Source organism: Pezoporus flaviventris, unplaced genomic scaffold (genome assembly GCF_033815535.1).
Source record: "Pezoporus flaviventris isolate CSIRO_AGI_PZ_B2104156 unplaced genomic scaffold, CSIRO_AGI_Pfla_v1 ptg000011l, whole genome shotgun sequence".
Classification (NCBI taxonomy): Eukaryota; Metazoa; Chordata; class Aves; order Psittaciformes; family Psittacidae; genus Pezoporus; species Pezoporus flaviventris.
The window spans coordinates 342,049-630,406 of record NW_026892559.1 but is presented as its reverse complement, the minus strand read 5'-3'; the positions used below and the strand labels follow the sequence as shown (position 1 = coordinate 630,406).

The following is a 288,358-nucleotide window of genomic DNA, read 5'->3' as shown; positions in this document are numbered from 1 at the left end:
ATTATGGAGATGCATAACAGTTTGCTAATGTAAACTCATCATCGGACATCTACAGAGGAGTTCTTGATTCACTGACCTCCTCCAACCAGTTTTTCAGGGGTGCTCAGAGCTGGATGTGGCCATCATGTAAATGAATTAGGTGTCTATGCAGCAGCTCTGATTACCCCCTCTCAGGTAACTAAGAGAGACCACCAGGCTATACCAACTGCAAGTCGAACAGTTAATGAGGATACTACTCATCCCCTAAGACTCTTCAGTAACTCTATCCTTTTATCCATACCCACAACACAGAAAACATTAATGGGAGTTCTAAAGCATGGGACCTCTGGAGAAAAAACACAACCCTTTACCTTTAAATTTTTTTTTTTTTGCAAGTCTCCATTATTCATTAGTCAAGATTTTGTACTACAGCAGACACTTGCTAGTGCATCATAACTGGAGATCCAGAATAGTTCTAAGTATATCAACTTTTAAAATAGGAGACTCTTTGAAGTATTTGTCTGTTTAAGCTTTTCACATTAAGCCTTGAAATTTTTTCATGTTTAATCTCAACTGGAAAGTATTTTGAAATGCCCTACACAAAATTAATTCATCTGGGTTATTTTTTATTTTTTATTTTTTTGTTCTGTTTGACTTACCAGGAGGGGAGAAGAAAACATTTTATTCTCTAAATATATTATTTGCAAAGGTTCTCATTGCTGTGGTCAAGAACCTGAAATGGAGAGCATTCTCTTTTACTCTCAAAGATTTGGAAAATTTTAGAGCAACAATATACTTGCCCTGAAGCCAGACTACTTTTGGTCTCCTTTATCCCAAAGGACTCCCTTTTTTAGTGAGAGGTAATTAGAATTCCTTAAAGCAACTGAATAAGTGAAAAAGTTTCTACCCTAGGTATTAAAGAAAGCAAAATTAGATTAGAAGAACTACTTGTAAAGTTTTAACACAGGTTTTTATCTGTAATTGCAACAGAAAATAAAGAAAATAGAGTAACACAGATAAGGAATTACTCATCCTAGAAATATATCCTGTTGTCTGTATTTTAGTAATTTCCTAAATGCTACAGTGACAAAGAATATGGTTTATTTTGTATGCAAAACACAAAATGAAGACAACTTGTTGAATTCTGGAGAAGATGAAGGAAGCAGAGAAAATGTCAAACAAGTGGTGATCAGCCAAGACCAATACGTCCCCAAAGAAAGGGAAATAACATGCTGTTCAGATGTCATAAAGAAAAGAACCATCAAAGAACCCACATTTCTTTGTGTTACTAGTAAGTTAAAATCTAACCAAACACTAATAGCATGAATCAGGCTTGTTTACAATTAAAACCAACAAAAACTGTTAGGCAAGGCCCAATTTAATAATAAATCTAGATACTTCTTGGTGGTGTAAACTGTTAAAAACCATGAGCAATATTCAGAAATTACAGAGGTAGCATGTTTTCATCCTCTACGATGACTGCCATGCCCTTGTGAGTGGATTTCCCTGCTGCTTGCTTATATCTGAGGACTGGGGAGATTCAGAAGTCATGAGTTTTATTCTAGACCTGAAAAAGAAGTAACTCCTCTGCCTGTTTCCCTTGAAACTGACCCCTTCTGCTTCAAGAACCACAAGACTCTGCTTCCTCCTCAATTTTCTACCCTATTTTCTTGACCAGCCAGTCTACTGTACTTCCATATTAAATCACAGTCTCTGGTTCTGTTTTCTCTGTTTCCTTCTGCTGTCCCAGTTGTATCTCTGGGATACTCAATGCCCCAAGTGACTATCTACCTCCCATATCTAGTTCCTGGTCTTTTTCCATTTAAATTAGATCCCCTCTTTATGGTGTTTGGGCATCGATGGAGTAGAGTAACCGAGACAGGCATTTTGGTTTTACTCCTGTTATTTGGCTATAGTCCAGCCCACAGACAAGTCAGAGCTCAACCGAAGACTATGCGCATGCTTAAAACTCAGCCAGATCTAGAGCACAGCAAAGTATCTCTGTAACTCTGCACACGCATGGTGTATATAGAGTAGGCAAGAGGAACCTTGGGCTGACAAAACCTAATTACACAAATTGGAGTTTGGTCAAGCCATTAGGTTCAAACACCCATTCCAGTGACAAGAAAAAAGATGCTCCAAGATCTTCTGGAAGAATACTTTGTTAGTCTTCCAGTTTTATATTTCATGAAAAACATCAGGCAAATTGAAGACTAAACCAATTAATTCCATGTATAGTGTTCAAGTATATTGAGCAACTCTACAGTATGCTTGCATAGGTAGTATTTAAGCTAAAAAGACTGTATTTCTCTTTATCTGTCAGGACCTATATACAAAGTTTATTGTTGCCTAGGAAACAGCAGATAAAAGCCATGAAAGCGAAATATTTCACTTCACATTCTATATGGCTTTAGATATTCATAATATTACCAATTGTTCCTACAGACAGGGAATTCTCAATTCTAGTCTTTGCAAATAGGTGAAAGATGAGCAGCAATTCGATTTTATTTAAGACTGTAAATGCCGTAATTTGAGTAGTCTAGTGGTCAGCTGTCAGATGATCCATTTCTTGTGCACAACTCCACTCAAATTGCAGTGACCCCCAGCAACTCCCTTAACCTCATTCTCATGTTTGTGTGAGCAAACTTTTTTCATGCCTTTCCTATGAAAGGATCTATGACGTAGGCGATATGATGTTGTTGCCTGAAAATGCAAGAATGTAAACTTGCTGTGCAGTGTGTTAACCACAACATCTGAAATACACATATGACTAAAATAGTCTGCTTAATGTTTGACTCAGTTGTAGTATCTCACACGCACTCTTATGGTTATGCCAGAACACTGTAACAAATAAACATACTGGTGGAGATATTTGGGATAAAAAGAGGAAATAAAAGCACTGTTTTGTAATTTAGAAACAACTTTTTTTTTTTTTCTCATAAAAATGCAAACACTCAAAGTGTGACAAAATTGACACAGCAACTTCGAAGCAACACATATTCACCAGTATTTAAGAAATAGATGAGGGAAACCTCTTGCTCATTGAGTCACACTTCTCAAGTAAGCAAGCTAAAAAATCTGGCTGTGACAAGAGTTTACAGTTCTTGCATCGGTGTCACAGATAATTGGGTCTGACTTTCTCAGGGGCAGAAATACTTTGAAACACAATATCCATGGAACTGAAGAAACAGAAATGTTGGAGTTTGTCTTCCCCCCCCCCCCCCCCCCCCCCCGGATGGAACACAGATACACTTTTTATTACTATAAGGCAAAAATACAAAAATAGAAGAGCTATTACTGGGAAAATAAAACTGTCCCATGCATTTCAATGCAGTTTTAATTCCACAGTACAGGATGGGACCCATATATTCTTTGACAATACAGAGTATCATAATAGGGCAGCACAACTGGCTTACCCAAAGCACCACAGCTGACAGCACTGTGGTGATCAATATAAAGAGTAAGTAGCTCTCTTGCTTCATTGACTTCTGTGTCAAGGAGAAAGAGTACCTGCTGCTAGCTGTATTCGCTTGCATATCTTCTTGGAAGGAAATCAGGATGTGAGCAACTGACACTTCTCTTTTAGCCTGGGTACTAAGGATATTAAGCTGAAACATGAACACCTCTGGTCAAGCAATTTTATCCGTATTTAGTACTTAGAAAAGTACAATTCCTCCATACTACCTCCTGACTCCTTTGGGCTTTTGAAGGACAAAATACAGCTCATATCTCTTCCTACACCTTTAGGTTCTGAGTTAGATTATCTCTGTGACTTCTTTGGAGTTATGAGAATAGCTCTGCTTCTGATAAGAGAATACTGCTGTAGGCAAAATCTGTGTGGGCACAGTGGTTTTTATCAGTAGCATCTCTAAATGTCTCTGAATGGATCTACATAGACTCTCAATAGGTTATCTAAATGGGTTAGATAACTAGGCAAGGGAGTACCTCACCTGCACCTCCACTCCCACCTCTTCCAAAGCTGTGCCAATGGGGAAAAAGTGACAAAAAAAAAAATAAGAAAACAACTAAGCAAAAAAAAAAAAAATACAAAAGAAAAAAACACCAAAAAAAAATCAAAAAGAAGTAAACCCACTGCTGCTGATGGACAGGTGGGCAGGGATCATCTCCATTTATCAGGGTTCTCTGGAGAACAATGTAACTCAGTAAGAAGGGCAGAGATGAAAGACTGAAACTAGAAGCAGATTAAAGACACATGGAAAGGCCCAATCTAATATAAAGAGAAGGGACAAGGCTTGTAGTTTTGCTGTTCAGTATGACAGTGAAATGATTGAGTTAGCCTTTAGGCTGAAACACCACGGGCCAGTTGAAGCGTGTTACCAGCCCAGTGTGACCAGCCCAGAAAGACCAAAAGAAGACCACTTGTTACATCTGTTGCAGTTGCAGATCTTCTCTCAAGTAACGAGTACAAGTGAAAAGTACACCATTTGTTAACTTACTATGCTGTGTGGCCGTTAAGAAATGATGTGGAAAATGCAATGCAATGGAACGGTAACTTAGGCTGAGGAAGGATAAGTAAGAGCCTTGTACTAGGTGAGGTATTAAAGTGAAACCATTCCCAAAGCAAGCCAGGAGGCTGTGGCTCTGTGCTCCAGTGATGGACATTTTAATAATGTGATTGTATCAGTCACAAGAGGAAATAACAGCGAACGACTTCCAGGGGAGACTGTCACCTCCCTCAACAGAAGTGCTCAACTGCCTTTTTGTATTTTGAATGCTACCCCACCAGATCAAACGCAGTACTTACATGTTTGCAAATACAGTGCAAAAGGAATAGAGAAATCAGGTGTGGTCTGACAGGCATTTCAAAGGAGATTCTAGGCAAGTCTGATAAACCTGTGCTTAAGGTTACCAGAACAAACTATGCTCCTTTCGCCACGCATGACCAGTAAGCCACGGGCTTCCCACCCCACGCTACCTCAGAGGCAGCGCCCACACCCGAGTCCCCCAACAGCTCACTGAAAACACCCCGGGGCGGGGCAACCGGCGCTGCCCCTACGTGGCAGATTTGCTGCCGGGCAAGAGCAGGCAATGGGAGCCCACGCCGCGGGCTCGAAACGGCACCGCCGCGGACGGCTCGGCCTTACGAGAGACAATGACTTCTGTGGGGCCCGAGGCAGCGCCGCCCAGCGGCGCCCGTGGGGGGCGGAGAGGGCTGGTCCCGAAGCCTGGCCGGGCCCCGAGGCGCCCCCTCCCCCAGCGGCCGCAAAACCGGCTCCTCCGGCTGAAACCCGACACCTGTCCGGCGGCCCCTGCCCCTACGGCAGTGTGGGGCCGCCCGGGGCGAGGCGGAAAGACAGGAGTGGAGTCCCGCCTGAAGGCGGCTGCTGCTCCGGGTGCGGCGTGGCCGTCCTGCGCCTGCTGGCGGCTGCCGAGGGGGGCGACATTGCGCAGGAGCCCGCTCCGGCGGCAGTGAGCGATCCAGTCCGGGGAGTACCGCCCGCCCGGATGCAGGGGGCAGCCTCAGCAGCTGCTGTCTCCTTCCAGCGCCCCAACCGGCTCAAACCGGCGCGAGCTGGGTCAGACCGGTTCTGCTGGCAGCGGAGCAGCCCTTCCTCCTCCTCCTCCCTCGTTTTCCTCTCCCCCTCCCTTGAGTCACAGGTTTCCTCCCTAGCCGGCGCTTTCCTCCTCCGGTTTTACTTCGCTGGGCAGGGGCTGTACCGAGCCCTCCACACCGCCCCACGCCTCCGAACATAGACGCTGCCCTTAGGGATAATGGGCATGTTTCCTCTCTGCCCTGGAGTCCTACCCACATTTCTCTCTCCTCCACAGTCAGCGAAATAATGCGTGTTTCGCAGTTTTTTTTCCTTCCGCTTAGGGAAGAAGTGGGCACAACGCGAACTTTTGCCCTGTTGGGTAACCGGGCATGGCCTAGCCCCGCGCCGATGTGTGCAGCGCGGAGGAATTGCACTCCTTCCCTGCTGTCATACGTTTGGACACGGTTTCTTGCTCCTCAGCACGCGTACGCATGAACACATGGGACCTCAGCGGCTCTGTCCCTTCTCATCACAGCCTCTGCTCCCTGCCACCGTGTTGGCAGAGAAAGCCCTCCCCCAGCACCCGCTCATCTTCACCAGTCACGGTTACGGCTGTCCGACCGTGTCAGCACAGGGAAAACGGGCTCCCTCTCCCTTCTGTCCCACACAGTCACCAGGGAGATAAGCACACCCTGGTTTTGTCACACGGTGACCACAGAACACTGCATTTTTGTAACCCATCCCCCCATTCTTACATATGAAAGGAAACTCGCCTGAGCCCATGTTTAAGAGGATGTCGCTCAGAGGTTTGACTTCCCCTTGGAGCAATTCCCTCTCACAGCATGTCCCGTGAGTGCTCTGGGGGGCCTGTCTGCTGTTTGAAGCCAGTGGCTGGCGCGACTTCTCTGTGGCTGAGTGGTTTTGTCAGGCATGGTTTTGTGACACAGAGGAGCTGTACGTGCGCCTGAGCCTTAGCCAGCTCTGCTGCACTTCTGGTAGTTTCGGTGAAAACTGCTTTTAGATATGCATGCTTCTGAAGGTATTGAAGTAGTGACTGTGCACACCTCAGGAACGCATTTCTCACGACCTCAAGAGAGAGGAATAGGTATATGACAGAAGAGTGTCAGTGTATCCTAATGACTCACAGAGATGAGAAGGTGGAGAGGCCAATTAGTGAGAGCTCCTAAAACCTACCAAAAAACCTCCACCAGCTATACCCAAAACCAAAAAGACACATCTACAAGAACATCTTGACACAAAGCTATGAACCCAGAAAAGCTGAGAAGCACTTGGTAGCTGGCATCACTTGTCTTTAGCGCAATTGCAGAGAAGCCTGACAAGACCACTGGGACCAAGCGAAACTAAATTAAACCAGTTTTTCTCTAAAATGAAGTCACTTTCTTCTCTTATAGGTGTTCCATTGTTGCTACAATATTGCAACATTTCCTGTGCTTTTTATTCTTTCTTCTGAATTACCTGATTCAGGCCCAAAGCCCATCTCGGTGGCCCACTGAGTTTCCTCTAGCTTGCAAATACCTTTCTAGTAGTGGGAAGCCCAGCACACACGATGTGGAGTGGTGCAATTTCTCATGTGCTGAATAGAGAGAAATAACAATTCCTTTGAATTTGCTGACTGTGCTTCTGGTTAATGCAGCTCAGTAGTTGGCCTTGATTTCTGCAGAAGTGCACGGCTGACGATGTTTAACTTCTTGCCTATCTGGAATCTTGGGTCCTTTTTTGGAAAGCTGTTTTCTAGTTGATTTCCTTAGCTGTACAGATTTGTGGGTTTGTTCTATTCCAGGTACAGGACTTTGCATTTGTTCTTGTTGAACTTTATGGGGCTTCTGTTGTCGTATTTTTCCAGTTTGTTGAGACTGATGCTGAGCGGCAGCCCAGCAATCAAGCATGTTGACCTCTCCCAGTTTTCACTCCCTTCACCAGCTGCAGAGTGTTTTATAGAGGCTGTTCACACGTTATTGTCACTGTCTGCTGAGGGAAACACATCCAATCACAGGGAAGACCTTTGGGGAAATTTATGTATGTGTGCAAATACACTCACACAGACACACACACATTGCCAGTGAAAGTCCGGACAAAGTGGATTTACTGGAATTCATTAAACTGTGGCGGTTTGCAGTTATGCTGCATTTTAGGTGTCTATTTTAAGGCTTCTCTGCTCCAGGAGTAGAAGAATGGATCTTTTCAAAACAGGTAGTACCTGCCTAGCCTTAAAACAGAGAAGATTTGAGACTATAGGGAAAAAAATGTCTCGCTCATTACACAGGAGGCTGTCTGCAAACAGCTCTTTCGGCTAAGAGGGGCTAGCCCCACTGGATAAAGCACTGCTTCTCCTTCCCCCACCCCATTCTTTGCCTCCAGCCCTCATGCCAACAGAAAATACTTGCATTCTCACATCTTTTCATAGAGTTAAAAGTATCCCCTTATCTTCACACTCTATTTACGACTTTCAAATGCTGGCAGACCTAGCTCTGGGAGGCCACTCGGATGAAGGGAAAGTCTCTGCCCTACCTGCCTGTCTTGTTCCCTTTCACTCTCTCCCTGATTTCCTTAGAGAAGTTAAGTCACATTGTCTCTGAAATACTGTAGGGAAAGGGTTTGGATTTTTATCTGTAACTCCAGGGAACAAAGGAGAAAAAGAAAAAGAAACCTTCAGGTTTTTTTTTTAATCAGAAAACCATTTTACACTGCAACTGAATATGGATGCTTTCGTAACAGGCGTGTCCCACCCTCCCTCTTTGAAACAGCACTTGATAAAGTTCCTAGCTTCGGTTAGGATGAGCACCAACAGTGCCGATTTTGACTGTTCTCATTTGTCTCCCTCTCCTGGTCAATGGCAGATTTTTTTTTGATTTTTTCCAGATTTTGTGAGGATTTGGGTAGTGAAGTCTTTGGCTTTTGTCCATACACAGAGAACTCAAAGAGAATGTGTGGCTGTGCAAAATGGATTTCATGTGTACGTGCTTGTTCCAGTGTATTGAAGGGTTAAATAAATATTTATTTATTTTAAAATTCACCTCTGCAGTCTTGAAGTGAAAACATAAATCTTGCCATATGTCTGAAAATGAGCCAGGGGAAATCTGCTGAAGGGAGTGCTCACTTTCAGTTGAGCTTGGCACATTGGAGTGATGCCAGGAATGCTGGAGCTGAGAGGTGGCTGTATTTCTGAAGAGGTGGTGACAGGGAGAAGAGCTGGAGTCATTGAGTTTGAGAGAATTTGACAGTTGTTTTGGTATAGCAAATTGAATTCTTCTGGCTTTTAAAGGCTTAGTATTGACATAATGCACTGCAGGCTGCCAATTTTTACCTTTTGCTTTATAAGTCATATAAATAAAATGTATGTTGAAAACCCCTCATTTATTGTTGTGTACAATGAAAAGCCTGTGAATAGATTGAGGGGTATTCAGATAATATATAATCTTCCTGCTCTAGTTCTGACAGTACCTGTTACTCCTTCAATGCAGTCTTTACTCAATAATCCCTGTTTTTGTAACTTGCCTCAGTTGTGTTTCTGACCTGCTGCACAATGCCAAGCCTTTTTTCTGCTTTCTTAGACCTTCCATTCAGAAATTTTAGACTTTTTTTTTTTTTTCTCATTCCTACTGCTTTCTGCCTTCAAAATCCATCTAAGCCACTACCGATGGAAACTGCCATTTAAGTCCAGACTTCCACAGATCTCTCTCTGGATCCTGGAGGCATCATCCTCAGCACACTGATTATCTAGTCAGGGATTTTCTATAGACAGGACAGCCAATTGTGTTTAGTTATATAATTTTGGTAGATAAAATATGTTATTTACACTAAGACAAACAGACCTTTCAATTTCCTTTCATTTATATGCTGTAGAAGAATGTGAGTATCCTGTAGTACAAAAGGTTTCAAGTAGTTACATTTCCCAATGCATCACTAAGCTGCATTCATTTGTGCAGTGGCTATATTGTCTTCCTGTCACCACTGTACCACCTCCTTTTTCTGATTTTTAAAAAATGGAAACGAAATACAGGCTTGTTTCAGAATAATTTTCTAGTCTTAAGCAGAAATCTGTCCTTCAATTGCAAATCTACTCTGTTAGGGGTTGGTTGGTTTTATTTTAGCAATTAATGCGTTCAGGGAAGAAAAGGGCAAAACTGTAGAGAGGAGAAAGGAATGCTGGAGTCTGAGTTCTAAGAAAGTAGCTGTCTGGGTTATTTTATTATTTAGAAGGTAAAAGAAAACCAGAACCGACATAAATCTTTGAAAAGTTATTTCGCAGAATATAGACATAGAAGAAATGTAATAAAAATTCAAACAATTCTGTTCCAATGTTTCAGTTTAAAAAGAAAAACAAACATTCAGCAACAGTGCTTTTTATGAAGAGCACACCAGTGTTTACTCTGAGTGCAGAATATATATTCTCAGAAAATTCAATTTTATTGGTGAATTAGTCAGAAAAGTTGGGAAAGTTGTTGGTCAAATAATTTATTTATCGTGCTGGATTGTCTTGTGATAACTCTTCAAACTTTCTTGGCTCATTAAACTCTCTCAGATCTCCTACTCTAGCATAAACTGGGGGACTTTTTAGCATGTGTTGTTTTTTTCTGTAATTTGTCATAACTGAATGCTTTCCCTTTAGCAAAGAAATGTCCTACTATGGAAATTTTAAAGAAAAAAAGGTCCCGGAAAGCAGCCTCCCTCCTTTGTTCAAAGTGGTTCAGACTGTCATGAGACTGCTATTTTAATCTGGCAGAAATACAAGCTGCTGTTGAAAGGAGCAGGCTGGCTTTCCTTCTCCCGCTGTCTCCTGCCACTTCTTCCCACCACTTCCCATGTGCCACTCATATGCTTGTGGCTGTGTGATGACTTGCTTCAGGGAACCACTCCAGTTGAAAGCGAATTTTTCTTTAGCTAGCCTAATTTTCCTCGCTGTGAGGAGTACAAACAGTAATGGCAGCCCAAGGGCAGCAGCAGGAGAAAGTGTCTGGAGCCTGGCAGGGAGGTGAATAGGATTATTCTTTGATATTCATTTAATAGTTAAACAGGAATTACAGAAGTCATTATGTGATAATGTTGATGGTACTGATACTGATTTTACAAAGTATTGATAACTTGATGGAAAACTGATTTTCAACAGAATTAATTAGTATGTTTTTTGCACCCACATGCCTTTTGTTTGTTAGCAAAAGACCAGTTGCCTTAGAACCACACTCTTTCAGTTTGGATAAATGGTTTAATTGTTACGGTTTCTGGGTACGTGATTCTTGGCAAATCTCTAAGGAGATACAAATAGACTGTGCCTGAAGGATTCAAAAGTGTCTTGATCTATTAAACATATGTAAGACCTAACTCTTTGACAGCTGATAGATTTGACCACAGGTATAGGTCAAAGTTGTTTCAGCAGAATCTACAGGAGATTCATGCTGCCACTTTGGTTCCTTGTATTTGCCAAAGATCTAATTAGTATGTGTAAAACAAATGTATAATTATGTCTATAGGAAACTATGAAATGTATTAGTACATTAAAAAAGAACAGATTTTACATCAATATTGAAGTAGGAAAGGCTCCTGGTTCAGAATTCACATGTGTGGATTTATGTCAAATTTTATTTTCATACAGATAAGTGAATTTGTTATTTATCCCTATGATTTATTTCACCTAGGTTTGACAGTTCACTGGCATCTGCCATAATTGCAGGATTTATCACAGGATTTGAAGTAGAACAAGTGTTTGAATCCGTGCAAGAAAGACTGATACCAATCCTAAAAATCTAGGTGTAGAGGATAGACAGTTGGCATGGGATCTTTCTTTAGATTCCTAAAAGCAATATTGTTATCTTCAAATGTCTTGAAATACTTTCAAATCCTCAAGGTATTTAATGTAATATTAACTGTAAAATACAGAAGCAGATACAGCGTTGCAAAAAATGGTTTTGTGTTATATATTTTAATATATATTTCAAGTGAAAGAAACAAATTTTTTCAGAAATCTAATTTTGTCACAAAGAAGTGGATTATTAATGTAGGAGTCAGTATTGAAAAAAAAATCAGAAGGTTTCTTCTGATAAGTGTTCTCAAGGAAGTGTTCGTTACGTTCAGGAGGCTTGAGGACAGAGAGGTGTGGGTGACCTGGAAGCCGAATAGATCAATTAGGTGGTGCAAAATAAGCTGCAAGGGAGCTAGGAGTTGAGAGGGGATGAGCAGTTGACTTGAGATGCAAGGGTGATGAGAAGAATGAGAATGAGCAGGAGGTAAGGAACTGGAAAAATCAAGTTTGAAATTTTCTTTCAGCAAGTGATGAAGCCTGTAAGTCCTGACAATGCTTGCTGAGAGCTGAATACACTTGCTAGTTGCTGGCAGTACAAAAAAGGTTCCAAGCTGTATGGCATGCTCGCATACGGCTGCTTACATAGGAGGAGTAGGAGTGTTGGTCCTGTACTTTTTCTATGGTATAGCTTGACTTTGCTTTCAGAAAAAAAAGCATAACAATTTCTTAATCTGGGGAGAACGGAAATTTTCTATTAAAACCAAAATAAGATCTTGGAAATTCATTCTGCTTTCCTGTCCTAAAATTGAAATATTGTGTATCACTCCCTTTTCTTGAGTTTGATGAAAATGTAACCTTTTTGCTTGAATGTTGTTTTACATTCATAGTCAAGCTTCTGTGAAACCAGAGTTTACGTTTCACTTATTTTTCAGGGATTTAAATTAGGTGCTTTGCAGAAAAATACATGTTATGTGTTGACTCTTAGTGCTCTGTGACATTTCTTTCACAGTAATTTCAGACATGGTGATACAAATAAGATTGATTGTGTTATGCAGTGACAGCTAGACAGACTTCCGTATCCGAAGTCTAATACTAGGTTAATCAAGACAGAATCATTACAGATGCAGTTGTAATGTAGCCAGTGCAGCCTGTAGTTGGCATCTGCAATAGCTGGCTTAAATAACCCAGAACTAGATTAGCGAAATAAACCAGAAAGAATAGCTGCTGTTGTGTGATTTTAAAGCTTATAAGCAGGATGGAAGGAGCTGAGGAAAATGTTTTTGTAAAGATTTAGGAAAGAGACAGGAAAAACAAGTGCTGAAGTAGGGGAAGGCATTAGAAGACTCAAAAGAACTGGGAAAAAAGTAAGAAATGACAAGAAGGAAGGACTCACGAGCACTAAATATAAAGGAGCTGCATTTGCATGGATCTCTGCAGTGTACCATTTCTAGGTCCTCAAGGCTCCTGGGACCTTTGATAGCTAGGATTAGTAAGGTCTTGTTAACAGAACTGTGTGTCATTGCTTAGTTTTGTATAGTTGTATCCTCTGTATCCAGTAAGGCTTGTCTGTTAGATGATGGAGTGTCTTTGTCTCAATTCCTGTCTGCTTTACTGACCCTTGCCTTGATTTACTGCTTTGGTAACCACAAAAGCACAGGCTGCACTTTTCTGTGTCTTTCCAAGTATCATGGTGAGCAGGGGGAGGTGGGAAGACATAACAGAATCTGCACCCAGGCACGCAAGGTCATCTGGCATCGTCAGTCTGAGAGCCAAGGGAGCATCTTAGGGCACTTTATTGATGTTCTTATGTTCAAGGCTGTGAATAATTTGCTCACCAGATTGATATATGTTGCTGAATGTGTGAGCCACTTGTCTTCTGCTTTATAATTTGAGTGTTTATCTTGTGTGTGTTGGACATTGACTACTGAAATAGGAAACGTTGATACTGCTCGCACTGGAAGGGAGCTGGTAGGAGTAGGATGGATTGAGGTTCCCCTCCTCAGGCAATGTTAGTTTAAAAACCTCTGCCCCAGGTTGGCAAACTTATGATCAAAGATCATCTAAGTCCTCAGATGTTAATCAAAGGTGGTATTTCATATGATAGTTGAAGCTGATCTAATAGCTTGCAGCTGTCAAGAGACACAGTCCTGCTTGCCCTTCCCCTGCTTCTGTGTGTGGGTCTGTCCTCTTGTGTTTTGGGTGACTTTTAGTTAGCTGTTCACTTTCTGAAATAGTAGAAAACCACTGTTGTTTACTGTTTGGTTGTGTTACACAGTGACATATGTTTGGTTTGCTTTCTACTCCTGAGCAAGATGCACTGGTTGACCAAAGGGCCAGATAGGTGCTATAGGGGATGGAGGGTATAAGTAGGTGTGTGGGGTGGGTGGGAAGGAGTGGAGCTCTCCTTCGGAGTCAGTAAGCTCTTAGACTGGCTGAGGCGCCTCATGAAGTGTCAACCTGAAAGGTACAGAGGAAGAGCTACTCTTTCTGCCCTGCAGCCTAAGCTCCTGCTCCCCTGATCTCTCCTTACAGCTCCATGTGAGTGCATGCCTGGGCTTTCCCTGCAGTGTTACCACTGGTTCCCCTTCTCAGTGCCTGCCCATGGATGATGGGCACAAACAGCATGTCCCAAGGGACTTCACAACCTCTCTGACTGGGTGCCTGTGTTACACTTAAGTGATGGGGTTAAAGAAAATGCACCTAACTTGTGTGGCCACAGCATTAGCTGGATGACTGTAAATCCCTTGAAGATACTTGTTTAACTAGATTTCTAACGCTGGGCATCAATGCATTGTGTACCACAAAATGGTCTTTACAATAATGTTTGACAGTGGATCTCATAGTAACTTCAGAAACACGCATTTGTTTATGTAGTGGGGTGGAATTTGTGAAAATGTGCTTCATTTTCTTCTAGTCTAGCTTTAATGTATTTAAGTTCTTGACTATGATAGTTTGTTTTTCAGATTGGGCATAGCCCAACTGAATGTTTCCATTTAAATGTAGTTGCACTGTGCAACTGCTTTCCTGCGTCTGACTCAAGATGACTGGATTTTAAAAATGCTGGACACATTGAAGAGAGAACTAGAGATATATTTTTATAAAATATGATTATTATTATTACTTTTTTCACTTTATATCTTCACATTGCCACAATTCATATACATGAGGGTGGACTATCATATGTAGAATGACTTTTCTGTGTTATCTTTGCACTCCTTCTGCTCTCATTTTCAGTGATTCAGTAGGTTTTCATTCTATGTGTTCTCATTTACATTGTAAATTTCTTTTGCAGGGACTGCCTTTTAATATATACTTTTGCAGCAACACTACAATTAGCTATAGTTCTGACTGGAACATCGAGGGCCTACTGTAAGGCAAACAATTCCTAATCTTAATTATACATGTAGCAGTAATGTGCCTGGCAGTCTTTGAGAGTTGGCCTGTGTTCTAGTAAGAAGAGTAGTTACTCCCTCTTTTCTAATACTTCTTTTTTGCCAGTCCACATTTGTACCACATAAACAAGATCTCCAAACCGAATGCTTTATTAGAACATTTTTTTTGGGTAGGGCTTTTAGGACAAGGTGTTGAAGAAGCCTGGTCCAGTGCAGAAAAAAAAAGAGCTTTGAGATGCTTTACCAATGCTGCCATCTCTTGGTTTTGTTTGGTATTGCCACCCTTCATAATTCAGGGGCGATATGGTCGGATTCTTAAAAGCAAAACCAAGACTCCTCCAAACCCCCGAGTTAACAAACAACATTCCCCCCCCCCCCCCCAAAGCATCTCAGCTTTTATGTAATTAAGGTCCTTATACACGAAGCTGCATTTACCTCAAGCAGGGCTACGTTCAGCCTTTTCTGTCTTTAATACCTTCTTTGACCAGTCAAAGAAACTGTGGCTGTTCTGAATTGTGGTCACTCATTAAAAATTAACATTGAGAAACAGATCAAAGGAATGAAAACAACAGTAGTACTATATGCTTCGTGAAATCCTGAAGGGTCTCTTTTACAACTGGAACCCATAAGAGAATTAGAGACTACAAAATCTTTCTGAGTTCATGGAAGTTGCAAATCTGCTTTCTCTTACTAAGCAATAGTTGTTTTGGAGTTTCTATAAAACAGGGTCTTATCTTTTTTTCCAGTGAGCAATTCAATGTGTTGATTCCAAATGATAATTTTGTGTGCATATTTTAGTGTTTTGTTGGGTTTTTTCCCCTTTGTCCAGAAAGTTTGTCACTAGAAGATACTAGTTTCTCATAGCTGAAAGAATGAATGTAAAAGGGTGGATTCCAAGAGGCTTATATTTTTATTGAGGGTTATCAGTTTGTTTTTTTTTTTTCCCCACTCCAATTTATCAGTGTTTTTAAATGTGGAAGTTCAGGATTTTGGGTTAATATTGTTTTTAAGCCACTGTGCATGAAAAAACACTGAAACCTGAAGGTATCATTTTGAAGTGATTAAGATACAATATTTCTGTAGAAGCCTACTGAAATATGTTCTGAATTAAAAAAAAACACCTTAGTTTTAGTTATGTTTTGAAAATTAATATGATTAGATATTAATTTGAATGGAAAATAATGTTTGTTAACAGATATAATCTCTGCAGCCAGATGAAAATGAACTTTGTCCTTGTTTCTAAATATATTCCCTCTTGAACAGATTGAAACAAGCTGGTGTGATTATAGTGCCTGTCTTGGCAACTGCATTTGATACGTAAAGACAATTATGCCAGTATAGGTGTTCCCACAAATGTTTTTTGAAATCCTTTAAAAAAGATCACATTTAATGATAAGAAAATGTAAGTTTTCATTTGGACTTTTGATAGTTTTGCTCTCATCCTTACAATGTGAGGTGGTGCATTTCCAGTGAGGATGCTGTTTTCGTGAGAACTGCTCTGAGATTTCCAGTACTGCTCAGAAGTTACATATTATAGAATACTGATCTTAACTGGAACACAACTGGTGACTCAGAAATATTTGGGTCTGTAACACAATTTTATGTCTGTCCTCTTTGAAAACCCCACTGTAATGTCATTCTATAGACTTTGCTACTCTGGCATTTTAGTGGCGGGGGAAGACAACTGTTTTTGTTTACATGTATGGTGGTTTTTATTACTATTTTTCTTTGACTCTTTCTGCTCGTGGTGCTCTTGGCTAAGTAATTTATGGCCTAATATCAGAGCCTTAGACAACTGTGTTGGTTGCCAGAGGCCTGGCAATCAAATCTGAGAAGTGTTTTAAAGACATGCTTTATTTGAAATTGCTTTTCTGTTCTTCCCTAAATGAAATCTTGCTGCTGCACACATTTATTTTGGAGTGGAAGAAGCATCAGTGGAGGACAGATAGTATGTGTTTATGGACACCTGAAAAAAAATTGAAAAGCTTGCTAAGGAAATTAGAAGTGGGCCACTCTCATTTGGAGAAGAGATGGAATTTTCAAAGACTGGGATAGGCAGTAGGGTAATACTTCTGAGGCCATGTCTAACATTTGTGTTTGTACAGGCTAAAGTAGTGGTCAAGAAATGTCTCCCAACCTGATTCTCTGAATGCACGTGTGGTAGCCCTGGGTGTTCTGTTGCACATTCTGAGATGTGCTGCAGAGTAGCATCCTATGTCTTTCTGTGATCCTGCACTGATACCTTGTGGTATGCTGCTGCCCCTGTGTACGTTAGCAGTTCTTAAGCAGGTCTCAGTGGCCTTGTAGCTTCCACAACACCATGCTTTTGGAACAGGGTTAATAGTGATATTGATTAAGGTCTGTTTAGAAATGAAACACTTTTTCTTTGGCTGGTTTGTTTGCAGAAGAGCAAGGACAGGAAAAAGAGGGTGGGTGTGGGTGTGTGTGTGTGCATGAAACAGCAAGAAGAGCCAAGGCTGTGTTGGTTTCATGAGATCTAGTGATTTAGTAAAATGCGTGAGCTTTCTATGGAGCTCTAGAGAGAATCTTAGTAGCTTTTTATTCCTTTTCTGCTTGCTGCTGCTTTCAACCAGCACTCCCAGGTGCTCTCCTGTATTTCCTTTTGGTTTAGGATGGCTCTTCACTGAAGCTCCCATCCAGCTCCTCAGCTGATCTTTGTAGGTATCTCTGCAGAATTTACCAACCAAACTTGTTTTTCTTTCTCACCTGATTGCATGATCGACTTTCAGTCTCTCTGCTGCTTTTATACTGAGGAAGAGCATGCAGTATTCGCAACAAAGCAGTGTGAACTGATCGTGACCTCTCCCACAGCAGTGTTTTATCTGTCTCCTCTTACCCATTAGCTGCTCTCTTTGTAAAAAGGAACTGTGTTTCGGCTCTGTAATTGTAATTGTTTTCCATTTTCTGGAAATACCAGTTCACCCTCTCTGCCAACCACCAAACTCTCCCCCTCCCTCTGCAGGAGTGATTCAACCAGCCTTCTAGTCCTGGTGCTTCCTTTCCCTCCACAGAAATTCTGTCCCCTTTGCACTGAGATTTTTAGCAACCATATGTAACACATAAATCCCATGTTTACTTTTTAAACGTCTGGTTTTCCTGCTGTTCTTTTTTTCTGGGTGCCTTATCCTCTCCTTTCTTTGGAAAATACCTGGTCTTACCTTAAGAACAGTGTGATTTTGTCCTTCAGCATTCAGAACATGCCTTTTGGTGACTTTTGATGTGAGGCCCCACCTCACACATGATAAGAAATTCTTCCATTACTTTTTGGAGCCCTCCAGAAGCTGAGTTTGAGATTCCCATAAAGGAGGAGTTTCTCTCTGGTTTTGGGGTTATGGTTGGGGTAATATTTCTTCACTTTTTAAACCACAATATCTGCACAGTCTTCATTTATGTATCTTCTTTGTTTTTCTCTTTTTCTGTCTGGAGTAAATCTGGGTCTTCTTCATGAGGTTTTTATTTCAGTTGTATTTCTTGGTTTTAATGGAAATTTTGCTGATGACTATGCCACTTACTAGTACCCCTTTTTGCATTCCCACTTATCAGTGCAGGGAGTGTTCACTGCTTGTACTTAAGATGCCAAGTATGACCCCAGCCATAATGAGCTCCAAAATAGGTAGGACCTTGTTTAGGGAACTAGAAAGTTAAGCAGAATATGAGCAGCATCATGGCTGTGACAAGCTAAACATAACTGCACTGAGAGTTAAGAAAAGAGGTAGATTCTTCATTCTTACTAACCTATTGACAATGGAAAGATCTACTGGAAAAACAAAGCTTAATTTTTGTTTTAAAACTTCATTGACCCAGCTTCCTACAACCTGAAATCATCTGAGGCAGGAAAGGGGATGACCGTAGTAGCAAACGGCTCGTGGACAGAGTGACCTTAATACCAAGCATGTTCAGAGCAAACTGCAGACAAGTCAGTTGTCAAACTGTACTGAGAGTTGTGGTAGTCTCTGTGGGAGCAAGCAAAGAGAGTGAAGCAAAGACATCTTTTTTGAGGAAATCACAGTGCATGTCTGCATGATGTATTACGGGCCAACATGAGCTTGTGGCTACCAAAAATATGTTGCACAAACATACTCTTAACAAGCCAGTCCCTGAACATGTACCTGTTTAGTGTGGCAGAAATGTTTGCTTATTGGAAACAATTCTGCTAACCCAAACATACAGAAATCATGTGCCAAACCTCCCCTCCAAAATAAGTCTGCCTTTAAGATTACAAGATTAAACCACTATCAGCAGCAATCTAAAGCAATTTATTCTGGATTCTTTTTATTTGCCATCTGGTGTTGGAACATTCACTGTCTGCTTGCAAATTTGCCACACTGTCATGAAAACCAGAAATGTACTTAAAAAAAACCCACCAGATCTCAGACTCTGGGGTAGTTACCTGATTACAGCCTCTGCAACGCTCACAACGCCATCAGGTGTCACAAGAGTTGTGCTGGGTATGACTGCTCAGTGAGGAATTGTGTGGATCTAAATGCCAGGGTGAGACATATACATGTTCACAGATAGAATCATAGAATCACAGAATAGTTAGGGTTGGAAAGGACCTTAAGATCGTCTAGTTCCAAACACCCTGCCATGGGCAGGGACACCTCCCACTAAACCATGGCACCCAAGGCTCTGTCCATCTTGGCCTTGAACACTGCCAGGGATGGAGCATTCACAACCTCCCTGGGCAACCCATTCCAGTGCCTCACCACCCTAACAGGAAAGAACTTCTTCCTTATATCCAATCTAAATTTCCCCTGTTTAAGTTTTAACCTGTTAACCCCTTGTCCTAACACTACAGTCCCTAATGAATAGTCCATCCCCATGCTGAGTGAGAGATAAATCTTGAGTGAGTTTAGAGGACGTGCAAGATCTTTAAGGATGTGGAGAAACTTTCCTTTCTTTTCTGAGTTTAGATAAGGTAGTTAAGATGTTCATAAACCCCAACTGTTCAGCTTCCCTCAGAACTGGAGACTTCTGCCTCCCCAGCTGAGCTGGTGCGAGGGGAAGGGTGCTACAGTGCAATGTCAGATCACCTTCCCCAGCAGTGCTCAGATAATGGGCATTGAAAAACAGTGGATGAGGACTGCTTGCAGCTTCAGTCCTCTTGGCAGTGGGAGTGAGGATTCTACTGATAGGAGTGAGGAGATTGGGGGTGACATGCATCTGAGTAATAGTAATGTTTGAAATCACTTCCAGTTCTCTGTAGAATAAATACGTGTCTAACCAAAGGCAAGGCTGGAAAAGTGCTGATAACGTGGCTTGATATTACAGACACTGAAATGTACTGCCTCTAAGGGGCTTTCTGCTTTCTCAAGAGAGATTGCAATAACCTGCTGTGCAGGAAGGAGCGTGCTTGAGAAGTAGAGGATCACATGTCACCTCACTGAAATATGTTTGCCCTTCAGACTGAGCTTGAGCCTCTGAAAGTGTTTTGGGTTTTATCTCAGCACTGAGAGGGAGGCTGATTTCCAACCGGATAGTGATGTGTCATCTTCTGCTCCATCACTGCTCTGTGTCTGTCCATGATTAGATACAGATTGAGGTCTGGTACAGGGTTCCCTGGCCAGATGCTGCTGCTGTTTTCATTTTGATGCCCTGTGTTTGGAACCAGAACCTAATGAATATCAAAAAGCTAACAAACCCCAAGAACTGGAGTGCAGTTGATGTGTTAAGATAGGCTGTCTGGGTGTTTGCGCCATTTCTGGCATTCGTGCAAGGCTCTCTCTTGTCCTGCCCAACAGAAGTGTGCATTTTGGTGTTTGATCATTCATTTTATATTCATTATAATTTTAAACAATGTTTGCCTGACCTAATGTGCCTGGGAATGATCACAGCTGCGTGTGTGCATGTGTGGGGTTATCCACTCCTCCATTCTGCCTGTCCTGCTCCTTCCCTTCTGTCTCTAAGCCAGCAAAAGCTGTGTCGTGCTGGTCTCTGCCATTCCCAGCTAGTTTTTCCAGCTAGGTCCCTGGCTGAGATGGGAAGAAGGAAAAAGTGCTCCTGTATGGTCAACCTCAGGGCACTACAATAGAGATACTGAGAAGTAAAGTCTAAAAGCTGTTGAAAACAGCTGAGTAGAAAACAAATCACTCGGGCAGAGAAAGCATCAGTTTCAACATGATTTAAGTTTCATAAACTGAGATACTATGCCTGCATTCATTACCATGTGACAAGAAAGGGCATAGTGCATGAGGTGCACACAAGATGGTCATGTGAGATGAAGCTTGCTCAAATCTTTTATCCTTTCAAGGAGACAGGAAAAGTGTTCCCAGGGCATGTGTTTCTGCCAATCTCACTCAACTTTTCCTTGTTTGGGAAGGTGTGTCCTGAAAAATGTAATAGCCTGAAATGAACATTTTTCCCTTTGACTTGTTATTTGAAGTCAGATAAAGATTTTATTTCTAAATAACGTTACTGTTCAGCACTCAGGCATGTCCTGAGGAGGAATTGGTAATATTTTTTGGTGCCTCAGATGTGACTGTGAGTGTTCCCTAATCTGCAGCAGTGCAAAATTGCCTGTATGTGGTGGGAAGGAGGGCTCATTTTTCAGGCTGGTGGATGAGGAGTGCTCTTCTGTTCCATCCCACCGGCACCGCTCTGATGAGCCCATCAGAGCACTGAAGATGTGTACAATGAATGCTAAGCACATCGTGCAAATAAGCACAATAATAATAATGTTGAAGATGGGAAATGAATAATTTCTCTAAATGAAGCTTGGGCAGGAATTCAGATAGAAAGTATGTAATTAAACCAAGCTGGAACTCGATCAAAATACTGAAATGGTACTAGGAAAAAAGAGACAAGTTATTTAATGACTATTAGCAGGAAGAACCTTGGCTTTTTATTCTATCCAGAAAGAAGACAACTGCCAGCACCAGGAAAAGTCAGATTCCCAAGAGAATGTACCTGTTTCTCCCACATGATTTTCCCATGGAGAATTGCTATCTTGGGCTGCCAGGATAATGCCCATCAGTTCTGGAAGTGGGGTAGAGATTTGTGTGGGGCAGAGGCTTCTGATTTGAGCCTGATAAGACAGTGGAAGGACTGGAGATAGATTTTAACACCTGGTCCTACTGAAGTGGACAAAATGAGTAAATGACTGCTTACACAGTCCTCTCCCATCTGAACTCTGACCAGACTGTACCTCTGCTTGACTTGGACTCTCCAGTACAAACATTACTTACAATCCTATGACAATCTGAGGAAGAAAGATGAGCAGCAAGGATCTTCACCCCATCAGTAACTGCAAAGGCACATTTACTACTATGTGACAAAGAGTTGAAACTGCTGCTGGCTTTACTGGCTAGTGGTTGCCCCCTTTTCTACTCCCATGCCTAGAGGACAGAATAAATTATCCAGAGAGGATCTCTCTTAGCTGAAAAAAGGCTGAACTTTGGTTGTGTATTTGTGGAGCTCAGTGCACAATTAACCTGGCACAAGTCGCTGTGGCATAGTTCACTGTAAATCCTTACACAATAAATGGATTGTAATCACTACATTTCAGTGACTACTGAAAGGCAATTTGAAGACTAAATAAAGCAGGATGTTGAGGTTTCAGATTAGAGGTCTTTTGAAAAGGTTTGAGGCAAAAGGAAAATACCTGCAGTGCTCTGCAATGCTTTGATGTGGCTTTGTTTGCTGACAGGGGATGATCATGCAGTACATGGCTACATGGGCTCATAGAGAGAAGGAAAGATCAAGCTTTTACTTCTGCACTGGAGGCAAAGGAGGTGGGAATGTGTTGCCAATCACATCATGGACCTATGCTCAGTAATGGGGAGTAACAACCCCAAACCATTTCTTCCCTTCATTCCCCCGATCCCCATATGAAGGGATAAGTGCTTAAAGCATGGTTTTATTCCACAGCATGAGTGCCGTCTTGCTACTCATTTGACTCTCCTAAAAACAGTGTGACTTAACTGTGCTCATGGCCACAGGCATGTTGATATCTATGTAAGACTCAAGCAGGCAAGGAAGAGTTTGTAGAGGAAAGCATCACTGAATGCCACAAAGCCAAGTCCTCAGTGGTGGTAAGGTCAGTACAGGAGCTTCTAGCAGCTGGCACTCTGCCCCTGGCTCCCAGGTGGTGTTATGGTGTGGTCCAAGGCTGTGTGACTGCCTGTGCCTGCTGCTGTGCTAAGCCTGAGAAAAATAAAACCACTAGGAGCAGAGCTGCTCAGCCTGGGACGACCCAACTGAGGAAATGGCAGCTCAGTACATGCCAATTACCTGTGGATCCCAGAGGGGGCTGTGGTGGCTATCATGAACTGATGTATAATTTAGGCTCAGTGAATGTGGGAGCATTGGGCTGTAACCTTCCCCCGAGTGAGTGAGATGAAGTCTATAATCCGAGCCACAGTCCTCTTCCCACTGTGCCTGTGTGATATGGGCTGCACTGGGGACTCTCCGTGCTTAAGGTGCTATGAATCAGATCCAAACATGATTTAAGGTAATTTTCTTCTAATTCACAGTCAGGCAATGGAATGAATCTGTCTTCTGAGAATACAAAATATTAATAACTCCTTGAGACACAGTTTGGAAGCAAATGAATACCTCCATTTTTTGGTAAATTTTGAGAGTGTTTTTTTACTGCATGGAGATGAAATCCATTAGCAGAACACATGAATTAAAATAAAAGCAGCTTATTTGCATTGTGATTAACCATTCCTGAGATGAGAAGGCTCATCTAGTTGTGAATATATGGCAACAAACCTTATAAATGGTACAATGTGGCTTAATCTTTGGGTTTTATGTTTCCACAAAATGGCTTTCATACAGAAATGTTTTCTTCTTACCTACAGCTGAAATTTGTCACCATGGTAACCTTCCAGATTTGGAGGGGCGGGGTGCTCTAGGCAAATATGTGGCCACAACCTCAGAAATGGTTATCCAAATTTGGATTAATTTCTCCCCTTTTTCTTTAACATATATGAGGTTCTTACACACTGGACAGCTGCTCACGTAATCAGATTAGAGGGAGGCCATACAGATTTAAACTCTTGTTTTCTTTCTTCAAAGGAGCAGTGTCTGGGGCAATTTCCTCCCTTATTCAACTAGCTCCATCCTTCCCCAGCTGCAGCTCCAAGTCAGCGTGGCTCTCCTGGAGCTGCTGGCCCGTGCTCTGCTCTTCTCTGCTCCAGTGTCTGCAGTGTCACCCATTGTTGCTGAGGAAATGCAGGAATCCTGAAGTGGGATCCTGGCAGCTCAGCAGTGGAGAATATGCTGTTCATTTACTGGCTTCAATAAGCACATAGTTCTATAGTTCTATTTTGTTTTATTGTACATGTCTGGGAGTGACTTGGGGCCTTAAACAGGTTAGTTTTTAAATTGTGGATTTTTTCTTTTGCATTTTTTAAGGGAAAAAAAAATGGTAGAAATGTGCGTTAACACTTCCAAAAATAAGATTACTAAAGCCTTAGAGAACCCTCCCCACAATACTGTATCGATGCAATATTATTTGAAGGACATGTCAACCTCTTGATCCACATCTGATTTTCATTTCCCATGTTATGAGTCAAACTGCTTCCTACTGCTTGCCCATGTTCTGTTTCTGGCTTTTAGGTTTATGATTAAAGCTCTGGACAAAGGCTGTGTAGGGTGAAGTTGCTATTAGTGAACTACTGGCTCTGCCACTAACTCCTGAGATAGATAACCACTGTTGAGTCATTACATGTCTTTCTGCCTGAGGTCCTAGCCTGTAGGCAACACATAGTCTTTCTTCTTGTCCTTTTGCTTTTTGTGTGGGCATAATGTGTGACAAGCGCTAGTGGCAGGAGTGCCTTGATTTCATCTGAAGCTTCTGAGTGTAGCTAATAAATAAATAGTAAGTAGAAACTATTTGAGGGAGTGCAATAATTAGCAAAGTGGTGACCCTATCTATTTGTTTGCTTTTGAGAAGTTCCTGGCATGCCACAGGAGCTATCAGTAAACAAACCCCTGTTATATGAGTACACCCACTTCTTTTTTTTTCGCTGTGACTGACATTTACGTCTTCTTTTATTTTCCCTGTATGGTGGGGGAGCAATGATTCTGAAAGTTATCTGAAGTTTTTTTCAGGTCACTTAAGCTGTTTGCAGGCTCAGACTGGCATGTGCATCTTGTGTGCAGCCAAATCATGTGTGTTTGCAGGAGACAGTATGCTTGTGTTTCTCCCACGACCCTGCTGGCTCATTAGTGTTATTTCTGGAGGTCTTGTTTCCACAGTAACAGGCAATTACCATTGTTCCTTGGACTGCCAAAGTTACCACCAGCAACGCAGAGGAAGATGCGTTATTCTCTATATTGGGATAAAATGCTTTCATATGTCTTGCTATTCACTGAATGCCAATCCTGACGCAGGTCCTGTGCAAATAGCACACTCCACCCCCTTCCAGTGCTGCTTTTGCTGGTATTAAGACATGCCAAATTCTGAAACGATCCAAAATGAACTTCTCTGGTCTGTGGCTACACTGGCAACGACAGGGTCAGGATTTCAGCGGCAGGATGACTGTACCAATGGTAGCTCTGGTAGGAATATAAATAGAATAGCTCGGAGGCAGTTCTTTTTGCATTTGTGCTTAGCCCTGTTCTAAGTAATGCTGGCTAGTGACGTCAGTAAAATATACTGTCTTCACCCTATAGCTTCTACCAGTATAGTGGTGGAGCTCACAGGGAGGAGACTGGAGGTCTTATGCTGGCAGGATGCCGAAGTGTCTGTCTGCACGATGCCTTTATCACCCCCAAGGGGCAACGTGTGGCTTCTCCTTTCCCTTTTATCTTTACATTGCAAAAAGACTGCTTCAGAATGGGTTTTAAACTCCAGAAAACATATCCTGAATTTTATGTACGTATCAAAAGATTAGGCATCTGGGAAGCTGAAGGACAATGAGCTTTTGTGGGCAAAAGAAGTGGGGTAGTGAGATGCTGGTGCACCTGGCTTAGTTTTCATAACTTGGAGAGTTTTCATGGCTTTCAGTGACTCCAGTTTCCAAGTGTACTCCATATTCTAAAAAGCTCTGAGGCCATGTTGTAAGGTCTGAGCTCATCTTAACAGTTTTCTTGTGAATGGGTACATGTGTGGATCTGCATATAGTCATCCACTTGCCCAAATGACTAATAACAGGTCTTGAAAGAAGAGCATAGACTCTAGCCTCCATAAACCAAAGCACGGGACTGCAGGCAAGGAGTCTTGCTCCAAGGTAGCTGAAGAAAAGAGATCAAGAGAGGCATTATAAAACTGGGAAGGAACAGCTGTTCATCATGGAAACACTTGCACTAGAGATTTTTAAAATCTGGACTTACCAGAGAAAGTAGAGGACAGTTTCCTATCAGGTCAGTATATGAGGATGCCAGTGAGCCTGCTGCTTTGACAACTTATCAACATGCTTTAGCTGCCCTTGAGGAAATAATAATCCAAAGCAAAGTGCCTGTATCTCTTCTGGAAGCCAGCCTAATTTTTAAGTGTCTCTCAATTAGTAGGGATTGAAGTGTAGAGAGTCCATCAGTTTTCTTGGGGACTGACCATGGAGCAAAGGCAGTACTGCAGAGAAAGGTTAGGAAGACATCCTTGGGCGTGGGAGAGCAGTCCTACGTAATCCAACGAGCTTCTCTTCTCCTCTTTTGTATTGCACCCTCCTAACATTTTAGCACGGTCTGTATAACAGAAAGAAATAAAAAGGAAGATAATCTTATTTTCCACACATAAATCAGAATCTAGTGTTTTAAGTTCTAGGTGGCAGCATACGAGGCTTGGGTGGTTCGTAATTAGCCGAGACTTGGTTTTGTATTATAAGAAAATATTCCCATCTCGAAAACAAACCAAGCCTTTGCTCCTTATCTGTAAGCTTTAGGGCACCTACTGGCATCCCACATTTTTAGCCGGGGTGGTGTGCCGAGCTTGCCAGCAGACACTAGGTGGGAGCCTTGGGCTGCGGTTTTACCGCAGCTGCTGAAGTCAGAAAAAGCAGACTTGTGCTTTCAGAAGCGTGATCGTTTTCTTTTCTTTCTGCTCTCATGCTGGAAAGGAAAGTCTAAGCTTTGCAGGTGCAGAATGAGATGAGCGGAGGAATGGAGGAGAAGTATCTGTTCCACCCCAGGTTCTACCTGCAACAGGATTTTGTGAGCAGGGCTGCGGTGGGAATAGTGAAGCCTTCCTAGTTCGTGGGAGTGGTTGGGTTGCAAGATTGATTTAATTTTATCCTCATTTATATATCCTGATGGCGATAATTTTGAGATCCCCATGAATGCATATAAAAAAATTGAGATGAAAGTGAGTACTGATGAGCTGATTTATCTAGCAACAAATGCTGGTAGAACCAGCTAAGATGAAGTGCATGCTCTATTTGTGACGATTGATTTCAATAAGGCCTCCAATCTTAAAGATGTTCCAAATAGGGAGATTTAAAGTTCGTACAAAGAATGAATCACAGGTTAAGTGAGAGCCAGATGAAACTTGAAATGTTCATTTTGAGAGAAGTCTCAAAGTTTACGATTTCAAAGCTTCTTGTTGCTCATAAAAATACTGTTTTCAGTGTCTTCCTAAGAACTGAAAATTAAGAACCTTTCAATTAGGTACTTCTAGAAAAATAGCTGATGTTTTCTTTTGAAAATTAGTTAAATTTTGTTACTGTTTCACATGTCAGTTGTAATGCAGAATTAGCTTATGCCAAATCAAGTCTCATATGAGGGCATGTTATGCAATCCTACCAGTAACACAGCATACCGTGAATATCAGAATTAAATACTCTGTTATATAATTTAGTACAGGTGTTTTGTTTTTTTTTTCAATTTATTTTCAAAACAAGTGACTTTTTTAGGAAGTAACAAGTTTTCTGTCAAAACTGGTACCAGCTTTAGTATTATGTGCTGACTGAAACCATTGAAATTTTTATACTCTGAAGAAATGTGCTCGGTACTAGTTAGGGACAAATTGTTTTTATTACCCTAGAAACCCGATTCCAAACTAATGGCAGGATATTGAACACATCAGTGTCTCTTGTTTTTAACTGGATAATGTAAAAAAACCCCAAGAATAGAAAATGATATAAAAATATAAGCTTGTTTTCAAAGTTAGTGTTTTAATTTGAACAAAATCTGCCTTTTTTTTTTTTATGGCAAACTTTTCAATACTGAAAATTTTGTTTGAGCCATCTTTTCCATAGGGATTTTTCATTTGTACTTACAATTTTGTGAAAAATGTTGATTTTATCAAAATAGTATTTTCTGGTTGAAGACTGTTTCAATTAAAGTTTTCTCACTAGTGTGAGCTGTTATAACACTCTCCTCCTCCACCCTCTGAGCTGTGGTAAAAGGGTGAGTGAAGTTATTGATTTATCTTTCCTTATATTTTATTTTAGTGCAATGACTTCAAGAGCTTCATAGCTGTTCTGCAGACAGATGCACAATTGTGAAGCATCAATATGGACTGCAAATCTCTACTGTCAGTCAGTTCTTCTTCCTCTCTGCATAACGTAATCCCTATCTTCACAATGCCTGCACAGATACACATTTGCAAAGATGTTTTTTCTGAAGATTTTACTTGTTCTCATCTCTAGCAACATTATATGGAGTTTCAGTTCACAGTTCACTGTGTTCCCCTCCTACCACTGAAATGCAGCCAACTCTGTGCTGCGGCTATTAAACATCACACAATCAACACCACAAAACAGATTGTGGAAAGCAAAGGAATTCAGAGAAAAGCAATAAATTGAGTGAGGACTGCAAGGGTTGTCTGGGAAGTGATAACAAAGGGTAATAGGGAATGAGTAGTGGTTAATAGTGATGCAGAATAGAAATCACCTTGATATTGAGTTGGTAAGAAGATACCAGCATGCAAGGGGGAGATTTTGAGGGTGGCACAAAGAGATGTCACTAGGAGTAGTCAGATTTCAGCCAGGGAGACAAGCAGCTCAGCTTCCCTAACCACTTGAGTTTTGTCAGTGTCAAGAGTCCCAAGGAAAGGGCTGCTGGCATCATCGCTGGAGGATTTTAAAACCAATCACAGTTTCAAGACAGGACAAGGCAGTGTTAGGACAGGTGAACAAACCAATATAGAGTAAATAGCCATATCTATCCCCACTTTCTATGACTCTGAGAAAAGTCAGGAGAAAGGGACAGTAGAAAGTTAGGAAAGAGCATGAACTAGCATGACAAGAGGTGTCACATGTCAAGGAAGATTTCAAAGACAGTGCTCACCTTTGACAACACGATGACCTTAGGGTAAGAAAGGAAGAAAATGGGGAAGTTGTGCAATGAATCAGAGGAAAGGAGAAATGTGTGTGAATGTACATAGCTGTTTGTGTGTGTGTGTCACAATAGGAATCTCATAGAAATTGGAAAAAATATTATAGATGTCTGCATCTCAGTTTGCCCAGGCTGCTGGAAGAGGACACCTTGGCACAAAACCTGCACATGAATTCTTGCTTCTTTAGGTAAAGCGATGAAGGGGGAAGGTTGCCAGACACTGTCACTGATTATTCAGTGGACAAATAAGAAGCAATTGCAAAAGTCTGTTCGCAACTCGAGTTGCATAGCAACGCTAAATTGTCAGATTGCTGTAATGGTAGTCCCTTATCCCCCTTATTAGAGCTCTTTTTAGGAATCATGCAGTATGATGTTACTAGCCCACTCCCAAGCTGGTTGTCTGATCTTTATCTCTTGCTGAATGATGCCATGTAATTTGCTGCAAAGGTATCTTGAAGTAGTACACCAGAGAGAAAGGTCCTTGAGGTTCCATCAACATAGGCCTTCAGAAGCAAAAGATACGCCTATGCAGGATGGGGCAGGAGAAACAATATCCTCAAAGAAGTCTAGTGTCTGACAAACTCAGCAGGGTGTATGTTACCCTGTCTTTTCTCTGAACTGAGTCTTCCTTTATCCAACTGGAAGGTGATTTTGAGGGGTGAGCCAGAGTTGCTTATGTGTTTCAAACACTTCTGGTGCACACTTCTGTTTGGTGGTTAGATCAGTCCTATGGACTATTGCTGCTGTGAAATCCTAACTTCCAGACAGCTGTTTCCTGCTTTTCAATGTAAACACCTTGTGAACTGTCTCCTGGTGGGGAAGCTGAAGTACAAAAGCAGTCACAGCATCATCATCCTGTGATATTTTAAACACTATCAGTATCTGAAAGAATACCTAGAAATCTGCTTGTCTTGCAGAATGTTGCTAATATCCTGCACAATTTCTTTCCTGGATGTCTTGTATAGCACAACGTTCTCCTCCTTGTTTCATTCTAATGCTGTTTCTTTTGCTGGCACAAGACCCTGAAATGCCCCTGCCATCTCCTTGCAGCCAAGGCAACCAGGGTTAATGGATACCAAGGTGTAGCTAGAATTTTAAGGATGCAAATAACCTGAATGAACTCCTTTACTGCAAACACGAGACCGACATGGACTGAGGACACAAGGTAGAGTGGAAATTAGCTTACAGGCCTTTTGCATGCGATGATGGGGAGAGTGGTCTGCGTAAGCAAGTAATTCTCACTCCTTTCTGAGGAGTTCCTGGTTGTAAACTATACCAGCTGGTTGTAAACTGTACCAGCTTTTTCAAGATCATCACTGCAAATTATGAACAATAAAACAGACCTCAAAGGGACAGGATAGAAAGCCTGTCCCCTCTGTATAGAGTAATGGAATTATTCTGCTTCATTAAAACAACTGATGAGGAAACAAAGAGCCTCAAGATTCAGTTCCTCTATTTTTTCTGTGACCAGAACCCAGAGCACAGCCAGACTGGATGCTACACTTGCTTGCTTGATACTAAGGGGATCAAGCTTAGACAAGGTCTAACACAGTAGGTGATAAGTACCCATGCATGATATTTCTAAGAGAGATTCGATGACTGTGGATTTACCCTTGACAAGGAACATCTCTATAATGCAAAGTAGCTTAGCAGTCCTTACAAAGAAAGAACAAAAGGTGTTCATCTGACTTTCTCCTTTCTTCCTTTCAGTATCTCTGTGAACAAGAACTGCTGGATGGGACTCTCCAAAGAACTTAGTTGTCTCTCCAGGAGAGAGTCTCCTCTCTGACTGTGTATTAGATTTATCTTACTTCCCCCTGAGGCTAAAGGATTTGAGATCATTAGAGAGATAGCAGGTATTGGAGTGGTCACCCACCAGTATTGTAGCTCAGTCATCCTGAGGACCGCTATCAAGAATGATTTATCCAAGAGGTCTGCAGAACAAATAGACTTTGATGCCTTGCAGCTGCTCTACATGTGTTTGTTGACAGCTCTGGCACTTCAGTGAGTAAGTCAGTCCTGAGTTTTAGGCTGTGTCACCCAGACTGAAGAGTTTTGTATCTCCTTGCTGACATGGACTGTGTGGAGGTACAGGTACAAGAACCTGTTCTGTGAGGCTGGTTTACATTTGATAATTATTATGACTTTCTCTTTTTAACTTGGTCTTCTAGTTTATGGTGGAGATAGAGCTGAGGGTCCTCACCGATGAGTGGAGGATTGTCTTACCACACCTCAGACTATGGTCAGACCTCTTTAAAATTTCTCTCTATGTATGTCTATCAGTCTCATTCTGTGTGAGTTACTAAGTACCATCTTTGCAGTACCTCAGCTTTATTTGACGATCCAAGTTTCCTGTGACCTTTTGAGGATAATGTTTGCAGGTTAAATGTGCTGAATAAGGACAAATGAGAAATGCAGAAGAAGTGAAAATGGGTTTTAAAGAAGATCATCTTCTGTCAGCATTGTTTGCATGTGTGCTCATTTCTCATAAACATTCAAAGGCTCAAGTTTCTTATACATGGAAAACAAATGTCAAGGCTGCACGTGACTACTTGTCATAAATTAATATTAAATGGCATCACACTTCATCTGGAAGTGCTTGTACACTCCTTTTGTCAGAAAGCAGAATAAATAATGATCAGAATCACCACCTAGAGCTGGTGATCTGCATATGCAGATATGAAAATGCTCTACAAGGAAGGTCAAGCCTCCAATTTTGCAAATGGGACACATTTCTTCAGTAAAGTCACTTGTCTGGTAGTCACAGAGCTTCCACTCCTCTACCTAACCCACTGAGGCAAGTGAGGATGCACATTTGATTATTTTCTCTTCCACCCTTGACTGCCCCTTTTAAAAGGAGTCACTCTCCCTTTCATTTACTGCTCATGGCATGAGGTTATCCGTCACTACCCAGCACAGGATTCCTTCCATCCTGGCTGTGCATGTGTGCTTAGTGGAATGTATTTTTTCTCTTCTTCCTTGCCTTGGGGTCATGCCTTGATGCTTTCCTTCAGGTGACCTCTGCTTCTGCCTTCAATGCCCCTCGCTGCAAAGGATTTCTTCTCCCCTACATCTCTTCTGGGCTGGCCAGAGACAAGTTTCCTTGCAGAGCAAGCCTGACTGTGTGCTTGGGTATTCTGTACTTGTCTACCATCCTTGTCCTTTTCTGAGGGGTCTCTTGTCTTCCAGGGCTTTCAGAGGAAGATTTGTGTTTCTGAGTCCTCTTTCTGCTTTCTTGTGTGGGAAAGTCCCCCAGACTGTGGAGAGATGCAGGATGCAGGAGGGTTATAAGGTGAATGTGTTTTTTCCTGTGAGGGCAGATTTTGACAATGGGTTTTACAAGGTTGCCTGTGAGTATGGGCTTGGTAGTGGTTTCAAAAAGTGAAATTTAGTCAGAAGGGACTTGTTCAAAGTGTCTAAAGTAACATGTATCAGAAGAGGTCTGTCAGGAATACCTTTTCTTTGTGTCTCTCCAGAAACTAACAAAGGGACATTCAGAGAAAAATCGGCAATTTTCAATTACTTCACACAGTGGTAATTAAATCACCAGACATGTTAACACTGCATGATCCAGAGGCCACAAATTGAGGTGGAAAATCTAAGTGGCTCTTCAGAGTGAGCCAGTTTCCAAATTCCTAGGAATTAATTCTTTTCTTGAGCCTCCTTCTACGACTTCTTTTCAGGGCTCCAAGGACACTACCAGCCCTGACTGTCCCTGCCCAGCATCTCCTGGGTCTCCTTCCACCCTGCCCAGGTCCCAGGACCCCAATTCAGCCTCCAAGTGCAGTTAGTCCTTCAGTGACACTGAAGCAGGTACTCTTCAGTTCCCCACAGCCCTGGCCTGACCAGCCATGGGTCCTGCTGCACCATGGAGGTCCCACTGCACGATAGAGGTCCCACTGCCCTCCTGACTGCCCTGCTCCCTGAATGGGATGGTGGGATTTTGCTGGGGAGCTCCCAGCCCTCCCAGTGCCCTGACACTCTTTAAGCTGTTTGGTGTGGACACTGCTAGACTCTGTTGGCTCTGTCCTGTTCCATTTGTATGATTCCTCTTAAGCGCTGTACAGTCTATGCCATCATATGCCGTAACCAGTAACATTTTTAAAATGGATAATTCTCATCCAATACACTGTGTTTATCTACAGCAAGAGTGTCAATGCCTGCCAGGATATAGAACTGATTGCAGAGGCTGCAAATGTGATACTTGGACTAGTAAGTCATTTTACCAATGCATTTCCTCTTAAAAGTGATGATTGTTAGAAATCATTGATCTTTTTCTTGTCCTCTTAGTCCGACAATATCACAGCTCCAAGATGGGAAGCCTTGCTGTGTGAGTACAGATATACAGATCAATATCTGTTCTCATGGCAGCAAATGAAAATGAGTGGTACAAAGGTAGACTTGCACAACCCTGTTAGCAGTAACAGTTTGGAGGCAAGCATCAAATGTCATCGCAGTTGGAATGAAGAAAGTGAATAGATGCTTATGGCATCAATCTGCCTTGGTTTGGAGTTTAAAGTTTATTATTTTGGTGATAATTGCAACATTTCATTGCAAAATTTCTAGAATTTCTAGGGTGAAGGAGGGGAATGATGCTAGAAATACCTGTTGAAATAGCTGTTTCTCAGTGTTTGGGTATATCCATTTCAGAAAAGCAGGTAGTCATTCAGAAGAGACTAAGGGATCCATGCTTCTGTGAGCACATACTTCTGTGCATACTAAAACTGCAGGCTATAATATCTTTGCTCTAGATTTACCAGCAGATAACATTGCAGCTCAACAGTCAGAGTCTCCAGTACCAAAATCCATTAACTGACCTACAGCCTTGATACACTCCAGGTAAATTTTGTTCTGGGTCTTCTGTTGATGAGATATTTAAGCAAAACGTGTTGTATTCATTGTGAGGACTTTTTTTTTCCTTTCTTTTTGTACCACACAGTTCAGAGAGATCATAGAAGACACAACTTTATTTAAAAAAAAAAAAAAAAAATAGGAAATAACCTTTCAGACCAAAGAGTTTAAAAGGTGTTGGTGTTCTGACATACATCACTTCATTATGTTGGGTTGTGGGAGGGGAGAGGGTTTCTTCCCTAAGTATGGAAAAGACTTCTTGCTCTTTCCAATTTCAACGCCAAGGTCAAATTGACAGCTCAGCTGATTCGCATGCTCACAGGGGGATGGCTTGGTTGCCTTGCTTGCACATTGCTTCATGGTCTTGGCAAATATGGGTCCTGACTGTGAACAAGTCTGAGGAATCCTGTAAGAAGTGTCCACAGCAAGGATTTAACTTGTGGTTAAAGGCCAGACATGACTGCACCCCTATTAACCTCCTCTCTGTAAACCCCAAGAAGGTCTCCCAACTCTCTCCTCCCCAAACCTCCATCACTTTTCCTCTTTCTTTGATTTTTCAGCTAAAAATAGGGTGACAGAGGGACTGTGGGGTAAGCAGCTGGAGTAGAGCAGAGCCAGTTGCCATAGAAACCAATGAGCCACTTAGGAGCAGCACTTGCCTTCTTTGCCTGCGGAATTCTTTTTCCCTCTTGTTCGTGGAGGCTGGTGTGGGGGGAGTCGGAGGAGCCCCACGTGTAGCCAGGAGCCAGCGCCCTTCCCCACAGGCGCCTAAAATGCTAGTGCTCCCGCAGGGTCTGCCTCCCAAGAGAGGAAAGGAAGAGGGAGGATGGACATCAGATGGAAGACAGGTTTGGGTGCCACTGCTTGGACATACGCTGGGAGTCTCCCCCTCACCCTGGTGTCTCATTTTCCTCTCATCCTATATGGCGCTTGGATAGCGCCCCAAATATTCAAAGAAGGCTCTCCAGTCCACTGATGCCCTGCCCTGTCTTTAAAGATGGCAAATAACAATGAAAGCAGGGTTTTACACATTTGACCGTGTGCTGTATTACACGCTAGGCTTGAGAAGCCAAGACAGTAGTTTGGAGGTGAACACAAGGGTTAGAAGAAGAGAATGTTCCTTTCCTCTCAGGTCTTCCTTCCATCATGAAAAATTAACATTTGAGTGATTATTTAAAATAGATATCCAACCTACTTTTGGTTCACATGGGGCTAAAGTAGCTTTAATTTCACTGCATATACATTTCTCAGTGGGGAAAACCTATTTCCTTGGAAGATCTAAAGCTCTAAATGGGATACCTGAAACATATTAAGCTATAATTTGGTTATACCTGATACTGGTTTGCAGTGCTTGATATTCAGTCCATTTTTTCTTCTTCTTGTTTTTTTTTTTTCCCTGAAACTGAAGAGACATACATTGTTAGGTAGAGCATACTTCACTAAGTTTATTTTTAAACTTAGAAAATATTATCACTAGCAAAAAAGTACTAGATTGGCAGCTCTTGGAGAACGAAGTCTTTCCTTCAGCCCTGAAGTGACAGGGGCAGTTTTGGTAAGACCTTCCCACACTGCTCCTCATCTATGTGCTCCAAGTGTGGCTTCCTCCTAACCTGACTCATGTTAGAAAGCCCCAGCTACTCACACCTGGGTGCAAACCCCAGGTGTGTGTTTGCAGGAGCTATTTTCTTTCTCATGCTGTGCTATGTGGAAATAGCAGTTGCAAAGATAGATACGCATTAATGGGTGCTGCAAGCACAGTAAAGCTCTAACAATTTGCCAGCAGAACCATACTTGGTAAAGCTTGCTGATGTGCTTCTCCTTCACATTGTAGGTTACTAGCATTTCTGAAACATGGGAGAGAAAGTCTATTGTCTAGAAATCATGATAGATAAAACTGAAAACAGTTGCTGGAAATTTGGGCTGGATAGTTTTCTTTCTGGTGGTCTGAAAGTGGGGTTTTGTGTTTGATTTCTCCTCTTGACATGAATGGAAGACTGAAAGATAGTAAATGGCCTCACACAGCATTATGCGTAGAGAAGTGTAAATGTTAAATAATGAATCCTTATAACATACCTGCGAAGTCAAATATATCATTTGACTTCTACTCATCAGAGAAGGTCAGGCAAGACATGTGTTAGGACAAGATCAAAGGTGTACCCGAGCTGATGGGAAGACCTTCTTCTCTGAGAAATGGTCTTGCTATCTGAAGGGTGACATTTTGCAGCTGCTTAGAAGAGGTCAATGGGAAGCCCAGCGTTGACTCTTGGTGCTGACTCTTAATATTACTCATCTGTATGACATCACTGAAGACAGCAAGACATGCCTTTGCTCTAAGAGCTGTGTGAGCACTTGTGCAGCTGAGTGGCTCCACTTCAGAGTTGTACAGACCCAATATAGAGAGCATGGCAGAAACACAGACATGTATTTCTGAGACAGGGTCATACTGTGTCCTGGTGTTGTCCTTGTTGGCACAGTAGTTTTGCAGCCCTTCCCATCAAAATTATTCAAAACTACATTGGGTTTTCTTAATGTGTCACATCAGGGCCACTGGTTTAGTCACCCATGCTTTCGTCTCCTAATTTCTAAACAGAATCTTGTGTAGTCGTTTCACATGCAGTTAACTTCTTTCCAGCATTTAACTGAGGCTGTAATGCAAAATTTGGATCTGAATTAAAGTACATTCCCAGATTTAGGCAGCTTGATCCAGGTTTGGTGGTGGCCCATTTCTTGGTGAAAAGTGTAACAGCAGCCAAGTGTCTTCTCTTGTATTTTATTATGTTCCTTAATTTCATGGTGTATTTTCTTTGTTTGTTGCAGTAGCCTGAAGTCATGCATCAAAACTCTTATTGTATTCGTGAAAACATACCAAAAGCGAGCTTCACTGGCTAATTAAGTCTTTGTTGCAACTGGCATGACAAATAAAGATTTAAAACAAACAATTTGCTGTTATAGAGCTGCTCCTCTTCTGTTCACCTGATGTTATCCGAAGGGTCTGGCCCAGGAGGCAGGATGTGCTGAATGCAGTGCAGGAGGTTGAAGGAGCAAAAATCTGGGGCAGGTGGGTACAAAAATAAAGGGGTCTTTGTACACAGAGGAATTCCTTTATGATTGCAGAAAAAAGATAAAGGTTACAAAGCAAATACTTCCATCAGAAAGATCAGAAGCTGCATGTCTTCTGTTCTCTTTAGGAGTCATTCAGAGCTGCAGCTTTTGACTGCAGAAAGCAAATGAGAGTTGGGATGAGAAGAACTGAACCCTGCAGCAACAGCTTGTGGTGGAGGGGAGCAGAGAACTGTCGAGCACACTGAACATCAACAACAGATGGGATTTTTTGCAAAACATGGTACCACAGTAAGACTGGGAAGGAAAAATGATGGCTTTCCATCTCAGCCTCAGAACATTGAGGAGGAATAGATATGTTCCTGATAGATTGAACTGAAAGGTAGGGATTGGTTCATATTTCCTTCCTCTTCTCCCTCCTTCCTAAAGAAATCTTACTGTTTTTTCTCTACTTCCTCCAGGACCTTCATCTGTGCAGAAAATCCTATTTCCAGCCTCCAGGTGACTGAGAGTTTTGCAGCCTCCAGCCCCTAACCCTACTCACTAGTGTCAGTTTAGCTGATCTGATTTTAATACCCTTTACTTCAAGTCTACCAGCTGATGTCCACAAACTCCTGTCCAGAAGCATTGATGAAGAATATATGCTGGTAGATGGGGTATTCTAGGTTATCAGAAGAGAATTGACTGGGGAAAAATTGGCCAGGTTGCATTCTTTGCAGAAATCAGGGCTGAGATGGCTTTGCCACCCAGCTGCTTGAAACAAAACTCGTGTTTTTCCATTGACTGAGCCTTAATGCTGCTGGAAAAAAAACTAAAAAAAAAGAATATATTTGCATATAAAAGGGTACTGTTCTTGTTAATATTATCCTTTTCACCAATAATATTGAGCTTACATTGAATTTGTTTTCATGGTATCTCTGTTTTTAACATAGAATTAGTTTTTGCACTGGTTACGGTTCACTGCTGAAACAGGTAATGGGGAAGGCAATGAGAGAAGTGATGGTAACTTGAGGTTTGGTAAATCAGCCACTGTCCGTACTGGGGCTAAGGAACCTCAGATTCATTTAGCTGTTTTCTCCATTAAGATGAACCTAATAAAGCTAATAATTTTGTTTTAATTAGGATTAGATGCCAGTAAGGAAAAGGGAAGCTTTTATGCCTTTCTCGTAAGTGCTGAAGAGCCACAGAACTGGCTTGGGCATAAAACCTCTCTGGAAAAGAATGGATAAGGATGTTTCCGTGCTAGCCATGTATTCAGGAGGACAGTGTGGCATCATATTACATCTGTTTCGTGTTCTAAGATTTCTTTACAACCTTAGAATAGAATGTTATTCCCTGACGAATGCAGTCCTACTGTTTAAGAAATGCTTTGGTATAAAAAGTATTCCGTAGGAAATTCCGTTGCTGTGGAAAATGTGAGGCCTTGCCAGAAACCCTCCTATAAGGGCAGAAACCTATTCCCAGACAAATGGATGGACTCCATGGTATTAGATGCTTGGGGAATGGGTTCAACTCTGTTGCCCTTTTTGGTGAGATTGCAGCTGACAGTTCAGGCAGGAGGATATGTGCAGTGAGTAACGTGAAGTGGGATAATGCATGCAGAACACTGTGTGCTGAAAGACTTACATACGGCTCTTGCTCAAAATAGTGTCTTCAGACATAGACTGTGGAGTATGTGCATAATGGCTTTTTGCTGAAGTTTCTGTAATGTATAATCTTTGATGGGAAGTAGAGGCTTTGCTTCTGCACAAAACTGCATTTGCCACTGCAGGCTGCTGGGCATGTTCTGTGATAGTGTTGGTGTTACTGCATATGTAATTAGACATACTCCTGGAATGATGAAGATTTTTCCTTTATTATGATCTGGTGTAACGACAGCAAATACACTTTCGTCCTCTCTCCCGCTCTTGTTCTCAGATAATTCAGGCATAACGTCTTCACAATTTTTTTTCCTGAGACTTGCTGGAATACTTTATCACTAGGACGAGGCACAGGTATCTGCAGTTGTGCTTCAGAACCAAAGGAACTGTTTGAGACTTTGTTCACTTTGCTAACAAAACAAAGCCTGGCTGCTTTCTGTTGTTCTCTTTTCTACGCTTTTAACTCTGGGTATTGTTCACTATCAATGCTAACAGAAAATAAATTTAAAATATGGCTCCTTTGAGCAACTGATCAGAGAAGTTTAGAATGAGAACCCTTTCACAAATTTACTTACTGCAAACCATTCTGAGCTTGCTAGACCACACTCTGTTCTTTACGGTACTTTGGATCATGACAGAAAGACACTGTAAACCTAAAATACTATTCTTAGCTCCGTCCTGTGTTCAAGCTGGTTGATAACAGCAACTGTCCTCTCCTTTCATTGATGTACTTGTGAGATCCATCAATCAGGGCTGTGTCAGCTGCACAAGAGGGGGAGGGTGCAAGTGTGTTTATTTTTACTGTCAATTGTGTTTGCTAATGAGAGAGGAGTCCATTACTAGAGAGGGAGCCCATGTGAGTTAGTGACTGAGTCAATTAGTCAGCAAGCACTGGCTATAGTGCCAAGTATTGCTTGGGAGAACTTAAAATCCTAATTCCTCCACCCCCAGTTCCCCTCTGTGTAGCCTTTCACATTCACTCCTGATATTAACGGGAGATCACAGCTGCTGGGAAACTGGAAGATGCGATTTTACAAATGGATGTTGTCTGATGTCAATGTTTCCTCCTTCCCTCCCCAGGCATCTGACATTTCTCAACCAAACAGATGACAGAGAAAAACCGGGATTATTTCTTTATGTTCATAATAATAATGACTTATTTTCAAAGTGCTTCTGCTCAGTAAGGAGGGGTGATAGAACAGTGTTTATCCAACTTGCATTTCCCATCTTATCTGCCAGTTCCACCCCACAGCATCCTCCCTTTTCCACTTGATTTCCTCCTCTTTCTTCTTCCTTTTTACCACTTCTGATCCCCTGAACATGATGTTGCTTTGGTGATGGACCCCTCACCTGAGATCAGACATGGTCCTAGTCTGCTTTGGTTTTACAAACCACCCCTTCCTGCTTTCTAGTCTCTTTTCCTGAACTGCATGTTTTCCTTACCCAGCCTGTTCTCCACAGGGCAAATTTCTTACTACCTGGCAATACATGCTTCATCCCCACTAGAAACAAGTGTGTGGTAGCTGCCTTTGGTGTGAGCAGTGTACTGGTACCTGCAAATGATGGAGAGAAAGAGTCACCCATGCCGAGAGCTCTCCAAGCTTTCTGCCTCACTGCTCCTTAAAGCAGATGAAACCTTATTTTGCATGAGGCAGGACATCATAGCCCTAAAAAAGGAGGAAATCACGACAAACTCCAAAGCTCTGGGAAGAATTTGGGGCCATCTGGCAGACAGCATCTTCAGCTACAGTCTTTCAGGGAGGTGCTCATTCAGAACTATCTCTGGTGGTAGAGCGCTGTCTGCAGAGCCACCAACACAGCTCCTGCTTTGTCTCCTTGTGCTGCTCATCCCACTGCTGGCCAAGTCTAGGCTGGGCTGTTTCTGTAGGGATGAATCCTGAGGTGGTGTCATTACATGTAGGTAATGTGTGGGACCTGCATATACCTATTGTCTCAATTCTACCTCTAGAAAAGCCCTTATTTTTATTTCAGATCCTCTTTGTCTGTTGCTACACGTTTCTTTACATTTGCTCTCCCCTTCTTTCCAACGGGGCAATTTCCAAGTGATTCAAGAGCTGATTTTTGCATTGTTTCCCTATTTCACACCCTTTCCTGGCCTTGCCTAACCTGCCCACATGGATGGTCTGTTTGGAAAAGGTCCCCTCATCACCTTGTGCTATATTTCTGTTGTCTGAGCCTGTGCTGCCTTACATCTCTGGACAGGTCATGTCTCTCAGCCATGACCCCTGTTCCACTTAACAGCTGGCTACTGTTTTTTTGTAATTCTGAAACAGACCGGAAAAGGCTTTTTTAACCTTGGAGAAAGGACAGTGAACCTCATGTCAGTGGACAGTGGACAGTGGAGGGAGGAGATGTTTTGTGCAGTGGTCCTCCCTTGTCACCTTTGGGGAAAATGGGTTGACTTTGTTTTGCCCACTCACTTTTAGCATTGTAGTACCAGGCTTGGAAAGGGGAAAAAGTGAGATTGCAAACTCTTTTTTTCCCGGGGCAAGAAAGAAGCAGGAAAATTTGAATGCAGCTGTGGTTGTGTTGATTTACCCCATCCTATTCCACCTTGTTCCACCGCAACCCATGCAGCAGGTTTTGGTAGGGGGTAGGAAAGCAAAGAAGAATCTTGGCAGGGGTGTGACGAGGACTAAGGGGGAGAAGTGGGAAGTAACTCCTATGAGCCGGGATAATGGCAGGAAAGTTGGAGCTGAGAAGTGAATAATTCACTGTTGGTCTTGCAGATGAGGAAGTCTGTGGGGTGTGGGGAATCACCAGTGCTTGTGGGGAGGAGCTGGATTTTCTCCATCACTGAATGGCCAGAGTCATGGCAGACATCATCCAAAATCATCATCTGATTTTGGGAACGCTGGTGACTTTGTGAATGTTACATGCTGGGAAGCGGGGAATAGGGTGCTCCAAAGGCAGTTCAAACGCAGTGGCATTTCCAGGGAAAAAAAAAAACATGGAAACCTCGCAATGACTTTCTGGAGTCCAGGTCCTGGTTTGTTTTTTTTCACTCGAGGCTGGCTGTACTGGACTTACATTCTTAAACCTCTTTGCACTGTTAATCCTCACAATAGCCCATTTGTAAGTTCCACTTCCCACTACAAATGGAAAAACTGTTCAACACAGGGGATCAAGGAACTTGCCTCTAGACCCAGGGTGAGGCAACTTTCTGATTCAGGTTCCTTTCTCTTATCTATTGTATCTCCTAGACCATAACCCACTTCCCACACCTTCCTGTGTTTCATCCTGGTTTCTTCAACTTACCTACCACAGTTACTGTGAAACCCTCCTCTAGTGTTGATGTAGCCATGTAGGAACAGTTTTCCTGCTTTTCTGCCTCAACTAATCGCTTTTTAAAACATTCAGCTGAAAGTGCATCTTCATAGCCTACGCTCTTGAATTTTTCTCTTCCTCTGCAATTATTTACCCCTCAAAAGTGGTTTTATTTAGCTACAGTATGTATATTAAATATGAAAATGTGGTTGACTTTTTTTGGAATAGTTATTATTGGGTGATTTCAGATTGCATGATGAACATGAAGTAAGTAAGTCTTGCTAAGTAGGTAGGCAATGGAAGAGTCAAAGGTCACTTCAATGTCTCTAACAAGCTTTTGGCTCTAGGTGCCACAACCTTTGAGGGTATAGGCTGCAGAATAAATTTGAGTTATAATTTGCTGGTGGACATTTTCAGGTCTTTGTCTGTCTTTTGTAGTTTTTTTAGTTCCTGTATGTCATACACTTTGCTCCCAGCGTAATTTATGGCACAGCACACAAGGTGGGTTGAGGCAGTAAGAAGACTTGTGTTCTGCAGAGGGGATTAAAAAGCATTAATTTGTACCTATCTGTGTGCATGAGTACAGAAACAAACCAAACTCCAGACTTGGAGCATATGCCTCCTAAATTCAAGATAGTTTAAAAACCTGCTCAGTTAAGCTTGATCTGAAATTTGCCAGAGCTGTAATTTAGTTCAGATTTCAGGCAGTCAGCGCTGCTTTTGCTACATGGGTTTCAGCCTTACTTGGAACAGGCTTTGCAATGGGCTTGATAGAAATATACAACAGACATCTGATCTCTGCAGCAACACAGCTGATTCTGGGACCAGTTTAGCTGAGCTGAAACTAGTTTGAATTATGAACAAATGTTTGCTTTTACTGCTCTGATATAACAACATCCTTCAATAGTGGGGCTGGCATGGTTTGTCTTAAGCATACTGTTCTCTGCAAAGCTGGTTGGTTGTTGTCCTGTCCAGTCTTCATCAAGAGCTGATAATGGATTGCACATGCTATTCTCATTAATATGTTTGTATAATGTATATCTACTTCATACTACATCTACATAGTTTTCTACATTTCTGTGCACTTTTCAAATCTTCAGTTGGCTTGAATCATAAGGCTTGAATCTTGCTAGATTCAAACACTCCCTTTTATTTAGTAGGGTGTTAGGACTTCTCGGCTTGGCCAAGAGGTGTCTGAGTAGGACATGACAGAAGTCTAGGAGGATCACAGAGATGGGTAGGATATGACTGTTTTCTTTTAGTATCAAAGGTAGGAACTCCCAGTAAATCTATCAGTCAAAAGCAAAAAAAGGCACTTTTTCTCATCTGGTGCATTCTTAAACTGTGGAGTTCACTAGATGGTGTGTAGGGCAAAATTATAAATAGTTCTAAAAGCATCTTCACACATTTATGGTGGGAAAAAAAAAAAGAGCCATTAAGATCTACCAAACAGATTGATGCAGATGTGGTCTCTGGCTCAGGAAACTCTCAGCTGCAGATATCTGGCTGCTGGGAGAATACAGCAGGAGAAGGATCACTGTGTATTTGCACTGTCTTTGCCTAAGTCTTTGCTGTTTCCTGTTGCAGTCAGAATGCTGCGCTGGGTGGTCCTTTGGGTCCAGTACCAGGCATATGCTCTGAGAGTCTTAGCAGTAGTTCTTTAAGAGCATGCAAACAGCTTGTTTGGAATCAAGTTAAACACTGGTGTTTAACTTCACCAGCAGAGGATGAACTCTTGTCAGGAATTGTTCCTAGATATCAACGGACAGAAGCAGCAGCACTGTTGGATATCAATAATCATTTGGAAGAAATGTTAACAAACCTTAATAAAATATAAATGTTATGAGTCATAGGGAGTTCTTGGAAGTTGGGGAGAATGGGAAGGAGGCTTAACTATTGGTGGAACCCTGTGAGGGAACTATGTGTTTAACATACCCAGTATGTGTCTGAGTAATACCCAGGACAAGGGTCGTAGCTGAAATTTGGATCCCTGATACAAGGACTGTGTTCTAACATCTTTTTAGCTGGACGAAGCAGAGAGTGAACTTCTGGCAACTTAACTATAGCAAAAGTCTGGGTTTTTTTTTAATTGATGTATGCCTGTCTCTAAGCTTAGCAATTCTATTTTTAATATAGGAATTGTAGCAAATACCCTGTATCTTAAGTTTTATCTTAACCTCCTTGTTTGCTATTAGAATTGCCTTAGGGAAGATTGAACTCCAGAAGCTCTGTTCCCAGGGGAATGTTGAACCATAAACCACTCTCATAGTGTCTTGGGACAAATTCAAGCTCCCTCATTAATTTTTCTGGGCTCGTGTGAGACCTGGCAACACAAGATGTCAACCTGGGAAGCTGTTTTCCATCAACAAAATTTACCCAGTCTACCTTTAACGTGGAGTGAAATGGTGAGATGAGTTCCTGAACCTTAAGGCTTCTCCATGAGTTTATAAAATCAGGCCAAGAAAATTTTGAAATGGTTGGGAGCTGCAGTGGAGGCAAGTGTTGGTGCAGTAGGAATGGCATAATGTGCTATTTTGTTGCTTTTGATTACTGGAGTGTTTTTTGCTTTGACCAGCAAAACCTCCTTCCTCACAGTTAGCAAAGGCATTTGTTTTGAAGCAGGGGCGCCAGTATTGGCGTGTATGGGGACCAGGAGGGTAGAGGTCCAATATAAAAGGAGGCAGATTTTGAAACTGCTTATGATATTCCTAATGTCTGTTTAACTTGAGAGCTGGAGTATGTCACAAAAGTGATGAACACTTCATGACTTTTAACGACCTGAGCTTTGATTCATGCTCATGGAGGTGCTGTGGAAATACCAAGACCTACACATACCACACACCACAGCTCATTGCCTTCCTATCTGAATTCCTTTCAGCTTTGATCTCTTTTGCAGTTCTTCATGTTTCCCACTGAAAGGGCTAATCTACCCGACAAGTGGCTGTGTCTGACATGCTACCCAGCTGCCCTCTCCCTTCCCTTCCTCATGCAATATATACTAAACAGATTCTCATTATTGTTCTCTGGTAACTAGGCAACCACAAAATGTCAGCTTGGCCTAAATAAATAAAAAAGGCATACATATCTTCACGATATATTTATATCTACATATGTGTAGTTATCGATATATGTGATCATCTGAGCATATCTATATGTGTGTGAATTCCAACTAAATGTGATAATACTTTGTGCTTCCGTCTGTGATCTTGAAGCTTTTTGTTTAAGTATACCCATGCTCTCCTAATGGAAATATTATCACTGCCTCCAAGTGACAGGTAAGTAAGCTATGGTATAAAGAAAAAAAGTGACATATCAAGGTTGCAGAAATACCCAGCCGAAAATGCAGGAACAGCTTCTTGAAAACTAAACTGTGTGCACTAATATTCTGTACCAGATCCAAATTATTCACTCCATCACTATTTCCAGTATTGCAAATAGCAAACTGGCATCTCCCTGTCTTTTCTCCACTCATCTGCTCCTCTTTTTCCTCTCTCATTTTGCTCACTCAATGCGTGTCTGCAGTTGTTCCCCAGTTTTTTCCTATTTTTCCCCTGTGACTGTTCCCCTTCATCAGATGTCCTTTTACTTCATATAAAGACACTTTCCTTAGACTCTCTCTCGCTTACTCTCCCTTCACTGCCACATCTCCTTTCTTCTCTCCAATTCTACTTCAGTCCACTCTTTTCTTCACCCTTCACCCACATATACAGAACTTGGCAAGATGCAAAACATGGCCATTCTAAGAGAAACTAGTGAGATACCCTTGGAGCTGGGAGTGGCTATAGACTACACAGAAAAGCACTTCCCACTTTGGAGGTGCAGAATTCCTTTTGATAAGAGGCACAAGGATTACCTGGTGAGGAGGGAAGAATAACCACCAAATTTTGTTGCTGTCTGTAGCTCCTCTCCTTTCCAGATAGATAAGGAGGATTTCAGGAAGTTTCTCTCATATGAAATGCATCTATGCAAATACTTGCTATGAGCCAGACACGAATCTTTGCTCTGGCAATGCAGGACTAGTACTTTGGAAATTCAGTCCCCACTCAGGAATTTCATGGTGTAAAAAATAATCCTTTGGAGAGCTGTGGGCTGTTCTCGGCACCCTGCTTACTTGATGAGTCCAAATCATCTTTGTGTATTGACAGTCCCTTATCACCAACCAGGACATTTCCCAATATCAGGTCCAAAATAAAGCTTGCCTCCCCTGTGAGTGCTTGGGAATTCCCCAGGATCCGTCTGTGTCCTTCTAGTGTGTGTTTCTTAGAGGCTTAACCAAAATATTATTTGGATGCTGTTTAAGACCTGGGGCAAAAACTGAGTCAGGCAAACATCAGGTCTCAGTGGATGTCTTGAGTTCTTCCTTGGTTGCCTAGAGAAGAATTCAGGTTTCTCAGGCGAAGGATCACTGCACTGAGTTGTTCAGCACTGAAAGAAGCCAGATCCCTGGTCAAAACTAGGGATCAGGGGCTGGGGTGTTCAGGTTTATTTTTTTTTTTTGTCAATGTAATGTGTACCTGACAAAAATAGCAAGGTTCTGTACAGAAAACTGTATGCTCAGGGTCCATTTTAGTTAGAGATGTGTTTATACAGTCAAGAGGTTTGCTCTAACATAAGCACGACAGCTTATCCTGTGTAAGTTGAGTGGGCTTAAAAGAGGAGTGGGAGGAAAAGAACTGCAGCAGAGCTGGAAGCAAAAAGGGCAGGAGCAGCTACCTTAAAGCATGACTATTTCAAATTTCCCGACCCATGTGAGCACCATTCCCTTCCCTTAGCTGAAAACACACATTCAAGGCTGTGCAACTGAACAGATCTTCCATCACCCACATTCAGCCATGACAATCTTTGCAAGTCCATTGTAAGCCAGGACAGAAACCAGGGCAGATTTTCAGCTGGCTGCAGAAACCAAAGCTGCCACCATCCTTTCAGGGATGCAGTCAGAGCCCATTGCTGATGACATGCCAGCAGCAGGCTGACAGGACTTGGTGGGTGAACCTATAAGAGATGCAGTCTTTCCAGTGAGGCAGAATGTCACTGCCTTCAACTCCCTGCTTCCCTCATGGTGTTGTGGTTTCTTATTCATCCACAGTGGGTGCTGAGAGAGCAGCCTGCCCTCCCCCCTCCCCTGGAGTAGGGGAACAATAGCAATTGCTGATCATGAGAGTCTCTGTGAGTAGACTGGGCAGGGCCAGGGCACTCTCTGTGCTGTAATCATCATGAACATCATGCGGTAGAGCAACTCCCAGCACAGGTTTAGCCTGTGCCAACTCACAGACAAAGCCTGGCTCCAGCTCAGGGATGGCTCTGTCCAGGGACTGATCCCAGGGTTGCGAAGGGGCAAAAGAGGAAGGTAGCTACAGGAACCTGAGCCCCACTGTGCCACTTGCCTTGCAAGTGAGCCCTGGACCATTTTAGCTCCTAGGATTCACTAAGCCAGCTGACTGCTAGTGGCAGAGGGCCAGGATAGGTGTAGAAATATTTTCTTTCTAGATTGCAAGGGGGGGGGCAGATGAGCCTCATCCCTGACTTGGCCAGACAGGCTAGGTTGCCCAATGATGCTAAATTGCTTAAAAAAGAGAATTAATGGCTTTTAAGTGATGTTTCCTACAGTAATTCCTCTTTTGCCTTCTACAGGGAAAGATTAGGGGCAGCTGGTGGTGTAGCTCCATCTACCAGGAAGCAACAAGTCAGGCTCCACTGTCAGTCACAGATGGTGTAATTAATTCTTCTAGGTAGTGTAATTAGTCCATCCTATCAGCTACATATTTTCTCAGTCAAAATTATGCTAAAGCTAATAATACATAAAACACAGAAAACAAAAAAGAAACCCAAAAAAGGGGAAGAAATAATGGGAGGAGAAGGGATTAGAACAAAATTTACCAGTGTATAATTTTTTCTTGTTGTACATTTCCTCTTCCCTTCAGCTTCAAACACAATTCAGAACAACTGGTGAATGTAGCAAGCAGAATGAATACAAATTGGCTTACTTTAAATAGCAGCATGTAGGACTTAGCCAAAGTCTGCTTTCAGATGCTGAGGCAAGATAAGGCATGGATCCTGCAACGAACTCTGTGCAGGCATTGTGTCAGGGCTGATGCTTCTGCGCTGTGCCCAGAAGTGTGGGATGCAGGAATGTAGTGCGTCCACTGCTGATGTGTGCTTTTCTTTGACTGGAGCCCCAGCAGGGCAGAGCTGCTGGCAGGACTGCATGGAAATCTACATATAAGTCTCCTGCAACACATTGTGGGGTGTGTTGGATGTCTCTGCCTCCAAGCGAAGAAGAGGTACCCAGGGGCCGTCATCACAGATTTGGGAATTGGTTCCCAAAGCAGGGAAGGGCTGGGTTACCTGGAATGGCACCCATAAAAGAGGTCTCATAGCCATCCATAGATGGGGGACTATAGCCCAGAAGACCCTTGAGGGCTTTTTCCTTTACCAACTCAGGTGCTAATGCAGAGCAGCTCTTTCAAATGGAGTTTGGCTCTGGGAATAAAGAACCACCCCAATATGTAGCTGCTGTGGGAATTTCCTTGGGGCTCAGGTTTGAGGGTGGAACCTCAATATAGGAAATCCAGAAACTGCTCGGTGAAACCTTCCTCCACCATGACATGTATTGCTTCCCCAGAGGTCAGGCAGGTGGGGAGGGAAGGTGGTAACTGGTCTGAGCAAGCTGGAAAAGGGGCCTGTGGGGCTCTGGAATGAGTTCAGCCTGTTGTCATGTCACCTCCTCTCTCCGTGAGCTGTTTTGGCCCCCGGCTTACCCAAAGCATCCCATGGACTTGCAGTGCTCAGCCTGAGGGAGGATGGAGGGGGGTTTTGTGGGAGGACAGGGATGCTGCAGCGCAGCTTGGGGGGACTTCTGTGAGCAGGACATGACTGGCTCTCTGTGGTGGGAGGGAGGGCAGTGAGTGATTTTGCAGAGAAAACTGGTGCTGAGAACATGAAGCTATTTTCAGCATAAAAGAAGAAGATTCAAAGCAGACTGCACGAGTCAGTCTCAGTAATGAGATACTTCTGAGCACAGTCGATCTCCGTAATCACTCCTCTATGAGCTCTCCAGTGCTGGGCAGGCTCACAAAGGTCCTGTGGTGGCCATGGCTCCACCATGGAGACCAGCACATGTTGCCTCAGAGTGCTCATGGCCTGGGGTGGCCCCACGAGCCAGATGCCCCATGGCACCTGTGTGTCTCAGCCTCACTGCTGAGTGACCCTATGGCAAAAGGAGGGGGAGAGATGGCTGAGTCCCTGTGAGCATAGAGAGCCTGTTTCCCTGGAGATAGAGTTATCTCTTTCTAAGAGTGGATTTAGCCCAGATGGGAAAAAAAGAAAAAAATAAAAAATGCTGAACAGGAACAAGTCCTTTTTTTAGAGCTCTGAGGAGGCACAGCCTTCCTTAGTGCTGACCCCCGAGTCTCTAAGAGCATCCTCTCCTCTGGGAAGAGGTGGTGGGGCAGCCTGGCCATTCCCACTGATACTAATACTGATTTCCTGCTGATACTAGCAATAGCTGCAGTGTGGTATGTACTGGGAGAAGGCACAGGGCTCTCACCGCTGGTGGGGGTTATTCCCTGTGCAGCATTTGATGTCACTGGTCCTCCCCATGGCTTCAGGTTCAGGAAGACCAGCTATGGCGGTGCTCACTTGCTGCACTTCAGTGGGCATGGCAAGGGCTGCCTCATGACTGCCTTTTGACAGGGTACTTTTTGCCACCTGGTGAGATGCAGGTTCAAGGTAAGTCAATGCACTGCAAATGGTGAAGACTTTTGCTTACAACCGAGCTGATTACAGAGCTTCTGATACGCAGGTCAAAGCACAGGAGCCCACTGACCTGCAGCATGGCTCAAGAGAGAGCTGGATGTGTCCTTCACCCCGATGACAGGTGGTCATTGTTTCTCAGGAAAGCCAGAGTGCAGAAGGGACTCTGCTACCCTCAAACTTTGTCATATAGAAACTCAAGCTTCAGGCACCGCACCCACCCCTTAGTCTCCCTGGCAATTTAGTTTCTGTCTTTCTCATCTCGTTTTGCTTCAGCATCTCTCCTAACACCCCCCCATCCATCCGTCTGTCTTGTTGCTAGGTGAAAAAATCAGAGCAGCAGCCATTGAAGCTGACTCACGGCCCGTATGTGGGAAACAGAGACACCAAGTATTGCCTAATGCCCAGAGTGCACAGCTGTCAAGACCCGACTGCCCTGATGGGCTGTAATTGCCCTGAGCAGCCTCATCTGGGACCCTCACCCGCACATACTCTGCTCCTTAGCCTGGGAGTGCTGTATAGCCTCAGCCTTGGTCTGTGCCTAAGCCATGTAGTGAGCACGTTTGCTCTTATCTTTCATGAATTTGGTTGGGCTTCCTCGACTGATCGTGGACTTCATTTGTGGTTGTTGGATGACTGCTGTACTGGCCCTGCTCATGTGCTGTGGGGCTGGGCCTATGTAAGTGACAATATGGTCCTGGAGTCCTTATCTTCTCTTGCCTTTTCCATGCAGAGCAGCCTACCCCTTCTGCTCCCTGAGAACCTGGCAGCAAACAGAGATCCTGGGAGGTGCTTGGGTCTTGTCTTGTCTCAGAAGCCTTCCAAAATGCTGCACTTTGTTTTTCTTCATCACAGGTACTTCTCAAGGCATTATTGAAACTAGTGTTGGTACTTCTTTGGCTTTCATTAATCCAGTGCAAAAATGTTCATGTAACAAAATGTGGCTATAAGGAAATGGCTGTTTAGCTACTTCCTGGAGCAAAAACCTCATTATAGCTATAAGACTCCTGCTGGGAATCTTGTTGTTTTTGTTAATTTTGGATTGCTGTCCTTTATGCTAGTGACCTGAAAACTTTCTGTAGCAACATGATTGATACACTCCCTTGAACCGTGTTTCTCCCACAGCAGGGTGGTGTGAGGTGTCTCACTCACCCTGTGACAGTGAGTACCAGGCAGTATGAGGAGATGAGACTTGGGATGCTGTGATACTAAATATTTCTGGAAGAAATATGTAAGGCAGAGTGTGGGGAACTTAGCCAGATTTTTTTTCAGATTTTTATTGATTTACTTTAGAATTGAAAGTATGCAGTGACTTGTAGTATCCATGGTGATCTTCATTCACATTGTTAAGTAAGACCTGATCATCAGTTAGGCTAGCATGGCAATTTTTCTCTTGGTACATAATGGTAGGCATTTAGGATGCTGGATCTGTCCAGGTTTTACATATCTCTAGAAGGCTGATGTAACAACTTACCACCAGCTCAGAAACTATCAGCCTGGCTTAGAGAGGTTATTGTAGAGGATGCAGGAGTGTATAGCTCTCCATTATACCTTTCCACTCCTGCTTTTGATCTCATCCAAGTACTAAGGGTACTTTAAATTCATACTCTTAAATCTTCCTAGAGTGCAGAACCAAAGGCTTGATTTGGAGGCAGGTTAATCTGGCAGAATAATTGCTCTTCTCAGGATCATGAGAGGAGAAACCAATTTATATATGTAATTTTGGGGCTTTGTCATGACTACTCACTGCACAGGACAGGAGCTCATTACATGCAGTTGAAGCAGCCTGGGTAGAACTTGGATTTGAACCAGGATCAAATAATAGACTGCTTTAGGGTCTTGTCCCACTCTGGGAAGAGCATTGCTAAAGTGGCTAGGGTATATTGGCTCATATTGCATAGTGGCTGGGATGGAGTGCTGGGAGATAAAAAGCAGATTAATTGAAGGAATGAAAGACAGTTCACTATCAGCATAGCATAGAGATCTTTGCTTAGGTGTATTGTACTGTATGCGTTCTTCTTTACAATGTGTACTTCCCCTATTTGGGTCCATGGGGGAGTCCCATACGTTGGTCCATTTTAGAAACCGTATTCAGACCTTGAGTGTTGGGCAGCTGTGTAGGTGAAGACAGGCTCTGTTCCTTGCAATGAAAAGGGACTTTAATTTGGCTCTTTCATGAGGTCCAGTATTTGTGATGCATTCACATTTTGCATCAATAAAATGAAGTCTTAGTTCCTTCTTTTACTTATGTGTAGCGTGCTGTTAGAAATAGTACATATTTTTAATGTTTTGATAGCATTTTATTAAAATAAAATGGAAATGGAAACCACATTCCTTAAATGAATTTTATCTCTATGGCAGTTCCAGCAATTCAGATCTGTGTCAGTGCCAGTTTATTGCAGTCTATTTTCTCCTCAGTGAGCATCTGTTTAACAGTTCAGTGCAGATACAGACAGATAGGAACATTCTAGCATGCACCTAACTCCACCCTGGGGCATGTCAGAAGTTACTTAGGATACTAATTCACCTCTCTTAAAGCAAACAGATTTTGGTCAAACAAGATGTTTTGTCCACTGAACAGATTAAAATGATCTTGGAATAACAAAAATGAAGATTATACTCTCCCTCTCCCTGTTATTTCCCTTAACGTGTTTTTTCCTAGCAGCAGTATGTTAAACAATTGTTGCATAAATTGCATATTAATCTTTACATGCTTTACCCTGGTCTACTATCTTAGGTCTTGTGTTGTAATGTAACATAATGGCTATGACCTATTAACAAGTTACAGAGCAATAGGCCATGAAGCTCCACAAACTCATGCTTTTTCCCTTCCTCTTTCTGCCCATTGACTATGGGATTAATTTATTGTTTGAGGCTTATTCACTCTCAAATCAAGAAACGGATCTTAGTATCATGTGGAAAATAAGTACAAGATTGAAATCCAAGTGCTCTTGTCTATGTTTATGGAATTGTTTAAGAAATACTACTTTGGTTAAGCTGAGCATGGAAACAGATATAATTATCCAACTAATGGAAAGAATACTGTGAAGAAGGAGGAGGATGACTTCCTGCTCCAGTAAAGGTAGGGCGCTTTCCTGCAGTGGAACTGCTGTCCTTGCCACTGATCAGTGTCCAGTCAGCCATAGATTTGCAGTGCAAAATGAGGCCAAGGTTCTTTAAAGAACGAAGAACTATCTACTATTTTGACCAAAATAAGACTCCTGTGTTCGTACCTTTATGCTCCTTAAAGAAGCTGCTTTTTGAAATGTTCCTCTGTCAAGAAGCTTTGTCTGAGCAGTGCTCCTGGAAGGAAAGGATCTGGTTGTAAGGGTCTTGCTGCAGGCTTGGGACACCGCTGAAGAGACCTCTTAGGTCAGTGAGCTTAGTCCCCCACTCTGACAAGCCCTACCTTAGACAAGCACACAGGTAGGTACTTGCTGATGGCCATGCTGTCTCTGGCATGCATATGCGTAACTATACTTCCTTATAGGGTTGCTTGCAGAGCTGGAGCTTGCATACTTGGTGGGGAAACAGGCATATGTCCAGAGCAAATGGACCCATTTGCTGTCAAACAGACAAGAATTGTTTTGGCAAATAAGGTGCTCAGACTTTCAACTGGGAAAACGTGATGAGTTATACTCTGTCTACCTCCAACATGCACTTCATATAGAAGATTTCAAAGTGATTTTCAGGATTCCTACTGCTGTGTCACGATCTCAGCAAAATGGAGGGAGCTGGCTGCTCTCTCCCATAAGAGACCATTGCAGGGATGCAGCATTGTACTTCCCAGAAGAAGGTCTGGCAAGTGTGATGAGGCAAGGAAATATCACCCAGGTGACTTTTGGTCTATTCTTAGTAAAACTAAGGGCAGACAGGCCAAGGTTTTCTGCTGTACCTTGTTTTCTGTTCCCCCCTTGCCCCAGACATTATCTTACTTTCACAGTTTCTGCTCCTGATCCTTGTTACAGCAGTGGGAAGCAGAAAGGAATTCATTCAATTTTCAGAGCTCCCCATCCTTTCCCTTTAGCTGTGTCTCTTCCTGTCAGACATGTGAGCTACTTGTGCCAACACCCTGGTGCTGGTGCATTCCCAACCTTGGGGGGGGTCCTTTGAGGTCACCCTCCTCTGGCTTGTGATGGAGCATTGCCTTAGCATTGCCCACACTGCTGGCTGCTGCTTTAGGCACACAAGAGTCTTGGAAAGGCTGCCACCCACTTCTTTGCCAAAGGTGTGGTAAAACTGTCTGCAAGAGTGATGAGTCTAGAAATGCCCCTGGAAGGGGGAAGCGGTGATGGTGAGAATGGAGTAGGGTCCCCACAGCAGAGAAGTCCTCCAAGCATGCGTTTTGAGTACAGGGATCCCTTTGGCAGGAAGTGGCTGGTTCTCATGAGTTTGCTACATGAAGCTTTGAGAAGAGAAAATAATTTCACCTGCAAAGCCATTAGATAGCACTTGCCCCATGCTGACTTGTAGTGGCAGACTGGTATAGGGAGAAGAACCTACAGGAAGTGCATGGAAACCCAGCCTCTGGTCATTTCTGGCTGAGATTCCTACTCCTTTAGAGCAAGAAAAGTCTTTTAGCTCCTCATGTACCTGTGACCTTGGTTTGGCACAAAGTGAATACAAAGCAAGGAGCAGTTTAGTGCTCAGAATTGTAGCTAGCTAACTAGAGCCTTCTTGGATTGCCCTTCTGTAAGATCTACAGATTGAGAGGCAGGAATGGGGGTGGGGGGAGAGGATTTAGTCAGCTGATGAGCCTGACTTCTCTGTCTCTTTCAAGAAAGCGGATTTATTGGTATTAAACATGTCTCTCTTAATTTGGATGATTTAAAATGGAAACTGACTTTGAAAGGGGATTTCCTGTTAACTAGCTGGGAAAGAAAAATAGGATAATACCATCATCCCTATACAGCGCCTATAGATGAGATGCTGGAACAGAATGATCTGGTTAACTGCTGCTGCTTCAGAAATTATAGCTTCTCTGTAAGAGTAAGCCTTGCTCAGCTTCCTCTGTGAGGAATGGTTGTATGGATGCTTCCATAAGGTTATTCTTATGGAAAAAAAGAGCATTCTTACTGGGTCCTTTGGGGTTCAAGTAAGAACCTACTAAGTATGAATTCTGAGGGCAGGATCAGGAATGTGCCCAGCTCTTCCATGCGTTATGTTTTAGGCCAAATGGAGACACAGACATTAGAAGGCTGGACTGAAGATTCACATTTGTTACCATGCAATTAATGCCAATCAAAACTTGGATTAGTTAATGATTTTAATAAGAAAAATAAAGCCTTGTCTATACCCAAATTTGCACTAGTTTAATCCAGGTTGGCCCAGTTATCAATTTAATTAAGTCTGTGCAGCCCCTTTATGTGGAAGAATTGATTTATTTAATCTGAACCCTTTTAGTCTGCTTCAGTTAAAACGAATCTGTACAAAGGGATGTCTATACAGCTAATGGAGGTAGATGTATGTAAGTTATGTATGGATAAACCAAATCCAGAGTTCATATCAACAGGCTACTGCACCTGGGCTGATTAATGGCAGGGGAATGCCACATTAACATCATTATATGTCACAATTAGGATTTTTTACTGTCAATGTACTGTATCATGGAGCATTGTAGATGTGCCCTGTCGAGCCTCGCACTCAGTCTGGAGACCAAGGCCTTTTCCCAGGTCTGTCAGTCGGGACACAAGGCAACATGTACTGGAAAGAAACAACCCCTTGATTAGGTTGAAACACCTTTGCTTTCATTGCTTGTGTCTGGGTAAGGAATGTGTCCTTTTTCAACATAATTTCCTCATTGCACACTCTCCAGTTGTGCAGATGCTGCTCAATGCTTGTGATAGGGAGATCTTTTTTCTCCTAATGGGGCCTGGGACTTGGGCTATGGGTGATGTGATGCAAAGTAAAACACAGATAACTCCAAGAGATGATAGTTCTGCCATGCCCCTCCTGAAAAGCTCCTTGTAAAACTATGCCTGGTGCTCAGAGTTTGGCCTTGAACAAGACAGAGTCTTCTCTTCCTCTTAAGCCTTCTGTCCTTAGACAACTTGGAGCACATCACGAGAGTGATCCCAGACCCTAATGGTGATGAGTAAAACCGGTGTGTTTCAAGAGTCCTTCAGTTATCTGGACTGCCCTTGTATGGGCATATATGCCATGTATGCCACCCATACCAGATAGATGGTGCCAGCATGCAAGCCTCTGAGCTCAGTCGTCTTCTAGGGTGGTTTCTGAAGTTGCCCAAGGCAGCCTAGGGAATCTCTTCTTCAGGCTGTCGTGGTTTAAGCCTGAGTACAGACAGCAGCTGACTCACCCCAAAATCTCCACCTCCTCTGAACTCAGCTGGTTGCAGGCAGCGGGACCAAACCTTCAATTTCCTGAGTGTCATGAATGCCTTACAAGAGTTTGCTGCCTCCTACTTGCTCATGGTATTTGCTTAAAAACTCCAGGAGAGTGAAGCGCAGATAGGACCTTCTGTATCCATCTCTCTAGTACAAGGAAGCTAAGTGATGGTGTGACAAGGGATTTGGTGTTTTGGAGTCACTAGTACTGGTCCCAGGACGTGCTGACTACCTTAATAAAAGCAGAAAAAACAGATAAAAGAAAGAGCAGGGAAGGGCTGCAGCAAGCAGTCACTTGTGGATCTTTCTGCTGTTTGTTTACCTCCTGCCACGGTGGTTTACATTCCCTGGGGAGCTTGTTCCAAAAGTGCCCAAGAGAAATTGGGGTCTGCCTACCCTGTGGCTGTGGTGTCTGGTGGAACCACTGTGCTCTACAGGATGGGCATGCCATTGTATCTGCTGAGGGTCTGCAAAGACCAGGTGTGTTTCCAGAGGCACATAAAAGCATTTTGCTTCTTTCTGACAGATTTGGGTGAAGCTGCAAGAAACGGTCAGTGTATTGCAACAGCCCTGTTGAGCCAAAGGAAAATGTGAGGCAGGTGATGGGTGCTTGGATCATTTGTCTTGGTCTGATGTTTGGGAGCTGACACTTGGTATTCTTGAAGTTTTGAGACAAACACAAAAAGGATCTCCTAACCAGCTCAAAAGATAAAAGGAACTGACAGCTTGTAATCGCTTGGGCAAACTGCATGGAGGCAGAGCAGGAATCGTGCTGCAGGAAGGTAGGGGATGCTTTCCTGTGTTGTCTGCCCTGAGGCCGTGAAGATCAACTGCCCCGGCAACAAACTGCCAGGGGAGAGCGGCACAGGCTGCGGCGCCCTTCGGGGCACAACGTGAACTGGGGTTGGGGCTCACCAGGTCCCCTGCAGTGAGCCTCCACCTGTGGGAAGGGTCCAAGAGAACCTGACACTAAAAAGGCAGCCTTCCTCCAGCTGTGTGGTGCATTCCTCCACCCTGGATTCCAGCAGGATTGCTGATCACAAGGACTTCAAGGACTGTAACTGAAAGGACTACAACTGAAAGAATTTCCATTCACTGACCAAGAAGGCATTGCTGGATCCATGGGGTGGTGATCTTATTTTCTGTTTTCTTTTCATCTTCCTTTTCTTTCTCCTTTTCTTCTTCTAGTGTTTTTCATGAGAATATGACTTTTGTGCCTCCTGACACAGTTTAGAGAAGTTTGCAATAAAATTGTTGTTTCAGTTTTTAATCTCTGGAAAGCCTGTGGTTTGTCTTGTGTAGTGTGCAGGGTATTGTAAAAGACCACCTTCCCCCATGCACGCCGAGCAGTATGGGGGCACAGTATGTAGGATGATTATGGGAAGAGCAGAGAGATGGGGATAGGCTTTAAAGCAGTGCTAAGCCTTCTCCTCGGGTCTCAGCTCTGTCTTTGGAGACACAGGAGGACAGCCTGTTGCAGCTGTCAGGATGTAGAGGGGCCAGGGAGTGAATGGGAGACAGGTTGGAGGTGTGGAGGGGTATAGAAATGTAAGGCCTATGTTGAAGATATGACTGCTGTCCCAAGTTGCCCTCATTGGTATTCTGCTCAGCATGCCACCTGGAGATGGTACAGTTCTGTAGATGTTGTGGAGCAGTGTCCTGACCACCTTCAGTGTGTGACCACCAAGGTTAGGGGGAAGAGACAAGGAATAAGACAGAAGACTGGTGATCCATGGAAGACATGGAAGTGTTTGGTGCCTGTATGAGGGCCATTCTGGTTGGACTTCCTTGGCCTCTGTGCTTGTGTGTGTTACATGTATTGATTAACTGTGGGTGTATTGGCTGCTTGGCAATGGCATGAGAGTCTTGGCTAGTGCTCTTGAGTGATAAGGGAAGAGAAGAGGATGAGTAGGTGTAGATCCTAGCTATGGCTGGGTGGAAGAGCTGCTGAAACACAAAATGGTGGCAGGCCCGCTGTCTTTTGAATTGATTTGCGATGGGTTGCTGTGATCTGCCGTGGTTGGTTGCTTGGAGGATTCGTGTTGCTTGGCAACCCTGTTGTCAGGTTCATCTGGCACTACTGGAGGAGGGGGGCACTTTGGAGGACACTGCTACTGGGAGGGGAAGGGGGAGCTAGGGGAGGAGGGTAAGTGTGATAACTACAGTGGTACACGCTGGTTGTGCTTTGCTCAGGGCTGTATGGTGGAGCAAGAGCTGGGTCTGGTTATGCCTGTGTGTGTCCCTCATGGGTTTGGTGGGGATAGGGAACTGGTGAGTATCTTGATGCTGCAAAGGGGTGTGGTCAGGGTAGTTGACAAGGGGGCTGGGCACCCTATATTGATACCTGTATTCAAACCTGGGGTTTTGAAGAGGCGTATGGGGTGTGAGGGTGTGGGGACCCTGCAGTATGCCTCCCCATAACCTTGTGAAGGCAGGCTGGTAAACATGGAGGCTGTAGTCTGCCCATCCAACATGGTCTTTCTCAGAAATTTGGGCTCACAGATCCTGCAGAGTCTACTTCTGTACTTTTGCAGAAATTGTCTGAGGACAGGAAAGCCATGGGACAGGTTGCCCAGAGAAGCTGTGCAGTCCCCGTCCTTGGGTATGTTCAAGACCCAACTGGTTAAAGCCCTGAGAAGCCTGATCTGATCTCACACCTGATCCTGTTTTGAGCAGGATGTTGGACTAAAGCCCCTTGAGGTCCCTCCCAGACTGAATTATCCTATGATCCCATGACTCCCTGATGGTGAGCAGTGGCTGCTGTTCCTTTGTCAACTGTTCTGTAAGAATCAAGCACTTCGGGTCAGTACAGCACCTCTGTAGTTTTCAACCCTTGCAGTCACCAAGAGAAGTTTGAAAACAAAAATATCACAAATGCAACGACAGCCAGATACGCAGTTGATAGTGAAGTCAGTTGTTCCTATTCACCACCTTCAGGAGATGGCAATCCTTTCATTGCAACACACTGAGACATCAAGCAGTTCTGACCTCTGCCAGACTCCAAAAGAAACAACAGATTTTAAAGGAGCCAGTCCTTTCTGATGAAAACTCTGAAACTGGTCTTGAGCTGTAACTCCAGGGGATCATTTATCATCTGTACATATGCTAGATGCTTGCAGTCATAGGGCTTGAGGTCTTCCATTATTACCCGAGATTGTGTGATCAGTTATTTCCATTATATTCAGCTGAGCTATAGCTGCTGTTAGTTTCACTGAAGAGTAACTGGTGACAGTGTATGGGGGATAGGATTGTCATTAGCCTCGTATTGCTGGTCTGTGGCCCTGGAAGTTAGCCAGTATCAGTGGCCTCTCCATGCTGTTTCCATGAAGCGAAGGAACTATATACAACTCAGTGTATCTTTTGTGTGAGCCTATTTAGTTACAGCTGGTATACCTAAGGACTTGTTTTCTGGACTACCGTAGAAGCAGATGATAATAGCCAGTTTCCTTGCTCACAATTTCTACGGCTGCTTTACCAGTCAGCCCTCAAGCCCGGAGATAATCTAACACTGCTCCATGTTCATGATCTGTTCAAGTGCATCAGTGCCTCTCAGAAAAGCTGTCCTTTCAGAACACTGGGTTGCAAAGTGGTGCTAGCATGTGCAGCAGAGACGTATTCAACACCAGCTTTTAGTGACCAGAATTGTCCACTTGCAAAGTTTCGTAGCACACTACCATAAATCTATATTCCAAATCATGCAGCTTATCTTGCTTCTTACATGTCTTTCCAAAAGTGTGTGGCCATTACAGGCATTGCACTAGGTCTGCGGCTCCTGCTAAATTGTCATAATATGCATGGTCAGTCATTTACCTGTAACAGCATCTTAAGGTTTGGTAACATTTCTGTAGCCTGTTCTGGGTAACACAAGACAGCAACGTCAACAAGGAGCCATCCCATTAACACTGGATTTTCTGGAGTCAAATCTGCTGTGGCTTAGCCCAACAGATCCATCAGCATTGGGTTGACTCCTGGTAGGTAAAGGCCCGTCTTGGTGATATATATGTGTATGGGAGAATGGAATGTAATAACATGATTCAGAGTTAGAATTGCCATTTAATGGGTTTGTCAAATGCTGTACCCTCCCAACATTCTCATTATTCTCTTCCAGCATCTCTCTCCTCCTTATGCATCTGCTGAGATGCCACTAAGAACAATATAACAGAGACCCAGACCTCCTCTGATGGTTCTGAAGTAAAAAATATGCGGGAAAAGTGGCATTAGTGATACTTATTTTTCTTGCATTAGGTAATGGACTGTCCCTTGTGCCGTGTGTGCCACTGAGACAGTGTCCTCTGTGGAGGCTGTTCTACAGCAGCAAAGCTCTTGGCTGGCAAAGGCAAGAATATGGGGGTCTATGGAAGTTGTGATGTGAGAGACACAGATCAATTACTGAAAAAAAAGAAGCACAATTCCTTCAGGTAGCATGAGAACACATAGCCATCCTTGACCTGGAATAAGGACATGACCAGCAAGGACACAGCAGCCTGTGGGCTTGCTCTTTGTCAGCATGAGAAAGCCTAGTAGCACGGCAAGCTCGGCAACCAACTTCTGAATGACATAGGGGCTGGAGCAGAGATGCACAGCTGTTCTTTTGCCAGGAGAACAAACTACAGCTCCCCAGGAGCATTATGTACTTGCATCTAAAGGGCATAACAAAGGACAAATGGCCTTATAAAACCGGACAGAGCATAAATACAGGGGATTGCCATGAAAAGAGCACAGAATGTCGTCACAGATTTTCCCCTTCTCAGATAAACCTATTTATGAGGGCAAGAGGAAGCCAAAGCTTTCACTGTGAGATGCTTTGAGCTGTCCTTCCAGATAAACGTTGCCTTGCTCTAATGCCCAGCCTATGTCCTTGGCCTGGGAAAGTTGCCAGAGTGTGGCCAAAGCCCTAGGTGGGCATTTTCTAAAGATGATGATGGGAGAGGGACAGAACAGTGTGTGCTTTCTGACCTCAGTGATTGGTAAGGGGTGATGAAAAGGCAAGAGTTCTTTCCCATGCCTGGGAAAGGTTCTTACATTCCATTTTCCCATTGCCAGGCCAGCCATAGAAACACAGTCACCACTCGGGTCCTTGTAGTAACATGTTGGGGAGAGGGCAAACTTACAGTCTTACTGGAGGAGCTCAGCTGAAGCTAGACCTCACTCTGTTGAGTTCATAATCACTGTGGAGGTGAAAGAGAGCTCATGTTTGAGTAAGGCCTGGCCTTGGGATCAGGTTTACAGCTGATGTGTTAAAAAAAAAAGTGTAGTCAGAGCATGAGACAGTCTGTAGGCTACGCATACAATCAAGATGCTGAGGCTTGAGTCTGGGTTAGGCCAAAAATGAAAGGGAAAATACGCTGCTGAGCTTCAGTTGAGGTAAATGTCCTCCATTTCAATTTAATGGTAGATTAAAAGAGGCGGCTGAGGTGTACCAGGGGTATTTTGCTTATTGCCACTTCCTAGATGTCTAAGTAAGGGGATGTCTAAGTAAAGGAGAGAAGAAGGTGGCAGTTTTCTTTAGAATACAGAGCAATCTGACAGAAATCTTAATGCTTCTTCTAGCTAGAGGGCTGAACTATTGAGTCAGCTGGATCACCTGGAAACAGCTCAGGCAAAGGAAATCTATCTCCATCTGCATAAAGTAGGTAGGTATCCTTTTTTTTCAGGAAGGTGTGGTGGTAATGGGGCAGCGTGATAACAGCAGTTGTTGGGGGTAGATACTCTCTTCTGACTCAGATTTAGCAAACACTTTTTCACCTTTTAATTTAATGAGACTACTAAATAAACAGGCACAGGAGCAGGTGACCCTGATCCTGCTGGCTTTCAACTGACCATGGACACAGTGGTTTTCAGAGCTACTTTTAAGTTCATTAACATCTCTCTTCTGTTTGCCCCTGGGCAAGGGGTTATCTCAGGGACCACAGCTGCACGTTAACTGAGGTAATTTTTCACTTTTAAATGACCCTGCAGAAAACATTTGTCTTAAATTAGGTGGCCAATGCAAATGTGCAATAAATACTGCTGTGAGCACCTAAATCAAACCCTGTGGGAACATTACCAGCTCGCAGGCTCTTGGTTTACTGATGAAATTGTTGTTACTTCTGTTTTGAAGAATGTTTTCAGACCCACATCTCTGTGTTAGGGAAGTGATCTGGTTTCCCAATGCCGTGCAGCTCCTTGTTCAGAATCCTTGTCAGTACAAATAATATTTTCCTTCGCTATCATTTTTCCCTCCACTGGTTCACCTGAAGGAGGAATGAGAGGAACAGAGAGAGCTTCAGTGCTGTTATTCACCCCAGACTTCTCTGGAAAAACCTGGGTCTCTTAGGAGGCCCTGAGAGACGGGGATTTTCAGAACAGTTGTACTGGCAGGAAGCTCAGCTGGTGACACTAACGAGTGCCTTTGCTTTGCCACATTGCTATTAAAGTGAATCCACTCACTGGATATGCCCCATTCAATATGTATGTGTGTATTAAATGGTATCAAAAGTTCTGACAGAGCTTGCCAGTGAAGGAGGGTATGAGAGGTGGGTAGGATTTAATCTTTGCTTTGTGCACATCCTTTCCCTGTGTTAAGGACTGAAAGGAATCCATGGAAAAAAGATAGGAACCTTGTGTTTGGGAAGAAAAAGTAGTGATGCTTTGGTGACAGTATTTTTAGGTCATAAGGTGTTTATAAAAAAAATACATTCTTTAGGAGGAAACCAAATATTTGTGTATACTGCTGATGCCAGCTTTTGCCTCAATGATGACATGTATATTTTTAAGAGGGATTTATTTTTTACCTGCAGTAACTTTATGTTCTGAGTGAGTTTATAATAGCATTAGTTAGCTGGTAGCATTTAATTTAAGTGAAATACCAGCCCTGATGTCTGTATTCCACTTTTATCAGTCTCAGAGCTATTTAACTTTACTTATTCCTTTCATAGGAGGTGGTTCATGTTGTAGCAATGTCCCATTGAACAATCATTAAAGATTTGAGGCTCTGTAAGTGAAAGTGAAGTATTCTGTGGAGAATTCTGCCTGAAGAAATCAGTGGATTCAGATCAGCTGGATTTCACCCAGCAAGTGAAAAGCTGGGTATGTCCCACTACTGTGCCTAGACACCATTTGAATGGAGTAGGACTTCTGTGTAAGAAAAAAAAAAAAGTGCTTATTTATGGTAGCACTGATACTGTTGCGCTTTGACCCAACGATAACATACACAGCAAAGAAATGGCATGTTATTGACTATGCTATTATCTACAATAAAGAAAAATAAAAAGTGAAAAGTAGGGAGTTTAAGTGACCGAATCTTACTGCCCTGTGTTTATGTAGTGGACGGTTTCCCTGGTGATACTGCGAGCTGGGAAGCTAAATTTCTTGGAATGCGGCTAGCTGAGTTTTCGCCTTTATGTGGATATTGCGTTAAAGACAAGACTGGCTAGGTAGAGCCATGGTATCCGATCCCTGAGGGCGTGTGCAGCAGCTCTCAGTAGCATGAGCAGTAAACGAGATAATTGGTGTGTTGGTTCTCATCCAATAATAATTTATTTCCTGGGAGCAACTTCAAAGCTTAATCCTAGAATTAAATCCCCTATTCCTCCTTGGGATTTTAATTTAGTTTTGAATGCTCTGATGGATCCTATGCTAGAACATTGAAGACAGCTTTCAGATATAAGGGCGATTTTCCTGGCTGCTGTATGTCCTGTATGGCAAATAGGTGAATGCAGGCACTTTCTTGAAAACAGTCTTTTTTAGCTTTTCATCACAATAAGCTGGCAAAAGCTCCATCTTATCTCTTACTGAAAGCGGTTTTGCAGTTTCTTTAAACTATGAAGGCAATCTGCCTAATCCATTTTGCAGCTCCTCCAGTAAGGAGAAGAGTGTCATTACTTGAATCTGGAGAGAACCAATAAAGTTTTCATCAAGCAGAAAGTTGATTTTAGAAGAAAACCCAGATAATCTGTTTGTCTCGTTAGGGTTGGAACAGGATGGAGATGACTCCTGGAGGGCTGTGGTTTCCCATTCATTCAAGTGTGTCAGGAAATCATGCCTTGTTAAGATGAGCAAGGTGGGACAAAATCTCCAGCTAGTGGAATTATCTTTGCACCCCAGAGGTGGAGGAGAAAGGCTTCTTTCTCAGTGTGGAGTGGTGTAAGGCAGTGCTTCAGCCTTTTCTTCTTGTTTCTGAGTGCCACGTGAAAAGGGATGGCATGTATGGCTAATGTTTGTTCCATGCTTTGATGACATACGATACAGCATCTGATTATAATTACTATTTATTATTAGATCTGGTGGCTTTCGATGGATAGGTTCTTCAGTCTGAGTGAGCTGTAAATAGAGGAGCTATGTATCATCTTAAAAAAGTGACAGTATTAGTTTGAAATCTAGTCTGTGCTTTTGCACTTTAAAAATAACACATTTCCATTTGAAAGGAAGAACTCTACAGTTTCTTAGTTGAATGTGTATGTATTTCATATATAAATGACCATCCAGGAAAACCAATTTCAGTGAGCCTGACGTTCCATACTCAAAATAATAAACCAAGTCTATAAAGACATAGAGAAAGCTATTTCTCCTTTAATCTACTTCACACTTCTTTTGATTCTGCATGGCAAAAAAGCAGTCTGCTAGTTGTTTAGGATTTCTGGGGACAGACTGACCATGGCAGAGACAGTAGCAGATGCTGCAATTATTGTGATGCAAAATGATGAGAGCTCAGTTAAGTGCGCTGGTATGACAGCTGAGAGAACATACATCGTTTCAAAGCAAATGCAACAGTGCTTACAATTCTCTTCTGCAGGGCTGCTGGCAGGATGAGTGTCCTCTGAGACAGCAAACAAAGCAAGCGTTCTCTTTCTGCCCAGGTGTCTTTACAAAAAGCTGACCAGAAGCATCCCCACCCCTCAGAATGGCTTCTGGCTCATTCCTGCACTAGCATCTCTTGGTCCTGAGCCATGTGCAAAAGAAAGGATAAAAGGTTTCATGCCAAAATTCAGCCAAGTCCTTCAGCCGGGTTGTGACACTGTCAGGCTTGTGTGCTTGTTTCTCTGTTTGCTTTCCTTTTAATTATCTGATAAAATTCCTTTCTGCTGCTCTTTATGCAGCATAACATGGCATCCTTGCTTATGGATCTGTGGTCAGCGTTATGGTGGTGTTCTAGAAACGTCGTAGGCTTAGTACCTCACCACCAGAACTTCCCACAGTATTTCAGACAGTGGGAAGATCTGGAATGTGAGTGTAGAGTTTTTTGTCCACTTTACAGTCAGATTGGCAGAGTGTACTGGGGTACAGAGCACTGTATAAAACAGCTGGAGACTTGGTTACCATGCTCTGCAGCCCATTGCAAACACCCAAAGGAATTATGAAAAACCTTCTTAAGGTGTGAATTATCCAGAGCAATTGATTAATTTCATTAATGTCCTGGGTTCAGCAGTAGCAGTCATTTTTCCCCTTCTTGGTAGCTGGTGCAGTGCTGTGTTTTGACTTTCGGCCTGGGAACAGAACTGATAGCGATGTTTTGGTTTGGCCAAGGACTTTGTGAGCCTCATGTTCTGCCAGGGAGGAGAGGAAGCCAGGAGGAAGCAGAGACAGGACACCTGACCTAAACTGACCAAAGAGGTATTCCATACCACAGCACGTCATGCCCAGGAGGTAACTGGGAGTTAGCCGGAAGGGCTGGGAGACTGCAGGGTTGGAGGAGGTATCGGTGGGTGCTTGGTCGGGCTGAGTGGGGGGCAAGTTATCGGTCGGCTGGTGCTGAGGTGTTGTATTCTCTTCCCTTGTTATTTCCTTTATCATTATTATCATTGGTGGTAGCAGTAGTGATTTGTGTTATACCTTAGTTACTAAACTGTTCTTATCTCAACCCGTGGGAGTTGCATTCTTTCCGATTCTCCTCTCTGTCCCTCCGGGAGTAAGGGGGAGGGAAAGAAGGGGGGGAGTGAATGAGTTACCTGACTGGGTTTAAACCACGACAATTAATTATAAGAAATAGCTCCTCATAGACATGGCTTTTCTTACACTTGATGCACCTGCATCTGTGTTTGTGCAGATGACCTATGAATTGCCAGTCTTTTCCCTTAGCTGCAGACTCCATTTATCTAGGGACATAATGTACTGGAAGTGGGCTCTGATTTTATGAAGTTAGTGGGGCATTTACTGAGAGTTAAAGATAGTGTAGGGCATTTGGTGTCTGTCAGTGCTGACAGATGCTGTTCTGTGGTGGCAGAATAGCTTTGCTGCTCAGCATCCTCCCCAACACTGTGTCTGCCATATCCAGCCCTGGTTGCTTTTAATATAAGAACTTTCATCCACATTCTTTCATGTTAGGCAGGACAAGAATAATATGGCCCTAAATTTATAGTAAGCATAGACCCATTTAAAATAAATCCCTCAATTTGTCTTACAAATAACATTTAAGCGTTTTTGAATTGAAGATATGTTTGAAAAACCATTTCCCGTCAGAGATGCTATTTGTTTCATTTTATGCAGTTCATTCATCTTAGTCGATTAGAAAAAAACTAAAGCCAACCCCAGCTAGTGAGAGTAAACCTTGTCATAATACTATGCTGCTGGACATTTTGTAACAATTTTTATTTAGAGCCTAATTCCACAACCATTATTTACAATAAAGATTACATCTTAATCTAAAAGTAATTTGGGGGTTGGATGCTGTACAGAATCTCAAGAAGATAATTCTGAAGCAACCAGCATTTTTGCGTGCTCAATTTCAAACTTGTAGTTGAGCCCAATTTCTTTGGTCAGGGGGAATGGACCACCTTTCTCTGAAAAAGGTATCATATCAGACACTTGGGCCCCTAATCACTGTGGGGAACTTGCCCCTTGTGATTTGAGAGAGTGATAAATATACATAGATATAACATTTATATAAGATGTACATATACATCTATTAAGTAGAAGGGCAACTAGCCTTATCCTTAAAATGGAGCAATAACACAGGCTGCCACATACCGTGTAACTGTGGACTTTTGTAGTTTTAGATGGAAAACTTGTAGTGCATTAATTCCTTCTAAGGTCACAGAGAATGATAATCTTAAATATTGCTGACTTGCTTAAAATAATTGCAGCTGTTCTCTTCTGATTGATAGGCCCCTTTTCAGAATGGTTCCTAAGATACTTCTTAACCCTCCATTTTGTGTTTCTAAGTAATATGCTGGATGACAACCGTTCCATCTCTTTCTTGTGAAGCTCCTTCTCTACTTGTTTCATCTGTAAAAATGCAGGAAGACCTGCACAGTCCTAGTTTATCCCTTCTTGCCATACAGAAAGGAAAAAATATCCCTTGGCCAAATCCTATCTGCTATTCTTGTATCACTATCATCAGTGAAAGGAATGAGAAAGTCAAATGACTAATCTCTTCAGCTATTAGCAACTTCTGTATGTAACTATCACTCTACATTCCTTTCCTCCAACTGTTCTCAGATAATTTCAGATTACTTCAGGCTTTGGCTAATATGTCTTCCATTTTTACTGAAATTAGAATAAAAAAGATCAGAGTCACTTTTTTTAAGCATGCCTAAAAATGTTAGGAAAATCTTTCCAACAGAACAGACCTTACCAGCACCCTCAAGAAGATCCTGGCTGTCAAAATTAAAATTTTGTGTCTGCTTTTGGCAAGGAGCTCAAGCACAGATTGATATTGCTTGTGGTCACTGCAGCTATGAAAAATACCATTGCACACTCACTGTACGTGGACACAGAAATCCATTCAAGCTCCAGGTGGCATGTTGATACATACACAGAATGCTACGGCCACATTGCCATCCATAGCCTTCCTGTCAGACCAGAAAACCCTGCTTGAACCATGTGGATGAATTCTGAGGCACCAGCTGTCATTAGCTGAGGGTTGAGAGACAGTCCGGAGCTTCTGTGGTGTTCTTAGGAGGTTTCCTCCCACAGGAACCTCGGCCAAATCCATGGCCCTGCAGGTACATACCTGCAGCAAAAGGCCAGCACTGAGTTCTTGGCTGCTCACTGGAACACAGCTCTTCAGAATGTGGGATCCAGCCCTCCTTGCCCGTCTTTTAAGGGGTACATTCTTCACCACTCCTGGAAACAGAGCATGCCTAGGTAGGTACAGGCTACTGCGTTATTCTTGGAGGATGCTTTTAGTGAGAGGGATGCAAAGGCTAGACAGTGCAGCCCCCATCGGAACCAAAGCAGAGATGTGGTGTAGAGCGTGGGGTCTGATTTCCTGCAGGATAAGTGCAACTAGCAGGGCATCAGGGAGAGGGCTTTTCTCATCCCTCTTGTCTCCAGGGTGTCCCTGAAGGCCTGGCTGAGCCCTTCCAAAGTTCCTATGAAGACCCAGCCAGTGGCAGGGTGGGAATTTGTGACTGTAGTGTGACTACTTATCCTGAAGGATGCATTCGGCATGCCACTTGGAGGGGCTCTTGTTATCCTCTCCATCTTGCCCTTTTTTGGGGTAGACTTTGTAGTGCTGCGAAGGGCAGATGGGCATGCTCTGCTCAGGCCACCCAGAGCTAAACCCAGGCATGGGAGGGAGAGGACTGGATCCCTGACTACAGAGGGAATCGCACCACAGGGGTGAGGCTGAGAGCATCCTGGGTAGCAAGGGCACAGACACCCGTGAGCAGGGCAGCTCAGAGTGTGCAAATGCATATTGCTTTCTGTTCAGGATGATTTTGTGCTGCTTAGCTTCCAGGGGGCTCCGAGAATAGCAATTAAAGTGCCGGGTTTAATTGTGGAGTATCCAATTTGGATATTAGCGTTATCTCCACTCTCATTCTTTCATTTTGGTTCCAATTCTGCTGGCTGAGGGCCTGTTCCTTTCTTCTTATTACTACCATTTTATGGTTATTGTTAATATGTATATATATATTTAATCATTCCTGATCTCAGTGGCTTCATTCCACGTGGGTCACAGTCCCAGGGGGCCGCACCCACGGCTCGGTCTGGGTCTCAGCCCGGCTGAAGGCACCAGTGCCGCTGGGGGCCCTGTCCCGGGCTGCCCCTTCCCCCCCCCTACCGGGCACTGGGGGCTGGACCTTCCCCCTCCGGCAGCGGGTTAGGGGTGGATCTCCTGTTCCCTGCACGGTCTCTCCTCCTCCTCTCCCCCCGTTCTAACCACGGCTCACTCGCACAGGCTCCCGCCCTCCCCCCCTTCCCTGAGCCTCGATTTTTTTCCCCCTCCCCACCATTTTCCGCGTGTATATTTTCTTATTACTAATCATTAAGCTGCTTTATTAACTCCCCTTCCTGTGCTTTCTCCAGCTCCGGGAAGAATTCTTGGAGCTTTTCTATTGCAGAGGATTTTTTTTTTTTTTTGCTTAAATATATTTTTAGGGTGATGCTCTGAACACTTCCCCCTCCCCGCCCCATATCTCCTACCCGGGCAGTGTCATAGAAGCGACTGAAGTTGAGCATGTCTGAGGCAGATCAGCCTTTCAGGGAGAGAGGGGGGCAGTAGCTGCTCAGAGCAGCCCTGAGTGCTTGGAGCAGGATTTGCTGGTATGTATGTGGGTCTGTGTTTTATGACAGCTCTAAGTGTGAATTGTTTTCCGTGAGAGATGGGAGGGGAGAGGGAAATAAATGAAATAATACCTGCGACTTCATTAAATAAATGTCTGCAGAGCTATAATCCCTGTCCGCGTGGGCTGGCGGAGCTGGGTGGGGGGGATAGAGGGACGACCCCCAGCCATCAACCCACCCCTAGGAAAAAGCATCCAAGAGGTCAACCCAAGCCCCAGAGAGCCAAGGGCGGTTTTCCGGGGGGGGGGGGGGGGGGAAGCGTAGTGCAAAGCGACCACACCGCAGCTGACCCCCCCCGGACCCCACCCGTGGCAGTGCGTGTGTGTGTGTGCTCCCCGCGCAGCCCATTGAGCAGAGCGGAGCGGCGCGGGCAGCACTGCAGAGGGTGGGCACGGCCCTCGCCAGCCCGCCGGGGGCTGGGCCCGGGTGGGCGCGATGCTGTGCGTGCGTGGGGAGGGGGGGGCCTCGCTTTCTCGCCGCGATTCACATCGCGCCCGCTTCTTCCCTATCTTGTATGCATGCCTATCCCGGGAATGGTGTAGTCAGCCCGTATCTGAATTATTTATACACCCGTGCCGGCTGTTATTTTGTTGTTGTTGTTTTTTTTAATATATTTTTTGTAATTCCGCTTGTGTGCACTGTTGGGAAATGCGTTTTGCCTCCCTTTCTTCTCAATATATTAATGTCTTTGTTGGGGAGCGGTTTTTATCCCCTTCAGACCCCTCTAAACCGAAATTGATGCTTATTTTTCCCTTCAGGAAGGGGACGCTTTGAGGATAATCATGCTGCACAGAAGAACGGCACCGACCTCCAGTTTCTTTAAACACAACCTCCTCCACTAGGGCTCAAGGAAAAAAAAAAAAACAAAACCAACAAAACCAGAAAAATAGTAAGAATAATCATAAAAAAGGCTAAAGGTATGCTTACTCTGGAACCTGCATTTGACGATCCTCACCACTTGTGCTGAATATCCACTGAAGTGATTCTCTCCAGCTTTTGAATTTGCACCGCTTCAAGACGCAAGATTACCACAAAGAATCCTCTATTTTTTTTTACAGCCAAATAGGATTTTCTTTTTAACTCATTCCCTAACGTTTGCTCCCCCTGACCCTTATTCTTCTTATGTGGATATGCAAGCAAGAAGAGACTGGACATTCCCAACATGCTCTCTCCCTTGATCTGTCCGTCTAGAGGTTCTGCTTCTACAAACCAAGGTAGGGAAATTCCTCTTTCTCTGTTTTACTGGCAGCTCATTCTGGTACATGCGTTTGCCCAGGGAAGACCACTCACGGTAGAACAAAGGGTTTACTGATGCTGCTCTTAGAAGCAGATACAGGGAAATAAAAAATGGGATAAATATTCACCAGACGTGTTGATTCCCTCTTGGCTCATCAAATACGACATGAAGGGAAGGCAAGAGGGATGCTGTGAGTTATGAACCGCATTATGAATCGGGGGAAAGTCCCTTGAGATTTTATTTTGAGGGTGGGCAGGTGGGGTCAGGGAGAACCACCGAAGGAGGAACATGGCTTTTGGAAAGGGTGAAAACGAAGATAATTCTTATCCATCCACCCATCCATCCATCCACCCATGCATCCATCTATCCATTCATTCGCGGCTCCTTGCCATGCTTTGTTGTGAAAACAGAGCTCATTAGGAATAGCAGTACGTTGAAAGCTGCTTGTTGCCGAGGAGAGTGGTGCATTACTTAAAACCCACGCTGGCCTCTCGATCGTGAGCAGCCTAACATGGGGGCCGGGGACCCGGGGGGCCGGGGCCGCCCCTGGCTCCGCGGCAGGAGCCCGCCCAGCGCAGGGGCGAGTGCGCCTGCTTGCGTGGAGGTGAAGGGCTATTTTAAGTCCAAGCACGTCAAGAGACTTAACCTGAACCTACGAGGTGCTGTATTCAGGCAACTCCATGGGTTTTAATTTATCTCTGTCCGTCCCGCCCCCCCCCCCCCCCCCCCCCCCCCCCCAAGTGCTGTCAGCGGGCATCGTGGTCTCTCTCTGACGCCCTCCCGCGCCTCACACCCCGCGTCCCCACCGCAGGCAGCCCCTTCCCCAGCCCACTCGGGAGGGATGCAAAATGGCTATTGTGCCGCTCGGCTCAAGATACGTGAGAGATACCGGTGCATCCCGACCGTAATCGTGACATGTGAGTCTTTCCGTAAGATGGTGGCAAGACAAAGGGAGCGGAGTGCCGCGCTATGTGGGATCTCCAAGCACAAGGTGTTGAGCGTCTCGGGGTTATTTTAAGCCTGAACCCGTGCCCGCCGCGCAGCTTTGCCCGGCATGCGTGGGGCGGCTCAGCTCCTCGCCGGGAGAGGGGCAGGGGAGCTGGGTGAACTGCTGCACCCCCACCCCGGGGCGGACCCCCACCACCCTTACCCTCACTGTCAGCCCTCCACCCGCGCTCCCCCCGACCCGCCTCCCACTTCCTCTCTTCCCTACAGCAGACCGGAGGCCTGGCAGTGGACGCGGGGAGGTAATAACAGGGCAGGGGGCTCGTCCCACAACCCCACAGGAGGAGTATGATGGAGGGGGCTGTCCCCACAGCCCTGTCGCAGGGAGAGCCGGAGCGGTGGCGGGTCCCCGGCCCTTGAGGCACCCGGAGCATCTTGTGGCGGGGGCGCCTCTTCCACCCCTCCCTTCCTTGCCTTGGTCCTTCCAGTGGCTGTTTCCCACATTTCCCAAGGAATTTTGTCATGCTATTGTTAAAAACCGGGAGCAGTTCCCTGTCGAAGGGTTGAGAACCACCTTTTCTGCCATATTCTGGCTGTGCTTCTATAAATATCTAAGGCTTCCCAGGGTTTATCTGCGCCTGGATCCTCCCTGGCAGAGCGCTCCCTCCCTCCTGCTGCCTCCGCAAGTGGGAGTAGAAAGTTTACCTGTGCGGGGAGGAGGGCGTGTGTGGGAGCCTTTCTCCTGTTTCTGGGAGGAATTTCTCAGGCCCCAGATCTACCTTCGACACCAGTAGCGAGCAGGCTGGGAGATTGTTGCCTCCTCCATCGGGTCTTATTTAGCCGTGAGAGCCCCTGCAAGTCCCATCCCCTGGGGGATGCCAGCAGCGTCTGGGTGGGATGCATGGCAAGGGAAGATGCTGGGTGAGCCTGACTCAGCCATTGCCCCTCTGTCCCCCTCTCGGGGCAGATTGGAGGGAGGTGGGGAAGCTGCTTTGCCTTCCTGGCAAGGCTAGCAGCCCCCGGCAGCCAGACTGGGCTGTGTGCTCCCCCAGGGTAGACCGGTGCCTGCCACAGCCTCCAGCCCTGCCTGCAGGCACCGGGCCCAGGCAGTGCTGAATCCCTGCCATGGTCCTTCCCAGCTGTAACCTGGGCAAGGGTTGGGCAGAAAGTAGGGCAGGGTGGATGGGAACTGGGGAGGGGTCTTGCAGCTCTGATCCTCAGCCGTGGTGCCGGGAAGCATGGGCCCACATCTTCATCCTGCCTTTACCTCCCTGTCTCTCTTGCTGCTACCTTTACCTGAGACTTTTCCTCACCTTCCCTGACAGCTCCAGCAGAGATAAAGGATGTCTTCTAATGTTGTCCCCCTAGTCATCAAGCACAGTTACCTCAGGCCTTATAAGCAGTGTAGGGGTGCAGCTGGTTCCCCCCTGAGCTGCCCCTTGTGCAGGAAGGGAGGGCTGGATATGCAGCACTGCAGTGCTGCCCCACTGCCCAAGGCCTTGGGAAGCAGAGAAGGGGCATGGCAGCATGGGGTGACCTGGTGTGCCCCAACTGCAGCCTGAAGAGACAGTGTGTGTGTGGGTGCAGGGTGCTCTGTCAGAGGGGAGGTGTGGGTATGGGAGATTTTGAAGTGCTCACCCACGCAGTCCCAAAGCAGCAGCTCTTGTCGCCTCCGCATATCCTGGTTTTCTGTGGTCCTCACGACACCAGCTTGTCTCCCAGTCCTGGCTGGGGGTCTCAGAGGGTTGGGACGGGTTGGAGCAGGTCGAGGGTGGAGTGGGGAAACAGCCTGGGGGGTGGTGAGACCCGCTTTACCTTCCTCTTGGCTCTGCCTTTGGTACGCAGGCGCAGATCTCAGCGGGGAGAAGGGAAAAAGCATGGTCAAAGCTACTACTCCCCTTTCCTGGGGACCCTGGGCTCTGATGCAGTGACATACACGTGCTGCACCAACTCAGCACAGCCTGCACAAGTCCTGTGCCTCTTGTGATCCCTTTGGCAGTGAGACAAAGCTGGGAAATGGAAGGGGGCAAAGGAGCAGCCCCCAGCCATGCTGGTCTGGGCAGGGTATCTGCATTGATGGCTGAGTTTTATGTTGTACCTGTGAACACAAAAACACATAGAGATTGAGGAGAGATGGAAAATATAGTGCATGAGCAAAATTTCCAAACCTCCATCCTCAACTAATGATTTGGGCTTTGACTTGTTTTATCCTTATTCTGGATTATCGTCTATGCCTGTATAAACCCCTATCAACCAGCACCCCATTCCCAAGTGCATGGCTATAGGGGGGAGAGGTGGCAGTGTTAATTCCAGTGTTTCATTTGCTGTTGGATCTCACCTGGGGCCATTTCTTGTACTTGGTTGCGAAAAGGGCAGGTGGGCCTCGTCTCCAGTGCCAGAGCCATTCTGCGCTAGCGCATGGAGCTGCGCTTGGATTCCCACGCTGGACTCATGTTGCCTGGGCTGGCACTGGGAATCAGTTTCTCTGCAGTACCATGTGGGAGGTCTGGATTTGATTCCCAGTGCTGTTTTATCATTCCCCCAAGCTGGCAGAGGATGGGAGTGCTGTACAGACAGTGCTGCTTGCCTGCAATGGGCTCCATTCCCTGCTCCCGTCTTTTGCTCTTTAGGATGCGCAAAAGCTGCTTGTGAGATAGTCCAGGATGAGGGCTGGTCTCTAGAGGTCTAATCTTCCCAGCCTTCAGGGAGGCCACAGCTGTACTCTGCCTGTACCCTACTTATCAGCATGGCTTGGTGGGCAGTGGGGAAGGAGAGTTATCTTGCAGCTGGAGAATACACAGAGGGTTTTTAAAACATCTTTTTTTCTTTGTGTAAGCTGCAAAGAAGTGGATTAGTTAATCGGAGAGATGGACTAGATGATCTTTTAAAGAGAGATGACTCCGTGTATTGTGATTACCTAATCTACAGTGGAATACTGGTAGTATCTGCTCTGCCTGACATCGGGGCTCTAGAACTGCCTGACTTTTGGGATTCTGTGATTAGCCTTCTTCAAGATGTATGTATACCTGATAGAAAAGCAGGAGTGGTTGGGAGAAGCATGGTTCGTAAGTTACCTGGTATTACCTGATCTGTCCTCTACCACCCATCCACAAGAATTCTTTAAACCACAGTGAATCAACTAACTCATTTCGTTGCTTCACCGCAGTCAGATGGACTAGCTACTGCCTTGGGTGCCTCCCTGCATAAAATGAAATGGCCGTTTGAAGACTGCAGCACTTACATATGTGGAAGGGTAACCAGAGGAAAATAAGATACTTAAAGCAAGCGTGGCCTTCCTGCTACCATTGCCTTGTCCTTTCTTCTGAGCCTTGTGTTTCTGCTTCAGCCAAGTGCGTCGTAATGGAAACTAAAAAGACTATTTCTCCAGCTACAAAGGGGGCTCCACCATCCCTCTGACTTATCCATCTTGCTTATCTGTTCATCTGAAGACAGGGAAGGAGGCAGGCATGGACTGACTCTTGCCTTGACAAAATCAGTTCCATGGTCCTATCCACCTGGGAACCAGGAGGCTGACCCAGATGGATTAAATGTCAAAGCTACTTTTCATGTTGGGGAAAAAAAAAAATCACTCAAACAACCCCACCCTTTATATTTCAAGAACTCATGGCTTCCTTAAGCTGCAAACCACCAACTCCCAGGTAGAATTTTGCATCAGTATGAAACTGGTGTGTGTAGAAGTTGACCAAGTGCATGGTGATCTGCGCAGCCCAGGCAGTGTACCTCCATGCACCTGCGGTCAGCTGCACAGAGAAAAGCTACTCTATGTGCTCAGAAACAAATGCATGGTGCTTAGGCAGTGTGTGAACTGTGCTGTGATCAAGCCAACTCAAACCATGGCTAATTTGTACCTCTTGAGGCAAGGCTGCTTTTTATTTAGTGTTTTCTTAGAAGCAGGAGAGAGCAGTGGCTATGGGCAGGAGGAGGGACTGGCTTCTCTTTCTTCAATTTTTACACATATACTGAATATGCTTAATGTAAGTGGGATAAAAATACTGTTTTTTTCTGTACTCAGGACCACTAAAAGGGGGAGAGGGAAAGGTTATGTGTTCTGAGACTCACTGTCAGCTGACACTTCCTAATACAGAGGCTATTTGCAGACTGTGAAGTATTCTGGGTGGCTCCCTTTCCTTTCTAAGGCAAGCTATCAAAGACCATGTTTCAGAGCCTTCAATATAGATGGATTAATTAAGCACCTGGGGTAAAAGAGAAGTTATGAATGAGAGTGTGGTTACTGGCTCAAAGCAAAAGGGATACTAAGCTGAGCCCTTTGCAACATTCACTCCCTATGCTTCTAAACCCCACCACAAGGAACGTTCAGAACTGAAAAGAATCATTGAAAGTGGCTCCTGTAAAATGTAAAACGAGTACCAAAGATGTTTCTGTACATATAGCATCATTAATACTGGTGCATGTGTGTGTGGCTGTGCTGAAACACTCATAGGGAAGAAACACTTCCCTATGGGGAAAAATGGGAATTTAGTCTTCATGATCTGTTTGATTTCTTGTGTCTGCTGACTGCTATCCACCAAAACAGGTGTGGGGCCACCAGTTTATCTGACCTGAATAATCCATGGGACATTATTCTGTCACTTCCTCCCACACGTGATTAGTCTGTGAAGGGACGAAGAGCTCACCTCCAGTTAACTCTCCATGTGACAAGCTTTTAAGTTATTTCCCCAGGCAGCAGTCAGCCTACACTACTTTGTGTGTAGCTATATAGTTGTGAAATGGAAACGGTTCTTGCTTATTACACTCCACTCCTAGTCTGGATTTGAACCACTGACCAGGAAATGAATCATCCTAGCTATCAGCATCCTCTACCGGACCTGCTGTCCAGCCCATGGGTGAGCTCTGTATGCAAACCTTGCTCGTTCAAAATGGTGAAATGGTATGTCTAGCAGCTATTTACAGATGTGGTTAAGCTTAGATAACTGCATTCTGTTTGGGGACTGCACTTCTAAGACAGGGAAGGACCAGGGAGAGTATGGGGGAGTGAACAAAGACAGTGATCACAGATGAGAGAAAACAAGACCTGTGAAGAAAGGTTGGGAGAGCCAGGCAAGTTTAGTCTAGAGAATAGACAAGTGTGGGTGTATACTTAACTGTCTGCAAATACATTAAAGATTGTTTCAGAAAGAGGACAGGGGCCAATTATTCTCATTAGTCACCGAGGACAAATCGGGAAATAAATGAGTTTAAGATGAAGCAGAAAGAATACAGATTAAACATAAAATTAAATGTTTACTGTAATAATGGCTTAGTGACAGAAGATGCTGATAAACTCGGCAGAATGGTTGTGACTGAAGATATTTAAAACTAGATGTAGATGCTGAACTATCAGGATTTTGTATTTAATAAAGTCTGTCTCCGGTGAACCATAGATCATGATAGTTGCATGCCTAACTGAAAAACTTTGGATAATGAGGTTGACCTGTTCTCTGTACAGGAGGGGGAGACTGACTGTCCCATTGGAGGAAACAGTCTCCACCTGAGTGAGCTTAGCCTGTGCTCCAAATCTCTCATGGTAGCTGTAGAAGTCAACATGATGGTGTTGACTGGTGGCACAGCTTGAGCATATTTGGAAGTCCCCAAAGACATCTGTTTTCTGAAACCTCTGGTGTATTGTGATGGTGTGTCCTGTCCCAGGGGGATGGCTACAGCTTCAGTATAGAAATCTGTGTAGAAAAGACATAAACCTGTCCCATATGAACAATGCTTTAGCGTTTGCAGGCACAGTTCTTGAATTCTGGGATAATTTGGGCTGTTTCAGATTGCAACCATGTCCCTTTCATTAAGAAGCTTCACTGGTCTGTTGCCGTCGCTTTCAAGGTTTTACACTATCACAGCACCTGAATACCTAGTGTTCCAAAACCTGAGACTGCAAGGGGAGGTGATGTATACCATCACATATAAACAAGTGAAAATACACACCTTGCGATTTCATGATGTCATTCTTTTTTCTTGCAAGATAAGTTACAGTTTAAAGGTGCCTTCTGTTTACTTACCTTTGATGCTTCCTGAAGATAAAATGGAATCTGGGGAGCCATGAGCATTGTGGTTTCTGAGAATCGTCCCTTCACTAGCCAGCCTTCACAGTCTCACACTTCTGTGCTCTGAGTTGGAGGAGCTTCCTATATATGGTTGGGGTTTGGATGGGTGGCTCTTTTAATGGGCTGGGGGAATGGTCTCCCTAATTTGAGTCAGTAGAGATTCCCCTGCCTTTAGGTGAGAGGGCTGAAAGTGCCATTTTGAGACTGCAAGTTTGGCCAGCTTTTGGAATGTGCTGTGTGGTCTAAAGCCTATGCCAGTTTATATCCCCCTGTGCAGCAGCAGAAGCAGGGGCTGTAGTGCAACCTTGCTAGTGGATTACACTTATTTTTTAGCAGAGCAACAAGCAAGTAATCCTGACCTCTGGTGCTTTCTGTAAGAATCAGGAGTTTTCTATACAGGGGTCCAGGACAAACACAAATGCAAATGGAGGAAATGACATGATAAGCTCTCCTTTTTATTATATTTGGATTTAACATTTTTATTTCACCTCTTCTTGTAATCTCTTAGTTAGGGTTGTGGTGCACTGTTGAAGAGCTAATATGCACAACTCTTTCACGTGGATGTAGTTTCTTACTTGTATGACCTCTGAAGAATTTGGAGGATTTTGCAAAAGGGGGCAAATGTAAAATTTATAAAGTTCACTGTTTCAAAACAGACTAGAAGGTGAGATGGTTACTAAGAACCCACTGAGACAGATAAGATTTGGTGTCATGAACTGCTGATAATTTACTAGCACAAATGCCATGTCCTACATCACAGCTGATTGCCTAATGAACAGAAAATTGTTTTCAGGTGATAGGTGTAATAGCCTAATGATAGCTGAAGACCGCAATGGCCCTGCATTGCCTCTGGCTGTGGGACACAGGTGGATATTGGGAAGGTGAAAGGTAGTCTGCGGTAACAGGGAATTGTGTTTTTTCTTTGCTCATGGGACTTCTGCTACTCCAGCATTCCCAGCTGGAAATATGGCCCTGGAGAGACCCAGTGGATGTTTTGAATGTGAAAGGTGAAGGCCCTAAATGAATGCCACCTGGAAGTGAATTGCAGAATATCTGCTAGGAGCTTAAAGCTGGCTCTGATTCCAAGGGTAATCCTGAACCTTCACAGCCTCTGGGGGCAGGTGGTTTTGAAGCCTGTGCAGTGAGAAGAACGGCTGTGCCACTCTATGGAAAAATGTCGGGATGCTGCCAGCCACCCCAGGAGGAGGATGGAGAAAAGGTTGCTGCTCTTAATCTCTTTGTGCCACGTAAAGCGGGATGTTAATTAATTGCATATGACTGGATTGCTAGGGAATTTCTGTCACAGGACTCTGCTGAGAAATACGTTTGAAGTGCATTGTGGAAGAGCAAATGCACGAGCTTGCAGCTACTCGCACGTAGGCACATGCTTGCGTGGAAAGCACGTGGGGGAGATCTACATAGCCCTGCACCCCTCTCTCTCCTCCTCTATAATTCTCTGTTATTGCTGGCTGCTGTAGTTAGTGGCCTAAGCATCTCAGGGGAGATTCCCTCATGTTAGATGTGTTTCAGCAGAGGCAAGCTGAAACATCAGAGGCTGACAATGCCCAAGGGAGAGTCTAATGAAAGTGACAGAATGACATAATCTGTTCTCACAGTCTCTCCTCTTCAGCTCTCCACGTTTCTGGTGCAACTTGAAATTACCCTTTAATATATTACTGAAAACGTGAATATTATATATAATTAAAATTGCAAAGATAGTGTCCTGAAACATGGAAAGTCAAAGATAAAAGCAGCTTGGATGTGTTCTGAGGTACTGTGTGTTTGAGTATTATGGGAGGAAGGTTTCAACATTCCATCTGGAGGTAGCAAAGTAGTAAATGCCGCAAAAGCATAAATGGAATCTCAGAAAAGACATTGGAATAATTTTATTAACATGATGGGGAGCCTGTATTCTAAACAGGAGGGGATAAAAACTAAGTAGGTTAGAAGAATAGGGTAGCTGTGGGGTGGCTACCTTGAAAGATACAGCAACTCTTATAGAAACCTTTCTTTGAATTCCTGGTTTGAAAGTTTGCAAACTTTCAAACCAGGAATTTAGAAACAGCTGTGAGGATCATGCTTTATTCACTTTTAATCTGCACCATTTCAATGGGGAGTGAAGGGGCTAAAAGGCTCTTTGAACTTCAGGGTTCAGAGAACTTTGCAGGAGCTGAGCGCCTGTGCTGTGGTGCTCTCAGAAGCCCACAGTGGGTATCTTACATGAGTGACCCTTTTCTGTGCAAGGTTTTGTGGTTTGTTTTTTTTTTTTAATATATATGTATTTTTTTTTTTTTTTTTTACTGGAGGGAATAATACCTTTCAGAAACCACATCATAGAATGCAAGATAGGAGATGAGTGTTGGTTAACAGCATACCTCACCTTAAAACTCTTATGCTTTTTCTCATTAAGAGTTTGAGGTAAAATCACGTTCCTTATTCACAGCTTGTCTGTGAGATCCCTGACGTATGATGTTAGAGATGGTGACAAAGTTTTTTGACAGAAGAGATTTGTTATGGAGTGAATGTGGCAAGAAATGGGTTTACTGCCCCTCAAAAAAAAATACTAATTTCATAGATTTTGCTAGTTCTGCACTCAAATTAGAGCATTTGATGTGTTTTCATGAAAAAGAGAAAAGCACAGAATAGCTAGCATCCTAGTAAGTAGAAAGGTAACTGTGTTTTGACGTATTCCTATTCTGCATACTTTGGAGTGGGGGCTTGTCCCTGAGGCTGTCCTAGCCAGCATGAGAGCCCAGACTACCAGGTCCTCTGCAGTAATGCTTTTTTGGTTGGAGCTTTTCTGGTTGGAGCTGTTCTACTTTATATAAATGCCTATTCATTGTGCTGAAGAGTGAGTGCTCTAACAACTGGGCTGTGGAGGTAGTTTGTTTCTTTAGCCCAGTATAAAGTAATTACTTATATAAAGGGAAATGGCTTCAGCATGAAAGAAATAGAAAAGCAGGCTCTGTAGCCCAGAAGCTGTAGACTCCTCTGAGATATGTGAGACATGGGAGCTAATTCTACCTCCCAGTTAGGCAGTGCAGGTTTGATCTTGTTCTGCTTTAGATGCATTTGTATTTCTAGTGACAACAAAATGTTTCATTTAGCATCCAGATCCAGTGCTGACTCCAGGTGGGAGAAAAAGTGACAGGAGGAGGTGAATTCCCAGGGAACAAAGACCCGATCCTCAAGCGAATGCTCTTTAAGAAAGAATGAAGGATGAGAACTACAGAGGCACTGTGACAGGAAACCAAAGTTATTGCTTCAATTAAAATTTTTATAATTTCGCTAATGTGCAGGTCGTTTAAAGTTGTCTCAAGATCTTTAAAATCACTGGGGGCTTTCATTCCTGCAGATTGTATCCTTCGGTATATCTCCTCTCGTTCATTACATGTTTGCTTTTATAAGCTTGGTGAGATGTTTGACTTCTGTATGGAAAGGGGAGTTTTTCTAGAAGCTAACACTAGCTTTGGGAGACTTGTTTCCAGAGGATCTCTGGGGAGTCAGTAGAGAAAGGGGGGGTCCTTCAAAGGGCAGGGTAAAGCTGAAGCACAATGGATGTACTCCTGGTGCTCTCTGAAGAAGAGAAAAATCCCTATTGAGTACAAAGGCAGCTTCCTAAAGGTTTCTATGTCTCTCTTTTCTGTGTATGCATGTTAAAGGTATGCAGGGCTTGGGGCTGGAAGACATGAAGTTGTATTAAGTTATCCTACTTTTACCACCCAGTTTGGAAAACGGTCACAAGCCAGGAGGAATCCAAAGCCTCCTAATCCCTGGTCTTCTGTTTTGTATTTTTCCACTGTAACAAAACTGGCTGCCTCATAGTCACATCTTGAATGTGAAGGCCTAGAGACTCCTCAGTCTGATATAAATGGTTCCCAAATATGATTTGAATTTTCAAGAAATGTCAGTGTCCATATAGCTCAGCCCAGCTATGATCTCTGGAATTCTCAGACCTTAATTTCAAGCCAGAGAGTGCAAGTTGGCACACGAGGTCCTTTGACATAACCAGGTATCATAGGGCTGGTCCTTGGTGCCCACAGAGAACTCTCAGGATGCTGCAAGAAGACTAAGGAGAGATGGCTGGAACTTGCTTCATCTATAACCACTGTGTCCCAGGAGGAAGCTGGTGTAAGAATGATGTTTAATTATACATCTTCACACATTTTTGCCTGCATGTCTTTAGAAGCATTGCCCATCTCCACCAGAGCAGATCTTTCACAAGAAAATACTGCTTGCATGATGAAGCATAAAAATCAAATAAAACAGAAAATTGGAGAGAAGGTTTGCCACGGCAATCTGTGTCCTTTTAAGTACACAGGCTAATACAGAAATCTGTGTACCTTCTCTGATGTGACAGTCTTCTGTGGTACTGCAGTTCATCAACTGTGGCAGGACTAATTGCGATGTGTAGCTACACAAGGGTTCAGGTGCATCCCAGAGGCTGGATCTGCTCTCCGTTTGAAGTCGGTCAGAATCTTGGCATTTCTGTGGTGAGGGTTGGATTTTGAGTGGCTGCCCTGTGATTCAAGGCACAAGGGCTTGCAATATATATTTTTTTTTTTAATCAGTTTCATTTTGAAGTATTGCTGTTTATAAACTTGCTCACTTTTGTCATCTGAGGAACATCTTAAAGAGCTGTTGAGGTACTGTCTAGGTTGCTATTTTAATGCCTGCAATGGATGCTGCATAAATCTGTGCTGCATACAATGGGTGGGTTGGGTTTTTTTCCTTCACATTTGGTCATTTCCTTGTTTTTCAGACATTAAATGATGTGATTTCAAGGATGCCAACACATTCATCAGCATTTGCTATGTAAAAGTTTTCAGGTGTTTTCTTGATTGCATAATGTATTGCTTTTCCTGTAGTATAAAACAGCAATAAGTATAGAATCTGACATTCAGTTTTGGGATCAGATTAAGTTGTGTCGAGTTTCCTCCCCCAGATCCTTGTGGACTGTGCCTGGAGGAGAAAAATCAATGACTCTCTGTTAAGAATTGCTTAAAATGACTGTATTTGGCATAGCTGAAATTTCCATTTGAACAGAATTTGAAACTTTTAAAGCAACTTAATGGTGTTTTCTCATAATCTAAATGTCTGAATGACTTTGAAAGAGTAATATAAAATGATGGTTTAAAAGTTGCAGGGCAAAACTTCATGGAAAATTCTGGAACCTGATTTTAATGTCAGAGATTTAGAGGCAGAGAAAAAAGAAAGAGTTAAAGGCTTAAATTCCTTTCCAACTGCCTAATTGCTTCTATTACAGGACGTCTAAATATTTAGTGAACTTAAAGGAGATGGCAGAAAGACAATGTGTGGTCCAGTGCTTCTGGATATGAACAAATCTACATGCTCTTTAGGTGAAGCCTCGAGGTTTAGACAAGTTTGTATGCAAAAGACTCAACTTAAACCTTGGCTTTACTGAAATGCCACGTTTATTACACCAGCTAAAAAAATACAGAACTTAGACAAAAGCATCTGAAGATAGTCTGTTCAATGAAAGATCAGCACAGGAATGTAAAGAGAAGGCAAATTTCACTTGGAAGAAGCAGGTTAAGCTGTACCTCTTAATACAACTGGAATTGAAACATTATATATTCATACAGCTAAACAGAAGAACATACTGGGGAACAGCTGTACAACCTTGAGCAGCACTTGCAGTTCAACAAATGGATGGAGTTATCTGGTGCAAAACTAGGGTTTGGAGAAGATGTAATTGGAAATTGTCTCATTGTTTGATAGAGCAAGATTGTAAGAGCCCCACTAAGGTTTTTCTTGGCCATAGTCAGGTACCAACTGGCTGAAACAAAGCTGACCTTCTCCATCCCAGCTGAGATGGTCTAGTATTTGCTGATCAGCATTTGGCAGAAAGTGGCCATCCTTGGTCTCTGCCAGGAGATATAGTCAGGTGGTTTGGCTGGAGCTCCCCTCCTCTGGATGTATGCATAGGTGTGGTCTTTCTTTCAGGCTAAAAGCATCCCAAGATCTTGTAGACTAGTCTGCAAGGAGGACCCGTGGACTTTAAGTAAATCCAAAGTGTAGAGGTGGAAGAAGTGTATGCATGCATCTATACCATCTCACATTTTCTGAACATCTGTACTTACATTCAGTTCACTTTGTTTTCACTTTGTAAGTACAGTTCTGTACTTACATTCAGTTCACTTTGTTTTCCCTCTGATCAAACTGATCCTGTTGCTTGTAGTGAGGAACGGTGGCAGTAACAACTGTTGTAATTCAGCCAATTCACACACATTGTGGCTCTACAAGTGACTTGAGTTGTGCTAAGCTTCTTTCCTCACTTCTTTCTGTTGGTACACACACTGTAAAGTAAAGCAGAGGACCTTGTCTTGCTGCTGGTGTAAAGTGGGCTGAAGTGGGTCATGAGAAAAGGTGGTGGCATGACTTATATACCTCATTGGACTTGGAGTGGCAGTAAATTGCATTCCAGCCCTGGGAAAGCCTGGACCATGAGGGACTGAGAGAGCTAATTCATAAATTTATCTGCAGTAGCGGTACATATGCATGGGAGAGGGTGGGAGGGTATAGCTGGTGCTTTATTTTCCACTGTTTTCTAGGGAGAGATAAACTGATGCTACATCCTGCTCGGTGCAGGTAGATGTGTCCTGCTTCGGTGCATGTAGATGTGTTCTGCTTCATCTGGGGCCCAGGGCAGAGGGGGGGCAGGCACAACCAGAGGCAGAGTGGCAAGGACCCCTTACCCACTTCATTTAAACACTGCTGAGCCACAGCTGCTTTGTGGCTATCGGGAGCAGGCCTGGGCTGGACAGTATATATCCCCTTCCCTGAGCTGAACAACCATGGAGGTGATGCATCAGTGCTGGCGAGGGCTAGCTCTCCATCCACCCTTCATCCTGAGGCACCCCACCTTCCCCTTGCTCCTCCATCCTCTTTCTCCTTCCTCCAGGATGGACAAGCCTGACTGGATTTCATGCTGTTACCCCCAGCTTGGGGCTAGGGCAGCCCTGCAGGTGATAAATGGGGCTGGGGAACAAAGCCACCCTGCCTTAGAGCCTTTGAACTAGTCTGGGAGCTGTTGGAGGCTCTGGTATCTGGGGAATGGTGGTGGTGAATCAGAAGATGAGTTCTGGAGGAGACTTCAGAGGGGCAAGATTTGGAGGAGGTGGAAAGGTTTTTACTTCTGCCTCCTAAAAAAATTCTTTGCTCTGAGATCCTTCTTCTGTGACTGCCCAGTGCTTGGGCAGTGCTTGGAGTGCTTTGCACCAATGTGATGCCCTTCAGAAAGTCTTTGAGGAAATCTTCTCCCCCTTGTGCCCTGCTTTGTGATGAAGGAGGAGGGAAACCTTTGACAACACGGGTTGGAGTGAGCCGATGTTCATGCTATTAGGAAGGTGCTTATGTCCACTATGAGGGTGCATATGGAGAAAGTCAGTGCACAGAAATGTACCTCAGCCATGGTACCCTTGAGTAATGCTTAATTGGCACCTGGCCGCTGCTCCCAGTTATTCTTGCAGGGCCTTGCACAGGTCTCCAGGGGCCGCTGTTTTTTGTGCGAGCATCAGGGACTGATGCAGCAACACAGCATTGGTATGCCAACAAAGCTGAACTGCAGTGTTTGAAAACCATTTGGCAGTTTTCAGTGAGGGACTGATGGTTGGGACAGGTGTGTGAAAAATCCATATTGTCTTGTGATGTGCCTTGACTTTACTCTGATGACAAACCCCTGTGCCTTTTGCTTTGTGAGAGTATTTCCATTGGAAATCAAAGAGATTTGAGATATATAGCTGGCTAAGCAGTCATACCTCAGAATAGGATTTGGGGATTAGCAGAGGGGATAGTAAATTGAATAGTAGGAGTTAAAATCAGACTACACTTGGAAAGAAAGCAGAGATGAGAGGTGCCCCCCTAGAAAGCAGTAATGCTTGAAATGACACTGGGGTTACACCAGTTAGCAAATGACATCTGGGCTCACAATACAGTGCGGCAGCAAAGAGGCTGATGTGATTTCTGGATTGCATAAGCAGAACTATTGCATCTCTGAGCAAGGAAATGTTTTCTATGTGTTTCTAATCATGTTTTCTTCATGTGCCTCGTCTGAATGTACCTGGGCTATTGAGTTCATTTCTGAAGAACTCAGTGCCCCAAAGATGGCAGCAAATTAGAACAAATTCAGTGGAGCAACAAAAATGATTAAGACGCTGGAGGGATTGATCTAAGAGGGAAGATTAAAGTAACTAATTACATTTAGCTTGGCCAAATGACAATTAAATGAGAGATGTGATGACTGCCTTAAAATGTGTGCTTAAGAATGTAAACACTGAGGAGAGAGAAAGAGAACGAGGAACTATTTAGTGCTGTTGGAATGGCTGTTGGTTAGATGCCTGGTCTGCCCTGCTAAAGGAGTTGTGTAGGAGCCTAACCAGAACTGAAGGAGAAGTAGCTGTAACTAAACAATAGTAGCAAACAGAACAAAAGAAAATGCTGAATAGACAACACAGTTGCCATAGAAATGTGGCAGAGGCTGAAGTACCATTCCCAGAGAAGTGATGGTATTCTTTGAATGAGAGTAGCCCTGGGAGCTTTGCTACGAGGTGTGTCCAAAATTCTCCAGAGAGGACGGAAAGGATGCAGTGCTCCCACAGGAGTCTTCCCCCTCTAATCTGCAGGACCTGTAGATCATTTCCTCCCATCCTTTTGGCTGTGATTGTGTAGTGTTGCATCCATGTCAGGGTGTAGTGTTTTTTAAAGGTAGTTTGCAGGCTAGAGGGAGAGCAAGCAAGAGGCTATGGGTAAATGACAGTATGCAATAAGTCCTGTAAGAACTGCTAAGAGAGCCAGGCATGATCAGTCTAGAGGAAAGATAACCTGTGGGTGTAAACCTAACTGTCTGCATATCAGCAAAGTACTGTTATAAAGAGAGGACAGGGGCCCGTTAATTCCCTTTAGTTACTAAGGGGAGAACTGGAAGGACCTGGGCCCTTAGCTGAAGCTGAGAAAAGCAGAATCTGTATGAAGACGTCTAAGTCAGGTGACAGGGAGGCTAGGAGGGGCTGGGGGAATTGCCAAGAGTATAGATATCCAGGGATGACATTAGACAATCACTTATCAGAGTGCAACACAGGCATCAGGAAACCAACCTTGTTTCAGTGAGATTTCGTATGATTTCATAGTCTTTAGAAGGCTGTTGAGCTTCTACACAAGCAAGTGCTGTGGTGCTTTTTCTTTTCAGGTTATTTGTTCAGAACATATTTGTTAATGTTTCTGTTTAATTCTGTTTTCTTCTTTGATTATGGATCTATCTGAATGCTGTCTTTTGCAATGGAAGGACTACAGATGAAATGCACACTTAACAAAAAATGCAATGAGGAACTAATTTCAAGAGAGTGTGGATTAGATTTTTTTTTTTTCCCCTTTGGTGTGAATCTTTTTTAAGGTATGAAATAGCTTAATTGGCTTTAAAAAAAGAGTCTCAGTGCAGTACTCTATCTCCTCATTTTGACAGGCACAGGAAAATACCATGAAGAAAGAGCTCTTATCACAGTATTTCTCGTCCAGTTGTTAAATTGTATTTAAGAAATTCTTTTTTTGTATAAGTCCATTTTCATTGTGAGGAGGATATTCCATACCTGGAAATGTTAATTTCCTGATCTGCTTTTAAGACTGTGTGCATTTCCAAGTGAAATGAAGAGGTGAGGGTAAGAAACAGAGCAGTATCTCAGCTGGTGGCTTCAGTCTCTCTGGTGAATGTTTACACTAATGTGAACAACATCCTAAATTTATTATTTTGTAATACCTTTTTGGAGGGCCATTTGTAAAATAAACGTTTCAGCTTAGTTCCTTGTATGACAGTGACTGTGTCCTAGTGACACAGCTAGTTCCTGGGCAATTTTAAGAGGGAGTTCAGAATGACAGGAGCCCTGGATCAAAGAAACGGATTCTTGCTCGTAAACTTGGATGAGCACCTTCTAAGGAAAAGGCTGAAGCACTGCGTGCAAGTGAGGCTGTGCTGACCTGGGCTGCAGGGAAGACTCTTGTGGTAGAGCCAGGAGGCTGGTCATCAGGGTCGCTTATCTAACTTTTCCATGCATTGACTCTTACTCAGTTAACCAACAGCTGTGGTCATTCAAGTAATCTCCCTTCCCTGCTCGAGCAGTACCCTGCAGGATTTCAGTGGCCTTCACTGTTGATTGAGGATAGCATGTCAGGCTGTCGACTGCAGTGGGTGAAATGCATGCGTCTCCTTGCCAGCTATAGGCAGTACCTTCTCACAGCCATGGCAAGCTGGGATTGGACAAGTCTTAAACAGAAGCAGGGTTTGTCAGAGCCCAGGAACAAGTCACTCAGTGTACCTGTTTGTCTGTGAGCTGCGATGACGGGACATGCACACCATACAGCTGTATTCAAAAGCCATGCTTTCTTTGGTGTTTGTGAAGAGCCCTGAGTCTTTTCAGCTGATGATGACACAGAAAAATACTCTTTACTTGGTCTTGACTTTCAGAATTCTACCCTTGGCATTCTTCAGTGGTTTGGCACTTACTGAAAGAAATAAAGCAAAAGCATTGTACAGAGCCCTTCACAAGGCATATTCTGATGAAGTCAGCTCCTTGAACAGCTGCGACAGGGACAGGAAGGCAGCCAGAAATATAGAAAGGGGAAGGAATATGATGGGAGATTTATGCTCGTGAATACGAGTCTCTGATAAGTCCTGCAAGTTCTATGCCTAGAGAAGATCTCAGTTCTGTGTTAGCTGCAAAGCCCTCATCCCAGACATCCAAGGCTCTGTAGTCAGTGTTAGATTTGGAGATGTCCTCCATGATACAGGGTTTTGGATACAGTAAAATACCACATCCTCTGTGAAACCAGTATGGGGCATGTTGCTTTTCCCTACATTTCTGTCAAGACTTTCCACTTAGATATCTGTCTGTCTGTCTGTCTATCCATCTATTTATTTTTGGAAGGCAGCTGCTGGGCTCATGCACATTATGACTTGTCAGTGCCAGTGCAGTGAATCAACTGCATGTCCTGGACCCGTACAGTCCTTAGAAAGAACTTCAATCCTGTTGCTGGTGCATTGGATGATGGTGAGGCACTTGGTTTGGAGCTGTCTGCCGCAGAGCAGAATATTTCTACCTTTAAGTTAGCTTTGGAAAATTTAAAATGTTAAATTTTGTTATATTCTATGGTTATATGTAAATGTATAAATAACACCCCCCCAACAACCTTCATTCTAGGAATTACTTGGTTTAGATAATACAAAATTATTAAGAAGAAATTCTCCCTCTCTGGAGACTTTCAAAACCTGCCTGGTCTGTTCCTGTGTAACCTGCTTTAGGCGGCTCTGCCTTGGCGTGGGAGTTGGGCTGGATGATTTCCAGAGGTCCCTTCCAACCCTAATGATTCTGTCATTCTTCACAAAGGTCCAAGAAGCATCTGTTTGGGAGCATAGGCTCAGGTCCAATGCCTCTGCTCAGGGACACCAGAGCTGACATGGACAGCAACTGCTCTGAAAGTAGTGTAGGTAAAGTCAGTAAAGTGAGAGCCTGCACTGGATGTGCAAATGTATGTGTGTGTATGCCCCTGATAGCAGCTAGCTGGCTGGTCTTCTCTCTCACTACACTGCAGTACTGGCTAATGAGGTTTCCTACCTCAAAGGTATACCTGCATGGATCCCACTAGTCCTGCCACGCTCTCATGTGCTGGCATTAGGAGACACATATATAGGATGTTCTGACTTGCTTCATGCTTGACAGACGGTAGAAGCTGATTGCTGGAGGCAGCCTTTGGTCTCCTCGCAGGTTGGCTTCAGGGATTATGTGCAGGGAAGAGTGGGGCCATTAGAACTGCAGCCTCGATGTACCACAGTTCTGGGTGCTTGAGAGGCATGAACCTCATTGTGGGAGATCTTTGCAGCAGTGTGCTGTGATTTTTGAAAGAGACACTCAGCATATCCACCTTCTACTTGACTCTAGCTTGTACTGGAAGCCAAGATACATAAGCTGTGTCTTTCCTGTTCCCTATTTCCACTGTTTTTAATGTCCATTGATAACTTTTTTCCGGAACAATGCTACAGGTTGGAAATGCTTGTGGCACCCAAGGTGAATCGCTACATGTTGATGTATTTACTTTACCTGTTGCTCTGGAGAAGCCTGAGACCCAGACACTGAGGTTTTAACGGCTCCCTGCCAATCAGATTAAATATTTATCAGCAAAAGGTTTTGGGCATCACAATTCCTGACAGTGTATTTCATGCATCATTTGCTGTAAGCGTTGGGAGATTTTTAGCTTACAAAGTAACTCCCTCTCCACTCTCTCTCCCATTATTATCTCCTCTTTTCACTGCCCTGCTCACTTTTCATTTTGATTCTCATCCTCTCTTCCTCTGCCCTGCTGCTTCCTTCCCCTTAGCTTTTCCCCTTTTTCTCTGATTGTTGCTCACGTGTGTGTAGCTGTGTACGTTGCACCTGGAATGGATGTCAGCCTTACACATGACAGGAGGAGGGTGCAGGCTGGTGATCTTCTTGGGGAGTGGGTACCCCTTGACTCAGGGAAGCACCCTGAGAACAAGGAAAAGAAAAGCATCTCTGTCATCCCTCTTTCCATGCTGCAGCTCATCTATCTGTAAGCACCATCTGCTTTGCTCTCGGCACATGTGCTGGTGTCCTTTCTTTTCAGCCCCTTTCTAGCTGAAACTTCTGTAGGAAAAGGGTGCATGGTCCCATCCATCCCCATGTGATTTTCTTGTCTCACTAATTGTAGATTTGCAGCAGGCTTCTGTGTCAGCTGTGCCCACACAACTGGCCGACACCCCCAGTGCTGGGTCTGGGCCCCTCAAAACCAATAACCCAATGAAGGCTCGAAAGAAGAAGGAAACTAAGGGTATCTCTAGGTGAGGTTTCAGTATGGGATGATGTTTTCTATATTGGCAGAGGATTGTCTCCTGGGACACAGAGTGCAGCAGGGGCAGCGACCTTCCTCCAGTATGTTGGTTTCACTTGTACAGTCGTCTGGTGGTCATCTGAGTTTTCAGCCATGATGTCTAAGGAGGTGGCCTTCAGAGGGTCTGTATGAAGCAAGGATGAACACTGGCAGTAGTGGTGGGTCTGGGCTGATACTGGTTTGGGGAAGGTCTCCCGGGCCAACGAGCTCCCTAGGCGGGCTGGTGCACTGCTTGTTTTAAGCTGCAGAGCCTTCTTTAGAGCTTGCAATTCTTTCACCCATTGCTTGCAGTGTTTTGATGCTATTCATTATAACCTGTGGTCAGATGTTTTTGCTCTTCATTACCTTATTCCTTTGACTGTCTGGTATGTGGGGTTTTTTTCCTCTGCTCTTGCTCCAAACATTCTGCCTGTCTGAACATGTTATTGCAGCCCCAGAGAAAGCCTGTGGTTCTCACTGCCTCCATGTTTGCCCTGTGTGATTGCTGCTCTACATCGCTGCCATCTTACATCTGGTACTCAGCCCCAACTCCAGTGGTCCTGTGCTACCAGTCCAGGAGATGATGATAATTGGTGCCATGTTTTTCAAGCAGTTTCTCTCCCTGCTGTGACAAGTCTGAAGCCATCTGGTGAAACATCAACCTCTTCATTTCACATTTCTGTTGGCATGGACATATCCTCTGTTCACGCTACTGCAGCAGTTGCACCAGTGTCAGCTTGAGATTATGAGAAAAATGGGACTGTCTCCTCATGGCCACTGCCAAAGTGGTGGTTGGGAAGGTGCACTGTTTTGAAAGCTGGGATGTAAATGCTTGTGTATGTGATTGTTTTTGCTCATGAGATGATTGGGGTGTGTTTAAGTAAAGGAAAGAGGAGAGTCGGCCCATCAGGTCACAGTGGCTAGAGAAGATGGCTCTTTTTCAGTTCCTACTGCAGCAGAGCAAGAAGTCTTTTTGGCTGCAAGTCTGCTGGGTTGGGGTCTGGTGGGCCAGATGGTTTCAAGCAGGTACTAGGACATTTGGGAAGATGCTTCAGAGGTAAAGAGTGAAAGACAAATGTAAATTTTGTAAAGCATAATAACACATGTATCGTAACATATATAGCATAAAGAGTAATGGCTTTGCCCATAATAGTGATGAGCAAACCAGCCTTCTTAATTTCTTATTTCTCTCTCTTCACTCAGCTCCATTGCTCTGGGCCCCTCCAGTCCATTCCCCTGCATCTGGTGGCTTATTTCCCTACAGGTGTCATCTTGGCAGTAACTCAAGCCTAAGCACTTCTGGGAAATTTATGCACTGCCTGAGCGCTTTTTCTTTCTCTAATACTTCAGGACACCTGATTTTATTTTTTTTTTCAAAATGTGTACTTTTCAGCAATTGTTTCTATAAATAAATGAGAATTCTAGCAGTGGTGGAAGCTGTAAAGCAAATGGATCTGGAGAGGACAGTCTCTTAGCTGCATGCCAGGCCAGCATGGGTAAATAAATCAGCTGGAGGGGCTGCACTACTTGCCCACTGACTCACCTCAGCTGCAGGGCCAGAAGCTTAGCTGTGGTCTGATATGTCCTCTGATATCTTTAATCAGGAAAGAGGAGTGATAGATGGGTATTACTTTAGTCTTGCTGAAGTATCCCTGGTCTCTGGATGGGGTGGTGACAGGGCTGTGCTAGGAATATGGTCAGGGAGGTGGTTTAGGGTCCCTCAAGCTTTGCAGGCTCAGAAGATAGAGTACAAACAAGAGGGGGATCCCAGAGCAGGCAATGTAGTCAGGTGATCATGCATACATGTCTTTGTTCCAGCTTTTCTCTCCCAGGGAGCATGACAAGAGGCCAGTCGCTGGATGTGTGCTTTGTTAATAGATCATGAGCCCCCTCCCTTGGCATCCCATGCCTCACAAAGGTGTTAACACCTGTGCAAAGTGAGTTTAAAATGCTGCCATGTCAGATCAGATGGGCTTTACATGCCTCTGGCAAAGAGGTAGTAGAAGCACCTAGTGCAAAGACCTCCGGGAATTTTACTGTACTTGAGCATCTTCATTTCTGCTGCATGCAAAAATGCCTCCTGGCTTGGAAATTAGGTCCTGCCACAGTGTCATCTTGACAGGACACCGAAGCAAGGTGCTGTGTCAGAGAGGCTTCACAGGAGGCCAAAATAACATTGGAGGGCTGATTTTTCTTCTTTAACTGAAAATGGGGACCAGTGGGCTGTAGTTCAACCCTGTGGAATAGACCTTGCCTGGAGAAGTGTAAAAGCTGCTTTGAGAAGGAGAAACAAGGAACCCTGAAAGTGAGCATAGTCCCAGGAGGTTCCAGGGATGTGAGTATTGTGCTTGAGGTGAAATTTGGAGGGGCAGTTCATACAGCCAACCAGATTTGCTTTCTTTATTTCATTTTAGGGGTCAGAAGATACTAGCGGTGTGTAATCTTTGGCTGTTCAGGATATGAATATTGGTTCTGTTATATACAAACAAGGAGATACCTAGCTAAAGACTTCAGCCTGTTGCTCATTGAATGCTTTATTGTGATGGCTATCTGGCGCTATAACCTCAGGATTGCGCAAAAGCCCCTCACAGAGCAGAACTGGTGCCTCAGATGCTACTGTAGCATTTCAAGATGGCCAGTGTGAAAACAGCCCTGACTCTATATCCAGCAAACCTCCACCTCCTCGCTGAGCGGTGCCTCTGCTCCCTCCATAAGCAACTCGTGTGAGGGAGAGCAGCTGCTCTGTGCCAGGGGCTGACCCCTGGCATGGCAGCAAGGTTTGGGTTTCTATTTTAGAAGCTGATTTCCTAACAAAGGCTAGTCTAGGTGTAAAAGGGTTGCAACTTGAACATTGTCTCCACTTCCTGTTTTCAGGAATACATGAATTTAGTGCATTTAGGAACTGGTGCTATTTCATGTCTGGCAGGAAAGGGGTAACTGGTCTTCTTGCAAAGAGTTGCTTCTCTCACCTGCTTTCCTCTGTCATAGAAATGCAGCCTCATCTGCTGGCCCAAGATGAGATGAAGTGCACAGATACTAATTTTTTATATATATAATAACAACTGTTTAGGTATAAATAAATATATAGTGTGTGCATATATTAAAAAAAAACCCGCATACACACCCTCATTTTATCTTATACATAATTCTGCAGAGGGAACACACTATAGTCTTCCAACATTTGCTCTGTGGCAGCATAACCCAGAAAATGGTGGAAACTGGAGGAAGAATTTGAGTTGGGGTGGACTACACCACCTTTTCTCTTGACTCCAAAACTACTCCAGTTTTTATTGACTGTCTCTGGTCAACAAAAAACTCCCCCAGAGCAGACCAGTTGCTCTCTGTACAGTTATCAATGACAACAGACACCCTGTGGCTGCCAGCACTCCTCAAAAACTGTTGTGTTGTGAGACACCACATGTCTCACTCAGGTGTTCAGGAGGTACAGCTCAGTGTAGTTTGTGACAACCACAGGGCAGCAGGCTGCATACAATTTGTCAGGCAGGGGCTCAATCAGAGGTAGAAACTCACTTTTAGTCTGAACTTAACGGCAAAATTCCCTCCTTCTTCCTGCAAATATTGGGAAACTACAAGTTCAGAGGGACCAATAAAAGAGACTAATGACTGCAGAGAAGCTGTCAAAGCTATTAGTCTCTTCCCCTGGGTCCCAGGGCTTGCAGGGTTTGTAGCTGTAGGGCACTTTTACTCATGGCCTGGCCTGAGGGCATGGGCCCTCTGAATTATATCTGAAAACTTATTCTTTATGAATCCCAGGTTTTTGGCACCTCAGGCACTGTAGCCCTAGCCAGGACTTGGGGTCGCTGGGCTCTGTGGTGTAAGGCCAGGATTTTTGCTTAGGAGGGAACCAGAGCTCCCAGGACTTTCAGGTCATGCTACAAAAGCCTTGTGAGCTCTCTGACCACCCTCCCCAGATCTGTTTAAATCCAGGGTCTCCACTTCCGAGGCTCACACTAGGAGATACTGTATTTTGAATTTCTGCAAGTGAAATGAGATAGAGCTGGGCTTTACATCCCACTGTTAAAGAGCTGCTGGAACCAGACTCCCTGGATCCGTGGCAGACCCCAGGGCAGATCTCTGGATGAAACAGGGGTTTTCTAGGTCTGGATTGAAATTTCTCGATGGATGGGTGCTGGTGTTCAGAAAAGCTGCCCCTCCAGCCCAGACGCTGGAGGCTGGCTGCCCACTGCAGCTCTGCCTTGCTTTCCAAAGCTCTGCATCGCTCTCAATTTTCCTTGCCAGCAAGGAAACTGCTCTGGAGTAAGTGAAAATTTGTCATTATGGGTTGAGATATTTTCATGAGAATAGGCTTAACAAACCAACATTTGCTGACGACATGTTGTTTCATCAGAAACTACTGATCAGCAGTATGTTGCAGTTTGAGTCAATGTGGCAAAGTTGATATTGAGTATCAGGGATTTTGCTTGGAAACCAGCAACTATTTATGGTATTACAGCAATTCCTCTCTCTCTGCTCCTAGCTAAACTAGGATTTATTGTCCTGAAGATCTTGGACATACAGGTTTTAATGCACTCTACTGGGATCCTGTGAGTAATGTTGGGTATGATCTCACAAGAAGACATTACTGCCTTCAGGGAAATGCAATAGAAGGCAATAATAATAATCTCAGCTCCTGTGAGCTTCTTATCCTGTGAGATTATTATCTCAGCTCCTGTGTCTTCCATCGCTTGAGAGCCAAAAGTACTTTAAATACCATAAATAATTAAGCATTATAACTCTATGAAGCAGAGAAGATGCATCTCTCTCTCTCTCTGATGAGGAGAATAAGGCAAAGGGTGAGGAAGAAAACAATGGTGTTTACACTTTCAAAAAATGCTTATTGATTTTAGATGGTGGTATGAAGGATTAGAACAAGACTTCACTTGCTGTGGTTCATCCCCTACATGCTTTCAAGATTTAAAACCAGGTATCTAACAGTGTGAATACAAGTGAGCTAAGAGGTACCAAGGATGGACCAAAAATATGTCAGTGAGGAAAAGAATGACTGTAGGAGCCATGAATGGCAAAAAATAGTTTAGAGGTAAGTGATGGATAGAGAAATCTGAAAAGTGTGGTAGTTCATGGCATAATTGTACCTTGAAGGAAGTTCATGTGAAATACTGTAATTCTGGATTTTCTTTTATACTAAAACTCTTACACTGTTTTGAAAGTGTAAACTAACATGAAAGCATAAGTAACTCACAGCTGCACTTTGCCCATATTATTGATTTTTATTTACTGGTAGGGTATTCTTTATTGTGACAATTGTCTGGGCTTGGTGGTTTTTCTCTCTTACTACTAATGCTTTTTTCCCCTGATGCAAATGTAAGCTATAGTGACTTCTTTTGTGTAAATGAGATGTGGTCTAAGGGAGCTGAGCTGCACCGTGAGGGAGCCAGCAGTGGAGATGGGCTAGGAGGAGGTATGGGCTGATACCTCCACACATCCATTAGCTGGCACACGGAAGAACATAGCTAGGTGAGCTACTGAAAAGGTAGCTTGAAGCAGCCAGCATAAATGGATTCAGGAGGTTAAAGAAAACACTAAGACAGAGGATAAAATGCATGGAAAAGGCATTCAGCTGAACCAGATGCAATCTGTTTGCTTGTGCCGGACTGGGAATTCCCATCCCTGTCCCTGAAGCATCAACTGCAAGTGACTAGCTGTGGTCCAGATGGGGCTTTGCCTGTGTATGTTTCTGTCATTGCAACTCTGTAAATATGATCGACTGCTGAGCGGAGGGAGAGGTCAGTGGCTGCTGGGCTGGGTCCCTCCAGCTGGGAAAGCTTTCTGGACACTATTGATTCAAGGTCTTGGTGAGATGAATTGGCCCTGACCTGTCATACAATTGCAGGCACAGCATGGTCTGGTGCACAGCACTAATGTACTGTGAAAGCATAGTGTATCCAGAGACTTCATGGCTGGTGCCTTACTGGTCATTGAACTCAGGGAGAGAAAGATAGGGAAGGGGGAGGATGTTGGGTGGGGAGAGTAAAGAGAGAAAGGAGAAGAAAAATGAGACCACAAAGATTTCCTGATTTGCAGTTGTCAGTTCTCCCTTCATTCTGGCATTAGAATTTATAGTAAGGATCAAGTCTTTCTAAATGGATGAATCCTTTTGTGGATGCTTCTGGGTTGGAAGTGTACAACTCCAAACATCTTGAATGGCACTATCTTTGATGACACACACTGGGCTTCCCTTGTTACTTTTAGGCAGATTTTGTTATGTTTTTCTATAAGTGGCGATAACAGGAGCATAGCAGTCCTTTACCAAGAATTGAAGTGAGGAAAATGAAAGGGACCAGGGATGGGCAAGTACAAAGAAGGAGACTCACAACAATGTTTCCTGGGTACTCAGCCATCTTTTCTAGTGGGCTGATCAGAGCTAGATTTTGACCCTGTTGGCTCTGGCATGCCATTTTGCCCATGCTAAACACACATCTTGGTCCCTCTTGCTTCCAGGTTAATTCCCTGTCTCATTTCATGAGCAATGCTGGCATTTTCATGATGACCCTTGGTGACTAAACCCCATTTTCCAAAATGCTGCATCCTAGTGGAAATCAGAGGTCACAGGGCTCTCGAGAGGTGCTGGCAATTTGTAAAATGCGACCCATCAGTTTCCATAGCACTGCTGCTTTTTCCTGAACCAGCTCAAAGGTTGTGTCTCTTTCTGCATCCTGCTGCTTCCACTTATTGGCTCCTTTGCCCCACTCACATCTTTGCCGCCCTCACATCTTGGTGTTTCGGGCACCAAGCCACCTTCTCTGCCATTTCTGCTGTCTGTAGCACCTTCATGAGAGCCTGATCAGGTCTGGTGAGCTCTGGTACTCTGCTTTAGGGCTGTTTAAGATTTGCTGAAACAGTGTCACAGTGAGCAGAGGCTGTGAGAATAGTTCTCCTAGCTTGCCCTTGGTGCATAGGCTTCAAGACTGAAACTTGCACTCATGGAGATCTTTCCTAAGGGCCAGGCATGTTTAAGTTTTAAAGCTTTATCCCATGTCATACGTGGTATCTGAGGAGATTGGCAGCAAACTGGATGACTGTATCCGAAGTGCAGGTGTAGTTTGAGGCTGTTTCCTTCTGGTTCAGATGTCCTTTTTGGGATTTTCAGCATTGTAGGAGAAGCTATCACTCAATTTCTGCCTAAAAAAGAAGAAAAAAACCCATATTTTCTTTACCACTTGTGATATGTTTTAAGAAACCTTTGCGATTTGGCTTTTATAGTATTTACATCTGGCATCCAAGGAACTTAAGACTCTCTCTTTATGTGAGACTTTGAGTAACCCATGGGATCCCAGCAGTGGCATAGCATTTGGCAGCTGCCTTCAGGAGATAGTGCAGTCTCTGCCTCTCTGCTCTCTGTTTTTCCTTTAACAAAATGATGCAGGGGACAAACAGGTACTGAGTGAGGTGCAATAGAGAGTTTCAGGAATGGAAAAGTCCTTCCAGCCTTGGAAGCAAAAATTCTCCTCTCTTTATTAAATTTTGAATTTCAATATAATAATCTGCCAATACACTAAATGCAGAGTTGATTAAGATGGAATAGAAAACCTCAGATTAATACAACAAATAATGAGAAATGAGAAAGATGTGTTCTCCAAACCATCCAAGTGAAGTTAAATGTGCATTTCTCATGGGTATTAATGGATTGGAGGTATTTAAATCCTGAGCTTTTGGAAAATCCTTGTTCTCGTGTTGTTACTGTGCTGTTGATTCCTGCTCGGAAATGAAAACTGGAAGTGGAGAATTAAGAAAGGAAGGAAGGGATTGACATATGGATTACTGAATTGTTCCAGTTTGATTTTAATTGGCAAAACCAATGTTGCTCTGATGCAGTGTTCTGCTGCCCGTTTATACCCAGTCTTGCACTTCAGGAAGAAAAGCTGCTTTCAACCATACTGAAATCCCTTTGGAGGGGCCCTATGCACACAACAGTGCATCCCTTGTTTTGTATGATCTTGCTGTGAGCCTGATCCAGTTTTGAGATGAGACAGATGACAGTCAGAAGTGGTAAATGGTGCACGTCTCGTAAACTTTGAAACTCTTGTTTTAAATGGAGCATGCATGGAGTGACAGCTGTGGCAACTGAACCCTCCAGGTGGTGAGGATATTTCAGTCTCTGGCAGGGAGGGCCTGTTTCATCCCCCTAAATTTGTCCAGCAGGATTCTGGTGGGGGGCGTGAGATCCTGGCAGGGGAATAGTGTCTCCAGTCCGGCTCTGCAAGCCAGGCTTGCAGAGAACAGTGACTGTGCCAAGTCTCTATGCTCTGGCATTTAGAAGTTGGCACTGGGCAATGCCAGACTGACCTGCTGTCTCTCTTAATGGCTTTCGTGTGTGTGACACTGAGTCCCGCAGCTCTGCACGTGTGTACCAGCCTGGGTAAGCAGGTCAGACTTGCTCCTGCTCTCCATTGCCTGGCCATTACCTTCATCCTCCCTTGCTCATCCTGATGAGGACCTGGGGGGACTCAGCTTACAAGGAGGGGTGAACACAGCTGAACTTCTGTTCCAGCAGAGGATAGTCCCAAGGGGTGATCAGACGACCATCTACAGGCATTTTCACGGTGGAAGCGGTGAGTTGAGAGAGAGAAATTGTTTAGTCTGGGTGAAGGAGATATTATTAAAGTAACATGGTAGCTTAGAAAAGGGAAAATTTGGGTTGAGTTTAGGGAAACATTTCTAAATGTGACCCTTGGAGCCATCTCCTAGCAGTGGTAAAATCTTATTAAGCCATTTCAGAGCAGGTAGTGTGCTAAAGCAGATGCCATAGACAGCCATCCTGAAGTGACTGGGGGAAGGGCAAGACTATTAAACAGAGTATTTTAATTTGTAATTTCTATGAATCACTTGGTGTTGGTCTCAACAGAAGCTCTCAGGCTGTGGCTGTATCAGCTATCACCCGTGATATGCAAAATATGTGGGTGGGAGGGAGTAGGAAGGACACTGGGAACTTACCCTTGGGCAAGCTTACAATAATAAGACATAGTTCTTCATCTGTTAGGAATGATATGGGTCTAATTGATGATCAAAGCATTCTATGTACTGCCTAAGTGTAGGGAGAAAATTCTCTTTTGCATGGGGCAGAAAAGAGAAGCACTTTTTCACCACATCCTTCTACACACCTGTCGGATAGACAGAGAAAGCTAGCTGTTGAAGATGGGGAGGAATGAATATGTGATATATAGGATGAATCTGACACTGCCCAAGTCACAGAGGAGTTGTTACCTGGTTTAATTAAAAAAAAAAATCCCACAAAAAAAACAGCTTGAAAGAAAATAAATAGAGAATAGAAGTTAAACGTATGTGCTACTTTCCACCCAGCATCCATGGAAGGAAAGCTAGCAGTGAGGTATTGCGAGAGAGCTCCAAGGGCTTTGAAATATTTGTCTGGGGGTGTGTGATGCATTCCCCCAAATAAAAAGACTGACTTGAGAGAAATAAGGGAAAAGAAGAAGCATTTTGCAAGTAAGTTAGATAGAAATTAATCTGTGGGGCAGTACAGGCATGATAAAGGTACATGTTGGAAAGGGAATGGTTGTGAAGAGTAGAAAGAAGACCTGCCCAAAAGGCCTTGGTGAAATGTTTCTACTCCTGTCATAGGAACATTCATATATCAGAATGAGAATATAAGTCATGTTCAAAGCTAGTTAAAATAAACTGAGCTGCACAAGATTTCATCTAAAACTACTGAAATGCCCTTGGTGGAGCATTTACTCAGAGTCACCATAATGAACCATTTTGGTCTAGGTGATGGATTGTTCTTGCATTCATCACTGTGCGTGGCACTTTCCATTGTCTCCAGTCTTTGCCATCTTCCTACTGTGAATGTCATGCAGCATCATTCATTTTGTTTATCAGCACCTGAAGTGTGCAGGCACTTCTAAGACATATCCATCATGACCCAGATCCATCCCCCTCTTCTTCGTCTTTGTTTACAAAATTCCTGGAACAACAGTGCTGTGAGCCAGAAGATTTATGGGCACTTATGGCACCTGCCTGGTAAGCAGTAACAGGGGGAACAGCAGTGCAAGAGTTGTCAGCGTACAAATAGCCTGAGCTGAAGGTGCAGTAGGACAGTGATTAAAGCAGTGTTAGAATGCTTCTTCAGAGGTATGCAATAAGCAGTGTGTTTGGGCTGGGGATGACATGAACCACGAGAATGGGAGGCTGTCCTAAGCTGGAATCAGGTTGCCAAAAATCGGGCAGTTGGAGAAACTTAGGTCCAAATTATAGCATGATATACAGCTTTAAGCCCCAGCTTTTAGGAGTAACAGTTCAAGACTGCAATCAGTCCTGCTCCTTTCTTTGCATGGATGGTTGTAGCCCCTGAAGTTTGTCTGTAAGGCAGGTAGTAGACAGATTAAATATGTAGTATTTTTTTGCAGTAGGTAAACACAGAAATAATGTTCTTCTTTGGTCTGGGCATAGAGTAATTTCCTTGCCAGACAGCCCAGTAGAATGCCTAGTGGAATGTTAATTTCTCTACAGCTTCTTCTAGTGTACTTGCTATTCCCTGATGCTGTGTTGGATACCAGGCACAGAGCATCTTCCAGCTTTGTAAAGTATCTCACAGGTGAGATGGATTTCTTTCTACCCCCAACTAGGGCCTGAAACACAAGGACTGCTTTTTGATTCATTGTCTGCTGCTCAAACTGTCAGAGAAATGAAGCCATTGTGAGTTATGATACTGTCAAAGATTGTAAAATACTGAAGGATATGGTAACACTGATGGCTAACACTGGGGCTGGCAGGACATCTCTCTCTAGGTAGTAGTGGGATTGAGGGTGGTGGTGAGTCCCAGAACTGGGATAGGGATCAGGGATGAGTGTAGGACTAGGAATTAGCATTGTAGTTGGTGCAGATGCAAAATTAGCTGTTGAATTTGGATCCTGTGGCTTGAAGTTCTTCAACCAGTACTGGGACCTCATTGGAGATCCCAGTTAGCAGAGCCCAGAAAGCACCGGGATATGAACTTTCCAGTGGCTGTCCAGGGAAGTACAGAATGGGGAGGCTGGAGGTAAGGTGATGCTGCTCTTCTTCCGATATGGAGCCAATGTACCTGTGAAGTTCTCTTGGCTAGTGCACACTGTTCAGCCTCCTGTCCCAAGCATCGTTGTCTTCCTAATTAGGAAAACTGCTTTCAAGGCAGATTTTTGTCGGGGACTGCACTATCACAGTACTTCCTTTCCTCTTGCTGTCTTGAGCTTGGAGATCAGGTTTTGGGGACCCTGCAAATACCCTCCCTAGGGGCTATTGTGCAAGGCTACCTAACTGGCACGATTGCAGAAAAAGGAGGTACCAGCATAGGCACACGACAAAACTGCCCCAGACTCCTGAGACCAGCCCATGTTCTCAATCAGCTTCTTTATCTGACCTGAAGATTGCCTAGCGTTGTTGTAGACTGCCTGAATAGTACTCTGTTTACAGTTAGCCTGGTTGAGTGCACAATGACCTATTTGTGTACTTTCTGTATTTTGAAATATTGTCCAGAAATAATCTCTAAATGCTGAGCTGTATTTTGCCTGTGCAGCCTAATTTTCTATTAATACCTATCTTAGGTCTGATCCACATAAAAATGCAGTGTCAAATAGGGTTCTCATGATATTTTTAAGCAATCTAACCTTTGGTCCTGGCCAAATTCCAATCTGAATAATTACTGTCTGACTACCTACATTCCTCTTGTATTTTCAATTGGAGAAGTTAGCTTTCCCTTCCTGTTTTAACAGTGATTGTGTAACATTGCTCTGCAGCACTAAGTAGATGCTGCACTCCTCTACAATGGTGGATGTGTTTTATTGGTAAGTAAAATGAGATTATAGAAGTATAATGGTTTTACAGGCATGTTTATACCTAAATATAGACATGTCTGCAAAACCACTTTGTCTAATGGCCTTGTCACATATTATTTTCCAGAGAGTAAGAGACAATACAGTAGTGTGGAGTAGTGTGTAAAGGATTTTACTTACCAGACTGGAGTTTGGGATTTCCTACATTCTTTTGGAATGGCCAAATCACAGAAAGTACTCCAACAACAGTGTTACCCCACACCACCACTAAGGGAAAAACCTGCTCATGTAATAAAATACACTGGTATGTTTTTAAAATTATTTTTAATTGGTGAAATTAGACTCTAGCAATATTAAAGTTACTTGAAATAACTATGGGCAAATACCCTGGTTTACAACTGCAACCTTGTAAGGTGCTTTTGAAATTCTTTGTGTGTGAATTTCTCCATTTCTTTTCCTTGTTGGAAACAAGAACACCACTCAGGAGGAGGTTTGCATGCTGCCTCCAGTGCTTCCTTGACTGTGTGCCTCAAACTTTTGCATATGAACAGTGTAGAAATTAATGAATAAAACTTACTGCTCTGTGTGTGCAAAAACACATTTACACAATTGTTCTGTGGTCACCTTACTCTGATGATAAGTCTGTGTTGGCTCACCCATGCCTCTCCTCTACTAGTGCACATTCAAAAGGGGCTTGTAGTGAGCCAGACCAGAAGAAAAAAGGGAGATGGGGTTGGTGCTGCCACATTTGTCCCTTTCCCCAGCACCTGGCATGTGCATGTGAGCAGAAGTGGCCCCGAGGAGGGAAGGGATTGTAACACTGTGAGCACCCCTTTTGTAGTCTTGGAGCAGCTCAACTCTGTGCTGTGAACCTGTTGCTGCCTTATGGGAGCTGAATAGTGGAGGCCAACACTCAGCCCTGGCTTGGATGTGATTTATTTGTGTTCTGCAGCCTTATTGCACCCCTGGCTCCCATCCTATGAGGGAGCCCTCCCTGGACCTGGTACCTGCTATTCCCTCAGAAGGATACTGGACCTCCTCTTTGCATTAGCTTCTTCCTAGTCCTTGCTGCTCCCTGCATATCTGGCCAATTCCTGAGGATCTAGCACTGTATAGGAATTCCATTTTCCATTTATCTTGTCTCGAATGGAAAAATCTGCTGGGGGGCCACATCTCGTGAGCTAGGCACCCAACAGATTGGCATGTGTGCTCTTCAGGATGTGGGCTCTTTGCTGCTGTTTGAAGGTAGAGATGAGAGAGGTTTCTTGGCTTTGATGTAGGTGAAGGGAAGGGAACAGGGTTCTTGGATGGTATTTTTCCCAGTGGAAGAATTATTTGGGCACAAAGGCAGGCAGCTGCCATGACTGCCTGCATATCTCCTGCATCGCTGCTATATGAGCCCTCGGTTGGAAGGTCCTGTAAAGTATTCCTGGTGGGAAGGGGCTGGGAAAAAACTACACTTTGGTCCCTGGCCATCACAGCTAGCCATTGCCTAACCAAGTGTAATATACTGTGTAAATCTATGCAGAGGGATCACAGGAGACATATTTTAAAGAGAACAAATATAGCATTAAAGTCAGTGAGCAAGAGAGTGAGAGACAGAGAGCGTGTAGCATGCATTAAAGTTAATAAAGCATTGCAGGAGTGGGGACTGCATTTCACTGTGAAGGAATCTAATTTAGTGACTCGTAATTGGAGGATAACAGTCCTGCTGGAATGAAGTTATCTGTTCATTTTGCCAAACTCTCAAAGTCTCTTGGTTCTCCTTGTGAGCATCTCTTGGAAAGTGGATCCGTCAGAGAGTTTAGAATCGATCGGTGCTTCACACCCGTGGTCCCTTTCAGCCTCTTAAGTGGATTTGGTTCCTCCAGTGCATATTTATTATGTATTTTATTATCTGCTTATTTTTCTGGTACTATCAATGCAGGATGCATACTCTCTGCTTAGCATGACAATGAGGGAGCAGGTGCTGAGCTTCTGTGTTCTCTTGGGCAGGACAAGATAAGGCCCCTTGTTCTCTTTCTCTTTCTGTGGGTGATGTCAGTTACGGCTGTTTTGTGGACAACCAGCCTCCCCAAAGAATTGCCATCCTTCTCCATACTGCTGTTGCTTTCTGTTCATTTGACAGGGACACGTGTAGCAGCAAACAGTATGGAAAGGTCCCGTTCCTGGACCAGAAGTGTAGTGCAAAGAAGCACAGGGCTGGTGTATTTATTCCAAGTGAGCCTGGCTGCTGAAGAACAGTCATGGGTGTGAATAGCTGACTAGGATGTTTTGTGCTGAGGGAAAGTCTTCTTCAGTTTGAAATGCCTGAAGTCTGCTTGTGACAGCAGCATGGCCCTGGGTGGGCACACTGAGCAGGGCTCACTTCCCACAGCGTTGGTGGGCAAATGGGGCAACATTGCTCAGCTGTTGCCCCCAGACCAGGGGGTTCTGATATTTACGCTGCATAGATGCTACAGGATTAATTCAATGGTGTTTGTGAAGTGCCTTGAGGATGAAAAATGCTGTGAAAGTATGAACTGATATTAAAAAAAGTCTGAATAAAGAAAGAACTAGGAACAATCCCGCAGGGAACAGTCCTACTCAGGCAGGGGCTGGAGAGATGACCTCATCGGGTTTTTCCATTTCTACTGTTATGATTTCAAAATAAAGTGGACATGTTTAGGAAGAAGATCTGTGTAACATCCCTGGCTGTAGTAGCTGAGGGTGAACCTTTGTAAGCTCTGTGGGTCTTACTGCTTCTGGGCGAAAATAGCTGTCATAGGGGCTTGGAGGGAATGTCTTCTCCACACTGCACTGATCCATTTTTGGACACAACTGATAGGGATTTTTGGGTTCCTGGATTTTTGTGTTCCTGGATTTTTAAAAAGAAATGAACCTTGTATGGGTGAAAGGCATATGGCTGACTGTACTACAGACTGGAGCTGTGCGTGTCCTCGTGGTAAGAAGGTTGTGTGTAATGGATACACCATACACATAGATTCAATGGTCCTGATAATTTGTCCTCACTTTATTCTGGAGGGGCTGTGCTAAGAAAGTAAAAAGAAGTCCTTATCTGCCTGGTCCCTTTAGCCTTTCTGCCTACACCTCTAGCAGAAGGCCAAACTGATCACAAGCACCAGTAATTCCTTTGTGTTGAGGGTAAGCACTTAGACATGGGCTTGACATAAGCAATTAATTTCACCAAGACAGCTGATCAGCCATCAAAGGACAATTCTCTATCAGTTTTGACTTGGGTCTTAGAGTGACATGGGACCTGAGAGGTGACATGATCCCATCTTCTGCTGACAGCTGTTCTTTGAAGTGACTCTAAACTCTGAACTGGAGGTTGGACTGGTCTGGCTCCTCCAAGTTCAACAGAGTACTGAATGCAGCCAAAGGGCTGGGTGTCAGGCAAGAAGGATGGGTGGGAGGAGAGCTAGTGGCTGAGGAACATCAATGGATCAGCCTTAAAGGCTGAGTGCATGATTGACTTGTCAATTAATCAGTTTCCCTTTCTCTTACTTTCCCCCTTTCCTGTTTTTTTATTTCCTCACTCAGGGAGTGTAAGAGCCGAAGATGAGGCCCAGGGTGGAGTGCTACTCTCCAGGGTTTTGGCTGGTGCTGGCAGTCCTCGCGACAACAGGGAGCGGGGCCCGTGCACAGAAAAGCCACCCAAGCATTGGCATTGCGGTCATCCTGGTGGGGACCTCAGACGAAGTCGCCATCAAGGATGCCCACGAGAAAGATGACTTCCACCACCTCTCAGTGGTGCCTCGGGTGGAACTGGTGGCCATGAATGAGACAGATCCCAAGAGCATCATAACACGCATCTGTGACCTCATGTCAGACCGGAAGATTCAAGGGGTGGTATTCGCTGATGATACAGACCAGGAAGCCATTGCCCAGATCCTGGACTTCATCTCTGCCCAGACCCTCACTCCCATCCTGGGCATCCATGGAGGCTCCTCTATGATCATGGCAGATAAGGTAAATTTGAGCTTTCTTCTATTGCATGCCTGCAGATCGAAACTTAAAATAGAAAGAAATAGCTTATTCTGTGATCCTAAGGTGTAGTCTCATGGGGTCGAAGGGTTGGGGGACTAGAGGTTCTCAGATTCAAAGGGAGATTAACAGGGCTAACTGTGTGTAGCACTGCTGAGAAGAGCCTATTAATCATGTGGAATTATCTGCAAGAGAGAAAAACTAGGAGGGAGAAGAGCAGGTAGAAGAGAGCTACAGAAGAATCAGCCCTTTTTTTCCTTCCTTAGAAGGATAAAGAGCCCCTGACAATTGTGATTTTTATTTTTTTTTAAGGTTTTATTTTTCCTGTATTTTACCTTGGAAGAGCCGGAGATGCTGGCTTGGATTTTTCCTGTGTGCATCTGGAGGACATTGTGGTATTGTCAGGGATGCTTAATACAGCTCTTACATCTTAATTGGAAAATAATTGAATCTTTAATAAAGCCATCCTTTCTCAGAAGTGTTCATTAGCTCCTGAAGTTAAATAGGTGTTAGCTAGAGCAACTAACCAGTCTGAACCAGTCAGGCTAAGTCTTTCTTTTTTCCACTGCTCTGTTTTATTCCTTCATATCACTGACATTTCACTGTTTCCCCAAGCCTCAGCCAGTCTTCTGGGGAATTACTTCACAAACACGCCTTCCTGCTACTGGTTTTGAACAGGGCAAGATGCAGAGGGAGCTGCATCTTTGGCCAGCTGATAACTCTTAGTTTAGGGGAGCCTCCACGGGATGCAGCTGGACCTGATACAAGTCTTCCCCTGGGAGGAGCAGGGCACCCAGCAATTCATACATGAGTATGCATTTGACCAGATGTTGTGGCTGAGAGTGGCCTTTGGGCCGCTGTGGGCCAGTGGGATTACCTGAGAGAAGTGTGCTGTCCCTTTCCCTGCAGGCTCAGTGCTAGACTGAGTGAGGACCAAGCCCTTTATTGGGAAGACACTTTTGACCATACTTTGTGCGTGACAAAAGAGTAAACAGGGACACAAGCCAACAACCTTTTTCTTTTACAGGTCACTTTTACGTAAATCTGAGACATTTATCTAGGCAGAAGCAAATCTAATTGAATGAAGGGGGAGAATTAAACTGGCCACTGTGGCAGCTTTTCCTCAGAAAGAGATCTAGTGGGCTGAGAAATACAGGCACTTTCTGCTTTATTTACCTTGTAAATAAATAATTCAGTGAAGGTTATTGTAGGCGAGTAAATGGGAATAAATTAATCACTCATTATTTTCTCACTCTTTGACCAACTGTTCAGTTGCCAAATAACATACAGTTAAAATACAGTGTTATTTTCTTATATCAGCCTTTGCACTAAAGAAGTCACTGAATAAAATAGTCACAGGTCTTTTTTCTCTCTCTCTCCTGGAATAGTTGCACATGTGATAAAGTCATTCTGCCCCATTCCACCCACATGTTTTGGAGGACAGTCAGGCAACAATGCTGCTTCTCCATGCTCTCCTGCCTGCTGCATTGCATAGTTATTGATGTCCATGCAAAAGGGGTCTGAAGCATTACTTGAGTGCTGCACTTCACACTTGTGGTGATATTGTATATCCTCTTTGAACAAGTGTAAGAGTTACTGATGCCAAACCTAAGCACTGGGGAAAGGTCCTTGTGACTTTGAACATGGCAGGCCAAGTTCCGATTCAGATTCCTGCAGTGTAAATCCAGCATAGTCCCATTGCCTTTGGCAGGATTAGAACAGATTTACGCTGCTGTAATTCAAAGAGAAATTTGGCCTATTGCACTTTGCAAAGATCTTTCTTTCTACCCATCTCTAGTCTCTCCTTGGGAAGGCAGGATCTCCCACGTCTGCCCTGTGTACCCCACTGTTTCTCTTCTAAAGAGCGTTCAGGCTGCCCACAAGGAGCAGAAAGGTGGAAGCCTTATGAATGGAGACCTCTGTTTTATCCAACTCCCTCTTTTTGTGGTTTTGCAGAGAGGAGAAGCAGGTTACATACAAAGACCTGCAGTTTTAGGAAAGGCCAAAATTTATTTATTTATTTATTTATTAATACAAATTGAAAAGGCTGACCTCTAACAGCCTCTGATTCACAGGTGTGTAATCTTTAATGGACAGTATTTATTTGATGAATTGAATTAAAATATGGTAAAGAGTAAATATATTGATATTCTACTAAAAATACTGAAGTCAGCCTGGTAAGTCCTTAAGAAAAAATAATCTATTTTCCACAGAGGGCCTTGACAGAGGCTTTGCTTTCAGTGACTCTTAGTCATATTCTTTGCAGATGAGTTGTGTGACTGGGGTTTGATCCTGCAAGCATGGATTGCTTCTTCCAGCATCCCCTCAACACCCACAGCAGTCAGCTGCGTTTGAACTTGCTCAGCATTTCACAAGTTCATCCCTGCACTTATAGCTTTGTTATGCTCCCTGTGTGTTTGTGATCAGTAGTGCCAATGCAAACCTAAAAACACTACAAGCCACTAACGCCTTAGTGTGACAAATAAGCCCCTCTTCTCTGGAGGTTAATGCAAAAAAACTCCTCAGTCAAACCACTTTTCTTGGAGTAGCATGTGAAATTCTTTTACTTTCAGTGAGAGTTTTGTAAGTGTTTCTGGGAGGAGATTTGAGTCCATGTGTAAAAAAGGCTTTGCAATATACTGTGAAGCTGGTAAATTAAAACACGAAAGGGTAGGAAAAAAGAAAAAAAGAGCATTTCAAGCTTGAATTTTCTTTTCTCCTGTATATATATACAGAAATATTGTATAATGTGCACTATAGGCTGACTTCCTCTCAGTTAATGTCCATCTAGCAGTTTGCTACCTGCCAGCTGGAGATCTGGGCATTGTTACAACCAGTGGGGAGGGGGAACCACCTGAGGACAGTTCACCCCACCCACCTCAGGGTGCCCTGAAATGCTCATAGGACAGTCTTGTCTCCCTCTGCCAAGTGCTGAAGAAGGCTGTACCCTGACTTGCTCATGGTGCCTCAAGTTAAATGCTATGAATCCTACTGCAAGCGAAACCTAGCAGGTGGAGGTATGTTGCTGGAAATGTAACATCTGGATTTCCTGATGGTTTTGTTCAAACTCATGCTTTTTAGTATTGCATTTGATTAAATTTTATGGATAATGTTTATATCTTCTGTTTTCCCCGTGTTTTGCTTTTTCCCTCTGAAAAATAAGTATACAGGAATTTGCATGTGTTTTTGCTGTCTCTCTCCTCGGTGCTGGTGTCCCTAATCCCACCTTCTTAGCTGTTACAAAGTGTTATGTTTAATCTTTGCCTAATTTGGCATCAGAAGAAAATGACCAGATGATCTGTGTGCACACTGTGACCTGGGTTTAGTTCCAGGAAAACAGTGAAGCGTAGACACACAATGTGCCTCACTTGAGCTCTGGAGAGACCACTTGGCTGAGGGAGAGTCTTGACATCACTGGTTCAGTCACTTTAGTCTCTGAATGTGCCAGCAGTGACACCAAACAGTGTGAACTGCAGCAGTCATTTTGTCCAGGCTGGGTGGCCTGGGAGTGATGGCTGAAGGGGGTCCAATAGCCGCTGTGACAGCTACTCTCAGAGGAACAAGGTCTGCAGCTGTGGGGCAGGGTAGAAACGTGATCACACTTTTTCAACCATGCAAGGAAACACATGCCCTTGTTTTGGTAGTAATATCTTGAAAATGGGCTAGGATGATGGTGTTATGTCACCTAGACCTTTGATGAGAAAGGGATCACTGACGATCTGTGTTCTAATCTGAAATAGATGAGATGGAAAGAAATGTGCACCACGACCAATGCTAGGTTCTTGTGATCCAAGAGCTTTGCTAGTGGAAGCTTCCTAGTCTCTTCAGTTTGCCTGAAGTTGCCATAATGACCTTTCTTTTTACAGCTTTGTAATGCCTGATCTAAGGCATTAGTTTGCATTGTCCAGAGAAGTGCAATGCACTTGTGACTGGTGAGCATATCTGCTCCCCTTCTAGTATTTAAAATAAGTTCTCCTTTCTCAGTTGTTTTTTGAATGCAGAAATTCAATACGATCGCAGTAAGGAAATAGATGATGGATAAGAATGCTGTGTGTTAAGAGACTGATGGTGGAAGGAAACCTTCAAGGCTGCAAACCAAGCTTCCATTCAGATAAGCAGACAAACCAATACCTTGTGTTTGCAGACCTGAGACTGGAAATCAGGGCTGGGCTTTTCTTCATTATATGTTCAATAGTAGTTAAAATGACTTCTTACTAGAACTTGAAGTAGAGGAGCAGTTACAGAAAAGGAAATAGCAATAACAATATACATTCATAGGTATCTTAAGAGTGAATTGTTCATATTTAGGATGCTTATTGTGTTGGAAAAGATTTAGCTTTTTGCCTAAAAATGACCACACCATTCAGCTGGTTGGTCTGTTTTGTAATGAGAGACTATTTGTTTAAAAAAATAACAGGAAATCTCAACTTGTTGATAATGAAAACAGAAAAGGTAAGGGCAAAAAATGCCTCGGGTTCTCTTTATAGCACAGCTGGTGATCGTAGTTTTTGGTGGAACTGTCCCTCACTATTTCTCCACAGTCATATTATTTTGCCAAAGCTTCTTGTCCTGTGCAGCTTTACAATAACACAGTGGTGCCCAGGCAGCACCTAGGAAAAATATTGGAAGAAGAGGATGATTATGTTTACCCAGCTGAAAATAATTGTCCTCTATCTTTGCATCACTTGCTATTTTTTCCAGGGTTTCCCCACACAGGTTACCCATACTGATGGACATAAAATGTTAGGAAAGAATAATCTGTTAAATTCGGTTGTGTCCATAATAAAATCTGTATGAAAGCTGCATGACACTGACCTGAAATCTAAAATCCCTGATCCATTCTAGGCCAGATTTTCCTTCCTTTTCTCACACAGCACAGAGGTGACTTTTCTGCTACTCTCTCCACTACCTTGCTCTTTCTTCCCCATTCACACCAAAGCTGCACCTCTACCTTTCCATCCCCACTTCATAAATCTCTGTCCCCTTTCTTTTGGTTTTCTGTCAAGGTTTCCAAGACATATTGTGTCTCTCTCAATGCTGAATGTAGCTGTGATCTCCATGGTGCTGCAGCAATGGTATTCTTTGGTATTTTGATAGGGAGGAAGTCCAAACTTGGACAATAGGTGGAAAGCACCAGGAAAGAAAATTAACTGCTGGTCAGAGTGCAGCGAAGTGATGCTGCAGGTAGAGGGAAGCTAAAATGAGTTGGATAAGCTGAGCACCTAGATTCACACTGAAACCAGGACAAAGTCAAAGACACTGGGACAGTGCTGCTAAAAGCAGAAGATCTGTAATTAAAAGGAAAGCACTTTCACTCTCGGGTTTCCAGAGGTTAAATAATAGGGATGCATGGGGACTGCAAACCTCATTTTTTGGATGTAAATTTGTTTCATTTCCATTAGGGATGACATCTGAAGTTTTTAGAGTCCTTGTGTGAAGGAAAAAAGCAAAAGAAAAATTTCCCTTTGACTATGATTATATGAACTGAAGTGAAATAAATTCCAAACAAAATGCTGCTTAGAAGCAGGAAGGGGAAAAGACACATTTTGATCTACAGATGTTGAAAGAGTATGGTTCAATGCTGTCAGAAGATTTCTATCCCTTTTTTCCCTCCAAAGCAAAGCTGTATGCAGTTCATGTAATTTCACAAAGCATTTTCATTCCTCTGAAACGACATTTGATGATAGTAGTAGTTTAAATGTTCTTAGACTAATCTAGTGGTTAACAAAGATGAATTTGATTTGAAAAAAAAAAATATCAGCAGTTTCCCTGCAAGCTTTTAATAATTTTATTGAGGACATGATTAATACACTTCTGCTTTTTGGTACTCAATTTCATCTTGCTGCCAAATGAAAGTGCTGTGTTGCTTACCAATAGTGAACTAAATATCACGTGTTCTGAAACTACAAGTCTGCTGCAAAAGTTGGGGAGGGAGAAGAAAGGTGGGTCACAGAGATATAAACAATGAAAGCCAGTATTGTATGTCAATGTTGTTTTTTCCCATAACAACAGGCCAGGTGGATCTGTAATTTGGGTTTACATCTCTATCTAATCCACCCAAACAAAATGACATTTTTTCATATAAAGAAAAGGAATATAGGTAGCATATTTGTGTGGATTTTAATTATCATCTGAGAATTTCCCTAGAACAATTTTTATTACTTTACAAATGAATTACAGCACTTAAAATCCCTCAGATATTAGGAAACCTTGAAATGAACTTCTAAGAGCTTTAACCTCTCCCCAGGGCCATTAAATCCATCAGTGTTAGTTCTCATTTTATAAACAAGAGCTCAAGTGCTTTCATCAATATTATTTCAATTAAAAAAAAAAGACTTCAAAGAAATATTTTATTTCTTTTATTAAATATCCTATCAAAATAGTCTGCTTTTAAACTTGTGAAGTTTTCCTCTACTTTATCTCCCATTTTTTTTGGAGGAAATCCATTTCAAAGCCTTAACTTTTTGGGGGGTATTGTTTTCAAGAGTCACAAGAGAAAATAAGGAGTTTGATTTTCCCCCCACATACTCCACTTAAAAAAAAAAGAAAAAAAATAATCTGGGAACTTTCCCTGAAATATCCCCATCCAGTAGTTTCTACTTGATGCACTTTATATCTGCCCTGAGCCTTGGAAATAAAAAGCCTTGGAGACCTGAAGCCCGAAGGCACCCTCTGAGCTTGAGTGTCTCAGTGTTGGGGAAGAGAAAACCTGGAGGGACCCTGGTGAGGCTGCCAATGTATCCTGGGTGCTTTTGGGCGGCAGCAGCGCTGGGGCAGGGATAGGATGCTGAAGGAGAAGATGATTACACAGAGGCATGGTTGTCTTCCCTTGATACAAGTGGTCCCAGACCCACCACCAAGCAAAACTGAAGTCTGATTCCTTTACATCAGCCTTCTGTAGCTATTTATAAGCTACTTTATTTTGGGCCATAGAATTCTTTTTCCAGTAGTACTGAGCATTAGTTTTCTTCTCTTGTTATAGTGATGTTTTCTTTCGAGTGACAGAAGACCTTTCCTTGCCTAGCTCTGAATGTAACTGCTACAACATACCTGAGGGAAAGAGAAGCTGAATTAACTTCTTTCCAACTAATGTTTAAATGCGGTGTTGCCATTGTCTGCCTGGGAATAGAAGTATTGCAATATCTGTGAGGAAAAGACTGATTTCCACCCAGCTTGGACCTGGCAAGTAATGAGGCTTTTGTGAAGTCCTTTCTTGCTAGATTTCTAACTTTGATATTCACACTAATGATGTGTTGTTAGATCTCAAAATCTGTGAGCACTTATCTAAATAAAACCTGGGAGCTTGATGAGATCTGACCCATAGTTATTTATAATCATCATTATAACCCTTTTCTTCAAAACAAAAAAAAAACAACACAAAAGTTTTAAATCAATTTGTGCCATCCCCATCCAGACAAGGAGATTAGTTTCTTCATTCTAGAGCAGGCAGTCCTTTATTACAACCCGAAGCAGTTACTTGTCTCACAAAATCTAAATTAATTACACTCAAATTTGTCCCTACCCTAAACTGGCCTCAAATGAAATTGAAAACAGAGAGTGTGAAATTGCCCAATGCTGCTGCTTTAGATCTGCATGTCATTCCCCAGTAACTACAGGACAGAGAGAAACAATTCTTCCCAGGGAATCTCTTACTCTCTTTGCCTTTTATTTGCCTCATTAAGCAAGTTTGGAGGGGATGGATTATGAAGGAAGTTAAGGGAATTACATATACGCAAGCTGGAAAAAAACAGGGTATAGATAAAGATATAATTGTAGTCTGTGACTGTTAAGGGTCTGGAGGAACTGATATATGAAGACAGAGTGAAACAGCTGTATGTGTGTATTGTAGCTTGGCTGAACAATGAGTCAGGATGTGATTTATACACACAGTGAATAGAAGTAGACTGAGATTAGAGAAAATAATGCTTGGTGTAGCTGCCAGAAGTCGAAGTAGGAGAGACAGGATAAAGTTGAGAAAATATATTAAATAATATGTTGTGATATGTTAAATGACAATATTAAATGATACTTTAGTGTATCAAGAAAAAATTCAGGCACTGAGTTTTATCAGGATGTGCTCTAGTCTCTTTAGGGAAGAGCATGGAAAACATTTTGCTGTTTTTAAGCAGGACTGAACCAAATACTGGAGAATGTTATGTTGCTGGAGTGGAGGAGAAAGAGAATGAACAAGATGAGACAGAGGAAAGAAAACAGAATCTAGGGTAGTGGGAGGAAAAACAATAAAGAGAGTAAGTTCTGAAGGTGACTGAGAAAAACCCCAAGCAAAACCTATCGGCTCCGTTGAGGCATTTTTTCTCTGTGCTTTGGCAATAGCTTCTAGCTGCGCATCTGTGAGGCTCCTGATAATAACAATATACGTATGTTTCAGAGGAAGAGGGGAAGAAGGAATGATGTGGAGAGTCTAAAGGCAGGCAGGAAAAAGGCAAGAAAGGCAAGCACACATAGTGAGGAGGACTGATCTACAGGGTGCCAAGCAAGTCTACTAGAACGGAGTCCACACTGCAGCTCAGCTATAAAACATGACTTTAAGGCAGTTGCTCAACTTCTGTCTACAGCAATTTGCCCTTTGCAAGAAGACTATAACAATGTTTGTGTAAAGTGCTTTGAGCTCTACAAAACGCAAAGGCTACCTAATTGCTAGGGAGCAATTAACAGATTTTTCTAGCTGAAGCAAATACAATGCTTGATATGAAAATGTGGACTCTAGAAGGATAAGCTGTAACCCCTATTAGAGGTGGTTGAATAGCTGCAGCATACAGGAGAACTTTTTGTATTCAGGGCTGATAGTACCGTCTATTGTAAGCTTGCCCAGCATTTCCCATTATAAGATCCTCTTGGGGGTTTCCTGTAACTTTGCCAGGCCATGACTGTTTGTGCAAAGTTTCCTATGCCAGGTGTATGCCTCAAGCTGATGGATTTATTTCACTATTTATTTGGAAAATAAAACAGCTCTCTCTGAAAATATGGCACGGGATGATATGTGATTTACCTGTGTAAATGTGCTGGCACATTTTCTTCCAAAGGTTCTGCCTGCCCACCACAGGTCCTCAGAGCAAATGCACAGGTTTGGTGCAGGTGTCTTACAAGGGAGGACTTTTAACCAGAAATGTGCTGGTTGCCCCAAGTTTGGCCTTGTTATAAGCATGATAAACTGTGTATGTTCACCAGTCTTTTTAGGTGTCTGTCACATGTCTCTAAAGATCTTGTCCTTGCAAACTGTGCTTCAAAATTGCACCTGGATCTTGGGGACTGCACAGGTCAAGCTGGGGCTGGAGCTCTCCTGTGAGGTCCTGGTGGGATCCAGACAGGTGAAATGTGTAGCGTGGGATCTGGACTGCGACAGGGCGAGTTTGGGAGGCATGCAGGGGGTCACAGAGAGCCAGTGCAGAGCAGGAGCATCTGAAAGAGATCCTGAAACAAGGAGACGGGCAGGCGGGTTGAAAAAGGTGGAAAACAGGATGGGGAACAGGAAAAGGCAGAGAAGAAAGAGGAGGAGATGTGATTGCCCAGGTGATGCTGCCCAAGTTGCCATTGAAGCGCAAAACCTGTCAGGGGAAAACTGAGGAGAGCAGGGCTTGGCTGAGGTAGGGCACAGGGCAATGGCATCATCAGCCATGCTTTCCCTGTGAGTGCTGCCTGACCTTCAGTTAGACAGGAATGTTTCCTCCTTGCTCTGCACTGAGCCACAAAGGGAGTCAGAAATGGTTCCTTGAGGGGGACAGGGACACTGTCATCAGTGCTCCCCCTGAGGGAAGGCCACCAGGTCTCCCAAAGTGTGCATGGGGCTGACTTGGCTGCTCCCCTCCTTAGCCAATACAGCCTGTGCTAGGGCCCCAGGCCTGGTGGGGAGAGGGAAAAGTTCCTGGGAGGAGGGGGCAAGACCCCACAGCCTCCACCAGCTGCTTGGTTTGGGGCCAGTGTGGTCACTGCTGAGGCTCTGCACTGGAGGGCACAGATGGGAGCCTTTGGGAGGATACTCTGTGATAGAGCTGCTGACTCCTCAAGGTGTGTGCTCACGCAGTGCAGTGCTTTGTCCTGGCTCTTGCTCCAGAGCTTGCTTTGCTGCTCCCTTTCTGCAGAGGCAGAGCTGTGTCCTTACCCTCCCTCCCCAGCTTGCTGCAGCAGTATGGAAGTGTAGGATGAAAAGCCATGTGGCGTGGCTCTGCCATGGGGCTGGGCAGTGTGTTCACTGGGCTGCCACCCTTGCTGGATCTCAAATACTGCTCCATGCCTGCTCCCCTTCCCCTCCTTTCACTTCTCGCTGTTCTCTTCCTCTCACCCTCTGCTGCCTGTCACTCAACCCATTTCTTAATTATTGTTTGCACTGTGTTTTGAAAATGTGGTGTGCTGTATAAATGCTAAGTGTTTTTATTATTATTTCTGCTTTTTCATTTGCATCCCTCACCTTGTCTTCTCTCTCTATTGTGGCTTCCAGAGAGAATGTGTGGGCTTACATTATTTATAGCTGTGTGAGAGTAATTACAGAAGTGATTTAATTGCTCAGTTAATACCGTTCTCTACATCACCAGCTTGTCAAGCTGGTGATCCTCTCACCACAGCTAAACATGAAGTTTAGTGTTGTCTATTCCATATCATGGTTGAGCAGCTATAGGAGGTGAAGCTTGAGAGAAAGGTTTGTGACAGACTTGTAAGTTGCTTGTTACTCCCCCTGGGCTAAGGGACGAGCCTGAGGGGACCTAGCCAGGGGTAAAGTGGTGTCACCTCAGCTGGGGCAGAACTGCCTGTGAGGATGTTGTGTGTTGTGAGGGTTCATAGCTCCTGGCTAATGGGGACTTCCCCCAACAGAAGCCTACTTGAGCTAAAGTTTATTATTTGGTGTGCTGCATTAGCCAGCTCTTCACGTTTATCAAAGCTCAGAGATCTGGAAGGATTTTATTGTCTTAACTTCTACTTAAGCCTAACAAATCATAGGGTTCACACATCTGCATGGTCTGAGTGTGAGGTAATACTACTATCTCCAGAAATGTTCATCCTTGCAAGTGGCTGCATGTAGCTCTCACCCTCTTGAAATAAATGAATTTTCCTTCTGAAGTGGATGTCCTCCTCTTGCTGAGACTCCCCTCATTGGAAATATAGTTTTTCCATCACGTTCAGTTCATGAAGACTTGTGGGGAGCAGGAAATCTCCCGTTGCTGGTGAAGTATGGAAGGAGGTTGAGAGAGGAAAGGACTTTCCTTGAGACAACACATTGAACTGATAGTTACCAATACCATTTAGTTATCTACTAGAGAAAGTTAAAAACAAAATTCAAACCACCTAGTGAGCTCAGGAGAAATGTAAGGAAGACAATCCTTTTCTGAAGGTACTATAGATAAAAAGGAGGGGTCAATGGATCCTTAATAAAGGAAACAGTTTGGGAAGCGGAGAGGCTCTTGTTGGATAGTGGCGCATTTGTTAGATAATGATGTATGGAGACAGCATCTCTCAGAAAGTGCCTCCCTTCTGTGTCTCCAAGTTGCCTGGCTCCATTTGGGCCCCTCCAGGGCCCTGGCTATGGGCCAGGCTCAGCCTGTTCCTTGGTGTGGGCAGCAGGAGGGTTGGGAGCAGGTGGCATCAAGGCTGGTAGAGTGGAGTGCCTTTTCCATGTGGCATTGCATGCCAAGCTGCCAGGCGCAGGACACCTGGTAGCTGAATGGGCTCTGCCCACCTCCCAGAGAGTGGTGGCAATTGAAGAAGTAGGCATAAGTATTTTGGAGTATGAACAGTGATTATAGATGCCATTTTTTTCCCCTGACATCCAGCAAGAGGCAGGTTAGGGCAGCCCAAAATTGAAAAAAGGCTGGGTATCTCCACTTTCTGAAAGTTGGGCCTTTCATGTTTATCTCTGAATGGACACCCAGAGTCTCTTACCACTTTTGCAGATCCACACCAGAGGCTTTTCTGCCCCTAGTCTGGCACTGAAAGTGAATTTTATCACCTGACATTGGAACAGTTTGTTGAAAAGACAGTGAGTGGAAGGGTGATGGAACCCTTGTTTTGTCAGCTCCCAAATGAATGAATCCTGTTTTCAGCAGATTCACATCTCATGGTTGACTCTTTAAATGAATTATATACTAAGACTGTAATGTGAGCTCAACTTAGTAGACACCAGAGAGTCCACAGAGGAGAGAACCTGAGCTGGGTGAAGAGATTTCGGAAGAGCTGAACTTATCCTTCCCCCAGTGGTGAGGACCAGGGGCACTAAAAGTATCTAATTTCTCCACCCACCACATTGCTTCAACTGGAAGATGTTCAGTCCAAATAAGTGGGTGTGCAGCTTCAAGTTTTCAGGAGCTGACTACACCACCCTCTACAACAATCCCATTCCTCCCCAGGTCTCCTATTGCTTTTCTTCCAGTTTCCACTGTGTTTTTTTATACCCACTGGCTGGGCAAAAGGGAGATCTACTGTTGTGTCCCGGGGGTTCTGTTTATAGGGGCTGCCCACTACAGGCATGTTGCCATGGCAGGATGAAGTTTATTTGATTGCCTAGTGAGGCTTTAACTGTGAATGAGTAAATCATATGCACTGCTGTGGGGCCAGAGAAAGGACTGCATGCATTTGTAGGCTGTATTTTATACAGCGCTGTAAGAATTTAATTCTCCTCAAGTCCTCTGCCCCTTTATCAAATCAGGTGGAAATTGGCCAGCGGGTCCAAGAGTTACTGGGAAGCCTGACTCACATACGCACGAACACACATGCATCAGGTTTGCAAGAGCTCGTTTCCTAAAGAAAACAAGCCACAATTGCATGCAGAAGATGGCCAAAGCCTCTGGAACGTCTTGGGAACTGTGATTTCTGCACACGTGACCCATGCACAGTGTGTCACAAACATGCTTACAGCATGCTCTCCTTCCCTGCCACATGCTCCCATGGTGACTCACTCTGATTCACCCCAGTGCTGTCCTGCTTTGTGATTCGCATACGAGCATCTAATGTGAGTGAGTGGCACTGTCTCTCAGGGTTGGACGCTTGGTTCACACTTGTGCTCTGTGCACATGTGCGCGCTTGGTGACTTATGCTACCGCACCAAGACGGCTTGGATTGCAGCAGCGAAAGAGACATAGTCATGAACAGGAGTTTTCTCAGTGTCACATGCTCATGTCGTTTAGCTTTTGAAGGAGAACATGGGGCAAGGCTTGGAGATTTTAATATTTCTATCCAAAACCAGACCTCTTGAGAAAAGAAATTGGCCTGATGACAGCAACAATAATTGGATTATTCCACTGGATTATTCCACTGGTATCCTCTGTGCCTTTTACTATATTTTCAATGCAGAGACTTAAAAATTGCACTTAAAATGTGAATTGTACCTTAGTTTTCTTCAGAACTGTCAAGCAGACATCTGTTTTCTGCCTCATTTTTTTTCTGCCTTTGGGCTGGCTGAGCTTTCTGTCTAGTCTTATTCTTAGCCTTGTGGCAAGTCTGCAGCAAACTATAGTGGTTTGGGTTCCTCAGGTGGCATACTGATCAGATCAGGCATACTCTAACCGGTGGGTACCTTCAGTTGGACAGAGGATGAACCAGGCAGCCTTCTCTCTCTGCTTGTTTTGGTCATATGACAGACTCCCTAAACTCATGGCACCTCCATCTCTTTTGTTTTAAAAGTCTCTGATTATCTTTTGGTAAACTTTTGCATATTTGGAATCTGTCAGGTGAGTTTGCTGCACATTGAGCATATCAAAATATTTGCTACAGCCATTAACTGGCCAGAGAAGTAATTTTTTTTGCTAGTCAGTTCCTTAATTTAGATTTAATAAGTCACTTTGTGCTCCATTAATTAGGCCTTCATGCAAAATGTTTAATGCCAAAGCGTGCTTGCCTACAGATGGTGGAACAGCTTCATTTAGAGGGTGGTTAGAGACCTCACTTGGCTGCGCTGTTCCTCATGCCCATGATCTGTTCTCCCACAATGAGCCATGCTGCTGTTAACCTTCCCTATCTCTATGTCCTGGTGTGAGGCCATGGGGCTCATATTCACAAGGGCTTGCCCCAGCTGTTCTCTCTGTCTGTTCCCTCTGCCCTTGCCTGGGCTCCCTTAGAAGATTTAGCGCATACATGTGGCTTTTAAGTTTCGTCTTCTGTTTAATCGTTATAAACTGAAGCTGTGGCTGGCAGATTTCTCACCAGAGGCAAAACAGGCTGACAAAAACATGCTGTGATACTGACCACTGGGAGGAGAAATGGAGGTTGTGAGTGGTATTTGTCTCCTGCTGTGCTTTGGTCACATTTCTGTTGACAGTGTCGCGCACCGGTCACTGTACTGGTCCAGCAGTGTTACTCTAGATAGAGACATGCCTGTAATAATACTCAGTAATACACAGTACAAGCTGTGAGGAAGCATTTTGTGCTTCCACAGTGCCAGTAGCCAGCCAGCAGCTCCTGCCGTGCTGCTGCTATAAAATAAACAGATTTCTCAAATCAAACATCAATGGCTTTTTTTTTGTTTGGTAGTAGGAGAGTGAGTTTAGTTTTTCTGTTTCCTCCTGTCCTGGTTTAATCTAGATTGCAAGGATTTTATTGCTTGGCATATTTGGGTTTCTGTAGCCAGGGAGAAGTGGTTTTGTGTGGGAATTGGTAACGTGGAAGAGGTGTGTCGTGTCTCTGTGTAACCATGCCCATGCAGAAATGTCCTGTCATTCTCTGCGCTGCATGCATCCCAGCTATCAAGGAATCCTTTTGGCTGGCATTTTGCTGTTGCTTGATGTATAAATTGGATAAGAAAATGAGGTAACATGAAAAGGTTAGACTGAAGTTGACACAGATCTTGTTGTGACAATTTTTCTCTTTGCACTTAGGAATCTGTAGGGGATGGTCCTCTGGGAACTCATCTCCTGGAATTTGTTCCTTCAGTTACAAGGAGGGAACCTCTAGAGGATAAAATCATATTCTGATGTTCCTTCCTTGCTGCTCATCTGGCCTTGTTATTTTTGCCCTGGTCCACCTCCATGTGCTAAGCACACTTTGGGGGGTAGCCCCTGCAGATGGGTGGGACTTCTTGTGGAGGCTGAGAAAAGGTGGTAGAACTGTGCCAGGGTAAGAAAAGAATGAGGAGGCCTGCTGAATGGAGGTGTTTAATAAGACACAGAAGTGTGGATGAAGGGCTCAAGGTACCCCAGGAGTGAAGTGTGGAAGGAGGCAGGGATGTGGAAAGAGTAGGTTTGACAAGATGTTCAGAGTAATTCATAGACTAAAGTGGCAGAAAGGTCTCAGGGTGAGATCAGATAATTAACGACTGCAGGGACGCATCTTCCTCTCTCAGCCAGCAATACGTGCATTGTGTGACTTCTAGTAAGTATATCTCTCCCACCACTTCTTTTGCTTACCCCATGGCCACATGTGCTCAGCAGCCCTCAGCTTTCCTGAAAAGATCCTTTATGTGCCTGTTAAACACCAGAGACCATATGCTGGAATGGCTGCTGGCTACTGTCACCCTGTATTGTGTTGCCACCTCCTTGGTGAAATGTGCTGCCACTGTACTGTTGCCATGTTGTTTGCCATGCATTCCCAATTTCTGCCTTGTCCTGGGAGGTCTTTGTAGGGGGCTTTGAAGAAAGGAACGGGGGCTCTAGTTGCCTTTAGTTCCCATGTTGCATCGGAGGCAGGATCTGGCCCCGCTGCTGGTGAGCACTAGGCTGGGGAGGGAAGGCAGTGCAGTGAAGAGTGACTCATTCTCCAGAAATGAAGCAAATGCACAAAAATGTGTCTGCACCTAAAGATGGGGGGAAAAAATACAACTTAAGACTCAAAGGGTTCATTTTAGTTGCCCAAGTCCCCCCAGAGGAAAACTCATTGCTACCAGATACTTTCCCTTACACAGCCCCATAATTTCTTTTCCCCTTAGTATTTTCTCTTAATGGTTGAACCATTTAACACCACATACAAACTCAGATCTGGCTGCTCTGGGGTGATTCTGGGTTGCCATGGCAATGATGCCTGTCTTTCCAAATTAGGACATTTTTCCTGCTGCCTTTTTTATGCGAGGCGTTCTCTCATCTCTTACTCTCCCTTGATGTCTGAAGTGAAGAGTGCTGCCTCCTCTCTCGCATGCTCTCTGAAAAGGATCAGGCTCTGCACATCTGAATTAATTCCTCTGAAGCCCGTGCCAGGTTGTCATGTGCCAGCTCAGCGAGGACCAAATTTGTGCTCCTCAATGAACCCGCCACAGGATCAGAGCAAAGAGGGGTAGGAGAGATGTAAAGGTGATGAGGTTAGTGAGGATGGTAGCGTGGGACCGAGGCATGCTTATTCCCTGCTTGGGGAATTGCCTCATCTTTGCCTGTGTGCCGTCTGGAGGTGGGTGTTGGGGCGAGAGCTGCTTAGCTTGAAATATTTCATAGGACTAGAAAAGCTAGTCAAAGAAATGTGAACATGAATGTATTGGCATGCAAAAATCTCTCAGACAGCTCTGGCTCCCCAAGGTCCAGTCCTCTCTGGGGCAGGCACCTGCAGTGAAACCACAGGAGTCTCTTTGGGGTGTTGTACTGCTGGGCCTTGTCCCCTGGGTACACTGAGCTGTGCCTGGTATGTGTCAGTGTGCTCAAGCAGACAAGTGTCCTCATACCACTTCTGCAGCAGTATATTCCCCTCGTTGGCTTGGGACTTGGTGTAAGTCAGACTCACCTCAGTTTTATTCTGGCTGCTGGCAGGATCCATGGCCCCAGTGGCAGCTGGGATTAGAGTGACACAGAGACGCCCCTGACCAAACTGTCTTCCCTGGGTTATGCCTCTGACCCAGGGGAGTAGGAAAAGAAAGGAGCTGGCACAGGCAACACTAGAAACTTGCAGAAATGGAGGCATGCCTGTTGTGGGCAGGTCTGGGTGGCTGAGTAATGCCAGGGGCTAGGAGTGGATCTGCTATCCCGGAGGAGTTTCATCATGCCTGTGTGAGGTGATGAGTGGCAGAGCAGCATGGTCCAGCATTTTTTACCCATTAGGGCAGAAATGAAAAGGTGATGTGGTGAGGTTTCCTTGCTCATTCTTCTGCTGGCCAAATGGGCTATTAACCCAAGACCAGTTTTTAACCTTGTGATATATTTTGGGACTTTCACGTATAGCAGAGGGCAGAAAATCAGGGGACAGTAAAAGTCGTGGATTGTAAATGTTTGGAGTGGAGATGAAGGTGTAAAATTTGGTTGAGAAGATGATTGGCCTCAAAGCCTGTTCTATTCTGGCCATGGTATGGCGTTGCTATTTTTCATAAAAGATGCTTTAGAGCTGGGGGCAATTGGCTGTGAAGAGAGTAGCAGAGTGATGTGCCATCACTGAAGTCCTTGGGCTCAATCCCAGGTGCTCTGCGCCTTTGGCTGCCGTGTGACGGCATTAATGTCCTGCTGGGTTGATGGGGTGGTCAGGCACATTCCCCTTTTTTCCAGAAAGCCAAGAGTCTTGATTTTGTTGAATGATACAGCATTTAAATAAAAATAGGTGTGTGGACTTGTAAATTGGTTTGACTTTGCTATACTATCCCAGCAGACCTGATGTTGTCCAGTAAATGTTAATTTAGAAAACTTTTTGTAATGTTGTGTGAACTAGTTTAGATCAAAAGCTGATTTAGCCCAGTATTCTGCAGCCAACAGGAGCTGATAGAGGATCAGTTAGCTATACTTCCTCAGAATATTTTCCAAGAGCATCCTGTGAGTTATGGCTCAGGACTTCCTAAGCTAGTCAGCATATCTTTGTGTTTAGTAATGCTGGATGTTTTTTTTTTTCTTCCATATACTTACCCACATGCAAATTTTGGCATTTGTGAACTCGTGAACATTTTTAGCATCCAAGAGACAAGGACTTTTGCCACATAACTGCTCATTGGGTGAAGAAGTTCTCCTTTGTTGGGAGCTTACCACTTGGCATTCTCTTTTGATAATCTGTCATTCTTTTACTGGAAAAAAAAAATAGCTAACAATTATTCCCTCTTCAACATCTATATCCAGCCCAAAATCTTAGAGGTCCTTACCATATTCCCCCCAGCTGTCAATTTTCCGCAGGGGACTTGTAATTTATTTAGTTGATTCTCAGGAAGACCTTTCCAGTTGTGTAATCCATTCTCCTACCTTTTTTGCCTCTTCTACATCCCTCTGGGGGAGGAATTCAACAGAGATTTTCCAGTGGAAACAAGGAAGATCTGAAGTCAGTGGGTATTACTTGCAGTGTCTAACTGGGCTGGCCATGACACAGATACAGCATGCCCTGTGGTGTCCTGAGGGAGTGGTTTTGGGTCTGCCCTCTGAGATGTGGGTAAGAGGTGTAGGTGTCCAGCACTGTTTGAAGGGCAGTTAGAAAGATGATGGAACCAAAATGTAGTGCCAGACAGAGTAATGAGAGGCCGTAGTATCACCTTGGATATCAGGAAGAATTTTCCAGTAAGATGGTAGTGCAGTACTGAAACAAGGGCCCTGAGGTAAGCCACAGTTGACTGGGTCCAGTGTTGGTGATGGTGTTGTTGCAATGGGATCTTTCAAAGCCCTGTCCTGCCAGCGTTTCTGTGATGGCATGAAGCGTCATTAAGGTCCCTCAGAAATGATACATGAGCCTGAGGTACAGAAACTTTCTAGAATTGTCCTTATTGTACAAAACCTCTTTGTGACTTTTTTCCCCTACGATTTTAGTCTATACTGACATTGATCTATTTATTTTTTTTTTCTTTTGCTGTATCCCTCTAGCAAGCACACTGCAAGCTTTTGGGCTGTGATGCTGAGTAGGAGGGTGTTTAGCACTCTGTGGTCTAGGAGTGGATCCTTTATACCTCCTGTAGAAGCGTCCTGATGTTACTATCAGCCTCCTGTCTGTGGCATGCCAGCACTGTCTGCCCAGCTTCATGGGGATGCTTGAGCAGGCTCCCGCTAACAGACAGCAAGGTGGTGGGGCATGGCTTAGAGTGAGCTTGGTTTGCTGAACAGAGCAGCAGCTGGGTCACAGGGGGGATTCATCAGAGGTCTTGTAGAAACAACTGATGCCTGAATCATTGCATGCCTGGGAGAGGGAAAAGCAAGTTAAAACAACAATTAGAAAGAACAGAGCAAAACTCCTAAGACTTCCTGCAATTGCAGCAGATGTCTCTGAAACTTCCCCAGGTGATGAGCAGGTTTTGGTGGTGCAAGCTTGAAAGATGACTGAAAACTTAGATGTGCTGGGATGTGGAGGTGCAGTGCTTCCCAAACACCCATCTGCTTCCTAAACTTTCAGTAATTTCTCCTTACAGTTGTTCCTGAAATACTCTGAAGCTTGTCTTTCTTATAGTGCTATTTCAGGGCTTATCTTGTCTGGAATGCAGAGATAGCTTCAGCAGTTGGAATGTGCAGGATCTGAAGACTAAATTTCTAGTCACCTTATTCTGTGTCTGCACTGACGCTAACTGTTTCTGGCCTCAGCATCTTCACTGTTGTGCTGCTCTTGTATCTTCATGACTTAGAGAATATAAAGATTGAAAATGAACGGGGAACAGGAAAAAAGTACCTGGACTTGACAAAATAGTGGTGGTGTGTGTATGTTTCTGGGAGAGGTTACAGTGAAAATAATTTGTTCTGAAATTGTATGAGGCTTGCAGAATGAATAGGATTTCAAAGGCTTTGCTTAACATTAATAATGCTACATTATACATGTAAATGCCATTATTAAAGGCTTCTGGGTATTTCAGGAATATAATTAGAAGGAAAACTTTGGGGCAACTAGTGTAAATCAAACCAGGAGAATGAGCTGATGGCAAGAATGAATAATTATTCCCTTGCCTCCTACTGCATTCTTGCCTTAATTTCTACTGCATCCTTTCCCCTGGTCTAGAACAAATAGCCCCAGAACAAAACAAGAACAAAACAAGAGCACTCTGTGCTCTGAGCATCATCTGCAAAGAGGGAACTTAAGTTCTCTTTCAGTGGCTGGGAGAATTGGGGGAGGAGTAAGACAGAAGCAACATGAAGAAACTCTTAGGCCTCCCTAGAAGTACAAAGAATTTAAATCAGTGCTTGTAAAATGCAATGATGAATAAGACAGGTAGGTAAAATTCTTGCATGTAATACCCAAGTACTTGAAATTTTTGCCAGAGGGGAACATTTTCACCCCTTTGCTTTCCTTGAGAAACAACTCCCTTTAAATTGGTTTGAAAAATGCAAGATGACTCTTTATGTGTGGATTACTGCTACAGGATGACTGCCAAAACAGTCAACTACAGTGAACAAAATAGGAAATATAATTATTGCTGCAATTTCAGATCACAGAGAAAGAATTGTAGCTGCCTCTAGGAAAAACAGAGACATAGCATTTGAAGGAAACAAAATTTTAATTTTCCCAGCCATGGAGTCCCATGGGAGAGCTCCTGGGGATGAGGGGAGCTTTCAAAAAAAGATGAAGTTGAGACTGCAATCCATTATGCGTATGTAATATCCACACGCTTCTGTGCGACAGAAAACGTACAGGGTCAGTGCACTTGGATTCCGCATGCTGATATAATGCTTGTGTCTCCAGCTCCTCAGCAGATCCTTACGAACTCCACTGAGGCTCTTCACAGGCGTGGCAGAACCTGCTATGCAGTTAGCAGTGGAATCAAAGCCCAAAGCGGCTAAATGCTGCTAACGAAAAGTGAGGAGGGAACCAGAACCTTTGGATAGAGATGAAGGGAAAGAATGAAAAACAGGGTCCACTTATGAGTTCCTCTTGCAAAACCTCATGCTGATCATTTGTCATTTTAACTGTGATTGGCATTTTAAAGGGCATATTCTACTTTGTTCTTTCTTTGGAGACGGGCACTTAAAATATCTGGAGATTATAAAATGTGAATAGCGTATGAATATGCGCTCAGCATACTGGTGTATATGAAACATTTCTAAATGTATTGTAGAGCTGCCTGAAAGGTTTTCCAGTGGAAAAATTTTGTGCTGGAAAATGTTGATTCTACAGTATTGAAAAGTCCCCATGGAACATGTCAGGCCTGTCACAACTGTGGATGGAAGTGAGCAGGTTTGTTGGTCTGCAGAGAGGCCATGCAGCTTTTCCAGATCCCTCATCTGCCATCTGAGTAGATGACAGGCTAAAAAAAAAAAAAAAAAAAGTCTTTTTTGTGATATCCTGAAAATGAGTTTTTCAAGTATTTCTCTTTTGTAGATTGTGTCTAATATTTGACTTTTCACACATGATAATAGGAGAACTTTTTGCCCTCAACTACAAAAAAACCAGCAATTCTGTTTTCTTGCCAGCTCAAGAAATGCAGTGCTATTACCTGCATATGCCCCTTCAGACAAAATCCACTGCTGGAATGCTCTCCAAGCTGCTCTGGTGCCTTTTTCATCAGCAGAAGCCCCAGACATGCAGGGCCCATTGCTATCAAAACTCTCACTTCCTCCTGGTAGTCTGCAACCTCACCCTCCCATCATCAGCCACTGCACAGGTGCTTCCTCATCGTGCACCATCACATATTTAAGTGCAGGTTATAGGGTGGGATGGGGCAAAGGAAAAGAACTAGCTACTACAGAAATCATAGAGTGTGGAGGAGAGTGGCAGGAAATTAGTATACATGATTACCCTGTTTCTTCCTTCTTTGCTAGAATTCACCCTTTAGTTTGTGGCTCATCCGAGCTATCTCAACCTCCATTGCACCCCCTTGCTGAGGACCCATATACCTTTTTCTAAGGGTCAGTGGTGGCCTGTAGTGCTTGTAGGAGGAGAGAAAGGCACTGGGGATTCATAAGTGCAGGATGATATCGTCATCAGTATTGGGGAGACAGAGGCTGTGTTTGCTAGGAGCAGTGACGGGACATCAAGATGAAGCTGTCAGAGATCTGGGGAAGGCAGATGGCATGAGGAGGCATGATGGGTTGAGAATTAAGAGAGTTCCATTCTGAGTACACATGTATATAGTCTGTTGGAGGGGAGTTGTGCTCAGCACTCAGTGCTGACATCTTGCATAACATCTTACCCTGCTGTGTTCAGTGGAAATCTGTGTGGGTCCAAGATACCATGCCTGCATAGTTGTGTCTGCAAATATATCTTTTGGAGAGTCTAGATAAAAAAAGGATGCTTTTTGACTTTGCTGTGGCATGCTGCTCTCTGGGCCTAGTACGTCAAAACCACCTATTAAAGAGTTATATCCATTTCCTGTATAGGTCTGTGTTCTTCTGTCCAAGTCCTGATGAGTAGCACGGTGGGTAGAAGTGCTTTGCTTTGACTCTGTACAGTGATTGTCCAGGATACTTATAATTTTACGTTCTGCAATTGGACTTACCTGCAATTTGATGCGTTTTGTGACTGAGCAAAGTGATCTTTGTAGGTTTTCTTGGTCATCCTACAAAGCAATGTCAGTCCAAACTACATTGTTATAGATGCAATCTGGGGATTATGGGCATACAGAAATGAAAGATCTGTGAGGGGCATGGCTGGTAAAATAACATGCCTGTTAAAGGGAGTTTATTCTGCAGCTGTGCACGAGTGACTAAATCTGCTTCCAAAGTTTGCAATGAGAATGGCCCATCACTACCATTAGCGTCTGCTTGTGTTTCTGCATGACCAGAAGCCCTTGGAAAATGGAGTGATCACCAGGCCTTTTCAAGAAAGGCATGGCCATCACCAGAAATATGTTCCAAAATAGTCCATGTATGGGCAAATCCTGCACATAAGGGTAATGTTGATTTGTAATATGTCCTTCATTTTGAGCAGCTTTTGTCTAGTCCATTCTGAGGTGCCTGAGCAAGCCCATGCACAGAGGGCATGTTCTCTAGCACTTGTGGAGTCATGCAACTTTAAGATGCTTTGACAGGAGTCAGCTCTAGCCAGCTGTTTGTGTTTCAGGGATGCTCCCCTTACTCCTGTGGAGCAACCTGTGAATGGATGCTGAATGAAGCTGGCTCCTTGGCTCTGAGTAGCTGCTGGAAAGCACATGACACAAGGAGTAAAATGAGCTAAGAAAACATGCTGAGTAGAACATAGCAGACAAAAGCCTTGCCAGAGCTGAGTCTCACTGAAAATGCAGGTGATGCAAGGGAACACTTACATGGAAACCAGCCCTAAGCCTGCGAGCAAAATGAAAATTGTGGGTAACTGGGAGCATGGGCTCTCAGGGGATTTCAGCCATATGAGGTTTCATTTGGAATGGGACTATATAATTGGAGCAATCCTGCGGTCGGTGCAAATTCCACCTGTATTTTTAAACCAGAATATTAAGAAGATGACAAAAAAATCAAGAGGGCTTGTAAAAACAGAAAGGATGAAGACCGCAGCTGGTAGTCCTGAGAGGTTAAACCAGTCCCTGATAAAAGACTGGATGGTGATAAGATGGGAAAAAACTCAGTGAGGGTGACCAGAGAGAGAACACAAACACAAGACTTTTTATGGTAAATCTCAGAAGAATACTCTGAATTTCCCAAGGGGAGGAATCACTGAGTCAAGAGAGAGCCTGGGTTTGGTGAGGAAAGGAGAAATCTGCAAAAAGCACTCTGGCCACCTTCCAGCTTCAAATTCAGTGGCCACCAAAAATGGCACAGGGGACTACTGATGTTGCAGCAAACAGCAATACCCAACACAGTGCTGATATTTGAGAAAAGAGCATAAGAACTGCAGTGCTATGTTTTACTTTGCAAATGCATTCCCAGTATCGTTAAGGAAGATGCCAACATCAGCGTTAAAACTGGACAGCTCTTTGCAACAGTTTTGCAATGGCAGATGATTTTGTTGTTAGTATCAAGGCAAGTGGAATACTTCTTGAAGTGTAGTTGCATTCGAGTATGTTAGCCTGATGCTAGAAAAAAAATAAGGAAACCTAATGAGAGGAATGATAAAGTAGGGAAATTCAGAAATTAGTCTTTCGTGGGGAAGTGGCTGAATTAAAAGTATGGCTAAAAGCCCAATAAACTTGAGAAGGAATGATCCATAATCCTATCACTGTAAGGTTGAAAGTCAGCTAAGTCAAGGTCTTCTCAAGATACCATTTGAGGATATTTTTGTGGGGTGAGGGAAGGTGCCTGGCTGTAGGGTAGAGTGGAAGGAGCCAAGTCAGCCCATAATTCATGACCCTAGAAAATTTCCTTTTGATTGTAAATGGAGATTAGAGTAAATCAAAGGTTTTATTCCTCTGGAAATAATCAGGTGATGAAGTGTGTAAAGCTGGACACAGAGGATCTAAAAGAGTAAATAAATGTTTAAAAATAGATCCATTCCTGCTACTGTGAGGGGAGGAATTCTGATATTGAGGGCGTGGATGTTTAGCTGCATTCAAACACCGTAAAACTATTGTCAGATGATCTGAGAAGCTTTGTGAGGAGCCAGTACTGGTGTAGTGTAAATGACATACTTTGAAGATTTGTTAATGCAGGTAGATCACAGTATGGCCAATACTGCCTCACAGACAAGGAAAAAGTACCACAATCTTTGTAAGAAATATTAGTCCTCATTTAGTTTCAGCAGTCCTGCTTTTGACAGCACTTCTGTGCAAGGTGTCCAGTGAATACGAGATGAGAGACTGAAGATTATACGAAGGTAATTTAGGGATTTAAAAGGAACTTGAGAGGGGCTGAAGAGGTTTTACCCTGAGCTCAGAAGAGCAGTCATGTTGAAGAGGCTGTCAAAGCTTTACACACATCAACTAAAAACGTAGGCTATGTCAAGGGGAAGAGTTAGTGGTACAGGGAAGACTGACCCCTTGCAGCCAAGTAGCCACTGATCTTTTCTTGCTGCATGGACCCTCTCTTCCCCCCTACCCCACCCCAAATAAAGCAATTCAGTATGTACTTGTCCTAAACTATTATTCCATCTTCCTTGAGTTAACCTTATTAGAAGACACAGCAGCTAAGTAGGTGATCATGCATACCAAATTTGTTTTTCCAGACACAGTACACCTGACTTAGTAACATATAATTATAGGCCAGTTTAGTAGGCATGAATTTTAAATAGTTTTCATGGATTTTGCTATGTAACTGCTAGTTTTCTTCATCCATGATTTAACAGATGGGTTGAAAACCTCATCAAAATAATAAAGAACAGAGTGAAAAGGATGGGAGTTATAGTTTGGTGTGTATTAAGCTCTTTCAAATCACAGCATGGCACAGTGGAGTGAGAGTTGCCTCCTTCAGGTTTTTGTTCAACGGAAAACTGGAGTCCAGGTCTCGGATTGAAGTGACTTGGGATCTGTAGTCAGATATATGAAGGGACAAGTAAGGCAAATCAAGAAGCTTGAAGTATTTGTGTTTCAAGAAGCTTCCTTTCTTCATTAAGTGATATTATGCTTGTACGTGCTGGAGAACAAAAGCTAGAGGTGGGCCTGGCAACACAGGAAAATTCTTGTCATTGTAGGAGACTGTCGGGCCAGGTGGATGCATATAATGGAAGACAGGTGACCTCCTTCACACTCCACAAGGGAATGCAGTGTATCAGTCATTTTGCTCAGCAAGGTTTCAGACGAGTTACAGCCACAGTAGGTGAGAGAGATGTGGCCCAGGTCATGATGTGACTGATAGACTCAGTACTGCTCCAATATGGAAAAGATCTAGTTCACATGACAGCACAGGTTGACTCAGAGAGTAATGCAGTGTGCTTGTCTGAGTAGGCAGTGGACAGGTTATGAATATGCAAAACTTGGCGTTATGTTGATATTTGTTAATTGCTGTTATTCTGACATTTGCTTGGGAAAGGAAGATGTCAGGGGCTGTGCCCTTGATGGGGTCTGCCCTAAGCCAGTTGGAACTGGTCTGTCTTCCATCAAGGGGTGCACTTTGCTCCGTGCATGTCAGATGAGAGCTGCCGTTTTTGACAGTATGTAAAGTAGCTCTGTGTCATTGGCTGTGGGTATTTTCCAAACTACTTGGAACAACTTTTTCTGGCCTATTCTGGTAACACAGTATCCTTTTCTGTAATCATTCCAGAGGCAAGGGCGCCAGTAAAGCGGAGAGATCAGATTTCTTTCTCACTCAGGGTATGGTTCTTCCCTCAATACCCATGGTGGAGGGTCATAAGATGAATCTTTTACTTTTTGCTCCCTGCCAATTGCGTCTTGACTCTTACTTGCTTTTCTGGTGCTGTTCCTCTAAAATCTAGACCTTCCTTTGCTTGTTCCATTTCTAGGGTAGTGTCTAAGCACTACAACTCAAACTTCTCGTGATGACCAAGGCTGTTAGGGACTGACCTGTCAAGGTGCTGGGCAGACTTGTGGCCTCCCAGCCAGTGGAGATGACTTGCTAATGCTCATAGGCTGTATCTCTTCGAGATGTATATGTCAGCTCCACGTGTTCTGTAAGCACTCAGTGGATGCAGAGGGGAAGTAACATGTATCTTGCATATACCAGTTGTCTCTCCCTCCATTTTATGGAGCCCTTGCCATGAGTTTTTTTAGTGTGAGCTATGGGATGGGAAGCAAAAAGTAAAAAACAAAACCAGAGGAGAAGATTAAGGGGAGTCTATCCTGCATTCTAACAGTTAATTCAATCCTTCACTTTCAGAAGCTGGTGTCCAGGCAGACAAAATAAGTAAATGGAACCCACTGAATGAGAGTATTGGGTTTGTACTTTAATATATTACCAGGTGAAATTTTACTTGTGCGATTTCAAGTTGAGGAATCTTAACTGTCATTTTTTCTGCTGGGGGAGAAAGAAGTATGCTGTTAGTATTTTTCTTCAGAGGACACTTTTACATATTATGATCCAGGGAGGAGCCAAACAGGGTTCTGCTTTCCCTATGTACCGCACCCTTTAAGCTTCTGAGACATAGAAGGAGGTGTAGAGGCTTGTAGTGTGGAGGTGGGTGCTGGGGAGGAGCAGAGATGTTCAGCTGCAGAGGGGCCCGAAGGCACAAATTCGCAAAGTGCGGTTTCCATGGCAGTGCTATGGAAACCAGGTTCTGCTGCTCACTGCTGCTAAGGGTGGAATTTCAATGCTTCATGCAGCTCTGGTACCCAAGAAACAGCAAACCCACAAGCAAACGACACCAGACCTGTAGATGCCTCATCAGAGCACCGTTTCTCATTCAGGCTGTATGCCTTGCCTGCCATCGTGGGTGAGGGAAGGATGAGCAAACCCAAATCAGCTAAAATTAGAGCTTGTTACACACCTGTGTCCCAGCTTCCATCTGGGTCCCTCAGAATAGTTTTGAGATTCAAATAAGTTTGATTAGCTTTAGGATCTTTGATCTGCTGTTATATGTGGGTTGTTGCATGCGATCTGGAAGCTGAGTGATTGCACTGCATAGGGCAGAGTTGGAATGCAGAGGGCTAAGGAAGACCCAAAGTAAAAAACGCTCTCTTCTGCTTTTGGTTCATCTCCATGACCCTATCTGAATCACTTGGAATTCCCATGCCTCAATTTCCCCATCTGCAGAACAAAGATGATAATGATACCTCCCCATAGGCTGGGCAATTTTTACTTCACCAGTCAGTGCAAGGAAGCACTCAGAGGATTTGAGCTACTATGAAATGTATTTAGTTAATGTTTGGAAAGTAGTTTGAGTCTCTGATGAAAGTGGTTAAAAACCTGCCATTTTTTTTTGCCAGATTCCATATTAACAGCCTGTAAAAACGTTGTACTTAAAGCTTATAGAGGCCTCAACCTCATGTTCCCTCTGAGCTGTGTTTCTCTTGCAGGATGGAGCTCTGGCACTGTGATGCAGTAGAACAGAGACTGGAATACATTCTTTTTAGTAGCAATACTGGGAGCATTAGACTGGCAGTACCAAAATCATCCCTTGCAGGGGAAGGAAAAGGTAAACAGTGTAAAGGTTGGTCTTCCATTTTACAACCTTTCAGTGCTGGTGGACTTTGACCAGTATAGCTTGAAACCCAGCAATCAGTTTAGCAGACTTAAAATTTACCAGTGATTTGCCTGGGATACTGGTGAATGTTTCCCTATGCCGGTAACCATGTCTAAACTCCCTTTGGCTGGGGGAAAAAGAGTCAGAAGAAACCATAGGAGACAACATTCTATAGTATCTTATCCCTCCTCTCTACCTCTAGTGCTAGTTCTGGGCTTTGGAGTCCCAGGATGGCACCTCCTAGGGGAAGTAGGCTCTGAAATTCCCTGGGTGCTGCAAGAGCATCTCTGGGGCATTCCACCACCATCTCTGAGCTGTCCCTTCAGCCTTCCCAGGAAGTATGGCACACCACATCAGGTCAATGGGAGCAGTCCTTACCTAAAGTGAGGCACCTGTTTCCTAGCATGTGCCCTGTGGAGTGGAAAAGCACATAGCTTGTGACAGCATGAATGTACAAAGTCACAGCAGTGCAGTTTGTGATGCAGTGCAGAGCTGGAGAGGAAGCAGAGAGGGAAGTGTGGGTGCCAAAGGTCTTACGCGCAGGTCCAGTGCTCCTCCAGTCACCTTGAGGATTGCTCCCTATCTGGCTGTATTTCTTTAGTGCCCAGAGAGAGCCAAGCAGGGGGGACATAGTACATCACAACCTTTGAGGGCTCTCAGAATGATGGTAATAATAAGTGATAACTTGCTCTAAGTGTTGACAGCCTTATAAATACCAAGCGTATGACAGTAGCAAGAGGATGGTCCTTAGTCATGTATGGGGGGCAGGATTTTTGAGAATCCTTTTGGGGCCCAGGATGTGTTGTCAGAGCAGTATCCCCTCACTTGCCAGGGATGCGGGCAAAGCTGGGGCCATCTCTTATCCTGAGAGCAACATTCTCTTTGGAATCAGCGGCCCCTCTCCCCCTGCAGAGGAATTGCCTTCTGCTTAATAAATGTCTGCTTGTAATATTCTGAAACAAGGAGGCTAATCAAAGGCCCCGTTCTGTGGAACAGGGATGCTAAATGACAAGATTAATTTCAGTAATCAAGCAGCTTAATTTGAACATTTTTCCCCTCTTCTCTGTTGCTGATGGAAATTGAGGCAAATCTTTTTTTGGAGAGACACTCCTTCCATGCCTGGTAGTACCACATTCCAGTGCTGAAAACGGTTGTGTAGAGAAGGGAGGAAGGTTGTGTAGGGATGGGGAAGAAAGAAGAGTAGGAAAGGGTCACAAAGGACAGTATCAGAGAAGGTGTGTGGAATGCTATTACTGATGTTTCTCGAGCATCTTTCCTCTGGATATCTCCCACAGTGTTTTATAGACTGCATCGCAAAGGCTCCAGTCAGCACTGAAGTGCAGTCATCTTGGCTGGATTGCAGCAAATCTTTGAAGGACGTGGAAATTTGACTGGTAAGGAGAGGGCAGGCAGGTGGAAGACCATGATACCACTATATCATTAAATGAGAGCCTGTGCAATGGGTGGGACTTATCTGAAAAACACCAGTGAGGCTGGAAGAGCTCACTCCTGCAGTTAAGAATGAATTAGGCTTCATCTTTCAGTGATTTGGATCACTGAGGACCCCTTTGCTCAGCTCAGGGCAGGCTGGTACCACCAGCACAGCCTCCTGCACACTGGGACCCCACTCTCATCCATCTGCCCACCCTTCACTGCTGTCACCTCACCTGCCCCAGGTCCACCTGTGGAACCTCACCAGGCATGATGTCACTGAGCTCTGGTGTCATGGCTACCTGAGGCGATTTTTCAATGACCATCTAGGGGTTCTGAACCCACCTTGTCTGTGCCCTGGAGTCAAAGATGGTGGAGACAGCTGGTGAGAGGGCTGGGAAAATACATAGAAAATGTGATTTATGGTGAGGCTGGAGGGGCTGGGTCCCTGCTCTGATCTTTTTAGTAGCAATTTGGAGAGGGGAATAGACTACCAAGAGATACAGTGAAGCTGAGGACTGGGTAAAGCCCTGGAAGGGTGTTTTCTTGGGGTAGTTTTGTGCTGGTTTGAGGCTGAGGTGTGTGTGTGTGTGTGGGCAGGCTGGAGAGGACAGTCTAATAATAGCTATTTACTCATTCAATTGCCTGCGATCTGAAGAAGCCTGGACAGGCACCCAGTGGCGTGTGACAGAGCCCTCCAGAGAGAGTGGAGGGGGTTTAAGGGAATGACGTCCTTGCCTGAGGCAGTAAGGTTTCAGGTCTGGCAGCTTTCCATGCTGGCCTGTCCAATCCCCCCGCTGCCTGTCAGTACACTCCACCGGCGCCGGCACCTCTCTTGCACGTCCCCCCTCTCACTTTCACTCCCTGTGGGAGGCATCTTTAACTTGACTGCACCCCCTGCCATCTTCTGGCAATCAATTTTTCGGAGACAATCTGTGACGTTCCTGACCCCCCTCCTTTCCCTCTCCTCCTTCCCCTCTCTCTCTGCCTCCCGCTGACTTGTTATTATGTACTGCAGCTGCCCAGAGGATTTTAAATAGACCCATAATCGCACAGCAGCTCCTCTTGGAAGTTTAAATATAACCTCCTTGCTAATCTCGTGTGTGGCAGCAGCGCAGCACCTAGGGAAGGGAGGAATGGACAAGCACTAACCCATGGCTTTACATCAGGGCTGGGAGGGCCCAGGATTTTCTTTTTAGTGAAATGATCAGGAAATTGCCTTGTTTCGTTTAACCAGAACAGTTCTGAGTCTGGTGCAAGGTGCCAAACTGATGAGTTTTGCAGCACAAAATGATTTTCTTGGTTGCTATTCCAGACACAGCAAGAGGGAAGGCTGCCCTGCAGCTATGCCGCCATTTCCCCTGAGTTGGGCCATTCTCTTACCCTTGCCCCAGGAAAAGCTTCCTGGGAGGCAGTGGGCAGCTCAGACCTCCTCTACCATTTGCCTTCCTTTAAGAAGGTAGCAGTTGTGAATGTTGTGCTGAAGGAGGTGTTTTGGAGAGATTGATAGGGACCTGGGCAGCGATCCTGCAGATCACAGATTGTTTTATGGTAACAGGCTGATTTCAATCTCATTTCTAGCTCTCCAAATAACTAATTCACCTCTCAGACAGGAGTATGGTTTGCTGAACATCATAGTTCAGTGACACCACAGAAAAGATCACAATTAGTAATGAATGTGACCTGTTCTAAAAGGGCAAATCTAGCACCCATGAAACCATTAAATCTAGAGAGACACTTGCAAACGGTAACTGTTGCCTGTTGCTTTAGGCTAATAAGATCCCTACTCTTCCTGCATTCCGAATGCAGCCATTTCCTCATACAGAGAGATGAGGAATGTCCATGAGGGTCATAACTAGTTCTTGCGCTGTTGATGGAGGGAGGATCTAGCTGTCTCTTCAGGGATGTGGGTTGTATTTCCTCCAGTCTGCTGAGCTGGTTCGTACTGAGAAGTTTGGTACACACTGACAATGGGAAGGCTGATTCTCTACTTTATTACTTTCCTCTGTATTAAAAAAAAAAAAAAAAAGAAAAAGAAAAAAGGGACACTGTCATTTAATTTGTTTTGAGCGGTGCTATAGAAGACCAAAGTAGTATTATCTGAGTACCCAGAACAAAAAGTAGTACTACTGATGCTAAATTAGCCATCCATTTTAATAATCCAGCCATAGTAATTGCTAGAGCTGGGGGACTAATTCACAACACATAATTTATTCAGTGAATTTAGCTTCTTTTTCTGTTTATGGAATATCAATTGTGTGGATCGTAATTTCCTCAAATTTATTTGAATTTATTCAGTGAACTTCTTGGAAAATATTTACTCTATGGATTGATACAGGCTGCATTACTTAATTATGGTTGGTCAGAGGTATCTATTTGGTATTGTTTCTGTTCCCTTGTTGAATGAGCACACAAGCACTTCTGGCTTGAATACTTGCATATGAGCAGGGAAGACGTACACTTCTGCAAGTTTTTGCACATTTCCATACATGAATATGCAGATGAAACTCCTGTACAGGAGCATTGACAGCAAACAAACACAGACAAGCCAGGTCTAAGTAATTTTGCATAAAAATGTGAATAAATATTTTTAAAAGGCCCGAATTACCAGGATAAAAGTCTAATTTTACAGCAAAGTAACCTGGTCCTCAGTAAATGGCATCTTGAATAGCAATAATGGCATGTTGAATCAGAACCTAATAATTTACCTCTTTGCTTCTTTCTACTGCTCTGTACAATGATTTCCTGTAGTAACATAGTCCCTAGCTTGGATATATTGTATGAAAACAGTTTTTTTTTTAACTGGCTGTATTCATGTGACACTCTCTGTAAATGTGCTTGTGTCCTGCAATAGGTAGTGCTTCTCTGAATGGGAAACCTGATTGTCTCTCTTCCATCAGTTATCCTTCCTGTCTCCCTTGCTCCCTTCTGCCATATCAGATATGAGATGAAGTGTAGTGTGGCTAATCTGAAACTTTCTAAATCACAGAATTATAAATGTTTCCAAATGTTGGGTTCTGATTTATGGTGTAGGAGTGTGAGGGATCATGTTCATGAGGACATTTGTGCACACTTGGGAGCAGTGTAATCAATGGAGTAGAATAGGGAACAAGCAGGAAGAAATGGACAGTTTTGAGGACTACAATATAGAAAGAAGGTGAAATGCACTTATGTGAAGATCAGAGCCATGCAGATAGACTCATCTACAGTGCCTGGTATGAAGCCACATGTTGGAACCCACACTAGATCTGAAGGACTTGAGCAGCAGAAATTGTTTGGCTTCTACTGTTTATTACTTCTATTTCTTCTATCTGGTCTGGGTGCCTTTGCACAGTCTGCTGGCCTGTATGAGAAGATTCTTTGTTACTCCTACTAATTGATCTTAAAAACAATGGGATTATCAGTTAGAAGCAAATGAAAATGAGAAAAAGTGGGAGTATTATTTACTGATGTGATGACTGAGGCTTAGATATGAGACATCAGCATAAAAGACAATTATGTTCCTAGGTGCCAGGCAGGATATTCCCTGCCAAGGCAGGGAAGTATCAGTATCGCTGTAAAAGGCTCTAGTGTAATTTCCTCTGTGTACAATTCTGTGTATAATTCCAGTTATCCCAATTAAAGCAAAATGGAGTCAGAAAAGTATCTGGTTGGTAATGAGAAGGAAGAACACATTTTACAAGAGGAAACTAAGATAGTGTAGCTTACTTAACCTGGCAAAATGCAGACTGAGAAAATATAAAAGGCTGCCCTCCATTAAAAAAAAAAGTGAGAGGGAAATACTGTGACAATAGGAGAGCTCTTCAAGGTAAAGATGAGCTAGGCATTAACTGGCCAGGAACGGGCTTTAGCAAGAAGTCATCAGTACAGCAGAGTTCTGCACCAGCTTCCAAACTGCACAGGGAAAACAAGAAACCTAATCCTTTCCCAGTGAGAGCATGATAGGTTCTTCAAAAGACTAATATGGAGAGACTGTCTGGGAGACCGGGGCTAGGACATCCCTTCCAGACTGCTGTTCCTTAATTACAACAAACCCCATGTAGGCACTCTGTTCTTCAGGATTAAAAGGACCTTAATTTGGTTTAGTTCAATTTTCTTCTAAGGATTGCTTTAATTTGGAAGAAATGTGTCCATTCAAGGCTAATGTGATTTAATGAATTCATGCTAAACTCACAACTTCAGTTAATTTGGATTAATTTTCCCAATCGTTCCTCAGCAGACAACCCTGAAGACATGTAGTGGAAATGGCTAAGAAATCATGAGCACTTCAGTCCTTGTGTTTCAGTTGTAAGATGGCAGGTAGATTTTCTGAGTGCAGAAGGCCTGAAGAAACATGTGGCCATGTCCTACATGCCTTTCCCTGTGGAGCTGCTAAGAAGGGTGCATACTGCCAAGACCCAGGGTCTCAGCTGTCCTCTTGTGTTTCACCACCCTACCACAGGGACCAAGGTGTTTAGTACTGTCTCATGGGAAGGTGGGCTGCATGGGACAGCTTGTCCTGAAAGGTGGAGTTGGCTGTGGTTGCAAGTGGCATTTGATAGTAGATTCAGAGGAGTGCTGGCTGCTTGGCTGTGTAGTAAGGAGCTACCTGCCTGTAGGAAAAAATATCTTCTTTTAATTCTGTGAGCTGCACTCCATTGATGATCATTGCCAGCTTCCAGGAGAGAAAAGGCATTTCTTTGTAATGCTGTTCTAAGGGGTTTACAGCTTGACTGTGTCGGGTAGTGTTATTTCTGTTACCGCTATTAGTGTGCATCCTTATTTTCCTGTTTTCTGGATGTCGCATCATGAGTGGGAAATCTGAGAGCCTTAAATTGCCAGGCTTTGGAAGGTGTGTAAAGGAGTCACTGCAGGCCCTGGCAGTGGCTGGGAGAAGCGGGAGGATTTAGGGGTGCAGGGCATGGCTGCCATTGCTGCGCAGGAAGGGCCCGTTTTGCTGCGGCTCTGCACGTTGCCATGGAAACAAAGCTGGATCCTTAATCGGGATGTGTGTGTATGTGGGTGTGAACTCACCGTCTGCTGTCCTTTTGGCCTCACCTCCTTCTGCTCCAGTCCCAGGATGGTCACAGCTGCCCTGCACTCGGTGGGTGGGAGGGAAGCTTTTGCACAGGAATCGTGTGGGGCTGTAGAAGTGCCCAAGGTGGGGTTGAGAGAAAAGATTTTAGATTTTAGGATTCTATGTTCCCTCGGCCCTGGGGAAGAGAGAACAACCTCTGCTTAGTCAGTGGGGGCAAAGGGAGCTAGAGGAGCAGGCAGCAATTGTAAATGTCCCATGGCAGCTCTGGTATGAATCACCCCAAGGTATTGGGGTGACTAGGCACTGCAGGGAATGAGTGAAACTGAGGAGGTCATAGCTGCATGGCATGTTGTGCAGACCCTCAGGTAGCACCCAACAGGCTAGCTCTAAGAGTGGTACAATTGAGTCACCACAAATTTATCTCATGGACTGTACTGAAATCACTCTTCAGCTTCAGGGATCCAAGCTAGTACTTCTGCAAGGTGTTGCTGTGCCTTGTGGACTTACTAGGCAGTCCAGGTTAACTCTGGCAACTCTGATATGGGGCTGTGGCATTACACAATCCAGGCATGCTTTTGAGAGGCCTGGAGGTACGAGGAGGCTGTTGGTGGGAAGTTGAAATAATCATACAATGTACTTAAAACAAGCTTATGCAGATACGGGTGAGCAAAGCAATCTCATCTATTGTACTCCATCTGCACTGAGTAAATCAACTGAGAAAAAAAAAAAAAAGATGCTAAATGAAAATCTTTCAATCTTTCAGTTGTAATACCTCGCTCATTCAATACCTGGAGGGGAGCACTTCAGGGAAAATCTAGGAATTTTAGCAAAAGCTCTTGGCACTCTGGGAGGCAGTAATCCCCCTTCTGAGCCCATAAAGACTGCAGGATGCTATTAAACTCAGAGGATGTGGTTTGGTGGAAGCCGTAGGATGAAAGATGTTGCCTACTTACAGTCCGGAAAAATCCCCTCCCAGGACTCAACAGGAATGGGAGCAGCTTGTCTATTGTCCACATCCCAGCAGGAAGGGATTATGACTACCCCTGCTTGAAAGTCCTCCTGCCACTTCCATTTGAAATATTGTTCATCTTTAGTTTAGACTACAAACTGTTGAGCAGCACCTGTTGAGTTAAAATGTTGCTGTCAGTGGGCCCAGTGGACTGAGAGCTTCCTTTGTCAAAGTCCAAGATGCACAATTGACCTTGTGTAAGGAAGTAAACTGCCCTGTTTAGAGGAGCCCTGAGAAGGGTTGAGTCCAAGGCTGGGAGGCCCTGTATGATTAATCTTTGCTGAAACAGAGATGCTGATGTTTATGGAGTGAAGTGAAATTCTTGTGGAGACCGAACAATTTTCTTGTTGCATAGCAATAGAATACAGAAATTATGAATTGGCTGCACGAAGTCCCCCACACAAGACAGCTGAAGGGCCCTCAGAAAGCTCCCTGTAAAAGAGGAAATTTATGATCCTCAGCCCTTTATATGTGGAGGGAATATGTACATTTTTAAATGCATACTTTTCCTTTCTTGAGTATCCTAGAGCTACACAATAGAGAGATTCCATGGGAAGAAAGGCTAGTGAGGGATAGCTGTAAAGGCCATGTTTTCCTACTGATGAATAGAGAGATTGTATCCATAGCCTACTGCTGAATGCACAAGGAGCCTGACAACGTTCTCACTTCCATCTAGAGAATACGGTGTGACTTCGAAGTTAGTGGGGTTAGTGCGATGAGTGAAAGAAGAAGATCTACTACCAGCCCTTAAAAATTACTCGGTAACATAACAAGAGCAGCTGGATACCAGATAAGCTGTAGAGCGCTGGGTTGATGACTTCCATGCAGTGTGCTTCATTCACCAAGCATGCCCACCCTGCAAGGCTGCATGCCTTGAAGAGCACTGATGCCAAGACTATGATCTGCTCCTACGCAGTGCAGATGGATGCGTAGTGTAGGAATGTACACATCCTGCATCCATTGAGATAATTAAAAGGTTGAGCTTCTTGCACTAGCCACCAGACTTGAAGAAAAGGTTTTTCAGCTCGTTACTTCTCAGAAGGCAGATATTCAGAGGTTTTGCATGAAAAGGAGAAAACACAATTCTTCCTAGAAAGAAAAAAAAGTGGAAGTTTTGCATGAAAAGAAGAAAATACAATTCTTCCCAGAAAGAAAAAAGTATTTTGAAAGAAAAAAATAGTATCTTGAAGCTAGACGACCAGAGCAATGACTTTGTCTCAGTTTCCAGAATTGCTTAGCTACACCCTGAAATAAACCTTTCTGTGTCTATTCCCTTCCCACAAGTATTCCTTCTGACCTGCTGAAAGAAAAGACAGAGTTGTGGGGTTTTTTGAGTTTGTTTTGTTTTCTTAATAGCCCAGATCCTCTTGTTGTATATTAATAGGTGACTACTTGCCTCCATGAAAGATGAGTCCTGAAGGACTGTATTTGTCAGGAAGAACAAAGTCTGTTAAAACCATGTCTTCAATGCTTTCACCCATAATTTGAAGGCATGTGAACTCTCTTCCTCTGGGCTGTGGCCAGGGCTGTGTAATGAAGCAGCCTGTGTAATCCTTGGCTTCTTTCTGAGAGCACTAACCAGAAGTTTAGTCAGCACTGAATGCATGTGTGGTGATGTAGACATTTATTGCCAGTAAGGCTGGACTGCACCATCACCTCATTTCATAGAGATCATTGTTGGATGCTAATCCATTTCAGGTGCTGCCAGCCTGAGTTGGTATACTGGAGATGAGGCAATTTGCCCATCTTGAGCCATCTTGCCTGTAGAATTGCCAATGTGCAGTTGCCCCTGTGTACGTGTAGATATGTATGTATATGTGTATATACACACACACATATCCAACTGCATGCACTTGAAGCACCTAAAGGCAACTGTGTGCAGGAAGACAGAAAATAACGAGACAGAGTGATACAAAGTGGAAGGAAAAGACAAAACATCACAGCCAATGCCTCTTCCCTTGCAGGAGGTGCAGTGCTGGACATAGCTTTTTCTTTCCCCTCTTTTGTAGTTATTTGTTCCATCTTTTGTCGTGGGCCCTGACCAGGCAATGTTCAGATTGAATAGCTCATTTCTACCCAGCTTGCCAGAGCTCCTGCTGATGCTTCCATCTACTTCCCACTCCCCCGTTGTGCTGGAGTGTGTGGTTAATAAAGAGGACAGACAATGGGAGATGCAGGAAAACAAGATGCATTGGCTTTGCCTTTGAGTCAGTTGAAGAGCTATTTCTAAACCTTACATGCCTCACCCTGGCTCTTATTCTCTTAGATGTTTTTGTTACTCTTATTATTAATGGCCAGCAGAGGCAAATACTTTTGCTGCTCCATCAATTCCTTTCTCTGCTATGCTGATCCTCAACAGAAATCTCACTGCCTTATGTATGTGTGTGATCTTGAAAAAGAGACGTCAGTTCAGTCCCAGACTCAGGTTTTGGTTAAAAAAGTACAAAGCCTAATATAGGTAGAAAAATATGTTTTCAAGTACAAAAAGAGCATCTTATTTGTAATGCTGCTGCTTTAAAGTTATGTCAAGGGCATATTGAATATTATAGATGGCGCTTTTTATTGATGTGCAGGTAACTATAGAAAAAAAGTTAATTTAATTATGTGTGCTCCAGCACAGTGTTAAGCTGACTAGAAACGGACTTGCTGATTTTCATTGCCCAAGCAAAAAGAAGTTCAGAACTTAAATTCATAGCACCCTTATTGCAAGCTCAGAGGGACTGATTTCCCCTTTCAAATTCTCATCACCAAACTCTGAGAAGTGTAAACATTCTTGTTCTTAGATCATGGAGGTGAATATAATGGTTCTTACAGCACCAATCTCTGTAGCAACCATGAATGTGAAGTGCTTCAGGAGCTGTGGGGAAGATTGCAAGCTCCATCTCTGTATGTCTCCTATAGTCCAGTCTTTTACCAAGAAGAATTTCCAATTCATTGGAGTTTAGAAATGGCTTTTTCTTGAATAGGAAGTTTGCCACGATTTGTGCCTCAGTCTTATAGCAGTAAAGGGGCATGGCAAATGGCTGTTAATCATCAGAGCAAAGAAAAGGAACTGAAGAGTTATGATCCCAATAGAAAATAATAGAAAGCAATAATTCAGCTAGTGTGGTTTTGGCAGAACATCCTGCAAATGTTTGGATGGGCTTGTGTGTGTGCAGGGAACTTAATGTATTTATGCATGCTTTTGTCTGTAAAGTTGTAAGAAAATTCCTATTTTCTGAGACTTAATAGATAGGAACTCAAAAAGAACATCTGAGGACGGAGCTTCTTTCCTTTCTAATATCTGTGTAAATAACTCTATGGTCTCAATGTCTCCACAGTGGGGAGGAGGAGAATCAATAATTGTTTAAAACTTTGTGAATCAGTTACATGAGGAAGACAGGCATGACAGCAGCTTCCCGACAGGAGCACTGCTCACTGGTTGATTAGGAAGGAGAGCTGTGTAGGGAGAAAGTAGGTGCTGCTATGCTTTCATCCATCCTGGATGGTAACTTGCTGTGGCCAAAGCCATCTCTGATGGGGATCAGGTCTTCAAGCATGACAAATCAGGCTGCATATTGAAATCCATATTGCTTGTTCCAGACAAAGACTCTTGTAAAACTCTTCAGTGATACAGTTGCTTTCCAAAGCAGGGGCTGAATCCATAGTCCAGGTCCAGTGGTTCAGGAATCCACCTCTGTTTCTTCTCCTCAGGTTTAACAAATTCCCCACTAGATCTGAAATCAGGAGTGTCAACAGGATGGTGCAGGCTGGGGTCTGAACTAGTTAGCTCTCCTGACAGGGCAGATCTACTGGACATGAGCTGGAGTTTCCACCCAGTGCTAATGCACAGATGCCTAAGGGCCAGTTCACGGTTCCACTGCCTCCTGTTGTCTGGTGCAGACAGACATACATGTTATGGGCTAATGAGGCAGCTGCTTGCCAGCAGGATGTCTAAACAAAAAATGGAAAACCTGCAACAGGGTACTATTTCTTCATTTTATGCCAGTGCTATTTTATACTATCTTGGCAACGTAAGGAAGGTAGTAAAATCCCTCTTGAAATGCACCACGCAGAGCTGCCTTCTCACCTGGTGCACACAAAGGCTTCAATATTGCTGCTATTCCAGCCCGTGCTGTAAAACACAGGTTGGAGTGAGCTGGGATGAGCCAGGTTTGGGAGAGCTCAGGGCAGGGAGGAGGTATACTCTGAGCAAGCAGCACCTCCTTTCCAATGTGATCGGATCTGATTTGGAGGGTGCAGTGAAGGGTAGTGTGGAGCCTCACGGTCTTATAAAGCTGTGAGTATGAAATGTCTGAATATACTCCCAGGCTGAGAAGGATAAAAGGTGGGCTCCCTTCTGCCCTCACGGCAGAAAGCCAGTGACCTGGGCTAACTGAATAAACCTGGCTGTGTTTGTGGGACTGAACCTTCAAGTTAAGAGCAGTGCATAAACACAGGGGAACAAAGACAGAACATACACACTCCACACCTTCCTCTCACACCATAGAGGAAAACAGCTCCAAGGAGTGTGAAGGCAGTGAGGAACCAGCCCCGAAGAAGGAGGCCTGGGTGAGCAGGATGAGGGCAAATCTTGATTTTCCTCCTGCTTGCCCCTAGTTACCTGACACAAGAAATCTAGTGGGCCGTTAGCCACCCTCCTCTCCCTGAGCACCTTTGCAGGTCCAGCAGGCTGCCAGGCAATGAGTTTCTCTCTGGGGTGTGGGTAGTGATGTGCAGCCCCAGTCTTTTCAGCCCCAGCACTGGTGGGCTGTACTGTACCCTGTGTAGCACTGCAGGGAGCAATGGTGGCCCTTCCTGCTGGCTGTGGTGGGGAGCGTATGGCCATGGCTGCATTACATGTGCGTGGTTGCCAGGGAAACTCCACTGCTTAAGTGGGACCAAAACAGTGGGAGCTGGACCTTTTTTTATATCTTTTTTTTTTTTTTTTGTTTGTACTCAGAGCATAATTATGACCCCTTAGAGAAGAAGCAGCCAGATATGGGGCAGAGGGAAATCTGGAGTCTGTGAGCTGAGCTTCATCCGTGTGCTGGAGAGCTCTCCTATTTAAAGAGTTTGGGAGTGTTTTTGGTGGGCTTTTTTGGTTTGGATTTTTTTTTTGTTTTGGTTTGTTTTTTTGGTTTTTTCTTTTTTGTTTATTTTTGAGTGAGAGAATTACCATTTACTGCTGGGCAGAATGGATGAGGCTGAAGTCTTTTAGTGCTCCTTGCCTTAGGGAAAGTGAAGGGCACATCTACACAGGCTTTTCTTCAGCTGCTTACTTGCACTCTGAGGCAAGCCAGATGCCATATCAAAGAGTATGTAAGCTATTATCAATGCTTTGAAAATTATCTAAACTGGTTAATATGGCCAGCCTCAAAGAAAAGATTAAGTCTTGGCACAATATTATCCTAAATTGACTACTTTGCTTCAGCTGTGATCTGGCCAGCCCAGAGTGCAGACACAGCTAACTTTGCTCTGTTCATAAAGGCTGAGTAGACATTGGAATCATCAGGACTGTGGGTGCCATGTGTTAGGACATAGAGAAACTAACAGTTTTGCCTGCAGAAGGTAATTACTTAAGCAATGCAGAATTTTGAGAGAAAAAGGGTATCACTACTTCATGAGGCAGAAGGGGAATGGAGGCCCTTACAGACACACTCTGACCTGTCCACAGCTGGGCCATAGTACAAGGAGATTGCCAGCTCCTGAGAGACTCAGGGGGTATTGGATGCAATGCTGGGCTTCCAGGGCTTATTTAAATAGATTCTGTGAAATTTTGGAGGTTCAGTTCACAATCAGATCTGCTCACAATAAGAGACCAAAGGCATACTTGATGAAATGAAAGAGCAGTTAATTTAAAAATTATTAAAAGAAATAGTATTTCACCCTGGATAGCTGATTGGAGAAATTTATTCAATGACATCATGCCAAATACTGTGACTGGACTTTTTAAGAGTGTTGGATAGTTTTATGGCTGCTATTGATTAATATAGCTATACCAAAGAGATCTCATTCAGCTTTCAGTCAAAATTCAGTCCTAAGTCTGGAGGGTAAGACAGCCAGAAAAGAAGTCTCAGGCAAACACCATGATGTAATTGAGTAATGATGTAAATGAGTAATGGGATGGTCTGAATTTCCTCTAACTGTTCTGGGCTGGCAATGTCAAGATATTAAGCCAACCTAGGGGACTTGTCGGAGCTGGGACAGGGAAGCTAGGGTCGTCCAGAGTGCCATCATGGTATAACATGGCACTTGGCAGGCAGCATCTACCCACAGTGACCAGTGGTTTAATCCATTCATGTAAGCTCATCAAACAAGGAACCACACATATACAGAGGTGAAAATGGAAATGCAACAAGCCTGGTGTGAAAACTGTTTATCCTGGCAGCTTTCTAACTGCCATTTCTCCTCTGTGGAAGAGTGCTGGCACCCACATGTGATGCTCTGGGAAGCTAGTATGGCATAGCAGCATATACTAGCCTGCTTTGACCAGTGATTATGTATAAAAGTCACAAATTGTGCACTCCCTCCTTAGCCAAAAGACTTCCGAGGTTTTTCTCTGAATTGTATGTCAGTCAACGGCCCTGCGTATGTTCAACTTTTTCATCTTTTTTTGTTAACTACAAGTGGTACGGAGTGAAACAATCCTAAGATCAAGATTACAGAATTCAGGTTATCTTGAGTTTTCTCTGTTGCAAAATGTTTCAAATGAATGATTTCTGTAGACCCTTAAGTGGAAAGTGGAAATCACTTAGCTGTTTTCAGCCCTTGAGTCATCTTTAATCAGAGATGTTTTTATTGCAGCTCTCAGGAACTCCTTGGTGCTGGAGCACTTACACAGTTGCTCCTGGGCTAAGGCTCTGCAGCAGATCTGTTTCCACTGCTACAGAGAGATTAATGTCCGAGCCATGACAGGGATCTGTGTATATGGTGATGTGTATGTCTATAGTTAATGTCATTATACATGTGAATCTTGCTACATTTGTTACCGTTTACCCTGGTGACAAAATTGAGCTATACTAGCAACTCTAGATTTGTTATTCTTTGTACCCATCAGGGATCGTGGCTTCCAGAGAAGACCTAGAGAATCAACCATTTTCCTAATTGCTGCAGACCTCCTTTTTTGGCCACTTGTCTGCCCTGCCTAGGAGGGACCAGAAGGAGAGCAACATGCTCTCCTGGAAGAGAGGGCTTTTATAGACCTTCACAAATTTATCAGTATATCCTGCCTGCCATTACACCAGTGGGGACAGTGAACTGAGTCTCTCCCTTTCACTCATCCACCAGTTTCTGTAATCCGTTCTCTTTAGCCATCATCTATGAGCTATGTATACTTCTGTCAAACAGGGCCAGCATGTTCAGTAGTTATTATGAGAACAAGGGAAGAAATTAATAAATGATAGGGTTACGTAAACCACATTTCTGCAACTAACAAATTTGAACTTCCCACTAAGGGCACATTTCCAGGGTAGCTTGGAGGATTTTCACCAACAACGATCCACTCATCAGTGAATCAGAGCACTGGGAAAGGATTGTAGGAGATCGCTGCTCCATCTGCTGTGCAAGCCAAAATCATTAATAACTCAGGAAACCTGTTCTAATGAGACAGGAAAGTTTTGAAATGCTACTAAATAGTATCAACTAGGCAGAGTCATTCAGAAATTACACAGTCCAGTGTGCTCCAACCTTACTTTGAGTAGGTTTTGCTGTCAATATGCTTACTTGTGGAAATCCGAGCATGTATGTGTGTGAGAGATGTGGAAATGTGGTGTTCTAGATGCAAATCCCACCACAAGAACATTGTGCTGGGGCTGTAGTGTTACTGTGTTCTCATAGTCCCTACTGCAAGCACTCAGGGAAAGGACTCACACAGGATGATACAGCATGTAATATTAAAAACAGAGTTTTATTGTATTGATTTGTTGAAAGCTAAATAAATTAAATGTGGGGAGAAAAAACAAACAGGCAGAAGATCCTGACTTCAGGCTAGCCTGAGGCAGTGATGCATTTGTGGTAAGAATAAACAGGAGTAAATGAACACTTAAGCAGCAAAGATCCTGATTTCCTGTCAGATCTGTTATAACAAACGGGACTCAGAAATATAGAAAATTTAATTATAAGACTTGGAACTGTTGCAGCATTTTCCATCATGGACAATAAAACTCTCAGTGAATCAGGTATCCCACCAGCACTGTAACAAATAAGTGCACATGGTGTCTCAATTTCAAAGAAAAGAAATACATAGGTGAGAAAATTAAAATCTATGTTTTCCCAGAAGTTATTTGGTGCTTTCTCACTACTTTTTGCCCTACAAAATGTGTGGTAGGCAGGACTGAAGTTTAAACAAGAAACATCCCTATGTACTTTGTTTGTAGGTCATAGAGGAATTTTGCAAATCAAGACCCTATTAAAGACTAACACTAAACACTAACAGCTTTTCTTCTGAATCAGGAAAATGATAAGAGGACTTTGGAAAATGATAGTGGCTTAAGTTGTTAGGATCTCATAGGATTCCCTTTACAAACTGGAAAGGAAAGGAAGGCCAGATACCAGTTGTTAAATTATGGCTGCACAGGAAGCTTAATGAAGCAGCAAATGGAGTTAGATATACTGATGTTCCCCAAAACCTAATAAAAAGGAGTTACTTCCAGAGCAGCACATATTGTATTTCTGCTGCATTTGTGAAGATATAGCAGCTTAGGCCGTTTTGCAAAAAACATGGTTTATTCCTCCAGATGCAGGAAGCAAACATATGCTCTTGACTTGCTCCTCACTCAAATTCCTTGTGCACAGCTTGACATACCTGGCCCCTGCAGGGTCTGGCACTTGGACTGGAGCTAAAGGAACTTGCCACCAGTAGCAAAGAGCTGTTCATGGCTCAGCCACCAGAGCATGGCACACCAAAACTGAATACATTCAGATAGGCTACACAGAGGAAATGTAATGTGCTGATCTCCTCAGTTCCCAAGTGAGCAGTTATACTGTGCCTAAGTAGAAGTCTTTCTAGTTCCTCGAGATGACCGGACCACTGCAACTGTTTTTGGAGATCTTGCATTCCTCTGCTTTAGGAATGCTCACTAGACTGACCAATGCAGAACAGTTTAGCTCTGGATTAAGATGTTGTTTGTAAAGCAGTAATTGCTTTTGCTTGTCTGGGGAATCCAGAGAGGCTGTTAGGAAGGAACTTGTGAGAACAGCACCCAGGGACCTTTCCTACTACATCTGAGGTAATCTAATGATTCATTAAATGGCACTGATTGGTTTCAAATGGTGCAGCTGTAGGGGGGCTCCTCAGAGACTCACCTGCAGTCTTGCCAAAGGTCTGCATCTTGGGTGAGGATGTTCACCAGACCTGGACTTTGTGCAATACCTGCATAGGCCTATCTGTCCCTTGAGGGGCAGAGGGCACCAGGCAGCTTAGAAGTGGTGGCAATAACACTTGCTTGGTCTCTAACCTTTGTGCCACCTCTGCAAACCCTCTTCCATCCACCAAGGAAGTCACCAGCTACCAGTTTCCAAGAAGAGGCTTCACAGTGAGTGCTTTTGCACCTTCCCCATGTGCAATCTAGGCTCCTTATTGGAGGGGTTAAACGTGCAGGAGGAGGAGGCAATACTTGTCCCAGCAGCAGTAAACTCGAAGCAGATTTTCTGTGGGAAGCCATCTGTCAGCTTGGGAGTGGTGCTGTGTCAATTGATCAACTCCACCTCCAGCTCAGCTCTGCAAACTACAGATCCCTGACCTTGCAGGGTGACAGTGGGGGAGTACTAGGATCTCTGGAGGCATTGAGATCCCGTAATGGAGCCTCTACTCTTTCAGACTGGGTGCGGGATGCCCAGCAGCATCTTGCTGTCTCTTGCAGCAGGTAGCTATGGAAAGCCTGAGCTTGCAGGTGAAAGAACTGTGGGAGAAAGACAGGCTTTTTGCTATAGCCGGGAGATTGTGTTACACCTGGATGACGTGCAGTGTAAGGGGCTTCTGCTTTGAACTCAACCTATCCCAAACTTAAATCTGCCTCCTAGTGGCAATGTTGAACCATGTTTTGGCTGTTCCAAGGTGAAAAGGGAAGGTGAAAAGCATGACATTTCTTCAGGAGAAAAATAGAAGATTCTGTAAGATTCTGTAAAAACCCTTAATGTCTGGGGGCTGGGGGGCTAAAGTCTTTTTGTTTTAGGCTGTAACAAAGCTATAATGATTCTATGGGGTATATGTAGAACGTCCTTAGATCTATCTCCTAATTTAAAAGGTTTCACTGTAATGCCACAGTGAAGTCAAATTCCTGCTCTGACTGGTAGCCCAGTGGTTCTCTAAGTTCAACTCCTTCTCTATTCCCCTGACTTCCCATCAGGTGTGGTCAAAAATAAGGAAGGAAATTATGGCTTTTATGCATTTTTATTAGTTTACTTTTTGTCCCCCAAAAGGCATTTACTGAGATTTCTATCCAGCTCAATCAGCAGTTCTCCTGATATATTATGAGGGACACTTCTACAATGTTGTTATTTCTTCTTCCCTTGCCCTCTCTTTTCTGAGTGCTGAATTGGTTAAGGAATGAACAACAGTTGGCTACACCCAACTATTGGGGTGATCAAGTGCCAAGGGACGTATTGGCAAGCCAAAAGTTGGACTGGCTTGCACCTCATTACTGTTCTCATTTTAAATAGAAGTTGTCCCTTCTTGCTCCTTCTTTAATAAAAATGCAAGTGGTTGCTCAAGAGCAATTATTATACGCATAGCCAAGTGGTCTGTGCTGTTTGATTTAGGGAGGGGTGCTTACATTTCTCAGCGGAGTAGAATTGTTTATCTGGATTGTGATAAAGCTATCTATTTGGTGTATTGATTTTTGATGTTCTGATACACTCTGGTTAGTAAGGAGCTCCAAATTTTCTCCCTGAGTCTTGGGGCTTATTTCAACAGTCGGGCTGCGCACTCGTGTGGAATGAGCTGTCAGTGAGCACTTTTGACTGGAGTATTTGACCCTGCTTAAAATCACATGGAGGGCAATACCTCCTGCACCTTGCACCTCCCTCACACCTGCCTACTAACTCCTGTGTGTGTGTTTATATGCAGCCTTGAAACACGAGTGGATTTATCATCTCCCATCCCTTATTTGTCATGGAGAAAAGGACCCAGAATATTTTCATATGAGACTTCAAGATGCTGTGTGTCAAATGTTCCTGTAATTCAGTAGCCAGGTCCTTCAACTCTTAGACTTTCTGATAGAAACTGGAAATTTACAGGCAATTCAGAGGTTCTTATGCATGAGTATAGAAAAGCTTTTGTGGAAATTAATATAAAAATAAATACTAGTCATCAGTGTAGCTGTCTTGCCTTTTCATGTTACATTAAGGCTGAGTCTTCACACTCTAACATTCAGTTTGCTACAAGTGGCTTTCAAAGGCCCAGTGAAGGGTATTGGAGATGCTTGTTCAGGCTTTCTTCAAATTCTGGTACATGCCATGAGAATAGTTTAATTATTCCTCTGCCTTTCCTGATTTTCTACATAAGCTTCAAAGATAAAAAGATTTTTTTTATTGGAAGAGTAAGTTCTATTCCTGAGCAGTTCTGGGAGAACAGGCTGAATTCCAGTCTTAGAAAGTATGATCTGTTTTCCACAGGTTGAAGGGCTCAGTTGCTGCTCCTGTTTATTTAACATATATCTAATTGTTGATGCCTTCTTTTTCTTTGTGTGTGCTTTTTTCTTTTTGCAGTGAACAAATAACAACCCTAAGAGTACTTTCACAAGTAGGTGGTGAGCTGTATGTAAGTGAGCAGAGTTTAATCACCAGACCTCATAGGAGAAGCATGGGGATATAGTAGCAAGGACTCTTTCATATAGGACGTGACTCATAGGGAGTTCAGGAAAGAGCAACAAACAGCTTAAGGCTGCATGCAGGATCAAAGCTTGCCTTTTTTTTTTCCTGGAGTTCCTGAGCTATGGCTTATTTTGCCAATAGGTAATCAAAAGTGTGGCTAAAGAAGGGATGGAGGGATGGATGGATAATTAACTGGCATCCTTGCTGAAAAACAGGTTTACCTGCCAGGCTGTAGGAGGATGCATTTGGTAAAGAACTGTTCTAAATGCAAGTATCTTGAGGTAATGTCTTGAGGCATTTGCACAATGAGTTTCCCTAGGTCTGAAACTCCTGACTGCCTCCTTTTGAATCTCTGGTTCAGCTTTTTTGGCTTCTTGAAAAGAAGGCAGAGCTGCTATCTCATTCCTAAAAGTAGTGATTGGATTTGGAGAACTTTCTTATTGTAATGGGAATCTCTGCAGAGAGGCAGATTTCATTCTGTCTTTTTTGTTTGTTTATGATCTAATCCTACTCTACAGAAGTCAGTGGGAGAGAGCATATTGGCAAACGCTTTTTCCATTCTTTTCCATCATGAATTGCGCAAAAGGGAGTATTTGGATTTTACTGGATCTGTCAAAAATTGAAAGCCTGATATCTTGTGAAATTCCAGGATGAAAAAGGCTTACAGTATACCATTGGAGAGGTGAGACCTGTACAAAACTTCCTTGGAGTCATGGAGGCTGTAAAATAGTACAGGTTCTGGTTCTGGCAAAAATGAACTTGGTATGGTAGAAGGGTATGAAAGCAATACCAAGAGAAATATTGAGCTGACATTTCTCTAAAACATGGTAGAAACAAAACCCATAGTAGTTTATAATTTATTTTTTTCCATTTTAGTAATGTTTTATGTTGTTCTGAGATGGCACCTTCACAGTTGCAGCACTCTGTGCTACTGCTTGCTTTGCGAGGAGCTTGCAGTGGAGATTCTCAGAGCTATTTGTGTCTCATGGTTTTGTCTACTCTACTACTTCAATCTGGATACTTGGACTGGAACGACCATCCCAAACTGAATCAGTATCAAAGCTGCTGTTTTCCCTGTTTATACTACATATGATAATCTGGGGATTAAAACTCTAAGTTTCTGCATGGAGTATTTTGTACATATTCTCTTTTCCTCTGCTCACTTGTGTACCACTTGTTCCCTGTCTGTTAGAATCATGCCTAACATTTGAAATCTTTAAGTAATTTCGGCAACCTGCCTTTAAAAATAAAGTAAGGACAGCTGGTCATAAAAAGGCTTTTACTTCCTTCCCACTTGCTTCACTTAAATTTTAAAATTTTAAAAGAAGAATCTGTAAGCTCTGGCCAAGACATGAAGTGTAAGATTCTGATTGCACTCCTCCCCCTCCACACTCAATGGGTTGACTAGGAATGCTGTTTATTTCCTTTGACCTATTCTTGTTTTCTTTTTCTCTCTCTCCCTCTCTTTGACTTCCTATCTAGGATGAGTCATCCATGTTCTTCCAGTTTGGTCCATCAATAGAACAGCAAGCCTCTGTCATGCTCAACATCATGGAAGAATATGACTGGTACATCTTCTCCATTGTCACTACTTATTTCCCTGGTTATCAGGACTTCGTGAACAAGATCCGCAGTACCATTGAGCACAGCTTTGTGGGTTGGGAATTGGAGGAAGTCCTCTTGTTGGACATGTCCCTGGATGATGGGGACTCAAAGATCCAGAACCAGCTCAAGAAGCTCCAAAGCCCCGTTATCCTCCTCTACTGCACAAAGGAAGAGGCTACCTACATTTTTGAGGTGGCCAACTCTGTGGGTCTGACAGGCTATGGTTATACGTGGATTGTGCCCAGCCTGGTGGCAGGGGATACAGACACAGTGCCATCTGAGTTCCCCACTGGGCTCATCTCTGTCTCATATGATGAATGGGACTATGGTCTTCCTGCCAGAGTGAGGGATGGAATAGCCATAATCACCACAGCTGCTTCTGATATGCTGTCTGAACACAGCTTCATCCCTGAGCCCAAGAGCAGCTGTTACAACACCCAGGAGAAAAGGATTTACCAGTCCAACATGCTCAACAGGTAAGCGAAAGGACTGGGCCAGCCTTACAAAAGAGGGGTCAGAAGGGACCTTTGAGACCAGAATAATTCTGCTAGGCTATGTGATGCTCAAGGGCAGTGGGCAATGCTGGCCAGAACCTGGGCAAGGAGAGGCGTGTTGATGGTGGAACTTGATCTGCTATGTGTCATGGGTACCAGTACTGTTACCCCCTTAGAAAGCCTCTATAGGACACAGGGGGCAAGCCAGCATGGGGAAAAGGAACAATGAAGGCATAGTGCAAAGACTGAGTGTGCCCATTGAGGCACCAAATTTTGCATTTGTAACAGTGGTGAATTTCTTGGAGCATCTTTGCATAAATGGATCTAATAACTCTCAGGTGGGCTCTGGCTTCAAGCACTGGGGATTTTTGTGTGTAGATGTAGTAGGCACCAGGTCCTGTTCCAGGCACCAGCCCTATGTAAACAGGTATGTGACCCACCTGGAACAGTTTTATGGCACCTGCTGTCTGAGGACCAAGTGTCCTTCTGCTGTCCATTAGCTCTGAATTACAGGAAAGAGTGAAGTGCAGAGAGGTGTGGAGAACTAAAGCTGCAAAAAGAGTCAATAACTCTGCCTTGATCCTGCTTTATACTGGAAGCCTTTAAAACCCTTGGGTGTCTTAAGAATCCAGTTTAGCTCAAAGAGGAGTACTTCTGCTATCACCCTGTTCATTGGCACCTTGTTGGCCATTGTCTGCTGGGTGTTTTGGGTCTCATTCTCTATTGTGCATGTTGTACATAGAGCTTAGGCACCTGCATCAGAATGGCAAGTTTTTCTAGATGGAAAAGGGTATTTAAAAATATGGAAAACCTATTTGAATAACAATCTTCTTTTAATCCAAATTCAGGTTTTCTGAAGAAACAGTGCTAAGATACCTATTTAAGGTCATAGAGGAGGAGGCCTGTGGTGGAACAATCTCTAGAACAGCGCTCTGATTACTAGATCTTCCTTTTTCTCTCAGCTGGAGTTTTAGTGTGTCACTAAGCAACCCAGATAATTAGACATGGGATCTGCAATTAGCCAGATGCCCCCTGACCTGCTCAGCTGTTGTTCTCCAATGTTTTACATGTAAAATCCTTGGGCATATTGGTCCCTTTGTGGTACGACAAGGTCAATCCAGGCAGTAGCCATCAGGAGAGGTGGCCACACAGAGCTCAGCATCTTTGTTCATTTGTCATGATGAATCATGGAACAATGAAAATGTGATCGATTGGTTTGCATGCTGAGGCCCCTCACTGTCAGCTGTACTAGGCAGATACAGAGACTGGTGAACAAGAAAGCAGGTTTTGCTTTGCCTGGAAATTGAGGACTGAAAGAAAAGTCTATTCTTTGAGCCATTTTATTATCCATAATGTTACCTGCTGTCTCCATTTGGCATATACCAGATCTTACTGCCTTTACTTCCCTATCCCCATATTACCTTTTTGCTGTCTGCAAGCCTTGGAACTACTAAAGGACTAAAGGTTCCCAAAGCTTTATTTATTTCCTTCCCAGCTATGCTTAGGGGTAAGGTTTGTATTCTGCTTCTCTTTTGACTCATCACTGGAATGATTAAGCAGGGAAAATATACAAAGTTATCAGATATCAAAGTTATACAACAGCATTAAGTCAGGCTGTTGTTCTACCTTTCTAAATGAATAAGGTGTGTTTTTTTTTTCTGGACAGCTGTACTGTGTTTTTTCAGCAGTTATGTAGAAAACAAATTGTTGTCCCCCACTATGTGATGCAGGGCTTTGCTAATTAGTTCTGTTGACACTGTATTAGCCTGTGCACATCATACCCACATAGCTACACTGCTTCAAGGACCCAGCATAACCTCTCAGCGTAGCACTTCTTTGCGTTGTATAAAAGTTGCCAGCTCAGAGACTCTTGAGTCTCTAGATATGACAGTACGGTTGTGCAGTGTAGATATGCCCTGAAGCCTGGGCACCCCACATGAAAGCAGTTCTTGTCTTTTGAAGATATTAGCTTTCTTCTCACCTTCATAGCCCAAATCGTGCTGTTCCTTCTCCCTTGTCTGCTTCGGGTACAGCTTTCACAGGAACGACTGCGGATACATGTAGATACACCCAGCTTAGTTTGGGTAACTGACATCAGTCTCTCTGGGAAACAGAGTGAATTAGTCCATGCCGAGCTCTGTTCTGCCACTGCCTACATTGCTGCAGGCACCTGGGCTAGCTCAGAAATAATTACACTGTGTTGCAGTTGCTTCTGTTACCACAGTGCAAATATTCGCTTTGCCTTGAACAGCACTGGCTTGTGCTCTCTTCCCTCCGCCCCCCCAGATGTTTCCACCCTCTCTGCTTATGAGTAAGATGGTTAAGAAGTTTGACTTCAGTGAGTTGGGTGCTTAGTTTTCTGTTTAAGTGAAATTACTTTCAGGCACCTTTTGATGTATAAAACTAATGGTGTCCAAAATAAACCATTGCTTTTGCAAATCCAAAGGTTCAGTAGAAATATGACAGCTTCATGCTCAGCCTCACAGCCTGGAGTCTGTGTAGGAGGAAAGGTAGAGGTGAGAGAGGGACAAGATGTGGAAAGGAGCAGCCATGAAGATATGAGTTCACTTTACTGAACCAAAACCCACAGAGATCAATGGCTGTAATCTGTGTTCACACCTTCAAGTCCTGTTGCACTTGCTGGAATTTACGATGTGCTAAACTTTAAACCCCTTCCTGATATACTCTGTCTATCTGAGGTCTTTAAATCTCTCCTGAAATGCTTTGTCTATCTGGAGTATTACAGATTCTGCAGACCTGGATGCTTCATACCTTCTCTAACCCCTTCTACCTGCTAAGATTCCACAGCACTTGTGCATTGTGAGCACGAGGGAGCAGCAATATCGGTGTGTCTGGGGCATTGTCTTGCTCACTTTGGACTGGGCTGAAGGTTCTAGAAAACTAATTTTAGTCTTGCCCTGAACCTGGCAATACTATATTCAGCCATCTGCAACTTACAGTTCCCCCTCCGCACGCCTACACAGAATAGAGAAATGCATGTATGTGGGCTTGACGTCTGGGGAGGCTGCAGAGTGTATGTGACCTCAGATAATACATCACCATGTAGCTGGTGCTTCAGAAACTCTCGAAGCTAATCCAAAGTGGTCCACTTTGCTTCAAATCCATAGCTGGGAGGCAGCGTGATAAGGGAATTTTCCCATTCTTCCAAGAGTGACACATTCAACTGAAAAAATGTGTAATTTAGTTCAGCTGGGGCACATTATACATTAAGACTGTGAATTAGTCATTTCCCAAGATCTGCCTTTGAACTTTGATCATTTCTTCCTTTTTTCTTCTCTTCCCCCCTCCCCCCCCCCCGCTTCCTCTTTCTGAAAACGAAGCGGTTCTGAATGCAGCTAAAATTGGAGGGTCTTGTTCAACGTGGTCTTGGTGGTTGGTCTGGGTGTATAATGGAGGAACTGAACTGAAAGTTGCTCATGTTTAGAAAGAAAGCTCAGTTTCTCTGTCTTTTCCCCTTCTTACGCTGACACTTGTTCGCTTTTGCAAGAGCTGTGCAAACAAAGTTTTGTTTGAAGTATGGCTGCAAGCACAAGAAACAAGACAGACTGTTATCTAAATGCCATTTCTTGCAGATGTAGGTGTTTGGTCTGAATCTTCTTGTATTAATAATGGTCTCATAGCAACTGTTTCTTGTCTGTCTCGAAACTTGTTCTCTTTTGTGTTAGACTGGAAGTGCAGAAGTATGATCACGACCATTGAACATTGCAAATTTTGTCCTGGAAATTAGCCCACTGGTGAGATAACTCCACTAACTAACAGGAAAGTAATACTTTGAAGAAGGTTTTTTCTACAAGAATTATTGGTTTTCTTTTTGAATGAAGTTTTCCTCAAGTGAGGGATTTATCTCACTTTATGCTGATAATAGGCTTAGGTGATCATTTGGAATCTGTATATGCAAATGCTGTTTTCCAGTTCTGTTGCATTCTTTAGTTACTCGTATTGTTTATAATAATTACCTGTTCATTTATTTCTTTGTTGCCCCAGAAGAAATGGGATTTGAATATTCCGGTCTACCAAGTTTACAGTTATCTCAATGGCCAGTGTTCTCCTGAGTAACCAGGAAACCACTGCACTCTCTGCTCTCTTCTAGTGGATGAGATTACAAAGGTTGGGAAGGAGTTTCTAACACAGTTTTTCTCTGGATAAATGCTCAAACGTGGATTTCTTCCTTCTTGGCCCTTCAAAGGAGAGTTGCTAACATACGCATTCTGCAGAGCTCATCTATTCTTGCTTCACCATGGCTGCTGAGGAGTGAGTGGGCAGAGGTGGATGTGTTTATAGGCAGCCTTCTGCTTATTTCATTATTTTAATTGATGGGACAGATTTCCTTGAGCTCGGGATTGGTGCTTCTCATTACATTTTAGAAATGAGAAGAAATAACTAAATGACAGGAGCATTCTTGGGAGTGGAATTCAGGGATGAGTCATGAGAAAAGAACATGATTTCTGACACATATTTGAGGAATAGAAGCTCACCATTTTGTATGGATATTCACAGTCATAGGGCTACATAAGCTGTGTTTTTATTATAGCCTTCAATGAGACCTGGGTTCTTCCTACTGGTTGTCATGGCTGCTTGTGAATGCTGGGCCATAACTACTAGTTTGTTGTTGTAGGGTTACTAATGAGTTCTCCACTGATTGGCTTTAATAGTCTCTCATTTAACACCAGGCTGCACACACCAGATTTCATTTTAATAAAAAGTGCAGTGAAGCATTTGCTTTGGAATGAAAATACAAATATGGAATTATACTGCCTTTGCAAAGAAATACTTTAAGAGGGGAACAAAGATAGATTCAATTCTGCACCTCAGATTCCTCAAATATGAAAACAGCTGGAAAGCTAGCTTGGTGCATTGTGTGGATATGATACTTCCACTTTGGGGGAAATACTAACTTTCATCTGGAGCTTTCTATACCAGCCAGTTAAGCAGTGCAAAAGAGCCCTTAATGAATGGTTGGAAACTATTTTCCCTCGAACACCCAGGGCAAGCTCTGTTCTCATGTGGCCAAATTGCCCTAGTGGAAACTAGGAACTGCGGGGGCTCACACAGCTGAACAGTGCGTCAGTGAGCAGAGAAAGTACTTGCAATAGGATTGTACAAACGTATTGCTTCCCTGGAGACTCAAGACCACAGGGGCTGTATGTATCCCTGGAGAGGTGCAGTGCCCATTCAGGTTATTGTGTCACCCTGATAGCTGGAAACAGCACTGTGACCGTATCATCCTAGACCTGCTTTCCCCAGGTCAGTGTGAAGGACAGCACCCAGGCAGCACCTTTCTTTGTTTCCCAGGCTTCTCCCAACCCTCTCTCCTGCACTCTCTTCTGCAGTCACAGCAGCTATTGCCTGCCATATCAGACATGGCGATCATCATATATCATTTTCAGGAGCTGCCATGGAGCCATTCTGTTGTCTTCTAGATGAGTGAGCCACACACCTTCACACAATGCAGCAAGGGAGTTGAAAGCAGAAATGGAGAAAGGACTGTTTGTGTCACCCTTTCTCCATAGGACTGTGGAGTTAACTTCATGCTAAGAGACAGGAGCACTGGCTGGCACTGAAGTCTTACTGGCTTCACATCTACCTGCTTGGCAGCTGACTGGGAAGGCCTGCTCCAGCAGTGGGAGGCACGGTGCTGGGACTTGTTTCTTTACTGTGGAGGAGAGGAGAGAAGAGAAGGTATAAATGACATGTTCCCACAGATGCAAAAATTGCCCTTTTCAGAAACTCGGAGGTGAGGGAGCATATGTAACTTTTGACCTTTTGGAGCCTTTAAGCTGGTGTCTTGTTAGCAGCTCGTTATGTTTCCACTGGTTCGTGAGTCCGGCTGCTGTCAGGCTGGTGCTAGCTGGCAGCATGTGGCGTGAGCGCTGCTGGCAGATTAGAGATCCCTGCTGCTGAAATCTGCTTGTTTCTGTCACCGCTCCAGCAGCAGCTGGAGGCCGGTGCTGGCCCATGCCTCCTGCTTCCATTGGGGTCTCTGCCTCCCTGCATCCTTTGTAGATTACTCTGCTCACTGCTGCTTGCATGCTGCCATCACTTTCTTTTCTTTCTGCTTTCCGCCTTCCATCTCCTGTTGCATTTCATTTGCCCTGCACGTGTTACTCCCTGCCATGGTGGTTCCATGCTGGTGAAAGGTGCTGAGTTCACTACCCTGAGGCTACCAGTTATTCACACTGTCTACCAAGGAGGTGGGCAGTGGGCTGGAGCAGCAGCATTTATCCATGTACCACCACATCTTGGGGGCAGTGTGGGTTCCTCTAATTTCATTTTTTTGTCACCTGGAGGGTGATGCTGAGGGCAGCTTTATAACATTCTCTCAACCCAAATCTCCCCCATATCGGTGGGCTGCCAAGGATGCCTAATGCAGAAGGGAACAGCCTCTGCCTGTCTGTCCTCCTTGCTTTGCCCAGCACTTAAGCACTTAAGCAGTGATGCTTTGGCAGTGGAAGGCACCAGTGACAGCTAGAGGAAAGTCTAACATCAATCCCACTCAGTGTGCTTGTACAATACTGCAGACCCCTAGCTTCTCAGAGGGAGTATATGGTGGGGGAACAGCAAAAAATGTTTGTCCCTCAGCAGGCACCACAGGGTGCCTTGGTCCTGCAGAGCAGGGCTTTGTCAGAAGTGGAGAGGAGGCACTTGCTCTGTGTGAACAGCTGTATTTTTCATCCTTTCTGCAATTAAAATAGGATGAGAGGGTTCAAGTGAAGTGCTGGGGTTTTGGCAACGGTTATCTTGATTAGAGGACAGACCCTTTCATAATGGCCTCCAAAATCCACCAGCTGGGAATGAATTTTGGTATGCACCATCAGTTTCCAGATGGGAAAATGTCCATGTTCTGCTTCCAGCCCTCTGAGACATCTTCTGCTCTGCAGCCAAGTCCAATTAGTGCTAATACTGTGGCAACTTTGCTTGCTGGTGACAATATGCTTTAAGTTGGGCATTCAGGCTCTCTCTACTCTTCATGAAATGCGAATCAAAATCCTTCCTCTGTAGTGAAGCTGAAGGAAGCAGTGTGAAACTGCAAACCCAGCTCTGGCTGCAGTTCAGCATCTGCTACGGTAGCATCTTCCCCAGTCACAAAATGTTGTTGGGGACCTGTGGGTTTTAAAGTGCCCGAGGGAATTTGAAAACCTGCTTTAGCAGATCAGTGGAAGGAAGGTGAGAAATAGCCTCCTTCCTTCAGGAAATGGCTTGATGAGTCTGTGGTTATTTTCTCACTTGCACACCTGCAAATCCATGGTTAGCCATATGTGGTTTCATCACTAGAGCCTGTAAGGAACACAGGCATTTCTTTCCTTTGATAGAAATGTGGTTTTTTTTCTTTTCTTTTTTTTTTCCTTCCTTTTTTTTTTTTTTTCTCCTCAGACTTAATGTACTTACTATCTTTCAAGTTTTTAAAAATAGGAACTGCCATGTTGCTATGGCTCCCTGTGCAACTCTGAAGCAGATTCTGCTTCTCTTCACTTTGGTGCAATTTGGGTTCATGGTGCAGTTTGACCACACACCAGGCCAGCTTGCCACCTAGTGGCTCCCTCCCGGGGGGACAGGGGGGCCACAACAGCATCCACCATTGAGAGTAATTCATGAATAAAAGGGGGGGGGGGAAATCAGATGTTCTTTCCTGGCGGACAGTCAAGGCATTAACCCTGGTGCATCAGGCTGAGACATTTTTTGTTACATTCTGCAGTGTTAATACCATTCTTGTGGTTTAATTTTTGATGGGATATTCTTTTCCCCTTTCTGTCCTACATCCTTGTGCGCTGGAGCTGAGTGCTATCAAACAGCTGGTCTGTTCCCCTCGAGAGGCACCTGCTCTTCAGTGGTCTTTGCCATATATGCTTTGTCTAAGAGGTTGCTGTGCACGTTTCAAGCTAAGCTGGCAATTAAGTGCTTTGCTGAATTGAGGCTTAGGCCACTCCTGACTAGATGCTGCTGATGATATTCCTCTCAAAATCATTGCTTTAAGGGTGTACTTGAGTCTTGCATCCAAATTTTGGAAAAATGTGGATCTGCATATCTGTGGGGCAGCTGAATACTTATGTCAAAGGGACCAAACGGAACTGTGGTTTTGAACATCTGTTGCCTGTGCAGGATCCAGACCTCCCTCTGCAGCTCACAGACCTCTCCACTGGCCTATTTTCAAGTAGCTGTTATTTTTAAAGTGCGTTTTCTTTCATGTTGCAAATTTTATTTTCATTCTTAGTCCAAAGGTGAGCATTTTGGAAAAATCTGAGCAAAAAAACCTGTTAATCCAATTTTGAATTATGACAGTATAAAATGAATGAATTTGTTCTGCTTTTGAATAATTATCCAGCAGTGGGGGTTTTGTTGGTGTGGACAAATAACTCAAAGCTAGCTTCATTTCAAACTTCAAAAATAGGTTTGCAGTGGTAAACAAGGGATTCCTGCTTTGTTAAGGTTAAAAATCTGATTTTGTATTGAATATAAACATTTGAAGGTGGTGTATGTTAACATAGTGTAATTTTTTTCTTACTGTACATTCACTGTGCACTATATTTCTTGAAGTACTTCAATGAAAGATAATCCAGAAATGTGGTATTTAAAATGCTTCAATGTGAGTGAAATAGTAACAAACAGAAATGACAGAGATGTGTCAGCTTGTCCAGTCCACTACCTGCTCTATCATTCCCGCAGCGTATTCTCTCCTGATTTAAGTAATAAAAATGTCCTCACTCAAGCACCTTTATATAAAATGAATATTAAAATCTAACCACAGTGCCCTTGTAAGGATCATTCAGACTGAATGCTGCCAGCCATCTTCCTACAAAGAACGCTCTCTTCCACCCCTGTGGAGAGATTTCTGAGCTTGCTATACCACACTGAACAGGTCACCATACCTGTCTTGATTGAGTAAAGACTATAAGGCGATTAGCGGTCCCCTCTGGAGTAACATGTCATGAGAAATACTTGAAAAACAGATTTTGAGAACTGAGCTGGTCTTTGCCAAGGACCTGGCAACATGTCAGGTAATCAGATGAAGGATTCACCCACTGATGGTATGGTCAAGGTGGAAAAGAGTCTGAAAACCTGTGAATCTCTGAGGCCTGACAGTGGTTAAAAATGTACAAATGCTGACTAGACACTGACTTTCTTCCTGGTTTTGAAGCTGTATTAAAACGAGATTGAAATGAGTTTTCAGTGTCTTGCCCGGCATTCTTCCCTGTATTATTAGTGTCACACATGAAATCATTTTTCAGCAAGATGGCTACCTCCAGTAGCAGTGTCAGCATCTTACATTTATTTATGGCAGGCTGTAGGATCTTTTATCTGCAATTCCAAAGCACTTTACAGAGTAGAAAGGGACGGCTTAATTCATCGCTAAAATTCAGCCATCTCTGGGGTGAAATAGAGCAACTGTTTAACAGCACACAGTATGAAGCAGAGATTAATACTGCACCTCACTGGAGCTGCACGAGGAGTTTCAGCCAGCAGAATGAAATTGCTAGAGGTGGATTTTCGCCAAGACATTGGGGCTGTTTAATAAGCACAAGAGATTAGCAGCAGTACCACACATGCCTCTTCTGTGTCTGTGTGAAGCAGACAGCCAGCAGTTCCAGAAGTGGCTTCAGGAAGGAGGTTGGCAGCTTTTCCAAAATGCAGACTTCACCAGCAGATAATATCTGCTTTCAGAGACCTCCTTCATCACAAGATCATGACGTATTTTGGGCATATGTACCTAGATTCTACACTGATTATCTGCTTATTTCCCCTGGAAACTCAGCCCTGGGCAGACGGAGACATCCAACAAGGCTGCTGTGTACCTGCCGCTGAGAAAATGCAAGCGGTAACCAGAACTGTATGAGAAGCAAAAGGGTCAACTACAGTAAAGTTCTGGGAGGATGTAGACACATAGATAATAGATGCCACAAATAAAAGATGGTCCACCCACAACGGGTATTTTTTATGGCTTTCTTCCACTTCAAAATAACCTGTCACTGGCAGATGAAGCTCCATGAGTGACATGAGGTACCTGAAACAGATTGTTGCAAGAAATGCTTTTCATCCTCTTCTCAAAAATGCTGACACTGCTCTTCTGCATCTGAGTGGTGACGCATGGCATGCATGCATCATACAGATGCCCTTCTGCATCTGAGTGGTGAGAGCTTAGAAGAGCTGGTACTTAAGCCACGGCAAAATGCTCTCCAGCATCACCAAGGGACTCTGAAGACTTTGAGGTGCAAAGTACAGATGCTTACAGCCTCCAAATAAATCTGAACATCTAGCAACTGCTCTTCAGTATGCCTAGTATGTATTAATGTTAAATAGCTGTTTGTGGAGGAGAGTGTGAGATACTGGGCTTTCCAGCAATTGACTTGCCCAAATCCAGGAGGTGCAGGACCAGTCTTTCCAGGTTCTTCTGCATGTTCTGCTGCCCTCTTCTCAGTTTCCTTTTCCTTCTCTTTCCTTGTCCGCATGTAATTGAAACATTGGGAGAGCTCTACTTGCAGATCTATTTTTTGTTTTAACGTTGCTTTGAGGAGGAGAAGGTCTCTGTTTTTACCAATGTGGGACTACTGGTCAGATGAAACAAGTGTTTTGGAGATTTGGTGCCAAGCCACAGTTTCTCTGGTGGCTGTGGAAAGATGCTAGTTCTGAAAAGGCCCCAGAGTGGGAAGTTTGCTGATTTTTATTTTTTTTCTCCAAGCAATTTTTCATGGAAAGCTCAAGTTTGAATTGATGAACACACAAGCTTAACAATGCTGTGAAATTGATTTGGGATAGTTTATTATAGTTCCATGAAATTGCTTAAGTAGAAAGTTTGGCAGAGCGAGGGAGCCAAACGAGAACACCATGGCACTGCCAAAAGTGAGTGGCACTGGAAGTACCAAGTGAGCTGGTACATTGGGTTATGTAGCCATTCAGATGTAGGATTAGCTACAGGGGAGCGAAGATGCTCAGGAGAGAGACATCCACCACCTTCCACTGGGGATCAGGCTGGTTTGCACTACTGCTGGTTGCCTTTCTATTTGCCACCCACTTCTGGATCCTCACAAAGCCTGGAGAAGGGATCCTGCACTTGGTGATCAGATGCAGCAGCTGTGAAACTTCATCGCAGCCAACAATTGGCATTGTGGAAATGGGTCCCTGGAGAAGGGCACTGATAGAAAGGCAGCGAAGGAGAGCTGGGATGTGGTGCGGAAGGAGGAGCACTTGGGGAAATAAAAAGCATCACTGGGCTTGGTTTTACAGCACTTGCTGTGAAGGGCATGCAGGCTACTGCCAAGCTTGGAATACAGCCAGTTCCCCAAAAGGGAGGGCTGTGGGTGGCACTGACCTTTATTCCTCAATGCAGTTAGTACCTTACCTTTTCAAGTTGCCTTTGGTCATAGCAGCAGTGCCAAAAGCCTGGAGAGCTGCATGGATGTTGCAACCTTGGCTGTGGCCATTCTGCTGAAGCCAGGCAGCAGGGACTCCTGTGCCAGCGCATTTGCCTTGGTCCACCTTCCTCACTATTATAGAAGAAAAGAGATGTGTGGCTGATCAAGGAGACAAACGCTGTTGTGCATGTGGCTATTTACATAATTCTTACACACCCAGGAAGGTGCTGCAGAAGACCATGAGCCCTCAACACTTATTATAGCAGTGCTCTGGTGAGGTGCCAAGCAGTTGGTTTGGTACCACCAGGAAACCATGGAATAAGTTCTTCTGTGGTGGCACATGCGGGTAGAAATGTGAAAGATGGTGATAAAGAGCAGGAGGTCTGTTTTACAGAAATGGCCCTCTGGAAACAGCTCACACTTTTGCTGATGTAGACTATGCCAAAAAGCTTGATTTCCTAGTCAAGTCCTTATGTCTCTTGGTTTTGCAATGTCTGCTGTGTTTTTCAGCACTAAAGGTGCTGTTTCTTTGTGTTTCTTTTACAGGCCTTTTTTTTCCCTTTTGTCATGTTTAGCAGGCATGGGAGTGGTGAGCTTGTTCTGACTAGTGGGTACAGAGTAAATTTAGAATATATTCTTCTGTAGTATTCAGAATACTTTCTTCTGCAGTGCATCTAACAAAGGATGTAAATCATGGATAGTCAAGTAGAGGAACAATGATTGAGCAAGTATTTAGGTGTTTGAACTAACAATTTTTTTACTTCCTCCGCAACCCACTGAACCTAATGGGTTTCCAACTGTTTGCCTGTTCGTGCTGAGAGGGGTTGGGAGTGGGAATCCTGTGAGCTTGCCAGATCAACACTAGTCTTTGCTAATTGACATTTTCTCCATTTTCAACATAATTTTGGGGCAGGCTTGCAGGAGTACATTGTGGAAGGGGAGAATAAGAGGGTTGTAGGAGGAGGCAATAATCTGTAGGCAAAGCCCTAAGATTGCACTGATGTACCCATGTCTCCATGCTCATTGTGATTTGCAAAAAGCCAGGGATGAACCCACTGTTTTTGTTAGCAGTCATGTCCCCTCTGTGTGTCTCTGTGTCCTTCCCTTACTCCCATCCTCCATCTTTCTCATCCTTCTCTCAATAGGTGATTCTTTTCTATAGAAATATTAAATCTTGGTTTAAAACAGAAGAACCACCCCATTTTCCCCACCCCCTTTCTTTTCTCTCTTTCATCTTTTCTTCACATGAAAGTGTTTGAAGTAGCACAAGTTCCTGAGAAAGGCGTGTTGGTTTTTTTCTTTCCTTTGTGCTTTGGCTCTGTGTCCCTTCTTCATTATATCTTCCCTTTGTTATTTTGTTCTGCCTGCCTCATCTCTCTGTTTTCTCCCTATCTCTGAACCCTTCTTCAAGCCTCTTTCTTCATTAATATGTTAATTTCTAGCCCAGGAATGCTTCTTGAGGCTCACTGTTCACGAGGGAGAGCCAGAGGAGAGAGCCGGGAGAGAGGGAGAAAGGGAGAGAAGGAATAAGAAAAAGGAGGAGGACAATGACTTATAACAGGACAGGATAAAGGATGTTATCAAAGGAGGAATCTTGCACTGACTGGTGTCATGATGCCAGGGAGAAGAGGATTATCCATGTTTTGAACTGGGTTGGTCTTTTTCTATTGTTTTGATATTTTAGAAAAAAGAAAAAGTTCAAAAATAAAAAAAGCTCTATTTTTTTTTATTATTATTTTTTAAGTAGCTTCTTTTTGGCAATTTCCAAATTATTTTTCCCTCTGAATAGATTTTTTATTTTTTTTTTTTAACACCAGGCCCTACTCCCGCCTTAATATGATGCCTTTGTTTTGTTCAGTGCAAACATATTGCTTGCATGTTCTTTACATCAGGCTCTGAACATGTTTTGCAGGATGAACAGAGCTACACCAGAAGTTCTCTGAAGGGGTTTTACCCCCAGCAGAGATTTCCAGAATTTTTGTCTTCTTCAGATCAGAAGCAGGGGGTGGCTCAGCTTCAGGTAAAGAGGTATGGATGAAGACTATAGGACCATAGAAGCCATATAGCAGTAAAAATGTTAGGGAATCTGGGGCTAAAAGGGGCCTAAGACCTGCAATTAGAGACAGTTGGGGTGAGTCAAGGGTTCTCTTTCTGCCTCTCACCAGTACAGTTATTGGGTGGAAGGCTGCAAAGGAGCAAGTGTTGGAAGGAGGCACCTCTGCAGTATGGACCACATCCGGGAAGAATGCAAAAAGCCAACACTATTGCACTGAAAATAGGAAATATCTCTTGTATTTGCTGCTTTATATCTGATGTAGCGAGACCTCTGTGCTTGGAGTCTTATGATCATTATTTCCCAAACAGATAATTATCAATGCAGTGGTGAAAATCAGAGCAGGGGAGCTTGCTGGTGGGTGGCTGGAGGTGAGAAAGAAGGTCTGAGGAAGGGCATGTGGTAACTGAGGGAGATAGGCTCTAGTACAGTGCTGCAAAACCGGTATGAGCTGGAAGCAAAATAGCTGGGGAGGAAATCTCAGGGGCACTGCTGCAATGTTCTGTGAAGTCCAAGGCCCCCGAGCCAAGAGCCTTTCATATATTATACACAACTGTGTCAGACGAATATTATTTAGGTTGCAAAGGCAAGCACTTCAAAAGGAAGAAAATGCCAGAATTAAGGCTGCAATGTTAATTTGGCACTCTTAAGTCTCCGCATTACAGAGCAGCCGTTTCAAGACTGCATACTATCTTACAAGATAGGACCCCTGCCTGCTTCTGTACGCAGGATGGGTGGCATTTCCTGACTGAGCAGTGATTCAGTGTTTTGTTTTCTTTGCCATATTTAATGTGTAGCCTTAAACTTTGTAATGTGCCTGCTTTCACAGGCTTCTGAGAAAAGTGTTTGTCTCAAGGTGTTATCTGTGGCACACATGAAGGCAGTAACTCAGTGCATCAGGAAGTTCATGGATTCTCACCCTACTCCTGTGAGATGAGAGACACAAGCAGCTTTATGTAAATCCATTGTATAGGTGGAGAACTTAGGTGCAGCAAGATTAAGGTCAAAAATGTCTATTAATTTTTCATGGCCCATCTGAGACACCTTGAACTTGTTATCAAAGTACTGATCATTACTGAAAGCTTTCTGTGTTCAAAGCAAATTCCTCTTGGACTTCAACTCAACAATTCCTCGAATTGCTGCCTTCCAAATCTTAACTAGGACTGAGCACCATTTTTCACTGATTTTTTTATTAATGTAGAAATGGAGATTTGGTGGCATGCAAGCTGTATGGGCTGTTTGTTTATATCCTGTGTAACTGTTTGTTTTGCAGCAATCATCTTTAACCCAAGAGAAAAAAACCTCCAGTTTTCAAATTGTTTCCTTTTTTAAATTTTAGTTTTAATTTTAATAATTTCTTTCAATATATTTTAGATGAAACATTTTAGTTCTTTTTCAAATTAGTGTATAGTTTTAAAATGTATCTTTTATTTGAAAAAATATGTTTGAAAATGTTCAGATTCAAAAGAGGGGGGCTAAACTTTTGTTTCAACAAAATCAAAATTTTATACTTATGGATTTGCCAAAACTGGGCTCTCAATACAGTATTTATTTTGTTTGGAATTGCCACCAGACCAAAAAAGGGCCAGAGGGTTTGTTCAGCTTCTGTTAAGTGTCCAGAAAATGAGGCACACAGATTTAGTGACTGCTTGCAAAGAATCTGGTTTAAGAGGTTTACTAATCTCTTCTCCCTGGTATCCAGCAATAGGATGCCTGGAATGGTTCAAAGGCGTGCCAGGAAAGGTTTAGACTGGACATTAGGAAGCATTTTTCTGTTGAGAGGATGGTCAGACACTGGAACAGGCCTCCTAGAGAGGTATTTAGTGCCCTAAGCCTGTTAATGAAGAGGCATTTGGAAAATGCTCTTAATAACATGGTTTAGCATTTGGTCAACCCTGAAGTGGTCAGACAATTGGACTAGATTGTTATTTTAGGTCCCTTCCAACAGAACTATTCTCCATTCCATTCTGTCCTGTCCCATCCTTTCCTATTCTGTACTACTTGCATCACCATGACCCTTCTGCAGAGGCAGGGATGAATCCAGCCTTGCAGTACAGCTGAAAGCTAGCTCAGCTATATGGTTGTCCTGTTTATACCAGCCAATCTCTACCTCTTCCTTGATTACTGCCCACTTTCCAAGCAGCTAAGTTTGATTCTCAGTTCAATCCATCTGGTGCATTGAATGAGACAAGGGTGCTGTAAGAAAAATTGTTGTTGATTGTGTCATTCAGGACTGATTCATAGTGGTTATGCAAAATGGGCTACATTCAGGTTCCTTGAGCAACAGTACTTCTGACCTTTCCCCATTTTGATGTGCTTGACTTTGTGTAATGAATAAATCCAGACTTTGCCAAAGTGCATTGTTCAGTAGTTGTGAACTTTTCAGCTTCCCACCTCTTTTTTCTTGTCTCCTCCAGCTTGCCTTGTTTCTTCTGTCCTTCTGGCTCTTTGTCCCGGTCTGGTTCTTACCTACAAAGCTACGATCTGCCCCGCAGATGTCTCATTTAAGCTTTGGATCTGGATCTAGAAAAATCCAGCTTCCACTTCTGGACTCTGTGCCGCTTGTTTTCATCCATTTCCACTTATCTCACATTTTGGCTCCTTATCCCATCTGTCTTCCTCTCCGCTGAGCCCCAACAAGTGCCAGTCTCTTTGCCTAAATGGTGCAGGTGTCACACCTACCAGTTTTCTTCTCCCATGTAACATTTCAGCCCATATTTCTTCTAGTCTCCCAAGTCAATATATCCTTATCACCTTCCTGGCTCTTTCCTACTGGTTTAGAATTAGCCACCCTCCTTTTCCGATGATCACTGCGTGCAGGGAGTGGGCAGGATCAAGGGAGATGCAAATCCAAGAGGTGCAGTCCTCTTCTTGCTTCCCTAGTCCAGATGTAGGCCTTTGAGCTCATGTGAAGAGAAGGTCACTTAGACTCCAGAAGGCCCAGTAAGGAGAGGATTTTAGATATTTTTTTTTTAATTAAAAAAACCAAAACTCTATTAAGTGTCTGTTGAACAAGTGTAAATTGCAGTTTTTCCAAAGGCTTATGACCTGCCTAGGTTTTCACAATATGACAAAAAGCAGCATGTGACACGAAAGGAACCTTTTCTTTCTCCTCTCTTCAAAATGCAGGTCCCTTGAAAGCAGAGAACTTGCTGGAGCTTTTTAAAAAGGTCACTTCCCCCCCCCCCCCCCTTAATGGTGGTAAAATAGCTTCTTTCCTCTAGACTGTTTTTGGAAATAACAGAGCACTTTTGCTTCCATTTTTTTCAAATATCAAACCTGGCATGCGCATCTGATATGGAAAATGTCAAACTGAAAGATAAAATTTGGTGTAGCTAGAGAAATCTTCGTAGGAATCAGAGGGCAGCCTGAAGAGACACTGGTACCAGCCCTAGCAGTACAGATCTAACCTCTCTCAGTGGGCTTCCTGGAGCATTTTTATGAGGTTGAGAAAGGTCTACTCACTGGTTGAATGCAGCCTTGTAGGGGCTTAAACCTGGGGATCAGTCAACAAGCAAAGAAATTACTTGTTTTATTTCAGTTTGAATTAAACCCAAGTTTACTTAAACTCTCCAACAGCCTACCCCAGGCTTTCAGCACATTTAATACTCATTTAAAAATGCATGTCACACAACGAAAGACAATCAGTGCCAGTACCCTGCGTGGAACTAAAACCAAGCAGCCAAGCATTTGGAACAAACAAGCAAAAGAATGGAAAAAACCCTCCACAGGCTGACTTTATCGTTCTCCTCCTTCCTTTCTTTCCTCCTTGCTTCACCCATGGGTGCTCAGCTATGCGGCTGTATTTTGCAGTCTTTCTTTTACCAAAGCATATTAAGCCATGCAGCTCTTGAATCATCCCCAAACATGGGAAGCCTCCAAGAGAAGAAAAGAATTCAAGAGTTACTGGTTTTCCTCACTTTTTTGCAAAGTTTCCTGGAGCTCAGTGGCGTGGTGAGCTTGCAGGCTCCAACTGAGTGCTCTGGCTGTGTGCCACAAAGTGTGAGAGACTAGAAGAGGGGACAAATTTGGGATCAGGATGCTGAAAGAGATTTGGCAATTTGTTTCAATAGACAAGCATCTTCTGAGACCTGATGCATCCTCCCCTGGCCTCTCCTTGGAGAAAGCCCAGTGAAAAGAATCACTTTGGTAGACTCCACGACAGCATTCTCTGCTCTGGAAGGGGATTTCAGAGTGGGTGGCACAGCCTTGAACCTTGTCACTAGCATTGACTAAATGTTAATGTCCACTAATGGCAATGTGATGGGACTTGTGAGATGAACAAGGTATCTCAGTCCAGTTAGGAGCTGGTATTATCTCTCTCCTGAGCCAGTTCCCTTCTTGGAACTTCTCAGATAGTTCTTTTATGTCATCTGTAGCAGAAGGGGCAGGGGCTTGAGTGTGGCTGAATTATGAACTACCTTCTCCTGTCAGCTAATTGGCACATTCTGCCTGGCATTCAGCAGACAGCAAAGGAAACTTCCATGGCTGCTGCCCACTTTATACCTTCTCAGGGATAAATAAAAATCTCCAGGGCTGTTATGATGCCTCCTCGCATGAGCCTGAAATGTACTGAGTATAGACTGAAGAAAAAGAGGAAACGGGAAAAAACATCAGCATCTCAAATGATGTGTAAGAGGGCTGGTGCCTGTGGCACTACATGTATTCATTTTCAATGTGCTGTATTTACTTCTGTTTCCCCTCTCTGAAAAAGCAACCTTCAGGCACTTCACTAAATGGATTGAAAGGTTTGTCTGGTTTTAATGATGCTTCTGAGAAAGCCTGTGTGTTATTCCTCCACTCGAATACTTCTGACAGATTTTGCAATGCGTCTTGGTAAATCAGAGCATTATGAATGCCTTGGCATTTAGTGGGCAGGAAATGTTCTGTTCTGGGACTACTTTAGAAGGAGTGACTGGGGTTAATAAGTTAATGTTTTCTAGGAGAGGGTATCTTAATCTGGGAGAGTATGGGAACAATCAGCTGATTAATGAAGATGTGTGTAATGGAGTGGTATGAACATTTAAGTATAGCAATCAGATGAATTGGAAGCACAGTTTCCATCTCAGGTGGGATCCTTTAGGGACACAGAATCTATTTGCCCCGTGAAGTACAACAATTCCCTGTGCACTTTTACAGCAAACCTGTCTTAGTGGAGACAGACTCAGGCTTTACCCTTAATTATCATGGTATAAATCTGCAATACCAGAGTGTCCAAAATGAGGAAGACTGAGTGCTCCCAAGAACTGGGCAGCAGATGAAAACTTAGTGGAGTTGTGGTGGTTCACCTGCGTAGCTGAGATAACATCCAGCTCTATGGCTTTAGCAATGGAGAATGAAACTTAGTGGGCTGCCATAAATGAGGGGTTGTAGTTGTGGTTCCTCAGCATGACAGTCATGAACCAGCATCCAGGAAAAAAGTAGCCTGGGCTACATACCAATGGAGGAAGATGGAAGAGCTTGGGCTAGAAAAGATGGATTTGATCCCACTGACTGGTTTTATTTATAGACACAAAATGCTTGTATGAGGGAAGAAATCCTACTTGGTAGTTCTGTGAGCTCAAGGCACAACTGCTGTAGGGGCAGCACATGTATTTATCAGTACAGTTACATCTATCCTTAGCCAGGCTAGGACTGGCCCTGTGCCTCATTGTGAAGGTAGTCTACTTGGATACCACAGATTCAGGCTTCAAAGAAGATCTAAATATTTTTTTGTGATATAAAATTACTTCAGAAGAATGAATTTAGAGAAATTCTCAGTACAGATGACAACTTCAAATTTAGGAAGCCTTCCCAGGGAGACTTTGCTTGACATTCTTGCTTTGAATGGTCAGGCATTTAGGACTTCAGGTCCCTGTGCTTTAAATACTGGGTTTAACTAGTGTTTTTTTTAGAGGGAAAGGGAGTATTTTGGTGGCTGACTTGAGGAAGAGAGCAGAGGACGTGTGCATCTGAAGGCCTGTGAAGAACCGACATGAATTATAAAAGGTTCTGTCTCCACAAGAACATCACCTTCTTTTGAGCTCTGAAGATTGTGCGAAGCCATCTTCCATCTTACACCTTTAAAAAATTGAGCTTAGTGTGTAACCATTAGCTTTTAGGAATGATGGGCCAGCAGCTGAGCCCATATTCCTGGTATGCCATACAGCACCATATGAGCATAGAAAAATAGTAAAGGCTGAAGTCCTGAGTGGGTCCATTGCCTGATTTTCACATAGCAGCAGCTATTCTATTTCTCAGAGGTATCATATTAAAAAGCTTAATACCCACCTGTCTCCTTCCCATCCTTAAGCAACCAGCATGGGCAGCAAGTGTAAATCAGCAAGGGTATGCAAAAGGTGAAATTTCATCCCATCTCAGGGCATTTTCTGTGATGCAATAAATGAGCAGTTAGAGGCAAGATCGGAATCTGCAGTGCTCCTTCCCAGAGCTGGAGATAATTGTTAAAGGCAGACAAAGTCAGGGTGTGGATGGAGCTGAGTGGGACTGTGTGAGTGGGAGAAGAAACATGCCTGACTGACTCTGGCAATGGAGGGGGGTGCCTATTCTGGCAGCAGGTGGGTGAGCATGTGGGCTGCAGTGAGAGTGTGGTGAACATGCATGACTTGAGTTATTCGTTCGCTATACACATGGCTGAGTCAGGTGGGGGGAGGAATGTGGTCAGTGGAGCAGATCTGTTCTGTCCTTCTGGTCATGGTGTGAAGAAAATACTGAGACTAGTATTTCCATTACGCTGTGGATCTTGAAGGACTCCCAGTGAGCAGTAGCTCGGCATTGAATGTACCTTTCAGCTCCCTGGGACCCTACATCCTCCTAATTCCCACTGGGGCTTTGTGGACCAGTTTCCAGATACTGTAAATTACTGCCAGGCAACTAAACCAGTTACACATGGGCAGTAGAAAATACAAATTTTGCACCATCTTCCTTGTTTGTCCATCTGTCTTTCTTTGCCACCCTTGTTGCTTTGTCTCCATTAGCTCTCCCTTGCTGTCACTTGAAGTTAAAATGGACTTTCTTGCTTCCGCCATTGATTCTCCCTTTCAAATGTAGTTAGCAATGATCATGGATTCTGGCCCATGTAGCACCATGCAAAGGGGCTCCACTCTGCCTTGGGGAGAAGAGAAAGCAGAGCAGAAAATCATCTGGAAACCAGGATATAAACCAGGCAGAAAAGCTGATAAACCTGAGCATGCCTGCTGGAGCCAAAGGACCGGTGGTGACCAGACCCAGATCTACATAGGATGGAAACTGGGGATTAGAATCTGTCCTGACCTCTAGAGGGCTTTCCTTTTGGCCTTTGCCATGGGTAATGCTGCTGTGGTGGACCATGGGAGCTAGAGGCTGTGACACCCTCAGTCTCTCGCATCATTGAGGTTGCTGTAGTGGGAGAGCCTCTAGCACCGAGAGAGAGGCTGGGAAAGCTGGAAGGTTAGAGGGGGAGTAATGATGAGAGATAGATATGGGGAAGATGTGGGTGTTCCCACTCTGCATGTACTTCCCACGGGGTCTGTGGCAGTGAGTGGCTGCATGCTTGCTTGGGGCTGGAGATGGCTGGCATAAAGAAAGCTGTCTCCAAGCCCAGGAGCTGGAGGGGGTGATAATTTCTGGGCTAGGACAAATCCTGCTTTAAGTTAAGCACTCCTCCCTTCAGAGCTCTTTTCTTTAGTCTTCAGTTTGGGTATCTGCTCTTTCCAACTGTGGGAGGCTGAGACTGATGAGGTGTGCGGTATGTGTTTCTCGTTTGTGTGTGTGAGGAAAACACTCCAAACAACTGGGCTTCTGAGCACTAAGAGGTTCTAGAGCTGATATTAACCTTGTGCATTCTTTAGCTGTTAGTTGTCTTTTACTGAATGAATATCACATGTCCTCCCTTCGCACATCATCCCCCTCCCCCCCTCCTCTGGGCTTTACATCAGCTTCCTTAATAAGAAGTTCTGTTTTTAGTCCCAAGTGAGTGCTGAGCCCTTCGCTGCAGGTCCTACTGTTGCCTGAAGCTGTTATCTGAAATAGCAAGCTGGCTCTTCAGGCTTGCTGTATATGCCTGAAGAGCCAGTCAGAGCTGGGGTACCCCGCACTGTGCATGGGGGCTCACAGCCCTCTCCCTCCCCAGCCCCAGGACTGACATGGGTGTAGTGGAAAGTTATCTACCTGTCAAGTGGCACTGATCAGAACATGCATCAGGAGATGCATTCTTTATTTCACCTATTTTCCCCTTCCTGTCCCCCATGATGATGACTTTTGCAGGGTGCTCTCAAGGCATTTCTTTCACATGTATTTCCCAGTCCTTCAGCTGCTTCTACCTTTATCTTTTCGAATTTGCTTATAATCCTTATATATCAGTACTGATTTCTTGAGACTTCCTTGCTTGACCCTCCCATACCTTCTTCAATATTCCAAGAACAAATAGTAATTCCTGGAGTTAAAATACAGCAAATGTAGAAATAACTGAGGGGTAAAAGGCTAAAAGCAGAAGACTTGAAAATACAGTGTCTAATTAAAGTATGGAAATAGCTGCTTTAAAGGAATATTATGGCAAACAGCTTAAAAAGATACCAAAGTAGATCAGCCAGCTTTCTGAGCAGGAGTAGTCCCAGCTATTACACAGGGCTTGGTAGGAGCAATAAAGGCTCATGCATCAATTATGCAGAGGCAGGAAGAAGTTCATTTGGGCAGTGATGAGAGGGAGTTGCAGATGCTCTCATAGCTCTGTTCCAGGGTGGGAATCCTCTGTCACAATGGTCATGGATAATGATGAAACTGATGCACAGGGCAGGGCTGTGAGGTGGAGAACAGACTCAGCTTTAAGTGAGTCAGCCTAGCCATATGCTTAACTGCTCACTCTAGGACTTTCATCTCCCTTTGTTTTCAACTGTGTGCAGTAGAAAGTGTGTGCTTATTGTCCTGGTGCAAGGAAGGGAACTGCAGCTCCCCCTCCAATGTCACCATAGCTTTCTTTCACTTCTATGTAGATGTGCATCTGGGCCATTTCTGCCATGGATCCCTCTGCCTACACCTAGGGTATCTCCTGAATGAAGTGGTAGGATACTGTGGTCAGGGATCCCAGTGGGCAGATGGCACCCACTGGGGCTCTGTGGGAAGGAGACTCTGAAAGCAAGGAGGCTCCCTTCAGTATCTAAATCATGGCTATTTAGCTCAACTGTCCAGGCTCTGAAGTGCTGGGCTAAGAAGCTCAGAAAAAATAAAACCTTTTTTGTGAGGTTTTGAATGGTTCTCACTACTGCTAAAACAGATCCAGAGGTTTTTTTACAACATTCTTGCCTTTCTATCCATCTCTTTCTACACTCATGTTTTTTAACCTTCGCTCTTCCCTTTCTTGGTCCAGGCTCCTCCCTACTCTTTACCCATTATACCTGAGTGCAGGGTGTTTTAGAGTTTTTACTTGCTTAGTTGTTTTTATTATGGTATTTGTTAGAGTAACTATAAAGACCTATTGCTTCTGTTCACACTTGTTTGAAAGTGGGGCTAAAAAGCTCTGTGTATGTTGTGCATGTGTGTAAGAATGGGTGACTGTGACATGAAATAATAGGTAACAAGGAAGTTAGTGATCATAATTTGATGTTTGTTTATTTCATTGGAAAATGGATGTGGAAAAGAGGACCTAAGGTGGCCCTCTTTTGAGTGAAGGGCTGTACCAGGTTACCTCCAGAGGTCCATTCTAACCTGAATTTCTCTGTAACTTTAAAAATCTTGTTTACTGTAGTGGTATTTTCATCCTGAGGTGTGCTTTTATTTGCTTGTCTCAGTGCATGGCATGGTGGGACTGGACAGTATCTTGCATCTTGTTGTCTAGGCACAGAAATCCAATCAAGTGTTTCTCCTTTGATGGCCTAAACAAATCTTACTTTGCAGGAGAGCACAAAATTACCATTTGAAGAGCTCATCTGTAGAAGTGTTTCACTAATCAAGGGCTGCAATGCCAAATGGGGTCAAAGTCTTTACATTTTCTGAGTGTTTGCTAAATGAGGGCTTGCAGCTGGAAATGGAACTGCAAAGCTGAAACTAGACCCATATGTGAATTTTTCAGAATAGTTCCTTATTTTCCTGTCAAAATAGTTCCCTTTGAGAATCTCTGCTGGCTGCATTCAGGCTTCTCAGTCTGCCCGTCATAGCACCTTATCTCCTTCTAGAAACCCAGCTATTCTCGCATGTTTTTTTCCATGTCAGAATAAAATGAATTTGATGGGTTCCTGATGGCAACTTCAATGTTCTTAATAATTTAATATTTTCCTTCCAAGACACTGTGATAGCCACAATAGCCTTGATTCTGGCTTTCTATAAAGACTGAGAAGGATTTCCAGTGCTATCAAACAGTGTAAATTTTTTTTAGACATTAAGAAGGCAGGGTGAAGAAACCGTGTTTTAAATGACTGTCTACTTGATGTACCATGCTAATTGACCCTCTGGAGGCACTGCAGGCATAGCTAGCCTCTTATGTCCCTTCTCAGCTACCCCTGCCAGAACTGCTGCAAAAGGACTAGCCTGGGATTGACAGACGACATGTACAACTGGAGAGGCCAGGGATGCTCAGGACATTATTTCAGGGCCCACTCCACCAAACTGCATCCCTGCACAACCTCCGCCATGCAGACCTCCTCTTCTTCAGTCACTGGCTAATGGTCTTGGTGGCCATGTCTGTGTGTGAGATCCAGGAGCCATGGTGTTCCCAACCCACCTCTCAGCCTTCCCTCTGCCCTGCCCAACAGACCTTAAAGAAACTGGTAGTGTTGCCACCTGGCTCAAGCTGTTTTCTAACACCACTATTATGTGTGGCCGTTTTGTGGCTAGCTGAGGCAGAACGTTTTGGAGTGGGTCAGCCACCCCTCTTCCACAGGAGCTATTGGAAGAGCTGACTGCAAACAGATTTTCACTGCTCCGATGTGGACTGATGTCAAACAGTGCCCAATGAGAGCTGACAAGCTGACAGACTCAATACATCAATGGAGGATGGGGGGGGGGGGGGGGAAGAGAACGTCTCTTATGTATGCATTCAAGAGACAGCAAGCAGTTTCACAGATGGGCCAGCAATGCTCTTGTAAGTGATACAAGTCCATATTTAATAGCCTATCCATTTCTGTGAAGGCAGACACAGGTACAGGGTATAAGGGGATAAAACAATATAAGTGCCAGGCACAAAGTAGCCCACAGGAGTCCAGTTTCCAGCGGCAGGCTCCTGTTTGGGACTATCTCTGACCAGTAAATAACTGGGGGTGGGCTGGCTGGGAGTCCCTGCTTTGCTCAGAATTGGGTCGCTGAAACCACAGTGTGGTCCACAAGAATTCGTTCTTTCCCTTTTTGGCTTGTGCATCCTGTGTTGTGGAGTACTCCTGAAGAGTAATTGCGGTGGTGAGGTCAGGACGAAAATATTTGGGATTGGCTCCTTTTACTGGTGCATGGTTAGTTGTTGCATGCATAGTGAAGGGCTCTGGGCTGAGAACTCTCCTCTCAGGAGAGTAGTGTTCTTTGGGTACTGCCCTCATCTGTGATGAAGTCAAAGATGCAGCTTTGCTGGAGAAAGGAGCTTGTGTCCTTCGGGTAGAGATCAGTGTTGTCTCAACTACTGGGTCAGATTTAGGATAGTGAGGGAGTCCTCACAGTTTTCTCCTGCCCATGGGACATGGTACTTTGTCCAGGCTCTGAATCAGAACACACCTCACAGCTAGCTGCAACCCGAATTTCAACTCAGCTGGGCTTATTACCTTTTCCAAGTATCATTCTTCATGTTGGCCTACAGAATAACACTTATCACCTTCAAGATTTTGAAGAGGCAAAGCCTGAATAGAAATATCCCTTGTGAGTTCACCTGTTTGGAGCTGGTCCATGTGAATAGGCTTACCAGGATCTTCTCAATATAGGTCATTGAATCATAGAATCACAGAACGGTTTGATTGAAAGGGACCTTAAAGATGATGTAGTTCCCAACCCCCTGCCATGGCCAGGGACACTTTCCACTAAACCAGGTTGCTCTAAGCCCCATCCAACCTGGCCTTGAACACTTCCAGGGATAGTGCAGCCACACCTTCTCTGGGCAACCTGTGCCAGGGCCTCACCACCTCCACAGTAAAGATTTTCTTCCTAATATCTAATCTACATCTCCCATCTTTCAGTTTGAAGGCATTCTCCCTTGCCCTATCACTACATGCCCATGTAAAAAATCCCTCTCCAGATTTCTTGTAGGCCTTTTTTAGGTATTGGAAGGTTGCTATAATGCATCTCCAGAGCCTTCTCCAGGCTGAACAAGCCCACCTCTCTCAGCCTGTATTCACAGCAGAGGTGCTCCATCCTTATGGATATCTTCATGGCCTCCTCTGGACCCACTCCAACACATGCATGTCCCTCTTGTGCTGGGGTCCCTGGAGCTGAATGCAACACTCCAGGTGGGGTCTCACAAGAGTGGACTAGAGGGGCAGAATCCCCTCCCTTGACCTGCTAGCCATGCTTCTTTTGACGCAGCCCAGAATATGATTGGCTTTTTTGACTGCAAGTGCCCACTGCTGGGTCATGTTGAGCTTCTTGTCAGATCTGGAAACCAGCACTACTTGGCTTTGATTTATTGGTTGCTGCCCAAGCAAAGTTCATGTGAAAAAAACTAACCCCATGCTGACTCTTTTCCACATTGACCAATTTAATGCTTAAGTCAATAACAGGTCATTATTATCATTTCCTTTATCTTCCTCCAAAATGCAGACCGATTTCAGGTCCCTGCAACAGTCCAGGTAGGATCCTGGGCCAATATTGACAATTTTCACCCTTGTGCTGAGCTCATGAAAGCATCATTGTGGTAGCTTTGTATCAGACACCTTGGAAGTTATGGAGCTTAGTTAGCTGCTCTTCCCTCATCAGGAAAGTTGGGGAAAATTCTGCCCAGTGGTGAGAATATCTTAGAAGTGCTCTGGTGGCCTGGGATTGGGCTGCAATCTTCATACTAAGCAGAGCAGTGGAGATGGTGGTCAAGCAGATCAATGTAGATGGTGGTTGAGCAGAGTTGTGGTTGGGCTCTGTGCATGGAGCACAGGAGTAAGGATTTTGCTTCTGCTGGAGCACTGTCAGTAAAGGCTGGCTGCTTTATTTCATCAGTGCAGAGGATTTAGAGATACGAATGGTCAGTGTGCAGAGCACTTTGGGATCCCCTGCTCGGAAAGATGTGTGGGAAAACCAGGCTACTGTTGCATTGAAAGTTAAGCTACTTATTTGGTGCTATAATATCAGCAATAGCCCAAACATATAGCTTAAAAATATAAAACCCAGACCCTTTCTGTTTGGTTCATGTCCTTTCCTGTGAAAAAGCAGAAACTGGCATCTCCTTGCTTTGTAACCGTCTGATATGCAATCTTTCTCTCCCTCTTCCCCCACCTTCACAGCAGCCTGTCCTCATACTACTGATTCATTGTGCAATCAGATGGGTGATAACAGATGCTTCAGGAGAAGGGAATCTTCCTCCACAATTTGCTTAGCCAGTTGTGTGGTTGGAGTAGGAGTCAATTCCTTCCTGCCGTCTGCAGCCGTCTGCAGCCTGAAACGACTCATCCATCCCTTACCATCCTAGGGGTACAACTATAAATACTAGCAAGGGCTCACAGAAGTTGCCAGCCCTTTATTAAGTTCTTTCTCCGAAATCTGTCTTTGACTGCTTCCTATGGCAGCAAAAGTCTTCTGATGAAATACAGTGTGCACAGGGGTGCGAATGGCTGATCGTTCATTTCACTGAGCTTCCTGCCCTTCTAGTGACACAGAAAAGGGTTAGAAGACAGTATTGACTCATTTTCACAATGTGCTTCGTTTCCATTTGCAGAATCTCCTCTAATTTTTCACTTGGCCATAACATGGTGACATCTGTCATAGAGATGGATTGGGACACTTGCTGTACTGAGTGGGATAGACACAGTTGAAAGGGATGTGGCCCTGCGCAAACATGGACACGGCAACTTCTAGTCAGACACAGCCCTTCTTCTTGTCTCAGTAGTTAAGTTTGCAGGGAAGTAACATTTCCATCATGATTTCAGTGATTAGGAGTGTCATCCTTTCTCTACAGCCATCTGGGGTGTGAAAACAAATATATCTGTGTGGTCCAAATCGATCCAGAAAGGTGGAAAGCAAACCAAAGGCTATTAGGAAAATTATCCCTCTCTGCCTCGCTCCTTCCTGCCCACCCCAGTTGTTTCGTTTGCTGATACGTATTTCTTCCCACTCTTCAGCTGTGCTAAATTTGGCTCTGTCTGGTGGAGGCAAGGACACCCGGGATGGCATGGCTGGCAGGGAAGTGTGAGAGGAGTGGGACTGGGGCTCGCAGGGGTAGGGTACTCTTGGGCTGGCCAGGTGAGGCTTCCTCTCCCCCCAGCTCCTCCCAGGCCTCCCTCCAAGCCCATTTCTGAGATCCTGACTGACTTTGGCAGTTGGCTGCCAATGCATGATGGTTTCTATGGCAATGTACCACTTCTGCTGGCTCCTTCCTCAAGTCCTGCCTTCCTTTCCCTTCCTCTGCTCAACCCGCCTCACCAGCCCTCCTGTTTCTCAAGCCTGTTGCCATGGAAAAGTCATAATCCACAAAGAATGTAAGACACCTCCCTCTTTTTTTTTTTTTGGCTTCTTTTTGGTTGTTAAAAGTTTGCTTTTCAGTTTAATGTGTGGGTAGAGGAGGTTTCACCTGCCTCTTTGAAATCTTGTCCCTGGGCAGTCTCTGTTGTGGACTCAGATGTCCTCCTGAAAGGATGGTAGAGGGAAGATGCAGAGGAGCTGCAGCTGATGGGCACCCAGTAGGGGTTGTGGCTTTGAGAAGTGCTTACATGATGCTGGAGGTTACAATAGGTGTTTGGAAGGGACCATGTAGTTAGGTGTCTGGAGTCTGAATCGGTGATGTTTAAGCACCCAAGACATGTTGAAGAAAAAGGAGGAGTGAGAGATTCTGAAAGGTGCCTCCTCTGGAGGCTGCTTTTTCGGAAGTGATCACAGTGACTGTTAGCAGCAGAAAAGGGTGCAGACAACTCATACACTGCCACAATATGTGCTCTGCAAGAGCTGTGAGGGAATGTTGCAGCCAAATGTACTGAATAAAACCAGAACTAGAGCTCACATTATCCCATCTGGTGTTCATGCTAATTCCCAGGCTTTCACGTTATGTCCACACTCTATCTGTACTTGTGTGTGAGGTTTGGGGGTTATATTTATAGTCTGTTAGCTTAAGCAACAATGAAAGGTGAAATAAGTTTCTGCTCAAATTAAGTAAACTTGCCTAGGTATCTCTGCAAAGCGCTAGGTTACTCTGATAAGTTTGCTGGGTAGCAGAGCTGGCTGAACTGGAGGGAGCTGTGGTGTGGCAATAGAAGTGGGAATTGACCCTCAGCTGCACTGTCCATGGAAATATTCTGGTCTTGCTCCCAGCATGCTTGCTGTTTCCACCTGTGCTATGTTCAGGCTTCCTGCAGTGGACACTGTGGCCTGGGATCCTCAAATGCACATTAGAAAACCTTATTCACAGTATTTCTAGGTTCAAGAAGTCCTGGAAGTCTCCTGAGCAAAGGAATATTCTTGGGAGATTTCCCACTCTGACTTCAGGAGGGAGAAAGGGAAGGATTAAAATAACATATCCCAAATTTGGACCTTATACTTATTTCAGACCTCTTGAGAGTCCTTTATCGGACGTGACGTTAGCATCACACCCGAGGCTTCTTTAAACTGACCTTTTCTTGGAGAAGCAGCAGAAAAGATCAAATACAGCTGCAGAGTAAAATGGCACATTTACTTCACTGGAGATGCAGCAACATGGGCTGAAGTTGACTGTTTCTTTCTCTTACTGTTTAGCAAACATTGAGGATGCAAGCTTTGTTTCTTTTTTATATAGTAACTACATTCAGGCAGCCTCCTGCAGGCATCTAACCTATGCACTGTGGTTACAATGCTGTCCTGTGTGTACCAGGCATCTGAGTCACTTGCTGCTCGCCTAGCCTCAGATGTCATAATAGTCGCAGCATCCAAATTAGGCATGTGGAGTAGGTGATAGATTATAACCTGGAGTCTTTTCAGGCTGTTGGAAAAATTATTGATTTACAAAGCCATAAAGTCACAGTGTTGGGTCATTGTAGCGCTTCGTCTTTTGCATCAGTTCCTGGAAGGTGATGGATTTTCAGCTGCCACAGTCTGTGGTCTGTCCTGCATAAAGCAAAAAGCCTGATCTGTCAGAATGCTCTACCTCTTTCCTTGTTGATATTCCTTTACTCTGTTCTAGACAAAAGTAATTTCTTCAGTTCCATGCCCTGGGTTGCTTGTCTCCTTCTGTCTTCAACCTCTTCTCTCACACTGCTAAGGAAGAAGCATGAGTAGTTGCAGTGCCATGTTGGGCAGCTGGTAGGTTGACCCCATCTGTATGTTTCAAAGAGGTTCCTGAACATGTAGCAGCAGAGAAAATATCTTCAGTCACTACCAATCTGGTCTAAGAGTTGAACCAGTGATGAGAGGGCAAATATTTCCTCTCTTTTTGTACATTTCAAGCCCCAGGGATGGATCCCAAAATGTTTTCTAGAGCACTGTGTGGAGAATGTAGGAGTGTGCTGACCATAACAGCAGGCAGAGTTGCCCTCCTTGTGCTTAGCAAGACCTTGTGTAGCCCCAGACATCACTCCCTTTCACCAAAAGGAAGAGAAAGAGGGCGTGTAACTTTATTTAACAGAGCCTGGACTACAAACTACATCACAAAACACTCTACAAAGTTAATAATACAAGGCACAAGTCGGATGTGATATAAATGATGTAAATGTGTGAACTCTGAGTAGGACTTTGGCAGTGTTCCCAGCTGTGTTCAAAATGTACCCATGATATTTCTATCTCCCATATTGGGAACCCACTAGAGACAGGCAGAAAAGACTTAGGTTGAGTTTATTATCCATATTTATCTTTCATTTCAGAATAGCATCTTCCTCCCACACTGATCCATCCTTACAGCACTACATATACACCCAGCTCAAAGCAGGAGGTTTCACACTGACTTTTGGGGCAAGAGCTGAGGATGGTGAGGTAGACTTGAAGCACTCAGTGTGTGTTGGGAAACCAAAAATAGATGGAGCAAAGAAATGTGGACCCTGTAGCTATGAAGGTAGAGGTGATAAAAGGGGTTTGGAAGCTGCCAAGTCTTAGAACTTTGGGGCAGAGAGGACTTATGCCTGAGTGCAGGAACCCAGGCAAAAGCCTAGAAGGAGATTCTTGGTATTTATTTCCCTTTCATATTTCCCCAGTATTTGAAAAAAGGATAATGTCAGTAGAAGAAGAGAAGAACACAAAGATGTTATGGCTGTGACAGGTGTGGGGATAAGAAAAAGCTGGGGGCTGAGGATTTGCAAGTAATTTTTGGGCTGGGACCTGGAGTCCTGAGAACAGCTGGATGGGGGCATCTTGGTTTTCACAGCCTTGCTGGCCCACAGTAGGAACACAGAAAATGCCAGTGATCGTGTGGTTGAGCTGGCTGCAGTGAAGGCAGCAGAGTCCCAGCAATGGCTGTACTGGAAGCACTGATGAAGGTGATCGCTGGCTCTATTAGAGAGCTGATGGGAAGGACGGCAGAGATGGCAGTTTGGGTGGAGAAGCGGTGGTACAGGGAAGGGTGCTGGTGGTGAGGAGGATACTGATTGCAGCAAGTGTTACAGTAGCATTTGGAGTGCTAACTGCAAGTGAAGACAAGGGTGGCTAATTACAGACGTGATTGTGAAGAGGAAGAGAAGGCAGGCTTGAGGAGGAGTGGTGAGGTCTGCAATTTTGGCACTTTGCAATGAAGAAGCTGCAACGAAGAAGTGCAGGGCCACAAGGGGTTCAGCTCTAGCTATTAGCTGAAGCTGTGTTCTCCACGTGCTAGCTCATGGCTTGCTTGCTTCTCCTATCTTGCTCTTCACTTTCTTTGCAACTGCAGCATTTTCCCTGCTCACGTGTCATGTGGAGAGAAATGCATTAATCATTTCATGTAGAAAAAAAAAAAAGAAAAAAGGAATCTTAAATTAGACACTACCACTGCTGATGCATCCTCTACCCATTGTCACACACTAGCTGGGAGGTCTTCTTGGTAAGAATGAGGTTTTCCTAATGCAGGAAGGACAAAAATCACAAGGAAGCTTAAAGGGGAGGGAAACAAACAAAATGAAAAAGAACCTTAATTGTTCTGAGACTTTCCTCAGCCTAAGGAAGGGTTAATGCATTAAATTCAATGTAATTTCAGCAGCACTAAAGAATATGTTTCCATGGAAACATCAACCCACGGAGGGAGAGAAAGAGGGAGAAGAGAGAGGGAGCAGCAGCAGCGCGAGTGGCTCCTCTGACAAAGGAGGAGCAGCCTCCAGACCCCCCCCCCCCCCCCCCCACCCCCCCCCCCCCCCCCCCCCGGTTGCTGACAAGAGTGATTATTTGTTTGTTTTAATCGATTCCCCCTTGGAGATGTGGTAGGGAAGAGAGTGATACGGTGCCATCTTGGCTGGACTGCTACAGACCCAGGAAAATCCAGTCACACTTTTTGGAATGAGTCTCCTTGTGGGCAATGACTCTGTTCCTGCAAGCACTGTGAATTCACTGTGTTTACAAATGCTTTCAAAACTTGATAAACATTGAATAACCCCCAAATCGCTTGTGGTTTCTTACTGGGTCAAAAAAGTTAAGTTAGTTTGCTGTTTCAGAGAATGTAATAAAGGGATTTATTTCAATCTCTCCAGCTAGTTTAGCCTTGTCTGGCTTCTGGCAGTAGTGAGAGGGACCTTTCTGGCAGATTTGAGTGGTTTGCTGCGAGCAAGAAAGTCCTGAAAGCTCTAGAGGAAAATTTATGTGCTCACCTGTTTGCTGGTCTTGACTCCCCGGACAAAAACTGGAGTAAGTTCTGGTAAATACCAGGATGCGCTGATGGTTGACTCTCAGCACCAGTCACCTTCAGAAGACCAAAGGGGCTATTGACATGCACATTTACTTGGCCACTTGTTTTCAGCTGTAGTATACAGCAGTGTGGGTCCATAGGACACTTCGAAAGGACCTTCAAAAATTATTAAGAAAAGTAAGGCCGTTGTCAGTGGGATTAAATTCATTGTATGGGGACAGTAGTTCAACAGGAATATTTTTTATGGCTCTGCAAATTGACAGAGCTTGAAAAACATCATCCTGTGTGAAAAACCACTATGAAGAGCCTGACTATGCCGCTATGAAGATTTGACTTCTGTTCTGTGACTGCTTCTCCTACCAATGTTTGTATGACTGTGCCCTAAGACAGATAACCAGATCTGAAGGGCACTCTTTAACCTTTCAATATTTTCCTGCTCGTGGTGGTATGGCTTCCATCATTGACCTGTTAGGTGGATGCCAAGATATAATTATGACCCATCGTCAGCTCTCTGACAAATGTAATTTTCTGTGCTTTTACTGCCCCATGTAAGCAGATTTTTAGTTCTTTCAAATGGCAAAAATACCTTGAAGACTAGTTTTGCTTTGGAGAAAAGTGGTATGTAATCTGTTCCTAATGAATGAGGAAGGATGGAAAGACGTAGCAATAAAAAAGAATACTTTAAAAAAGTAATTGGCAGGAATTTATTAAGTCGGTAAAGCTTGATCCAGTTTTGGACTGAACATTTAGTTTTTATTTTATCCAGTCACTGTAACAATTTTGACCTTAAAGCTATTTTTCTATTAGCTATTTTCTATTACTTAAAGGTTTGGTGAGTCAATTCAAAAGTGTGTTTGTTTTTATCAAAGCTTTTTGGATAAAAAAGGCTTTCTGAGAATAGACTGCTTTTTTATGAGATTTATAGGTATTTCTAGCTTCAACCAGAATATGCTCTTAAAACACTTCTCCTTGTTTCTGTTTTATTTCCAATGATGCCAGAAGGTGTAGAGGTATATTCTCAAGTTACTTATGACTGTGTCATTTCCCCAGAAAAAAAAAAAAAAGAAGAAGATTATTTTTGAAGAAAAGTTATAAATTTTGGATTTAAAATGGTATATTTTGACATGGAAATCCTATGTGCTGTCCCTAGTGATTAGGAGCATGGGAATTTTGTATTCCTGTTTCTCCTTCATGAAACTCAGACTAGATCTCCAGTGATATACCTTCCCCTGTTTAGGTGTTGTTGTTGCTGCTTGTGGGACTGTTTCAGGGTGGCAACAGACCGGACTGTGTGGGAGCATGACCATGCCAGAAGCTTCATTTTCTGTCCAATGGCATTACAGTTTTCAGAACTTACAGTTCTTTTTCTTTTGGATAAAATGTTGAACTCCTCATGAGAAAATGTTGTTGCCAAGTTCTTATCCCCCTTTCCCATTTAAAAAGTGGCTTTGATAGGTATTTTTTCCTGGTTCTGGCATTTGTGAAAATAGGTCAGTCATGGTATATGTGAGAGAAATTTGGCTTTGGTTGGGTTTTCCAGATATTGCTGTGACCAAAATAGCAGGTGGGGCAAAATGGAAGATTCATCTTGCCTTTTTTATTCATAAACAGGTCACCTCATCCTAATGTATACCTACGTTATCTACAAGTGGCCTAGCTCTCACATTCTGGCCTTGGGACTCTCAGCAACACCTTGGCAAAAGGAGTGTAAAATGCCATTGCACCTGGATGGCAGCACTTCTTTCTCCTTTTCTATCAAAGGCAGTGGCTGCATAGGACAAAAAGCAAGTGGGAGATCACATCTTAGATGATATTAGCTACATAAAAGAAAAAGTTATTGTGGAAATTCTGAAGCTCACTGAAGCAGTCGGACAAGCAGCCTTTCACCCAGGTCTCATTACTATAATTTCTGTCCCACATTGCTACTGACCCCATGTTCCTCACTGTGAGGTAATTCAGTGATCCTATGCAATGAGTCCCTCCTCTGTCCGCTTCGTGATAGACATATGTCTGTACTATATTTTCTGCCCCGGGTTGCAGCTGACCCCATGTTCCTCATTGAGAGGTAGTTTGGTGATCCCGTTCAATGAGTCCCCCCTCTGTCCACTTCCTGATGGACATCTGTCTGTTCTGCGAAACCCTATGCTGCAGTGCTTCAGTTTCCTATTACATTTTCAGGAGAGAGGCTAGGGACTGCACAGGCTGTGGAAAGTGAGCTTCACTTCTCATTCTCAGGGATGGTCCTGTCTCATTAAGATCAAACAATGTGTGTAGGAAAGCAGCTCTGGCTCCCTACATACTCTAAGGATGGATATATCCTCAGTCCCCAGGAACTGTCAGATCAGAGTCTCTGTGAAATGACAAATTCATGGTAGATAAATAGAAGAAATAGGAAATAAAGTGAAAGTACCAATTTTTTTTATTATTATTATTAGGAGAGGGAGTGATGGAAAAGATTCATCCTTTCACTGTATATGGGAGCTGTCACTTGGAAGTCTCAGAACACATGTATATTGTTTTGAAAACAGCCTTTCCGAATATGATAGAGAAACAGCAAGGACATATCAGTAGAAATTTGTCTTCCACCAGAAATGGTTATTTCAGAGGTCAGGATCAAACACGAAGAAAATTCATCTTGAAGGGCCAGAATCTCAGCAGACCAAACAGTATCACTACATGGAAGTCCGCTGAATATCACTGATTTATTCCAGCCCAGTATCTGCCATCTTATCTTTTAAAAAGGTGTGGACAGTAGGGATAACCAAATTAATATCTTGTATCTCTGTTATCTTGTAGCCTGAGGGATATTTCCTAACCTAGATGCTATCCAAACCTCTTTGATTAATGAAAACAATTTTGAGCTCTGAGCATTTCTCTCTAAGCCTGCTAGTCAGGTTGGTTCCCAGTAGCACAAAATGGCTGTAGCCTGGACAATTTTCTGGCGCAGGATGCCTGCACAGTCTGGAATTTGGCTGATCTCTTTTCTGTATTTGCTTTCTTTATTGCTCTGCATCTCCCCACATTCATCGGTAATACTGATAGTGAGAGAGAAAAGAGCAAATGAAGAAGAGTGAGATACTGTTCCTCTAAGATTTAATTTTCCTAGTCAATGTTCAATGTTTGCTTCTATTTTTTTCCTATCTTGTTTTGGTTTTGTTCTTCATAATAGCAGAAAGAACAGAGTCCATGCCCCTTGTTATGTAAAATCAGTTGCACTGGTGCCCTTTGTGTGAAATCTTTCCTCTGTAAATTGTACCTGACACTAGGCAGATGTTACACAGACACAGCCAGATGTGCCTGCCTTTCACATCTTCCCAAGCCACTGGCACCACAGCAGTGTGAGACAGTGCAGGAGGCTGGGGCAGTGCAAGGTTGTGAGCGATGGGGGAGCCTCTGGAAGTCTCAGCCAGGGTCAGTACTAGCCATGGGGAAAGTTGTTCAAAGGCCCAGGTGGAGCCCATTCTCACCTTTCTGAGGGTGAACAATTGGGCTTGATATCCCTAGGAGACTGCATTATCTCAAGAGACCTCATGCACTCACAGCTGAGTCTGGATGGCTGTTGTGCGTGTATTGGCTATCTCTCACACAGCCATGTCTCTCACATGTCGAGCAATGGTATGGAGAGAAAATATCTGTATTATTTTAAGTTTTCCGTGCTTTTGGAGAACGGAGGTTTAAATCACAAGCTGAAGGGATCAGTTTCAGTTTTCTCAGAAAAGTGCTCATCAAAATCTACACTATTTCAGTTTCTCAGACTGAGGCAGAAGCTATTAACAGCATAGTTAGTGCTAGTTAAATCTTCATTTTTCAATCGTTTGCCACTTGATGGTCAGAATCACCATTTGTAGGTAAATACACTGGTCCTAAACTCCCTTTTCGCTGCCCTTTGAGTCCATCCACCTTTCTGTCTGTCCATCCTTGTCCAGGACCAGGCCTGAGGGGCAGACAGGACCTGCTGCAGAGCAGGACTGATGCACTTTGCCAAGGCTGTTTGCATCAGCCCAGGCTGGGTAGGTCTTGCTGACGCTCAGTGAAGGAACATGGTTTGGAGCTGTGGGCACTTGTGCTGAAAAGTAGTAGTGTGCTTGTCTTTGCTCCTTTCCTGGGCATTAAGTGGGTCTGGGCAGGCAGCTATGTCTGTCCCTCATACCTCTGGTTGGTGGGCTTTTAATGTTCTCTAGGGGAAAGAAGAAGGCTATTTCACCATGCAGATTGTATGTGGTAAAGGCCTTTTGCTGCCTTCAATTCACTGCCCTTATGTTTGGCTTCAGTGTTTTGTGCTATAGTTTCCAAAAAAGCTGATGATCATCTGCATCCCCATCCTGCATTGCCCTCCACCTGCCTTTTACCCTGCAAATCCTCCCTGGCAGAGTTATCTCATAGCATTTCTTTCCTCTCCATCCACCTACACCATGCTTTTCCCTCACATACTGGACTGCTGAGACAACTCCCCAGTGCTGACAGTGGAGAGGCTGTTTTATTCATATGGCCTGTCTTATTCAAGGAAGTGGTCGATGTTAGGATAATCATGCCATTTCAGGCAGACTGCTTGTCTCATTGGCATGTAACAAGCACTGACTGGGTACAGGGGAGTGTGTGTATGCACACACGCTCATATATGAGGCAGGAATTGTGATGGGAATATCCAAATTTGCCCACCCTGTCAGGAGGAGGCGTTTCCAGCAAGGCAGGTGTAGGAGTGGTTAGTGCTGATTTCAAATCCATCTCCTTCAGAGCTAGCTGGGGCAGAGAAAAAATTGGTTAACACCCTCCCTGTCTTCCTCCAAGAGAGGAAGAAATGTGTCTGCCTGGCACATTTGCCTCTCCAGGCTTTCTCCATCACTAGATGAAACCATTTAAAAGTTCATAATCTCTCTGCTGATCCTAAATTGGCCATCTGATGTGGTTTTAATGCTCTATTTCCTATTCCAACCAGCCTTTGAAACATTCTCCATTAGAATGCAGGGCTGACAGCCTCACATTTAGGGAAGGTGATGTTGCCTAATGGTCAGAGCACAGGATGGGGAGTTGGGTCCCCCGGAGTCTGATTTGCTTTGTGCCCAAGGGCAAATCCCTTCCTTCTTTGCTCCTGCCTGCTAGTCCACACCAAGGGGCTCACAATGTCAGCCTGTTTCCGCAGTGTCATGGGTGTTTTGCTCCCATCCGGCTGAGTTTGGGCACTGTGGCCGCTTCATCTCACCCTTTCCATGCTTGCACTTAGCAGCTACAAAAATGCTCACATAAGAAAAATTGTTTGCTGAAAGGTGTTTCTAGCAAATTAAATTGCTTGTGTCTGCCTCATCATGTCCCATTTCTCTTTCTGTCTTGGAGTCTGAAAAATCATGGAATAAGCCCTTTGCAGACACAGTTTGATGTTGGGTTACCTCACCTGCATGCATAGCCTACTGCCCTCTCATTGTGCCCCTGTTGCAGCTAGTGGCTCAGTTCAGACACGCCAGGGAGTCTCCCAGCCACCTGACTGGGGACTAAGGTGTGTGTGTGGTCTGTAGGGAGGAAATACATCCCCCTGGCCAGTGCAAGCAGCGGTAGTGCTGCTGAAGCAGGGCAGTGCTGCTTCCGAAGGGAATGGCTCTTGCTGCAGTAATGATGGAGGGCAGAGCCACTCGAGTGTGGCTGCCTTGCAGCACACCGCTGACTTGGCCTGCCAGAGAGTCCTTCAAGCCCTGATGTTTTCTCATGCAGGTGTCCCAAGCATGAGTGTACCCAAGCAAGCCCTGCAGCTCCCTGTGTGCTGCTCTCAACCTGCGTCTCTGTGTAGGTGACTGGATCCAGCAAGCAGGAGTGCAGAGAAAGCTGGCGGGGGAGAGCCCCTGCTTCTGCACTCCTGCAAACTTTTGTAAGCGTGTTGCTAACGGGTTTGAGAGAAAACCCTCTGAAGAGTTATTGTGCCAAATTTGGAGACTCATTTCAGTCATTAAGGTGCGAAGTGAGGGATTTTAGTGCTGCTTTAAGTGTAAATCTCAGTGCAGCTCCAAGAATCAGAGTTGCTGATGATCCCTCCTGGATTATTATTAGTGGTTCTAATCTTCCCGGTGGAAAATGAACAGAAATGACACCCTCTTGTGTCATATCTGTTGCTGATTTCTGTGAACTCTTCCTGTCAGGCTGTGCAAGGGAGATTCCCATAGTGGCATCATTCTTGAGTGGTAGGGGAAAGAGGGCTGAGAACTCTTTAGTATTGCTTTTTGCTTAATTAGATATTGGCTCTGCTTTCTAACTAGTGACATATAAAACTGCAACTCCCATCAGGCTAATGGCATCCTCATCTTCTTGGAGCCTTACTTTGTCTTTACTCTGGTGGCCAATGCAGAGAAGCCATGAAGTGGACGTAGTTGTAATCTTGGTCCACTAGAAGGTCTTTCCCATCACCAGAGCTTTACCTAAGTCTGGTAGGCTGCACATGCCTGGCGGTGGTCTGTGCCTGGCATTGCTCAATAGCAGAGCAACGCAAATGACCAGGAAAGAAATGCCAGAAAAAAGCATGTTTGGCCTTGACATGGAATGGGGTTCTCTTGGTATTTGGGTGCTGAATGGGTCTGGCTTTTGGAAAATAATAGTCTGGCTTTGAAAATGGTCTTGTTGCAAACTTTTCATGCTGGGCTCCCTTATGGCTGTGCTTCTTAAGCTGTGCACGTTCCTTGGAGGTCACATGGACCAAGTATGGAATTTCCTTTAGAAATAAGCATAATTGATGATTACATTGGTAATGAGGACTAGTAGATGAGTTTGATTGATTAATGGAGTTAGGACAAAAAAGTTTGGGAAAAGGAAGAAGCTAAAATCATGACCTGCATTTTTACCTGTTTGAAGAAGCTTCCCTGCTACCAATGCTTTCTTTGGATTATCTGGGTGTTTCCTGTGGGCCCATAGTGGGAAAGTGTGAACTGACCGAAAGAACAGTTTGTTTGTTTTGTTTTTTGTTGTTTTTTGGTTTTTTTTTTCTTGAAATTGGTTCAAATTGAATTCAGAAGAGACAAAGTGAAGCTGAATATCATGAAATGTTTCCTGGTTTCATGGTGTAATAGAGCAAAAGAACCTCTCATGTCTGTAATGGAAATGTTGATTGTGTAATTTATAGGAGAACTGAGCAAAGCAGGGGAGGGCAGAGTCCTGGGGCTAGCCCTGCAGGCAGCTTGATCATCTCTGCCTCTCACAGTGATGCTACTGGTGCCAGAGAAGGTGTATAAAGGCAAAATCTACTTCATGCAATGGGATTGTGAACTGAAGTAAAATATATTAACAGGGGAAGCTGTCAGAGTGACACGGAGATGTTGAACTGTGAAATGTGTATTTGCCTCCCCCTCTTCCCCACAGTGTCATTCTGGATGGTCTGACAGTTAAGAAAACAATAGACCTGATTCTCATTTACAGCAACTTCACTTTAACATGCTCTCACGATGCAGCAAGGCTTTGAAATGAGTGTAGCTGTAATATCTGCCCACTTAAAGGTCTTCTGTGTTGCCAGAGCTGAGTGAAGAGGCCTTAGGACAAATAAGACTGAAGCCCAGACTGTTTAATAGTCCATTTGTACAGCTGACATGAGATACCCCAAAGGAGAATGCCTGGCATGGAAGTGACTTTCCAGACAAAGAGAATCATTAATGTTGGCTGCAGGGATTTGCAGGGCTGATCACCCTTTAGTTTGATCTTGCTGGGTGTAAGGCATGGCTCTTTCCCTAGGGAAAAGGTCTTTCACTGGGCTATCTCAACATCCACTGTTCCTATTCTAAGCTGCTTCAGAGGATCTGATGGGGATGGAGCTCTCACCAATGTGCTGCTCCTTCTTCTGCTCTCCACCGCTTTTCTTATCACTGCCTTGATATTTGGGCTGGGGTAGGCTGCCTCCACTGCTTCACCTGTAGCCATTGCTGTCCTCAACTGACATGTGAAATCCCTGTTGGAGAGTAAGCAAAGAATAGGCTGTGGAGTGTGTTTACATGGCTGATTTCTATGGATCCCTCTGCCCTCATGTATGTGTGTGACTCTTAGTTGTGCTTTCAGGAATTCATTAGCAGCCAGTGTAGGACATGGCTTACCTATCCCAGTCACAGAACTGGGGCAATTGCCTTGTCTGATTGTCCCAATTCCTGAAGTAATTGTCTTGTTTCTCCCACTCCCTTCCTTTTAGATTTTCCATTTTTTGCACTGTGCTCCTACATGCCCTATGTAAAATGCAGGAGGGAGGCAGACTCTCATTTTGGATTCAACTTCCAAGCATTAATGTTCTTGCTCTTTTCTTTCTCCTGCAGGTACCTGATCAATGTCACCTTTGAAGGCAGGAATTTATCATTCAGTGAGGACGGATACCAGATGCATCCCAAGCTGGTGATCATCCTTCTGACCAAGGAGAGGAAGTGGGAGAGGGTAGGACATGTTTGGTAATTCTCAAACTGTGTTGGGGGGAGAATGGAGGAAGGGTCCAGGCAAATAATGCCCCCCACCTTTCTGTACCTCTTATCAAGGGCTGGCAATCTCCTTGCATCCTGGACCACTGGTATCTCCAATACCCAGGCTGCTGTCTTCTCCATGCAGGATGCCATTACATTCTTCCATTAGCGTGCATAAAAAATTCATCAGCTTCCTTTCTGTAACCTCTGAATGTAAGTTTTCCTGCCTTTCAGAGAAGAGACCTCTCTGCCATGGGTTTCAATGGCAGAGGTAGAAAATATTTTGCTGTGTGGCTTGGAGGCAGTGAAGTTGTGTGCTAAATGACTGTGACTGAGCTACAGCTACACTTAGTAATATATGCCAGTGTTAACTTCATTGCCTGATATATCTGGCCGGTGTCATTTGCAATAGGATGGTGCATTAAGTAGGATGTGTATGTGAGATCATATCGAGTTGTTCAAAGATGCAAATTTGCATATTTTTGATTAATTTGCATGTAACCCAATGCACCGTTTTAGAAATGGTGTGGATTTTTGTGTTAATGTAATGCTTTGGTTCATTTCACCTCCCACGTAAATGTCAGTGGTCCAGGCTCAGAACAAGCACTCCCAAAGGGTTTGAATTGAAGTAGAGGGGGTAGTTTGAGGGCTAAGAAAATAAGATACAAAAAAAGTGATTGGGGTGAGAAGTCAGAGTGAAAGCAAGGAGAATTCAGCAGAATTCTCAATTCTCTCAATACCTATGAAGAGCTTGGTCTGAATGTGATCATGTGTATGGCTTAGAAAAATGCCTCTTTGCCCCATCAGCCACAGCAAACCTCTCCTTGGCTGCTTGTTCTATGCATGGACTTGCAAGTAGCCTGCACGGCAAAAGCCAAGAAGAAATTAATGGGGAAATAAGAATGAAATAAAGAGTTGTCAGAAGTGGATTCAGAAGAGGGCTGGAACAACTTTTGAAGGAGGCAGAAAAGCAATCGTTTTAGCAGCTGGCATGCACTAAGGTCTCCCAGTAATTGTAGAAGCGGGGAGAGGGTGAAAGGTCCCATCTTCTTCCTGGTTTGCAGGAAGAACTGTGTACCTCACAGTCTTGCTTCTGTGCAGACCAGATGAGAGTGTATGGTCTACGAGAGTCAGCAGACGTCTCAGTGGGACAGGAGTGTGAAGGAACATATGGTGTGGCATCAGCACTTGTGGACAACTCTTGGACGTGCTTGGAGGCAGGCTGGTGGGATATTGCAGAGAGGGTGGGCAGGCAAAGCTCACACTGCAGAGACCTCGTGTTAGGCTCTGTCCATCATGCAACTTCACTGAAGCTCTCCAGGCAAAGTCCAGGAGGATTTGTTCCTAGCTGTCACCAAATTTGTTCTCACAGAGGAAAATTCCATTATCTGAGCAGCAAAAAGAGGCAGTAGCAGCATTAAGTCCTGCTAGGGATTATTAGCATGGATAGTTGTGGGGAATTTGTTGCTGGAATGTTTTGCAGGCTCTGGGGAGGCAAAGATAAATGCAGTCCTGTTTTTACCCTGCCTGTGAGCCTCAGTGAGGGCTCAGGAGTTTCCATGAGTGGTAAAAGCAGTTGTTCAGTCTCTGATAGTGTATCTGTGGTCTCTCAGATGAACCAATTAGTGGAAAAGATGCTGGTGAGCTGGAATGTTGGGGCTAGACCTGGAACCTGCCTCAGCCTTGCTGTCTGTGGGGACTACTTGGCATCCATTAAACCAGAACAGCTCTTCATTTCATAGGAGCTGGACTGAAATGAGACTATGGTGAACAACAGTATTAGTGGTATGAAAATCCCATAGTATTTCCTGAACAGAAATGTTTTACCTTGAGTTGGAAGATCAGATTATTATAATCAAACTCTGAGCTGTTTGAATTTTACCCTGGCAAGTTGTGGAAAACACAATCATCTCCAACATACTCTAATCACAGCCAAATACCTTTCAAACTCAGCAGCTCATACTTTTCCTTCTTTATTTTTCTCCATTCAGCAAAAATGCGAATATTAAAATATAAGGGTGAAACAGAACTGTGTGGCAAAGATCATCATTTTGTTCTGTGTTTGCAGAGAGTCAGGCTCTTAGTCTGAAGTGGCGTTATGAGCCAATGTCCCAGCCCTTAACATCTGCTCCCAGGCACTGCCACAGTACAAGCTAGAAATTATTCATATAGTATTAACACACATTCCCAATACCTTTGTAAGTGCATTGCTTTGCAGTGTAAAATCATCCAAATTCTCACTAATTTTTGCTGAATTAGCAAGGTGCTTTGTCCTGGCAACTTCTAGTCAATACACAGAAGAAACCGTGCAAAGCACAAGAGAGTTCCTAAGTCAGACACTCAGACAGCAGGAGATGGTAGGTGAAAGGCTGCACAGGAAACACCGATTCAGTCCACCTGTGTGCATTCACTATAGCTGAGTCTTTAACTACATCGCTGCACACTTTTATCCATAATCGGATGCCGTGCCTGGAAGGAACATCAAGAGGTCGTTTTGTCCCTCCCTGTGCCCAAAGGAGGGATCAACTAGACTGAAATTATTCCTGATAGATGTTTGTCTCACCTGTTCTGAGAGCCCTTCGATGCTAAAAACTCCATCAAATCCTGAGGCAATCTGTTCCATGGCTTCTTTCTCCTGCAAAGTTTTTCTACTGTCTATCTTAGATTTCCCTGATTGCAGTTTAAGCCCATTACTACTTGGCATCTCTCTAGTGGACATAGAGAATTGTTGATTCTCTTCCTCTTTTTATCTTCCCTATGTATGTTTGAAAGCTTCTGTCATGTTGTCTCCCAGTCATTTCTGCTGTAGATGAATCAAGAACTTGTTCAGTCTCTCCTGGTAGGTCATGTTTTCTAGTCTTCTGATAATTTTTATTAGTCTCCTCTGGATTTCATAACACAATTTGCTGCTCTGTACAGCTTAGAGCAGTTGATTCTTGAAAGATAGCAAAATACATTGTGCGAAGTGCCTCATGGTATATATACATATGAAGAAATGCTTTAAAACAGGTGTGATGCCTTCCATTTTCTGAGCAGCAAGGATGCAGTGACTGAACTGTTTCAGGATTTCAATCTGTGATTTTTTTTTAGATTTCGTTTTTTTTTTGTCCCAGTTTGGGCATAAATATCTTCAAAACCTCACCAGTTATTTCATAACAGGAATTCATTTTCCAGAAGAGCTACAGCTGTCCCCAGACTGATGATCATAAATCTCCTCCTGCATCCTTCAGACAGACTGAGGCCTTGCTGGGCTAACAATCATGAAAGAACATGTAGAGCAACCACTTTCTGGAACAGGGCAGTAACCTGAGCTCTTCTGCTCTTGTAGCCATGAGTAACGATTCCTCTTGTGATAAGCAATTGTGCTGTTTCTCATTCACTTTTCTATTCTCTGCTCCTTAGGGGCAAAAGGCTGCATGCCTTCCCTCACTACCTTTTAATCAGCTACTTAGCAGAGCTCTTTGCTTCACTGGCCACATAGCCTAGGTGTATTTAAAGTGCTTAGGTGCCCCCATTGTATTTATCAAAGAGGGGCAGATATGCAGATGGAGGTGGTAAAGGAAGTCCATCCTTATGTCCCATGAAAGGCCCTGCCTCAATAGAGTGATGAACTGAGGCCAGAGATCTTGCAGGGTGAGCCAGAGACTCAGTACTACACTAGGTTTTGTGTCTGTGGGGTGTAATGTTTTGTATGGGAAGAGTTTTTACCCAGCTTATACTTTACTAGCTGCCTTACTCCTTTGCTCTCCTATAATCCCACACGTGATGAAGACTTATTTATGTCTTTACAATCCCTTTGTGAGAGATGGCAAATGCTGCTGTCCAGTTCTTGTTCACATCCACCTTCTCTACTGAGGCAAGGCACAGTGGACCTGTTCTATTAGCTCCCAGATTCTCCTATTTGCTGCCTCACGTTCCCCCAGCAAATACGGGGATGATTCAAATGTTGCTATGTCTGAGGACCTCTTTGGAATTCTTTCTCTAATTTCTAGTGAATTTTGCATCACTTCTATCACTAGGTTGCTTTCAGTCTCTCAGTTTTACTGACGTTCCTCTGCCTCTTCCCTTAGGTGTGTCACTGGGGATTCAGAGCACCTTTACATGTAGCTCATGACATCAACCTCTTGTGCCACCCCATAGAGCCTTTGATTTGCAGTCTCCCTGGGGTATCTTTTACCATGCAAGCTCCAGGAACTCCTGCTCCTGGCTGGACAAGCAAAGCTCCAGATGATGGGTTTGGTCAGGGTGTCACTACAAGTCATCTTAGAGGAGGACAGATGGAAAACTTATGCTGAAAGATTCATTCTTCCTGCTGCATGTGCTAATCCTCTGCCCCTATCAACTCTCACCCCCATCAGCAGATGAAATGTTTGCCTGCTGCTGCTCCTATAATTATGAGCATTTGACTTTTGAACTCTTGAAAATCAATTAGCAGCATCTGTTCTGCTTCCTTTAGCCATCAGTGTGGCCATGATTACAAATTCACCGACAGGCTGCTCTTAGTCTGGTCCTTTACACTATTGCCCACGTTAGTGTTCCCTGAGAATGGGGCCATTTGCTGTGACATGCTGTCAGCTGCCTTGGTGACTATACACTTCCAGTACTTCCTAACACTGCAACAGGGTGAAAAACGGTCCCACGGCTCTCTTTCACATGGCACTTCAAGTGATACGTTCAGCCTCAGTCATAGTCCATAAAAGGTGTGTTTGCAACTTGTGTGACCCTGTCCCCTGCTTGGGACAGAACTGTGTTATGCCCATCCACTCTTTGGAAATGTTCCCTCAGGATGTGGGAGAGAGCTAGAGAAAGGAAAGAAGAGTTTAGAAAATAAAAATAGAAAAAGAAGTTTTGTTTAGCAAGAAAAAAAAAAAATAAAAGAGGAAGGGGAGCAAGGTAAATCTTTGGACGCCTAAATCATTGTTGAAAAAAAGGACATTATGGTCAGTTGCTTTTCATGTCCACAGTAAGCAGAAAGGAGAAGACATCTTGCTAAATTTTCAACCAGAAAGATTTCAGTTAGATATGTAAGGAGATGTATAACCGTTAGCATGGTGAGACATGATGAGGCTCATTTGCTAGTGAGGCTCATTTGTTGGAGGATACATAGAAAAATATCCAACAGCACTGGGTCTAAATCTATCTTGTCCTGCCTCAGAGCTGGTGGATGCAGTAAGTGATCTCTCGTGGTTCTCTGCCAGCCTACACTTCTGTGATTAGATGAACAAGTTGAACCCGAAGTGTTTCACAAGAGACCACTTACTTGATAGAAAAGAAAAACTGGGTTATGGACAAGCTGATCAGCAAAAACTTCAAGCCTGGCCCAGTGAGGACATAATTTCTGCAAGTTTCTACCATGTACCTTTTGTATGAGCAGGCAGTTGGCGAATGAAGGCTATTGTGGATGGCTGCAAACAAAAAGTCCTTATGGAGGGACTTGTCACCCCCTGCAGTCTCCAGCTTTGGAAGGCTGATGAATGCCACAGAGACACTGAAGAGTCTGTAGCTTTCAATGATGACACAGCTTTCAAACCTGGTCTCAAGTCTTTCTATGCATTAAAAGAAGTATTCACTGTCCTTTCTTTGTGTGCTTCAACGTCCCAGTGGCAGAAATAAAAGGAAAGGAAGGAAAAAAACCTGAAAATCTAATCACACTCTGTGTGGTAGTGGCCACTCCATGAAGAGCCAATATGAATCACGTACCTGTTATACTGCCTAGCAGGTGGAAGGTTTTAAATTTTTTTTTAATTTCATTTTCTGAAGGAGACTTTTTAAAAAGAAGAGAACAAGAATGTAGGGTATTGAGGTAAAGTCTGCAGCTGTACAAATCCAAGCACCTTTTTTGAAGGCTTTCCCCTGGCTTTGGAAAGATGACATTTTTCTTCTTGTGTTGTCTGGTGCCCACCTGAGCAAGCCTTTCTGATCACTTATACGTGCATGCACAGGTATGCTTGCGTTTCTGGGGTAGAAGTTACTGCCTTTGGTCAGGTTCTGTTCTCCATGTGGAGTTCTGGTATCTTGCCAGCATGTTCAGGGACTTCAGAGAGGAAATGTTTCTTTATCCCACCGACTCCTTTTACAGTGAGACAAGATCGGATTGTTTTTGCCAATCAGTCTTGTTTTGCTAATTTCCCTGTGTACATGGGGATTTATGACTCATTGTCCCTGAGGAGAAATGGCATAGGAGTTTATTTAAACCTACTCAGAGCTAGTGACTGATTCTGTTCCCATAGAACCAGTTTTCAGAAGGATATAGCTTCACTTAGGGCAGATGGACTGTTCTGGATTTAAGCACATATAGCTGAAATTAGAATGGGAGTCTGTACGTGCATTTCCCCCCTTGTTTGTAAAGTGTTCTTTCTGGACACTTCTCTAAGAGACTGTAATTTGCTGAATCTCTTGTTTCTCATTAGACAGAAGTCATGCATCAAAGAATACATATTTTATGGATAGCCCACTCACAAGTGAGTGTCCCTTAGATACCTGATCTAGGTCACATCTGATGGGTCTCTTGATGACCCTGATTCAATCAGACAACCAGATGGCTTTATTCTGCACCTATGCTGCACCGACTGCCAGGATTTGGCCTGGCTTCTCACATTTGTCCGACATGTAACTGTATGTATTTATGGCTAATTCTGGCCATGTTAATCTTACACTGACTCCTAAGGAGAAGGACAGATGCAAGTGCCACACAAAGCTTTCCTTATTAGGCGATAAATGGAACAATTGTTGTGAAAAAGCCTTGGGGACATGCTGATGTATCTTTGCAGACAGATAGTATCAGACCATCAGATTAGGTTACTGCATCCTGCAGTAATGTACCAGTCCATCTCTTTGGCCAAAGAGAGCACTAGTTGGGTGTCTCCTCCTAACCATTATATATTATGTCAGTATAAGCTGTTTGATTTCTTTGCCTTTTTCTGAAGTGATTCCTGACTTTCTTTGATTGAATTTTGGAGTGTATTTGCATGATTCATGAGCCTGCAGAAAAATATTCTGGCTCTTTTCCACCAGGCCCTACTCCTTGGCTACCAGAGGGAATTCTTACATTGAAAAAATAACAGCTTCTTGGAGAGACCTTGTCCTCTAATGCAAATCAAGTATTGGAAAATCTAGAGAACTTTATTAAGTTCAGGCTGCCTCCTACCTTTTTCATGCTGGTGTAGCTGATGACAGTGATAGCAGCCATCTGACCTTTAATGGGGTTGCCAACCTGACTCATCCTAAGGACTGTACCCAGTGTACTGTGATAACACCTTTCAGCCATGGGAGAAGACTGCTCTTGCCTTGGTCAAGTTCTAGATAAGGGTTGTAGTCTGGGTCTTTCTTCCATCTGACTTGTCCATGCCACATAGTGAGGGGTGTCACTGTTCCTTCTTGCTGCAGTCACCTCTTGTGCATCACCATTGCTGTTCCCAGTACCCACTTATGGACTTGGGACTCTGGTCTGAAGGGAGCCATGTGAATGCTAACCAGAAAGGTGGCTTCTACCCCAGAGTGGTTACACTTTAATTAGAAGACAAAAGGCAGCAGATGGGTACAGATGGACCAACGGGGGAGTACAAGAGAACAATCAGACAACATTAGTCAGCATGGTAGGCAGCAGGCTTTACACACCAACTGCCTAACTTGTTAAGGCTTTGATAGGCAGCAGAGGATTATAGCTGGCTTTGTGCATGCTTATGGGGGCCTCACTGGGAGTGTGAAGGGCAGATGGGGGAAAAGCAATAAAGGTGCTTTTGTGTGCTTGGAGAGCTGTGGCTGAAGTGAAACAACTTAAAGATACCCAGTGCTGCTGTAAAATTTTCAGTCTTCTTAATATCCAAGGGGATAATCCTAACTTTACAGAGGATCCAAAAATCCTGTGGTAAGGCTATGTCTAGCAATGCAGCAACAGCTCTCAGTGCAGGGTTGGTGTGCTAGTGCCAGAGTCATATCGCTTCTGGTCGAAAGCCCTCCTTCTCATCAATTTTGAGGTTTGTGTAGCTGTGTCTGTGGTCCTTCCATTTGGATGCCAGAGATGGACTCTTCGTCAGGGACTGTAGTGGTAGCGCAAGGGGTAATGGGTTCAGACTTAAACAGGGGAAGTTTAGATTGGGTATAAGGAACAAGTTCTTTACTGTGAGGGTGGTGAGGCACTGGAATGGGTTGCCCAAGGAAGCTGTGAATGCTCCATCTCTGGCATGTTCAAGGCCAGGTTGGACAGAGCCTTGGGTGACATGGTTTAGTGTGAGGTGTCCCTGCCCATGGCAGGGGGGTTGGAACTAGATCACCTTAAGGTCCTTTCCAACCCTACCCATTCTATGATTCTATGATTCTATAACTATGAACATTTCGTTGATTGTGGCAATGTGTTATCCTAGCATGTTGATGATAAACATCCATATCTTAATTCAGGTGATAGTTGAGCTGCTGTGGGAAGATGAGCTTTAAATCATGGGTACAGTAATTAAATATTTCTATCACAACACAGTACCAAGGATCCACCCTATCATGCCTGATCAGTCCGCAACATCCTCAATATCCTGAGAAAAACAGGAAAGAGGGTTTGATTTGGTTAGAGGTGAAAGAAAGAAACATAGCTGTTTTGTGTGGGGTTTTTTTTTTAGTTTGGTGAATGAAAACAAATTTATATTTCTTTTTGAGTCCATAGAAAATGTTTTTCTGATCTGAGAAAAAAAAAGGAAAAAACTCAGGTCATTTAAATATACTAACATAGACCAGTTTTGATAGAAAAATGTCATGTGAAAATGAAAATTTTCTAAAGTTTTCATTTTTTGCATTGCAATTTTAAAGCAAAGCATGTCATTGTGAGAAGCCTAAGTGATCTGTGCTTCTAAGAATCCCCTCTCTTGCCCTCTATTCAAACCACGATTCTTCTCTGATTTCAACCTGAGCATGAGAATGACTTTTTCCCCAAACTCCATTTAGGAGTGAACTGACTTTTTATCTGCCCAACAGTAATTGCTCCAACTGTACTTCACTCAGGAGTGACAGTGGGGAGGTTGTATGTCCTACAATACCAGATGGATACACAGCACAGCAAACTTTGCTTCCCCTTGCTTTGTCCCTAGCCACATACTGGAAATCACTTCAGGGAATCTGTAGCAGTGAGAAATTGCACAGGTTCCCCAGTGCCATTGGAAGAGGCAATTCCATTGCTTTTCCCATTTCCCATTGCTTTTGTGGCCAGACAGTGCAATGAAAAGACAGATGAGGAAAGCATGGGAATTTTGGCAACTTTAAGATTTGAAATTGGTGAAGAGGTGGAGACAGAGAGGAAGCAGGCAACCAAGCTGAGTCTGGAGAAAATGCTAGCATAACTTCTGCTGAAGAAGGCTCACAGTGAGTACACAGAGAGTGTGCCCCTGGTGCCTGAGAGTGTGTTTTCATCTGTTGGGGTGCATTTGCTTGAGACTCAGTTTCATGTCAATGATGTTTTCACTTGGCCTGTGAATCCTTTGCTTTTTATAGTTTTATGTTTTCTGAATGTTATTAGCTGGAGCCAGAGCTTCTGTTTTCCTTCCATGAGGCTTGAGAGAAGGGAGGTGCTGCTGTGCCCTCATCTGCATATTCACAGGACCCTAAGGTTTTCTTCCTTTTGCCTTTTTTTTGTTGTTGTTGGTTTTGTTTCTCTTTCTTTGCCTATTCCCCGTTTTTTGTTTTTTTTTTTTTTTGCTAGGATTTTGGCAGTTTGCTTTTCCTGGAGTAGAAGTCTGGTCATATTTCCTTCTGAATGAATTTGAAATAAATTTTACTTAATATGAAGTTGCTCAGATTTTTTTTTTTTTTTTGTCCCAGTAAGGAATAGCTTGTTTGTTGTGTCCTTGCCTTGGTTTCTCTCCTCTGGTGTTGGTTCTGGTCAGCATTTTTGTACTATGCTCTCACACACTCCTTGCTTTGGGTTTGAATCCCGAAGTGCATGGTTGACTTGGCTTGATGCTGACCTGCATCTTGGCAGTACTTTTTACTAGACTAGGACAGTTTTTTTCCCTGTGACTTTCTCTGCACTGTTACGTGTTAACTTCTCTGTTGCTTTTCAAAGGTATCTCAGTGTTAAAATTGCAGTTATTGCTGAAGCTACTGTGTGCTTGAGTTACTCTCACTGCTCATGAACTCTGGCATGCGTTTAGTGTCATTGATTTGAGCATACAATATGTTCAGCATCGTTTGTTTTCCCTCTGCCTGAACTGTGTTTTCCCCGAGTCTGTATTTTTTTCAGACTGCCTTTGGTAATGTTAGATCCCAGCACTCACTCTTTCTTTGCTTCGTAGTGGTATCTGAGTTTCTGTCACTATTCTTTGGCCTTTCTTCCTTGTGAAAGGTTCTGGCATTTACTGATCTGGGTTCATTTCTAAAATGTGCTGGGGGTTGTATTGTCTTCTGCTGATTCAGCAGTTTGTCAGGCTTATTTAATTTCCTTCTGCCGGGCTAGCTGCATTCTGCAGTGTCTCTCACTATGCCAAGCCGGGAAGATTGTTTGACAGCCTTTTTCTTGTTCCTGTTTAAGCTTTTGACTTGGTCTGCATTTTGTGTGACAGTTTCTGGTGCTTGTTTCCCTCAGGTTTATTTCCTCGGTTCCTGTACATGATAATGACTTACATTTCTATTGTTCCTTTCTTCAAGAAGGATCCTAAGCACTTTGCAGAATTAACATACAGGCAACATTTCACTGTGAGTGATGTTCAGCCTCTTGTGTGGTGGAATGGGGTTAGGCTGCTTAATGATGCAAAACAGGGCTGCACAGCCATGTAGGGTAAGAAAGAGGAGTCTCAAATGGAAGGGAGGAATTTTTAATTGGACTCTTGCCAATTTTGTCCCCAAAGCCTGTTTTGGGGGAAAATTATGAAGATCATTAAATTCCAGGAGTGATAAGGCCTGTGCCCTTCCCTTTCCAGATGATAATGCCTGAGCCTCAGAAATACGGTGGGAGGAACAAATGAGTCTGTGAAAAAACATAGTTCAGGATACAGATAGTTTAGATACAGATTAGTTTATTAATAATGGTTTTATTAATGGGTAGATACAGATAGTTTATTTTGGAAGTTTTATTAGTGTAAATGAAGACTGGCATTTTGGTGTTTTCATGTAGAGTCACAAGTCTTTAGATACTGTTCACAGAGGCAAAGTGGGGGAGGAAATGGCAGCATCTTCCCCGAGATCCCAGAGCCTCACTATCCAGACGGTGAAGACAGACTCCTAGGCAATGGGAAAATTGCATTTAAGTCCCTTCTGCCTGACTCAGAATGGAGGTTTCAACTGCAGTCTCAGTTATATCTCAGGAGAGAGTAGGTCTAGCCCTTGGGACTGGGATATTTATTTATTTATTTATTTAATTAATTATGTAATCGTTGAAACTCCTCTGCCAGTGAGTACTCAGTGTCTTTGCAGATGTTTGTTTGGATCCAAATTCCCATCACTTTTATTAGTCATTTCTGATAAAGAACACGATTTTTGGGTGTGTGTTGAATTGAAGAGTTTGATTCATGGAAAATTCAGAAAAGCAAACAAACCTGCGTTTAGATTGAAGCAATACCTGTAATTATTTTATTTTTCCCCTTTATTGTTCAGGCCTTGCTTTGAAAATCACTTTTGTGCATGGTAACTGGAACACCATTTTGGTCATGCAGGCATGCATGCCCCATTTTGGAGCATGCACGGCTGGCCCTTCTGAGACTGAGGGAACTGTGCAGCAGAGCAGCTTGCCACCCACCATGTAACACGGGGTGCACACTGCAGTGTTAATGTTAATAGATGATGCAGATCCTTTTGTTCTAGTAGATCCACCCCAGTATTGTGTAATCCTGTGGGTTTTAAGAAGAAACAGTGTTGCTGGTAAATCAGCCAATATAAACTGGGTGCAGCACTGGACAGCAGAGGTGTGCTGCAAGTTTTGCAGTCTATGCAGTGTCATACGACAGTCTCACCTCCCAGGCTGGGAGATCTGGGAATAATAGAAAGAGTCCCTTGTGCAGTCTGTTGCCTCAGATCACCTCCTGCATGCTGAGTTTAACTGTTTGCTCCAAGCATCATCTGGGTGTTTAAAGAATTCAGGATTGTTCGGGTCATTCCTTTCAGGCCAGTGTTTTACTTTTGTTCTTTTTTAGAAGTGGGAGCTATTTGCTTTCCTTCTTAGATGTGTGCTCATTTTCACCAAGGCCAGAGTTCTTTGTATCACAGCATTTAATTATGTTTGCTCTGTAAAGACTGGTGGGATTATGGCAGAATCTCGTTTCTGTAGCTTTTCTGCCTCTGACTGGGGATACCTGTGGATAGCTGCTTTCCCTGAGCTTCTCCTGTGTATAGATCAGCCTACATCTGTAGCTTCCAACAGCTTCATGCCTTGTCCCTTTTCTTGTAAAAAGGGCTGCTATTTGAGGTCTCGGATTTTGGGATGGCTGAGGAACAGACCCATAGAGAGATGTGCGTGTCTGTATTTGAACAGTTGTTCTCATCTGTGCTCAGACTTCTGTATTTGGTCCAAGAACAAGTCCTGTGTGTGTATACATTTTCCTGCTCATTGCTCAGACACCTTGCTCCAGCCTGGGACTAATGGAGACACTGTCTTACAAATAAAGATTAAAAGAGTACAGTCTTGTGAAATCTGCACTAAGGACTTTCTCCATTAAGAAGTCCCCTGTCTCAAATCAACACTGAAGTATTGCCAGGGTTTACTGTGCAATGTTGCCTGAACTTTAGTTAAAACCTGGTTTCTGGTAGTAGTGAGTATCTTACCGGACATTTACCTGGTTGCTGAGGATAGATTTTTTCCCAAATATATGTTTTTGCCAGATAAGGAGTATGATAATTTTCTGTCTTTGAAGAGAATAATCAAGGAAACAAAGGACTTTTTTATGATAGTCCAACTGAGGGTAATTAAATAGTAATGGGGAGGCAGGAGGTAGTGCAAAAGTGCATTTAGATTAATGGAGATCACTGGGTTCTTACAGAAGATGCAAAACAGTTGTGTGATGAACATGCTGGGGGCCTGACTGCTGTGAGTATGGGACATGCCAGGCCAAATGGAAGGCAAGTGGAAAGGAACTGACTGGAAAGACATCCACCGAATTTTTTGTTTTAGTTGTTCCATGTCTGTCTGTATGTTGCTCTGGAGGGCAAGCAGCACAGCACCCCAGAGGGAAATCGTCTCTCTCTCTCTCTCAGATATGCTCTCCTCTGTGTCACCCTGCCTGTCCTCCTATGAGCAGAAGAGTGGTAGAGATTTCCCTTGCCTTCTGCTTGAGGGAAGGGCACATAGTTTGTGATGTGACAAAGGGAAAGGACTGAGAATCCCCCTGTGCCCTGAGGAGCCCAGCGGGTCTCTGCACTGCCCACCCTGCACCTGCACGGGTGGAATTTTCCAGGAGCGTCCGCCACCATCACTTTGTAAACACCAAGAAACGCAACTCATGAAAATGCGTTCTTAGCACACAGCTGACATGGTCAACATCTGGTTTCCAAAGAGAGTGCTGTAAGAGACTGGAAATTGCTACACTGTGGAAAAAATGACTTGAGATAATTATAGATACGTAACAATACTATTTAATTCCTTCTGCTGTGTCTTTCCTACACTGTATCTGGTAAAGCTTCAGCGAGCTGAATAATTCTGACAGAGGGCAGTGAGAGGTGTGGATAAGGGAGAAATAAAGTTCCTCCTGATTTCATTTAGGATCTGAAATGAAGGAAATGTGAGTGAAGGATCAGATGTTTTCACATCCTGCTCCAGAAAGGGGGAGCATTTGCCTTTTTTGTGCATTGGCTATGGGAGGAGGAACAGGATGTACAGGATGAGGGAAGCTAAGGAAGACAGGATCTCTGAGCACAAACTCACACAACAGGGGGAGCTTAGCATGATGCCTCACTGGCAGCAGGGATGCTGCTTGGCCCTTGTCCTGCTGAGTAGGCTCAGAGCTTGGGACCACAGGGGAAAAAGGGAGGTAAATTTTATGAGGCTGAACCTGTGCCCAGTGGTGTGACTGACTGCTCCAGGAAGCAATTCAGAGGGCTTAAATATCATACCCCTGCTCAAAACTACCTTTGCTGCCTCTGAAAAAGAGGGAGCCTGCAAAGACCAACCTCAAGGCTCAAGTGAGAGCAAGCCTGGATTCCAGAAAGATCTCTGTGCTTCAGAAGCGCTGTCGCTGTGTTGGCACTGCAGTCCAGAGGTCCTGTGTAGGCTGCTCCTCCAGGCAGCACGTGGCCTACTGCAGTGATGACCTTCACCCCAAGAAGTGAGCAAATTCTCTTGGGTTTGCTGCTACAGAGAGGGCACCGCAAGGGCCAAGTAAGAGGACCTATGTGGAGATCAGAAGATTGTTTAGGAGAAGCCCTCAGAGCCTAAGTGGCACATGTGAAGGTGCACAGTGATAACCATGGACGGCAGAACTGGGAAGCAGTGGGCAGAAGTAGAATTTGTGGATGTTAGATGTCAGTTCTAGCATCAGGGTGAAGGCACCCAGGAGAAGGATCCGTGGGGACTACAGAAGCTTTCTGTAGAGCCCAATGGCAGGAGAAAGATGTTATGAAGGGAGGGTTGAGGTTTGATTTGGCTTGCAATGCCGCCAGAGTTGGTGCAGATAGATGAGGATGCAAGGTGAAGATGAAACCCATGTCTCAAGCCCCCTTGCAAGTTGTGTGCTACCTTTCTGCACTTGTGCTGAATGCTGTGCTCCACCTCAGTTGCCATCTCCAAGATAATTACAGCTGTGCAGAGCTGAAGTGAAAGGCAGTGGAGATTTTCTAAAGGGATGATGGAAGGTCAGCAGGAGACTTCAAGCTGAGGACTTGTCAATTGGTCTGGCTTCTATAGGTAAATTGTGTCCTGAAGGCAAGATCTTAGTATAATTTCATTTAAAGAAACACACCAAAAGGGATATAATAAAGATATTTGTATTATGAAAGTGTGACTGTTATCCTGCAAGAAACACTGGTTAAGACTCATCTGTATATAGAATCATAGAATCATAGAATCGTTAGGGTTGGAAAGGACCTTAAGATCATCTAGTTCCAGCCCCCCTGCCATGGGCAGGGACACCTCACACTAAACCATGTCACCCAAGGCTTTGTCCAACCTGGCCTTGAACACCACCAGGGATGGAGCATTCACAGCTTCCCTGGGCAACCCATTCCAGTGCCTCACCACCCTTGCAGTAAAGAATTTCCTCCTTATATCCAGTCTAAACTTCCCCTGTTTAAGTTCTAACCCATTATCCCTTGTCCTGTCACTACCATCCCTAATGAAGAGTCCGTCTCTGGCATCCCTATAGCCCCCTTCAGACACTGGAAGGCTGCTATGAGGTCTCCATGCAGCCTTCTCTTCTCCAGGCTGAACAGCCCCAACTTCCTCAGCCTGTCTTCATACGGGAGGTGCTCCAGTCCCCTGATCATCCTCGTGGCCCTTCTCTGGACTTGTTCCAACAGTTCCATGTCCTTTTTTTGTTGAAGACGCCATATCATGCTCACTGGGGCTTGTCTCAGTGGTATGTAATCTGAAGATACTTAGGGAAATCCCTTGGGAAAGAGGCCTACATATACAGACATATCTGAGTGACTCTGCCCAAAACCAGCTCATATTGAGTTATTGCAGAAGATCCTCTGAAAGGTTTTTTGATGAAAAATCAGTATTTCAGTTAAAATACATTTTTTAAAATCAGGTTCTTGTTTTCTTTGAGATACTCCAATTTTTTTGTAGGAAGGCTGCGAAGTTTAAAAAGAGACAATTTAAAGTCTTTTATTGCTACAAATATGTACAAATTCAGTTTAGGTTTTTTTGTTCTCAAATTTTTGAATACTATTTTTAAATTTTCAGCAAAAGAAGCAATGTCAGGCACCTCCTCTTATTTATATTCAAATGGATATTTCTGTGTGTTTCAGGAAGCCAGAAACACAAACCAGATGATTCTGGTATTAAAAAAAGAACATACTCTTAGCAAGCGTACCTCATTCAGAGGAAATTACTATCTCTCTCTGCTCCAGAAGGTTCTGCAATGATAAATGGAAAGTTGTGCAGATGCTGAGGGAATAACCAAACCTTGATCTGTGAGGAAACAGCTAGGGATCGATACGAGTTCAAGGTCGAGCTCCTGGACAAATGTGAAGCTGCATTCTCTTTCCTTATTGAGGATTTATGGTAAGCATAGTGAGTTACAGTGAGTATGGTGAGCCTGGCCTGTGGCAGGAAAACCATAAAAATTAATGAGGTGTAAGAGTGGTAAATATTTAGACAGCATCACAACTTTGCAAGGTGGTTTCTTAAAATTAAGGCAAAAAACGAGGTGCTCTGTTCTTCAAAGGCCTCTCTCACAGGCTGCCCAGACACCATTCTCTGTAGTGTCAAGAAAAGCTTGTCTTTTCCTTGTTGCCTTGCACTGTCTTGCACTTCCTTACTCCAGAAGCTGAAACTGTGCTGTTGCTGCAAACCTGACTATTCTGAGTTATAATGGTGCTGTAAAATTGATACTGCAGTTCCTGATGCAGACCCTCTTTCTGGGGCCCAAGCACCATCTTTGTTCTCTGGTGGACTGGGACAGCAGTCCTTGCCTGGTTCTTCATGTGAGGTGTACATGCCCAACATTGTCCTCCAGACAGTGCTGGACAGGATAGTGGTGCAAAGCTCAGCAAAACCAGAATATGAAGATAGCCAAGAAAAGGGATAAGGGACTGGTAGGAGGGGAACGGTTAAAATAATTAGCTCTCATGAGATCTATGTTGAAAGCAGATTGACTGCATCCTTGATCACAAATTTGTATTTTGGGGAAGAGACTAAGCCAAATTTATTTCTGCTTAGAATTTTGTTTTTACTGGTCATTCGTTTCTGCAGCACTTTGCAGAACAAGTGAACCAAATACTGCAACGTGGCAAGTCAACTACCTACCTGCAGCATAATACTGACAGCACTGGAAACTGAAACTGGCTTCAAGGGTTTTCTGCCATCACCCTGACCTCTATAGAAAGAGGAGGACACAAGAGGTTGTGAACCTTCTGTGAGCAACTCTTAGAGGTACTGCAAACAGCTGTCTTTCAAAGTAGAAGCAGCCTCATACTTGCAGGCCCTTGTCTCCATGGGGGACTTCAACCACCCTCGTATCTGCAGGAGAGATGGTACGGCCCTGCACAAGCAATCCAGGAGGTTTCTTAATTGTTTGAAAGACAACTTCCTTTTGCAAGTAATAGAGGAGCCGACAAGGAGGGGTGCCATGCTTGACCTCGTGCTCACCACCAGGGAGGGGCTGTTTGGAAATGTGATGCTCCAAGGCAGCCTTGGCTGTAGCAATCATGAGATGGTCGAGTTTGAGATCCTCAGGACCGTGAGACAGGCATGCAGCAAGGTCACAGCCCTGCACTTCAAGAGAGCAGACTTTGGCCTCTTCAGAAACCTGCTTAGTAATGTTCTATGGGATAAAGCCCTAGAGGGCAGGGGAGCCCAAGACTGCTTGTTCATATTCAAGGATCACCTGCTACAAGCTCAGGAGTGTTGTGTCCCGACTAGAAGGAAGTGCGGCAGGAGGGCCAGGAGGCTTCCATGGATGGACAATATGCTGCTGAGCAAGCTCAGAAGGAAAAAAGAAGCTTTTAGAAGGTGGAAGCTAGGACAGGCAGCCTGGGAAGAACACAGGGACATTATCCAGGAAGCTAGGGACCAGGTCAGGAGGCTAAGGCTCAGTTGAGTTTGGCCAAGGATGTCAAAGGTAACAGGAAGGGCTTCTATGTTTCTAACAAAAGACAGACTAGGGATAGATGATCTTAAGGTCCTTTCTAACCCTAACTATTCTATGACTCTATGAGCTTTCCTTTTATTTCTGCCTGCCAGAAGGCTTACTGGCAGGGGAAGGTTGTTGTTAAGTTGCCTTTGCAGAAGCAGATCTGAAGACCTCTAATTTTCTTCATCTGTTTTAGCCCAGGTTTGGGAACATGGAAGCTGTGACAGTTGTAATAATCAGGATTCAGTTGCTGACTCAGACACCTATTAAGACGTCCATTCTACTCCCCTCATCTACAGGGTAGGTTGAGGTAATTGCTTACCTAGACAAGGGCTGTTGATCTGGAGGATAAGACCTCCATGTGAGTGTGAGTGTGATCTTTTTGGCAGATTTGGATGCTGAGACTTAGCTGGAAGAAGACAGAAAGGCTCAGAAAAACACTAGGCTTTAGGCTTCAGCCTGGATTGAAATTATCTAGGCTGAGCTAAAAATCTGTAGATTTGTACATGTAGCTTTATCATTGGTGTGATCCTGGCAATGGGTACTAAATAGTGATACTTTATTCCATGCCCTTGGGAAAATGCAGACAAAGTTTGCGGACCTTTAAGACAAGTTGCACTGTCTGCTTTTTTGCTGAGGCTGATTTTGAGGAGAATGGTAGCATAGGGAAGTGTTGGGTGTATTTCTTCTTTATGGGCTGTGGAGGTCTATAATGTCATTTTCTGACCTTGTGTTAATTGGAAGTGTTTCCATGGATGTTTTTCAATTTTATTACTATTGCACTTGGAGAGATTGAAATAATACACAATACAGAGTGGAAAATAAATAGAACCAGTGATCTTATGAGGTTTGGCAGATCTTACATCTATGGTGCCTGGAACCTCCTTGTTGGCTAGTAAACTATTTGTCCTTCCTTCTCTGGCTTCTCTTCTGAAGAAAGTGTTCTCACACAATCTTTCTCTTACTCACAGAGAACGCCAGAAATGGTATGGAATGGGAGGCAGAGCAGTGAACAGGGGAGGCACACGTCAACTGGAGGGGATGCAGGGAAGTAGGGAACAGTGAAAGGCGGAATATAAGAAGTGATAGATCAAAGCTGAGGTATTTATTAACTCCTTAGTTAATCAAGTAGTCAAAAGAGGGGGCATCAGTCAGAAAAAGTGGCCATCATCTTGGTTAGGACAATGCCTCTAATTTCCTTAAACAAGATGACTGGTGGGCTGTGGACAGCTCATTCTAGGAGAATCCCAGGAACTGGGCCTTGGTTGAAAGGGAGGAGCAGCACAGCAGCCTGCAGCAGTAGATGAGGTCAAGTTTCCTCTTTCTGCTAGTGCACCTGCACTTCTGCAGTTCTGTCTTGTGGATGGATTCATTTACACAGACCACTTTTATCAGTACTTATTGTTGAAAGGGGTGCTTTGTGTTATGGAGACAAAGCTTTCCTTCTCATTTATATCATGATTATCTAGAGATACCTGCAGTTGTGTAGCCATTGCTATGGAAGAAGATTTTGGACCAAAGCTCACAGTGATAACCCTTACCTCTTTCAGTTTGCCACATCCAGAGGAAATGCCTAAACTCTTTCAATGCAGTTCACTAAAACTTTCTTTACTGATCCATTTTCTAAATCCATCTGAAGGAGACAAAGATTTGTTTACTTTGATTTCCATCCTGTCTTGTGACAATATTATTTACAATTTACAAAGGGACATATTTCTGGGATAAATCGGTTGAGGATTATTGTTAAAGAAGGAAAATTTCCTCCATACCCCAATTCCTAGCAAATTTATTTACTTGAGAAAAGGGAAGTCTTGACATTTTGTAATTCTCTGTCCTGAAGCAATGCTAAGTATGAATGATCTTCTGACCTGTGGCCTTGGGCAAGTGTTCTTTTTCTTATTACATGTTTTGCAGCAGCAGTTTTCAATGAAACATTTTAAGGTGCAGCTGCCTTTGCAAAGGCAATGCTTGATTGCTCTAGGTCCTTCTGGTAGTACCCCTGCAGTCTGTGATGGCATGCGGTATAGACCAATTGACTCCTCCTTCATCTTTAATATGCATACAAACTCCCCAGGAGAAGCTGAGAAAGGAAAGGCGAAGCTGCCCTTGTGACAATTTCCATTCCCTCTCCTTCACATGTGGCCCAGAACCCAGCTTTCCTAGCTGTGAAACAGGTGCTTGGAGAAATGGCAGATGAAATTAAACTGTGGCCAGAGAAAGGGGTGATGGAGAGAAGTACTTTTTTTGAAAGAACATGTTAAATCCCAAAGATTTCCTTCAGTCCAACATCTCTGCCACTTAACTTTGTGGTGAACACCGGTCAGGGGGCTTTCAATGGTGATCAGAAACTCTTTTTTCTATGCAGCTGCTAAGAAACCTCTGCTCTATGCTACAGACTTTTCTGACCATGGCTAGGAGTGTAGCATCCCCTCAGCAGGTTATGAGTTCATTGTAGTCTAATACTGGTGGAGACTTCAGAACGGTTGAAGACATGATGTCCTATTTTCTCAGTAACAAGGTAGGGCTGCTTTTGCTTATGCTTTCTGGAGAGCAAAGTGAATTTCATCTCCAGGTTGTCAATCCAGGCTCCTCCACAGATACTGAAAACAGTTAAAAATTCTGGTGGAGTTATTTAGGTGTCCAGTGATTTGGACTCAGAAGACAAGGCCTTATCCCTTGGTCCCCTGGGGCCTGGGAAAATGAAGAAAACTCTGTGCTAGAGACAGACACTTTTCTGGCAGAATTCTCTCTTGAAAGCTTTGTTCTTTCAGAGTTTCCCCTTAGGCCAGGACAGTCAGCAGAGGCAGACTTACTTATGGAATGGCTTAAACATAGTTATAGGGGCTAGCCTCCCCATTGGTATTATGTCTTTAGGAAAAACAGCCAAAGTTTTTAGTTCTGGGGTGATACTTTTTTTCCATCCTGTTTGACTGCTACCTGTTCAATAGCCAAAGACTTTGGACAATGAAAATGTTGGGTTGGCATCAGGTTGGAAAGTCTAATGCAGCAGTCTTGTGTCCTACTTGACAGTTCTAGCCATCCAGGCTAGCCTCTGGCTTTTGCCTGCTGCTGCACCCAATACAACAAAGGTAAGCTCAGAAACAAACTTTTATTTTGGTATGTACTGGACAGAAAGTTTCTTTAACAGCTCAAAATTACAACAAAAATCTTGAACAAAAAAAGCTCTTAGAAATTGATCTTACTGAGCATTTTTCAAGTTATATTGTTATGAAGTAAAAAGTCTACTTATTTTTAATAAAAATACACACTTTTTGGTGATAGGACAATTCTGTGGTTGGTCACATTTAACCTTCATGCTAGTTCAATGGCATAAGTGACTTTTTACATCTGAGAATATCTAGTTCACAAATAGAAAAGTTCTGAGTGATTGCGAGTGGATGTTCCTTGAGATTGCAGCTGTTCCTTGAGATTTCTTCTCATTTTCTCATTTTGAATGCACATCAGCTGTGGTTCTCCTGAGAGAGCTGCACCTAGATATCTGATTTTCTGGAGAGTTGTGCTTCATCTCCAAAGCAATAATGAAGTTCAAATGCTGGCTATGGCCAATATGGTAGCAAATGTATGGGCTTGTTCTTATCAGGACACAGTCTTCTGTTGCAGATCCATGTGAAGATGTGTGTTGACAGTGTGTGTGTTTGAATGTTGGCAGATGATCTGGAGTAACAGTTGTCTTTTTCCCTAAATGTGATTTGACACAGAAGAACCTAGGATGCTGCATAGTCCGTTGTACTGGGTAAACATGGCAGCTCTTAATAAAGCTGTAAAGTCCACTGAGGTCTAGGGCAGTAGAGTGGTCAAGATGTGGTGACTACTGTGGCAACAGTGTGTTCTTGCCCTGATCTGACTCCAATCCAAGGTCTTCTCTGCAGTACAGGAGCTGGCCTCAGAATGTGTGGGCTGCACTATGAGTAAAAAGGAATTTTCAGTTTTCATCCCAGAAAGGAGGAAGAGAGAGGGTTATACTACAGGAATGACACTAAAAAGCAGCAAGGAGGCATTTCCTGTACTATGCATGATTTCCTTTGGCCAGGGGAAGGTTCTACTAGATTCTTCCCTTTCTTCTCTCTCTACTTACTTCCTTCTCTCTTTTTTTTCCTCCTTCTTTTCCATTTTCACTGGCTGGGTTTCTGACAGCAGCCCAGCTGGGACTGAGGTAGAGCTGCAGACTGGCCTCTTGTGCACTCTCCTAAATGCCTTTTCAAGCAAGCTCAATAATTGATGAACACCTGGGTCCTTGTCTGTGCTGAAGAGTGCACATGGTATTTAGTACATGGAAAAGCTATTTTGCCCATCAGAGCTCATCCCTGGAACTGCACCGTTTCCCCACAAAACCAGCTAATTGTTGTCAGTAGCTGTAGAGGAACCTTCTTTCTCCGATGATCTCAGCTGCTTGACTTTCTTCCAGCCTAGAGCTTCTGCCTGCTCCTAGCACACAGCTCTTGACTTCCACTTGGCACACCAGAGCACAGTTCAGACTTCCTTCTTCAGTGGGTTTCTTCCTGACCACTACTGTCTAGCCTGTCCTCTGCTACAAGTGAAACAAGTGCAGCAGGTCTCAGGTAATCTCCTGAGTTTCTGTGGCCTGGATTGTCATCCTGAAACATTGCACAATGGGATTAACTGCTCTTATCAAGGTGGAAGATGCATTGACACACGTCTGGGTGCAGGAGGGAGGGGAAAGTCAGGGTTGAAATGTCTCAGAGAAGCTGGGGGAGGAAGAGGAGGTGGTGTGGTTTAACCCCAGCCAGCAACTAAGTACCATGATGCCCAGTCGCTCACTCCCTCCCTCTTTCCACCCTCCAGTGGGATAAGGAAGAGAATCGGAAAGAGGTAAACCCGTGGGTTGAGATAAAAACAGTGTAATGTTTGAAATAAAATAAATAATAATGATGAAAAGGGAGATAACAAGAAGAGAGAGAGAAATAAAACTCAAGAAACGCAAGACACACACAATGCAACTGCTCACCACATGCTGACCAATGCCCAACTAGCAGCGATCAGCCCTTCCTGCTAATTCCCCCCGGTTTCTGTACTGAGCATGACATTCTCTGGTATGGAATACTCCTTTGGCTAGTTTGTGTCAGCTGTCCTGGCTCTCCTCCCTCCTGGCTTCTTGTGCCTCTCTTCACTGTCAGGGCAAGGGAAAGGGAAGAGTCTTTGTCTTAGGGTACACACTACTTAGCAACAACTAAAATCTCAATGTTATCAACATTATTCTCATGCTAAATCCAAAACACAGCACTGTACCAGTTACTAGGAAGAAAAATAACCCTATCCCAGCAGAAAACAAAACATTGGGTAAGAATTGTCATGCCAGGGAAGGTGCAAGCTATCAGTTTATCAGTCCCTGCTGAGCACATGGGTGAGATAGGGTAAGCAGGACTTAGTAGCTGGGGATGCTGCTGAGCAGGACAGAGGCATATGGACAAAACTAACTGTGGAGTAGAAGAAAGGGCTAAAATAGTTAAAGTGCTACAGATGGGATCTAAAGTGCACTGGCTGAACTGCTTACTCCTGTCAAGGACTGTAATGACAAGATGTGTCACAGGCCAGGGCTGTAGGACAGGAGGTCTAGTTCATGTTAATACCAGTCTATATTGTGCTGTCAGTGTGACAAGTGAGACCTCCATAAGGACAGGGGTGCTTGTTTCCCAAGACAAGGTAACAACCTCCTTTCTCCTGTTGCAGCAACACATTACATACCCAACCTTCCCCTTTTTTCCAAAAGGAATTTACAGAAAGGGTGTTCTGTGAATGCACTATGTTGAATCTGCACCTGTAAAGTTGACCCAGGTAATATCTGCCAGATACTGGAGAAACATGAATGCCTGTCTTTAAAAAAGACAGGATCGGGGAAGAGGGGAAAGGAGCTTGGGAACTGTAGATTTATGAAATCACTGTTGCTTAACCCTGATTCTCAGGAAAAAATATTAAATAAATTATCAACCAATCTCTTTGTCAGCACCTGAGCAATAACAAGGAGACGTGAAAGTCCACAAAGATCTGTTGGGAACAAGATACGTCAGACCAAACTAATACCTTTGTGTGAGAGGGTAACAGGCAATTGTGGACAGAAGTGAAACTGAAGGTGTCATCTGCTTTGACTCCAGGAATGTTTTTACCATCTCTCTCATCATGCTTTGTTAACAATTTAGAGGAACCAGGTCTCAAGGAAAGCTTATAACAAATGCATACAAAATGAGTAAGAGTGTCAAAATGGAAGGGAGTGTGGACTAGGGTTCTGGGAGGGTCTGTCCTGTGCTTACTTCAGTTCAGTGTTTTCTTTAACAGCTTTGGTGATTGATGGAGAATTTGCATATCAAATTTAAAGATGACAACAAGCCGGGGGGCGACAACTGTGAATTTGTTGGAGAGCAAGGTTAGAATTCATAATGATCTTGGCAAATCGGAGATACACTCTGAAAAAGTGGGATGTAATTCAGTAGAGACAAGAGCAAACTATTGTACCTTGGCAGGAATAATGGACTACATAAATACAGTGCAGAGAAAGATCAACTAGATCACAGTTCTGTAGAAGAGGATTGAGAGCAGGATAAAAGAGGATCACAAGCTGAACATGATTGTGTGTTGTTGAGAAAGAGGCAAATGCTGTACTTGGATGTATAAATAGGAGTTTAGCCTGCAAGGCGCATGATGTAATCTTTGTGCTCTGCTGGGCAATGGCAAGACAGAAAAACTGTGCAGTTCTGTGCATAGCTCTTCAAGGGGTATCTGGACAAACTGTAACGAGTCCAGGGGAAGAAGTGAAAATAACCAGGGGTGTAGAAAATAAGATGTACAAAGAGTGATAATAATGAATTGGGATTGTTTGGCTGTAAATAGAGAGGACTGGGGAGAAAAGGGGAGAGACTGGACAACAGGCAGTGAACTCTGAATCTCAGAGCGTCCCCATTTTCATTAATTCCTTTGACAGCACCAAGTGATAGCAGCAGTGGCTGTGTCAGTGCTCTTCCCTGGTCCCTGATGGATGAAGCATTTCCCTGAAGGGGTTTGTGTAGGTGGAAGTTCAGGTGGTTCCTCTTTGTTTGAACAGTTCCTTTGTACCATGGTCAACACAGTGGCACTGGAGGCTGTCAAAGGAAAGAAGGGGAAGGGGGCAATTGAGCAGGGCTCACGAGGAATCTCTCCCACTTGAAACAAGTGGGCCATGAAACATCTAGGCCAAGAGGACACTTGGGCCCAAGAGTTGTTAGAACCACTCACAATGTGTGCTGTGTGCCAGCTGAGGTCTTCAAGGTGAGGTTCAAAGGTTGGCAGATCATCTTCTGCATACAATCTGTAACCCTGTGAGAGGGATAAAGGCTTCGTGTTAGTTTTCTATTTCTTTCTCTAAGTCGGACTTTCCCCTTTATTGACTGACTTGCCCTTATCATTGACCTTCCCTTTTTCTTTCATCTGCATCTTCTGTATGTATGTATGTGTCTTTCTGTCTATCTATAATCTATCTATCTATCTATCTATCTATCTATCTATCTATCTATCTATCTATCTATCGTCTATCTATCACCAGTATGCATCCACAGTGATACAGCTTGTCTGTCTGTGATACTTCCAGTCTCTTGGACTTCTTGTACATGTCTTCTATGCTCTTCGATCCTGGCTACTGTAATTCCCCTGCACTTCCAGATCTCAGCTCTCATGTTTCATGTTAGTATTATGATGTCTTGTGTTAAGCACTGCAAAAATACTTTCCAAGAGGTCAGTTTCTCATAGTATTTAAAGGAGATGTTGCACACTACATGAAGATAAACTAAACATGCATATAGAGAGAATGGGAGATCTTAGGGGCAATAAGGAAGTGAAATACCTGTATTATAGCATAATGAATGATGCTTGTAACTTGCTGTCTGACTCGCTTGTTGTAAGCTGGGCTGGCAATTCTTGCAGACATTATGGATAAAGAGAGTTTGAAGGCTGAATCTCATGGTGTTCAAAATGATGTCTAGATGTCATTGGATGCCAGAGCGCCAGATTCTGGCTTTGCAAAGGAACTGGGAAACAAATTTATCCTACCATACCTGAAACTGTATCCCATTCATTCCTAATTTTCAAATTCCAAATGCATTTAGCGCATGCTGTCTTGACGTTTATTTTGGTTTTTTTTGTTGTTTTGTTTTGTTTTGTTTTGTTTTGTTTTTTGTGTGTGTGTGTGTTCATATGCTGCTGTCACATGCAATACTTTAAAAATACACTATGGGTCTGAGGCCCTGTGAAGTCTTTTACTAGCCCTGTCTGGTAATACTTAGGAGCTGTATAAAACAGCCTTGAAATGTGGAGGCAATATTTGGGCATGGAAGGACAGGGGTTTGTTCATACTCTTTTGAGAAGATCTGAAGTCTGTAGCTGGCGATAAAGGAGGCAGGCAAGAAAGCTCCTAGGAAGGCAGAAAACAGAAACACAGCATTTTTATGGATGAATGAGCTTTTATGCAGTTGCTTTTAAAAGGCAAAATTATATGGCCATTTGCACTGCCTCTTGATTGCTCGGTGCACCAGCTATTCTTTATGCTGCATGCCATTTACTGTTTTGTATTTAACTTTGCAAAATATTCTGGGATGCAGTTTGCATGAAGGCGCCTGTATTAACACATCTGTATGGTTTTGCAATTTTAGAAGGGGCTCCAGGGGACCTCATTAACTTCCAGTGTTTTTTGCCCTTATTTCATGCCATCCTGGGTTAGCTGAACTCTAGACATGAGTAGGAGAGATGACAACTCTGTTGCAGCCTTTTTTGGTTCTTTTTCTCCCTCTGTCATGCTATGGCTACAACGTAAGCTTTGAAGGGTTATTATCTAAGTCATTGCATAGAAAAGTCTTTTGGGAGCCAAATTCACCTCTGGCATAAGTGGCTACAATTCCATTGACTTCAGGGTAGGATCACTGCTTGACGTCAGGGGTAAATTTTTGCAATGTAGATATGAAAATGAACAGTACTAAGGCATAATGAACTGGTTTCTGTCCCAAAAATGACCCATTCTTAGGCTTGGTTTGGCTTGTTGACAGTGCTGCTCTCCATCTTTGCATGTTAAGAGCCCTCTTTTCTGTTTGTTTCTGTCCTGGGAACTGTTTTCTTCTCCCTGTTGTCTTCCTTACAAATTCCTTCAGGTCTGCCTGTCTGCAATGGCACACTCCCATAAGCTGCATGCTCCCCACCCTCTGCTCCCACCTTGCAGCCAGCTGTGTGGAGTCCTTGAAGCTGGCATTGTTGAGACAAGTCTAAAATAGCTATCCCAGGCTGATCACTGCCACTAGGTCTTAGGTAGTTGTGGAAGACATAGACTAAAGTCCACAAATCCTGTTTCACAGCTATTGCAGTCCAGGACTCTTATATCTCCCTTATACAAGGGAGTAGAGACAGGGATGACTCATGGACGCCTGGTTTACATTAATATTACAAACCTGAGATATTTTAATCAACTAATACACGACTCCTGTCTGTATTTAGAGACTCACAACCCTTCTGGAGGGGACAGTTGTGTCAGCAGCACCTGGGATAGTGGGGGACAGTAGAAGTGCATGTTGGCAAAGCCTGAACTGATTGACTCTTATTGGCAAGGAACTATTTTTGGGAGCCAATGATGAGAACACCCTGTACTGCTGCAAGTTTGGCTCTACCTTGCAAGGTTATTATCTGGGAGTTTAATCTGAGTCTGTCAAGTGAGCAACTAGAGTCTAAAAGGGTGGGTTTTGTGCTGGGATAGGGGGAAGAAGTGGTGGGGAAAGACTCTTTTGAGGTACAAATGGAAGACAATAGAAATCCATTTCTTGACTTTCTGCCATTTTTTCATTTGTGATTAAATATATATAAATTACTTCTATAAATTCAAGACAGATTTCCGATGTCTCTATGATCTTGTGGTGGTGAGGCAGAGGCAAAACTGTGACACTGAAGACCTATTTTTCCTTAGCCTAGGGGGTCCCTGAGCTCTCTGTGAATGAACTGTGTTCAGAGAGATCTCTTTGCCCTCTGTAGAGATGCAGCCGTACTTCCTTGGGTTGAGATGTGGCAGCTGTTCCTCAGTGCAAAGCCATTCTAACTGGCAGTTTAGGGAATAGGTGAAAATGGAGGAGTAATTAGAGAGACAAAGACTGTAATGAATAGCACTCCGGTTGCAATACAGCTATCATTCTCTGTCTTGCAAAAAAAACCCAGTCCTGGTTGGTTTGATTCATGAACTGTGCAGAACAAGATTATGGTGATTTGATTGTTTGTATTACCGTAGTCTCTGAAAAGGCCTGTCATTAACCATTGCCTGTCTTGCTGGGAGCTGCACAGAGAGACCAGGATGATAGCCATAGCCAGTGAACACTTAAGGTGTAAATATGAGCTGAGAAAACATGGTCATATAGTTAGATGAGAGAGTCAATGCACGGGGAATGAAGGCAAGTTAAGAACAGCAGTTAATATCCAGGATTTTCTTACTGTGCATACTTCAGCAAAGTCTGTAAAGAGGTGGCGTATTTTACCCACTGATAGCAGTGAACATTTTTGCATTGATCTGCTAGAGAAATACAAGGGCAAAATGGGTGAACATTTGTAAGTTTTGTGGAGTATAAGCATGACAGCATCCTAATTGTTGCAAAATATCTTCAGCTATCTGGGCAAAAGAAAGACTTAGGGTAAAGTATGGAGAAAAGCAATGACATAACTTCACTGGTATTTATTGCACCTCCCTCAAGTAGGCAGCCAAAATTGAAGTAAGCTACGTGGGTCTTGGAAAAACTGCTAAAGAAAGTGGAGCAGGTCACCACCATTCATATCTTGCTACTGACTGAGGGATAAAGGCATCAAGTGACTTGGAAAAGAGGCACTTGATGCAACTGAAAAGGGAGGCAAAGGAAGACTGAAAAGAAAGGGGAGAAAATCGTATCAGGCAAATGTTCTCTGAAACAGCCTTATGAATGGATTTGCAGAAAATGGAGGGCTGAGAGGCATTTGTAACAGCCAAAATGAAAAGATGTTAGAGTAAGGGAGAAAGCAATACCATGATAGTCTGTGAAGGTCAACAGTCCTAATCCCATACCTCAGATCTTGCTGCATTGCCCTTAGAAAAAGTCAGTCTGTCCAGCAGCAGGGTTTGCTTTCCTACACCCAGGAATTGAAGCACAGAGCTCTCCTTCACTCAGTCTTGCTGCACCACTTGCTGTATGTCATCGGACTTCTGGTTTTTGGAGATATTTTGTGCAGCTCTCATACAAGACCTGACTTTTTCTTAACCTGTAAGATCATGGGCACCTATGACAACAGCTTTACAGTATCACAATTACAGAAGTGCAATAACCTTCTGCAGGAAGCAGAAAAATTGCTCTTAGATTCAGGTAATTTTGTGCATAGCGGAGCAGGGGAACCTGTCAAAAAATTCCTGTTTGTTCTCTATGTTAGTGTCTGCTCTGGTTGGAAAGTCTGCATTTTTTAGGAGGGAGAGTTCTGTAAAGTGAGAGGTGAGAAACCCGGAAATATACACGTATTTACCGCAGTGCTGACAGGCAGTGGTAATCACAGGCAGGGAGAAGGTGATGGGTGGAAAGGGCTTAGTGCCACAGAGCAAGCAAACTGCAAGGAGCCTGACAATGCAGCAGGCACTTTGGGGAATCATCAGCTGAGACTGCTGTGTGGGGTGAAAAATCCCAAGGGATCCCAACTGCGCAAATGCTGTTATGCTTTGACATCTGGATGACTATTTGTGGGAAGGGTGTTTTCATTTTCCACTCTGCTTAGAAGGAAGTGAGAATGGATGGATGGATGGAATGGGCTGGTTTCTCGTGTTCAGCGGTACACACCATGTTGACAGGGCACCTCCATCTATTTCTCTAGTGGATACTGCTGGCTCTTCTCCCTCTTCAAATTTCTCAGAGACAGGGTGCTTCTCCCTGTAATGCAAGAAGGCTGCCTAGGGAGGAAATGTATTTGTTTATGCTTATTGCGCAGGGTTCAGGTTAGAAACCATCCCCTCTCTCATTCCTGTTCAGCACACTTGTTCGCGTATATGCAAAGGCTGGGTTTTTTGATGTCTGTATGTAGACGTTATATTCTCACTATCAGTAAGGAGCATTTTCCCCAAAGTTTCTCTCTTCCCCAAAGGACACTGATGTAGAGCAGGTGAAGATGGTGATAAAAACACTCTGCAGAGGCATAAAAAAAGCTGTAGAAATTGCTGAAATGGAGCGAAGAAGGGGCTTTGGCTGGTTTCATTCATTTAAACCCAAAATTCTCATTGACGGCTTGCTTCCTACCACAACTCAAACAGCAGCCATCATCTTTGTACATAGAGGAGAAAATAAAACTAGTGAAACTGAAAGAGGGGACTTCTTTGACCTTTTAGCTTTCTGAGGAAGTGAAAAATCTGGGACATACTTCTGAAAGAAAGATCTCCAAATCTCTGTGAAGCGTCATTGCATGCCAGTGCACAAAAAATGTCCTACTCTGACCACACAAGTGGTTCTTCAAATCTGATGATGCCGGCCGTGGGCTCTGTATGTGTGGCAGAGTGTGCTCCCACAGCTCTGCAAGAAACTGACTCTTGAGTGGATATTCTGAGGGCTGTTTAGCTTTTCTGGATAGGTTGGAAAACAAACAACTAGCGTGTGGTTTTCCTGGGGCATGACATATTTTATGTGGCTATTACCCCTCAAACTACCATCCTACATGGGTAACATAAGTGGCCGATTTTATACCCTGTTCCCTATAATACCCACGTTCAAACCAGTGTTTTTCAAGTAGTCTAGAAAAGATCCAAACTTTATTCTTTGATATCTCATACAGACTTGCGAAATCTGTAGTTCTGTGGGTGTAGACACAAATAATTCTGCATGGGTACAGGATCCACAAGCTGCTGAGCCTGAAAGAAGCTGTCAGTATGGTAACAGCCTCTTCCAAGCCATGTAGCAGGGATGAGGGTAGAGGAGTGGCTCCAGGGTTTTGGAGGGTGATCATCTGACCCTTCTGCTACTTGGCTTGGGGGCAAAGGAGCAACCAGGATCGGAGCTGGGACCTGACCTCTGTCTGCAACAGATCCAAGCAGTCCCCAGAAAGGAGCCTCCAACCTGCACCTAGGTGTTCTAGGCCTCTTTCTCGAGTGTGACAACAAACTGGGAGAACAGTGGGGCAGCTGCAATGAAAAAGACTCAGCATTAGAAGTATATTTGGTTAGCTGTGTCTTTGGTGTGTCTCTTTTAAAGGCTGGTTACCTCCTCTAGCCTCCCAGCAAGGAACATTCTTGGCTTTGGAGTTTGTGCAGCTGTACTAACACAGATCTGTATTATATCAGTTCTGGTCTCAGGGTGAAAACCAGCCTACTGTGCTGCCTGGGTCAGGGAAGAGAAGGGGATGGTTGTGTTTCCAGTTCAAACTCTGGTCATTTGTCTTCTTCCAACCCTCCAAGCCATGCCTCTGTTCTTTCCCCTCTGTGCCCTGCGTACTGCAGCCAAGTCCCTCGTGTGCTTTTCTGCATCTCTGTCCTTTAGTGGCTTTAAATATTATTTTATGTAGAACTTACCCCTTGGGGAATATCTAATGAATGCAAAGGAGGGATACTGAGAGAGAAGGATTACTAAGCAGTCCCTAGAGCGCTCAGTATTGTCTATTGCTGAGAGGCAGAAACTGCACGAAAAAGCCTTGTCCTGGAAAAAAGATGAATGTATAAAAGAACACATGCACGCATGTGCACACAAACACACACACATAAACACAAATAAAAAATTGGCAACTGAACAAAAAGAGAAAGAATGCATTTGCACCAGCCAAATGATTACAAAGCGAGCTCTGTTCAGTCAACGAATTTGCTTTCTTTTGACCCATAAGACACCAGCATTTTTACCGACCTGCCATCCAGAAAATGCTGCAGAAAGATATATAAGAATGCTGGAGTGGTCTGAGATGCTGCATGTAAGAACAGCCTACCATGGGTTGAAGGACAGGTTGTATGCCATTGGGAAGATGAGTTTCCTGAGGTTTACAAACACGATTGAATTTGCCCACTGATTTAAGTGTTAAGAATCTCCTTGTAGACAGAATGTAGGAAAATCTGGAACCTTTTTGCTGTTATGATTGATATTGCTTGAACTTTAATCATATGCAAGAGGCAGCTGAGCTTGTTGAATTCATTAATTGCTAAGGCGTAACATACTCATTTAATTGGATTCTCTGCTAGATAGAGACATATTTATATGTATTTGTATATGTGCTTAGTGTATATATTTAGCTCCACAAAGACTGATATTAATGGAACGTTAAGGGTCCCTGGTGAAATAATCAGTAGACTGGAAGGGATAAATGTTCAGTCGTAAGCATGATCGTTTCTGTCGCAAGAAGGGTAAGGTCTGGCTTACTGGATATTGGCACAGCAGAAAGGCAGGCAGGGCTAAAGTTGTCACTGAGGTAAACTTGCACTTGTACGTGCCTTGGGCTGCTTGTGGCAGGCTTTACACATGGCAGGCCAACTCCCCATAGTGCCTGTTTGTCATTAAGGACTGCTTATCAGCCAGTCCTCCAAGACTGTTTCTTCTGTCCAGGTCTTGGAGGTTGTCTCCATTTCTCTGTGCAAGACAGCATTGCGTTGGTGAGCCACAGCGGTGTGTGGCAATTGCGTAGCATCTTTGGAGGCATCCTACCCTCTGAGGCTGCAGACTCCCTCCCACCCATATGTGACCTATGTGTGTGGAGACTTACTGCATGGGGTCCTGAGGTGGCAGAAAGGCTGATTCAGAGCCAAGAGGAGGAGCTGAGGCCTGGGGCCTCATCTGACCGAGTTTTATGTTAACCATGGGAAGTGAGATGGGACTGCTTCGTGGAGGCTGGAAGGGGCAGGGCTGAGTGCCGCTGTGCCCAGCTCAAGCATCACTTTGCTCCCTCTTCCAGAGAAGGTATCTTCAGAGAGCCAGGAAAGACAGCTGCCTGGTCACTTGTGCCACTTCAGCTTCCAGAGCAGCTGGAGAAGACTCAAAAATGTGCTCTCAAGCTTTAGTTAATCTCCTGATCCCAAACTAGTCCTTAGCAAGTACCATATAAAATCCCGCTGTTCCTTTCACAGCTGTCGATCTACATTCCTGACCTGCTGTACCACCTCTTTGTCATTAATCAGCATGATTTCCATTGCTGACTGCCGGCATGCATGGCTGCTCTGCAGGAACAATTACCCTTCTACATCAAAGATTCTTCCTCTGATGTGGGGCATGAGGAGTAGCCCTTGTAGGTGCAGCCCTGAGCTGCACAATTTCTTCTGGGATGGGTGATCTCAGGCATCTCCTTAATATACTTTTTTCATTGTTCCCAGCTGTTAGGTCCCTGTTCATCCCTCTCGCAACACGGGGTGGATTATTAAGAGCCTTTTATAGAGGGAAAACTGAGCTTTGGAAAGCTTCAGTGGCTTGCTTGAGGTCACAGAGTAAGCACAGGACAAATTTACAGCCAGCACTTGTGTCTCTTCACTCCTGGTCATTTGGGGAGACAGCATCTGCGCTCTGCACAGCTGCTGCAGCTGCTTAGGGCAAGTGTGCTCTGTGAAACTCAGCTACACATTGCCTGTACTGGCTTAGGCTTGTAATGGTAAATCCACACCACGCAGAGCAGCACCACAGGGATGCAGCAGCACGGTGTGGTGCAAATCCTGGCAAGCTGCCTTGGCTCTCAGCCCTGCTGGGCTAACACGGCTAGATGATATCTGGGTTGCAACTGGTTTGGTGTCCCCATGCCATCTACCCCTACCCTCATGCTTCTACTCTAAGGTTACACAGACTAGACAGGCATGGTCCTGTCCATACCTAGCCCTCTCTCTTAGCCTCTTATAAGCATATTGCTGCAATGTGAGAAATCTGCCTGCAGCATAATCTGCCTGATTAGTGCCTTCCTTTCCTCTCACCTTCTGGGCACCATGACCACGAGGCACCTGCCAGCTTCACCCTCTTCCACCTCTCTCCAATGCTCCCTTCCAATTTGGCTTCTGCTTCCTTTGCCTTGTTCAACCCCTTGGCAAGGTCAGTGCTGCCTCTTTCATCATAAAATTGGATTGCATAATCTCTATTTTGGTTGATTGGTTTGCTGTCCATCGCCTTTTTTTTTATTCCTCTGTCCTCTGCCAGTGCATGGTGATTTATGGATAGCTCTTTCTCCATCATCACTGGTACTTTCTTGGCCCATTTATTGGTTTTGTAATAACTCGCGCACAATTGTATAAGCAATTACAAACAGAAAAAAAAAACAAAACAGTGATTTCATTTTTAGCTTCTGAAGTCAAGCTAGGAAATGCCAGTCTTGTTTCCCAGGGCACCTTAATACTGTTCCTTCAAGTTTCTTTACAGCACAGGATTGAGGCAGGGACCCTGTGGAGAGAGTTGTATGTACTCATTAATTAACTTGAATCAGAATGTCCACACACAAGTGGGATGGAAGAAAAGCTGAAAAGGAAACAGTAAACCTGCCATTTCCTAATATTTCAACCTAAATAAAGTTCCTTTTGTGTAGTTCGGTTTATGGGGTTTTTCATGTCTGTGTGTGTTTTATTTTACTTTTAAGGGGAAAATGCAAGATCTTTTCTGCAGAAATACACTGTTCATTCTCGTGCATGCTGAACCTTCAGCACTGAGTCTGACTGCTCAACCCAGTGACTAACCTGCACTTGTTCCACAGGCAGTAATGACAGATCAAACTGGTTTGCCTTTCTTCTGCATCCCACATGGTGGAGTGCAAGTGACCTTTTTACAGTGGAGTGTGTCTAAAAGATAGAGAAGAACCTGGGCAGGTTGTTCACTTTTGTGGGCAGCCTGATCAGGCTTTTGGCTTGCGCTGCCAAAGCTGAGGTGTTCCTTGTACTGACTGTGGGGATGTCCCCATGGATTTATGCTCAGATGCTGTTTGGGCTCTCTGCCATGATTTCTGCAAGAAAGTGACAGAAAAGAAATTACGATTATTTAACAGGTTATAATGCAGTTAAAAGTGAATGAAATTTGATGGGCCAAAGTAAAAATCGTGTCCTTAGCCTCAGGGTTTTTATCCTGCTGACTTTCAAACGTCTGTTGCAAGACATGGAGATGTTGGCTTTTAGCAGAGAACCAGCCTGAAGACTGCTGGAATGGAAAATGTCAGAGAACTAAATGAGTCTTACTACTTACTCCCCTTTTAATAGAGGTAACTACACAGTATACACACATTTAAATAACGTGTATGAAGTCATCCAGCTAATTCCAGACTTCAAGAAGTCATTCCACATGTGGACTTACATGTGTCATGAAAGAGCTTTTGCAACCTGCTCAGCCTTTGCTTCATGTTATGCCTCCAAGACTGCCTCTGTCATGCCTGTTCTTCTACTTTCAGGTTGCAGAAAGAGAATGGCACAAGATCTGCTTTGTGTTGACATTATTAGGAACAAAATAACAGATAAATCCCTTCATCAGGGACTGTAGTGGTAGCGCAAGGGGTAATGGGTTCAAACTTGAACAGGGGCAGTTTAGATTGGGTATAAAGAACAAGTTCTTTACTGTGAGGGTGGTGAGGCACTGGAATGGGTTGCCCAAGGAAGTTGTGAATGCTCCATCTCTGGCATGTTCAAGGCCAGGTTGGACAGAGCCTTGGGTGACATGGTTTAGTATGAGGTGTCCCTGCCCATGGCAGGGAGGTTGAAACTTGATGATCTTAAGGTCCTTTCCCACCGTAACCATTCTATAATTCTATGATTCTATGAAAAAATAGGTGTACCTGAGTTCCACTGGGTTGAGAGAATGGGAGGATTTTATATTCTTAAGGTCATGCTCCCTAGAAAGCAGTGCTTGGTTTAACACTTCTTTGCCAGCTGGGGCTGGCAAATAAATAGCTTCCTTTCTCCTTCCCAAATTGTTGATTTCAAGGTTACCTCTCTCCCTATCCAGACTCTGGTCTGATTATACTCCTTTTGCGTATAGATGTCTTGCAGCCCAGATGGCCTCAGCTGGGCCTTTGGCAGTTCTACCTGGACTATAATCCCAATCATTTTAGGATAACTGCTGCTGGGGTGTGTGTCTACACCTGTGTATGGGACGGGAAAGGAGCAAAGTCTTTGGCAGAGCCATTCTCTGCTGCTCACAGAGTGCTCGCTGGCTCCAGCCAGCATGGCACATGTGCAGTCACCAGTGGGCTCCATCCAAGGGTCAGGTCCTCTCTGTAGGTTATGGGTAGGGCTGGCAAGTCCTGTCCCATGCCGTGCCCAAACACAGCAGAGTGCCATGGTTTTCAAGCAAAACCCAATGCTCGGCTGTAGTAGTGGGTCAGCTGGGGGTCCTGCGGCTTGTGGGCTCTCATTCTGGAGCCCTCATCCACCAGAGAGGCTGATGCATGAGCTCTTAAGGCAGAAGTCTCCAGTGGGGGAGTACCGCTCAAACCAGCTGGGAGCCCTGGGCCAGCCTGGCAGCCTCTCCCATTGGAGGGGCTGGTCTGCAGCAGCACAGACAGAAGTACCCTGGCAACGCTCGCTGCTGGTGAAGATGCGCAGCTCTGATACCACTGTGTTTGGCCCAGCACTTCATTTGAGAACAGAGGTGAGGTTATCATCTGGGCACTGCTGGGATGAGGACAAAGTACCCAGCCCAGCCCTAAGTCAGTGGGAGCTGAGATGGGGTGGAAATCAAACCATGAGTTGCTCCCCCATCTCTGCAGGTTGCACATGCCCCACTGCTTGCACCAGTCTCATTCTTGCAGCTGGTCCTGGCATGTGGCAGCAGAGCAACAAATTGAAGATATGATGGAGGCAGTGGTGAGGAGACAGGTCTGTGCAGTGGGGACTGTGTCAGTGGTTGCATACCAGTGATGGGGGCGAGGACCATAGGTGGGCAGGAGTTGGGGTACTGATGAGCTGGGGCATGAGGGACCACCGTCTGTTTCTGATCACACAGGGGAGGTGGGAGCTGCCTCTGCTTCCCTTCTGTCTCTTGTCCCCTCTGTTTAGTCGGGAACATCTGAATAAGTGAAAGAAAGAAGGAGGGAGGGAGGGAGAAACTCAGTCAGGGTATGAATTTATCTCCATGCCTTCTCCATAGAGACAGGCAAAGAAGACTTTGGATTTAAAAAGGTGCAAGGACGCTAGAAAGCAGCCCCCTTAACAACACATGGGGGAGAGGGAAAACAGCAAGGGTGTCCTCGGTTGCCTCTATCCCACAGCTTTGCTTCCCATCTGGCCCCTTTGCAAAGCTAGAGAAGAGATCTGGCAGAGAACCAGGGTGCAGAGCAGAGCTGGGGTTTCTACTAGTTTGGAAATCCAGTGACAACTTGGAGCAGTGGCTCAGTTGTCTGATCCTTGGGACAGCTTCTGTGCAGTGTATATGGCCCCCCAACATATGTGAGGTTTGGGGGGCATGCAGACATACACTCTGAAGGTATAGAGGTGGTGGGGCTGGCTGTGGCTATACCAGTGTGAAAACAGGGCTAGGATCCATACAAAGGGTGTGTGACCAGTGGGGACAGCATTTGCAATTGCCTGCCCAGAGCTCTTAGTGGTGGGAGAGAAAAGAAACAGGGGCATGCAGCTGTGTAACTGCCTTCCATGAAATCTTGCTCCCAACGTGCAGTAATTCCTCTTCCAGAGGCACATTCCTCCCCTTTTCACCAGCAAGAGAAGAGCTGAGCACCCTGTGTCTCCCTGAGTAGGAGCGTGCATGGGGCCGTGCCTCTCTCGGCAGGTGTGCATCTCTGCGTGGGGGCAATGTGGGGCTGCTGTGCAGAGGGCAGTAGCTCTGGCTGGTATATAGAGGACGGGGAGGCGTTTCACTCACTGCGACACCCCCCGGTGAAAGTTAAAGGATCTCTCTGGTATTCGCAGAGATGCTTTTCAATGCGACACCTTCGGTTTTGCTTGCACAGCTCAGAAATCAGAAAGGTTTAGGCAGCCCATCCCCTCTCTCTTAATGTCGCCTCCTCTCCTAACTCTGCTGGGACATGCTTCAACATTTAGTTTTTCTCAGCACAAGGAAACATTTTTGGCCTTCCTCTGGCTATGCGTTTTTAAACATTCCTTCAGCCTCAGGTCCCAAGAGGTGCTGGGAAAGGTATTTGCTCTGTGTAAAGAGTAGGTGTCACTGCACAGGGGAACACACATAGCGGTTTTGTACACTGCTGCACAGGACCCATTTATCAGGTAAAGATCTAAACCATCTCCCAAGCTGCGGTGTGACTTGTCAAAGCGCATCTCTCCCTCTGTGTATCATGCTTTAAGGGGAAAAAAAGTCTGAGTGAAAGAAATGAAAGCTCAGCAAAATGCAAACCAAAGCCCAGCACTCAACAGAGAAAGCCAAAGGGAAAAATCATTAGATAGGGCATTACATGCATGGACACGTACTAGATGCAGACACACACCTGCACAATGCGGATGCACTCCTAGAGACTGCAAAATGCTTTCATAAAGCGTTTAGATACCTATTATGCACATAAAAATAAGTTTTGCTTTAAACCTTTGTGACTCCCAAACCCCCTGTGACAGAAAACATGCAATCTTACCAGTATCCTTGCCCCATTTTCCTCTGCCCCATGGTTCTGCAGAGGGCAACAGTAAAGATGCTCAGGGTGAAATCTTCTTTCACCTTAGATGAGCAATGATGGGGCAGTATAAGCTTCCTAGCTTTAGGTTTTATTTCCCAGACCAGAATCAGACTAGACCAACGTTGCTAGAGTTTGGGACATTGTATTAAGCTCCCCTCTCTTCACATAGAGTTATTTCAGAGGGTCATAATGGCCATAAGGATGTAAAATTATTGAAGTAAGAGCCTGAGTCAGGTGCTGTCACTGCCTGCTAGCTGGAAGTGGCTTGTGTTGGATGGTTCAGTCAGGCTGCAGTGTTTGTTAAGATACAGATTTTTTTCTTATTCTTCCAAAATCCTAACACCTGATTTGCATCCCCTCGAAGCTATAGCTTTGCCGAGTTACATCCTCCAGACTACTCAGATCACAGCCCACATTACCATGAAAAGCTTCCTTTAACCTCTCCCTTCATGTCTCCTAATTATGCCTGTGCTGATTGCAGTCTGCACTTGCATAAATCATGGTTATGTGTACACCAGGTAGCATTGAGGACCTTGAGCAAATATGTCCCCCTGGAAACCATGCTGCTCCTGCATAAGCCAGCCTTGCCTGGATGGACTACTACCACTATTACCAAGAACACCATCTGCCAGAGGAAGCTCTCAGATGATCCTGGCTAGTTTTATGCCTGTAGTGAACTCTTGGTACCTTCTGGTTTGGAGAAATGATTTACCAAGGCAAACACTTTGGCATTCTCACAGCTCTGACCTTTCTGTGACACCAGTGGAGCTCCATAGGCTTTGCAGAAATCAGAAGCACTCAAAGCATATCTCATTAACCTTCTCAGGCTAATCATGGCAGGGGACAGGACCTCAGCAACTGCAAAAAGCATTTAAATGCACTAGGAAAGAAATGTTTCAGCAAAACCAGCAAGAGCTGTGTAAAAGCCAGACCTCAGTGAGCTGGGGGACTGTGTTTCTGCAAAGAGCTTTTATTCCCAGAATGAGTTGTGAACAAGAGCAAGTACTTCACCCTGTCTGTATTCTAAGCCAAGCCTTTCTCTGGCATATGCTAGGTGCTGTATAAATATAGAGGGAAGAAAATTCCACCATCTCCTGCAGCCTACATGTTTAATTGAAAGGCTATTAGAAGCAATTCCTGCTTCTGCAGGTGCAGTGAAGAAAGCAGCCCTTCCCCAGGTGGTTATGAAAGGTGAACTTGAGGTTCAGGAAGGAGTGTTGTTTCTCTGTTAATTAATTTTGCATGTGGAGCATTCACAACCATTTCTTGTCTGCTTTGGCTGATGTGGCTAATTAATCACCTTGAGTGTCTGTAAACAGGAGATTTTTGCTCTCTATGGCATCTCTTCTACACCTGCTGTAGACCAGCCTATGTGAGGATACAGACCTGTAACATCACAGGAATGATACATTTGGTAATGGCTGTGATATTAGCACTCTTAAGTGTGAGAGTTGTGACTTAATCAGCTTGGGTGAAGGCTAAGAAGAATGTTCTATTCTCAAGGCACTGGAGAAGGTTTTGCTGCTGAATGGGGGAATTATGAGCCTAGGAGGTAGAGGTATCAATGGCAAGAGTATATGTGATCATGTGGGTTAGCTGGGGAACAGAGATATAGTGGTATATATGAGTTTTTACATCTGCAGGCTGAAAAGTCAGGGAGAAAAGGTTTTCCACAGAATTCTTCCTCTTGCTTCTGCTTATTTTAGACACTGGACTGGAAAGGCTCATTTGGTCCCATCCCTACTACTCAAGGAAGCAGCATCATATAGCTCTATATGAACCAGTTGTGTTTCTTCTCAACCCCATTTTAGTTGTTTTCACAGCTCCTTTTGGGCAGCTCTTCCAGAGCTTCCCTCCTCTGATGCTTAAAATCCACTGTATCTTCAAGGCAAATTTCATCACAACCTGTTGTTCTTGTACCAGCATTGGTCTTGTGTTTTAAACCCTCTTTTCTCCCTCTGTTGTGCATCTGTCCCCCCTTTATTTATACAGAGCAGTCATATTCCTTCTTGGCTTTCATTTATCTAGGTTAAACAAGCTTTGTAATCTTCTCCTTTAAAGCAGGCTCTCTGTTCCCCTAATCACTCGATCCAAGGCTATTTCTGATAACTAGCTTTTCTGTAAGATTCCTAGCTGCTTTGTCCAAACCAAGTGTAAAATAACATGACCTGATGCCTGTTGAATAATTTTGGGGTGAGGAAATGTGTCAGCTATGAGATCTAGAAAAAAAGACACAAAGGTGCTGATGTTAAAATTTGCATTTGTTTTCCACCTATCTCTAGAAAACTAAAGTCTCCCATAATTACTTAGTTCCTGATATAATTTCTCTTTAGTAACAGTAATGACATCTCTATCCAGACTGAAAACCAAGCCTGTGGAGAAACAATAGATCTCTGTGGCTCAGTCCTGGTGAAATATCTTGCACCAGCCTTCCAAAAACTATCTCACTCCCAAATGATTTCACTTTATTTATTTCTTCACAATCTACTGCAGCATTAAGGTTACAATAGCATCCCCCAGGTTTACCTTTATTTTTATATACCGCAAGCAGTGCATACTTCCATTGGCAGTGTCCCAGTTATAATGACTATTTCTATGGCGTTTCTATTATTCCTACAGTAGCTCTTTTCAGGTCCTGCCCAGCTGTTCTGGTTTTCCTATGTCCTCATTCAGGATCTGTATGAATAGTACTGACAAGACTTATTTCTCCCTGAACTCTCCCTGCTTCCCAGAGGGGTTAGGTATGCTTTTCCATCAGCTGTATTACCCATAACACTGCTATTTTCTGCCCACTGCCCAACATCCTACCTTTACCTTTTCTATATTTGATCTTCTCTTTTTCATGTATTGAAATCAGGTGCAAAAGTTACATAAACTTTTTCCAGATAACTGTCTGACAGCAAAGATAAAAGAAGGGAAATTTTTACATTTACACCATTCACAGATACATGCTGTGTATGTTCCCTCACCTAGGTATAGACACACATCTCTTTATTTCCATACTATTTGTGAACCTCAAGGCCTTTTCTATGTTTATCTACCCAGTGAAGCCCAGAGGTGAAAACATAGTGTTATCTCCATTTGCTACAGTGTGGAGCGGATAAGGGTGTAGATTAGACTCCATTGGTCCTTGGTGGAATAGGAGATTTCTGCTTTCTAATCCATCACTTGTGTTATTGCCTTAGTGCTTCCCCACTGAAATGAGAAAGCCCCTCAGCTTCTGGGGAAAAAAAATTAATCCCAAACACATAATAAGGGAGAAAACAATGACCTTCTGGGAAAATTAAGAAAGCAGTTGAAGTCCTGAGTGAGTTTGGGATGGTCTTTGTTTTAGTCTGTAAATGAAACCAAATCCCTTTTCTTCCTTTTGTATTTCTTCTATACCAGGAGTGGCAGGAGCTGACAGAAGATTTTAAATGAAAAGAGGGTGGTGCAAGACACAGTGCAAATGGGAGTCTGAATGAAATAAAAACTGTCAAAAGACTTTGCCCAGATGTACTCCTCTTGCAGCCTCCTGAAAAACAGGCATCTGAAGGTTCAGGCTTTCCCTTGGACCTTCACCCTAAATATGAATGCAGTGCCTCTGAGCATTTTGCCAAAGAAATGTGTCAGAACATTTTTGGTTTTATCCAGAATTGTATTCTGTTACCTACTCCTTAAAAGTCAAATTTCTTGAAGGTGTTGGTTTTCCATCTATTGACATTATTTAGAGGTTTTTCCAGATGCTCTTATGTTTTGAAGTCCTGCCTTAGCATACTAAGAGAAGTTCAGAGATAGATTGACTTTTGCCAGTCTTTAGCGAGAACAAACAATTTTGGAAGTTCACGCAAGTAGATTGTGCTTGATCATACTACCCATCTGCGTAAGGATTTTGTAAATGGTGAGACTGGTGCTGGATGTTTCAATAGGCAGTTGCTTTTCCCAGTGTAATGTGCAAGTTATCCACTGAATGAGACTACCACCTCCGGTGTGCTACAAATATCTTGCTGACCTGATAACACTGAAAAGAGCACATGTAGAAGAATAAGGAAATATATTCTCCTGGTGTAAATTGCAGCAAGGAGATTTAGGTTATACATCAGGAAAAAAACCACCTTTTTAATGGGAAGGATAGTTAAGTACTGGAATAGACTGCCCACAGATTCTGTGGGCCCTCTGTCAGTGTAAGAACAGGTTAGACACACATCTGCCACAAATGGCTGTTACAAAACTTAGCTTCCCTTGGGAATAGAAAAGCTTCTGTTAAGAGTTAGTTTCGGGGAACTAATGCAATACACCCTTCATTAAAGATGCGCATTAACATACTGCAGAACACTTTTGTTCTGGCTGCATTACACCATGGTTAAGGCAATTTGCCAGGCTGCTGGAAGCCTTTTGGAAGGCTCTTACTTCATTTCTCCCTGCATAGGCAATCTTGCCCTTTGTCTGCATGGGATAGCTTATATACTTAGGCAAACCAAAGGTATATATGATTGACTTTTTGCGCTACAGTAGTTCTCACTTTTTTACTTTGCAAATGTATTGGACTTCTGGTTCCAATAGCTTCCTATCCAAAGTAGGATCTCATATTTAAGGTAAAAGTTGGCTGCTTCTCTCCCTCAACACCTCCAAATTTATCCCTAAACAGAAGTGACTTACCTTTCTTGATAATATCAGACATGTTACAGACAGAACAAGGGGAAGTTAAGGTGAAATTCTGGCTCTTAGGAGCCCTGCCCTGACACATAGTAACATTCCTATGGATTGGAGAATGATTAGAAAGGAGGTTTTAGAGATCCCTAGTATCCTTACTTCTGCTGATTCTGCAACCCTCCAGGGCTCCTAGTGGGGGTTTGAATGACTAGACTCTGATCGAAGAACGCCCAGTAGGTCTTGAAACTGCAGGGTGACCAATATGTAAGATGCCTGGGCTGGTTTATTTTTCCACTTTTTGCTGAGGCAAGCACTCAGCAAAACCTTAGTAACAGCAGTTCACGAGCTGTTAATACCAAACACCCTGAGACTTCAGAAGTGCCTTGCTCTGATCTGCGCAGCTTGGCAGGTTATATTCTTTAAGAGAAGGCATCATTATGGGGACAAGTCTGTGACATTTAATTCTGTTGCAGCTAACCTCTGTCCCCACAGTGAATTGCTCCTTCACTCTGATGGCAGATTATCTAGCATATGATGCACATTTGTATATTCTTTCTCTGCATTGTCTCCAACCTCTGCACATGTGTTTTTTTTTTTACTATCCATACTGTCCTTGTCCACATGTTGTTTAAGCCTGGTCGTCTTAATACATGCATACATATTTGACCCTTGCATGTATGATCATATAAAGAAGTCTGCTCTGTCTTAATTAAGAAAGCTTTTCTGACTTTGCTTATACGTATGTGTACATGTCTGCAGGTATAGGGCATGCCTGATTGTTAAGGTTAGCAATGAAATGTAATATTTGCATGTATTTTTGAGACATGCCACAGTTAATTTGAAAATTTAGGTCAGAACATTCCCTTACATCCTGTTTCCTTCTCTTTGGACAATTTAGAATGATTTTATTGGGATAATAAGGAAAGGATGTGTACTACTGTATTTGCAGGTTAGATGCTTCATCACGCTGGAGGCTGTGGCAAGACTGTCACTCTTCTCCTAATTTCATAATGTTGTCCGTGTAGTACAACACTGTGAAACGTGCCTGGCACACAGCCTTATGAACTCCCCTTTCTGTCCCAGAGAACTTCTTGGTAGTTATGCACTGGGTTTGCCTATCTGATCTAATTTATCACTTAGGGGTTTATATCGTGCCTATTACTGTGATATCTAAGTGCTGCTGAGATTCTGCAAGATGTCTCTTTCATCAACCACTTATTTCTATGATAAGTTAATGTTACTAAGCTGGGCTGTTCTGTGCAGTATCTTAATCACTGGTCCCTACTGAGCTGCGGTCTGTGCAGTTGTTCTACTTGTCTGTTGGTTTCACCAAACTGGTTTTGGGGATTTGAGCTCAGTTTCTTGAGGGTTAAAGTTGAACTGCAGAAATCTCTGGCTCAGATGATGATGAATTGAGCTGCTTGGTCAACAAGTGAGAAGCCTAGGTCTGAACAGACCTTGAAGGAGCTCTTTATTCCCTCAGAATGTACTCTCCACATCCAGGCTTAGGTATTAGTTTGAGTACAGACCATCTGCTGCACTGGACAACACTACCTGTCATTTGAGGACGCTTTTTGGGGCCACTGGTTTCCAAGTCCACCTTTCACCTGCTGCTCGAAATGTAGTTAAAAATTAAAACAGCCCCTCCCTGCCCACCCAAGTAACAAAACACAACAAAACAGAAGGAGAGAAAGAAAGAAGAAAACTAGCTGTTCACCCTGCTTTCTGATCCAAGAAGCATGACTCTGTAGGTGGAGGGAACATTAGGGGCAAGGTCTCCTTGACATGCTTATCACCTTGGGAAACTAAGACCAGCTGCCCAGCCACTTCACCCCATTCTTACCAAACCCACTGCCTTGCTATCCCTGGGATGCTGTGTTCACACTGCAGGGATGGATGGGGAGGCTGCTGTCTCTGGGTGATGTTTTCTGCCTTTCTTCTCCCTTCACAAGCCCCTGGAGTGGATTTTTCTTTCATGGCCAGATGAAGCGTTTGTTTGTTTTGAAGGCGACAAGTGTTTTATGTGAATTCTAGCTGCTCTCAAATGCCAAACCCCAGCTGGGCTTTGAGTTTCACAGAATAACTGCTGACACCTAATGAGCCTCTAATAAGTGCTTCCCCCTCCCATCCTGTCACTTAAATAAATAAATGACTGAAATTTGGGGGTGGTGGGAGGGGTGTTGGATTGCAGTGGCATGAAGATTTTCTGTTTACCCACTAAGCAGGTACCCTTCTCAGGGCAGTTGTGCAAGCCTTCCACACACCTACACTGCTTTTGCCATCAAGTCAACATGTCTCAGCCCTGTCCTAAGGGGCTTTCTTTGAGGATGGAGCAGGAGAATTCCTTCTAAAGACCAGTTAGTTTCTTGCCCTCTCAGCTTCGGCTGCCAGCCATGGTGCTAATTAGTGTCAACTGTGATGGGGGGAATTCAGAACAAAGGCAAGACTTTGATAGTTGAAAGCTTAGTTGATGTTCCAGGGTTTGTTTTTTTTTTCCTGTAATTTTTGCAAGGAATGATCTAACATGTGCAGTGAATGTGTTACACGTATCGTCTCTTGAGGGAATGGAGTGGCTTCAAAAAACTCTTATTTGTGGCAGTAAGTATAGGGCAACTGAGTTCCATCCCCCTTTTCTGACTGATGAAGGTATGATTTCTGTTTGCTCAAGAAACAGAATATGAAAAGATTTAAAATTGCAATATATTCTTATAGACATTAAAAATATCAAATACTATTTGATTTTATTTTTTATGTGTCAGAAATACAGAGCAATTTCTTGTGTTCCAGCTTAGGTATGTAACCAAGTCATTGTGAAAGGACAAGAACAGGTATTTCAATAAGGCCTCGGCAGGGGATAGCAAAAACTTCTGTTAGCAAGCACCAACATGTTTTTCTGTGAAGACACTCCTGCAAATGGAGAACATCTCCTTCTGTTGCTTATCTCTTGGAAGAGCTCAGTCCTGACTAGGAATGGGTAAAATTATTATTTCTGGACAAAATCAAGTTTGGCTAAAATGAACCTGTTTAATGAATTTCACTGAAAACAAATGAAGACAAAATTTTGAAAAAATAAACAAGTTTCTTTTTGACTATTTGGAGTTAAATATTTCAATTTTTCTGCTTCAACATTATATTTGTTTCAGCATTTGTATATATTTCTTTTCTTTTTTAGCAGGAAAAAAGCCCATTTTTATTGTGGCTAGTAGGCTGAAGTCATTTCAGGAGGCAACAAGCTCTGTTCCTGTTGTTTGGCTGAGAAAGTTGAAAGACATCATATCTGTTTGACCACTGTGATGGTATCTTCCTGGTCATCCAGTCACTATCGCAGAGGGAGACCATCACAGAGATGAGATAACCCAGGCATCTTTCTTTTTCTCCACTTCCCCCTGCTTGAACTCACTTACTCAGAGCCTTCTCCCCAGGAATGTCCTCACCTTACATGAGCCATGAGCTTGGGTACTCCAGAGTGGTCTTTCTGTCCAGGTCTGTGGGAGATGCAGAGGGATAGGGCAGCTGGAAGTCTATCTTCTGTGGTTTGTGTCTCCACAGGTGGGGAAATGGAAGGAAAAAAAGTTGCAGATGAAGTATTATGTGTGGCCTCGCTTTGAGCTGTATCCTGACTCTGAGGAACGTGAGGACGATCACCTGAGTATTGTGACCTTGGAAGAGGCACCGTTTGTCATTGTGGAGAACGTGGACCCCCTAAGTGGCACCTGCATGAGGAACACGGTCCCTTGCCAAAAACGCATAGTGACTGAGTAGGCACCCCTGGGTTTTTCTCCTCCTACTGGGCTCTCCCAACTCAGCAAAATGTAGGGAGTCTGTTGGGCCAATACCATCACACCCTGACAATCCTCTTTAGAAAAGTAACCAACATTTGCCCAGCCTGGCCTGTGTCCATTCACAACTGGCCCCTTTGGTCAAAGCATCATAGTGTGTCCGTTCATCCTCCAGCACATATAGCATACATGAAATTCTACACATTGTACTGTGGGAGGGGGAGTGCATAAAGACAACAGAAGGGTATTAAGGGAGTTTCCCCCAGTCCTTTAACCCATTCTTGTTGTGACGGTTCAGGAACAAAACCGATGAGGAGCCAGATTACATGAAGAAATGTTGCAAGGGGTTCTGCATTGACATCCTCAAGAAAATCTCAAAGTCTGTCAAGTTCACCTATGACCTCTACTTGGTGACTAATGGCAAGCATGGGAAAAAGATCAATGGAACATGGAATGGAATGATTGGAGAGGTCAGCAGCAAAGGGAGGGCATGATGGGTTTCATTCCTGGGCTGGGTAACATGATTCAGGTCTATCCTCTCATCATTACTGCGTCCCTTTCTGAGTAGGGACAGAAGTGACTCTATAGAAATGATTGGCCTGGATTCTTTCTGGGCATTGGGTAAATTAATCTGCTCTGACTACCTTTCCTGTTTGATGATTAATTATTATTCTCTATGGTGTCACAAATTTGGCCTTCACAGTCAAAGAAGGATCTTAATATCCATGCATCAGAGAGGCTGCAACCTAAATTATGCTTAGATCGTATATAAGGTGCATAAAGAATGAAATAATACTTTGCAGTGTTAGAGGGAGGAGAAAGCAAGGACAGAGAAATGAGATAAGGTGTCTTCTCAGTGGATGATGTGTTTATCCTAAGACCTCTGTGGATTTATTTTTTATACACATACCAGCTTTGAGGGGGAAAGTGATGTCTATACATTTCCTGAAGGAAGAAGGTGTCCTGATAAAAGATAAGAAAGAGATGATAGAAACAATATAGGGAATGGGATCACATGGAGTGTCCTGGGTCCAGCTGTAACAGGTATTTTCTGCACCAGCTACTAGGAAGTGGAAAAATAACTGTTACAGCTGAACCCAGGACAAGGAGTAAAGGACTGGGTGGAAAGGCAGGAACATGAATAGGGGCTTGGCTGAGGCACTTGTGGGATGCCTCAGGTCTATGTGTGATTTCTTCCTTTCCTTCCTCTAGGTCGTCACCAAACGGGCCTATATGGCTGTGGGATCCCTCACCATTAATGAGGAGCGTTCAGAAGTGGTGGATTTCTCTGTGCCCTTCATTGAGACGGGAATCAGCGTCATGGTGTCACGTAGCAATGGAACTGTCTCACCTTCTGCCTTCTTAGGTATCATTTTAATCTAAAATTAAAACTTCACCCAGCATTCATCAAAAATTAGGTGAAGGTTGGTTGTGATTTTTAGCCTGAAAGTTTCTTTTGGGAATACCTGTGGGACAGGTGTATAAAAATAAACTCTGATGTTTTAGTTTTAAATCCCAAGCAAGCAAAATCCAGGCAAATGCAAACAGGCACTGCCTAGGAGTTCTGAGGCATTTCTCAGCAATTGTATGCCTATTCCCAGAAAAGAATGGGCTCACTCAGAGTTGTCACCTACTCTGCAACATGTGGTTTCCCAGTGACTCAACTAATAGCATGTCCAAGGAGTGTAAAGCAGAAGAAAATTGATTCAAACCTTATAGCTGGTATACCATTGTACTTAGTAATAACAATTAGCAATAAATTGCTGCACTTTGAGAGACATTATTTGTAAAAAAGGTATCAATTTGACTTTCTTGACAGAACAACTTGACTCTCTATTAGAGATCTAATAGAGCTTTTCAAGAACAGTTGAGCTATCAGTTCTGTGCTGACACTGTCTTCCAATAAAGTGTTTTTTAATGTCCTTCAGTGGTGGAAGGTGATCAGAGAATGGAGAAACTACACTGCATTTCCCCAACACAGCAATATCTTCTTAGTGTCTATTATTTGGCTTTATAGAACGCTTTATGATGCAGCAAACACAAGTGTATGAATTCCATAATGAATTTCTCCTCTCTGCCAGCATCCTGAGAACATTGACAAACAGAAACAACTTTATATGGGTAAAGAATTTTTTCCAAACCTCTTTAATAGGAATTTCATGACTACTCACTCTTCAGGAGTTTTTTGCCTTTACATAGCTCCACCAATATTACTGGGGGATGTAAAAGCAATGGTAAAGTTAACTCCAGCATTTTAAGTTGCAAATTTAACTGAGGCTGAAATATTGGCTATAGTCTGGACCAGAGTTCTATGTTTGTTTGAGCTGGTTCAGTCACATCTTTATGTGTTCAGGCTTGGAGAAGGAGAAAACCTGGAAGAGATCAATGTTAACATTTCTGGAATAAGCCAGTCTTTCCATTGCTAAGGGAATGGAATAGCTGAAAAAAACTACTATCGTTATGGCTGAACTTGAGAAATTTGGAGATGCTGTGGCTCAATAACATCTTTAAAGTTGGATGCTTGTCTGAAACTCTGCCAGTTCTGCTTGATTTTCCCCACTCTCTCCAGATGGTGCTGGAGGACTTCCTGGGAACAATCTTTTATCAATGCATTTTATTTTATCAGTTCATGCCACAATGGCTGCACGTAGCTCCAGATGGAGCCATGTGTCACAAATGTAACAGCAAGAAATAATGCAGTCATTACAGAGACAGAAACTACACTTCTCCCAGTTCACGTAGCTTTTCAGACTGGAGTTGAGTCTTTGTTTTAACTTTTGTTTTTCCCCTGGCCAGTTTGCCCCACACTCTCACTGAGGTGCTCTGGAGAGCAAAGGATGTGAGGGATAGGTGAGGTAGCGTATCGGGTCTTTCACTGTGGTTTTCTCTTCCTCTGCAGAGCCTTTCAGTGCTGATGTATGGGTGATGATGTTTGTGATGCTGCTTATCATCTCTGCGGTGGCTGTCTTCGTCTTTGAGTACTTCAGCCCTGTGGGCTATAATCGGTGCCTTGCTGATGGCAGAGGTAAGGGGAGTCCTTTCTTGCCATGGTCCTCTCTCGCTTCCAATCCTGGCTCCTTTGTTGGGGTCTTTCGTTTGCCTTAAACAGGATACAGATCTAGCCCACTCTGAGCTCTGTGTTCAAACTATAGAGGGCAGGAATGGAAGCGGAAGAAAGGCTCTGAAGCTAGCAGATGTGTATAATGGATAATTTGCTTGGCTCAGGAGACGGAGCTGTGTTGCTTTTTATCTCTAATGCATACACCAGCTCCAGCTTGTTTCTCACTGAAGGAAAATGGGTCCTGGTAGTCAGTGCTGGCAATGGCTATGGTGCTGCGCTCTCTAAGGCAATAAGGAGGCTCAGTGCTGTCAACCCATCCTTCAGTGCTACTTCTCCCCAGAGAGCAAGCCACTCTGCTGGCCTCCCAGCATAGTGCTATGTCCTCCAGACTCCACATCTGTCACCTGGGCCTGTCCCTCCCCCACTTCACCCTCTGTCTTGCTAAGGCCAACTGCGAAAGTGGGAAATGCATTTTCTTGAGAGTAGGTAATGTATTATTTTAATAAGGGTAGCAGGAAAGATGGAAATGACTGACCCATCTCTGTTGTTCTGGACTTCAGAAGACAGCCTGATGAGTTAAAGAGAGGATGGACCGACAGACTAAGAGACAGCCTTTTTTGCCTTGTTGGCATGAAGACAATTAGGAAGTTGATCTCTGTATCTTTACCCCCTGATGAATCAGCCCTTCAAACCTTTCAGGGCTTATTGGTCCATTCAGAAGAGTGGGAGAGAGACTGTTACTGGAAAATGCTCCTGAGTCTAGTGCTTTGAGTGGTTTTGTGCCATCATATCAGAGGAGAGTGGGGGAAAAAAAAGTGTTAATGAGAATGCAGGCAGAACCACATATACGAGGAAGTGGAAAACCTCTCTTAACATGGAGCTGTGGAGGGCCTTTATGGCAACTGATTGTAACCACATGGATCCATGGACACAAGTAAACGCTGTGTAAACCTGTGAGTCTCTTGGGAAATATTAATACAGATGTGGAACTGGAAGCAGTTCTTAGTACAGGTGTGCAGCTGTGCAGTTATTAAGTTAGCTGAACTGCAGCTGCAATTATCAATATTTCTGAGTAAACAGTACTGAGTAATCAGGCAAATATTATCCCTGACAGATGTAACGTGAAGATGGAGAAACCTGATGCGCACATTGGAATGCTTGTTTGGTAAAGAATGCTCCAGCTAATGTTACTTTGGCTGCAACTATGTCTATGACAGTATACCCCTGCTTTCCATACCTCTATTTTCTCTTTACAGACACCAAGATTTTATCTCCAGGGTCAGGTGGGCATACCCTGATCTAGCCCCTAAACGGTGTTGGTTTGTTGTTGGAGCACTTAATGTTGGAGAGGTCAGAAGGATTCTAGGTCCCTGGTTTGGATTGGAGGCTCCCATTGCTGTCTTGGTTTATAGCCAGCAAAGTAACTGTAAAAGCACATGGGGTGATGAGTGGAGAGAGGAAGACTTTAAGAGGGAACTTCTCAAGATTTCCTTACAACTTACAGTTCCCACTAGTGATCTGCAGGCCTTGTATCTGTGTGTGTTAGGGCATATTAGATAGAGAGGGTTTTAAAGCTACCAGTCCAGCATGTAAAAAGACAAGGATTGCCAGGCCATGTTTCTTATAGAAACTTTGTTTCCCTGGCATTTAGAGATGCCAGCTTTGCCAGGTGATGATTCTGTTTTGAACTTGGTGTGCAGTTCCCAGGGTGAAAAATGAGCACCTTGCACCTTGTAGTCGTATTTAGAGTAAACTAGTTAGTGCTTTCAGGCGATCTATGCTATTCACTGCTCAAGGGTTTGGAGAGGAATGTCAAAACTTTCTTCCTTTTTGTTCCTCTGCTGGACCCAACCTTAACCACAGCAGCAGCACTAAGCACCAGTCAGCTTACCCAAGAGAGGAGATAAAACATGGCATGCTAACCCAGCAGGTTGCAGAGCCAGGTTGGCATCATTGGAAAAGTGACAGAACTGTGCCAGAGAGCTCTTGTCCTAAGAGGGTCTTCTCAGGGTCTGAAGCAGAAACCCTGGAGGGATTGCATCAGCAGTCTTGCTGACAGATCTTCTTGTGCTCAAGTTGAGCAAATTTTGATTTGGGTTCCCACTAATGGAACCAGAATATTCCAGGGATATGAGACTGCTGCGAGACAGGCAGGATTTCACCTGTTTTCAAACCTGGTGCTTCCTGAGCTCATGACTTTTGTGGTATGAGTGAGCTTCCATGCTGAAAAATGAATAAGGGAAAAATAGCAGCTTTTAAAACACTGGATCTGCTCCTGGACTGCCTGTGGCAGAGCTGCTGATTTTCTTGATTTAGACCAGAGTTTGTGTCATCATTATATACCTTGGACACACAACCTGTGGAGAGGGAGCTGTGCTTTTTCTCTGGGTTATGTATCTTCAACAGACTGGGTAATGAAACCATCATGCAGAGGTATTTGTAGAGCCCTATTATTTCAGATGGTGCTCTGCCTTGCTCTTGTACAAATACAGTGAAGGTCATGTTTTGCACAGGTGTATGCTGGAAGTTCAAGGACAAAATTGCTGTTGAATAGCTAGAAACAAGGATAGAATTTTTCTGAGAAAACTATTTTTGGTGACAACACTTGAACTGAAATGGAATGTTTGGGCTTTTAGAAACTCCAATCTCATACAAAAAAAAAAACCTTTTATAATGTTTCAGAGGAAATCTTTGGGACAGAAGCAATATGGAAACCTGCAGACATTTTTTAAAAATTCATTTTTTAGGGTCACACTTTGCTGAGGTATGTTGTCATGAACATAGCGGTACGCAGCCACAGACATTCATCTCCCATGTGGGAATAGGTAGTGCTCTTAACTCAGAACTCAAGATGTGCATGTGAATAGAAATGCAGACCACTTACTTTGAGATGCTCACTGTGGGATTCATGTTTCTCAATCACTCTAGAGCCAGGAGGTCCCTCTTTCACCATTGGCAAAGCTATCTGGCTGCTGTGGGGGCTGGTATTCAACAACTCTGTGCCAGTGCAGAATCCCAAGGGCACCACTAGCAAGATCATGGTGTCAGTGTGGGCCTTCTTCGCTGTCATCTTTCTGGCCAGCTACACTGCCAACCTGGCTGCCTTCATGATCCAAGAAGAATACGTGGATCAGGTGTCTGGCTTGAGCGACAAAAAGGTAATGGATCCACCCAAACCCTCAAAGCAGCTTTTTCCACAGAAGAGGCTCTCTTATACCCTCTCTCCCCTCTCCTCTTTGCTTTTATTGGGCAAATACTCATTTTTTTCAGAGTATTGTAGCTTTAGTCCCTAGTTTAAATAGCACAACTGCTCTTTGTTGGTATTCAGTTGCATTTTGTCATGTTTTAAACACTTCAGGAATGAATTCAGCAGAGCTGAACTGTGCTTACTTGCATGATCCCAAACCACACTTTGATCGTCAGCAAGAAATGAATTAATGGAACTTTGGAGATGATGTATATAATGTCTGTAACCTGTTTTTTCTGGATGAAATAATTTGTTTTTGTAGGAACACTGGCCATTAGCCTAGCAAATATGATCTGTTAGTTTATTCTGGGGACAAGTTCTGCCCATGGGGGTAAATCAGCATGGCTTTGATGATTTACTATTACTTGCATTTGAAGTTATACTGTCATTTTTTTTCAAGGCCTTTGGAAGCTTAGCGCAAGAAATTGTTTCCTCCTCAGAGTGTGTTTCACTGCCTTGCTTAGATGCACGGCATTTTGTCCTTGCAGAGCATTTGCTTTTGCTGGGCTTTGCACAATGAGGATTTTGAAAAGATTGCTCATGCATGCAGCATAGCACTGGCTGGCTCATCAGGGTCTGAAGCTTTGAGCACTGCTTTATTTTTGTTATATAGTGAGGTTACTCACAAGGGATTGAATATTGTGAGGGTTGATTTCTCATATTGAATTTGTTACTCAAACACTGGGGCTGCTTAAGGGGTCATGCCATTGTAGGGCAACCAAGTAGCAGTATGTCGCACGCATTCCTGTCACAGGGATAGCAGCAAGAGAACTGCAAAAGTCAGTTTGCTGCTGCTGGACTGGTTATAGTTACTGTCTCATGTGTCCCCCATGACAGTCTAGAAATAAGCTGTGGCCAGGCCCCCTGTGTATACAGTGTCTTGTGCAGCAGGCTGGAAATTCTGTAGTGGATGAATTTTTAAGAGGTTCCCCCCTAACCCCCCTTTTTGTTGTTTTTTCTTGGAATGAAATATGATACAGGAAATAATACAATCCATGCAATACAATACAGTGCATACAATAATACAATCCAGGCACAGGTTCTCCTGTTACATGTTTTAATTTCAACCTCAATTTGTTTCACGCTGTCTCCAGATTTGCACTGTGCTGTGTTGAGGAGGAGGTGGAGGGGAAGATGCTTTTCTGCCAGGTAGAGGTTGTTGCTGAGACTCCTTAGAAGCTGTGGACTCCCTCAGGCTGAAAGACACTGTTCAAAACCATCCAGCCCTATCAGAGTTAACATTAGCTTGTCATCATTAGGTTTTCAACTGTCTGAGCTAAATTGGATAGCTCATACCTGTGATCTATTGTTTCAGGCTGTGCCTAGGCTCATGGAGAGAATCACGCTTTCATTCTCATGTTTTTTCAAGATATTCTTCATACCTGCAGAGATATGTGCATGAAATATCAATTGAAAGCGGTAACTCCTGGAGCTTCACAAAGCCTTTGGATACAAGTTTCTGGGCCTATTTTAGTCGATTTCACTGTAGGACTACCTGTGTGTGTTAGATTGAGGTCATTTTCTTCTACTTTTCTTTGCCAAAGTTCCTGTGTTTGCTTTTGGTATCCTAAAGTATATGTGCTTGCTTTCTTGGGGAAGTGAAAGGTCACAGTACATACTCAGGTTGTTGCAGTATGCCTCAAACACAGCTGCTAGTGCAAGTACAGCATCTGGGTAAAATTACAATCTACCAGAGTATCTGGAATCAGATGAAAATTGGCGGGTAAAAATGAAGGCCAATTGCTGCCCCTGGAGAATAAAGACAGGTGGGACTAACTTAATCCAAAAAATGTGAGTGAATGAGATGGACCTACTGGGCTCATGGGTTTCTGCTCTCTGAACTTGTGGAGGGCCCTGCAGAATGTGTTGCAACACTTCACGATGCTGTCGTTTAGGAGTAATTCACTCTTCTGAATCTCCTCTTTTCCCTCTTCCAAAGCCCACATAATACTTAGAACTCACTCACCCCCAGGCAATGCACTGCTTGGCCAGGGTGCAGGCACGTGCAGGGGAGATGGAGGTGTGCTCTGCTCCATCTACCTTTTCCTGCCTGCTTAAACTAGCCAGTCACTGACCAATGCCAGTGGCCAAGAGGAAAGACTATATCTTTCTGTATTTTTTAACTCCAATGTGTGATCTGGTCTCTGCAGCAGAAGTGAAGTAGATCAACCTCCCAGCCTGCTACATCAGCTGGCAAGGGCAACTGTGTCCAAAACAAGAAGTCAGCAGAAGATGTAATTCAAGTTGATAGGCAAAGGGGTAGTTATTTTAAGGGATATTGTTCTACTTGCCTAGACCCAGATCTGCTTGCAAATGTCTTTGTAGCATGACAGTACCTGGGGAAGGTGTCCCACTGGCACTGTACAGCAGCCAAAATGCCAGATGCACTCGCAAAATCCATTACTGTGCCTGGCTGGGGAATGCTTGTCAAGGTCAGGCTGGCTACATCCTGTGACAGCCACCCTGAGGGTCTCCTTAGACCCTCATCCTTGGGCCTTGCCTGGAAAGAGCTGTTCTGAGAGATGCCTACTGCTCTCGACCTGCTGCTTCCCCAGAAAAGCAGGTTGAAACACTCCAGCTGTCTAAGGACTTGGATGATGTCTTGGCTGTGCCCCAGCATTTACTTCTTAATGACATGCAAGACAATGACTAACGTCATGTCACTGCTGTGTGGATACCTGAGCAGGTCTGTATGAGCTGGGCTAGAGTGGATACCTCTGTGCCAGGGTAATAGGCTGGATTGAGGGTGGTTTTGAAGCTCCCTGTGCAGAGCTTAGTGATCTCTGCCACTCTTTCTCTGGCCCAGATGATGCTCACTCTGCTGAGTGCCCAGCTGACCCAAAACTGGTGCCAGAGCTGACCCAGAACCCACCTCATGATGGCTTTAATTCCTCCATGTTAACCTTTGCAGATGCTAAATCATTAAGCTGTGGCTCTTAATGCTGGTGCAGCTGTGGGCAGTTTCAGGAAGGAGAAACCCACTCCTTTCCAAGAGCAGCACTGGCTGAACTGCTGTCCTGCGTGGATGCCAAACCAGTACCAGCCACCTTTGCGGGTCAACCTTGTGCAGTGAAGTGGCTGGATGGGGTCCTGGCAGGGGCAGAACTGTGCTGGCCAGATCAGCTCCCTGGCTGGAACTCTGCCCTTGGCTGCAGCACCAGCATGCCCTGCCAGAGCAGATTTGCATATGGCCCTGGGCTGTATCCATCTGGGGTCCACATTGGGGGCTGCTATGACTCCAACCCTCTGTGAAAGCCCTGCTGATAAGGTGGCCTGTCGTAGAATACTTCAGTCGGCTTCTGGGTCTGGATTTCATCTGACTGTAATCAGGAGACATAACCCAATTTCCATTAACAGGAGAGCTTCAGACACATTAGAGAAACAAGCGCCTGTAGTATTTCAGTCTAACGAAGGCAGTAAATATAGGAAAGATTATATAAAATGAACTAATGTGTGAAATAATATAATAACTAGATGTGATTTCCATTCATATACAGTAGTAATGAATAAAAGCAAATGTGGACAGCCAGCAAGGCATTTAAATAGTTTAGAATGCAGTAGGTTAATAATAAAAAAGTAGTATCTGTGCCTATAAATTAGTTGGAAATGCCAAAGAGGCAAAATGGTAATTTTGTAATTGACATAAAAAGGAGAGAAATGGATTTCTGCATGCTTGCAAATTAATACAAATTGCTGAAATTTCATGTGTTTGACTTATTTGGTTTTTAAGATGTTAATGAAATGCTGAGACAAAGGGCCTGTTTCTATGCAACACAGGTTAGCTATTTTTTTTTAATAAATATGCTTTTATAAAAAATTAAAGCTGGCCAATATTTTTATTGAAAAATATTCTGGAGTGTCTCAGGTTCAGATAAACCATGACTGGGGATAGAGTAAAAAGGCAGTGGAAATCTTGATATTTGTCAAAGTAGCTCATTTTAGTATACTTGAAACAAAACACTGATATTTCTAACATGCATTTTTGGCCTGTTATTTTCTGAAGTCTCTACTCATAAAATTGACCTACATTAAGAAAAAGGGTGATTTTGTTTTTTTTTCTTTCTGTTACAAGGGGAAAGGACAGAAGGAAATAATTGGAAGACAAAACAACATATTATTCTGAGGTGAATGAAACAAAGTTGATGCAAATCAAGAGTCACACCAAAAATCCTGCAAAAAAGAATCTGCTGTATTTCTGCAGTAATAGATGCTTGGCCATGAAATTGAAAAATGAATTGTTTCTCACATTGTACTCTACGGCACATTAGATCCAAGTTATCCAAGGATCCAGATATGCAGGACACTTAAGCATGTGCCTAACTTTGTGCTCATGAGTGGCTACATGAAAGTCAATGGGCTATTATGCACATGCTTTTCTGAGCTTGCAGCTTTTGTATAACAAATACCTGTTCTGGAGAACTCTAGGAAAAACGCAGAAAGGCTACATCTCAGCTAGGAATTTTCTAAGGGGACCAGAAGTGGGGGTTACTCTTGTACCTTGTAAGGTCTGTAAGAGGTCTAACCAGATGGCTTGAAGGCAGAACAAATCTTTCATGGGATTGTGCATTTGCTATCAACAGACATCTGTGGTACTTTCACACATTTCTGCACAATGCAAAGGAAGTTTTATGTGTTGGTGTCCAAAAGCAGAAAGTAAGAATTCCTTTCAACAGCAGTGTGACTTTTATTGTGAGGACACCTTTGTAAAGATATGAGTTAGCTGCCCAGAAGTAAGATCATGCCAATTTCAACTCTGTTCTCTACTGATAGATCAAAACCTTTTTCAAAATGCATGAAGTCCAGTGTACGCTGCTTGACCAACAACCGTCAAAAGTAATTAAGTCTCAAAACCTTATGTCATGGGGCAGAGTTGAATTTCTTTCTGCAGTGCTTCGTTGTGGGTACATCTTCCTGTAAATAAGTAGAACTGTGTGCAGTCTTTTGCTTAAATATGACCTTTGCATATAACATTAGTGCTTAATATAACAAACATTGGTTCATAGTGAAGTGCAGAAAATTCAAGTAGTCTCTGATATTTTCTGATAGTCTGAAATTTTATGTCTTAAAACCTGATGGTTTCTCTGCACCTCTTTGTAAATCACCAGTTACTATAGCATGAACTATTTACAAATACTATACAGTGCAGAATATGTTTGTGTAATTACATATTATGCTAAAGTCTTCACATTAATAAATAGCTATTGAAAGAGCTGCAGCATCTCATTATGTTAGTAACAGAACTTTCTAACTGGTGACTTAGATTTATTGTGTACTTAAATATGATCTTAGATAACTTTTTACAGTTGTAGATGGCTACATTTATTGTAGATTTAGTCATTCAGCACTCTTCAGATTGGCATGATGTTATGCTTTCTGAGATCCTTGGAACAAATCACTGTGCTTGTGGGCTAAAAAGTGATTCTGTAATTTTAAGGCTATAAATGTTTAAAGTCAGTGTTTTTTCAAGCATGCTTTTTCTCCCCTGCCCCACTTCAGTACTACTTTCTTTGTCATTTTCCCTCTTTTTTTTAAGTTCAGGGCTGCGTAGTGCAGAGCGGTGAGGAGGGTACAATACGTTTTAGCCTTGACTTAGTCTCTCAGGATTCTCTTCCACTGATCTGGAGGCATTTAATGGCAGTAAAAACTTGTAATGGGACACTTCAGGATTAGTGTCAGTTAAAATGCAGTTTAGTTGAGAACTTAAGCAGGTGAGATACAAGGGAAGGGGATACTCAGAGTCAGACTGTAGGCTTAATTCATCCTGTTGGAGAAGGAGAGATGCAACCCCTTGGGCTTTGCTGGTGGCACAGGTGGGAGTCACTGGATGAGGGATGCTGGCAAAGGGGCCGTGGCACTGTTCTTAGCTTGCAGCTTTTGCATTCTCCCCACCACATGGTCCTGGCTTTTCCCAGACCTTGGCCACCACTGACTCTTCCTTTTCATCTTCCCTTTAACTGGCTCTTGGAGCTAACCCATTCGAGGCTCTGGGCAATTTTGGTTGCTTCTGTGCTAATTGTTTGGCAGTCTGGAAAAAGCCATCTTTGGCGAGTTGCATAAGGAGGAAGGAAGTCAGAGAGAGCAAAGGATTGTCCTGCTTCTCACGTCAGTATAAGTAAGCGGAGAGGGAAGCAATGAGTATTTTTATTTATTATTTATATGGTGCCATAAAAGTACTTGGCACTCTGCAGTCAAATAAAAGACAATGGCCCTGCCACCAGGATTTGGCAGCCTGAGTGAGCTGGCCTTCTTCATCTGAATGGTCAAGGCTGAATTGCTGGGGGGGGGGGGGGGGGGGGGGAGAATCTACAGGATTAAAAGAAAATACAGTAGTCCTCCTCCCCCTTTCGTTGCTATGCCTAGCGACCGTGACATTTGAAGTAGTATGTACATATGTATACTTGATAAATATTTGGCTAGTTGTATCTTCCCAGGCATTTTTACTTCAGAAGCCCTGCTTCTCCCAGGCGTTTGGCTCTTCAAGGTAAAAATTCCCCTGGGTCCTGGGAGCCCAACAGGCTTGCTTGCTTCAGGTGTATCTGCTCTAGTGCCCTGGGACCCACAAGGGGTTGCTACAGCTTTCATTCCTCTGCTGTAGTCCATTTGCAGATGGGAGGCAGCTTTCTGCAGAAGGCTAAAGGAAGGTGTTATCTCCCACCTCTGGGATGGTGCTGAGATGCCCCACATACTGTCTTGAGTTCCCTTCTTTTTGCTTTGCCTCCATGCCTACAGAAGTGCTTAAGAAATTGCTCTGATATGATGACTAGGCTTTTCTAATTACTTGGATGAAAATCTGCCCCCTGGAGCATTTGGGAGGTTTGCTGGACTTGTGCAGGGTTTTACCCTACTGCCCCATTGTTGGTACCCGCATACAAGGTGCTGAAGCAGGTTGGCTACTATTAGTGCTCGGAACATAGAAGGCTCTGACCTGCCTTTCTTAGTGAAAATTAATGTAAAATGGAATTGCTCCCCCATCAAACTACATCCTCTGAATTTCTCAGTGTGTTTCATAATTTGTTAACCAGCTGTCTCATGTGCAAACAAAACAGATTTCAAACTCCTCTGTACTTAGCTGCCACCTCTCCTCTCAAGGTCTTTTTCATCAGTTAATTTTCTTCCTCTGAATGAACATCTACACTTCTAATGATATAAACATAAATGTACTAAATGGCATCTTTCTGCCTCACTAATTTCTGTTCTGTGCTTGCCTGGAATTATTCAGTAGGTGCCTTTTGCCCCATTGTGTTTAGCTTCCAAGGAAGCTGTCTTCCAAGGGTGGAATACATAGCATGATTTGATACTGGGATAAAGAGATGATCTCCATTCTCTACATGCAGTCAAGCAAAAGTTAAGTGCACTGTAGATAAGATCCATAGGGCAACAGATAGGACTCTGCTCATCTACTATCACACATACTAATATTAGGGCTGTGCAAGAAGCTTTTGTCCCCAACTAGTGAAGCTCAGTGTTCCCACTACAAATGATCTTCTCTGGTCAAGCTTGAGGAACTCCTAACCCTGTGACTGACTTGAAGCCTGTAGCCGGCCAAATGTGTCCTGAGCAAATTTTGAAGCTTTAGTGTTACCTTCTGGGTGGAGAAGCTGCACGTAGGCTGCATAATGCTCACACACTTGGAAGACCCAGAAGACACCTGGTTTTGTGGTGGTGTGTGGACTCTGTCCACATGTGATGGTCTGACCCCTGAGGGGCTCCAAAGGCTTGGTATTTCCATAATGCTTGGATCAGCAGAAAGGCAGTGTGGTCCCAGCATGTGCATGTAGCCCTGGCTGTGGAAGACACAGGACCCCTGAAATGCCATCTGTTTGGGGTGATGCTGTGCTGCCAAGGTTTTCAATCTTCGGTTCTCTGCAGAAGCAGCACAGAGCAAGCCTGCACATAGCAATCCAGCTTGTGAAGAGGCTGCAAAGTCCCACTGTGTGCATTGCTCTGGCAATAACTGCATGTGATGGCGGCTTCTTCCACCAATTGGATCCCTGCTTTCACCTCAGTTATTTTGCAAGGGCAACTATTTTTGAAGTTGCTATATTTGAACTCCTTTCTTTTGCTTTCACCTCCCCCCCCTCCACCTTTACATTGTCACTAGGTTGCTGTGTTCCCTTCCCTGACCCACACTTGTACCTATTTCACCACCAGACATTCATAGAGATTTTATTTCTTGTTCGTGGGTCTGACCCACCCTACATTTTCCTTTAAAAATTACTTTAATCTAATTTTTTGCCAATTTTGCTGCAGTCAGCTGCACTAACTGATAACTCCTTTCTCAGACTTATCTAGAGGAATTCACGGGTGAAAGCACTATGCAAAGTGAGACCAGAGAATCTGAAACATCACCGAGTATTGAATAATAAGATAAACCACAAAGTCAAAGTCTGAGGGAGCTGAGGTATTTTTATGCTCTCCCAAAACTGACTTATATTGGATTTGATGCTGTTCATTCCCCTTTTTATTTTTTTTCTCTTTTTTTTTTTTTTTGTGTTTATAAATTGAGTCATGTATTGTTTGACTGGTGAAGACAAGAAACTGGGGTTTTGACACTGTAGTCTTAAGGCTGATATCTTCCACTGGCCCCAACAATCAGGAGGAGTTGATATGGTGACTGGATTCTGAGCTGAGAAGGGTCCCAGCTGCTGTTGAGGAGGTAGAGGGTGATACTGTGAAGGAATGCAGAATAGAGGAAATTTGAGCTCAGGTAATAGGAGGATTTGAAAACTTGTAGCTACTTAGAAATGGCTGTGAGTTCCACCTTGGGAGTAAAAAACTGTTTGCAATATCAAAACTAGGTGACTACAGAGGGGAGAGGGATGCTTTAGGAATGAAACTTGAGAAGTATCTGTACAAGAAATTAATGAGTAATAGGAGAATGAGAATCTCATTCTCTTTAGTCTGCTCTCCTCACATATTATCGTACCAGTGCTATGACTTTCTACTTATGCTGTTGGGCTGGCACGCTCCTAGCTGGGGTTCTATTGTAGCAATGTGAAAGTGCCCTGCAGGAACATACCAGTAGACCAGATTCCACTCTGGGAATCTGTAGAGCACTTCCTCTACTAGGACAGGTGATGGGCCACAGTTGTGTGGAAATTGATACAAGAGAGTCATTGAGAAGAGTAATGATGATCATTGACTCTCACTAATAATACTTTTATTGTCTTGCTGTGAGCCTTTTTAATGTAATGTTCTCTCAGTATCTTGGGGTCCCAATCAGAATGTTCTTAGTATGGTGGAGAGCATGTCCAACCAAAGGCAAGTCAAGGCAAGACCTACTGGATACAGCCAAAGGACAGCAGCAAAAATGGTTGCAGTTCTAGATAATACAGCTAATAAGACTGAGGAAATTAGGTCACTTTGGCTCCAATGCAAGAACATGGAGAGGAAGCAGATGGTGGTCTTCAGAAACACTAAATATTTCTGAAAAAGAAAAAGACACCTTCACCTTTAGAGAAGAAGACACTTTTAATTTCTGTATCCATGGTGAAGATAACGCAAAATACTGTAGTTGGATTGCAGCAGGAAGATTTCAGTTCAGACACTTGGAAGAACTTTCCAATAGTAAAAGCCTGGTGTAGGTTGTACAGGGAATAGGTAGGGGAGTTTCCAGGTCCAGCCATCTTCCCCTGCAGGTTGAATGAAAAGCTATCAGGAACAATGATGTCTAGGAGAAACCCACCAGAGCAGGCATCTCAGAGCCAGATCCAGGTTTGTGGTTCTGTGGCATTGTTCATAGTGCAGCTTGGGAACAAAAATGACGTATTTTGCAAATACGAAAAAGACAAGTCTCCTGTCTTTGAGATTGATGCATTAGCTGTAAAGAAGTTCATTTCCTGGCTGAAACAGAGGATGCAAAAACAAGATGGCTTGGGCAAGGAATGTTGCTGTGGACATTCATAGTTAATCAGGGCCAAAGTGTAAGCATAGAGCTACCTCAGAATTAGACCTGAAATCACTGGCCCACTCTTTAATTTTTAACAAGTTCTGGGTGAAGCTCCTGTGCAAACAGCCTGACTGGATTCTCAGGCAGCAAAGAAAGGTGCTAAGTGACTGCAGTGACATGCAGCTGAACCAGAGCAAGAGGAACTAACCAAGGATGTTTGGGCAATGCAGAAACGTTGTGCTAAAATTACACACTCAAGCATGGACTTTGCTTTTCTAGCCTGATACCACTAAATCTTATGTTGCAGCTCACTAATAAATGCCGTCTTTTTTGGAGATATTTGGCTTGTGCCACAACAGATATCTAATGGTTGCACAGCTGCCAAAAAAGGAAGCAGAGGGCTGCTTATAGGTGTCTGCAGAAAAGGTTGTGACTGATGCCCTGATGGGCAAGTTCAAGAGAGTGGTGGGCACTTTGGGCTGTCTGCTGCCCACAGCAATTGTCTCCCTATACTTGCAGTGGAAGTTGTCCTGAGGGCCTAATGGTCCAGTAGCAGGATTCATCTGTGCAAATGTAGGTGTCTAGAGGCAATTTGGGTGCACCAGAGTATTCAAAATACCCTCCAGTGGTAAGAAAATCTGATGCAGGGGCTATGAAAGACCTGCTGCCATGGTGAAATTCCCTTGGCATCTCAACTTGGCATTTAACACTTGGGCAAATGAACTGAACCCTGAGTATCTAGCATGGGCTCAAGCTCTTTTGTATTTTCAGGTAACAGAGGAGCTGAACCTGTGGGCTTTATTTTGGTGGGTCAGAGCTGTGGAGCTTCCTGTGGTAGAAAATTTAAACTGGGGGTCTGGGCCTTATAAAGTGAAAGGAGCCCTCCCAGAGAAGCTATGTAAGAGTAAGGCACTGCACACATACACACACACTCACACCAAGTTTTGCCAGCTCATTATGTTATCCAGCAGGGCATTATTCTTTTTTTTTTTTAAGCGATGTAAAAGTAGATCAGCTGATTAAAAAGAGCCTTTTTGTTGTGAGAGCTTGCTGAGTTTGGGAAACTGCTTTCAATGCTTTGGCAAATACTCTACAGTGTAAACAGGGCCTACATGAGGCAGATAAATAAGTGCAGATGCGCTTTTCTGTAGGAACCATTTGGTGATAGACAATATATTGAAAAAAAATTCTCATCAAATTAATTGTGGCCAATTAGACATAACCCCTTCCCCTCATTCCTGAATCCCCTCCAATCATGGCTGCCTAAATGGGAAACGCTCCTATCACCTGTTTCATTATGCAGATTGATATTCGAACATCTGAGAACAATGCTGCTTTCTGCTCGGCATGGCTCCAAATTGCTAATGAAACAGCTCTGCCAGACAAGTCACTTAAACCCACTCTCACTGCTGCTGTCGACAGCTCTCATGGCGAGTTGCGGGGGGAGCAGGAAAGGGGCTCTCCACTCTGAATGTGCTAATAGCCCCCAGCCTGTGTGTTTAGCACTCTTCAGAGCAGGAGGATTTCTGCTCTCTGACTCCGAGAGGTTACTTTTCCCAAAGCCGTGCTCTGATTTGGACTTAACACTTCTTGATTTCAATTTGTTAAGTAAGCGGTTAAAGAGGTGGACAGCTGCTGAACACAGGCCTCTTATATTCCAGAGCTATCCCAGCCCTTCAGGCACATTTAGTGTCTGCTTCCCACCCTGATTTCTAGCCCCAACTTCTGTCCCACATTTGTTGTGAAGTCAGCTATCTAAGGGATTTCTTTCACGGGCAAGAGCATGTCACATCACCTTGGCTAAAAGGGGAGCATCTCATGACCAGCGCCCCATGGTAAGCAAGTTGCAGGCTGCAGGTGGGGTACACCCCCATCCAGGGGTCTTTGGCTTGCAGGGCTGCAGCTGAGCCCTGCAGATTCCCTCTCAGGAATTCACCCTCGAGGCAGGTAGAGCTGGGCAGCAGGACCAGGCTCCTGCTGGAGGGAAGTGTGACGGGCGGCTTCTACAAGTGTGATCCCTGTACAGCATTGTTTGCTGTTCCCTGCGACTCTCTGCAGCTGGTTTTGCTCAGCAACTGGTACAGTTGCTTATCTTTCCCTCCCCTGTTATCGCAAAGTTTTTTCCCAGAGCTTCACAGGTCTCCTCTTTGCAAATGCCTGAGGTAGAGCAGTTGTGACTTAGGGCTCTGGCAGGACAAACATTTATATGAAATGATGGGACAGTTCTCTCATTAATCTAAATTCTGACCCTATGGTTAATTCCTTTGTCAATATTTACTAAAGCATCGAGATTACCTCTGCACAGGCTGCCTCCATGTAATGGCCCCTACATTGTGCCTCCGCTCCTGTCTCATGTCTCATAGATTCCTTCTAGACCAGCCCGCCAAAGTGCCCTGCTTCCCTGGGGCTGACACTTCTGATCCAGGCCCACTCTCCCAGCCCTAGGGAGGAGCCAAACAAATGTTTTTCTTACTGGACTTTTTGACAACAGGGTCAATTAACTTTCTTCCTCATGGATCTTTTCCAGTTCCTCCACACATGCTCCTCCACCATGCTGCCGGAAGAGGACGTGCTCCTCCCCATATATTTTCTGGGAAGGCTTGTGCCTTCTTCTTCCTTCAGTATAAGTTGTGTGGGGCAGAAACGAGCTCAGAGAGAAGCAGCAGTTGTTGGCTCTGGAGAGCTCTTCGTAGATCCCATTCATCCGTGGACTTAGCTGTGCCCACCTACTTCCAAGCAACAAATACAGGGATTTTTCCCCTGCTGTCACCTGCCAGAAAGCTGTATGCATGTACCACTGTTACTTCTCAGATGTGTAGAAGCCACTAGCCTGGCTTCCTTTTCTAGAAACATGCTTTTCTAGTTGCTGAAAACAGTAATTTCATTCAAGAAAAACATTTTAATTTATTTATTGATTTCCCGGGAAGTTAAATACTAAATATGGAGCCTTTCATCTCTGGCTGCTGAGATGGGCCCTTGAACACAGGGAGGACAAAGGGTAGTTCAAAGGTGGGCTTATTTTCCTCATCACAGCCCTGCCTGACTCTATAATCCTTACTCCAGTTCTTAGACATAGTCATGGAAGCAGGCAAAACGAGAGATCCTGTCACTGGGAATGGAGGCTGGAGGTATAGAATGGACATTGAATGTGGCCTCTTTGTTCCCTTAACACTGTTTGGGCCCAGAGAGAGGCTCTCACAGCTGCCGCTCCAAAGGGCATGCTGAAGCTGAGATCCCACCAATGTTGGTTGGGCCTGTCTGCTGCTTGTCCAGCTGACTTCACTTTGTCGGAGGGCTCTGTGGGGATGGAGGGTGCAGGTCCTGGGAAAGCAAGTTGCCCACTTTGAAAACTCCTGTTTTAGCATGCTGCAGTGATTTTTCTCCCATCAAAGTTTGCTTTCTTTACAGATTTTGATAGCTATGGGTTTGTCTTCATCCCTAGTGGGTGTGACAAGGGTCTAAAAGCCACCTTACTGCCTATTTTGTGCTGTGTGAAACCTCTTTTTCTTTTTTTTTTCCTGGTGAGGTGCCAACCTGTGTTTCAAAAACCTCCCTGATATTTAATTTTGGCTTAAAGCAGTAGGATATGTTTTCTCTCTCACTCACTTCTGTGTGCAAGTACAAGCCAGCTCATCTCACCATCCAAACTGAGAGTGATCCCTTGCACAACCAGATGAGTTGACTGGTACACAGAAAGCGATGTGAGTGTTGTGTTCACCTACCACCTCTGCATCACTGACACAGCTCGTGTTTGAGGTTATTGTTGAGACGTTATGAATGAGCTTTAGCAGCTTTGGCCTCCTCAGCTGAGTCAACCAGGTTCACAACTGTCTTTGAGCAGAACTCAAGAATAAGGCCCATCTGCATGTGGTTTTTTTTAAGCTATAGCTGTAGACAGCAGCCACATTTCCACTATAGAATGTAGCAGTTCGTGACTGCATATATTCATGTACCAGGTGAACTGTTGCTGTTAAATGATCTGATCTTCAATATGCTCTTAGCGTACTTCTCAAGGTCATCCAAATATGCAGTCACAGTTGAGAGTCAAGCTACTGCTTGACATATCAGGAGGGCTGATATATCAGTGAGGGAGCTTCCCTCCATCTAACCTACTTTTGCAACTTTATCGGTACTGCTTATACAGTTCCTAGCTTAAAATCCTGTGCTCCTTCCCGTCTGCTGGTTCTAGGAGTTTTAAGCAGTCTTGATAATTGACAGCCTAAATTTTACTGCTCATAAAATCCCAGAGAGCATTGATTATGACTTGAGTTAAGCAAGTGGCATATAAAACCTCACAGCCTTGCAGACGTAAGGGAATGTTATGATGGATGTATTTCTTAGGAGCAGCAAAAGGTTTGGAGTATTCTGCCAGCCAGTTCTGAGCATTGAATGTTACTAGTGACTTGCAGCCACTAACAGCATTTCATTTGGGACATTTGCCCAAAAGTTTGAAAGCTTATCATTCATTCGGTGAAGTGGGTGTGAAGTGTTCTGAGAGGCATTTCTCCTCATTAATTGCTTTTCTACTTCAGTCAGAATCAAGAAATGCAAAGGCATCCACCGAGCTGAAAAATATACTTTTTAGAAAATAAATGACACTGTGGATAAAATACACACAGATTTTTTTCTAAAATCTTTCCTTGATTGTGTTCCAAAGCCAGTGTTACCTTTTCCCTTTCCTTTTTTATTTTATCTAACCTTTTAATCTTTGATTACTGGCTATTTTATGCACTTAATCCAGAGTGGACAAAGATACTGGGTTGCTCAGATTCGCTTCTTGGTTCTTAGGCACTAACAGGAGATCTCTGTGTTTGAAAACAGTAAAATATAGAGGAGAGTGTGTTCTCCCATTCAGATGACTGCTTTTTGCTGAAAGATTGTGAGAAATGTTCTTTTTCTGTCTCTCCAGTTCCAGAAACCCAATGACTTCTCGCCCCCTTTCCGCTTCGGGACAGTTCCCAATGGCAGCACAGAAAGGAACATTCGCAACAACTACCCTGAAATGCACAGCTACATGGTGAAGTTCAATCAGAGGGGGGTGGATGATGCACTGTTCTCGCTGAAGACTGGGTGAGGCTTCCTTCTTCCATGCTTACTCACCAAAGAAACTTGAGTTCTTTGCATACTTGTCTGGAATTATTTTTTTGTGGGATTTGGAAAATGAGCATCCATTATCATTCCATATTCAAGGCCAGGATGGACAGAGTCTTGGGGGACGTGGTCTAGCGTGAGGCATCCATGCCCATGGCAGGGGGTTGGAACTAGATGATCTTAAGGTCCTTTCCAACCCTAACTATTCTATGATTCTATGGTTAAAAGTATAGCAAGACCAAACACAGCACAGGAGAATAATTCTGTGGTTCTCTTAACCAGGTTTTTCTACTGAGATATGTACAAGAGTTTCTGTCTCTAATGTGTTTATAAGACTGCTAAAAAAAAACAACAAAAAGCCAACCAAAAATAGTCTTCTGTATCCTTGTACATTTTAGTCTTGTGTATATTAGCCCCAAAGACTCTTTCATCAAGATGTTTCATGTTGATGTGTCCTTCTGCGTACACAGGAAAAGCTCACAGACCTCTGTGGACAAAGTTTTTTTCAGTGCATTTATATTGTCATCTGGAAATTCTTTTGTTTTCCCTCCTTCTGTGTATAAAAGATTATGTTAATCAGGAAGCTGAAACAATCCTTGTCGGGCTAATCCCACCCCAGTGTATCACTAGCTAATACAGTATAATAGAAGGTGTGCTTGAAGCAAATAGTTTGGAAGTAGCCCTTCTCACTGGAATATTTTAGCATCAAGGGCTGAACAAAGTGTTGTTTGAATAATAAGGAAGTATGTAAAATGAGAGCATTTCCTTTGGTATTTTGGGAAACATTGGAAAACTCATTTGCAAACAGTATGCTTGAATAGCTCCTCCTTTTTTAATAACAGTGAATCTGTGAGGGAACTAACTGAAATGCCATTTTTCAAGCCTCTGTCCTTCATAATCAAAGACCTCCTCCCCAAGCTGACAATTTTGGTTGTCAGAGCCCAGCCTCAGTGAAAAAAAAAAGAACCCCAATGTTTATGCTTACACTTGTGTTGCACTCTTATGAGAAAGTTCATTCCAAAGCACGGATGAAGATGTTCAGCCAATTTAATTACTAGATTGAATGACTATTCCTAAACCTATTTGCCAGGTTGAGAGGCTCAAAGCCCATTATAAATGATTGTACCATTGTTGGATGTCATCCTGGGAAGGTACATTTGCCAGGAAAGTCATCATCCAGGAAATAAATATGCTCTGTCCTGCAAATATATGGATGAAATAGAGCTTATCACTTGCAGTAGATGGCATCCTGGCTTCATATCCACACTTGGACAGACTTCCCACATATATGCACAGAGATAATCACCATACTGGAAATACATGTGCAGGAGGTGGATTGAAAAGATAGCATGGGTGTGAGAATGTGCAAGGTGGAAGATCTTTGGTCTTTTATTGAAAAGTGCTTCATTTCAGATCTAGTGGGAGGATTTACTCATCGCCTGTCTTCAGTTATGTGGAAGATGCGCCCCCCCTGAGACCACTTCCCACACCCTAATCAATTTATTGCAATGAGAGGAAGGCTCTCATCAGTCTGTTGTGCTGTCTACCCAGCCCAGCCCATAATGGGCATTTCTCTGTCTTGAAACTGAATTTTTCATTAGGTTTTCAGCTAAGCACTCTTTGCTGAAGAGTTGCTTAGCCTGGTAAATCATAAAGCTGCTATGGTGGCCACTTGACATAGGTAAAGATTCATTAGTGCTTTTCACAGTAATCAAGGAATGATGTCATGACGATATTTGATTTGAAAAAATAACGTTTTGCTCAGCTAAGTCATGCCAGCACTCTGAATCTGAGGTGATCTTTTCCTTACTCCACCCCCTACTTCTGAAACATTTTAGGTTCCTTTAAGATGAAGGACAGCACAGAAATATAAGCTATTCTTAGGACTTGACTTCCTCTTCGTTCATTTTCATCATGCAGTATGTTTGTATTCCACGTTTTCTTTCCAATCAAAAATGGTGATTATCAATGAGTCAGAAAGAAATAGACAGTCCTCATTTATAATCTAGCTTCCTCTGTACACAGGTTCTAGGCTCAGATTTTAGTTAACTCTGATGAAGGTAAAGATGCAAGTTATTGAAGAGGTTCATTTCTGCCTTAGTTACCTGAGAACAACTTTGAACTCACACAGATTCTATCATTTTTGTACCACACCTCTCTTGTTTCTTACACATGTGCAGGAAGTTGGATGCTTTCATTTATGATGCAGCAGTGCTAAACTACATGGCTGGCAGAGATGAAGGCTGCAAGCTGGTGACAATTGGGAGTGGGAAAGTGTTTGCTTCCACTGGCTATGGCATTGCCATCCAAAAGGACTCAGGCTGGAAGCGCCAGGTTGATCTTGCCATTTTACAGCTTTTTGGAGACGGTAAGTGACAAGAAAAACAGGAGTTTGAGTTTTCCTAAGAAATACCAAGTTTTGTTTTTAAGAAATAGATGTTCCTAGCTCTGTTGCTTCAGATTAGAGTTGAGAACAGGAAATTACTAACAACGGTTTGTTAAGAGGCATTGCACCAAAATGTGAGATGTCGCTTGTTTTATGTTGTTGATGCAAGATGGCAGTATCATCAAAAGCAATGTCAAAAGTACTAAAGGTTTCATAGAACCAGCTCAGATGTGTGTTTGAAAAATTTCTTGTGTGAAGAATATCTTGTAAAAACAAGATTCCTCTTGTGAACTTTTCACTAGCTTTGAGGTTTTGCCATGACTAATTATACTGGACTTTCTGTGGTTATCCCATGCTTTATAGTTCTAGACAAGATCAAATCATGCATTTACAAAATTTAAAAAATATTTATGGATGAAAGAGTTAACTCAGATTTTCTCTGGCATTCTCTGTGCCTGGCAAAATCTTGGAGCAGATACTTCTGGAAGGCATGCTAAGGCACATGAAAAACAACAAGGTGCTTGGTGACAGCCAGCATGGCTTCATTAAGGGGAAATCCTGGCTGACCAATTTGGTGGCCTTCTATGATGGGGCTACAGAACTGATGGACAGGGGTAGAGCAGTTGGTGTCATCTACCTGTACTTATGCAAAGCGTTCGACACTGTCCCACATGACATCCTTGTCTCTAAACTGGAGAGACATCAATTTGATGGATGGACCACTCGGTGGATAAAGAGCTGGCTGGCAGGCCGCACACAAAGAGTTGTAGTCAATGGCTCAATGTCCGGCTGGAGACCAGTAACGAGTGGTGTCCCCCAGGGATTGGTGTTGGAACTGGTCTTATTCAACAACTGGTCTTATTTGGTGATATGGACAGTGGGATTGAGTGCACCCTCAGCAAGTTTGCTGATCACACCAATCTGTGTGGTTCAGTTGATAGGCTGGAGGGAAGTAATGACATCCAGAGGGACCTTGACATGCTTGTGGGGTGGGCTGATGCCAACCTTATGAAGTTTAACCATGCCAAGTGCAAGGTCCTACACCTGGGTTGAAGCAATCCCAGGCACAGCTACAGGTTGGGCAGAGAAGAGATTCAGAGCAGCCCTGTGGAGGAGGACTTGGGAGTGTAGGTCTATGAGAAACTGAACATAAGCCGGCAGTGTGAGCTTGCAGCTCAGAAAGCCAACTATATCAAAAGGAGCATGACCATCAGTTGAAGGAGGTGATCCTGCCCCTCTACTCTGCTCTTGTGAGACCTCATTTGGAGTACTGTGTACAGTTCTGGTTTCCTCAGCATAAGAAGGACATGGAACTGTTGGAACAAGTCCAGAGGAGGGCCATGAGGATGATCAGAGGGCTGGAGCACCTCATATATAAAGACAGGCTGAGAAAGTTGGGTCTGTTCAGCCTGGAGAAGAGAAGGCTGCGTGGAGACCTCATAGCAGCCTTCCAGTATAAGGATGCTGGGGATGGACTCTTCATTAGGGACTGTAGTGATAGGACAAGGTGTAACGGGTTAAAACTTAAATGGCCATGTTGGACAAAGTCTTGGGTGACATGGTTTAGTGTGAGGTGTCCCTGCCCATGGCAAGGGGGTTGGAACTAGATGATCTTAAGGTCCTTTCCAACTCTAACTCTTCTATGATTCTATAATTCTATGATTTTCCGAAACCTAAAAAAAACAAGGGAGGACTTGAGACTCAGAAACATATTTTGGAGTGAATTTTTACTCAGAACGTTATGGTTTTGTGGGATAAAGAATTTCTTCTCAGAAAATATTTTCCTGGCTTTCTCTTTCCATTCCGTATGAAGTCTTGTTGTGTCCCTTTTTTAATAAATAAATTTCACAGGTTATTTTATTTATAAGTTTTTTTTTCTTGTCTTTGTTTTTTCTTCCTGAAATCTCAAAATAACATAGAATTAATAAATATAGAAAGAACATAGCTCTGAAAATTTGCCACCAGACAGATAGGGTGCTCTGTCTCTTAAACAGCCTAGTATGTAATTATTTCAGAAAAAGACGTAAGTTCTCCTTAAAGCTTTAAAGCCTATGCTATGGCAGCACACAAATATACATATTTTTTCCCTCTGTCACTGGACTAGAGGTTGAAAATGTGAAAAACTAACTTTCCTAACAGCATGAAAGGAATTGCCAACCTGCAAAACTAGTTTGTTTCTGAATGTCTCAGTATGTGTGTATGTGAGAGTTTCTCTCTCTTTCCCTCCACTCATGAAAATACCATAATGGCAGTAAGTGGAGTATGAAATTAGGCTACAGAACATTTGTTCCTAGCTGATACAAATTGATAATTTTTTTGATTGGTCAAAGAGTTTGAAATTGTTGGATTTCAACAAAATTGAAGGGAAGAAAAACAGGTAAAAATGCACAAATATTTTGGTAACATTGCACCTGAGTTTGAATGAGCTACAGATACATTCAGAATCAGACATTCTGATTAAAAAAAAAGAACATTTTCAATTTTGAGCTGAAAACGTACATGATTTCCTGTAGAAGTGACTCATTTTTGTCTACTTGTGTCAGTCACTAATTTTTTCTCTCATTGACCTAACATGAAAGTGGAAGTTTGTTAGGCCATGTCTTCAGTCATCTGGTGGACAACTTTTCCAGGATCTTACTGTAGACATTTGACAAGTGTGATAGTTGTGTCCTGTGGTACAGCTTTTTGTGTTTGATGTCTGGCTGTGGAAAAATGCTGTTGCCCTCCCTGTGTCAAATTGCACCTGCCTGTAATAAAAGGGCAGTCAGGGTATTTCATGGATGTAATACATGTGGCAAAAGAACATGACCACTGGAAATGACCTTATATCAGCTTCTTGCTTTCAGTCTTCTCCAGCTTGAGGTCTTTAACCATTGCGTGGCTATCTAACCTGTTTCTTTCCTTCTCTTTGTTTTTCTAGGGGAGATGGAGGAGCTGGAAGCGCTGTGGCTTACTGGCATTTGTCACAATGAGAAGAATGAGGTTATGAGCAGCCAGCTGGATATAGATAACATGGCAGGTGTCTTCTACATGCTGGGAGCAGCAATGGCCCTTAGTCTCATCACCTTCATCTGTGAACATCTCTTCTACTGGCAATTCCGCCACTGCTTCATGGGTGTCTGCTCTGGCAAGCCCGGTGTGGTCTTCTCCATCAGCAGGGTGAGTGTCATTAGCTAACAGGGAGGAACAGAGGCTTTATTTAGACAGTCGTAGGTACTGGAGATGGGGAAATCCACTGTGACTGTCTAACACACAGGTGGCATGGGGTGGTGGTCTGCAGGATAAAGGATATCTGTAGGTAAAGTTGAGGTATTTTTTCACCCTTAATGTTGCAAAAGCATCTAATGTCTTTCTGTGACAACTCTGGTCTCTGAGGATTATGGTCATGGAAATGGAAATTTCATATGGAAATGAAAATGCAGTATAAGGAGAAGTTAACTGTAACTGTCTGATCCTCCAGTGTGAGTTGTGAGAGGCCAAATTTGGACAGTAAGTAAGTAATGGTGGATAATATGATTAGAAATTAAGGAGTTTTTCATTGTCCTCTATATTACAGCTTTTCAGCTGACCTTATGTTAGCTAGAAGTGCACTGCCTTTGACAGTCAGAAGTTCCTAACCAAAAGCCATGCCCTAAACCATGTGGAGAGGATGACCGCATAAACTTAGCAATTGCTTTATGCAAATCAGCCTTAGGTTGTAATATTTGCATTTAAAGCAGATTCTAGTAATTTCTGAATCATCTTTCTGTTATCAGTGTAGCTAGCAGTGTGTAATTTGGAGGTTTTTTTTTTTTTCCTTCTTTCAAGCCACTGGTCCCTTCTCCTGATCCATTCTGAAGTGAGGTCAAATCTCAGCATTTTTGACCTCAGTGACCAGTGTAACAGAATTATCTTTGATTATGCAAGGAGTGTATAATTGCTACATAACATATTGTTGAGGAGAAATGGCAAAGCTTTTGAATGCAGGGGGCACAGCATCCTTCCTGTAGTGTTAGTTTCTAGCCTGGTTTAGTCTGAAGATAAGATGGAGATTGTGTTTGGTGACCCTTAGCTAACTACAGATTCTTTCATTCTGGGGTTATCAGTTAGACCTGGACCAGGTTGATGAAAAGTCTTGGAAAGTGTTAATCATCTGCTGGCTGCTCAGAAACCATGGTAATATGATGTGATGGTGTCCATTTCACAACTGACTTTAATCAGAAGGCACCATTTGGCAGACCAGGGAATAAATGAACCCCTTCTGTTCCTAGGGATAGCCCTTCTAAACCATCTGTGTCATGGATGAAATGAGGTAGTGGTGAATGCAGAGGAATCAGGCACTTCTGCTGACTGATTTGAAGTTGAACAGAGTACTTTTGCTTTCAGTGATGCCAATTTGGAGCCTGTTATCAGTGTTAAATTTAACAGAATGCAATTAAAAATTCTATTGTACCTCGCTCATCCAGATGCAAAAGACCTAAATACCTATTTGACAGAACTGCTCTGTCTCTGTTTCCTTTGCTAATCTGTTCTGTTGATTAATGTAGCTAAGTTTATGACAAATGAAGCTGTTCCCTTTCAAAGATAGCTTCTGTCTCATTGATTCACTGATGTCCAGATGAATTTCAAGGGCCAAACTAGACTCTTTCTCTCATCCACACAGAATAATTTGTCTTGATGTCTGTGTTCCCAAGGTATTATTGACCCCATTTGCAATTCCATGTTACACCTGCTGGATTTGAGTAACTCTTACAGATGCAAGCAGGTATTCCTGCATCCTACAGATGCGACATGAAGCAAAGCAGAGAAAGAGGAATAGAGGGGAAGGAAAAATGTGAGGGGCAAGAAAGAGGGGCAAAACAGCAAAAATAGGTAGAGCAGGTCTTATTTAATTTGATTGGATTGTGCTTCAAGATAGAAGGCTGACAGGCCTTGCTGTCTTACAGGAGTATGCTGTTGCTTCACAGGGTGTTTCCGAGTCCAAGTTCCCTTTTGTATAGTCTTTGCAGGACCACTCATCTTTCCGCTTTCTCACATTTCAGGGTATTTACAGCTGCATCCATGGCGTGGCCATTGAGGAACGCCAGTCAGCAATGAACTCCCCCACAGCAACTATGAACAACACCCATTCCAACATCCTCCGCCTGCTTCGGACAGCCAAGAACATGGCCAACCTGTCAGGGGTCAATGGCTCACCACAGAGTGCCCTGGACTTTATCCGCCGTGAGTCGTCGGTCTATGACATCTCTGAGCACCGCCGCAGCTTCACCCATTCGGACTGCAAGTCCTACAACAACCCCCCCTGCGAGGAGAACCTCTTTAGTGACTATATTAGTGAGGTAGAAAGGACCTTTGGGAACCTCCAGCTGAAGGACAGCAATGTGTATCAGGACCACTACCACCACCACCACCGCCCCCACAGCATTGGCAGCACCAGCTCCATTGACGGGCTTTATGACTGTGACAACCCACCCTTCAACGCCCAGTCACGGTCCATTGGGAAGAAGCCCTTGGACCTGGGGTTACCCCCTGCCAAGCACAGCCAGCTGGGTGACCTTTACGGCAAGTTCTCCTTCAAGAGTGACCGCTATGGTGGCAGCGGGGCCCATGATGACTTGATCCGCTCAGATGTCTCTGACATTTCCACTCACACGGTCACCTATGGCAACATAGAGGGCAATGCGGCCAAGCGGCGGAAGCAGCAGTACAAGGACAGCCTGAAGAAGCGCCCAGCCTCTGCCAAGTCCCGCCGGGAGTTTGATGAGATAGAGCTGGCCTACCGCCGGCGCCCACCCCGCTCTCCTGACCACAAGCGCTACTTCAGGGACAAGGAAGGGCTACGAGACTTCTACCTGGACCAGTTTCGAGCCAAAGAGAACTCGCCACACTGGGAACACGTGGACCTAACGGATATCTACAAAGAGCGGGGAGATGAGTTTAAACGTGACACAGGAGGAGGAGGGGGTGGGTCCTGCACCAACAGGGCCCACCACAAGCATGGCTCAGGAGAGTTTGGAGGAAGCAATGAGCACAAACATGGAGGAGTTGTGAGTGGGGTCCCGGCGCCATGGGAGAAGAATCTGACCAACCTAGAGTGGGAGGATCGGTCTGGGGCTAATTTCTGCCGCAGTTGCCCTTCTAAGGTGCACAACTACACGCCATCGGTGGTGGGGCAGAACTCCACCCGCCAGGCTTGCATCCGCTGCGAGGCCTGCAAGAAAGCAGGCAACCTGTACGACATCAGTGAGGACAACTCTCTCCAAGAGCTGGACCAGCCACCTGCCCCTGTGCCCGTGGCCACCAGTGCCACTTCCTCCTCCAAATATCCTCAGAGCCCTTCCAATTCTGCCTCCAAGGTGCAGAAGAAGAACCGCAACAAGCTCCGTCGGCAGCACTCCTATGACACATTTGTGGACCTGCAGAAGGATGACTCAGCCCTGGCCCCCCGCAGCGTCAGCCTCAAGGACAAGGGCCGCTTTTTGGAGGGGAGCCCCTACGCCCACATGTTTGAGATGCCAGCCAGTGAGACCACCTTTGCCAACAACAAGTCCTCAGTGCCCGCCACCAGCTACCACCACCACAACAATCCCGGCAGCAGCGGGGGCTACATGCTCAGCAAGTCGCTCTACCCTGACCGGGTCACCCAAAACCCTTTCATCCCCACTTTTGGGGATGACCAATGCTTGCTCCACGGCAGCAAATCTTATTTCTTCAGGCAGCCTGTGGTGGCAGGAGGGCCCAAAGCTAGGCCAGACTTCCGAGCCATTGTCACCACCAACAAGCCGGTGGTCTCAGCCCTTCATGGGGCTGTGCCAGCCCGTTTCCAGAAGGACATCTGTATAGGGAACCAGTCCAACCCCTGTGTGCCTAACAACAAAAACCCCAGGGCTTTCAATGGCTCCAGCAACGGGCATGTTTATGAGAAACTCTCCAGTATTGAGTCTGACGTTTGAGTGAGGGGAAGAGCACGGGGAGGGACTAGGGGTGTATGTGGAGCATGGGAGGGTGGGGTGGGATCAATCCCATCAGCTACTCTTCTAGGTCATTCTTAGTTTGTGGGATACAGGAGTTCTGAGTAGTGCAGCACTGGTGACAAGTGCCACCTCTTTGGTTTCCCCACTTCCTCCTCCTCCTTCCCACCCCTTCCCTTTTATCTCTTTTTCCATGTTCTCGCTCCTCCCATTCTCCTCCATTCCTGGCCATTGCACTTTACAGTGACATTGGAGTTGGATATCCTTGCTCATGATTTCAGGAAGTGGAGAAAAAGGCAGGGAAGTGGTGGGCTGAGGGGGAGCGGCAGTGACTCTATCAGTTTTGCTGGCTCCCGGCAAAGAAAGGCACGTACATACATGCCTGTGTGTGTGGCAGGAGGAGACAGCAGAAGCAGTGTAATGGACATACAGGAAAATATGCTTGCTCAGGCAACTCTTCCTTAAACTGCCTAGAAGAGAGTAGTGTTTGAAGACATGAAGAAAGTGAAGGGAGAATAACATGACTAACTTGATGATGCACTTATATGTTAGCTATACTGAGGTTCTCATTACATTATTTTGTGAAGACTATGGGGGTTTAGGGCTGAAATATATATATATTTGCGTATATGCTGAGAAATTTTATGCTAAAAATTTGAATTGTCTGCTGGGGGGTGTGTGGGGAGGGAGATAAGGCTTGTCTGCAGGTCTGGCTAGTGGTTTCAGTATGGCAATTAGAGCCGTTGAATCTCTGGCAGACCAGTGGGAGAAATGGAAAGGAAGTGGGATCTGGGTTTGGGGAAGTAACCCTGGAGTCAGGGAGGCTGCTGGGATCTCTGACAGAGGATGCTGGTTTGCACTGATGAGAGGAGTTTGAGGAAAGGGGCACAGGGGGGGTTCATTAGCTGTGAGTTGCTCACTAGTTGTGACGTACTTCAAGGGTGGGAGCAGTGTATAGTGTGGGTTAGCCTATACGCGAGTATATACGATAACTTTATACTTGAAATGTCTGTGGAGAAAGCAAAATAAATTCACGATCCTATAAGGTGTCTGGATAACAAACACAGTGGAACAGAGCTTAAGAGTAGGGAAAGGTGGGGAATTTTGTCACTGTCACTTCAGGGGACACCAAGCTTATTTTGGCATGTCCTTTCAGCAAGGAGGGCAGGGAAAAAGGGTTTTCATTCTTCTGCCCTCCCTACCCTTGGCCAGCAGGTCTGAACAAAAAGGCTAGGGTGACCTCTGCAATGCTGGCATGGTGCTGGAGCGGAAGAAAAATGCCATGAAACAGTGTGTGTGATGGTGGTGGTGCTGGTGGACTGTTTCAATGCCTCCTTGCACATGTGGAAATAGGAGGAGGGTGTGTGCATCTGTGGGAAATGCATATGTATATTTACTACTGAATGTACAGGGGAAGTACATGGCTTGTCTTCCTGTGAAGGGGTGTGCTTGAATAAATGCCAGAGAGCACAGAAACTTGTGCTGAGGGATGAAGACAAGATGTGCAAGGCTGAAATGCGTGTGTACATACATGTGCGTGTGCCTCTGTGTGTGCGAGAACGATACTAGCACAGGTGCAAAGCTGGAATAGCCTAGGGTTTCCCATCCCTGCAGTTGTAGTGACAGCTTTCCTGGTGCACCTAGTATCAATAAGAGAGTCTTTTTCTTTCCATTGTATCATTTTAGATGCAAGTTAAACTAAAGGAAAGGGAGCAATGGTAGGAGTGAGAAGGTGAACTCCCCTTTCATATGTCTTCTTTCTCCTGAGGTGGGGGTATGGACCGACCTCTCCTGTCCTGAGAGATATTGGCTAAATCTCTCCTGCTTATCCTGGATCTGTCCCAGTGTTTTGATGACCGTGGCTTGCCAGGTGAAGTGTTGAGAGTGTCCTGTGCTGAGTGCATGGGGACACTGCTGTGACTGACTCTGAAAGGAGATCGTAGCCCTGTCTTTATGAGCCACATTTCTTGGAGCTGAAAGCCACCTCTCTCACTTTCCTCACTGCACCCTTGTTGATTTTATCTTATCTTTCTCTTTTTAAGCCAACAAAAGGCCTTTTATTTCTTTACCTATTTCTTTTACTTATTTTTTAGAGCTGGGGTGGGGGGAGGGTGGGACTTGCCTGTAAAGTCAAAGAGTGTGAGGAGAGGGTGGGCAGGGTTGGTGTGGGGAATATTTTCTTATATTTCACTGAGAAAATTAAGGAGGGAAGAGGGGGAGAGTCTTTGTAATGCCACCCCTTAGTCTTCAGGGTAAGGGAACTTCTTACTCTTTCCCTCTTCTCTCATTACAAGGACAAAAAGGAAAAGAAAAATGGAAAAAAAAAAAGAAACAAACAGAAAAAAAAGAAACCAAACAAATTAACAGAGCGATCTGCAATCCAGAACACACGGCAGCTTGTCAGAGCCCTCTGACAGCGGCCACCAAGAAGGCGTTCCTTTCATTTGTAAATATTTCTTTTTTATTGCGTTTTTGTATAAATTGGTGTTTCTCTTCTCGTGAATATTCAGGTCGTGGGGTGGGAGGGAGGGGAAATTTGTTTCTGTTCTGTTTGTTTTCTACGACTTTTCAGGCTGCGTTTTTGGAAGCGGTTTACGCGGGTCGAGGCCGTATGAATGAGGAAAAAGAGAGAGAGAGAGAGAAACCCATGTGTGTTGTGTTCCCCTGAGGCCCCCTGTATTGCTCTGTCACCTTTATCTTCATGAATGGAAGACGCCGGAACGTCACTGCAAGCCTTGCCAGCAGGGTTTCATGTTTTGATGGGAACACCCCGCTTCCTTTTTGCATATAAACTCTCTGTACCAGCATCTCTCTGTGGAGTTTGGGTCTCAAGACACTACTCTGTCTTGATAGTGGTGGGGTGAACCATCAAGCTGGCCGCTCAGGTTGGACCATCACTTTGACATTAAGAGACTTCTCCGATGCTACTTCAGTTTAGAAATCTTGGACCTGGGAAAGCTTGTGATAATTTCTGGTATTTCCTAAGGGCTTGGGGGGGAGCTTGACAGCTGGCAAGGGCAGCTAATCTCTTTGGCGGTTATCTTGGTACTTTTCCGTCCCTCCCCACCTGGAACGAGGAAACCTGGAGGGTGGCTCTGCAGGGAAATTAAGCCGAAAACAAACCAAAAAGAAGTTAATGGAACTTTTTTCAAATCTCTTCTTAAAGGTTCTGATTTTTGTGTTCCGGGGTGAAAGTTGGTTCGTATTTTCTCCGAACTGGTCTGTCCCTTGTTCCACTGATTGGCAAATGATAGTTTGCCAAAATCATTATCTAGTGTTGATACCGTTGTAGCACTGTTAACACTCCGAGTGCTCTGCAAATATTAACTGTGCCACAAACCACTCGAATGGTCTAGGGCAACCAGAAAAGAAGAACTGGAAATTCTGGACTGAACCACTGGTCTAACAACAGGAGCCTGGTATTTTGCCTTCTCCCATAATAGATTAGGCCACGTGTCCATCAGGTTAATCCTTTCTCCTATAAGCGATCTTTTCTGGTTGCTTTGTTTATTTTAGTTCTGACAGATCAACAAGTTTTGGGGCAGAGATGAAGGGAAAGGGGTGGGAGGGGGGAGGGTGTAATTCATAATCCAGACAATAAATGGATGATGTTATTAAACTCTGATTATATATTTAGAATTTTAGATTTGGTGTATTTTCATTCTAAGTATTCAAGTGAATCAATCAGGTAATATTAGCAGCAGGTGTTGTCCATACTAGAAAACCACCCATGTGCTGTTTATTACCTGTCTAGAATTACCTGGGATTTCATACCAGAGCCTGACAAAACTCCACATCCCCTACCTTGCCATTTCTCTCTCTCTCTCCTGCAGAAACACCAGTATTTTCTGGGGCAGTGGCTAGGAACAATTCCCCTCTCTGAAAGTTTTTGCATACAAGAATACTGAAAAAAAAGCATTGTGTCCTCTACAGTTTGGAGACCTCTACCGTATATTTTCAGCCAGCCTCCTGGGAAAGATTAGGCAACTTTGGCAATGTTTCTGACTTTTACCTCCTCACTCTAGCCCCAGGCATGGCTCTCGGAGAGGTATTTTCATGAGCCATGTTCTTCTGAAGTGATGCTGTAGTGTTCGTACTCACCCAAAGGAGGATGTGGATGAAGGAGATGGAGAAGATATTAAAAAAATACCAGAAATGTGCCATGCACAGCAAAAAGCAGCTGGCAGGTAGAACTTGCAGTCGTGGATCTCCACGTCATAAACCTTCTTGGTGTAGTCACACCAGCTTTTTACAGCAGAGCAACACAACACAGGCTGGTGTAGTAGTTCTCTGTCTCCCATCACCCTCTCAGTGAGAACAATTTCAGAACTTGCCGTATCATATCATAAGTAGGAACGAAAAGCTGCGGTCAGGACTTGTTGTCAGTTGAGACAATGAAGCACATCAGCCCTAACTCCTCAGCAAAACCCCATTCCATTCTCTCTGAAATCCAGCATGCGTTGTCAGAAATCTCCAGGCAAGGACCTCAATTGGCTCAAAATGCTCAGCAATATGCAAGTTTGAACTTTTCCCATACTGATATTTCAGTTGCCAGTGCATGGGGGGGGGGAGGAAGGTTCCTTTGTGAAGTCCTAAAGGATCTGGTGAAGGAGTTAAGAGGATGGGCCTCTTTGCTTCTGGCTTCTTTAGCAATGCATGCTGACATTGAGCTCTTCACTCCAAGAAGACACTAGCATCCATCTTGAATAAAGCCCTTTTGTACTTTCAAATCAGGGTTGTTTCTCACAGCAACATTGCCAGCAAAAGAGAGAGGGGGAGACAGAGAATGAATGTGATAGTGGTGACAGGTTAGCGTGATCAGAGATACCTCAGGGATCTTTATAGGCAAGTCTTTGCTTTAGAGCTTTCTATCAAATGTGGCATATCCTCCCACCTCCATTGCTTATCAACAGATGGAAGCAAGACTGGGAACACAGCCAATGATCAGACTTAGGCCTTTAGCACATCCTCCACTTCAGTCAAGCAACCTTTGATAAGCCCTTCCCATGGAGAAGGGTGGGTGGTTGCACTTCCCCACATATTTGTGTTTGCAGAAAAGAAAAGAAAAAGGACAGGGGATAAAAATGAGGTGTGTTGATGAAAGGACTTTGTGCTGATTCTCTGCACCATCGCTTTAAAGAATTGCACTTCACCCTTCTTGTTCAATCCATGCTGGCAAAGGGTAGGGTCCAATTATGCTGCCTCTGCATGGCATATGCCTGGCTCACCACAGGAGCCCCTGGGAGCCGTGTGCAACAAAGAAACTGGGTTGACGGCAACAAATGGAGACAGACACCAAGCCACAATCCCCATCTGCACCCACTCTTCCTCATAAGTGCTTCCCTGCTGCTGAACACACCTGGCGTGTCCACCTGGAACACACCTACCATGCTGCTGGATGCTGCAGGGCACGTTGAGATAGTAACTAGTGGGACCAGATTGTTGTCCCCACAAGGGCTTATTTTCAATTTGCAGCCAAATAGATTTCCAAGCCATAGACCCTCGCTGCATTCACCCACCTACACTTCCCTGTGGTTCCCTTCCTCTTTCCTCCCTTCAAGCCAAACTGGGGCACTGACTGTCTCACTGGCAATATGAATAATATTGCTTCATCTTCATCACAGGCTCTCTGGACCTCCCTGGGGCTGACTGCAGACAGACTTGGGTGTCTGCCATTAGAACGGCAACAATGGCAACAGCAAATACCGTTTTGCAATTGGCTTTGAGTTCTTTCTTCATCTCTTGAGCATTCCCAAATTCCTCTCCTAGCCATGCCATTTGAGTGAATTCTGGCACCCTTCTGTCATTGCTGACAACAAAACTGACACAACATAAATCTGCTTGTGTATAGAAAAAGGCAGTGAAACCTCACTGCAGAGAACAGCACTCATGTCTGCTGATGCCAAGGGTACAGTTCCCTGGGTGCTGAGGTAAAGGAGGATGTCTGTGATGTGTTAGTAGTTACAGATCTCTTAAACTGCTGGCCTTCTGCCACTAAAGGTTCACAGCAAGCACCGGTACACACTTGAACAGGTCAGAAAAAAATTCCAGCTGTGGACAGAGGTTCCTCTGGGCACGCACACACATACATGACATACAGGGGAAGTCAAACATACATGAACAATTTTGGCACAGCAGGAAGCTGTGAGGCTTGCGTGTCTCTATGCGCACGCACACACACAGACACACACGGTACATTGCAGTACGCTTAATGACTCTGTGTCACAATGCATTTTTGCCAAGTAGGAACAATGTGACCTTTCCTAATGTTCTGCCGGTAGTTACTTAATTCATGTACTCACTTTGTGACTTTTACATCATCTGCTTTCTTGATTGCAGTATTACTGTGTAAATATGTGTGTATATATGTACAGAAACTAACTCAAGCAACTATATTCAGGTTGGGAAAAGGGTGGGTTTTATATCTGTACAGTATTTCCTTATTAAATAATGGCATGGGGGTGGGTTGGGAAAGTTAACTTCTAAATTGTGGTTTTACTGGTCTGTGGTGTTTGAAGTTGTTTCAGTGGTTGCTTTTGCTGGTTCGGAAAGTTTATCTGGATGTTATTTGTGTGTGCCAAGAAAGGGTCCCCAGACAGGGGAGGTTTGGGATTGGTGATGGGTGGTGGGTAGCAGAGGGTGTTAATAATTTTCTGTAATAAAAGCCGTGTTGATTGCTAGGGACTGTTTGTGTGAGGCACAGGGCTGTTTCCTTCTCTGTGTGCTTTGCTCTTCGATTACTTTCTCTTTCCTGGTCCCCACTGTCTTCTCCCTGGGACATCAGCAGAGTACATTTGTTACTGTGGATTACAGGGATCTCTCTGTGGGCCTTCATCTTCTGACTAATTCTTCCATCTCTCTCTTTTTATGGCCTTCCCACTACCAGTGAGAGGGGAAGCAGTGTGGTCTCAGACCCTCTGTGCCATTCTTGCCAGATTTGCTTCCTCTTCTTTAGACCCTATATGTTCCTCTAAGTAGAATGTCATTTGCAGGTGTTTTGATCTCTCCAGCAGTTTACTGCCTCATCTCCGTGGCCTCTTATCTACTTACTTGCCATCTTTCTTACACTGATTCTTTAATTTCATTTCTATGCCTCTTCCCTCAAAACAACTTATGCTGGCTGTTTGCTCACTGCTCTTCTTGTTACTGTCTTGTTGCTCTGTTGTCTTCATTAGACTGTGCGATGCTGTGCAGAAGATGAGTAAGGGCAGGCCTCTCCTTCTCTCCAGGCAAATTCTAGCCCTCACCAGATGTTTTAGAAGATATTTGATAACTATTTTTGACTTCTCTGTCAGTCTCACTGAGGTGGTATTCTGCTTGTGCCCACTCAGGAAATAAGAATTGATCAGTCTGGTGAATTAGCCAGTGCAAGGAAGCAGCAGGATTGCTTTTTTTTTCTGAGAAAGGCAAGACAAATGACATAATTTCTATCCTTGAGGGCTGACTAGTGAATTTAGAGCAGGGGCAGATACAGTTTTTTATCTGCTTCATGTTGGCCCCCATCAGGGTCAGTAGAGTTTGTTTGCTTTTTCTCTATGTGGAAAAAGCAAGGCTGCTGGTGAGAAGTATGCTATCTTTTAGAAGCACAGGGCTATCTTCCCTTATTGCCTAGAGTCATTGGCTTGTAAACATCTACGGGATGTTTTGCTGTTGCAGACCTGGGAATGGATGTCTTGTAGTATTTGGTCCCTTTCTGTCTGACAAATCAGTATAAGCCGGTGGTTGGCACTAACTGCTTATGGTTTGTGGTCTAATGTCATGTCAGTAAGGAAGGAGAGTGACAGGGTGTGACATGGTGAATAAGCAGTCAGAGCCACTGTAAAACTAGTAGAGTCTCTAGGCAGACAGCAAGACACCTCTGTCCTTCCCTTTGTGACAGCTTGCATTGTTCCTTAATGAACGTGCATCAACTCACCATAATCCACAGCCATGGCCCTGGCTGCTCATCCTGAGTCTGCTGGTCACAGTCTGGGAAAAGCCAGCTGGCCTCTCAATGTGTGTGTGTTGCCATGTGCCACAGTCTCTCTCAGGGTTTAAGTGGTACTATATGAAAGTGTATGGGCAGCACAGGGAGCAATGGAAGGGGTCAGCATGACCAAAGGTTATCCAGAGCAGCAGTCTTCTCCCAGCTGCAGCTATCTTTTGCTCAACTTGCTGTTGCATCCCTGATTTCTGTGTGGGAGAAACCACTACAGCCACACGGGAATGGAGCTCTGCTAAAAGGTGTTGCGAGCAGGGTAGACATCCCTTTCATGTACCCTTGCTGTGACCTTGGCATGGCTGTCCCAGCATGGTCCACAGTGGCTTGTGAACTTGCGAATACATGGCTGCAAATACCTGTCAGTCTGGGAGGAAGTGTATGTTTGTGCATTTGAGAGACTCCTGGCAGAATTCTATACATAAGTGAAGTTGGAAAGTGCTGGTCCATTTGGTGCTGCCCAAAGGGATATGGGCAGGCATCCCCTTGGGAGTACGCCCTATAGATTAGATTTTGGACAAAATAGTGAGTTACCTTTCTAAGCATCACCAGGCTCCTTACCGTGTTTCCTTTGATTATTCAATGTGCCATAAGCATGGCATTCTAGCAACATTTGCAGGGCATCCAGGAAGAATGCAACTATCACATGAGACTTCTATCTAGGCCTATGGGCATTGGCTGCTAAGTCCCATGTCATCTGGAGAAGGATTACACCTGACCTTGAACAGACAAAAATCAGACAAAGGGATAAGTTTTATGCTTTCTCCCTCTGCTTTTCTTCCAGGCTTTGTAATCAGATCCATTGACACTGTCATCTAAACTCCTGTGAAATTCAAGGAGATTTTGGAACAGCTATTTAGGGGTTTAGATGCCTAGAATGCCTTTTATGGATTCTCTTACTTGTGTGGGCCTCTTCCTGCAATGCGTTTTTCCAAGAGTCATCTCCCAGGAACTCACCGTGCTTGGAACATAGCTTAGAGGGGTTTCCTCTGCTTGGGATCACCATGTGTATGTTGCATGCCTGTTGCTACTTGTCTGTATTTCTTGCACGTGTCTACTTGTGGGGGCAGGGATGGGTTCATATTGGTATGTGTATTTATGCAGCCCGCACACATTTGTATGTGGTGCCACAGTCTGTATGTGTGCTTAGGTGTTCGTATGCATGTGTTGGAGCTGAGAGAAAAGTGTTGGAAGCCGTATGCTGCTAAAGCCAGGTGATGTGTACCCATAGGTACTTTAGCAACACTCTTGTTGCTCATGTTTACCTGGTTGGCCCTGGCATGGCTGCTTTATTTGGACTCTGGAGGCCCAGCTCTGAATCACTAGCAAGGCTGGGACACAGTGTCCTCCTGGAGATGGTTTGAATACAGCACCAGAAACCCATTTCATGCATTCGTTCACTTCTGTGCTGAATCTGCTGTGCCACATTCTCAAACCGTTGTGCCACGCTCATTGCCTATTTCAGCCTTAACTGGTAGGTGGAGCAGGAAGACAATCATGCAATGACTGGTAATGTCTGTTGAGAAAGATCTGGTCAGTCTGTCCTGTGACTGAAACAAGAGACTCCTTTGCTATGACCTGCTGGGAGGGCCCTACAGTGCCAGTCAGCACAGCACTTTAACTGGCCAAACTGCTGAACAAGAAACTGACGTTCTCTGTCAGCAGCCAGAAAAGACAATCAGGACCTGATGAAGAGATGCCATGACAAGTCAGCTGAGGAAGGAGCAACACTTGAGGGCTTAGGGCCCTCATTATCTATATTATCTCAAGTCTGCTTAACCAGCCTTTCAGTGCTGGTGTCACTGGGCCCCTTTGACGTTTTATTTATATATATAAAATGTAACAGAATAATCTGTGGCCTCCAGTGACTCCTTCGATCAGACCACATCCATCCACCTTCTCTGCTTTCTTTCATGTTCAGCTGCTCTTTCCTCTCCATCAAATTGTATCCTGTGCTCTGCCAGGCTTGTCTTTTATGGAAAAGAAGACAAAGTGTGTGAGTGTGTGTACACATATGCGTGTGTAGTTTAAGTTTTATTACTATTATCGATGTGCTATACACCTAAAAGCTCCTAGCAAGCTGGAGCCTTCAAGAGGTGCTGTAGGAAATGACCTTCCACTAGAAAGCTGTTAGTGTAGAGGTTAGCAGAGAAAGCTGCTAGCTTTTGAGGCCTATTTGCCTGTCTGGTTGCTTTTCTTATCTTTGGAGCAGGCTCTCTCTCACATGTGGTCAGAAATTCAGCAAACTGCTCTTTTTAGCTTTGCATTTTCAAAATTTCTAACATGGGGGGAAAAAAGTTTGTTGATCAGCTGTTAATTTCTTTTGTACATTTGTTTGTTTGTTTGTTCACACAATCCTTTTAGTGGGAGCAGGGAGGTGTTTTCAGCAATACAACTTTCCGAGACCTCAGTTCTGTGCAGTTATTGTTTGTATGGTTCAGCTGTGTTTGGAGTCTTTCCTTTATGTGTGTTTCTCCTGAATGGCAGGGCTACCTTGAAATGTCTCTTTGCCAGTGACCAAAGTACCATCTGTAATCAGCGGTGAGGGCTCGTATATAGAGGAGGCAGCAGCTTTTTGGGAAGTATCTTTTCACTGACTTCCCTGTGGAGTCACAGAAGGCAAACTATTTAACCAGGTGGGTTTTGGGGTTTGTTGGTTTTTTTTTTTTTGTTGGTACTCCCTGTCTTTTCCTTCTTTTTTTTTTCTTTTTCTCTTTTTTTTTTTTCCTTAAAAAAATAATGTTTATCTAGCAAGCTTTGGCCATTGCCCCAAAGGCTACTGTGAGGCATGTAGCAGGCAGTGAGGGTGTCTGACCCCCAGGTCCTGCCTTCTCAAAGCCATGCAGGATTGCCTGGATGAGGAGGTAGAAAAGCCATTTTTGGCAGTTTCCCAACCATTCCTGGGATAAGGCTACTTATCCCTGTGGCTGCTGAGGGGCTTGACCCAAAGGGAACAAGCATCCACAGGAGATCATCCTCTGGCTTGTATGGATCATGGGTCAGGCTGGAAGGTAGGGAGGGGAAGATGGCTTGCTGACCCCTGCACAGCCCTTCTCATGCTGGGGCAGGAGCAGGGTGTGAAGGTCCGCAAAAAGGACAAATGAATGACCCTAAACAGGCCAGTAGGCTTCAGTCTTGCCTGTCTTGAGCTATTTTCAAGTGGGTAGGGCCGACTCTTGGCTTGGGAGCATCATTCAAGGCTGAGCAGTCTCACAGACCATGAAGTAGTGGGTTAAAGACGGTACATGGGTATCTGGCCAGCTTTTGATGTCATGACACTTAAGGGAAAGCATAGCACCTTTGGCACCTTCATTGTCTGGCACTTGAAAGTGACTGAGAGCAGTAGTGGAGGACTGTCATGTCTAATAGGGTTGGGGCAGGTAACGTCTCTAGAGCTGGCACAGGTCAGCTTCAGGTGTATTTGCTTTCTAACTACTGTACATTTACCTTGGAGAGCACGTTTGATGATCGCAGTCTACCAACCAAAAGAAAACTAAATACTCACCTCTAGTGTAAGTCTTTTACTGCCCAACACTGCTACCTCCTCTTCTCTTGAGCTGTTGGTATCTTATGGTAACCTGGCCACCCAGCAGGCTGTTGCACACAGCAGATATATCCGATCCGCTTCTGAGACCATCTTTGCCTAAATTTTCCTCCTCCTCACCCCCTTCATGTATGCACGTACATGCGCGCGCTCACACACACACCCACACACGTGCCCACATCCAGCCACTCCACTGGTGAAAATCAGATCCACAGAGACGTGAGGACATGAGTGCCAAATGACTTTTTATTTCTCAAGTAAGTGATAAAAATCTTTTGTTGTTTTTCTTTTTGCTTTTTTTTTTTTTTTACATATGCAAATGTAAAAGGGAACCGACAGTGAATTGGTGGTGGCGAGAGGAAATGGGATGTTTTGTAACCCTAGCTGCAGTACAAAAAAAAAAAAAAAAAAAAAGAAATAAAAATACATTAAAAATATTTAAAAAATACAAAAAGAAAAAAAAAAAACTTGAACTATTTTGGAAATATTGTGAATAATTTTTTGATATAAAAAATAATTTTTATGTAGCATGAAAACCACCAAAATAAAATGATCAAGAATAAATTTTGTGCAGAGGGTGTTTTTGTTTAGTTTTAGAGGGAAAAGAAGGAAGAGAGAAACAGTGAAGTATGAGAGAAGGATGCTAATGCCATAGCTTTTACTGCGAGGTACACAATACGTGAATTTTTTTCTTCAGCCTTGGTAACTGGAGTCCTGTGATTATGTTAAAAAAAAAAAAAAAAGAAAAAACCCAACTCATTTTATATGAAAAGATATTTTTACCTTTGACTGCTGTGGAGAAAACCTTGAAATGAAGAACTGAATGAATCCAAAAGATTCAAAAACAAAAGGGAAATTGGAAATGACCATGAATAGCTTTTGAGTGTTAACAGCGATCATGAGCTTTTTCAATTTCATTTATGATTTTGGGGTAGTTGAGGTTGAACGTGAGATACTGGGTGGGGGGGCAGATGTGAAAGAAGCAAAGCATTTCTTAATGTTAGCCCTTTCTTAAGGTCTGACAAAGTTCTGGGCTTTGTTATGTGAGGCTCAGGAGTTAAACCACAGGTCTCTTCACATTTCCTCCTGAGTAAGGGAACAAGGTAGTGTCCTTTTTCTTGCTATACTGGCACTCAATATTCAATCCTTGAAAAAATCCCAAACCCTTAAAAAATTACAGGTTTCTTAAAGGAAGTTTCAATTCTAGACAAAAGAGTTTGTCATCTCAGCACTCCTGTCCCTCTTAGAAATTACATTGGTGATTCTTGTCTCCCCTGAAGGAAGTGGGGTGTCAGTGCTCTTTGTCTCCTTTGGGGACTCTGATGCTAGGTGCTGGAGAATTAAATCATCTTTGAGGTGGTGGTTATACCTATCTCATCTTGCTGTGGACCAAAGTGTTTCACCTTTGAATTGTCAGAGGACGGGAGATGCTGGTTTCCGGACTGTCAGCTGGTAGGTGGCTCTGTCTGTTCTGTTTTGAAAATACAACTTGTGTCTGAATGAATCAGACCTCCTGCATATGAATTTTATCTTCCCTTCCTCATGCTCTCATCTTCCATGGAATCATTAAAACACTGCCCCATCAGCCAGCAGGGAACTTTCTCTGATGCTCCTGTCCTTGCTGTCTAGGTGTCTTCTACATCGTAGGCTGAAAGTGGGGAGGCACAGCTTGTAGCTTAAAATATGGGTTCATCCCTGGCCAAAAAGAAAGGAAATCAGTAAAGACTCAATATCAGCATCGCTTACTTCTCTGGCAGTGTGCAGAAAAAGAATCCCCAGTCAGAGTCTTGTCTTCTGCTCATGTCAAGACAGACTTGGGTGGAGTGGACAAGGAGAACCTGGAGGCAGCAGTGGTGTAAACCAACTTGACTGGTGGGTTCTTGAATTCTGAGCACCAGACACAGGTGTGAAAAAGGATCAATGGGAATATTACCTCTTGGTGGAGGAAAGAGAGGGAGAGTCCTTTTAGCATAAAAGAAGCCAAATGCTGAAGTAACTTCTTGGCTTATTTAGGTCTGAGTTAGCCTGTGTCTGCCTGTTGCCAATCCCTACTCCATGCAGTATATGGTTTTGCTTTCTGATTCCTACAAAATAAAAAGAAAGAAGAGAGTGACTTTCCTCTGCCTCGTGAAGCTTTTGTCATTAGTTATAGATCTAGGGTTTTCCTCCAGTGAGTGTCTGGCTATTTACCCTTTTTCCTACTTGTTCTCTTTGCTAGTCCCATTTTCCCATGGTCAAATCTTGCCAGGAAGATTGTCTTACTGCAAGGAACAGTATGCCTCTGTGGGCTCCTGTCCTTGCATGTTAAGAAAAGGGGCCCTTGCTCCCTTAGGGAAAGAAGCTGGCACTGTTCCATGTCCTTCAATGAACCATGAGGACTGAGAAGTCATTTACACACAGCTTATGGTTATTCCTTACCTTGATTTTGTCCAGTGACTTGGATATTCCAGTTGTCTTCCTTAGAAAGAACATGGTGTGTTGCATCTGTGACCATTGTGGACTAGCTCTGCATTTCAGGGAGCTAGCATTCAATCCCATTTGAAGACAAGAAGGAGAATCACAAGGAACCTTTTATCTTTAGCCTGGATAAACACCCTGTGACGGGTGCTCTACCAGCAAACTCCTATTTATATGTATCCCCTTAGCAGAATGAGGGATCAAGGTAGTAGCAACAGGAAAGGGTAGGAAAAGTGTAATCAGGGAGAGGGTGATGTGTGGGTAACCATGTAATGTTGTACTCTTGTGTGGTGTGTGCTCATCAGCTTGAGAATGCGGCATGCAGTGAGAACATCACTGTAACTTTATGACTCCAAGTCTTCTTGCTTCTCCATCTGAGAGGTGGTCTTTCTTTTTTCTTCCCTGAGCAGCAGGACTCCCATGGAGGATGTGGGGCAAGGGACGGGGCAAGGGTCTGAGCACCTGCAGGTGCAGCGTTAGTGCTCAAAGTGATAAAAGGAGAAGTCACAGTGAAAACCTAGGCTCCAGGGGCTTTCCCTTTCTTCAGGAAATGTCTGAGAGGAATGAGTGTAGTGGAGAAGAACAGATAACTTAGCCACACAGAGTGTTAGGATGAGTTAAAACACGGACTGGAAATATGGATCTGGGTGAAATGCATTTTGAAAGCAACTCCCTGGAGTTGCTTTGAGGGGTACAGCTAAAGCAGAAACTTGGCAAATTCCCTGAAAATTTAGATTTCCAAGTATCATGTTTCACTCGAACTGGGGCTTTGGTCATATGTTATGCTCGCTGGAAGTTCAGCCAGGTGCCATTCTTCTACTCCAGCCTTCACTTCCCTTTTTTTCCCTGGAGTGAGGCTCTCTTTCCTTAGAGACAAAGTGCTTCATGGTGAAGTAGAACAGCTTGCATTTTGCCCACCTTGTCTCTGTACCTCACTGCTCAGATCTCAGGTCTTTCAAAGGAGACATTCAACCAGGCCAGAAGGAGGGCAGAAGTTCTTACAGTACAGGTATACAGCAAGGGCAGGAGCCAGGAGGTTTTGAGCACACAATCCCTAGATGATCTCCTTGAAACACCTCTGTGTCTTTGTTAATGTGTGTGCTTCTCATTTTGT

At 43.9% G+C, this 288,358-nt stretch overlaps 1 protein-coding gene and 1 long non-coding RNA gene across 5 annotated transcripts; both read left to right on the top strand.

Moving 5' to 3' along the window:
* Positions 1–27,892: 27,892 nt before the first annotated feature.
* LOC133267895 (uncharacterized) lies at positions 27,893–31,324 on the top strand. 2 transcript variants are annotated; one of them, XR_009742912.1, is made up of 3 exons: positions 27,893–28,062; positions 29,916–30,030; positions 30,576–31,324. It is a non-coding gene; the product is annotated as an uncharacterized LOC133267895 (long non-coding RNA). The 2 variants fall into 2 exon arrangements; XR_009742913.1 differs by lacking the exon at positions 27,893–28,062 and adding an exon at positions 28,748–29,053.
* A 26,590-nt stretch (positions 31,325–57,914) lies between these two features.
* Positions 57,915–275,616, top strand: GRIN2B (glutamate ionotropic receptor NMDA type subunit 2B). 3 transcript variants are annotated; one of them, XM_061450628.1, is made up of 17 exons: positions 57,915–57,946; positions 59,649–59,771; positions 61,351–61,433; positions 70,044–70,499; positions 71,264–71,439; positions 105,780–106,208; positions 154,694–155,292; positions 195,856–195,970; positions 242,412–242,620; positions 242,940–243,111; positions 243,854–244,007; positions 245,541–245,666; positions 248,631–248,860; positions 263,748–263,908; positions 266,110–266,297; positions 269,236–269,474; positions 271,337–275,616. In XM_061450628.1, exons 6-17 carry the CDS (start codon positions 105,798–105,800, stop codon positions 273,245–273,247), a joined length of 4,515 nt encoding a protein of 1,504 aa, XP_061306612.1. In that variant the 5' UTR covers positions 57,915–57,946; positions 59,649–59,771; positions 61,351–61,433; positions 70,044–70,499; positions 71,264–71,439; positions 105,780–105,797; the 3' UTR covers positions 273,248–275,616. The 3 variants fall into 3 exon arrangements, with proteins under 3 accessions (XP_061306612.1, XP_061306613.1, XP_061306614.1); XM_061450629.1 differs by lacking the exons at positions 57,915–57,946; positions 59,649–59,771; positions 61,351–61,433; positions 71,264–71,439 and adding an exon at positions 69,113–69,264; XM_061450630.1 differs by lacking the exons at positions 57,915–57,946; positions 59,649–59,771; positions 61,351–61,433; ... (1 more) ...; positions 71,264–71,439; positions 105,780–106,208 and adding an exon at positions 144,760–144,871.
* The last annotated feature ends 12,742 nt before the right edge of the window (positions 275,617–288,358 follow it).

Coding starts and splice junctions, on each gene's coding strand:
- GRIN2B (XM_061450628.1), top strand. CDS start 105,798: ATGAGGCCCAGGGTGGAGTGCTACTCTCCAGGGTTTTGGCTGGTGCTG. Junction 106,209..154,693: donor CTATGATCATGGCAGATAAG/GTAAATTTGAGC, acceptor CTTCCTATCTAG/GATGAGTCATCCATGTTCTT. Junction 242,621..242,939: donor CAAAAACGCATAGTGACTGA/GTAGGCACCCCT, acceptor GTGACGGTTCAG/GAACAAAACCGATGAGGAGC.